Source organism: Anticarsia gemmatalis, chromosome 5, assembly GCF_050436995.1.
Source record: "Anticarsia gemmatalis isolate Benzon Research Colony breed Stoneville strain chromosome 5, ilAntGemm2 primary, whole genome shotgun sequence".
Taxonomy (NCBI): domain Eukaryota; kingdom Metazoa; phylum Arthropoda; class Insecta; order Lepidoptera; family Erebidae; genus Anticarsia; species Anticarsia gemmatalis.
Genome location: NC_134749.1, coordinates 9,089,734 through 9,378,005, shown reverse-complemented (window position 1 = coordinate 9,378,005; position 288,272 = coordinate 9,089,734). Strand labels below are relative to the sequence as shown.

Below are 288,272 nucleotides of genomic sequence, written 5' to 3'. Positions count from 1 at the left end.
ATTTTATTAGGTACTAACTTATGGAATCCATTAAAGGCGCTGATCAGTTCTTCATACATTTTGTTTCGATAACACTTGATCAATAGCGGTATATAAAAAAAAACAATACTCAATGATCAGGCTTCCAAGTAATTCTTTTTTTTTACCACGCAAGGGTCTCTTACCAAACGAGGGGGAAGGGATAGGAATTGAGTCCTCCACATTGGCCAAGTGTGGGTTGGATAAAGTTATTGCTTTTTTAAAATCTGTTTGAATACTAAATTAGTAAATACATTTTGTGATTGCACGCAATTGCCATATAGTAATGTGAGTAATATAGTAGTTAGGTTCGTGCCGCGGCTCTGATTCACTCATGTCGCGATGTCGTGTCCAACACGGAATAGATGATGCTATCCATCTTTGTACACATCGCATTACGCGTTTACGTTCTCTATTTGCACGGATATCTATGTGATCTTAATCACAACGTTAATAACTAACTAAAATACTAAATTATTACTTTATAATTGGAATAAATGAAGACTTTTTCATTTTACCATCCTGATGGATTCTTTTGGCGATTCAACTTGTGGGCTATTATTTGAAAAGAAAAAGGTAAAGGACAGCAGACTTTCTTTTGTTTTTATTATATTAGTAAGTTAAGTTAGGATATTTTTTTAATTTAATAATAGATTTTTACGATTGTTATTTATTGCAAGGAATACACGTCAATTATTTGATAAGTTTTCTGAATGTATTGCTACATAAAGTAAGTCTCAACTTTAGGCAAAATATTTTCTGCTTGTGAAAATATTGGTAATCAATACAAGAGTAATTAGTGATTTCATTAACGGTCCATTAGCGTGTCCATGGCTGAAATAAAACGCACCCAAGAGGCATGTCACTGTCACCGCAATTACGGGGTTTCCCTGTAAAGAGCCCACCTAGGGTAAACCTGTGTAGCGCGAAGCACTCTGTAGGTAGCTACGGATTGCGTAGCGGCTACGAAATTATAGCATATAATTATTTTCGGAGCGATTTATTCAAAAGCCTTTCTTATTCATCAAGTATGTATCCATTATGGTTATCTACGATCTAAGAGTAAATAGTGCAAATAAAATATATTCAAATTTTTATACATAGATATCCATCTGCGCGGGACGAAAGGATCAAAGTAGAAATGCAATAAGACCGTATTATGTCACATCTTTTGAACCCACGATATCGTGAATAATAAAATGATAAATGCGTTTTATAAACTTACAAAACAAAACATTTTCGTCTTTGGAATTACTGTTTAATTTAAGGATTTTAAACTTGCGACTGGTTCACATAATATTACAATACAACGCGCAACGGGTCTTCAACGCGATTAAAAATTAAAGGTCTGTTTTATTTGTTTACCCGACGTTTCGATCAAACTAATAACTAATATATAGTATTATTTATTATTATTTGTGTTACTACATCAATATAATAATTTCTAATTCACATAATACTAATTAAGTACCTACTCGAATAATTATTTGTATTTACAAAGGCCGTCGGTATTACCACGGTCTATTGTATAAAGCTTTGTATTGATGAATAATATTCTATTGCGGTTTATTCTAAAAGGCTTAATATGAAACCCTCATTATGACAAATGATCAATATCTCTTATTGATTTACTGTCATTATAATGTAGCGGGTACGTTCGTTTGTGTTGATTGTAATCACAATAACTAAAATAATTAGAATCGATAATACATACTTTGTTTGTAACACGTAATTCCATAGGTAGTAAGTAATAGTTTTTGGTAGTTTTCTATCTCTTTTTTCCTAAAGTCTTTTAGTAATCAGAATTCGGCGTGTTTGACTAGGCTCGGGTGGGTATATATATGACATAGTGTAGGTCACTTTTGACAATGAAAGTGAAGCTAATGAATGGCGTATTGAATCTAATACAAGAATTGAATATCAAGCATCTATGACGCTAATGTTCTATAGATGGGCGACTGTTAAGTGCTTTGGACGGCCCAGAAATGGTGTGTCCCGGTTGTAGGTCTGCGACTGGACTCAATAGCTTTGTGTTAGTGTTAAAGCTATTCAAGCCAATGTAATAATGCTAAAAATAAAAAAATATGATTCTCCATAATATGGTTGCAATGGGTATTCTGAATAAAGCATTCCAAAATAAATTCAACACGAGCGGAGTCAAAGCAGAAACTAGTCACGTAATATAATTACGGAAAATATGCACTTGCATTAAACGAAATTTGAAACCGTGAATTTTAGTTCTCAGTAACAATATACAGTGCATCCGTGCGAGCTTTTAATGAATGAAGCTCGTTCCGCACTTTCGCCAGACTGTACTTTACTTTGTCGTATGAAATCGGAATTAAATTACAAGACACCTGACTACACGTGCTCTGTACTTATATAAGATTAGTTCTTGAGTTCCAACGAGTCAGTAATTCAAGACGTGGACTAGATGATCCGCCGTATGAAGAACAAACCTGTGAGTTTGTGTGTGATATTTGAGTTAAGAACTGTTGTACTCATTGAAAGTAAGTAGTTTTTTTTACTCATGATATTAAATAGTAGAATTTAATAGTATTGTATAATTACCGACTGCTTATTTCTAAAGTTTGTAATGAATACATTACGTTATATAATTATGGTTGTTCTATGTTAAGGATTTAGTGTTATTATCATTAATTTCCTTATTTTACCAACAAAATTACACAACATTAATTAAAAACATTGTTGGCAAATAAGGTCGATTATAAACGAAGCCCGCAGATTCAGTTCGTACAGCGATAACGAAAAAAAGCATTATATGTACTCGCACAGTATGTGTTCCGTCGACGCCCTTCTATGCCACCGCACTTCCTGATTTATACCCTTGTTATTTGCTTTCCGTAATGGATTTTTGATACACATCTACCTTATTTTTATAGGATGGAATACTAAGTGCCACCTTTTGTTAGCAGTGTTCGTATTTCATGAAAGTTACAGATTTAAGAACGGTTCGCACTGATTTATTCACTGATGGAGTTGAAATAAAAGGTAATGTTTATACAGTTTCGCAAAGGAGATCGGTTTTCACTATTGTTTTACATACATACATAACATAACGCCTGTTTTTCAAGGCCAAAAAGTGTACATTGTCACCAATCTGCGGGCTACTATTAAAAATACCTATAGCACTTTGTACACTTCGGGAATCGAGTCCGAGAACACGAGATCAAGCAGTCTTATACTCTAACAACTGCGCCACAGAGGCAGCTTAACTATTATTTTCTACGAGGAAAAACTGATTTGGATGTCTTATCATCTCAAATTGAAAGACGTAATTGAAAGCTTCTTAGCAATAATCTCAAAGTTCGTTATAAATCTTGTAAAGAGAGCCTGTTCTGCGCTGATACGACGCTGACCCAAGATAACAATAGAATCGGCTCTAAAACTTCACAGTAATCCGAATATTACTTACAAACTCATCTGCGAGTAATAGAACTTGTATGTGCCCGAACGTTATGCATAAGGAATGAAAATAGTCGTCAAAGTTTATTCGACCCGCAACATTTGCGTACGGTGGGAGAGCGCAATTCACCCTTTTATATGAGAAGTTCCCTCATAAATTAAACGGTGAAACACCTCGGGCCTTCAAAGTAAATACACAATGATTTAGTAACGCCTAAATAAAACGAAGATGAGCTATTCACTCGAGTGTGGTAAAAGTCGTTCGCTAAATAAGATTTCTTTGATGTTTTTATGTGAGTAGCTCGTTTGGAAACAAGAGGCGAGAGGGCAAATGTGCGTTTCTCTTCAGTCAAGAGATTTGAATCGTGACATTTCTCCATGCTTGCATGCAAACGCTTTTCCGTCCGTTACTCTAATAAGAGATAAAAAGGTAAGTTGGTTCTCGATATCCTTTTGGTATCGTCTACGTGTAACGTTTTAACGTAGTGTACGTGTGGACACCGTCGGGAATATGAGTGTTATAGATACGCGTCCGAAGTATTTGGTGTTGAAAAAAAACACTCAAAAAGGACTGCTGGTTTCTGAAGTAGCGCCAGTCAAACGTATCACTTTATTATTCAAGTGGTTAAGGTTGTTATCCTGTGAAGTGCACACCGAAATGCAACAATCAATTCCAATATTAATAGATTTAATTAATTATAACATACATTTTCAATCAGCCGACTATCAAATTAATTATACAGAAATTAAAATAAATACAGCACGGTACATTTACTGTGGTCAGAGCAAATCAGCCTGCGGGCGAAAAATGTTATGATTTTGACAACCACATCGCAATACAATATTGATTTTGGACAAATTTAGAACGGGTTTAGAAGCTTTTGTTTACCTGTTCGTCGTTCGTAGTTATAATGATGCCTTACCTAAGTACTCCATTATATTTGATTCAAACATCACTAAGCGATACGACCGCTCTACGTATACAAAGCGTCTATTTTTATCGGTAAACGATACAGCTATTATGAAGGTTGAAGTTGGACCGACCGAGGTCTTTCTGTAGTGTTTCTATTCAGTATAAGTCTCAACATTCAAGTAAATAAAGAAAAAAAAATCACTTCACTTTAAAGGTATTGTAGAAGTATGTTGAACATAAAGCCGTCGTTTCGTTAACGAGCAGCGGTGAGAGAGTGTCCTTCGCTCGAGAGTCCTAGCTGCGAATTAACCTAAATATGTTGTTTAAAATCTTGGCCGCCTTTCATAATATCGTTACCTGTGGAAATAAAGCATTCTGTATTTCAGAGAAACTATGGAGTAAATATTGTTGATGAAAATTAGATCAACAGAAAAAATGAAAGTAAAACCAGTCGAAGTAATAACTTAGGGAAATGTAGGCGTATTTGTGTCTATCTCTTTACAGAAAAAGCCTGAGGTTATAAAGTAACAAATCTGATGACTCGCTTCACTTAAAGTAAAGCTGTTACTTGAATTAAGTAATAAAATGTTGAGTGAGACCCTTAAAAAATGTAATAAATAGACGAGCACTTAAGTCAACTATTATAAAGTTAATAAGTCGTTCTTGAGAAAAGAGGAATTATGTGGGCGGTTCTACGCAATTTCCTTAAATATTTAAACGAATTAGGGCTCTCTTAAAATCTCTGAAGGTAACTTAGTGATGAGTACAAACTGTACCACAGATTACTTATGTATTTGATACTTTGGTTCATAGTCATTGATAACTATCTTCAAGATAGTATCAATGATATATTTAATAATAAGAGTTCAAAATAATAACTTTTATTTGTTACGTTGATAAGTACAAACCAGAAGGAAAAAACAAAAGTATGTTCAGTAACGATTTTGTAAAATGACATGTAATAGGGCATGGATTTGTACGTAATAGGTATCGGTGCCGGTCATTCACGCCTTGAGCTGCTACTAAGCTCGTCTTAACAGAAAATGCCAATCACGTTTCATCCGACACGGAAATTGACCCCGAGTTGCCGCCAATTACATTTACGCATTTTTTAATGACATCTTCCGTAATGGAAATAGCTCTTGAGCTTAGAACTTTGGAGATATAATAATATGAAGCGGGGGAAATATGTTTTAAAAAGGGAGCCTATTTAGTAATTGAGGTGGTTTGATACAATCTACACTCTTTCCTTTGGTTTTGAGCAAATTATAGAGGTTTAGTGACTATTGTCTCATTTGCTCCTAACATACAGTCATCTGCATTGCACAACCAGGTTTCCGTTGTAAACTTGTGATAAAATCTGAACTTTTCGTACACACAACTTTGTTTATCTAAAACTTCAGCCTAAATTATATACTTAATGCACATGTAATGTTTATATAAAGTGCACGTAAAGTCTAGAGCATTTAAACCGGCGTTAAACCACAGTTACGCTAATGAGTCGACGCAACGTGTGCCGCGGCGGGAGTCGTGCCATGTGACAGAATGCTGCACTCAAACTACGAGTACTAGCGCTAAAAGTATTAAAGTTTTACTCTAATTCTATGTAGAATGTTCCAAATTATTTGAGTTATACTAAATAGTAATTTAAAAAGCTAATTGATGAATGTAGAGACGATAGACTAGTGTAGTATTGACACTTTCAGAAGTCCAGTAATTGCTACAGTTACGAATTGTCAAATATCTAAATGCCTAGGTTAGATTCTAGCTTCAGACAAAGGATTACACAGTATAACTAACAGTCTAAAAATGTTAGTAATAGACGATTGTATTCAGTTATAATTGCCAATCGGAAATACAGACTCATATTAGTTTGTGTACACAATATAGTGAATATAGGCGTAAGTATTTTAGTTGTGGATAGATCTACGTTCCATCAACACACTGTAAACAATCAAATCTTTCCAAAACATCGTGAAGAGACATACAAACTATTAAGATGTTATCAAAATCACTCCTTCCCTCTAGGGAGCCTGTAACAACACCCTCGTTTGGAGATAAAAGTATTTTTAAGGTTATACGGAAAATTAACGCTTTTTGTTGACTGCTATTTGAACATGAGAAAGAAACTGTCATGTAAATGGCTCCGATAGCCGTTATGATAAAGAAATAGTAAAATATAAAGTACTAGAGGCCACCCGCGACTTCGTCCGCGTGGTTACCCTTCCCGTGTAAATCACGATCCCTCAGGAACTTCGGAATAAAAGTCTATGTGTTATTCTGGGTCTTTAGCTACCTACATACCAAATTTCATAGTAATCGATTCAGTAGTATTAGCGTGAAAGAGTAACAAACATCCATACATACTCGCAAACTTTCGCATTTATAATATTAGTAGGATTATATATTTTTTTATTTAATATTTTCTTTAAAAATAATCTAGAGTTATACCACATTCTCATCATTTATTAGTTTGATTTATACGATCAATACAAGGCTTAAGATATACCCTTATGATATGAATGATAATACCTTCGTGGCATGCACTTGATATTCTCCGAAACGGTACTGTACTGTAATAGATATTAAACAATTAATTATATGCAATACATACATGGTATGTACGTATTTATCAGAGTACTCAGAGTAATTGTCATCAATTTCATTGTTTAGACTTGAGCAAAGGCTTTGTGCAATACTGTTTTGTGTCAGACACGCACTATTACACTATAATACTAAACAATGACAAGCTTAGCGCGTAATTTAGATCGCACCAGAATAATGGAGCGCATGTCATATAAAGTACAGTCAGAATACAAACTAGTCTGTGTTTATATAAGGGTTACTAATGGATACTGCACGATATGATTAATTACTAATCTTAGCTATAGTTCATTAGTAGTACAAAGGATTTAGGTTAGCTTCGTACAGGCGTCGTGTGGGAGACGCGACATCCAAATTCCAAGTTTCACGCGCTTCATACAATTACAAAATAAACAATTGTTTACGGGTGAGGTATTATACGCCTTCGTGAAACATACATATGAGCCACCACGTCATGTCAACACTCGAGAAGTAAGTCGATAGCAAAAACCCGTGCTGTGGCTCCTTAACTAACTTACGATCCCTAAAGGATGACAAGGCAAGTACTATTCATAGTCGGAAACCGCACTGGGACATAAATCTTGTGTATTTAGGATGGATTTGTATTACGTAAATAATATCTAATTCTCAAAGTTCGCCTCGATTGGCCCCCGTCTTACAACTAGTAGGTAACTCAAATACCAAGTGTTCAATTGGGAGCCTTGTTGAGGGGTGCGGGAACAAGGTGGGCTAATTACCTATTAATTGGAGAGCTTCACGAGTGTGCACTCAGTTACACGACCGAGCGAGTGTGCGGCTACGATAGTCTCGCTAATGGACCATAAATACGTCGTAAATTTTCACGAGTCATTCTTAAAAAATATATATTTGGAAACGGTCCGATGTTGAACAATGGAACTATTACCACAAAAACCTTTATAAACCTAGTTCGCCAGTGAATTTGGCACCGATCTTTGTTTATACAGTAGCAAGAAGTGTTGGTTCGAATGACCAAATGTATTTCGCAAAATACGCAGTTTAACTTGTTAGGGTAGATTATATGGACATTAAGTTGAATTTTATGTGGCTTGCATTAAAGAATATGTAGTAAACATTTACCGAGTACTTTATAGTTGGCTAAAAATGTACGAAATGCTGTTTTTTGTGGCTCTTACTGCATGGAACTTGTGTTTTTTTGTAAGTATGCATGCATTGCGGCGTCGTGGGTCGTGGCGTGGTTTCGTCCATTGCGGCCGACAGAGGGTGCGCGGTACGCCCGCGGTCACTGTCGACAAACCAAACAGAATATAATGGCGAATGTACATTTCCAACTGTAAGCTTTATGGGGCTAGCTTTTTATGTTCTCACTGAATATTTTTGATGTGAAAATGCCCTCTCAAAATGAAAGGTAAATAGCAAACCTCATAAATTCTGCTGCAGAAATGTTGACGTAAGTATTGACAGAAACATTCCATCACAATTTTATAACAATATTTTATCTGAAAACAGAGACTTCTCCTTTGAGTATAACATGCATTTGTTGTAAAATAATGTGTTTATAAATATCTGCTATGCTTACAAAACTGTCTGTTTCAATTTGACAGATCTTTATATTTATTTTTAAATTTTACTTTTCTTTCAGCGAATAAAATAATAAATCAGCCTTATTTGGAAATTAACAAAAAAAAAGGAGACGGCGCAATTCGTCATACAATTAGCGCAATTTACGAACATCACGTTTCATTTGAGATGTTTAATGGACACGTATCTCTTGCTACATTTATACGTTAAAATAATAAAGCGAATAGTGAAACAAGTCTAATTTAAAACATTCAGCTACTTTACAATTTGCAGCCGCGTGAAATTTAGTTAAAATTCCGGACTCAACTTGAGCGAGCATTGGCGGGCACTTAATAAATGAACTTCCTTGTCTTTGCTATTCGCAGGAGTGGGGAGCATGGAGTGTGCACGAGTTTCCTACTATTTCACTATTACCTAGTATAAAGGATTTTTACTTTGCCGCTGCTGTGCAACTGTCGCATCTCATTTGTAAAGTTTGAGGATATTTGAATTAATTTCATTGCACTAATTAGTTTTGTCTTAGTGCAATAACATTTTTTTTATCTTTTGGTATTCGTAATATATTATTTTTGGTTCAAGGATACGGAATTCATCACTCAGTTAAAAGGAAAATCAGTTAGGATATTATTTATTTTCTATTTTTAGAGACAAAGGATTAAGTATTATATTTAACTTTCTAAAAAGGGTTTTCTGTCGAAACGTAAAATAGAATGCTGGGATTAATTACTTAAAATAATGTTTAAAGAACATCCTACGTGTCGAGGGAATTAAACAAAAATACTGACGTCTAAGCTCATCTAGTTTGTATATCTAGGTCAATCAAGATCACAGCTTTCCATCGCAGCTTTCCCAAGTGGTTTGTAGCCGTTCTAGCCGGCCTACGGACTAAGCTGATGCGGCTGATTGCTTGATATGATGAGTGAGAGTGACTGAGAGCATCAATTACCTATTCATCATTAGATTATACCATTGTAGTATCCTTGCGAGGTACGAGAGATTTACTTCCCTATGGCATATATAATAGAATTGCGTAGTACTCGTAACTGGCGGTCCTGTATGACAAAATGTATGGCTGTGAATGAAGCTAAGGAAGTTTTTAAGAATCGTACCTTAAGGCGTTCTCTGGTCTCTACGTACCTCTATGGGAAGAAGGCGTAATTTTATGTATGTATGACATGTATGTATATAGAGAGGACTCGAAGAAGATGGGGGAGGCCTTTGCCCAGCAGTGGGACAATACGGGCTAGCAAAAAAAAGAATATATAACATTGTAGGCTGTATCTTTCCACATGCAAACACATTTTTACCAGCGCACCCTTTAACTAAAAACAGGTAATTAAAAGCGTTGTTTGATCTGATCCTATTAAAACACGCCACAATGTTTTATGATTGACCGTTTGTTTATACGGGCAGGAGACACGTAAATATTGTTCGTAACAAATGTTTGGTGTAGATAGCCGATACGTGGTAGTAATAGACGCCAATAATGTTACAATTTGTGAAGTGATACATTGGACTCACATGAGTACACTCTTGATATATTTCGGTGAATCAAATGTCCCGTAGAATGTGACTATTAGTGAATATATTGCATAACTATGTCTTTTATGATGATTTGTGTCTTTATGGTTTGCGTTTTTTTCATTTCAGAGGTAATTGTCACGATTTTGTTAGAGTAGACATAAAGGGTAGTTTTATTAAAGAAAAGAATAAAGGAACCGCAGTCATATTATAATAGAATAAGAAGTTAGCATAAATGGTGACTTTTTTCAAGAAAAAAAAAACCATTGTCAAGAATAGTGATAGAATTTGGTGTGTTAAGCGTTTTGCTATATTAATAGCAAACTCTCGAGGCAACCTTTTTCATTATGGTCAAACTCAAGTTCTAATCTAAACTCAATTTTCTGTAAGGTATTTTAGGTGAGGAATTTTTGCTGTAAGCGTTCAGTCTTTGAGCCACACAAACACTATACCTACATAAATTCCGTAGAGAATGTCCTGCGTATCCATCAGTATATATTTGATATAGCTAAGGCAAGGTGAAATTTTGTCCACAAAGATTTTGTTGAAATTCCATAATATTGAACGGGATGAAAGCTATCTCGAAGATATAGTGTAAACAATGTTCTTTCAGAAGGTTTTCTGCGGACATTTTCTACATTGTAAGTTCGGTAGCACGCATCCCACATTTTATGGGACGAACTTTGACGCTTTTGGGGTACGAAAATTTGCTGAATTTAGTAGATTGATGAGCTATATAGTAAGTCGTAGAATGATGAGAAAAATTAAACTGATAATCTTTCCAAATTGAACTCTGAGAGTGTTATTGTATCCGATCTGATTTTTATTGATTTATTGTTTTAAATTATACAGATTTAAAGCTGTAAATTACCCCAGATTACCTAGGTTAGTAATCGACTTATTGACTTCTAGATTATTAAACAAAAGTCTATTCTGTAACCTGTTACTAACTAGTATTCTATAAAACACCAAGAATCCATTGCTGTATTTATAAATCGTTGCTGTCAGAGTAGCACCAAAATTGCACCAGCTTAGTAGTAAGCTGTAAACAATAAATTATCGTGTAATGCTTGTGGAACGGTAGGTAACATTGGCTGTCAGGCTCGTACCGGGTATAAACTATCGACGTATCGTGCATACAGTGGCATACACCAGTGCTAAGCGTGACGGCATTTGATTAATTATCTGTATTTCCTTATTCAAACTGTCTGGAGTTAGCAAAATACTTGTACAATAATCCATGAACTCCAAAGTTATTCATGCTGTTAAAAATATGTATGATTATAGATCCATCCCGCATAAATTGAAAAGGAGAAGGTACCGAGTAAAATATTATAAGAGTAAGTTTAATGTTGTTTTTGGTATCTATTTAACATCGATATTACATACATTATTATATTCGCATGTTTAATTGATTGTTTAACCTTGTTTTATATACTAAAATAATATCCAAATATTCTGCGTCTGATCTTAATAAAATAACTCAGTAGCGTAGATAAATTACTTTCTAAATAACGATAGATTTTGGTAAATCTTGAGCAGCTGTAATAAATTTTCAGATAAGCATACTAACTTTAATACCTTACTACAGACGTTAGCTTGGTTTACAATCTTCGAATTTGTTTAACTATTTGGTATATTAAAAATGTCTGGAGTGAGAGAAATATAAGATACAAGTAATAGCATAGATTATATTTTGGTTTCTTTCTCCAGAAAAGAAGTATCGTATTTCGCCAAAATATCCAAATATAACATATTTATAGTATCAATAAAGTTGTCAGGAAACCATCAGGGTAACATAAAATAAAAACGTGCAAATAATACCAAGTATTTTCTATGTATCGATACAATAGGTATAGGGAAAGTCGTATTGTCGAAGCTGTTTTTATTTACGATAAATCTCGGTGCCTTTTAACTGTATATAAAACTGGTATGTATGAAATGACGATCGTAGTCACGTTCTCACTTATGTTTTAGTGCTGAGATTTTATGTGTGTTCTCAAAGTATTGGTAACAACGAGTAACTATTGTGTGGTTTACACAACCTCCTGCAAGGCAACGGGTGATGGTTTGGTAATTTTCTTTTATTATTCTGTATTTGTCGTCCAAAAAATAATGGTTATAAATGGGAATTCTTCGGACACGTAATAAGGCCAGTGATTGACGTTTTAATGGCTTTACCAATTTATTTTTCAGTCATAAAAAGTATTATATTATCATGGTTATTTCTATAAATATGAAATAATATTTAACAACGTCTAAATTATAAACCACACAAAAATACGATGGACATTGTACTCAGAAAATAATTTGCTGCAATCCAATACTAGAATTGGAAAATAATTCTAAGAAATAAATTTTCTATATTTATAGTGAACTGCTATAAGCATTTATTGGCTGGTTTCACACACATGTAAATATCATAAGTAAAGATATGAACGTGTGTGTACGTCGTCTGATTTTCACAAATTGAATTGATATTGATGGAATGATACGGTATCATAATACAATAAATGTGATTTTGTACTCAGGCTCCCGATAGACCGTTTACCAATGATCTTGAAGGGAGATGGGAGCTTAAATATATTTCATAAATCTTTCAATTGTGAGTATCTGAGAAAATTGGATTTTATATTCATTCATTTTTCATCACATCATTTATGTCTGAATTTAATCAGATTTAAATTTTTGAATGGCATATGCCTGCTGAATATATTTGTTTTTAATATACAGGCCGTATATTAGATGTCTGCTTACTTTATGCGAAAGATCCTATGATTTTAGATTTACTTTATTTCCTAAAATAACAACATCAAGCGGAAAGGCTATACGGGAAGAATCGGCTGGTTCTCATAAGAGTCATCTATACTTATAATAAATCTGTAGAGAGGTCAATTCTGTACATTGAATATATTTAAAAAAAAACCAATGGGGGATGTTTAGTAACGGATACTGATACCGAATCTGCAATTTATAATTTTCTTTTCTGTCTGTCTGTCTGTCTGTCCTCCGTCTGTATGTGACGCTATCACGTAAAAACTACCGGATAGAATGCACTGAAATTTGGTATATGCATAGATTAAGTAGTGGAGCAGTTTCTAGGATACTTTTTATAGCATAAAATTTCAAAAAAATTTAGAAAATTGAAAAATATACGTAGAAATCGTTTGAACCTGCGTTTCCCTATAGAGACCATAGATGGCGTTACAATCCATTTCACAACATTCGCATAAAGTTAACGCGGCGCCTGCCGTATCGATACCTGTTGTTCGCACCAACCAATAGATGGCGTTATAGCTCGCAACAAAGCATGTTTTTTCTAATTAATTTGTTTTGATGGCTTTATTGTAAAAAAATACCTTTGAAACATGCTATACATTTATAAGATTTTTAAACATAAATGTTGTATGATATATTACACAAAAATGTTGGTTTACGTGGGTCCGGTGCGGTCGGGATATCCTAGATGGCAACCGAGTAATTTCGTTTGTTGTTCGCCGCAACTAACAGATGGCGTTGTTGTTCGAAACACATAACCAAATTAATTGGTTGCATTAAGGAAATAAATTGTATAGCTATGAAACAGACTACGTGGTAAGTTTTAAAAAATAAACAACGGATGATATATAAAAAATAATTACGGGTTACGCGGTTTCGGACGTATCATCGCAAGTAAACATTATTACGCGTGTGAAGAGCTCCGGCGCAGATATGTCTGTCTGTACCTATTATAATATTCTGAATCCAGACGGGTAAGCAATGGTCAGTCTATAATAAGGTATTATATTTTACACTGTAAACTGGTACGGATACAGACGAGAGCGGAAAAGAAGGTAACCACAGGAAATCAGGCCTGCCTGAGCCTGTGTCACATTGTGTGCCCTTCGGGTCCCTTTCGTATATAACCATTAGATGACAAAAGAGTTCGCTTCGCAATTCGCGTGCTCAAACGAATAAGCAACAGTACGAAATTCACGCGAGCGGAGCCGCACGGGTCAGCTAGTTAAGTCATAAATACGGTGTTATGTTCAAATTACTCAGGAACTACACAGGTATACAATACCGAATAGACAGTATGGATGTCGTAAACAAACTATTTGTTATTGATAACGATCGCGCTCGTAATTAAATTGGCACAGTCGGCACTCGATGAAGGCATAAATTGTTTTCTATCTGCGTCGATCTTAATTAATGGACACCGGCTGAACTTGCTATTGTTACATACGAATGTTTATATAATAGGTTATTATCTATTGCATAAGATAATGAAAGATATGCCCTTTGTTTTATCAGCCATAGAATAAATTCCAGTGAACAATACGGGAAATATTTTCGCTGGTAGTTTAGTGTTCTGTGGCAAGGACGAAAGATTAGGACCATTTGTGTAATGCTGAATTAATATTTTCATATCGTAGATGACTTTTGTCATGAGTACACGTAAAAGTTAAAAAAAAACTTTAATTCTTAGATTTGTGAAGTGTGATTTAAATATTTGAAAATCTGAACTTGAAGAGCTAAAGTACCGGAATTTTCTTATTGTCGGACTCCGTTGACCAAGAGATAAATACAAAAAGTACCTCAATCAGTCAAGAGCTCACGAACATCTGGAAAATGAATCTCGAATATGATATTGAATATTTCTTATATTACCTGAGAATAAAACGATGAATTGAGGCAGGTAAGAAACAGCATTAGATTTACTTAACATTACCATACTGGTAAAGCACCTGTCACGCAAAAATCTTATAGTACCTTTAGTTTAGTCTGCAGTGACATCAATCCTAATGGGATCATTAAAATTGACTTTATAATTTTCTATGAAAATATACGAGAGCCATTTCATGCATATTGAAATTTTAATATAAGATAGTCTATCAATGTAACGTAGGCGGCTAATATTACGGAGTGGCGCGGCTGAGGCAATACAATTCGCGTTAGTGCGAAATTTCACCGACCGTGGAGAATAATAAAGGCGAGGGGGACTTAGAACGGGTGCATTTTACGCAGAAAAGAATTTAGAAAATAAGCTGCTTTTACAAGCAATAAGGTATTTTAGATTTTGATTTTATTGTACCCTTGTATATAACAGTTGTGGAGTTTGAAAAGCTAAGCGAGAGTTCTGTGCGCAGTAGGACACGGAACTAAGCTAAATAAAAAAGCTGTTGCGTTTTCTTTTGAATAAAAAATTAGGATTTCTTTACTTACTCTTTCGTTTTATCCAACTTTTTTATGTTTCATTTTAAGACATCTTTTTTTAAAGGACCAGCAGTAGCCATAGAAAGCATTTTGTTTTTGTTTTAGTTAAACTTTTTATTAAACTAATATACGAGTTAGCGTCAAGTAAATATCAAGGTAAACTAAAATGCACAGGCAAAGACTTGACTTTAATTAATTTACATGCATCCATAAAAATCAAACATCCGTTATTTAAACGCTCTTATCGAAACCCTTTATCAATTAAATGTGTTAGTTAGTAGTTTGTTCCACACTATCTATCTATAGTAGTGATTCCAAACTGTTGGGTCAACGTGAGTAACATTCACGAACGGTATGTCCAGAATTCATCACATTAGCGCCCGAAACCGCAAATACCTTGACCCGTGAATTAAACGTAGTTCATTATCGACTACAGGTAAACAGAATACCCAAATACATTAGAACGTATGATTATCAGGCTGATTACAATATTTTCAGATGGAGATAATAGTAAACCTTGATTTTTATTAACCAAGCAATTGTTGTAGTCCCTATCTATAAAGACGTGTAGCACCATTATCTACAATTGGAACAATCGAGTATCGAGAGTTTTCAATTCTAAAATGTATACCTAAAATAGTTTCTACGACGCCCGCTAGAGGCGTTGAACCGATTGTCATATTCGATAGTTCGCCGGGTGTCGGTAGTCAATAGTCAATAGTGTTAGAGAATCGTGGTATTGATTATAGAAAAGAAATGCCAAACATTTGTAAACACCCTAATAATTTATTTAATTATTTACAGGGAGAATGGTCCCAACTAAATGGAACATACGAGGTACGTGGAATAAAACAATGAATAAACATAAGGATGAGTCGAAGTCTGGATCTTCAGCAAAAAAGGCTGGTAATTATGCACATCAGGAACAATCGCCGTTTTTGAAAAAAGTCATTGATCCTAGACGTCCGCATGATGCTGTTGCTAAAGATCCTGGAGACGAAACTGAAGAAGGCATGGAGTCTTCAGCAGAAAACTCCAATTTTAATTTACCTCCACCTGAAGATACCGTCAAAAACGACAGGGACGTAAATGAATTGATGGTAAAGTTTCTGGAGTCAAGAAAGAATGGAGAAAGAGAAAACCATCATCTATCCTTTTTCAAAGGGATTAAACCGGCACTAAATACTTTAACAATCGATGAAACTTTGGAATTCCAAGCGGGAGTCTTGGTGTTACTACAAAGAATCAAATTAAGAAGTTATAGGAGAAAGAATAAACATAAAGAACACGATGACGAGCTTTGTCTTGATTCCTCGTCCATGGGAGACGGGAACGGGCAAGAGCAATATCTTCCCCGATACTACACACATCACAATGGCACCACTAAACAGTCAAAATCTGCACAAAACGTATATCACTCTGGGTACTATAAGCAACACAATGGTAAAAATCAGCGAAGAATGCCTAGTACGCCATCACCCGTACTGTCAAATTCTTCTCAACCATATAACTCGATCCCGGGCTCGCCCACCACTTTTAGTGTTAATTCTCTTCTTTTCCATGACATAGACTTTGATGAGATTTAAATAAAAGTATACCAAAATACCTTACTGTGTCTTTTAATCCCTAAATCAGGGCCAAACAGTCTACACATCAACTTATTTCAAGGATACATACAGATAAGTGTGTTTAGATCTAATTAAAGAAATACGTACACAAATTCGTGATAAATACTCATATGGATGGGTCTCCCCTTTTTTCTCAACATGCGCTTCTTGGATGTTCGTACTCCGCAACTGAGCTGGCCGAATGCGGGTTGGCACTGTACACACAACTTTAATAAATAAACAATTCAGCTATTAATATACAACTTAAATTGTACTTAACAAGACGTAGAGTAAGATGAATGATTTTAATTGATAGTTTCACAAATTGACATGCACTAACTAGAAATTCCTGATGAGCAACTTGCTACTGTAAACGATTAAAGAAACTCAGCAGTACTATGACAACAAATTGCTCACACACTTCGTAATAACTCCAGTCTAAATGTTTTGATAAACGGTGGCTCAAACTTCTCGTGTTGACTTTAACATTAATTAAAAACTGTTGACAAATTTCGGTGTAAAGTTTTATTATGTTAGTATAATTTCTGGATGATCTCCCTACTTGTTGTGATTCTGTTGTTAAATGGTACGCGGTTTAATGAAAAAGGTTATAATATTATTCTGATTGTCTAAATTTGTCCGAGCTTTGAGGTCACTGATATTATCTGCTTAAGTCAGTTTCTGAATATGAAGATTAGAATTGAATTTAGTAGTCGGCTCAGTTAGAAAAAGTTATATGTGAGATTAAAGAGCTTAGATTTTTTAATATAATGGTTATCTTAAAGTTAAAAAATAATAGATGGAATTTATAATTTATAATAGTCTTTAGTGAAATATTAATCAAGCTATTTTAATTTATTTCAATTAAGCCGAACCACATAATTTTGGAACAACAGCTTGGATGACAAAGTCTCCCAACTAAAATTGTGTAGGAGTACTAAAACAGGCGTAGGCGTAATTGTAAAATAATTCAACTGTGCTGTACCTGGCTTACCTCACAGTTAGGCGTTTATATATTCATAGATTCATCAATCATTCGATACGACATTTCGTGATGGTCACGATTTCTTTTCGGCCACTAAATGCCACTCGTTCAAGGTCAACTATAGGAAAAGATTTTCAAATGTCAGTCTAATCGATCAAATAATACTTAGATTATTGGAATAAAATACGTTGGTGAAATAAATTAAGATTCCAACAAGTTTTCAACAACAAGACAACAAGATTTTGCAACCAAATCATATTACAGAAAACTTTTTATTGGAATTCAAAAACCGAAACGCTAGTTTAAAGTGATGCAATACTGACTTAAGACTGAAATAGATTGCTCGTCAGACAAATGGCCAGCAATAAAAATAGTAAACCTTTCTAAATGGACTAGCATTCGATAAAAGCCAGCTAACAATTTTCAATATTCGATTCTTCGTTCAATAAGAGCCGGTGGGGCGGGCATGCCACTGTGACGGAACAATGGTGGTACGCTTACCGCATCTCGGGCCGCGCATAGAAAGTATTGCAGTACTCAGCTTAAAGTACCCCTACTGTTACTGAACAATTGAAATAATTGGTATAAGCGCTAAGTTGCATTTCTTAAGTACCAATTAAATTCTTTGACAAAAACAGAAACGATATTGCTGAAAACGTGGGAGAGTATTACTCCGATGAACTAGATAAACAACTGTCCTGTTTCCATTAGTGCTACAAACTTGTTTACATAAAACATTTAAGAACATACAAAAGCATGTCTTCGAAATTATTTATTGTTGAAGAGATTGCGGTAACTTCGTTGTTTGCCATATTCAAATATACTTATTTTATTTTCAAATGCCAGGTGTATAATTTGAAATTACAATCTACGCATGTGGTTGTACGTTGTATCTAATTAAGGCTTCTTATGTTTGTAAATGAGGAGCAATATGTTATATGAAAGTTACGTGAGCGCTCATCTTGCGTGATGTCTAATTTGAAAAGAGGAAAATTGGTTTCTCTCTCTGATGATTTTAATAAAGGGTTTTGACAAGTAATTGATGTAGCTATGTGTAGTTTTTAGCTATATATTTTTGGGTCGTTTAAACTCGTGGCAGAACAAAAAATATTACCTAATTAAATATGGTAAGTACGTACCTACCACGTCTTTAGTATTCATAGTATTGAATGTTATGCTAAAGTAAACACTTAGGGAGTATGTAATATTATTTTTTCTATTAAACTCTTGACACTAAGAACAAATATATAGAGCATATTCTTATTATTATGTACTTACTTTATTATAAAAATTCGTTCAAGAAAAACGGTTTTCAATATCGATTAGTTGCCAAAGCGAGTCCGGGATTCTTCTACAATAAACATAAACAGCGCGAATTCAATCAACAATCTTATTGTTAAATACAAACAGCCGTCGAACTTGTATTAAGTAAACTCTGAAGAAAGAACTTTAAAAAGTTAACAAGGAGAACTGTGAGGCTGAACTATTAAAGAATAAAATGGTTTTGTACATCTGGTCTCCAATATCGGGGCCAGAGTATTAGTGCTTGAATGAAAGTCGAATCGAAATCGACAATCTCCTCTCTCTATTCAATCTTTAAAGAAGAAACGAGACGTGGATATTGGAAGTGGTGGTTTTGTAAAGGTGTTCGAAGATTGTTAACTGAGTTTAGTTGTACTATCTATTGTGACTGTGACTGAAAAGACAATCCAATTATAGCGAGATATAGCGGAGACGCTCTAAGAATGCAATTGCGCGATCGCAAGATAAAAATGATTATTGAATTATATTGCTTCTTATTCTAAATGCGATATTGAACTTATTAGGTACGTCAATAAAAACTAGTTATGCAAATATTTTTGTGTAGAGGATTACTTGTAACGTTAAGATTGGTTAATATATTTTTACTTTAGTCGATCATATCGTACGTGTAATAAAAATCTATACTAATATAATAAAGCTGAAGAGTTTGTTTGTTTGTTTGAACTCAGGAACTACTGGTCCGATTTGAAAAATTCTTTCAGTGTTAGATAGCCCATTTATCGAGGAAGGCTATAGGCTATATATATAACATCACGTTACGGTCATAAGGAGCGGAGTAGCAACGAAAAATGTTACAAAAACGGGTAAAATTTTGACCCATTCTCTTAGGTGACGCAAGCGCAGATGCGCGGGTCAGCTAGTGTTTTATAAATGTCTTGTCCAGCAAAATACCAGCCAACAAGCTGGAAGGATACAATATTTTTTCTAGAATGAACAGAGTACATGAAATCTGTCGGTCGCATGTAGCGACACTGTCTGACCAGTCTAGCCACATGACATATCAATCTGAAGAAAATACCGACGTAGATAGCTTATTTTTAGTTCAGTTACAGAATACCCTTTTTCCAAACTTGTTCTCCTATGTTGTATTATATTATGGTTTCCTAAAGTACTATTCCACTCACCAAAATGTATTCCTACACATCAATATGACTTAAAAACATATCAATGACAACCAGTGCGGTAATACTATCACAACAGAAACCCTGTATTTTTCATTTTCCTTCTAAACTAATTTCGAATATTTCGTTAGTATTTTATTCATAACAAGTTTTATTTACCTTTTTAAGTACGAAATTGTTTACCAAACATTGTACTGAAGAAACATCTAAAAAATAAAGGTACTCATTCTCATATTATAGGCTGTAATCAAGGAAAATTGTTAGAGAACTTTTTGTTTTCGACATAAAAATATTTCTTTTATAAAGTATTGTCTTTATAAAAGAAATATAGGTACTTTGATTATATTGTTTGCGATTAAACAAAGTAAAAGTATTGTTTAAATTGTAATTGAGTAGTACTAACTTGCCCCTGTTTTTTATTATTGAAAGTTTAATAATACGTGGAATATTCGAGCTGTGTTTCTTGAAATAAAGTTTATTATCCACAAGATAATGTTTAATATACGTCTTATGGGATGGCGAGGGTACTTTTGTACCGTATTACGTTGGACAATACGCCCGTGGTGTGCAAATTCACGTGCATGTGTGGTTCCCTCGGTCCGAAAGCCGGGTCGGTTGCTACCCGCGGCCGCAAGTCACGTGATCTTGCACAATTTATTTTACCCACTGTCTTATGACGTTTGAGCCGTGCATATTACCGTAAAAATACCCCGACCCAATGCTTATTATTCCCGTCATCTTTGTCATTTCTTTATGATGGTTCAGAGATACATATATGAAAATATACATAAGTGTAGTTAATAATGTTTGACATTTTACATGGAGAAGGTTTTATCCACACACAAGCTTATATTATGTAGCCACTCAATCGTGCATTTACTGAACGTTTACTAAGCGGTGTACCTATATTAGCATACTGAAGTATATTATCGTATGTGACGCGCCAGTCTCATTTAGCACGGGATCTCTCGAGCGAAATGGAAATATAGCTGTGTGTGTCGGCATAGGGAAGCCAACAAACGGTGACGGGCACGGGGGAACAGTTTCATTTCCTTTCGCACATATTCACGAGGCGACGAACAATATCTCAGTAACAATGGCTTCGTAATTTGGACGAGATGGCGCCCGCGGGACAATACGTCAAGTGACTCATTATTGTGGAGAACAGCTTCGGGCAGAAAAATCATTCTTCTCGCCTCGCGTATCCCTGCGAACAATGTGTGATGTGTGCGTGTGAACCGACTCCATACCTGACAATCTTGCCTATCTGCACCCCACTAAATGTCGTGTCCGGCAAAAACTACCTTGTACCGTGGAGATACGGGCCACATGGATTTAACGACGTGTCTAAAAAGCGAAAGCTCGCTTTTATTCAACTGTATTGGGAGTGTGCCCGAGACTTTCCTTCCCCGTAAACCATTACCTGACGTGACTGTGCCTCGATATACGTACTGTTCTTGACCGTTTTTTTGTTAAATATGGAGCTCGTTTCAACAATTTTAACGCTGTGTTTCAATCAGAATATAATAAAAAATATTTTCAAGATAACTTTGCAGACACATAGTCGTATTGTAAAAGTTTTGCCTGATTTGATCGGCCTACGTACTAGTACTACTAGTCTACTCTAGTTTATTACCATTTATTTCGCACGTCACATTTACAATACACGTCATTTATCTTTAACGTAACATTTACTTTGACGATGTCTTTGTTACTTATCTGATCAAATGTATTGTTCGTTGATCTTGTGTTCTACGAGCTTACAGCGTCGTTAGAGTAAAAGGTAGTTAGGTTGTTATTTCGGAGGTATTTTTGGGTGCGGTATTGTGAGGCGTACATATTGTCTGTTAGGGACAATGCGACACGCGGCAGGTAATCTGCACCAGGGCAAACACACGTCGTTTGTAATTAGCCATCTCACGTCGCGGCGACAAAAGGCAGGCAGGCCTACGGGGTCCCTGCCTTTGACTCGTGTTCCGGCGAAGCATGTCGCAAGCCATGCGTGTAGAATGGTGCTACGACACGTAGCGGCTACGTCGTAGCTTTATTCTGATTCGGTACAACAGAATATTCATACAACCATTTTGAAATATCGAGGACAAAAGTTTGCAATTCAATTAGCTATTCTTAAATGGATACAAATTGATAAAATTTATATATCAAAACCACCACTCACATGTTATGTAAGAATAAATGAAGCCTATTGGATAATTTATTTTAAAAAGCCTTTCATTTCACAGATTACTGACGAAAATATCTGTTCGCTTACTTCAAAGGCTTTACAAACGCAAATATTTTTATCGGTGGGTAGATATTTGGTGAATGTCAAAGGGATTGATTAATGTTGTGTACATAACACGTGCTTGTGTTCAACTCGTACCTTGAACATCTGCCTGTTCGTATTGACACTAGCTTTTACATGCGGAACCGTTCATTGATCATCTGATGTTTTTGTATCTTTCTGATATTTATTAAATTCTTTATAATGTAAAATGATAATTCTTGGTTCTGATTTCCTTTAACGACAAAGACATATTGTGAACTCAATAAAAACAAAACTAGTCAGTGCATATAATCAAAGCATATGAACATGTGAACATCTATTCATCATTCTCACAGGAGAACTTTCGGCATAAAAAGTTTTGGCATTACATACGTATACCTTTAGGTTTACGGTGGGTTATATTGCACCTAAAACCGGGTTCGTTGTGTTAAGTTTCGTATAATTCCGGGCAGTAGTTACAAGTTCATGAGCGACTGTCGACGTTTATCAGTAACACTGCTTATGCTAAAATAATATAACTGTTTTAGACTAGATTTTAGTGTTTCAAGTTTAATGATTGCTCAAACTAGAGAGCATTGATTATCGTTCTGCATTGAACGTGGGATCTCGACAAACTTTTAGTTGAAATAAAATCGACGGTATACAATGTACAATGTAGTGTACAATCGCTCTATGTATATCCGTTTGCAATGTAGGCCGATTGTGAACATGTTCACAAAACGAACAGCGGGCTTCTATCAGACACCGGTACATTTAAAAAAATATTGCAAATAGTTGCGCGATGTACCAATGTAAAACGATTTTCAGTTTCGAGTCAGACACGTTTGTCGATACTAGCCCCTATGTACTGGACGAATTCTGCGTAAAATAATTCTAAAAGTTTCGAGTATAGTATTTCTGTACCTGATAGTGATGAATCGGATGGAAACGTAAACTTTGGGATTGTGTTGACGTTCCACAAGGGATTAAAAGTATTTCTAAAGCATACGTGAACGCATAGCGCATAACGTTCCTTTCTCTATCCAGTCGCGGATGACCAAAATCTAAAGAAAGTCTATAGCAACATGCCAAATTTAAACAATAGAAAGCCGTTCGTTTTTCGAAATGGGTATATGGGGTGAATGCCCGAGAAATATCATTCAAGAATTTTGGCGACCCCAATATATGGATAGGACGAAAAATGGGAGATTCTTATTACAAAAAATTCACACTTCGCTAGTTTCCGTTGGGACTAGCCACGGCACTCCAATTCAGTTTCACCACTATCTATGGCCACGAATTTTCAAATTGAAAAATTCCAACGGCCAGCCTAAAATTGTTTTACATATTATTCATGTAGCTACTAGCCTGACTGACACTTTACATACGAATACAATAGATTTCAATACGGATATTATATTTTGATACGAATGATTTTGTTTAGTTTTTTACTAAAATCTCAAGCAAACATTATTGTGATCGATCTTCTACAGAGTTATCATATGCAAAATTGGCGTGATTTTGTGAATGCATGTATGTATGCATAAAATGCTACTAACTACTACTAGTTTAAATAGACAATCGGCAAATGCGTGCTTCGTAGTGTTTGGTAACTATAGATATCTAAGGTAAACCAGTATGAGCTATATTTAGACATTATATTAACTTACACTCCATTAATCTTCCGTAGGCACCATATAATCCGTTACTTTTCTTAACCAATAAAGTCTCTTACAGTGTACAGTTTAACATTATCTTCATTCGAAATAAAACTAGAATTAACTCGCGTTTTACAGATGCATTGTTAAATAAAATAATAGCACACACATGTCACCAGCATGACTAAAGCAAATGAACAAGTATTATTCGTAAAAAATAGAAAACAGCATTTATTAGTCCCGTGTGAACGTTGAGTAAGCGTTGTATCATAACAGATCGCGTTAGTTTACTCACAGCCACGATTTTTTCACAATAAATAAACATTTTGATATGTCGATATGCTTCAGTGGTTTGTTTTTTAGTTTGTGTAACAGTGCACAGTTTTCATAAGCTGTATTTTGTTCAAAAGTATCAATACGTTGAATAAATATGTTGTTTTTGTAACGTTTAAACGTTGTTATGTTGTGAATTTTCTTTGTACAAAATTGTGCTTTTAAATACTAGTGGAAAGTAATTTCTATGAAATTCTACGAAGATTATTAATAAACAGTGCACGTGTACTATAGCTGCTGTATTATTATCTGAATTATAACGGAAATAAACAACGTAATCTTCGTCGCCCACTAAAGTAAACAAATGTAGCCTTTGATGTTGTCCGCAAGAAACAAAAGGTGTGGTGACACGGCTAATTCTTCAAATCATTTCTCAGTATTACAGGTGAACGTGACCGGCCCGGGATAAGACAGTTCGCACGAAAAACATTACTTTGCATTAGAGGAAAATACCCGCCTTAATTCTGTCCCGAAAAAAGTGTTGAATATAGTCGTAATACGTTCGCCAATATCTGAAATGCCAAGCTATGGCGTGATATGAAAGGACGAGGACGGGAATGTGTTAGGAAATAGGTTTGCGGCAGATTGATGGAGGGCTTTTTCTGTCATGACAACACGTTCCCGCGCACATGAGACTTGAACGTTTTTCAGATTTTTCGAGAACTCATTGTTAGCGGAATTTCTGGGAGCGATGACGTCATATTTCGCGGTTTTTGTTGACTCCCCTGTCTGCCTTGCTCGCTTTTAACGGCATTGGATATTTTTGCAATGTGTTAAGGCTATTGGATTAATATTGCTAGATGGGATGAGATTTGAATAGGACTACGGAAAATATTCAATATGTGTAAGTGGTGTCGGAATAGGATACTCATATTTTTGGCAGGACCATAAATGTCTATTTCCACGCATGTACTCAGTGAACAGTTAATAAATCATGTTTATTGGGGACGTCGATGGCAATCATAGGCGAACTGAACTAACTCAGTTGACAACTGGTGTACTATTCAGTACATGACTGCGCTGACGTAACGTGTTAATCACTATAATCTAAAGGAGAAAACAATGTACAGCATAGTGGCTTTCAAATAGTTGTCAACTGAAATACATGTTAGCTCTCCAGGATATAGGTGGTTTTCAATTAATCTTGTTATGTTAATAAGATGGTAGTACCTATTTCAAATTTTCGAAATCATAATACCTTTCTACGAGAGAGAAAACAGTTTCAGAACAATATAAATATACATAAATTAAGGTAAATAAAGTCGTTTAATATTAGAAATTATATTTAAAGTATAATATTAGTTCTCGGTTTTAAAATTACCTACTATTTAAGCTAAAATTAAAGAATATTGTACAATAATTAACTACTTACCTAAGAAAATCTCTATATTTTCTCTTAATTTTTAAGTATCTCTGTATCATGAATATCCTAACATCTACATTTATATAAACTAACTATAATTATATTTTCCTTGTATTTGTTTCCTTAATATCTTGTCGTGCTTTCATTTTGTTGATAAAGTACTCATCTATTTCTGTATAATAGTTGGATTCTGTGTAATCACTGTCAAAGCTGACTCTGGTTAAAGGAGGTGCATCCTGTCTCGGCCGTAAAAGGTGTGGTGACGTTGCTTCAACATACGCGTAGTCGTAAACAGGCTGCTCAGCCACACTCGGTGCCTCCGTTGCAACATAATCGTACTCTGGAGTCAAAATGTTACCAACTTCGCCCTAAAATCACAATAATTAATAAATAATAATAAATATTATTGGACAACTTACACACGGTCATTCGATTCCAAACTAAGCAGAGCTTGTACTATGGTAACCAAATAACTGATAAACAAACTTATATACTACTAAATATATACTTATATAGATAAATTGACATCCAGGCTCAGAACAGATACTCGTGCTCATCACACAAATATTTGTCCCGGGTGGGATTCGAACCCACCACACGCGGCGCTACGGTTATGGAAGCGAACGCAAACGAAACTTTAACCACTGCGCCAAACCTGCAGCTAATATATTATTCTTAAATGATTAAATACACTACCTCCATTTCCATCGCATAGTCGGAAAAAAGGCGACGAACACAAAAGTAACAATAAATACAGTGTATGGAAAAGTTGTGTTTGTTTCAACGTGTGGAATAAAATTTTGACGAAACTGCGCTATAAATATTTTATTATTAAATGAACAATTGCGCAAATTTTGAATGTAGCGGTATTGTGTAATTGTAGAGGTAGCTTGACAAGTTTGTCTGTTTAGGAGCTGAATTGTAATGATGTACCTGCTTAGCAGTATCATTTTTTCTCGTTCTTCTATAACAAACTACCAATGAACCTGTAATGCAGGCAGCTACTATAATGCCAGACACACTGAAGATGATAGGATATGACACATTCATCGAAGTATCATGGAGTTCTGAAAAAAAAAGTACTAAGTTGTTACGCAATTGTGCTCTTCTTAATATTAACTAGAACACACTTTATAAGAATACATAAATAACCCTCGGTTTCTGAGTACATTTAGCGGTAGTTTATCTATTCAATAGCGTTTTTTTGTTTGAGTTTTGACCCTATTGAATAGATAAACTACCGTTAAATGTACTCAGAAAGCAGGGGTAAGTAAGTTACTTCTTCGTTTGAAATACGTGACAATTTTTTAAAAGATCATAGACTAGTTAGCTAGTTACCTGTGAATACCGTGTTGTTATCACGCAAATAACCGATATCTTGATTTAAATCGTCGTGGTTATATGTCGACAAGTTTTTGTTTTTGATATCATTGTAATGTATTGTTTTACCTACTGTAGGTAGAGCTATATTTCGTGGCACTGCAAAATATATGAATAAATGTTTAAAAAATGCATGTTCGTTATGAATATAAAAAAAATAGTGAACCGTTTTAAATTTGGCTTATATTTTGAAGGACAACGTTAAGTAATTGTACAGATAATCTATTAGGTCGGGTATAAAGTATTTTCGCATTATAGTATGTATGAACTTGTAGTAAAGTCTTTTTTCCACACAAAAAAGCTCGATATTTGGGTACCTCACGAGCTCACTGAAAGAAACCTCATGAACCGTGTAAATCTCTTCTGCTTTAAGAATCACAAATGAGTTGTGATTCTTAAAGCAGAAGAGATTTTATTACAAGATCATACATACTATAACGCGAAAAGACTATTTCCTCGACCTATTATACACATTATAGTATGTGCTACCTTCAGGTTCTGCTGTAGTTTGATCTGAGGCCCGAAACTGCGTTACGCGGTCGCCCGCGTAGGGCCATTGAAAATTACGGGCGTTCGCTTTACGCGGATTTACGCCTAAGTTGAGTGGTTTGTTGTCTGAAGTAGTGTTATATGATCAAGCTAAGAACAAGTAAAAACAGATCCAAAAGTATCCTGTATATTTATATAAACTAAAGAAGTGTGGTTTAAAGTGCAAGACAATTAGATTAACATCATGACACACTCGAGAGATATTATAGATCTGCTTTCATGTATACTTGAACTGTAATATATTGTCTTAGCCTTTGTTCCAAACTTTGTTGGAGTCGGCTTCCAGTCTCACCGGATGCAGCTGGATACCATTGTTTTACATGGAGCGACTGCCTATCTGATCTCCACAACCCAATACCTGGGTTATAACACGATACCCTTTCGGTAAGACTGGTTGTCAGACTTTCAACTAATCTTAAACTTTAATACTTGAACTGTAATAAATATTGATAATTCAATACAGATAAAATATTGAATAGGAATTGTAAATGCATATAAAGTAATCACTCACTATTCTTGCTTCGCACTCTGGGAACAAATCTTATTTCAGCCACATAATTTTCTAACGTACACGTTACTGACCCTTCTTTCATGTGACCACTCAAAGTTATCTTTCCTGTTCGTATCGATCTAGGGTCTACAAAATAATTAATATATATAAAAAAAACAAGGCCTCTAGCGTAATAACAGAAGAACAGTTTCTTTATGCAATATAAAATGTCAAAAGCTCGCTCACAACAGGGCCGAGCCGCCGAGTGGTTATAAATTATTTTTATTTCATCAACATGTAAAATGTAAAACATCTATTAATGTTACCATGCCATTGCGGTTGATCTTTAACGGAATGATGAGCTTGTCCAGCAACAATTCCGTTGTATGCAAGTATTGGCCTTCCCGCAATTTTAGGGCTTCTTTTTTCACAAGACACAATTACTTCTTTATGGTCAACGTAATAGTATATGTAGTGTGCAGCTCTGATGTTTATCTTATCGGGTTTTAGTACCACTTTGTCTTGATTGATTGTTATAGCAAAAAGATCTGTCAAACATAACAGTTAATTGTAAAAAAGTTTCTGAAAGCGACGTAGAGTTCCAAAAACTGGAATATACGTAAAGGATGATATACCATTTTCTCCACTACGTCTACCTGTCTTTCTCACATCGGTGGACTACCCGACGCACATTTACATAAGAACTTTCATCTAGAAAATTGGACTCTCTAGGAAAAAGTAGAAGTAGAAGTAAGAGGTAGTAAAAAAACTGCACATTGTACTATGTATAAACTGTTGATCTAGAACTAATTATAAGATCCGACGTACACAGTTACGCAATAAATTTATCTTTATCTTTTAATCACAGGAAATCTTTCAGACCATTTTGAAGCCCACATAGATAAATAATAAAATAAATACTAACTCTCAGGTGGTATGTAGTCTTTTAGTTTGAAAATAGTTCGATATATAAATGATTGTGACAAATGATGGAAAGATATCATGCAGACAAGATATGAATTATGATCAAAATCTTTCATTGTACGCTTAAAGGACAGTAAATTCGTTTCCTCCTTATGTTCGTTTTGCAATTGATCTGAAATAAATAGACAAAGGATTATTGACGATCAACATCATTATCAAGTCAGTCATTATTTAATTAAGGTCAAATACAGAGGTCAAATATACACACATAATATTCAAATATATAAAGACACCCATAATATTCAAAAATAAATTAAGTTTGACTGATCATAAATTAAGTAAAAACTTAAAACAGTAAAGATATTTTTTTTTTCTTACCGGCATGGTTGAAATATTGCATGCTGAGTATCTCGGGACTAGCTAAGAACTTATGAGTACCACATTGCACTTTTAATTTTTCATTATGTTCAAACTCGTATGTTGCAAGGCCATCGTATCGGTGCTCTGTTAAGCTTGGTACCACGTAGGCATAGTGGATGTTTTGTATTGTAACGGCTAAGACCCCTAAAAATTATAGGAGAATGTTACCTTTAATAGTTAAAGCGCCTGTGTACAAATATTTTGAAATGACCTCTGACTAAGGCTAAGTTCATATAACCGCGTCAAGCCGCGCGGAACTTTCGACCGAGCGGTACAAGATCGAAGAAAACAGCTAGTATCGTCTACATCACCGCGCAATACCGCGCGTCGCGCTACGACCCGCGCGCTAGTTCTTGAACCGAGAGTAACCGCGCGGTTTCTTGGTTCTGTTACCGGGCGGTGATGTAGACAATACTAGCTGCTTATTCCGACCTTGTACTCCTCCTGTACGGCTCCGCGCGGTCATATGAACTTAGCCTTACTGACTTCATAGAAAAAAACTAGCGTCGCTACCGTAGCTGCAGGTAGTGCCAGTTACATCGAATTCTCGTTTCTTGAGTTGTCTCTTGTTTTTTCATAAGGTTCAAGCTAGCGCGCGATGAGGCTTTGGTCAACTCATCCCGCTTGATCTCATTCCGCGGGATGAGTTGTCCTAGTACAATTTTTGAATCGGACAACTCATCCCGCTGATATATTTTACGATTTGTACAGACTTTAAAATAAGTGGTTCACGCGCATTAGGGCTAATTCTCAGTGTGGCAACCAACTTACTAATGGACTATTACTCATTATGTCCACTGTCCCTTTCAGCTACTTCTTAAAATTCGAAATTGATTACGGCAGTAAGTACTACTAAGTCTATTCAACAAGTTTAAAAAAAAATGACGTTTTATTTCTTAATAAGTGTCCCAACATATATAATAGTCCCCGCGACACAGGAGCAATTCTTAGAGCGGGAGTTGTCCTTTCGAATCCCACCCGGGACAAATCTTTGTGTGATGAGCACGAGTATTTGTTCTGAGCCTGGATGTCAATGTATCTATTTAAGTATGTATTTAGAAGTATATAAGTATGTTTATATTTTTTTGTTTGTAGTACAAGCTCTGCTTAGTTTGGAATCAAATGATCGTGTGTTAGTCCAATGATATTTATTTATTTAAAAAGAAAGGAAATAAAATATATCGATAAATAAGTGAGTAATGATATTCATCAGACATTTTTTTACTTATAACACAAAAAGAATATTTATTTAACCTCATCTCCTACTGTAATAAACTTAAGATCACATTTATAGCAACACTTTTGTTCACGAATGTACAAATATATCAAATAATACAGTACTTTTTTACCTTTTATTTAAAGCGGGATGAGTTGACTAAAGAAAAATAATAAAAATATTAATGTGGACAACTTATCCCGCGGGATAAGTTTTAAGTGGGATGAAATGACCAAAGCCTCCGCGCGATGTACCTAGTCGGTGTAAGGAAGACACACAGATATTTCTGACGAGTTCCATTTTTTTACAAGTCTCTTAATACTAGTAAAATAAGATGTGAGCTTAATAAACAGGGGAGAAGCTTGATACCGCATAAATTTAATTTGGATATACTTACGAGCATCTTTAACTTTCACTTCAAACAATATAATTAATGATGAAATTAATGCATCAGATTGAAAAAAACAACTCCATTTAGTATTCATTTCTTCAATTATTTGTGGTATCTGAGGTAAGGTTAAGATATAAAGATTAGCCATTGTGTATAAAATGTACCAATAAGTTCACAAACGTATATTTCATTAATGTTTAGAACAAGTAATCAATAACAAAAAATGTAACATAACTACTCAAATTAATAGTATTAAGCCTAAAATTTTGGATATCTTTTTTTGTTTTATAACGTATAGAATCAAGATAAACTACTTACTTGTAACGTAATTCCACCAGATTTATTAACATCTATTATGAATTTCGAAATTTCTTCCGTTGGAGAACCAAGACGATATTCGCAACTGAAAATTTAGCACATAAGATGCACACTATAATAATACACTGCACTGCTATTTTTATTATGGATGTATTGAAATCTGGCCGGGGGCATTACAGAGAATTTAGAGGATTTGGTAGGATATAATTTCAATTCTTCTCGCAAATTAAAAAGTTTCAAATTCATCTCTCTGTTCTTATTTATTTTGAACTGAATTCCTTCCCATCACAGGCTCATTGTCTGCAGATTGTTGCAACAGAAATATACTTAGCCGCTACATCTGCTTACATTGCACATACCGTAATCGCGTCTACGCACTTTCGTCCGTCCAACGCCGAGCTTGCATTTCTTTGTCCTTCTTTGACAACCAGACGAAAGCGCTGTGTTGCCTAGCCATAAACGAGTTGACGTATCTTAGCTGCTGAAGCGAAATTCTCTACAATCGGTAGTCTCGAGTACTGAGAGTTTGACATTTAACATGTACTATCAAAATAGTTCCTACCAAGCCCGCTAGAAGTGCTAATCACATTTTCGTATTTTAATTACTGAGCTGTATACGTTAGGTTGACGCCTAGGCGCCTGTTTAACGGCGATGCGAAAGGTTATACGTTGACCATTCCTTCCGAGTTGTTTTGTTAACTATGAAGTTTAGACTCTGTTCTCCGAGCATTAATTAAACGACGCATTAAGATTAAAACGTATGCAACTTATCATATATTATCATATTTAGAGTTAGACTTATGTTCTAGAAATAAAACGCTACTTACATTGCTCTTTCATCCCACAAGTCATCGGTGAATACAATTTGAAAAGATTGGTTCCTCATAACCTCAAATATTTTGCCGGAATCGTATTGTTGATGAAATATATCACGACTTGTTACATTTTCCCAATTTACTGTAATTGTGCCTGAAAATCAGAAATTAAAGGGTTACAAAGTCTAATCTAATATGTCACTAATCATCTTTGTAAGTTGTTAGAAAAAGATGGCTATGTTTTTCATACATTAATGATTCTAAAAATATGTTACGAATCATAAATACTCAAATCTCAAACAATAGTCGGCAAGAGACTTTAACCATCGCATTTTGATGCCGACTATAACTATTTTTCGAATTCTAAGGGTTCAGGTACTAACAAACATATACAGACGTAGTTTACACTTATTACTTCATAAGTCCTACAGACATGGCCAGGAAAATCGTTTTATATTAAATATTTTTAGCGCTAACGCAAGTGGTATAACAAGTTATACAATTTTACAGAAGTGAGCAATATAATATATTTCAAGATGTCATTTTTTTGTAAGATACTATTTTTTTAAATTAATATTAACATTGACTAAGAAAAAAATTAAAATAATTTGTTTATAATAATATTTTATCATACATACCAGACGAAAAATCATGAGTGTAGATGGTATCCGATGCAAAGAGAAGCAGAATAATGATTCTTCGTATCGTTAAATGGTCCACCATATTAAATAATTTGATTCACAGCACCAAAACCAAGTGACTCCTAATGATTTAAAGCAATCAATAAAATAAATTCATGTGCTTATACATTCGCTTGATGCAAGGAAAACCACTGGTCTAAAAATAAATTTCCGTATGTAGGCTGTGATAGCCGAGTGGTATAAGTTGACACCTCCCACGCTAGTAGTCGCAGGTTCGAACCCGAGGCAACATACCAATGACTTTTCGAAGTTATGTGTGTATTAGAAATAATTATCCTGCTCTAACGGTGAAGGAAAACATCGTGAGGAAACCTTGCATGCCTAAAATTTGTTGAATACATTTATTGAGGGCATGCAAAGTCCCCAACCCGCACTTGGCCAGCAGTGGGACAGTAATGGGTTCAATTTATATGTACCGATATGCAGACTAGCGGTTCAATAAAATATAATTATAAAAGTTGTTCGGATGATATCGTGTAATGTGTAGGAATGCAATGGATGAGACAAGCGCAGGATCATACAAAATGGCATACTGACGGTCTATACTGAACAGTGGGTAGGAGTAGGCTGAATAAATAAATAGATCGCATTATATAAGTTAAGAATACAAATTAAAATATCGTTTTTTTTTACGGACAACCCCCGCACAATAACTTGCTTTTGTGTCGCGGGGACTTTTACAAACATACAATCAACGGACACAAAGTAGGTACAACCAGACCCACTTTCAAAAGTGTGTCAACACACTTTGTAAAAGATAAAGATTTGAGCTTATTTATCGCGTGGAAGTAAATTAACTGAATCATATTTTTTTTATAGTACTTATGCTCCTTTATAGTGAAAAATAAATAAAGGACACGCTAAAGACTGAAGCTGAAGACTCTTAGAAATGTTGATGTTATATTATTATGATGTGTGTTATAGGCATAAGGTAAATAAAAACGCAATAATAAAATAAAACCTAATATTAAATACGATGCTGTAATTAATATTATTTGCCAAACTTAACAGCTTATTGTTGTTAGGCAGAAATGTCAAAATTTTAGTTTTAGAACCAACGGTTGGAGCTAAGTTCAGATGCAGCATTATTATATTGCTATTAAAAACTATCAATACATTTAAGAGTCCGTGTCGAAACTATAGATACGTTTATTATAATTATTTCCTTGTGGTAATCGGATTTTTTTGTTATTAGTGTTCTCATTGGCTTATCTCGACTATTTTCTGATATTTCTTATTTGGCACACCGAACAAGAATTAGTCTTGGTTAAACGACCCTAAAATTATCAATCGCGTTTAAGACCCGTTGCATTAAAATATTATGTGTAATAGTCGCGAGAGTTTAAAATCGTTAAACGATACAAGTTTTATTTTATTATGTTTGGAATGTCCCTGCAACAGGAAAATATTATAGGCCACCAACGCAATCAATGACTCAACATATTATTACGGTTTGATCAAGAAATTTTGTTCATATACTACTTACTTACTTCTGCACGCGACTGCGTCCGCATGAAAAGATTTCCCAATATAAAAGTATCCAGGTTCTAAGCTGTCAATGTATCAAGAAGTCAAAAGGTTTACATCATAGACACATACATCCGTCCATTCATACTTGTTTACAAACTTTTGCAGTTTATAGTAGAATCGTATACCAGTACTGTCTGGTAACGAATAATCGTTGAAAATGTCTGTCCGTGGCGCAGTGGTTAAGGTCACCACGCCGCTACCATTCCGTCGCCGTACCATTGCGTCGGGAGATTGTGGGTTCGAATCTCACACGGAACAATTACTTGTGCGATCCACAAATAATTGTTTCGGGTCAGATTGTGCTTTGTGTACGTTGTTTGTATGTTTGTAAAAGTCCCCGTGACACAAGAGCCAATCTTTGTGCGGGTTGCCTTATTTAAAAAAGAAAAAAAAGAAATTTGACTGACTGAGTGTCCCAACAAAAATCATAGTAGCCCTTGTCAGCATCGCTCAATATTTAATTACAAAAGATTTCTTTTTGTAAATTTAATTCATTTGAAATGAGACAACTTTTGGTCGTTGAATTAAATTATCCTTATTACGCACTAAATACAGAATGCTAATTAATAATAATGTTAACTATAAAATCATAATGTAAATTAAAGTCACTTCTAAGGAAAAATAATGTAATAAACAAAAAAAATATTAAGTTAAAATATTTATTCGTCACTGTGTGTGGTTATTGCTGCTATTTTGATGAATTTTACTACGTCATACAGAAATGTAATGTTATACTAACATAATGTTAGTATAACATTTATTAATTTACTGACCCCCGGCTTCTGAGGCACATTTAGCGGTAGTTTATCTATCCATAGCGTTTTTATATGAGTTTTAACGCCCTTGAATAGATAAACTACCGCTAAATGTGCCTCAGAAACTGGGGGTCAGACAATTATAATCGGATCTCGAAACGAGATGAGTACTTTCCTTGATAAATATACATTTCAAAGCTGGCTTTAAAAATTAACCCTTGAATTATACTGTTGTTAATATGTTATATATTTTTTTCTGGTTTTTCTGCCGTATCAGTCATATTGCACGGGACAGTCTTAGTTGATAGAAAGACCGCGTTAAACTAGGTTCTATATTTGATAGTGTGTACATGATCGTCCACTGTTCACTTTCGAGCCAGACCATACGCGTAGTCATAAACATAGGAGCTGTCTGGTACATTTTGGTTCTCCACTTGTGGGCTAGGTCTCGCAGCGTCCCCGGTTTTATTGTGAGGCCTTGCATTATCACATCTATTCTGTAACTGTAAAATATGGTTGATTAGATTTAATTTGTAGTCATAGTAGCCAGATAGAAATTTATCAGATCCAGAAAGAACTTTTTTTGTACTAAGACTTATTTGAAATTTATTTTTATGTAGCAACTAGTTTAAGTAGTGCTATAACTACATATTTATGCTCGTAGATAGTTTGGTTTGGAACCTGATGAATAACATTGCAGTCCTGTACTTTAGACCAAACTTGAAACGGAGAAAACTCCACTAATATATATTTAGCAAGTTTGAAAGGTTTCGCCTAATTTTACTAGCATGTAGTAGTATTTCAGTAATAACCAATAAGGTCCCAAATATGGACACATACCAATACTCCAAATCTCATGCATGTTTCACTTTAACCGTCACTAGGCGACTAGTAGGTTCTGGAAGGGTTGACAGGTACGCCGTCCGGATACATTCGGATTTATGATCGTGTTACAATATTTCGTGTTGGGAATAATGGTATGTGGCCATATTTTTCCGCTGACTCAGGTACCTTAGTTTACTGTACCTTCTGCTGCTGGTGTGCATTCCTTTTGTTAATAAAATATTCGTCTATTTCTGTGTAGTAGTGAGACTCTGTGTAGTCACTGTTTAAGCTCACTTTTCTTTGTAACGTCATCTGTCTATCGCTAGGGTGCGGAGAAGTGGCGCTGGGTGACAGCACTACCTTATCCTCGTTTTTAACGTAGATGTTAGCACTTTGTCCTTGAAACTCTTGCGTTGGTTTGTTGTCAAATGCCGGGTTGTCAAAACCAGCCTGAAATAAACAGAATTATCAAGCTATATTGACTCGTAAGACCTAAGTACTACTACTAATCGTATGGTTAGTGGTCAACCTAGTGTTAAAGTTGTCCAAGCCGCCCGAAACTGACGTGGCATAACGACTGTCATCTTATTATCAACAATCGAAATCGACTTTTTGCGTGCCCTCCAAAGCACGGAGACGCCAAGTTCAAATACCACTATGCGGTCACCCATCGATGGAATGACCGCGCCAAGGTTTGCTTAACCCACAGATCGTTTACCGACCGGTGAGTGCAACTGGCTACGGGCGCCTCTACTCGCTACGGGTAGTAGTAGTAGTAAGACCTAAGTAATAAAGCACATTGACGTAAGTTGAAACATACCAATACAATGTTGTCATGTCTTCTTGAAAGGAGTACTATGCAAGTTACTGTGAGAGCCACTCCTACGATACCTCCCAGAGTTCCAATTATTATAAGTACTCCTACGTTTATATCTCCATTTCTGGATCCTAAAATTAAAAACGTTAGCAGAAGACAATATAACTTAGGAAAGAAGAATGAATATAAGGCACTTGCACGGACAGAATGAAGGGTCCGAGCGAAAAGTTGTGAGCGCATTCGCATTTGTAGGCATATTCATCATCATATCATTGGACAACTCACACACGGTCATTTGATTCCAAACTAAGCAGAGCTTGTACTATGGTAACCAAATAACTGATAAACATACTTATATACTTCTAAATACATACTTATATAGATAAATTGACATCCAGGCTCAGAACAAATACTCGTGCTCATCACACAAAGATTTGTCCCGGGTGGGATTCGAACCCACCACACGCGGCGCTACGGTTGTTGCGGCGAGGTGACCGCTTAAACCACTGCGCCAAACGTGCAGTTATATTATTTTGACAGTGGCTAGCTCTTAGCGAGCGCTACAACGAATGCAAGACGACATTCATGTGAGCTGAGCCGCACAAGTCAGCTAGTTCATAATACTATAATGATTTCATAAATTTTATGCCGGTTCGTAATGCAACGAAGACAATATTAATTAAAGATGTACATATATTATATTGACATACCCCAATTAAAAAACGCGATAAAAATTAGTAGGAGAGTTAAAATGATGAACACTCCCACACTCACAGTCATTTTATAAACGGTACACTTATTTTACCCGACTGCGCGGCACAAAAGAGGGTAATGTGTTTATTTAACGTTTAATTAAACAAGTAAAATCATTTATAACCACCAGCCAGTGAGAATCTTGAGGTTAAACTAGTAAATTGTTATTATGTTGTTTGTCATTAGATATTATTTTATTGAATTTCCTTATACAGTAGGACTAAAGCTTATACGAAGAACAATACTTTTCCTTAACTATGTCTGTTTGTATCAATTTCAATAAGGAAAGTTGTTGTAAGATGTTTAGTTTTTATATATCACTAGAATTGCCCGCGACTTGGTCCACGTGAAAAATCTTTTTTTTTACTATATCTGTGTACCAAATTTAATCAAAATCGGTTCAGCGATGATTATGGTATATTGTTTTTTATCTGTATTTATAAACATTCCAAATAGTATGTGAACTGTTTTTACTGAACATAGAAATAGCTTTTAAGTTACATCCATGTGTCTATAATTGCCTTAAATTCTCAAGACTTTAATTTAGATTTTTTCCATACTACTGCCGACACAACGGACTCATATATGATTTATTTTGTAATTTGTAATGTTGGTGGAAAAATACAAGTATGCAGTTAAAATTGTTAAATTAAATTTGTCCATTTCCTCAACTGCAATCTATTAATAAAACCAGATAACATTTCAAAACCTTTATTGAGACTAGAATTTTATATAATCATTTTGTAGGTGTGCCTTTTATTTTCTGTGTGTAGTGGTGTGGTCAGGGACATAGTTGGAGCTAGCATAGTTCCTTGTGGCACTCCACATATTTGTATACTATACTAATATTATAAAGCCGAAGAGTTTGTTTGTTTGTTTGAACGCGCTAATCTCAGGAACTACTGGTTCGATTTGAAAAAATCTTTCAGTGTTAGATATCCCATTTATCGAGGAAGGCTATAGGCTATATAATCACGCTACGACCAATAGGAGCAGAGTACCAGTAAAAAATGTTACAAAAACGAGCAAAATCATGACCCATTCTCTCTTATGTGAGAGAGAATGGGTCAGCTAGTTTACAGATATTTTTATATATAGTAGTGTGTATCTTAACAATAACTCTCCAATTGACTCGGGGTCCCCTGACCCGCAATTGCTATATTTTTGTATCGGTCCTGAAAATACAGAGAAACAATTAGTTTTATGTAGCATTGCTTTCATTTCTTTAATCATGAATTGTCTTTAATAATTAAGGCAATATTTTGTGTTGACACCTGCGAGGGAAAACGTTTATCATCATAGTTTCTTCGAATATCTTATTGATATGTAACTTATACAAGCGCTAGTTATTAATAAAATGTTGAAAGGGGTTTTATACCTTATTGTAGTGCTGTTTTTCCATCTCAGTAAAATGTTTTGTGTTGAGTTTCTGCTGCACTGGCCGTGGCTCAATATTACTTGCACAGCTGCCAGGTGATGCCATCCTTTCCTCACTTTTCACAGTGATGTTGCTAACATGATATGCCGCCACTGTTCTATCAACGTCTATTGTCGCAATCTTTGAACCCATCTGAAATAAGCATAACTTTATTATTACGTGGTTTCTTTACAAGTCCTTGTTCACTTAAATTACAACGCGTACTGCACGTGTTTATAAAATCTTATGTTTTTTGGTTAATTAAAAAAATTCAATCAATTCTTCAAGCAGTTCCTTGCCCAATAAATAAGAAATCAATTAAAAAAAAAAACAGTCACTGATATAATTTGCAGTTCACTATGGTCGTCAACCAACCCGTACAACCATGAGCTGGTTTCAATAAGACTGGCTGCCGTAATCGAATATTGGATAGGAGTAAATACTCTATAAGTTTAAAAGTGACTTAAACTTTCGCATTGCATGTTTACTGTCTAATATTATACGGCACAGACGTGGTGGAAGCCTTATATCTTGCTACCAATGCCAGTTAAATGCATGTTCCATTAAATGTAATCCATGTAATCCATGTTCACATGAATTAACATTTAATGACAGATAAATAATTATTATGTCAATGATTGATACATACCATGCGTATGGCAGCATCTCTTCTTCGTTTGATCCAAAATAGTATGCAGGTCGTTATAAGAGCAGCTATAATGACACCTCCCAAGAAACAAGTGAGCGTAACACTTGACGCTGCATAGGTTCGAACTGTAGAGAAAACAAAGTTAGAAGAACGTAAATAATTGTACTATATTTAAACGTAAAAACGCAAAACGTGACTTATTAATTACGTTATAGAGATACAGTAAGGCACAAACAAGCTGTTGCAATATAACTGCAATATTTATATTAAGGATTATGTATGTGATGGCCTGCGAAGGGACTCTGGTTCGACTGCCGTCGCACTTAGAAGTTATTACTGTGTTGTTCGATGAAAACATTTTTACATTGCCTGTAGCATGGTTTTCACGGTTCGGTCTTACACCTAGGCTTATACTGGTCTTGACTGAATACCGTCTCACCATATGAACAGCAAGAGAATGTACCTCTGTGTTTTATGCACATACTCGTACATAGCAAGAATAAATCTCTCATAAAGTTTTCTAGTTTCAATGAAACTAGTCGCTTTAGTGATAATTTGGGTTAATATTATGGTTACAATAAAGTATGTTGACACCTTCCTCATCGTAGACACATGATGTTAGTGTATCTTAACTTTAATATAAAATACCAACTTACGCCTAATAAAGGAAGGAAAGTTTGAATCGAAAAACCAAAAGATAAACAAGAACACAATAACCACTATTACTGCACTTACGACCATGATTGAAATAATTAATTTATTAAAGACAGCAAGTGTGGACACACGTATGACACGGACAGGTCGTGTAGTAGTACTCGCTTTACCAAGATCAAGGAAAACATTATAAAACTGATTCATCCGTGTCAAAATGTCGTATGAACAAGCAATAACAATAAGGAGTTATGACATTTAAGTCTAAGATTTTGAATGAATATCTATCAAAATTTTGACTGTCGTAATATTTAACTCGATATAGAAGAAAATAGAAAGTATTAACATAAATAATATAATAAAGAATCTGAAAATAAGATGATTTTAGTTTCTGTTTCGTTTCTGAAACTTCGAACAGATATTAGACATGAAAGAGAGAGAAAGAGATTAAGAACTGATTCAGATGATACCTATCTTGAATATACACAATGATATCATATTTTTACACTGGGAAACCACGACAAGTTCGCAGGCAGTAAGAGGTTTTTAAGGTATAACTTAGATCTAATTATTATGAAAAATTAGTAACTATATAATCTATTTTAACAATAATGATTAAAACTAAAATGATGGGCCGTGGGGTCGCGCGGACCAAGTGCAAAAAAAAATTTCTTTGACATCTCCCGCCGAATAGTCAGCACGACACTTGACCAGGGGGTTGGCCTTTACTTAGGGCAAAGACTAAGCATTGCCATTCAACGTGGCAATGCTGCCAGCCTTCTGGGCACGTTACCCGGGGACGGCGATGCGGAGATATTTTATGATGCCTTATTTTAATTTTATTTATGTTTAATTCCTTTATTATTATTTTTCGTTTGTACATATAAAATTATTATTTAATGTATTAATTTAATGTTTAGTTTTAATTATTATTTTTGAAAAATTAGTAATCATTTATGACTACAATCTGTCCTAGTAATTCTAAGGCGTTAAGATGCTATACTCCCTACAGTCCCTACAGATTTTTTTTTATCAAAATTTGCTCTTTACTAGATCAAAAGTAAACGCATCACTTCCTTAGCTACATACACCAATATTGTAGAACCAAATCTTTGCACAAAAACGTTTTCGTTTTAATAAAACTCGTGAATAATTTCTGCTCGCAGTAACTATTGTTGTTCGAACAAAAGTACGTGTAATATCATACAGCGAGCTTCATTTCATCTAGGTATTGTTTTCGCCGGGGTTATGAAAAATTCGACTTCATTCATAAATGTTCGCATTGCACGCTACCTGAAAATTTCTTTTGGAATTGTGTACAGTCGTCAACCAAAGTACAATCACGGATAAATGGTATGAAATAAAATATAATATTCAGTGGTACATGTTATTTATCTTTGATGATACAACAGGGAGTTGCCGCTTAAAACAACGGTCACTGCTTATATGGAGAACAACACTGAATTGTTCTGGGACATATAGTCAGACATATTATTTTCTCTTTCCTATATGTTTTTAGTCTTTATTTCTTGTATTAATATGTCTATTTTAGTAAGTAAAATCTGAATTTTGCTTTCAATTATATTTTTTTTATATTGACTTTCAAATGAATTTTAAATTAGAAAGTATCAAGAATAAAAGTTCATAACACATTCATACTTTAACTCTACGATTATGGTATTATTATTTCTTTTCATTTCTGATTTAATTTCTGTCTAATAACAAAATTAGTCTTTTAACTCCAATTGTTTTTCTTGTGATCTATGGTTTAATTAGGATGAATCCTTATACATCCATTGGCGTTACAAAATAAGGAATACGCAGTGGGTGTAAAAATATAAGATATGTTTCTTTGTACGCGACTGTACCAAGCCCGTCATAACAATAGCTAAGTATCGAGTGAGTAATAACGGAACTCAGCTTAAATAGAACATCGACTTAAGGACAGTCGAGTAGAGAAGGCCTTCTGTTTGCGGTAATTAGTTAAGTTCTTGGATATACAGCTGTGCTACATTGTGACGACAACTTCATACTTGTTGTCTAGTAATTAGAACACAAGTCACTGTCCCTCTAAACGGTACAAGTTGCTAACATTTACAAGAAACCCTTCTATTAATAAATTAATTGTAATTACTAAAATGAGTATATTAGATTATATGATGTATGTCATGTTCAATGTTACCTTATCAAAATGGTGATTGTAAGGTTTGGGATACCGCTATCGCCAGTCTGTTCGTCTAGCGAGTAAAATAACAATTGTCAAAACTCATTGAAAACATAAACTATCTTCTGAATAACACAGTTGTCGAAAGATTTTTCTCGAGAACTTCAAATTGAAAACAATTCTTTATAATTACAAAGAAATTTTACAATAAAAATGCAAATGACGAACGAGTTAAACGTCTTCGAGATAATAAAAGGAATGAAGACTAACTTTCCACTGGTTCCAATACGAACTCTCAATAACAACTTTGATTTGAATACTAATAATTCTTTAATTTATATAGCTCGTGGATTTCCGTTTCTAGTAAAAGGCATACTGCCATTATAAACGAAAATGTCTACAATACGGTCCCTTTCCGCGGGACATATTTTTTGTTAACAAGGGTATTATACGACTTAACGTGTTCCCTTGAAATACGAATATTTCTGTGATCTTTGTAAGCATTTGTTGGGAGACGTTTTATCGCAACGTACTAAGTGTATTGGTGTGTGACGTCATTTGCATAATCGTAAAGCAGATATCTATTGTGCGAGTCACAAAAGGACTTGAGTAATCTGGCAGTGCTCTGCTTGTACGTTTGGTGAGGTCGGACTATACTTACTTTGAATGCAGGGCACGTGTTGAAGTTTCTGCGTGAACTCGGCCGACGTCTGTAGAAGTTGGTCCGAGTGTCCACCGCCTGCACCAGAAAGAATTCTATTTTCCCCGCGTGTCACAATATATCCGACCATTTCCTATATTGCGTGTGTTTTACATACGTATATTGGCGAGATCATATTCGCAAGGGAAATTACGTAAAGGTACTTGTGTGAAATTGGCCAATATCAGTATCAGAGATGGCAAAGAATTCTAATATAGACACATTATCGTCGTTACCTTAAAAGGGTTGTTTTCTTATATTGGATTCCGTATACAAATTGAGATACTAATCTCATTTATTCACGAATATTTGGCAAAGAAAATGAATATTACTCTTCCGTCTCTGTTACATAACTTTATGCCAAGTGGCATCAAGTATCATGCACTTACAGTTCTAAGAGTGCGACGCGTAGTTAAAAATGCAAATCACTCGTACTCGGTTCTCCTACATACTTTAATGTAAGTAAATTAAAAGTTTGTCACGTTTTCCTCTTTCCGAAATTATCACGTCTTACGTCCAACTTTTACTATTTGAAAAGTTATGAAGTCGTAATGGATATACGCACTTTGTATACCAGATCTGAGTATGAAAGGCTTTTATGCTTAGCGGCATTTTTAGTGTACTGCAAGGCGTATGAATAAATCACTCAATATGAAAATGGAGTGATTTGAGATGAGGCAGCGTGGATGTCGTCACTTGGTCATTCAGAGCACGTCGCCGCAACTTCCAGTACTTGCTGGTTTACTGAGTTCCAGATATTTGTTAGTGCTGAAGCGTCGCGCTGTGTCGGACGCAGTACCACTTGTAACTGCTTCCAAGCTGTTTTTTATTCCTCTTGGAAAAAACATTATGAAGAAAGGTACTCCATGTTTAAATCATGTTGCTGAGTTGTCCAGTTCACTTCAGTTTGGGTAGGAAATTTTTAATCCCGGAAAAACATATGAAAAGCAAAATTAGCAAAATATATTTTTTTAATTAATTTGTAATCATATGTTGCTTGAAAGATTACCTTATAAGGCAGGTTTAGGTTAAAATTTCATAAACATTGGTTTAGGGGTATATTTGTCTATACATAATATTATAAACAAGTATGGGTTTATGCATTGAGTCTTTTACTTCGCTATAAAATATATGACGGAAACTAAACAAGAACGGGCAATATTTTATATTATGTTGAAGTAAATGCGTAGTCAGTGTATCATAAAATGGCCTTCAATTTTTTATTCTCATTGTTATCAACATTTATAGGGAAGAAAGTAGGACAGTGGTTTCGTCATGGAGAAAATATGTGACTTAATATGACCAAAATCTACAATGAACTAACTGCTATTATAATACCCTAGACGCAGTAGGTGTGATTGAAATGTTAAAGCGAATAAGTTCACGATAAATCATACTCAAAGCAAATTTCTCTCTTATAACTCACTAGCTGACCCGCGCAACTTCGCTTGCGTCACCTAAGAGAATGAGTCAAAATTTTCCCCGTTTTTGTAACATTTTTCGTTGCTACTCCGCTCCTAATGACCGTAGCGTGATGATTGTATAGCCTATAACCTTCCTCGATAAATGGGCTATCTAACACTGAAAGAATTTTTCAAATCGGACCAGTAATTCCTGAGATTAGCGCGTTCAAACAAACAAACAAACAAACAAACAAACTCTTCAGCTTTATAATATTAGTATAGATGAGGGTGTTCTAATGTTTGTATCTCAACATAATTTATATAACATTTTCGATTAAAATCGTGGTTTGATTGCATGCAGTAAAAAAAATTATCGATAAACGAGAAAGGATTGTAAAAAATGAAGATCTTATTTTCTTAACCTAAACTAGTTAATACATAGTACAACACGTGTTATAATAATGGCTGCTATAGTTATATTAGAGCCCGTGCTCGCTGTAAAGCCGGCTGGATAAAGCTCGGAAGTTACAAGACATCGCTGAATGCAGTGGACGGTCCAACTTTCTCAGTACCCTGACTCCACGCAACATCAACTTTAATTAAAAACATCTTCTTATTATCAACCATTCTCAAAGCGAAACGTCTCAAACTTTTTATGTTTATTTGAAAAAGTACATTTCGAATTAAATGTTTGTTTTAGAACAAAACGTTTATTTGGTCTGTGTTTCCTGCCTCCCCTACTTTCCCGATACATTATGATTTGAAAGGATCCGGTCCTCGGTGTCACGTTGCACTTTATTGGAGAGGAATTCTATTTCATTTTCGTGTTTTAAATGGCATGTATAAAGTCGGTCTCCGTTTGTTGTTCCTTCGAAAACAAGCGAGGGAAATATTGTTTTTTTTCTTTTCAGTTTGCTTTTAATAAAGAAATATGAACAAAAATATTATGTATGCAATTATGTTTTTAGAACTTAAAATAATAACTTGTTGCTTTGACTTGATAGTCCAGCTAACTATTTAGTTTTCTTTTCGTTTAATTTACATTGTTTAAATTATAATAATAAAGCTCTGTCCAGTTTTAATACGCCCCTAATAGGTGAAATTTTAAACATTAGAGACTCGACTGAAAAGAACAAGACTAAAGCGAATCCAACGAGTGGTCATTTTCCTGCTTAACTCTCAAAGTGTGTCCATAAATATAATAAAAGTCAATCGTCATCATGATCAATTGCTTTGTACATCAGCCTCGAGTAAGCTTATTACATTCTTGATGTTTTCCCGTACCCAAAGCGGCTCACCTTTCAATACATGTCAAATCATATCTGCTTTCAGAGTGGCACAACGAATTTAGCTCACTCCGATATTATTTCTAATGCAGGATCAAATTACAAATTAAATAGATATCGTATACTTCGAACCCTTTCGTACCTTTTTTCTATGTCCCAGTTATAGGCGATAGGGCCTCAGTAATTATTTTCTATCGATATTTCGCCTCTAACGTCTCATAAAGGTTAAAAGAGGTTATTCGTACGTCGTTATCACATTTTTGTGAAATCCCAATTTTGCCAATGCCCATGTCTTCCATTGCTTTAAACAGATATTGGTAACGAGAACCGTCTCACGAGGTATATTTTTAGGAACTTTGTATACCTGATGGTTCTACAAAAACCAGGTATAGAAAAATTATAGCGCTTAGAAACCTATAATTCCATTCGTGCCACAAAATACTCACCTGTATTTCCAATAGTAAAATATGACCCCAAAAACATTCCACATTTACATAAACTTATATTATGATTCATCCGTAGTCTGAAACGTAATACAAAACTCATTTTTATTCCAGCGGTATTCTAAATACGAAACAATGCATTGCGCTGACATATCTACTTTGTTCTCTACATCAGATAGTGATTTACTTTCGCGTCATTGATATGAAGAATAAACTAGAAGTCGGTATCTCTGCGCTCACAATACGGCTCAAACAACGTAATCCTAAAGAACGATCTTTCATATCAATACGGTACGTCAGTTTGTTTCCGATCAAATGGCTTGTATATCCAGCGGCTTCATAGAGAGCCAAACAAGACACAAAGGGAACTAGAGATAAGCTGTGTAAATCTTCAGGCATACAAATGCGGACTCACGGCCCAGACGGATCCGTTCTCTGATCTCTTTCAGTGGTCGCGGCGATCCCATACATTTATCATCGCCGGAGTTTATGTACCCACTCATCAATTTGCAAGGTCATCCTTAAGCGGAGTGCCGGGAACCGGATTATGTGCTACATTCATATCATGGTGGAATAAAACAACATACGCTTCGTCGTCATTTTCAAAGCTCTTCATTGCTCTGTTTATTTGAGGCGTAATTAACGAACCTAACACAAAACAGAATAATCTATGAGGCACACATCATTCGCCCGCATTCAACAAACGGTTTGGATTAGCTGTAACTATGTAGCAACCTTTCAATTATTTGTTCTCGTACCTAATACATAATGGATAGTAATATTAATATATACATTTGTAAACTTGCGGCTTCAGACTTTTCTCAGTAATTGTTGGGAAACTTACTATCAACAGGTCGAACAAAGCTTTGTGCCTGTTAACAAATATTTCTTTGTATCAATCTGTGAAACTTTCCTCGAAAACACTCGATTTCTTATGGCTATTGTGTACAATGTTGATATTTATTATGAATTCCCAAAAGTCGGGGAACAAAAGTAGGCACTTTTATTTCGCGTCAGGAAAATGGACGCTAAATTGCTTTTCGCATCCGTCACAATTGTACTAAATGACTATTTATTGTATTGTACCTTTCTTACCTTTGTAGGCGTGCTTCAAGTAACGTAAAGAAAAAGCATTTACTTTAAATTCAATATTTTTCAGCGTAGAAACTATTATTACTGATAGTTTAGCAAGTAAATTCCGGTAGAGAAACAATCACTTCTATAAAATATTTGGAGAGTCGCCACTAGCTGTTTATACATAATTCTTTTTGAGTTACTAGTCATCTTTCTACTTTTTATTATAAACGGTTACTGAAATAAATACTTATACTTTAATAAGGTTGATCTGAAATTAATTACTTGGGCGGTTTTAATAATCGAAAATAGTTTTCATCAACTTTTTGCTGCTAACCATTAAAATTTCTCATTAGGCCAACACTGTGAAAATAATCCGTCTCGATAGCCAGTTAATCTGTTTTATTATTAGACCCAATTTTTATACAGAACTCTTTTAGCCTTGGGACAGAAAATAAAGCACCGAATAAATGTGTAACTATTTACTTATGTACTATTTTGCAGCTTTAATGTATGGTTAAATATAAATGTGCTTAGGAAATGTATCATTGTAAGTAGATAAATTTGATTTTTCCCAATCTATACTATATACTATAATATTATAAATCTAATCTCAGGAACTACTGGTCCGATTTGATAAATTCTTTCACTGTTAGATAGCCCATTTATCGAGAAAGGCTATAGGCTATATATCATCACGCTACGATTATTAGGGGCGGAGTAGTAACGAAAAATGTTACTAAAACGGGGAAAATTATGACCCATTCTCTCTTACGTGACGCAAGCGAAGTTGCGCGGGTCAGCTAGTGTTTTAATATAGGTACAATATTATAATGTTGCATCAGGCAAAATTCTTATTAAACTAGACGAAGATTACTTGACTTTTCTCGAAGAGTCAACGAGTAGCGCCTATAATACACGATACGGATTGCTATGTATATTAAATTATCAGCGGTAAAACGAATTAGCGTTGTGTAATGCAACACTTCACTACAGTATCACGAAGCACATTGTTAGTAAATAGTATCTCCCATAACAGGAGAGGAGTTTAGATCTTGCATTCATTAAATACACACATAGTATATGTAGGTAATAATACAACTGAACTTATTCTGCAGTTAGCTGTTATTCTCGAAGGTGAAGGCACGGGTTTATGAAATAACTACATCAGCGTTTTGCTATTACTATGTTAGCTCTCATATAAAAATAGGTGAGCTAACTAGTAAAAACTCAATATCACTCCGTTCTGGGATTCAAACTAGTGGGAGGCATTCGGATACACTACCTACGTCATTAACGAATATTAATTTAATCACTTGTAGAGAGGATTAATGTGTAAACGACATCACTTTCGTTTGTAATAAGTTTGTATAACAACGATACTGTCTCAAGTTGAAGCAATAAATGCATGACACAATGTTCTGAGACTCAGGTAATTTATGTGTGCGTATATCTGTCGGCTTGTAGAACATCGCGCTCGTTAAATTTTATCGTCAACGTGAGGGTTTCGTTACGACTCCTCCCTTCACCTTTCGGAAGTAGTGCAAACTTTCTATATGTGTTTGAAACAAATAAATGGAATGCTGCGGCAAATGTTGGTTAAGGAAATTAAAATGACCTTATTTGTCGTTATGAATTGATAATTGAATAAGAATTTAAAGCAAGTACTATTATGATTTTAATAAAAAAATATATAATTATATTATATTACAATTCAAGGAACCTATGCCTGTTAGCTACTTGAGCAGTAAGACGCCCTACCGGTTTAGATGACAGTCACAATAAAAGATTATGCATAAAAAGGACTTAGGCTTTTGAGCTGCCGAAATATTTACGATCAAACGAAATCGATTCAACGCCACATCCAGGGGCCAAAATATTTCCTCCAAACGCATAAAACGATGTGCTGGTTAGTGTTTATAATTAATCGATCTGTTTATCTATCGAATTATTTATCGGCAAATAAATGATAAGAATTGAATTTAACTCGCTAGCTCGCGTAGATGAGCATACATTACGCGACAAAACGTCACTATAATACATCCTCATCACTATGTAATGCAACACCTAATATAAAATGACATGGACGCGAAATTACATAGCACACTACAGTAACTGGATACTATCTAAATCAACATGTCGAGGTAAGATAATCCTGGTTGGCAGGTGAATTGATCATGGCAGTTCGTTGTCATCAGCGCGCGTCCACTGCTCCATTGCCCCACTGCACGAGTAATAATCCCCTAGTTGACACTTACAATACTTACACGATGATTTATTCCTGAACACATACAGTTAATACACGAATTAACGTTGCTTTATTGCACTTTTTAAATAGGTTCATTTCAATTTGAAATGTCGATGCATTGTGCGATTTCGAATCAGTGCTTTTTTTTTCAATATTTTGTTTTATAAGACGAGCGTATTAAAAGTCCATTTGACCCTAGTCAGAAAGGTATTGGTCAAATAGCTTAAGCGTAAAAAAAAATTCAACACACTATCTGACTAAGGATTTAAATTATTCATAAAATATAAAAGAGGATTATTTTATAACCAACAAATAATATTATGATGGCATAAAATTACCTTGTTCTCTCGTTCATAGTTACTTATCTTATACATTAAGATGTCACAATACTATTACGGAGTTGCAAAAAAATATTCTAACAAATAAAAAATAATAACAACATCCACATTACAAAAGTTTCAGAGTATCACAATTATAAGAGATCATAAATGTTTATTACTTTTCCTATACACTTAACGTTCTGTTTCCTAAGATACTGCTCTTGCTAACTAGATAACGAGAATATTGGATTCCGGGGCCTCTCGTGAATATTTTAACTGTCTTATCTTACCTCCGTTTACTTACGGTACCTTCGCGAGCGTATTAATTTCTTTGAATTATCCAGACTCTCTTGATAGGTATCTGTCCTTGTGGAAACGTTTTATTTTATTAAAAGCACACATATTTTACCGTAATTTGTTTTTTAATGATGTATTCGTTACATTAAGGAGATCATCCATTTTGGGCCTTTTTTCAAAGTGCCGGCCAACAAAAAAAAGTGGCATGTATCGATAGAGCTAGCCATTTGAAGCAATAGTTAGTATGGCACGAAACCGGTAGGATCGCTTTGAACCGAGTTATACAGGTTTGAAGATTCATAATATTCAAACATTAATTCATTTCTGAAAGTGCTGTAAAACATAAAATAATGATTGATTTTGCTAGAATTAACTATCTAAAGCAAACGACCACTCTCAAGTTGATTTAAGGTCGTAAGCACACGTATCAACTCGGAAACGGGTCGTCACCGTATCAACTCGAGCTCATCAGTATTATTTGTATGTAATTCCCTACTGTAACACACTTATCGGAATCGTTATGTGATCGCCCCGGCTCACGACCATAGGAGTGGTTCGTATGCGCATTATGCATACACCAGCACCCAGGGTGGAGTGCAGGACTATGTGCAAATTCCGATAGAAGGGCGGGCATACCTTCTAAACCGCAACATGTGTCCTCATAACAAGGGCCCTCATCACAAATGGTGCCCGAAGCACAAAATATTGTTCCACATGCCGATGAGTCGGACATAACAACCCAACGGCAACACTCTAGGTGACCTCTTACCTAGACGATGGTTTGATAGTTGCACACAATCGAGGGTGCGGCCTCTTAGGTGCGAGTTTGATTCCCCCGGCGCCTCAATGCGTCGCAACTGGACTGGTCACTGGCAACTAGCGCAAGGTCAGCGCATCCTCCCTTAGCGAACCCAAGGGGCCGCACCCTCGATTGTGTGCAACTATCAAACCATCGTCTAGGTAAGAGGTCACCTAGAGTGTTGCCGTTGGGTTGTTATGTCCGACTCATCGGCATGTGGAACAATATTTTGTGCTTCGGGCACCATTTGTGATGAGGGCCCTTGTTATGAGGACACATGTTGCGGTTTAGAAGGTATGCCCGCCCTTCTATCGGAATTTGCACATAGTCCTGCACTCCACCCTGGGTGCTGGTGTATGCATAATGCGCATACGAACCACTCCTATGGTCGTGAGCCGGGGCGATCACATAACGATTCCGATAAGTGTGTTACAGTAGGGAATTACATACAAATAATACTGATGAGCTCGAGTTGATACGGTGACGACCCGTTTCCGAGTTGATACGTGTGCTTACGACCTTAAGTCAACTTCAGAGTGGTCGTTTGCTTTAGATAGTTAATTCTAGCAAAATCAATCATTATTTTATGTTTCACAGCACTTTCAGAAATTAATTAATGTTTGAATATTATGAATCTTCAAACCTGTATAACTCGGTTCAAAGCGATCCTACCGGTTTCGTGCCATACTAACTATTGCTTCAAATGGCTAGCTCTATCGATACATGCCACTTTTTTTTGTTGGCCGGCACTTTGAAAAAAGGCCCAAAAATGTATGGAGCGTGGATGATCTCCTTTGTTGAGTTATGATAATTTTAACGAGGTCGAAATATTTAATTGGAATGTTGATATTGTTTTTGATAGTTGTGGTGAAATCGTTTTCAAACAACACAACATCACATATACGGTTCATCATCACCATACAACTTGATTACCGGACCGTTAACTCGTGTAAATGATACTGCAATCAAGCTGTAATTAATATATCAATACTCAACAATTTGTTTAGCGTTATGCGAACATAGTCAACCATTTTTTTGTGAGTTAAAATATCATACACACATATCCCATAGTAACCAATTCCAACCCACACATGAATGTAAAGTTATCATTCCATGTCGTTGAATGTCAGAGGTAACGTGGTTATTCGAATTGCAACTAGGAGGACCTTTGACCCGTTTTGCTCGGTAGAACCAGCAAATGCGCGTGTATCGTGGAAAAAGGTTAGTTTTGTGCAACACTCTACCTATACCAATTAACCGTACACTGTGATAGCAAATTTAGTAAGTTATCTATCCTTACGATGAACCTATTTAAACACTATATAAAATCGCTGAAATAGGCCCTAAAGCTAACTCATTCTGTAACAAGGTGTAAGTTATCTTTGAAACGTTACTAATAGGTACACTGGCCCATAATTTTCTTGGCGCTATTATTAACCGCGGAACATTATCTTTAGCTGGAAATCCGCTTGCAAATTCCTAAGGCCATCGATCAGTTAGGTTTTGGCAGCAACCCGTTGTTCCCTGGGGCGCCTAGATTTGGCGCTACTCCAGCCCCTGCACCCGCACATCATTCGGACATAATCTCACACTCCTTCATGTGCAATTGTGCATTGTAAAAAACATTAGCTGGCCTACTAACCTTGCTACTGAACTACGGAATTGGCAGCGAGCGGAGCCCGTGTGCCCTATAAATAATGTATGATGCTTACACGCGGGATATTTTGTGTATCAGTACTCGTAGCGGCCTTACTATTTATTGCGGACGTGTGATTTGTTTTTCAATATGATTCGCAACACAATACTGCATGGTTGACTTGAGACTCCGCCTGCTTTACTACCTCAATCTTGATATCCATGATCCGAGGTAAAGAAACTGAACAATCGTAACTTGTCAGCACTTTCACAGTTTTGATAGGAGAAGGCACTCAACTATTCATAAATCGAGTCGGATCAGTAGGCATCTTGAATGTTCATTGTTTTTGCAAAAAATGTTTTTATATTCAGTTTATGCTTAACAAAGCATTCTTGCATTGATAGATGATGGTGATAAATAAAAGTTAAAAGCAGTTTATTTTTTATAGTATCACATTGGTTTAGTAAATGAATACTAGCCAAAATATAAATCAATGTAGTAAATAAAATCCCGTGAAGTATTTTTCTGTGAATTTGTGTGCGATAAGGAAGTGAAAAATGGTCTTATTAGGATTTGACACCTTCTTCGACAAACAAACACGGTATGATTGATAGATATATTTTACCTATACTTTAAAAACATTTTAAAAAGCATATTTACCTCAGAGCATCAGGTCATTTAAATCCAGTGCTGAATTCATACGCGAAGATCTTAGCGCATAGAGTAATAATCACGATCAACGACGAATTACTACAAATTCTCTCAAAAGATTATCTTTAATTTTCCTTTCGCAACTTCATCGTAAATTCGTTAATCCATAATCTGTTTGTGGTTTAATGGCACAGGTGGGAACTTTTTACTTCCATAACTAGGTAACTGTGAGGTGCTTACGAACTTCCACACTGTAAACACTTTCAACTTGTAGAATAGATTTCGTACGGAGCTCGGCAACTCCTGCGACGATAAATTAATTCATCAAGTTTTGTCACGAACTTTTAACGTGTGTGTTACTACATTTTTACTGTAATATAGTTTTTACATCAGTATTCTTACTTGGGAATGCTGGAATTAATTATGAGACGGTCCTTTGTAGAACGTCTTTGAAAATCTGTAGTGCCACGAAGATTGGGTATGACGAAAGTCAGTAGCAGCTGCTTCAGCGTACGCAAGATAATTGTCCAGTAATCTATCCGATAGATAAAATGACAGTAAATGTAAGAAAACTACTGCCAAAATATTATCTGACAAGGTAACTTATACTCATTCATAACCGACGAAACCGGAGCTAAATATCCGTAAACTATTATAAAATTATTGTGAAATCAGATTCATTCGCTTACCAAATAATTTATGTACCATGTATTCTAACAGTAATTGGTAACAGCCTGTTAGATATTAGCTTTTCTCATTACATTATAAATAAGAGACGAGACTAAGTCATCCGTTCACTCACGTACTTTGGTAAAAGGTCACCATGACCTATGAAAACCAACGACCCATTTTCCTTAATTGAATTTTATAAATTACAGCGTATTTTTTTCATTCGTCGACGTAGAGACATAATTATATCCCAACTCGTGAAAGCTAATTCAGCGTTTAGCCAGTTAAGGCAGGGTTCTTACTGTGCTTCTTAAAAAGACTCAAATTAAATAAGGTTAAACGACTCTACGGTGCCAGCTTGATTCTCACTCAAAACAAAAGCTTGTATAATTTCTAAAGTCAGTTGTTGGTAGTTCGTGTCTGGATTCTGTAGAATCTATCAATACCATAATCTATTGTTAGTATTATTTTAATAAAGTTGCAGATATTTTTATTTGTTTTCTAAAAGCGTTTTTTGAAACTTCCATCTGTATCTGTAAAGAATAAATAAAAAAATGTTAAGACGGAAAACAAATATCGAGTTACGACATACGTAGAAATATTACGTATTTGCGAAAACTAATATTTGATAAATAAACATCTGTCCCTTGTACAGTCTAGGTACTTAATCATTCAATGCTAATAGCACCGTTGTCGTCTGTTGTAGCTCAAGAGTCAACCCGAATCCGTTTAATTCTAGATCCATGTACAAATTGTAGTAACATGATTGAATGTAAATCAATCCGTAAGTTGACATTGGTGAGCCTAAGCTCTCGGATTAACTTCAAAGAGGTGTGACCGGAATAACCATTGTAAATGGGAATGTAAACAGTCCTTCGTAGAAGGTATTGTCGTTCTCCAATAGTTCGGCAACTTAGTAGAGAGGTTTGGCATGGACGATTTGGCTACATTACAATTATACTGCTGTGTATTTCCAAAATGAAGAAGACCTTTCCACCGTCAGCCGCATAAGTCTGTAAGTCACTGATGCTCTAAATTAAGGTTTTTGTATTCCTCTGATAGCTGCGAGCTTTGCGTACAAGGCTCTCTTCTCAGATGTTGGACTACATTATATGAACACTATAGGTAGGTGTGTTTTGTATTGTCTATTAAGTTATACATTAAACTAGTTACATATCAAAGTGATTTTAACTAAGAATTTCGAGACGTTCTTGTCGAGCATAAAAAAGGGTTCTTTCTTATTAATTCTTTATATTAGATAGTATTTCACGATATTCTGTAAACGATAAACACCTCTAAACGTATGTATTTTGGAGTCTCTCTGCCTACAAAGATTTGTTTGAAGAAATAGAGAACAGATCTGGGGGCACGGCAGTGCCCCCGCAAGTCGAGCAAAAAAAAGCGGCACGGCCGTACCATCTTTTCTCGAAGCAATTCAGGCCATTTTCGACCCCCTATAATTTCGTTGTGGATAAAACAAGAAGCCTGAATTTTTATCGACTTATCAGTCATTGTATGAACACGGTATATTGAAAATTTCAGTCAATTTGAACCAGTACTTTAAGAATGACAACTTGTTAAAGTTTTGAATTTTGTCACTCACTGATTCACTGACTCACTGACTCACCGATCATCAAAAGTCTAAGGCATTTCTAGCAGACTTAGAAGCTTCAAATTTAGAATACAAATAGAATTTAGTATCTTAATCATGGGAAAATTTCAATATTTTCTAATTTCAGTCCAGTTTTCTAAATACATTAACTGCAAGAATAACTTTGTAATCTTATACATTTATATAGGATTACAAGGTTACATTTGCAGTTAATGAATTAATTATTACTGTAGTATAATAGAAAATAATAGGTGTACATAGGTACCTACTGTATGAGGCATAACTTAAAGGTGTTTAGCCCATGAAACTGAACAACATTTCAATAGGAAAATATGTTGAATTATGAAAAAAATAACCGTCTTTCAATACAAATTGGACTTATGTTCGCTCTACAAAAAGAAGTGAGATGCCATCAAAAACATCCTGTAAAAAACCTCAAGTCTCGCAGCGTAAAAAGTGGTGAGATCTATGTAATACCAAGTCGATTAATCTGTTTAGTCTCTACTGAAAGGACCTTCTGTCTTAAGTTATTACATAAGTTATTATCATGCCAATATTAAAAATATTTCACGTTTAAAACAAATAAATCGACTTGGTCATCGCATGAAAACACAAATTCGCCATTAAAATTTCAGGAGCATTAATTTCTTTAAGATACTCATCTCAATTATTATATTCGGAAGGACCCTAGTGAGGATTTCGGTTGCTGGCCCGTCGTGCTGTGCAGTGTGGTACATACTAATAATCAAATTATGCGATGGCCAGGTCGATTTATTTGTTTTAAACGTGAAATATTTTTAATATTGGCATGATAATAACTTATGTAATAACTTAAGACAGAAGGTCCTTTCAGTAGAGACTAAACAGATTAATCGACTTGGTATTACATAGATCTCACCACTTTTTACGCTGCGAGACTTGAGGTTTTTTACAGGATGTTTTTGATGGCATAGATTATTCTTGTTTATCTGTATACTTAGTCACATTACTGTGTAGCGACCTATTAGCAGAAAAAACTTTTCTACTCTCACATTAGAAAAACATCCAATTAGGCCGTCTGGGTTTCGGTCAGATTATTTTTAACGATCTCAGAAAGTTGTTGTCTTTTCGTGTCTTGAGGACTATTCAAAGTCATACGACATTACATGATTTATACCTACTGAGATAAACATGTGAATTTACCAACTGTATTTTCCACTGTAGTTATACATAGTTTGTTGAAGAATTAAGTATTAAATGTATCGTATTACATATACACTAGCTTTCCGCACGCAGCTTTGCCCACGTGGAATGACTTTCCCGAAAAATTCCACTCCCTTCGGAGTGGGATTTTCAAAAATCCTCTACACTACATAAGGAATCTTCATATCAACTTTTTACGCTCAGTAGTTTCGGCTGTGCTTTGTCCACTAAGTAAGATAAGTACAGAGTTTGGCAGCAACTGCCTATTTTTTTTATTTTTGATAAGTACCTAGCTATTTCTAATACCTTAGTTTTAGATTTTTGTGACTGTAGCCCTAAATATTTAGCAAAAATATTGAGGCGCCCATAGCCAGTTGCGCTCACCGGTCGGTAAACGATCTGTGGGTTAAGCAACCGATGGCGCGGTCAATCTATAGATGGGTGACCGCATAGTGGTATTTGAACTGGGCGTCTCCGTGCTTCGGAGGGCACGTAAAACGTCGGTCCCGGCTGTTGTCTACTAAGATAACAGTCGTTAAGCCATGTCAAAAGCCTTCGGGCGGCTTGAACAACTTTGACACTAGGTTGACCACTAACCATACGATAAGAAGAAGAAGCAAAAATATTCAAATGGTCAATGATTGTATAATGGGGTCAACAATGCTAAGCGTTACCCCATCATTGATTCTATTTACCCATAATATAAAGCTTTTTATATATTATTATAATAGGATACGGGAAACGTTAGGCATTTTAAGGTAAAATGCGTGTTCGTGTTAATTCCCGTATCCTATTATATATTAAACATGCAATGCGAGAGTTTAAAAGTTATGATATAAAGGTTTTATTTGTAAACAGTAAAATACAATCTTCAATCAGTTTCAGCTTGTATACTTCATAGAAAGAAAATACATAGTAACTAGCGCAGTATAGAACTGTGATAGTAAAACATTAGTTTGCCGTCCAAATGACCCGTTTTCTAAGTTTGACTTGCAACTTCGGCCCGATGTTCGTATTACATCTATAGCTGCAACTAGCAGTTATGTTTCCGAGGAGATTGTACAAGAAAGCTGACGTTTGAATAGTAGTTATATTCCGAGTTCTATTAAATAATATCGTATTTTATTGATTAAACTCAGGTGTACCTATATAATATTATGTATTAGGTATAGTCATAATGTGCTTGCAAACACGTCATATTAAGCTAAGCTCAGAATAATTTAAGACTTTAAACTCTCCAAAATTATGATAAATTTAACATAAAACACCCTATCTATGTATCGTATGGTTAGTGGTCAATCTAGTGTCAAAGTTGTTCAAGCCGCCCGAAAGGCCTTTGACATGGCTTAACGACTGTTATCTTAATTGACAACAACCGGGACCAACTTTTTACGTGCCCTCCGAAGCACGGAGACGCTTAGTTTAAATACCACTTTGCGGTCACCCATCTCGAAAATGATCGTGACCACGGTTGCTTAATCCACAGATCGTTAACCGACCGATGGGCCCAACTGGCTATGAGCGCCTCATAAAGAAATATAACACCCACAAATATATTTTCTATTACGAAAGAATTGATTCAATTTGTAAAAAATAATACATTGTCTATTATTTTTTACTTTGTAACCTCTATATTTTCTCCGATGTAATATTTATGGACTTACCTGATAAGTTGATCGTAAGTTTCCTTGCTGAAATTAAACGGGCGCTTTTTTCTAGACCAGTTACTTTTTCTTCCGTAGTTGTATGGAAACTAAAGTAATAATACTTTTTCAATTTGTGTTATAATGAATTCGCCTGCCGTGTATAAACTCTTTACTTCGGAAAAGAATCAAGCTTAGAATAATAAATTTGTTTTTGATAACGACTGACGCCTCATAATTTGAACACAAAAAATATTATACGAATTTATTACTAGATACTTAAAATGATGCCTTCCTAGCATCGTGTTGATTAAGTGTAGGAATGGCTACTTCCCATTTGGTAAACCTCAACAAATACCTACTAAAAAGTTGCTTTTGGTAAACATTATTGATTTCATACATTTATTCCCATTTGGTAAACTTTTATTTGAGATGGGTACAGTCAAGTGCAAAAAAAACACGAAACTGATGATAGTATTTATATATTATAGATTAGTAAGTGGGAGAAGAAAGTCTAGACGAGAGACTTTAATTTCAATAGGTACAGCAAAATCAATTTACCTTTGACTCATAACGTGTAGCCAGCCATCGTGTTACTCCCTGGTTAAATGTGCAAGAGTCATACATAGTTTAGCGTGATTGTGAGATTCTTCATGTTGTAACAAGCCAATAGGTTTTGCCTTTCTTAATAGCGCTCTGCCAAAATGAAAACACCCTTTGACAGTTTATGTTTGGAAATGTCTTTTTTATGGCATTCGTTGGAGTTTTTTCAAAATCAAAGGTAATAACTTCTGCTTTCCACTTGGGTAAATGAAATTTTTGTTTGGAAATTGACAGAATTACGTTTATCTTTACTGCTCCTTGATAAGCCGTACTTTTTGATGGTCGAGATTTTGTCTGAAGACTTTGAAACTTTTAAAAACCTCAACATTAATTTCACACCGACTGTACCGTACAAAAATAACAATACTTACATAGTTTACTAAATAGGATTAAATGTATGAAGTAACGAAATGTTTACCAAACGCAACTTTTTAGTAGGTAAAATTTGAGGTTTACCAAATGGGAAGTTTACCACATGGGAAGTAGCCGTAGGAAGGCTTTGTCTGAATAGTAGGTACAGGTGAAGAGAGGGGCATACTCATTTACATTCACATTCAATTGGTAATATATTACTTTATGTATATTTACTACAAGTAACTTTTTTTATTAAAACAGATTTATAACATCAATATTTGTTTTATTTAATTTTATTATTGTGTTTCTAGGTTAGTAAAGACCAGAAATCAACATAGTGTTAATTTCAACGAAGGCTTTTTATACGCGCATAATAAAAAAACGAAACTACATGTTAACATTAGTATATACCCTAACAGACACAGTAAAATGTAGGTAACTTAAACGCTTAGTACTTCTAAATATATGTTTAATTCCTTTTGTCTGGTCATTCTTACGTGATGTTTGTACTAATAGTTTTTTCGTAAACGAGATGAAGTTGCGTCGTAACTTGTTAGGGATGCCGAAAGCAGCCTCGAGTTAGGTTGACGTGGCGGCCTTTTTAACTTAATATATTTAGTTCGTGCTGACGTGCCGGGAACCTAATAAAGCGGACATATGTATAATAATACATTCACTATTGTCATTTTGAACTGCACGTTTGGCGCAGTGGTTTAAGCGGTCACCTTGTGATAACCGTAGCGCCGCGTGTGGTGGGTTCGAATCCCACCCGGGACAAATATTTGTGTGATAATTTAGATAAATTGACAACCAGGCTCAGAACGTATTCGTTCTGAGCCTGGTTGTCAATTTATCTAAAAAAGTATGTATTTAGAAGTATATAAGTATGTTTATCAGTTATTTCGTTACCATAGTACAAGCTCTGCTTAGTTTGGAATCAAATGACCGTGTGTGAGTTGTCCAATAATATTTATTTATATTTAAAATATACTTATTAGTAACCTAACCAGTAGAGGATAAGAGGATAATTTATTGTTCTGTATCGCTATTAGTCTATATATTGTCTTGCCAACATCCAAAGCGTGCTATTTTTTCCTATGTTATCACTAAACATCCGAAAAAAAGTACATTACAAATGTCGTATTACGTCACAATGATTTACGATACCAATTTTTAATATATAATATCAATAAGTTATTCTATTCACAAATCCGCGATCCCAAGGAAATCAAATGTAAAAACTGGGGTAGTTTTGTTACTGTTGTCTAGTCACGTCCTACTCTTTCACGGCGGAGTAACTTTGCCTCAGGAAATGTACGTCCCATCGGACGCCCGGAAAGGATTATGGAACCATCATGTGAGTTATGTTCAATTTATTCATTGTACCCATTATTGTTGTGTGGTTAAACTGTTCTATTTCATGGGTAATGAGCCTTGGTACTTGAGTTGGGTCGTGGGTTACTTAAATGTATTCAAATTACAATAATACTTTCTACATGCTTTCGATAAGATTTTTTGTATGATTAGAACATGAAACAAATTGACATTTTAAGAAGTAAAATATTCGTTCGATTAATTAACGATTGCGAAGGAAATCACAACAAACTTTTGTTTATTTGAACTTCAGTAATTACAATACTCGGGGCGTTCGGGAAACAAATAAAAAACTTTCCGAATATCTTTATCGTTGACCTGTCGTTGCTACACGTGTATAGTACTTAGGACCTTTGGGATTTGTACACTTTTAAATTTGTATCAGTAAATAGTTTGAGTCGGAATGGCCTATTCATTTTCCGCTCGGTGATAGAATTTCCAGTCAATTTCGCAGTCGTCCTACAACTTTATAGTACGAAGTTTCAGTCATATTACAACTATTGTGATCTATTCGCTATGTAGCCGAAGTTTTGTGATATGATTAGTCTATAAGTGGTTGGTACGTGAGTAGATATCGCTGGAAACTTTTACATGATATTGTATCGAAATGTTATTGGATATTACATCTTACATAGTGTTTATATTGTTATAAAACATTACAGACAATTATAAGTGACTAGTATACGCGCCACACATTTGGTAAATTACCTGTAGAACAAAATTTATTTTATGAGAATATAACGAAGAATATTTCAATTACTTGTCTTTTCCATGTCATTTCAAAGTTTTAGGTTCATATTTCGAGTTATCTTTTCAGTATTTCGTGGAACATGTGATGGTAATATAGCTATAAATACGTGGGCCACTACTTATATTTTGAGCCTAACTATGAAAAACGGTAAATATGTGAGTGAAAACTACTTTATCGTGTTCTCGGGTATTCTTATGCATGATTTTTATCCGATCGAAATATTTTTTTTCTTTCCCGAAGACCCCTCAAAAACAGGGTGTTTAAAAGCATAATCTGTTACTTGAGCCGATGAAAAATTAATGTTTACGGTATTTATTGTTGACGTTTTTGATTAAAATAAAGTCATTTGATGTCAAACTGTAACGGTATGGCGAGAAACTCATTCATTCGATTTTTTCGTCCACATATTAGCCGGTCGTTTAACAAGATACGTTAAGGCTGACATTGTTTTTATAGAACTCGACCTGTAGGAGTTTGTGGTTTTTCCATATTTCAAACCAGACTTTAGGCAAATTGTTGGTTGTAAATCAATAAAAATTAACCATTCTAAATTTTTCTGGAGGCACGTTGTGCAGTCATCAAGTTTTTATAAAAAATCAAGGGACCGTTTGTTTCGAAATGCTTCGAGCGCGAGTAACTTTTTCTGGATTTGGTTCATCTTAAAGCACCCATAAAGTCGACTGGCGTTTATTTTTCGGCTCATGCGCATAGATTCTAGATCCGTGTTCTATCACGATTTAATACATGTATTTTGAAGCAAAACGATAGATTTTTCAAGCATTTATTTGCGCTAATCGGCGCGAGGACCTTATCTAATTGTTGTAAAAAAAAATGGTTCATTTAGAAAAAATCTTCTACTGGGAAATGTTGTTACCTAATATTTTATATCTAAGAGTGGAAATAATGTTTAGGATTTCGTCATTCTTTTGATGCATCAAGAAACGAAAATGCATAATTAATTTTCGCACAGCATCAATTTTTCCGGACACAACTGGTGACCTTGGACGATCTACAAGAATTTCATTGGTGAGGGAAAAATAATTGTGATAGAACTCTATGTATTTGCGTTTAAAATTTTCAAGGGATCGGACTTTATTGCCAAAATAATAATTAAGTCGATATGGACACGACTGTTTCTTTAAGTCACGTCGAAATTCGTAAAAAATATTTGCACGAAAATGTTAACATCCGAATGCCATTTTCCCGCACACTTACAATTTTCGATCGACGATAATATTGAAAATATTTTCAGCGTAGATTTCAAAACGTTCTTCGGAATGTAGTAGTCAAAAATATCAAACTTTACGATGAAAATACCAATTGACGTCTAAAACAATCAGATTCGTCAAGGCTCAAAATATAAGTAGTGACCTAAGTATATGCCAAAACGTCAATCAAATAAGTTATACCTAGAGTTCAAATAATACTCAGATTATTTATTATATCTACTTGTACCTTTGCTTGTGTAAGAGATTGCACAAGAATCCAATTATGAATCTTGTTCATATTACGAGCACCCGCCGTATTTTAGATTAAAGTATTTACTTAGATTACCCGTGACATAAAGCTTTTGAAACGACTAAGTCAACCATGCCATTTGGATTTATGAAATAAGAATAAACCACTTTTATAACGCCGCAATAAGATTCTTAATTATTTTTTCTTTTATTGAAATACAGAGAGTGAGAATTTTTACGAAGGTCGAGAGCGTAAATCGCGGCCGCTGCAATATTAGGGGCTTATCCCAGATTACGTAGAACATTGAACACCGCTGTCGTTTGCTCTAACTGTCCACTTTTCTTATTTATATCATCTTTTAACACTTTCACCTCTTGACCTTTATGAACAAATTACAGTAAGTGTACTTCACGTACAGGAAGAAATAACAACCTCTACCGTTTACTGAGCGTTTGTCTCGTATACTTTCATGATTATTGGAAAAAGATTTCCAAAAGCGCTCACTCAGATAACCGATATTTTTATTAAACCAATGAAGGAGCCTTCGTTATGCCAAAACACTTCAAAAACAGCCAAAGTGCTTTCATGAAATTCATGTTCGGAACTTTTATCCGATTTTTTGCTCACCGCTATTGTACAGTCGCCTCTGAAAATCCTGCCTGGCTCAATTACCGTCATTTCTATGCCTGTCTTGTGGCTTCTAAAATTTTATTGGCCGCTCTGTACTTTCACAGGTATCGTGAAACTTTTTGATCGTTTCTACCTGCTCGTAATGACATTCGACGCGATGGGACTGGGTACAGTTCAATATCAAACGTTTTAATTGCGCTACTAAGAGTTATTAAATCACTTATATAAATTATATCGCCGAGTCAATTAAGTTATCCCCAAGATGCGAGCCTTAGGAGAGGTAAATTAGATGTTAATGCAATAAGGGCCTCGCCATTTTGTGTTGGTACAGACTGACACAGTACCACAGACACTACAGACACGTGCCGAGAGCGAGCTGCCATAATGTATACCTGTTTATTTTCACAGGCGAGTGAAAATATTTTAATAAGATTAACAACTAACCAGCGGAGAGGCTCGGATAATAAACAAAAACTGGCACGTTGTAAATTTAAAGAATGCTATCTTTTGAGATCTGAAATATTTTTCTTTTTCGAAGAAAATACTCGTGAAATTTTAAGAAATGTTTCGTAAATAACACTACGCCGTCTATTTATACAAAATAAAAGAACCTAAACCGTTTTAATGCCAAGCTTAAAAAACTATCAAAAAAGGCCAATAATGACCATAAACACCTATTTATCGTTCCATCATATTATCATCTCGGGTCGCACGCATAATATACATTGTTTCCTACAGATCCATCTCTCAACACATACTAGTGTCATTATCGGCAGGTGTCGTCGCCGACGGCATGGCCACACAACGTAAAGTAATTAGCGAGGCTCTTTGGACCTCTTGATTGCATTTGACACGTCCTCCACGTTCGGTCGTCTTCCTCCTTAAATATAGATGGTGGGACACACACTCGTCTAGGATTACCTTAAGTAATGCTCGATGAATTATGTATTTAATGTAAACTAGAGAACGATTTGACTACAGATTTAGGTAAAGTGATCGTGTACATGGGTCCTGAGGACAGGATTGTTTTTTTAGAAGCCGTTTTTTTGTAAGCAGGGATTAAACTTATGTACTTTGATTTTATTTTAAGATTCCTAATGTTTTTATTAGAGATCATGGTTTTTAAGCTTGATAATCGCCTTAAAGAAACTCTTTAAGGTTAGCTCTAACAAGCTATAATAAACTATTACTACCAGAATAGATATTTTACTGCACGTCTATCATGAATTCAGTTTCAGCCATACGTGCCGATAGCTTATTTTGAAAACATTGAATCTATTTGAACAGAATATAAGCTTGTATTTCAACAAACCAGTCCGAATGATCGGCGTAAGTTACATTTCCGCACGAATTCCAACCACGAGATTCAATATACACTGCAATTGATTCATCCGGATTATAAAAATATTGGCAATACAGAATGGTAGAACTACGATCATATTTCTACCCGTTCACAATATGATAATATCATTACATTTGTTATTCATGTAAGTTTGTTGGATTTGTTAGCAAACTCCAGTACGTCTCCGTCACAAAGCACACAAAACTTTATCGTAGCATCCTTCCGTTGATACAAACAGTTTTCTTGTGATTTCTCTCCGCACATAATCATGTCTTTTGAAAAATAATGGCCCTCTTTATACTGCAAAACCTGGCACGATGAAAAGTTACTGCAGATTGAATCGCAGAAAAAGGCGCTGACTTAAATAAAAATATTCAGAGTTTGCCTTTAAAATATATTTTGAACATCTTCGCAGTGTGAGCAAATAGAAAATTATGATATAATCCAATAAGACCTCACTGAACCCCAAAATCGTTAAAAGCCCGTTGCTACTGAGATATAGCACTGGTTCCTTACAGCTCTCGACTAAATGTTTCCACCGAAATATGTAAATAAACTTGTTGCCAACTGAACATTAATGTCTTCGAGTCACGTTCATTGATAGAGAATATTATTATATCTCGTAAGAAGAAAAGAGTTATGATGAAGCTTTTTTCACTGACTGAATATAGTCTATAACATTGGTACATTTCCAAGTCAAAATTACACATCCTTTTCATTTATTACTAAAATAACATCCGAGCTACCGTACAACCGAATATAATATTAAGCTCACTTAGGTTGATTAAATTTGAGGGAGGACTGTCAGGCATAAAGTAAGAATAAGTATATGAAGGTGTATACCGGTGTACCTATAGTATGCAAGTGGCTGAGAGAATTCGCCCAGTCGCCCGGGCTAACGTAAACTCGCTACTTTACGTAACAACCACCTCTCCGTCGACTGCTCTCATATTGGCTCCCTTATGTATGCAGTGACCTTTTCGTGAATGCACAACTTAAAGAGATTTTTATATATTTCATATACTAGCTGACCCGCGCAACTTCGCTTGCGTCACATAAGAGAGAATGGGTCAAAATTTTTCCCGTTTTTGTAACACTTTTTACTGTTAGGTACTCTGCTCCTATTGGTCATAGCGTGATGATATAAAATATGCTTTCTTTTCACGAAAAATATTCTCAAAATTATTTATATCTCTTATTATAAGGAAGTCGCGCTAAGGCATATCCGCCATTAAAACAGTTGCTATGGTAACGGAATTTTGTTAATTCAATGTCATTATAATATTGATGTTTCGCGACTTCGTTGAATTTTCTGAATTTTCCCGGGAAATGCGTCATTTTCCTGGGGTAAAAAGTAGCCTATGTCCTTTCTCGGGTATCAAAATATCTCCATACCAAATTTCATGCAAATTGGTTCAGTAGTTTAGACGTGATTGAGTAGCAGACAGACAGACAGACAGACAGACAGACAGACAGACAGAGTTACTTTCGCATTTATAATATTAGTATGGATGTAGTTACCGCGCTAACACAGCTATCCGTATCGATTGTAACGTGTGAGCGATATTTTTTATTTTTGTTCGACGTGTGAACGGTTGATAAAATAACCTCGGGCAGGGCTTTGTTTCACTGTACTTACTCAATGATTCGCCCCTCTGATCTTTACTCGAGTGTTGACTCTGATAGTCGATCAACCGTGCTCGGTACCACGCGTGGAAATTTCCCACTATATTGTGTCTGTAACGGTTTTATTTTTCACTGCAACACAACCGTTAGTCGTATTAGGTTTAAATCCCTATCGATTCTGTGGAAATCTCAAAATTGTTTAACAAGAATAGTTGTGTTGTGAACTGTTACCGGAATTGTTTTCTCGTATTGAATGCCAGTGTCATTTCAATTATCATTTTAAGCTCGGAGGTCTCAATAAACTTAATTTATTCTAGAAATTTATTCGAGTACACCTCAACACTGGTGATGAAATAACGGTACCCTTTTAATTAAAATGCGAGACGCGCCAGTAAATTAGCTACTCGTCTATGGGACAATTGACGAGGGAGAGAAAGTAAACCTACTTTATATTTAAACGTATAAATAATGTAATTTGGAGTACCTAATTTAGAGAATTTAGGATACTCGTTAGAATCATAAATTCTTCTGATTAGTTCTGCCTTTATTTTATAAGATTACAAAGGCCTACTATAAAAGTACATTCGCTTGACTGAAATTAAACAGTTCTAGTTTCTTAATATGATACAATCTCAGTTATGTTATGTGTATCCTCAGAATCCACGTCCACTCTATAATAAACACATATTGAGTACATTGCTGCATCTGTTTCATTTTTACATGCTCTATTGTTTCATTTGTCTCACAGGTAAAAAAAACAACAACATAGAACAATAATGTAAGTGAATAAAGGTAGGTTTTCAATCATAAAATTGCACAAATGCTTTACACTGCGACAGATTTTACTGACTGAAAAATGTTAGAGAAACAATTTTGTGAATTTTTTCACGGCGAATTTGTTCTACACAGATTTTGATAGATTTTTATTGCGCTAAAAATATTCTATGAAATATGGCATGGCATTTTTGTTACAAAATTTTACAAAATATTTTTTTAAGTCGGCATTGTTTTACGTCTTGCGAATCGCAATAAATCTATTATACAAAATTTTGAAACAAAAACTACTCGATTATAATTAAGATCTGTTTAAAAGTATTTTATTATTTAGATGAATTAAATCATCTATAAACTTTAGTCAATAGCCCAATCGGCTTACGGCAAACATATCGTTCAAGAAGCACGAGAATAAAGAGTTTGAGATTAATAAACTAAGTGGTTGCAGGTGCTTCCATTATCCCGACAACTCTATTATTCATTATTTGTGTATTCACTAGCCAAGGCGGGCTTGTCAAGGATTTGATTTAAAAAAACGATGTTGATGTCAACAGGGTTTCTTTACTCTAATGAGATTCATTTCTGTCTTCGAGTTTGTTTTCTTCTCTCCTTCTCGTCGATGTTACAAGTGGGTCAGCTGTCATATTTTTTGTTTAATTTGTATTGAACTTTCCTTCAATAGTTTTCATCGGATATAGTGGCGCTATTGTTTTGAAAATAAATTATGAGTTTAACAGAGATGAATTTATCAAAATCATTACAAAAGCGTCTTAAACTCACGTTACTAAATTAAACTTACTACCTTAATAGAAAAATCCCACGCGGATCCACTTTCGTGTAATTTGCGGTTAAAATAAATACTGAATTTTGATTGCGGGTCTTTATCTACCTATAAACTAATTATCATACAACTCCTATTTAATAATGCGAATCAAAACAGTAGATGGTAATATTTTGCTTTAATAATGGTGACATGGATTTTCAACCATTATAAGCCATTTTCTAATAGCTAAAGTATTATTCATACTGCGGCACAAACATTTTTCTACTAAAACCTACAAATAGTTGCTTGCTACAGCGCTCTGAAATCCTGTTTAACTGCGATCTGCGAAGTCGTATATCATTTTTAAAGATGAATTATTATGCCATTAAATTTTTCATTTCGTATGAAAAAGATGGAAAGTTGTGAACGGGACGAATTACATAATGAAGATTACTTAGAAAATAGAAGTAAGATAACAAGTTGTTGACTAACATAGTTATTAGTGATTAAGTTATGTGTTGGTGGACAGAGACTGATGGTGATAGTTTAGAATGGCGGATATTTTCAGTATAGCAGCGGTCGCTTGTCCAATGTCCGAGGGTCTCCCCTACTCTCCGCGCCCACGCCACGCCGTGCCCACTCGCGGCACGTTTGTTTTCAATAAGAACGGATCACTTGGCAAATTGTTTGTATGGAAGACGCACTTAACGTGTTCAGTCGAAATGTTACCCACAGTCCTACAAGTCACATGCACTATTAAATAATCATTTTAATACATAGTATGCTTTATAGTATTTGTTCGTTTTTTATAGTTTTTAGTTAGACCTTTTTTAACGGGTTTCGAGCGGTATTTAGATTTCTTATAACATATAGCTTAAACACGTATGTTATTAAATTAATGTCAATAGTAACCAAATAATTGTATTAGAATGTCGATCTTTATTCAGTTAGTTACTACACAATGTTGCTAATCTACGTAAAAGGTTATGTAAGTCAGTGCGAACACTGTTAATTGCCCTATCGGGTAAGGGTTCAAATTAATTAGGTAAAATGTTTTCGCGAGCATCCCTTATAAACAAAACTTTCCGTTATATTATATTAATAGGATTGTTGCAGACATAACCACAGAAATATAAGAAGATATACGGTTAATGGAATATGTAGAGGTCGTTTAAAATTGTGAACGGTCATGAAAATGCTAAAGAAATGCCATTTCTCTACGCGGCAAGCGCACGCCAAGGAGTAAATTTCAGAAAATTCCATTTTAACGGCTAATTATGTCGTTAATCATAGTCGTCGAAATCGTAGCTTGAATCACCGTTGTGTGAATTTCATCTTCATAATGTTAGGATTATGCAAATATGAAAATAAACATTCCTGCTCATAATTTAGTTTGTGAAAATCTCATTCAGTTTTAATACGTTGAAGCGACGTCGGAACAAAATATTTTTGTATGGCATACTACACGTAGGTACGTTATAAAGGAGGTTTTATTAAAGTTAGTTTGGAGTATAAATTAATGGGTCTGTCGGGAGGACAAACGGTTTTGTCATTAGAGATTGACAGTGATTTGGACAATTACCTTCGTGAATTTATGCGGAGCGCATTATGAGCCTCATTTGTTATCGAAGTGGTTTCAATCGAGGCTTGACACGTCTGAATTATTATCTACGTACTAAATTATTTATGGGTTTTAGGCCATTATATATCCGTTGATTCGGTATGCAATTAGTTTACCATTAGTGGCAATTAGTCTCCTAAATTCACTAATTTGAGGGTGACGGCGGATTTGTGTAATACCTTATTATAATATTTAATAAGAACTTGATATATGGATGGATAAAAGTATATATTTTGTAGCTGCTACGAATATTATTGCGTGATTTTTATTTTGTCTTTGCCAAGTAACGTTTATAATAATTATAATCTTAAAAAGTTTTACCAATTTCATTTAAAAATGTTAAGTGTAACTAAGACTTCAAATACTCTAATCCGTACTCAAGGTGTATTCTTAGCTAAAAGGATTTCGGAATGATCCCAATAAATCGTGTCTGTCTAACAATAATACTCGGCTTCAAGAGGTTTCCGCCGATGGGCTTGGTAGTAGGTACAATTATTTTCAATAAAACCAACTAAAGCAAGTCAAAGTACAATGAACGGAGGGCGGTATTTTCTTGATGGTGGATGGATCGCAGCGGATATATATCCGGGGGACAGAGGCGGCCACTCGCAATTCTCTAAATGTTTCCACGGTTTACGGTCTCGCTATAACCACCCACTATTGTTTGCGCCTAACACAACTTTTATATCGCAGTTATTAATCTGCGAAATTAAAAGCCTTCGGGAGCCGCGAGGAATGTAAGCGAGGAGTCCTCTCAAACGATATCAACTCTAAGAAAAGGTTCGCAGCGACGGCGGCGCCGTATCGCGCGGAATATTTCTATGTACAACACGTAATTACGGGACAATCGGCCAAGTTATTACCATTATAAATTCCGTGTTCTCAGCGAGAAAAAGATCCTTTTAATGCGTACTTAAATCATTTTTATTAACTTGAAAAGGTTGGATTTATGCGGGAGGCCTGGTGCTTGTAATTTGCGAGGCCTCCCTGAATTAAGGCCCGCTGTAAGTTCATGTTATGGTGCCCGTAGATTGTTACAAAAGTCAAGAATAGTACAGTTCCCTAAATCCTGAGATACAGCACCCCTATGTGTAGTAATACTATCCATTTATTACACTTTAATGTTTTTGCTCACGGAACATTACACACACAATTTAAGGACGGATGTATACGTATGTTCATCATTACTGCATTTCCCCTAAAGTGACTTTTGCTGATAGTTTTTGTACAGAAAATATAAGAAATAAACGATAGCGTAATCTTAGAATAGTTGGCTGATCATTCAATTATTGTGTAGATGATATAAATGATACTTTTCGAAACTAAAGTGTAATTTTATAGAAAAATACATCAGAAGTTGAAATCACTGCGATATAGACGACATTTGCAAGATGTATCGCTGTTCCAAAGAGCCACAGACTGCTTCAGATGACTCGCAAGTTTTGTGATCGCGATTAGCTCGCACATCCACTCCAGATATACGAGTATTGAAGTTTTCAACTAAAATGCTCAGTATGGTTTCCAAATCAATATCGTTTGATTTATTCTGTTTAGTTTTCGGATTAAAATGACATTTAGTTGGCAGCGTATTTTAGACTACAAAATAATGAAAGATTTGTTTAACTGTTAAGATAAAATCTTACCTGATATCGACCTCTGAAGAACGACTATGGAGTAACATAGTTTACAATAAATTATCTCTCAATAAAATTCTTAACACTGGCTATAAAGAAACGGATATGCATTATTTGTAAATGAATACAAATGAAGAAATACTGACGAACCTATAAAAAGAAGACAATAAATTGCAGCTAAAAGAAAATAGTACAAATAGTAATAACGAATCCATAGCGTGATGTTATTTCACATTTTCACAGAAAATACTGTCCGATTAATAATCCATAAACAATTTATAAGTTTTTCGCGAACGAAGGTATCGACTTGCACAGAATGCACCGTAAATAGGAACGTTATTACTAGCCACAATGTTTCAACTGTTAATCCCGGTTAGCTACATGCACGCCATTTTTGTTTCACCAAATAAACTGGCGGTCTCCCTATAAAATAAGGCTTAAGACACACACAGCGCGGGTGCAGGACAGTACCTGTATACGAAGCGAAAGCCAAACGGGTCGCAGATGTAATTTAGTTGTATGCACGGGAGTCGCCCATCGCCGGTCTCTAAAAGCCTCGGTTGGTATGTGAAGCATTCGCTGCTGGTAACATAGTGAGCCCGCACTGGACCCATGCCCACGTTGCGTATGAAGACAATGTACAGCGCGACTTACGCTTTGAAATAGATCCGACACGCGTTCGCTCTCAGTGTGTACCACACCTTAACCGTTTATGATGGACAAATGTTGTCACAAAAAGGAAAATTGCTAAGTGTCCGTTATATATGGTATTTCTAAATGGTCGTTAGGGGTCAGCCGCGTGATTATTGTGGAGTATTGCTGATATATTGGTTGTTTAAAGCGGAATGCAAATGTAATGGTCACTGTCTGTTATCCTCGCCGAGAGGACCATTAGACAAAGGACCTCGTGAAGTGTTTACGAAAATCCTCATAATCTGGCTGTTGTTTTTTATACGTTTATCATTTATTGCATTGGTATTTACAAAAAATATATTCGCTAGTTAAAATAGAAATGTAGCTACGTACTTCAGAAATATTAGGTCGGGGAAAAAGTCTGTTCGCATTATAGTATGTATGAATTTGTAATAAAATCTTTTTTCTACACAAAAAAGCTCGATATTTTGGTATCTCACGAGCTCACTGAAAGAAACGTAATGAAAAATCAAGTGGTAATTTAACTACCAATATTTCGGTGTTATTGCTTCACATTTATTAACACATAATAAGTATTATCTATTCAATGTTAGTTAGCTAGTTATTTTGTCGGATAACGTTTACCCGTCGCGATGAAAATTGTTATGTACGAATATGAGTTATTTGTATTATCATATTTACAGAATCCTAACAAGTAGATATCAAATACTTTTTGTAGTGAGGTATCTTTCTTTTATTGGAAGAGAACCCCTTCAATAGATAGTAAGAGTGACATTAAATATTAACCATATAAGTAAAACATTGGACATAAATATCGAAGTCGCATGATATATAGTGGTCGAAGCCATTACCTTTAAGGAAATTTCCTTAATATCTAATTTTTGGTGCCGCTAACGGCCAAAGTTTCCCCCGTTATGGTCAATAAATAACCCATCATTTACTTTTATACGTATAATATACAAACTGCCTTCAAAAGACTGCTTTGTAATGAACTATGAACGAAACTCGCTCTGGTCCAAGGGTAAGCAATTTATTTTATGATCCGTCACTAATAGACAAGTTTAGTTCCAGTCGCTCGTTACCGCAACTTCAGCTAGACCTAACTTACTTAATGACAGACTTAACCGACCCAAAGTACCCACTACATCTACACATAACTTCTAACACATATAAAACTGTTAGTACTAATGAAAAATCTTCATTATTATTCCACTCTCACAGCAATTTTCATGCTAAGGCTCCTTTTCTGTTATGCAAATAATCTCGATAACACGAAAGCTTGTGCAAAAAAAAACTCACGTTCGCCTAAAAACGTAAATCTAGTTTGAAATTGGTTCAGAAACTCGTTAAACATACCCACCGCCATAAATCTGCAAAAATATAAATCTTCCATAATTAAAATACGATACAAAGCAATAAATTCACTTGCGTACGATGAAGCCGCCGCCTGAGGAACAACAAGGAGGTTCGAGCTGTTCTCCCTGAGCCGTTTTAAAGTTCTCCGTCATAAATTATATTTTTGCCTTCTTCAATTTAAGATAATTGAAATTCTTTAAAGTTCATCCTCAGTTTTCATATAACAAGTAAAATCAGCAGATATTGAAAATAAAGTAATATGTTTTCAGGTATATGAATCCATTTACTCGTGGGATTGATCCTAAGTTCTATAAATGAGCTGTAAGTCCGTTCCAATCCGATGTCCAGACCCTTGGACTTTAGCGTCAGCTAGGTCATTTAATCTTATTGCTTCACCGGAGCCTAGCAACATTTTATCGCGTCTTTCATAATATCCCCAAAGTTAGGCTAGTATTTTATGTGTCTAATTTGTCAAATAACGTAATTATAGTCATATTAGACATTACACGAGTTTATTAACAAATTATAACAACCGCGGTAAGTGAGCGATGCTTATTTTTAGTCTTAATACAATTAGACTGTGGCTCGTTTTTGTTGAGCCTCTTGAATTATTAATGAAACAAGAATAAGAAAAGTTTTACAGTATTTTTCAGAGCTACGTTAGATCTGCTTCATTTAGACGTCGCCTGAATGTTTCAAAATCTTGTTATCTTAATACCGGTATCACGTCAGAGAAAGTTTCGCTGTGAGATAAAATAAAAAAATACACGGCGGATAAAGTCTTCCGCGAAATCCAAGTTCGTGACACGCGGTCATAAAATCTACATCTCTCGTGTATCGCAAACGTATTTACACAGTATTTTTTCCCAATTCCTCTCATGAATGTAACAACAGTCTCATGAATTTTATTGCGCGCCGTGGTCGAGAACGGACGATTGTAGCAAGAATTGCGGTCTCTACTAGTCATAATTGAATTACAAATCATAGTGTGCAGGGCGCGGGCGGTGGGTCGGCGGTGCCGCTCGCCCGTGCGGTTTCCGAACATTGGTGGTCCGTCATTCGGCGATCGAGTCCAATATTCGAACCTATATACCGCCGCAACTTTGATATTGCACGCTCCATTCGTGCCAATCCGCAGCCGCAAATTGTGAACGTGCCTGTCCCTCGGCTAATATACCTACAAAATTCAGTCGGAAAAATCCGAAAAGTGATACACGGTCCGTACAAGTGTGTAGCCAGAATAACAATCCTCAATACATTTATATATGTAGATGATATTCGTTACAAATCATTCGATACTCGCGTTCCTCATAAATAATATTTGCCTACATCTTTCTGTAAGTTCGTAAAGATACATTTTAGGTGCCGTGTGGACAGAATGATCAATGATCCTAATAATAACTAATAGCAAGTGAAATTTCATAAAAAGCCGGATTAAACTAAATGCAAATGTCCAGCATCACTTACACCGATTGGTCCCACAACCAGCTAATTAGATCACAAGTATAATTAATCGAGTCGTTGGGGCGCAGGGCGCGGTGAGCGGTTGCCTCCATTGACTGTCAGGAAATATTTGCTTAATGATGGCTTTGACGGGCCCTCTCCGTCGGTCGTCGTTCAAATGTGCTCCAAACGAAATCATTGCTAAATTGGCCCAAAACTACAGACTGTTGTACAAGTCCAGTGTGACGGTGTCTAATTAAGACAGCCAGTTTCATTCGTTAGTGCGATTCATTTTCTGTTCATATTAACAGTACTGTACGAGTATTGTGTGTATTCCGTGAATTTAATTTATGAAAGTGTCGGCCGCGTGTTGTTAAAGTAAACATTTTCATTTCGGCGGTTACGGTATAAAAGCAGTAATTAATATTTAACATAGCAAAACTTTAATCTCCGGATACTTTATGGTACTTCATATTTAATTACAATTCCGCGGAGAGAATTATTACTCAATTACTATAGTTATTATTCGCGTAAATTATTTTTCAATTTTCCGCCTGAAACATTGTCGCGACCTATTTTCTTTATATTGTGGCTAAGCGTTGTTTGTATAAACATTATGCGCTGGTCTCGCCTGTATTGACAAAATTTATTGGACACTAAAGTTTTCATACGCTTTTATGTTTTCCGGAGATTACGGCAGCAGCAGTTTGCCTGTGCCCCGATGTTTATAAGAGTCCTCGCCTTCAAAAGGGACGCGTGAAATTGCTTCTTTTTCTAACAGTAAGTATTTGTGTTTCGACTTTCTGCAAAATCAATTTTTACCGTCGGAATGTTCTGTGTTAATCTCCGCATGAAATGAAATTTCTCAACTGCTAGATGCTTAATTAAGAGCCGCGAGATAACTGTTACCTGTTATTACAAAAACTGAAGGCAAAACTTCAAAACAAAATAAAGTTGGACAGCGAGTGGTGGCGGACGGCAGTCAGCGACTGGCCCGCCTCGCTCGCTTTCCGCTCAATAAACGCTCGCAAGCCGCGCAAGTTTCGTCGGCCGACCAGCCGCACGCCGCCGTCGACGTACCTACAATAACAACTTTCATCACAACTTTTTGGCAGAAAGCTTCATTCGACTTTACGTCACCCCGCCCAGGATTTCTGTTCCGTTTGAGTTCCAGATTAATTGGCGTAGAGACAAATTCATGTTACAAACTTTCAATGTTGTTTTTGAACGGGATCGGTTAGTAATAAATGTAAAAAATGTGAGAATATTAATACCCTTTCATCCTCAGATGAAACTACCAGGCGAGAATGTCAAATTGTCAGTTTGTTACTGCTTTATCTGTATTGAGGCACTTATATGCTATTCGAAATACCTAATAAAGAGATATTGGCATTAAATTCCTACTTATTTTGATAGATCGATTACCGAGAGGAAAATGTACGAGTGAAATAAAACAATTGGGTATTCTGTGACTAAAGGATCTTATTTCAGCTTATTGATTAAGTTATGAACACGAAACCCATGTCAGTGTTACTCAGGCTCTGTCAATATTCATTCAAAACTTGTGTGTAGGTACACGTCGCTGAGCTCTCAGTTGATTTTCAGTGTTAGTGCTTACAAACAGTGTAAGTCGCACCGAGCTTGCTTTATATTAACGTCTAACAGTAACAAAACAAGACGTGCAAAAGCGCTCTAGCCGACTTATTTTTATGAATAAACCCATTTAATAAAGGCGGAATAAAATGAAATTAAACTGGCTAAGGCATTTTACATAAAACGATATTAACTCTTTCCCGGCGTAATAAAAATGTCTTAGAAAGTGCACGGGAGCGCATTTGCATCAACCAATTATATGGGTGGTATTACTTGGTACGAGGCTAGATGTAGTTGCAGGCAATGTATTTTGCCATTTTATGATGTGACGACGCCAGCGAGCTTTATTACAGACACCGAGATATCGTTGCTCTAAATTCTGAAGACTGGCTTGTGTACCTTACGGAGTTGCAATACGAGCCTTGCCGTGTCCTCGTACATACGTTTGGAAATAGGTCGCATGTGAGAGAAGTCATGCCTGCTCGTCTGTCTCCGATTTGTTAGTGCTAAGGTGATAACGTGATTTTGACGAGCTGTGTACTCGACCTAGTGAGAGCTTTACTTTCAGTATCTAGGTATATTACCTATCTAGTTTACTTATATATTTTGTAATACCTTCGAAACAACTACTATCACGAGCAACGCTTTCCGAGTCGATTGTTGCGGAATAATTTAGGAATTTAACGATTACTATTGTCATCGCCATGGTTCATAAATGATTTAGTTGTGTTTGGTCTATTCAGGTCACGTATACTCGCGTGAGTACATCACTTTGAGTAACAAGTTTACTACGCAATTTTAAACTTTTGAAACGAATCACAAAGGCAATTTTTAATTCCACAAATTCATCACAGTTTTTCAATTTACAATTTGTCAGTATAATTTCAACCAGTCCTTAAATTCTCAGTATTGGACAAGAGCGATGAACGTTAATCAGAAAATGTATGCTTATTTATTTTATTTACATATTTACTTACAGCGATTAATCCTATTGAAGTACGCTCACGTTCTCGGAATAAAAAGTATTATTTTACAGCCGAAAAGAACCTTTTGAACAAAGTCAGTATAGATATTTAATTTAAATTAATTTATTATTTGAAACACTTTGTACGAAATAGTAATTAGATTTGGAATATATAATGTACATTTTTGTTACCACATTGCATCGTTTCGACTTAAAATTTGAATAAGATATATTTTAGATAAATATAATAACGATGACTATATAGTAAGTTGTCACAGTGGGCCGGGTATTCATATTCAGATAGCTTATAAGTACAAAGCGTGCCTTTTGGTGCAATCTGCGAGTTGTACAACAGAAGGATGTCCAACAAACAATATCTAAGTTTGTGTCGCTTTGTCGTAATATTTGCCAAGACTCCGAAAGCTCCGGCAGAGTTTGAGCGACTTCTCGAGCTTATTACTATTTGTGTTGCCAAGATTCCGGCTCCTACATTTTCTGACGAAGGTACCCATCTAGCAAGCCGTGCCCCATTTCAATACGTTCGCTTTTTGTTCCGCCATTGTACCCCAACCCGAATGTGTTATTTCGACGAAATGTACTACTAAAGACTGAAATTAATAATGGCAGTGCGAAATTTACATAAGAATTAACAGGGCGTAACGTGCTGCGAAACTAAGTAATGGCCGTAATCTTCTCGCCATATAAAACCGCTGGCGAAAGCTCCCATTAAACACTCTCGAATATAAAAAATAACGAAATGTATGACTCGTTCCTCTCTTTATTTCGCTACGTATCGGGCTGTGGAATGAACGGCATGTGTTTACGTCACACTAAGTAAGAATAATGGGCGCACATAAATCAGTGGCATCTTCGCGTCGTTTTGAGTACTCACAAAAGATGTCAACTCGTCGCTAAGTGTGACTCCATTCGAGACAAACGGTACGAGCAACCTCAATTGTGCTGTCTTATTTAAATACGTATATTAATAACTAAACGCTGCTCCCTGGCTTAAAGATCTGTTGCAATGCTACCCCATTGAAGTTGTAGCCTTCGTAGCATTGTCTACGAATCGCCGTAGACGGTGCTACGGCAGCGTGCAATAGAAAGATTGTCGATTACGTAGCGATTACAGCGAGTCAACAAAAATAGAACTATATTTTAAAACTGACATATTAAAGCTATTACATAATATTCAGCTCTTTGTTTTTGTAACAACAATTTAGAAGTATATTAAACTCGTAGAGCATCTCTCTAGAAAATGGAACACTTAGTTAAGACATATTTGGTGTTTATTACATAATAAAAATATGTAACTTTAAAAAATATATAGCTAACGAGAGTGTAGTGAGTAATCGTTCAACACAGCATCGAACATTCACAACACGACATTACAGGTTGAACGGCCGTTTGTACGTACATCGGCGGTACAGATACGACACCGTAGTGTGTGAGTATTATCTGGCGTACGATCTACATACACAGTCGGTGTTCACGGTGATTACCACATAAAGTTTTGAAGCGTCGATCCGGTTAACCGGCGGTGACACCTATCAAATCAATGTCAGTGTAGTTCAGTAAACGCGACCCGACTGTAATCGAACTCTATCGCCGATTCAATTTTTGGGAACACATTCTCGATGATCTGTTTGTAGTCTATACCTATATGAGTATCGATTTATCGTTTCACAATGTTGTTTACAGAAGTGCTTCGGGTCAGAAAAAGGTATGTGATTAGAAGCTTGTCAAAACCTTTTAATATCATAATCCTCTATGATAAAACCTCTATAACAAACCAGATCCCATTGTACTACGCATTATTGAAATAATGACGCCTACTTGGCAAGATTCTCTGTCTGAACTTATCACCCACTTAAGTATAATAAATCTGACATAATTTTATTGATATAGGCGTAACTGTGGGCGATAAGTAAATACCTACTACCAGACGTAGAAATGATATCACATGCGCATATTAACTATTGAAGATATAATTATCATTTACCTACTAGGGTCTCTGACATAGCCTACAAATATGTAAGAGCAGCTTAAAACTATTAAATATCTATAAAAGTATAGTAATCTCAACTTAAATACACTGTAGTACTATATAATAACTAATACGATCAATATCTCATAGAAGTTACGTTATTAAGCATCGCGAACGCCAGCGAACATCGACAGCGACGTTGCAAGACGTTAGCATAATAACATTTTAACGTGTCAATTTATAGTTAGTTTGATGAAGCAAGCATCAGGCGGCCGACCCTTAATCGCAGATAAATGAATTATGTAGGCAGCCGTCATCCATCACTGTCGGTAATTTTAAGATAAAAGCCATAATGCGAGCAGGTTGCTTCTTCCGAAAACTCTCTACAGAATGACTTTGAAATCATTTGGCAGTGGTTTAACCAAGTGTTTACTAGATATTAGGTCGGGGAAAAAGTCTTTTCGCATTATAGTATGTATGAGCTTGTAATAATATCATTCTCTTTGGCTTCAAGAATCACAAATGAGTACACGGATCACTAGGTTTTCTTTCAGTGAGCTCGTGAGGTACCCAAATATCGAGCTCTTTTGTGTAGAGAAAAGATTTTATTACAAGTTCATACATACTATAATGCGAAAAGACTTTTTCCCCGACCTAATATTATGAATTAAAATTAGCTGCTTTATAGTAACGTTCGTAGTTAAAGCTGTAAAAATGGTCTTTAATTTTTCCATGCAGTCAGACTCGAAAGTTATGGGTAGTATTAATATAAATGTATTTTTTTATTCGTTCTATAACTGGTTAAGCTTAATTAACCCAGGTACTAAAATATTCCATTGCTTTAAAAACGTTAGTGGCATTTACAGGTGCGTGATGTCGATACATAAATAAGAACCGAATTAAGTACTCACATGTAACAGGGTGCATATGTAGTGTTAGTTCAAAAGGAAGCCAATTAATTAAAATGTTTCCTGCAGAGCTAAGGTACCGATATCGCGGCTCTTGGCGTATATAGCTACGCGTATATGCATGTATCGAATCGAAACTCCAATGCTAGTTTCAAACTAGGGCGGGATACGTAGTTTCTTGCTAATGTAGGTACGTTCACTTATAGGCGTAATAAGCGTTTCCCAAACTTTCCCTGCCTCTATCGGGTCGAATATAAAGCTACTGAAAAATACGAAACTTATACTGCATTCAGTTTTTATTCGCAATATTAAGTAGAATGAGTTTTATTTGCTCGATTTTGCTAGTGTTAGGTTTTCATATTGTATGAAACATGATTCTATAAGATTTAATAAATGATTTCATACTAATAAACGCAATTGATTGATAAGCAAATAGTGATAACGTACAACTTGTTTCTAGTTAACAAATAATGAATACCGAAAACGATACAAAATAATTTTAGCTATTCCGTGCTGTGATCGAACGAATTGCAACTTGCCAATAGTCAGGAGACCGCATAAACCGAAAGCCATACGTTATTGTGCGGTTTATTATTATGCTTTCCAATTATTAATTCTTTACAAACTTAATTAAATAAGCGCTTACATACCAAGCGCTAGCTCAGTTAATAAACTTACCAGGGAAACTAATTACCCACTAAATTGTGAGGAAAAAACGCCTGAAATATTTTTCTTTAAGTGACAATGGTAATATTTCCTTTCGTTTGACGTTATCGCTGCCGATTCGATGAAATTTGTCACGCCATCCGTGTCACGAATGATATTCTTTAATCTACAATAATTCGGCTACGACCTTATGATCATCTCTTGTTACCAATTTCCATTTGATTGAGTTACATTCCATTTTATTTTGGAGACGCTGGTATAACTGAAAACCTTACAATCAATTATCATGAAGGAGGCATTTTGGGTTTGGAATATCGCAATAGTGGCGTCATTTTTAATAGAATATTTTATGCAAAAGGTGTCCTAATAACGACTTATAATGGTTAATTATATTCAAAAGGATAATTTTAATGTTTAATGTTGACCATAGTGGCATAGTAGATAAAATTTGCGAACACAACAACATCAGTCCACTATGTTGTATTTAATTTACTTTACAGAACTACCAAAAACACTACACAGTATCGTGTAGAACTAAGTGCAAACATCAAGTCTTGACGTATAATGGCTGTTAGTGTAGGATTAAACATACAATGCACGTTATTTTCAAACCACTTCATTGTTTCTATTCAGCTCTCGATCCCATAACAAAGAGCGGCTAATGTGTTTCATTGTTTAAACATGCACATACTGATGCCACGACGCCCCGCAACTTATGGCCGAGCATATTTTCCACAACGTACTGTATCGACTATCGAACAATACGCTCTGCAATGGGTAATACATTTTTCAAAGCGCCCGGGGCGGTTACGTTGTATCTCCTTAGAATTGCACTCGTTCCAGTTACATGTTAGTGCAAATATACGGAAGGATATTTAAGAGATCCAATATATCTAAACGTCTCCGTTTAACGGTGTGGGCGGTGCACATCCCAAGCCGTTATCTAACCATTTATACCACCCATTACACTCCTAATAATTTAAATTAAGCTATGTTAGGGTCTTTGATATCGTAAGTCAAACACACGTGTAAGGTTTAAATCATTTAATAAAATAAGTGATGTATTAATTTCTTATAAAGAACACATTTTAAGAGCAGTCATTGGCTGTAATCGTCAGAGACGATTATCTACGTAAAGTAATATCGTGATGAAAAATGAATACGGGCGTCGTAATTAATAGAACAATGAAACAACTTAAAGTTATCGCAAGTAAAACATAACAGGGGTCTGGAGAACTACACGATACGTGTTCTCCTCACATTGAGTGATGTAAACGATACGCGTCTACACATGTTCACATATTGCAACACTGTAACAAGTTTCATAGCTCGCTCTAAACATTGTAAGGCCGTTTTCTACGTAACACTCTTCACAATAATATCAAGAACATCAGAAGTTTCAATATAAATTTTAATATCAAGCTTTCGAAAACATTAAATAAAAAAGATAATAATGTATGTACCATAAAAATATTAACATTTAACGCTATATTCAAATATCGATTTCGTTATATTTATTCTTCTGTACTCTTCTATGTATTTCTCATGATAAAAGAATTTTTACAAGTTTTAAGTACCATCTATTACAACAAAGAGTAAGAAATGTTCTATAGTGATTCAGTTTTACAAAAACATTCATCGTCCTTGCCGAGTCCTCTCGCCAATAAATTTATACATATCAAAATATATACCAAATACATTTATGTTTCATTCATTGGGTCTTCATTGATATCATTTATTTAAAATATAATGCGACATCTTCAATATGTATATTAAAAATTCTTATTGCTAATTCGGTAACTGAAAGTATAATGGATGCATTCTGTGTGTACTTATAATATGTAACAAATAGTTTGCACAAACAAACTGTATGTTAAAATTAACGTGATGCTGCCGCTTTAAACAATAGACTAGTGTTTTGTTACATTTCAAATCCATTGACAATAAAAAAATATAAAATAAAAAAAAATTGTAAAATATTTCCAGTGCCACTTGTTCCACTTCATATTTATGGCACAGAAAGACAAGGAGACTGTTAACATAACTTTAGACTTATACTATATGAAACGTACAAAATTAACTACACATTTACAAACTGTATCAGGTACGTACATTGTAATTAAACGAAAATAATATAATAACGTGTAGCGATGATCGGTTACAGCGTGGAATGAAATATATGCAACTTTTAGTATAATAACACAATATCATTAGTAAGTATACCTAATTACAAAGCGTTTTAGTTAATTTAGCAAAATAATCATGTGATAACAACATATCCGCGCCTAAAAGCAAATGAGACAGAATAAAATATGAACTAAACGTAGAATGAGATGTTGACGAATGCAACTATTAACAAATAGCACCTAGACCGACACTCGACACACTCGCGTCGGACACACTGTCCATACAAATATGGCTAAGAAACAACAACGTCAGGCAAGCAAAATTGAATCGTAACCGTTTCACTGGGAACACAAGTCGTTCACTACACCCTACGTAGAGTAAAAATTAAACTAAAACAATAATATCATTCTTCATCTCGTTTAAACAGATCAAGAACTTTAAGTCGTTTAATATCACTCTTTAAAACATTATATTACAAGAATCGATAGACAAAGATATTTGTTCAACAAGAATACTCTCACATTGAAACACTTGGAAAGAACAACATTGCGTACAGCGCCCACAGTTTGTAACTCGTGGGCCGTCGTATCGCCGCCCCTTGGACTTGGTCAAGGGACGGTGATGACACAGACTTTGATGAGTCCGTGCGACTTCTTTCGTTCCAACCTTACAGGTTGAAAGATATGCTATCCGTTGGACGAGAGTTCGTCCTTGAGCCACTGCGGGACGGGGCGGCCTATCCGCACCAGCAGTTTGGACAGCGCCGTGTTGTGAGGCGTGTAGTAACGCTTCAGAAACTTCGCGGATCGCTCCTCCATCGGCGGGTATATTCGACCCTTCGATTTACCCAGACATTTCGTCCTGTCATTCCCTACAGCTTGACAGAAAAATCCCTTTTTAGGGTCGTACCTGTAACAAACGTATGAAGTCAAGTATTTGTAAGCTTCGACTATCTATTTATACATAACAATACGCCTTTATTCCCTTCACGTTCAATGTAAATAAGATTATTATTTACAGGGCAGTAGGTAAACGATTCATCGTCTACATTATTTACCTCTATTCCTCGTCTTACATTCCCTTTCTTGAGCTCATGTCTATTATTCCTTGAGTCTTTCAATAATTTCATCATCCATTTTGTTCGAAACGTCCGAACCAACAGAGCGTGCTTTCTCTGTTATTGTGAATCCACCTAGTTACCTAAATATATTATTCAGTACGTCTATTATGTCGATACGAAGAATAGAAAGACCCTTCAGCGTCGTGATTCAAAGTAACCAGTTTCATTAAGCCGAGTGAAATGTAATGTCAAGTGGGAGTCGTACGTACACGTGTTTATAAAGTCTGAATGGAGATTGTAGTCCGGTGGCAGAGAACCTAGAAGCTATTTTCCTGAGGAAGGCTTAGAATTGCAACAAGCTGCTTTATGTAGATAGGGCATTATGCAGCGATATTAGTCGCAGCGAGTTGCTTCTCAGAAGTTGTGTGCCTAGAGTTTAAGAGGCCATTGTAGCTAAGTTATCGGCAATTGTAGAGGTTGCTGTGCTGTCTGGGCGAGCACTAACACTTTACAAGGTGCGCTTCAAATTTTATATCTCCATACGTTGGTTTTGTTTTCCTACATTCTTGTAAGACGACGCGCGTTAAAAACAATCATATTGAATCGTTTGGGTTTAGCGACATACATTACGTAGTTTTCATACGTGCCTTAGCATATGAATTGCTATCAAAAATGGTCAATTTTTTTTAAAAGGGGCATTAAAACTTCGTTATGAACTTAAGTTATTATGGACTTACTTGAGCAGTTTGTTATAGTCGATGTGCGGCGATATCTTGAGGAACTTCTGCAGGGTGTTCATGACGGCAGCAGGCTCGGAGCGCAGCAGCGAGCCGTCGATGATGTGCAGCTGATGGCTGCTGTACTCCGCCAGCCACCGCTCCAGGTAGTGGCTGTACTTGCCTGGGTTTAGGCAACGGTTCCTACAGAAATATACACATATGAGACTACTAATAAACCTTTTTTTTTACATTTCTCGCAGATACTGATTTTTAAAACGGTAGAAGTTGGCCTTATGTATAATCTAATTTTAGCTAAGAAAATACTAAAGCCCACTTTCGTTATCAATTCACAAAATTATCAACGACTACGATATCAAAGTGCTTCAACAAAGACAGCTTAAAACACTAAGCCAGAATAATTCGTAAAGTTCCACTGATAAATGGTTGCAAAACATAATACAGCTCTCAACCGAAAACCATTAAATACAACAAAGGAAAATATTAAAGCTGAAAGTGCAAAATTCACACAATATCAATTAATAAATCCCTCGTGAGTACATTAGCTTGCGGAGGAAATGCGCGTGATGGTTGATAATAAATTCACGACGCCTGTCAGGTACACAATAATCTTTTAGGCGCACCTACTTAAATATAACTGGCTTACTTTAATGTTAAATGGATTTCGTATGTTTGAACACGTACTGTTGTGAGAACAATATGAAGCTTGATAACGCTATGTAAATGTACTAGTGCTGTTTTGAAAGTCAAAGACGGCGGGCTATTAATTGCTCGCCTAACAGAGTTTGGTCTAAGCGTGTTGATTATGTGCTTGAAAATGAAGTGAAATTATTTGCTATATTTAGTCTAACGTTTTGCATTTTAAAATATACGTAGGCAAGATACTTAACATCTGATTTGACTATGTTTCATTATGGAAAACTGGTAATACTTAGACATACATATATTGTGTTAAAAATACATTTTGTTATAAATCTAAAATTTCATTACACTGAATATGCTGACCGTTCCAGGAATTAAATCACGTATAATTTCTATGGCTATTGTAATACTCGTTACTATGAAATATGAATGTATGTGTATGGCTGCCTTCCCGTAATACCCTTGATGGATTACATACACAGCTTGTGCGTACCCACATCCTTTGATAGCAAACGAGTAAAGGACTATGGTTTAATTTCTAAGACGTCGTAGCTATACATTATACTCATAGAACCAGTCTTATATCGAATATAAATAAGTAACTAAACTGTTATTGTTGCTATCCAGAATTTCTGCGAACCAAAAATGTTACTTTTTTCCATTACACTTTCCTGTTGGTATTTTTTTGTAAGTACTGTAAACACTTTAGCGATTCCGCCTTACTCCTTCTAATAAAATAATTAATTATTCAGCTACCAATAAATTGAAAGCTTATCCTGTTTGACCAAAACACAATAGAAATCAATCGTAATCTGAGTGTACACTTTACTACTCCAAGTTGGGCTGTTAACTGAATCTAAATCGTTTTCATGCCTATTGGTCCTTCAAGCGGGATTAAGTCAATAAGTCCCCCAGTTCATTTGTGCCATAATAGCGCGAACTCAAGGAACCCGCCGATATAAAGGAGTGGAAGGGGAAAGAAATAATAGTACAGTGAAGGCATTACATTCGTTATTAATGTACAGACGCGGGGGTTCGCGCAGAAAAATTGTGATCCAATATGAGAGGGTCGGGAGTCGGACGTAAAATATATGCCATTTCCTCTACTCCAAAAACAAAAAGATTATATTAGAATGGGTACCGTCGTTCAGACGAATGGCTAGGTAGAAAGAGTTTTATGGTCGAATCAAATAAAAATAGCTTTTTAGAAATTTCGTTAAATATTCTGTCTGTAATGAAAACCACTTTATTACAACCTCTAGTGCTAACCTAAACATTGCTTTTAAAAATTAAGCCAGAATGCCAAATAAATAATGTATTGTCCATTTTTACATATTCTTCAATTGGTTTTAAGGATGTACAATGTACATGAAGTACAATTTTCAAACTGTAATATACACACAAACCGAGGGAAATATAACACATACAAATACGTAGTTTGAAATAAATTCAAAATAAAAATTTCCCTCAAAAATGCAGAGAGAAAAATATGTTAAAAAGTAAAAAGTAACAAAATGCTTACCTGAGATCCCTGAGGGGTTTCGGCGCGGAGTCATTCGCCGTGATGACTGTGTGGAACGTGTAGTTGTTCGCGACCGCGTCGCCGTGCGACCGAATGTGCTGGTACCACGAGTACGCCCTGACAATAACAACGAATATATTTATTTTACTCCTACATATATTAAGTTCGTTATATTGTAATTGTTTTTTCAGGCTATTTGAAAATATGGTCAGAATGTTACATTATAATAACAAAGTTTTTGCACTGTTACTTTAAGTGGTTTATTAGTCAGCCAACACGGAAGCCTTAACAGCTGTCCAGCCATCATACAAGTGCAATTGCTTAATACATTTAAATTTCCAATAGCCATTTACGTATTAGCTGCTTCTCTGAATTGTATAGACAGTCTATAGATACCTATGTATTAAAAGAGCTAGCTAGAAAGATGACCCTCAAGAATCAATCATTTTGTCTCTTCACATAACGTCCGCTCCTGTGCCGTTAGTTCCGAATATCATTAAATATACAGGGACTGTGGTCGCAATGTGGTCAGTTATTAGACGACTATGGACATTTTACCTACGTACATACGTTCATAAACGTTACGAGTACTGCTATGTACAATTTATACTCTAGAAATTCAAGTGAGGCTCGAAATACGAATTCTTTGACACGTGTCCACTAATGACCCATCCATCTATTTAATTATAAAGTTACAAAGGCTATTTTATAACGGGTCTAGTTTAAGGTTCAAATTTATTTTAAGTAGAGGATGATAAGGGTCTGGGCACTAAATAATACAGCAAGCTTTTGATAAAGTAACCTTTGGTATAATGATTCTTAAGCGGTCTTAAATGTCAAGAACTGGATTATTTATAATAATAGAGAATGTAGATATAATAATCTTAAAAGATCTTTGTTCTTGGAAAAACACGCATTTTTATGTCAATCAGAGGTGACCCAACAGGCTGATAATACAATTGATTACTATCTTCGTGAATAATATTTCCATTAAAAGAACGTGATCCGAATGTGAAGTTACAAAATTGATTAAATATCGATATTTAATTAGTACATTTTATTGAGAACTGAAATCTTGAGAAATGAAAATACAAAGCTACCTTTGTACAGGCTCATGATATAAATTCAGTGCGAATAAAAATATTTCATTTTGTAGGTTCTGCAACAATGTTTCCAATGTTATAATAAATAGCACAGAAATATCCATTTTTGTACCAATCTATCCTAGTTAAAATGGCTTAATAAAAATTAGAACTAAAAAAACTGTCGAGGTCGCAACATTAATTTTGATCAATCTAAAATATGGAGTCCTAAAAACGTGTACAAAATTATTACGTACAACGACACGTAAAAGTTAATATTACAGTAGTTTAATACTGCTTCATCATTGGAGTCACGAATACGCTCTGTTTGTCAATAACATTCATATTTTAATGTTCCATATTCTGAGCACGCGTGTATTTCCATCATAGTGGCTTTTAAAATATTTTGTAAATTTCCACCTGAAGCTTGATGAAAATTGTGTTCCAGGAAGTTAATAAAGGCGCAGTAGAACGCTACAAATATTACGAGTACGTAAATGAAATACTGACATAATGTGTTCTTTGACATTCGCCCGGGAGTTAAATAATAATTGTACAGGGAGCAGTGCAACGACGTCGTAATTGATAGTATTCGCGGTGACCATTGTATTAAATTAGAGTTCTGTAAATATTCACGAACGGCCGCGTACGTTTCATGTTTCTGTGAGCTTCTAGTAGCACTGCGTTGAAACCAGTGTTACCTTGTTTGAAATTGAAATATTTCTCCGAACTAGCCCATACTTACTCCACTGTTTACTCAGTTACTACAATGTGGTAACTAACAGATTTAATAAATTCTATAATATGGTTTTCTTAAAACAATACTTATAAGGCTCAACAGATACTATTTTTTATTTCGTATCGCTAGTAATATACTTTTTGTCAATGTTGTCCAAGATATCCGGAGGCCCTTGACTTGGCATAACGATTGCTGTCACGTAAACGACAGCTGGGGTCGACTTTTTACTTGTCTTACTAAGAGCGAGAATGTTTGGCTCAAGTATCAGAAGGCCGCTCGTTCATAAAAGGCCTGCGCCAAAAATTGCTTAATCTTGCTGACGTCGTTTACCGTTCGCTAAGTGCAACTGACTGTGAGTGTTTTATATTACTACACTACCTTTAAAAATAACGACTGTTTAGCTTATCAAAAACAGTCAAAACAAATGTCCTTTGTTTTGTTGAAAGTTACATCTCTTATATCTTCAAAATATTCTGTACTAAAAAAGGCGTGGCATAAACGCATTTATGAGAATGTTAATCCATTTACGACACAAAGAAGTCACAAATAGCTCTGTATTCAAGTGTAACAAATTAAACCAAACACATTCATCAAGTGACGTGCTTCAATACCAACACTTTTATATAGGCCAACGACTAGATTAATTAATTAAAGCACTCAACTCGCCACTTAAGTCGAGTAAACCATTTGAATATTCTTGATAAGTTTACACAATACAACAATACGAACGAATAAAAATAGAGTTATCAGGGGAAAATGTACAAATGGATTTTGTGGGAAAGTTCCGCGGTAATAATTCAGTGTTTGATTTGCATATAAATGATGGACGAGGCCCGTCGGCGCGCTGACATAATATTTTCTTTATCTTATAATTGCGATTAGGGCTGCAAGATTGATGGATAATATCTACTAGCTTTTAGTCACGAGCCTAATATAAATTTATGTGAAAGTTACGTTTACATTAATTTACAAGTACCTACATATTATATTCTTTGTAGGCTACATAAAAGTTGTTTTTTGATACGATTTTATACAACATATACAGAAATTGAACGAAAATTTGATCCAAGTAGTAAAATTATAGTGTTTTCATGATCATATATTCATAATCAACATAAAAGTCGAATAAAACAAATATTAAAAGTACAAGAAAAGTCATTATAACGTCTATTAGTGAGTACGTGTTCACAAATTGTTCAGATAACAAAGTTAAGATCTTGCTGTACTCGATAAAAGCTCTACGAATACTCAATTAGAATTTTATTGCTCGCACTTTATCTAGACGACGCTGATAGAAATAAAGAAAGATGGTGAAAGTACTAAAAAATAATTACGAAAATTAGTATATTTCTTGTTGATTTATGATAGCAATCTTTGACTGTTAATGCGTTATTACGATATTATAAGCTATAAAAGCGCTGTAATGGACTTTAAGAAGCGCTTCTTGGTATTTATGACGTAAAATTTATTTTACGCCTAAGTGTACTTTCACGATCATTTTCTGTTAAATGAGCAGCACAACGTTAACTAGTAATTAGACTAGCTAATGCTTTTTGCGCGCTCAGCTCTATAATTCATATTACTATCACTTCCCACGGGGCTCGTAAGGGAACTGCGCGAAAATGTATAAGCGCGGAAGTATCTAAGCGAATTAAAATCATAAATCCTCGTGATTAGCTAGCAGATTGTTCACGTGACTCAGGCTATTATGAGCTGAACTATATTCGTGGATTTATAAATAACAAATTCTGTTTATGTAACAACAACCCTGGGAACTGGAAATATGTTCGGAATTAAAGAAAAAGTAAGATACTTATTTTTATCATAGTCGATAATATTAATAATAATCTGCGATTGATTATACTTGAAAGGAGAATTTGTGACAAATCCGAAAAATAATATATCACACACAGTATTCATGTATCAACTATAAAATTCTTAACTATTTCCACGATAACATTATATACTGAAAAGTGCTATAAATAAAAATGTATCTTACCTTTTTGAGGGTGAAATAAGTATGGCAATGATTTTGGCGTTGGGTACGAGTGCATGTGCTCTCCTCGGCACTAGGTCGCCGTCGAAGTACGTAGCGGACTTCTCAAACGTAATCTGAGTTGTGTTGCCCAGGTTTGGAGGGAAGAAGTTCAGGTACCTGGTGGACAAAATGCACGTGTTGAAAAAAAAAATGTATTGTGTAAGGGAGAAGTCTAGAAACTGAGTGTGTGGGTTTTCCTCTATGAGTGGATATCGTTTAGATAGTTTACCATATGAAGCATCCACCGAAATGTGTTATAATATACCATTATTAATGCATCCAAAACGAAAACCTTCACACATGTCTTTCGCAGTTTGTTGAACGTAAAGACTTTCACGTAAAAGTTTTAGATAAAACCCAGATGCTAATCAGCCGTCTGTTTGCATCGTATTGACACTCAATATGTCAGGAATGTAGGCTATGAATAGATTAGTCTCAACTCGGAGGATATAAAGTACGTCCGTTAACAAACCACGTGCAGCTAACAAGGTTACCTACGTGCGTTGTATCGCTGAGGTCTAGTATCCAACACTTTGTGTACATTTGCAACACATGAGTTTTCTTAAACTCCCTACTTATGCATGATCTCGGGAAAGCATGCGAATCAAAATGTAGATACAGTTGATTTACTAAGCACGTGTCAGAATCGTACGTGATAAATGCTGTCTGTGAATATTTATGACTTTAGAACTACCTTTTAAGTTATAAAAACAAAGTGGGTCTTAAGCGCAATTGAAAATTAAAGACCCGTTACATTATAATATTATGCAAGTCGCGAGAGTTAAAATCGTTAAAGTGTATAATGTATCAAATAGTTATTCCAGTCTTAATGTAGCAACAAGGGCTTACTCGAGACAAAACACAATTGTACGTTTTAATTCCATGAAACTGCATTGCTAAAAGACTTTTAAGTACAAGTGTACGAAACTTTAAAACATGACAAAGAGTGTACATTAACATTCATCAAAAACCCTGCCATTATATTCACATTAAATGCATTCGCTGGAAGCATTAAAGCAGTCTGTGGACGATTTTTTCCGAGTCCGAGTGTTGAACGTTCAAATTCATCTTCACGGAAGTTATCCCGACGCTCGCTCCGCGGAGCACTGGCATGTTTCAAAGCTCTGAAACTCCCCACTACTAATACTTAATAATATTAGATTACGCATGAGTTATTCAGTTATTTTTCACAAAGCTTTGTGCGATGAGAGAATTTAATGCTTTGAAAGATTAACTGCAAGAGTTGTTTTAATAGCTCTGTTTCTGTAACGGTTTTAACATTTAAAATTCATTTTTGTAGAAGGACTTGGCAAATCCTAAAAAAATACAAGGGCTCCGTAATAAGCGCATAAAATAACATAGTAGGGTACGCCGTAGGATTAAAAAGGTAAATGTTTAATCAATTTGAAGGAGAACACTTCCCTTATTACATCTTGAACGCAATCCTGTCGAGAGAGGGACTTTATCTTGAGAGGTTAAAAATCACAGAATAAAACGGTACAATAACATTGTCGTAACACCGATTGGATCAAGAGCAGAGCCCCTATATTTACAGTCGTACGCCGTTGCAGTCAGTTTACTGCCTTCTGCTGTTCGATCTCGATTACAGCCTTCAAAGGCATAAACTTCTCTTTACCACTACACCGCAACAAAGTTTCTTCTGGTTCAGAAATGTAAACTGCAAATGTGTTAATAAAACGCCACATAACATACTTGAATTTTATTAAAAGTTTAATAGCTATTGATCTTGCGAATAGTGCACGGATAGTAGTGCGGACTCGTATGAAGCGTAATTGGCACTACAGCGGGAATTCTTCGTAGAATATAACGAAACTTTTCATATCGACGCCGGCGTAATAAATTTCTTAAAAACAGTTGAGGTTATAGACGATTATACGTGAGGATAATTAATAGTTAGTCCTCATTTCTACAGAACAGCGTGTTGTTAGAATATTAACTTAAATGTAGCTCATATAATGCTTTAATTTAAGCATAGCACGGCTGTTATACTAATGAGATGTTACGCGTCACGCCACTTTTGAAGCATACGTGGGCTCAGTAACATCTACGGCATACTTAAACACGTATGTAATATAATACATTTTGGTGAAATAACCCACGTAAAAAGAATAAAGTAAATAGAATAATTAACCCGCCACCATAGATACATATCTTGGCTTTTAAATATATTTTTTTCCGGGAAGCCACCGTATTTTGGACATGCAAATAGAAGGAAGAGTGAAATTCGTCGAGGGTAATTTGTTTTACTTTACGATGATATAGTATTATGTGACTTATGTACTCTTTAAATTAAATTGTTTACGAAAAAACCGTTTTAAGTTTAGTTTTTTATATTACCTTACATCAGACATGTAGGAAAATAAATATGCACGCATAACAGTTCACCAGTTATGCAATAAACTTATACTGTACTTAAACTATAATCCTGATAAAATGTAACTTACCAATCAAGTCCTTTCAAGTAGTTATTATTATTGAAGAACTGGAGCTCTTCGTAAGTGGTTGGGCTCGGCAGGTTGGGCACTAGTGCGGGGTGCATCGCCAAGAACGTATAGAGGGCAGTACTGCCCGTCTTCTGCGGCCCAATGACCAGCACTCGAGGAAGTGTCCCACACCATTTACTCTTTGACCAGATGCGCCGGTGACGAATGTCGTCGCATGGATTCTACGACAATTAAAAACATTAGATGTGTAGAACCTTTCATTTCTATCTATAGTGAAGTTTCAGTACATTACATTTTATGACAGTGCTTACTATACACGTCACGACACGTCTATAAAATAACAATTGCAAATTATACAAGTCAAGCACCTACTTCATGATAAAAATAACAAATAATGCTGTCTACATCAGATGCTTGTATATTTAACAAATACTGAAAGCTTCTAGGAAACTGAGTCAAGTTTTTGCCTTTTAATGTTTAGCTTCAACAAAAGAGGCACCGTGGAACAGAATTCATTTTATATACAAGAGTAAAGGTTAAAAATAAACCTTTGACGTTATTGCTTTTGAACGCGTGTGGCGCAATTTTCAATGATTCGCAAAACGTAATAGTTGTAGGTATGCGTCCAATAAACAAGTTTACGAGCACGAAATATTATGTATTTTCAATTTTCCTCTTCGTGTTTCAATGATATTTCACATATCTCGCAGGCCAATAAAACATTAAAACTCGAGGCATGCATATTGTTTCTCATAAGTTTGTGCCTTCGAAACGATATATGAGACTATTCGTATAGGATGGGTATGAATCGCGCATAAATTCTACTATTTGTGTCAAAACTAGCAAACTTTGATTAATATCTTCGTGTAACACAATAAAATTATGATTTGGAAGTTTCTTGTTAGGTAGGTAGTTATCATGTTATAGACCAACCGTCTACAGCGATATCGCAACAGTGATTTATTATTATTGTAATTGATGAATAAGTATTCAATCAATAAGTCTTGAAATAACATTAATTAGTACAATACTTTCCGATCATAGTTACTAAAATTGGGGTCCTAATAAGTTTCCTAAGAAATAAAAACGCAAGTTGAAAGAATGCATAGACGTGTTAGTAACTGGTGTGATATCGAGGCCTTTGAGCAACATCTTGAGGAGCTCGTGAAAGGTCAAACTAGGTCAAGGGCCATCAGGCCCTATTGCCTCCGATATCAACAGAAGCCAATAGTTTTAGACAAAGTGAACACTTTTGCCTTTGTAGCCCTAACCGCCGAGAACAATGTTTGTAAGTAAGTTTCAAATTGGTATGTGTATACAAATATGTATAATTGCACTAATGCAGGTTTGTAATTAAAATAGTAACTGTCAAACCGGCACACATGCTAGCTCGCTGCAGGGGAATAAATATGTGACGCGACAACCTCGTTACGAAGTTTAAATGAGTAATAACTACATTTTATATCCGAAATGTAAAATAGTTTGATGAAGTCATTAAATATAAATATGTTATGTTGCCTGATTTAAATTTTTGTTCACTCCGTAATTAATTACTAACTAAAGCGAAACGTGATATTTCGTGAATAAATTATCCAACAAAATAATTTACCCCTTTAATTTAATATTTAAAGGCAACATATTAAAATGAAAACGGATGCTTTACATTTCCATCAATTCAATTATTGTTTGAAATGAAAATTGAGGACCGCGAAAACGTTACTTGGTACTCGGAATAACAAAGAAGATAGACAATTTATGATGGATATTTTCCAACTTTACGGTCCGAATGTACTGACGCGGAAATGGGGAGAGCAACTGTCAAACAGTTACGAGAAAGTTAATTGATTCGAATACAATAGCTACTCAGTCGCCGGCTCTAGAGCGTAACAGTCTATTTTATTTGCGTCAAAGGACTTTCATCGAAGTTTGTTAAATAGAATCACTGATTAATAGATTCAGAAGACTCCAACTGTCAAAGCAATGGAAGGATTCAACTTTGCGTGCACTCGGGTGGAACACCCGTGCTAAGGAAAATCGAGTCCCTTTGTTTTACTTGCGACGCAATGTTAAAAAGGATGAATATGCCTTTGCTCCGTAATTGTGGCTAACAACCTCAACGTGTTCGCTAATTTGAAGGGTAATGTACGACGTTAACCTTCCGTAGCTCTCGTAGGTGCTTCATTCATTAAGACATAAAGCTTTGTTTCAAGTTGTTAAGAAAAACAAATTCTAACGCGGAAGAACGGAGTAAGATAATTTCATTTAACTAATTAGAAATACTACTTAAGAACGTGAAGAAGCGAGGCTTAAACATATAAAAATGACACGGTAACATTTTCCATGTACTTTTAAAAACCAGTGTTGCCGATCATATCTACGGTATAGAAACCTGAATATAATAAAAATGTTACACATACTAATCCATCCGTATACTAAATACGATACATAGATCACGATGACAAGACATTATTATACAATAGTCAGAGATACAAATATATTTCGCCACCCTTTGATCGGTATAGAGGTGGACACACGCTATACTAAAACCTGCCTTTAAATTTTCACACAAGTGGGCACAAACAACGTATAGTGTAAACAGAGCACCGCAGGACTAGCCAGTGGTATAACTAGTGGATGCGGGATCGATTGCGATACATTATTTGAGCCGCTATCTATTTCCATCGTAGATCAACGTTAATGTTTGCGTTCTCGTAACGTCATTAGGAAGGTTCAGTTTAATGTTTCACCTAATTGTATTAAAACTAACGTTTCGGTACATATTGATTTTGTAAACTGATTTAGTGTTGTGAGTGGTTTACGTAAGTCTAGCGTTTATACAAAGTCACAATTAGTCAGTTATAAACAACAAACTGTTTATTTCAACAATTATTAAATGATTCATCAAAACTAACTAATTCAACGAAACCAAAGAAAGTAAGTAGCATCAAAGGAAATAAAACATCCTTTCTCAAGTGTAAAATGAAAATCCTTTTACTTTTTTAAATTGCATTTATCTTAGCGGCCACAATTGCATGAAAGCAATGAAAGCGAAATGGAGAGGTGTGAAAAGATCCTCGTTGGTATTGCGCCCATTTTGTCGACGTCGCAGGGGACCGCAAATGTATAGTGCTTCACTGTACTGTATTATTTCCTTGCTGCCTTGTTAACACTGATTAAATGGAGCTTTGAAGGCGGAATTAAATTGTGTGGATGATTAACCTCATTTAGCTTTAAGGCCTTGGAAGGAATGACTGGATAATGTATGTCATGAGCGTAAAAATAGTTCGTTTAATCCTGTTAAAACCTGCGACAATATGATTGATGAATCATTGTTTTATGAATGTAGGTTTGTATTTGGATGAACTTTAAAACTATTGTTTAATGCCTAATAATAGTAAATTGAGTAATGGGTACATTACAATAACTAACTCAGGTCACGAAATAAAGAAACATGCGATGGAATAAACTAAAAGTTTAAAGCCACAACAGAAGTAACTCATCGTAAAGTTTAATAGGTAGGAGGAAAAATTAACGTGTCATCTTTATTCGTGCTATCAATCACGCGCTTAGGTAGAAGTGAACCATCCATACTAATATTATAAATGCGAAAGTAACTCTGTCTGTCTGTCTGTCTGCTACTCAATCACGTCTAAACTACTGAACCAATTTGCATGAAATTTGGTATGGAGATATTTTGATACCCGAGAAAGGACATAGGCTACTTTTTACTCCGGGAAAATGACGCATTTCCCGGGAAAATTCAGAAAATTCAACGAAGTCGCCAATAATCATATTATAATGACATTGAATTAACAAAATTCCGTTGTCATGGCAACCGTTTTAATGGCGGATATGCCTTAGCGCGACTTCGTTATATTAAGAGATATAAATTATTTTGAGAATATTTTTCGAGAAAAAAAAGCATATTTTGTTATTAAGAAATAATAAAAAGAAAGAAATATAATAAGAAATAATTGAGAGATTTGTATAAGTAAAAAAAAATCGTGAAATAATTGAGTAGTTTTAGAGAAAACCCCACAAACGTATCATACAACATATGCAACATTCTATATAGAGCTGTGTTAAACAACTGTCAGACATGTCATTCCTCATGATTGTTTGTTTCAAACTGACTTCACACAAGAACTATTGAAAAACTTTGATGAAATTTGGTAGACAGATCCTACTAATATTATAAATGCGAAAGTTTGTGAGTATGTATGGATGTTTGTTACTCTTTCACGCATTATACTACTCAAAAGATTAGGATGAAATTTGGTAAGTATATATGTAGATAGCTGAAGACCCAGAATAACACATAGGCTTTTTACCCCGGAGTTCCCGAAGAATCAGGATTTACACGGGAAGGGTTTCCACGCGGACGAAGTCGCGGGCGGCCTCTATCTATGCTAATCTATGCTAATATTATAAAGCTGAAGAGTTTTTTTGTTAGAACACGCTAATCTCAAGAACTACTGGTCCGATTTGAAAAATATTTCAGTGTTAGATAGCCCATTTATCGAGGAAGGTTATAGGCTATATTTCATCACGCTACGACCAATAGGAGCAGAGTACTTATAAAAATTGTAACAAAAACAGGGAAAATTTTAACCCGTTCTCTCTTATGCGACGCAAGTGAAGCTGCGCGGGTCAGCTAGTATACTATAACCAAAAAAAATGAAATATTAATATTTGTATGTAGTACTAGCTGACCCGCGCAACTTCGCTTGCGTCACTTAACAGAGAATGGGTCAAAATTTTCCCCATTTTTGTAACATTTTTTACTGGAACTTTGCTCCTATTGGTCGTAGCGTGATGATATGCCTCGATAAATGGGCTATCTAACACTGAAAGAATTTTTCAAATCGGACCAGTAGTTTCTGAGATTAGCGCGTTCAAACAAACAAACAAACAAACTCTTCAGCTTTATAATATTAGTATAGATAAAACTAATAACTTAGTATACTTACTCCCCACAATGGATTAAGTTCATCAGGCCTCAACTGGAAGTACTTGTCGGCTAGGGCGAGCGGTGGCGCCGACGCGAGCCGAACATTCGTCCAGCATCGAAGGAACTTCACCACGGACTCGAACGTGTACAACGCTAAACGATCGTTGCCGTAATTCGACATGTGTGTCATGAACACGTTGATCTGTAGGACAAAAGAAATTATTTATACTATTTAGTTCATATTTAGAAAGAAGAAATTTAGAACATAAAGAACTATTCAAGAAATTATTTGTTACTCAAGTTACTTTAAGTACCCATGGTTTTTAAGACCAAATAAGTCGAATTGGAGTTAGGTACTTTTGCGGACGAAATCATCCAGTTATTTATTCATACATACGCTAGGTTAACTTATGTTTACTAAAGTTCTGTTTACATTACGGTGATAAGAATAATCGATAATGTCTACAGCCATACAATATGAATACAATTTACATTGACAATAATATTATGATAGCAATATTTTTATTCTCAAAATAAAACACTGTAAATGTTTTCATAATCGGTCCGCAGTACTTTAAAACATACTGGATGGGTTTTGTCAACAATGGCTGATATGATGACGTCACAGAGAGTGCTTCACGCATCAAGTGTTATGAAATTTAACAGAATTCAACGTGAATTTATCAACTGCTGGTATTTATTATTTTATAACGTATTAAATAAAAGCCTTTGTGTATGTTTCGATTGACAATACACAAATGTGAAACAGAATAAATTAATATTTCACTTGTCGAAAATTTCAAGATATATTTTATGGTCATGATATCGATACCTCCTAAGTATAGTATTGTAGTCATCTTACAAATTTTGGCATTTTATTATTTATTATTCATTAAACGTACACCCATGATCTGAATGTTAGTCCATTAAAAAAATACCGAGTAATAATAACAAAAATCTAATTATTTTATACCAAAGGAAGAGTAATAATTTGACTTCAAATCCTGCTTGTAAAATTACTATGATGTCAGTTGACTTATTATACTAAGGAAGTATCGTTATTATTACCGATCACATAAACCTTGTCGTAATATAAAGAGAGTAGAAGCAAATTTAACTGTCGGAAATATCAATCGATTCTCTATCTTTCAAACGGACAAAGTCGTGGTCAGACGCTAGCAGTAAACAAACAAAAGAAAACCCGATGACGATATGTTTGTACAACCTTAATAATAGAGTAAACATGTTCCGTTTTCACTCAAAAGATTAATGATCGATGACCGCTTGGCCATTGTAAATGGAACCGGGTTTAATTGTCTACCGCGACCGTCGACCACGATGTAGGATAAAACGTACTGTATTAATGAATTGCTATAAATAGTTCTTTTTTGTTTACGATCGTCTAAGATTGTGTTTCCTTATTTATGGAGATTAACTTTTGGGATATGGATACATAGATAATATAATTAGATATAGGTGTATATTGTTTGAACTATTAGGTAAACTAACGGAAAGACCTCTGATTGATTTGTCAGCGGGCAACACGCGTTATATTTTGTTTAAGAATATTCGGCAAAACTAAGTTACTAAACCACATTTGTTATATTCCTACAGAGTATTACAGAGTCCTATCCTAATTTGAACACATGATAATAGTTTGTCGGTTTCGCGTAATTTACGGTAAAACAGTCCTTTAATATTAAAAACTGTGGTCAATAAATGAACCGTCTCATATGTCAATTTTCAATTTTATATCGTAGCATATACGTCATGTTTTCACTCACGGGGTTATTGATGACCGTTTGGAAGAGCTCGCCGCCCTGAATGGAGCGGTCGAGGCGATGGCGGCCGCCGGGGTACCGCTCCAGTAGTAGCGTGTGGGTGAACAGGCCGCATGTCTGACGGGGGAGCACCATGACGCCGCGGTGTCTGAACCCTCGCCGCAATCTGTAGAAAGAATATTATTATAATATTTCTAAAATGTGAGAATGGCTTACGATAATTTAAGTTGACTTAGGCTCTTCTTGTACTGGAAGTACAAGGATAAGGATGTACCTTTTATTTCAGCAAGTCGGATGTACGAGTAAGTGAACTTAATGCCGTTTTTCAATGAAATATAATATTAGATAATTTGTTCACGTTACACATTGCTTTATAATAATTCGGTAGAAAATTAAAACCACTAACAGTCATTGTTACGGTGAAACTGTTAAAATAGCAGGTCGAATATAACTCGTAAATACCACATTTTGTATTATATAACATTAAACACGTTTCAATGACAATTTATTAATACAATTTAATGTAGTGAAAATGTTATTATGAATAATTAATAATTTCAATATTGATGTACCTCATTAGGTCGTATTTAGACAACCGGTAATATTATAATGCATTTTCCTGTTAAAACAATACGTAATAACAAGGAAACGGGATAAAGCTATACATTATTTTGTAAACAGTTTCTTGAGTAAAGCTACACCTTAGAGCAGTGGTTCCCAACCAGTGGTCCGAGAATGATTATAAAATTCTAAATTTTCAGGATGATTCTTACACTTTATTTTTAATATACTTACATAACGGTCCCTGCTAACAAGAATAATATAAAAGTGGTCCCGGACTAAGAAAAGGTTGGGAACCCCTGCCTTAGAAGATTGTTACCACGCGAGAACAATATGCACACAATATAGAAAATTAATTAGGCACGTAATTTTGCAAGGACCGCGACACAAAGCTTCCCAGATATTTACGCACGGATGCACCCGCGCAAACACATGCGCGAATTAACTAACGTAAGGTACCTGCGGGTATTAAGGCCTGTCGGGGAATAAGGCCTAAATAACAAAAAACGTACGAAATACAGTAGTAGACGATCAAGATTACAGTCACACAAGCTCAGAGCGTATACGAGTCGCTGCAAAGTGGCGGACACACTCTTGCACTTCTCCCCCCGCAAATATCGTCGAAATCATTCAGAAGTGCGGTTCAGCAGCACGAATTATAAAAAATGACTCCAGTAAAACGTAAGTTGTTTAAAAAATATCATATTTACAAACCTGTATTGATTGTCCGCTTATTATATTAACGTATGCTTGTCCTTAGATTACCGTTTTAAGAGACTTGTAGTTATAAAAATTATATTATTATTCTTTTCTGTAAATAGGTGGTTGGCGGATATTAAGGCCTATAAAATTTTACAATAGGCCTTATTATACTCCTATTTTTTTAACTGCTATATAAGTAGGAGCGTGTTTTTAAAATGTTTGTTAGTGGGTAGTTTATATTTTCAATTTATTTATTATTGTTTTCAGTGCTTACAGTCACGATGCCTCCCAATCGAGCATTGTGGTCAGAAGGCGATCTGACAAAAATAAATCACAAAAAAAAAATTATCGGTACGGTCATGCCTGCAAAGAAGATAGAATGGATGATGCAATGAGGCAATGTTTGCGATGCTCCAAGTGGTACCACGATGAATGTGTCGGTTTGACTGCAGAATATAGTGATGATTTTCAATGTCCTGATGGATGCGAATAAGGGCAATTCATTTAATTTATTAAGACTACTATGCTTTCTATTGCCTTATGTTAATGATTATTGATGTCAAGAATACTAATTTACTTAGTTTAAGTTGATTTTTGAATAGTTTATAGTATAGGCCTTTTTACCCTACCCTATTATAATAAGGCCTAAAGACAGCGTTTTTTTTAAAGTGTTATAATGTTTTAGTTTTAAGCTTTAGAAGCTATTTTTTGTTTAAACTCGTTAGTAATATAAGTACATGACTGATTATTATAAAAACTGGTTGATTATATTGGATATTCTTCATTTTATTACAAATCTCCCTTAGCTAGGCCTTAATACCCGCGGGTACCTTATACACAATTTTGCACCTACCGAATACCTTTCCACCTTGCATATGCGGAGCTGCACTTTGCACCTACCACTCCATGTCTAACCCCCGGTATCTGAGGTACATTTAGTGGTAATTTATCGATTCAATAGCGTTTTAAACTCACATAAAAAAACGCTATTAAATAAATAAGCTACTGCCAAATTTTAATGTAACTCAGAAACTGGGGGTAAGTAGAATACATGAACTTTTGTATATTTGTCGAATCTTATTTCAGGTGGTAAGGCTCGTTATTAGAGGCTTAGCAGTGACTTTCATCAAAGCGAACGATAGATTGCCAATAATCTGTTTATTCTAAAAAAAGACAACTCCCACACTAAGAACTGCTCTGGTATCGCGGGGACTTTTACAAACATACAAACAAAAAGACAGACACAAAGAACAACCACACCCGAAACAACTATTTGTGTAATAAACAAATAATTGTTTCGTGTGGGAATCGAACCCCACCACGATCTCCCAACGCAGTGGTAACGGCGTATATAAAAAGCCTACTTGAGAGAAACAAATAGGCACAAAATCTGATTTCAAACCTTAATTTCAGGATTGTGTTACATTATCTACTTTGTGAATGTTTCGAATACGTTAGAATCACAGGTCTACCACGTTAGTTAACTACAAAATACAGATAACGATTATTATACCTATCCAGTATGATAGAATTAGAGGTACAATTAGTGTTGTACAATTAGTGAGTACTATTACATTCGATGTAATTGCACGTACGTTAGTGAGCTGAGTGTACCAGCGATAGATGTGGATAAGGCAACTCTATGAACTTTTAATTCAGTTGTGAACATGATATGGAAGTATTGCTTACAATACACGATTGTTTTCAACAAAATATGATATTAATTTGTAGCTACAACTTTCCAAGCGAAAATGTTGTATATGTATAAATAAGGCAAAATCTTTAATGTGAACGCCAACGTTGGTTAGTGGGAGGATCTCAGAGTTCTTTGAAGTCTTTAATTTAAAAACTTAGTTTATACTTAGGTCACTACTTATATTTTGAGCCTTGACGAATCTGATTGTTTTAGACCCCATTTGGTGTTTTCATCGTAAAGTTTGACCTTTTTGATTACTACATTCTGAAGAAAGTTTTGAAATCTGCAATGAAAATATTTTCAATATCGTCGATTGAAAATTGTAAGTGTGCGGGAAAATGGCATTAGGATGTTAACATTTTCGTACAAATATTTTTTACGACTTTCAACGTGACTTATAGAAACAGTCATGCCTACATCGACTTATTTATTATTTTGGTGATAAAGTTTGATCCTTTGAAAATTTAAAACGCCAATAAATGGAGTTCTGTCATGATTATTTTTCCCTCACCAATGAAATTCCTGAAGGTCGTCCAAGGTCACCAGTTGTGTCCGGAAAAATCGATGCTGTGCGAAAATTAATTATGCATTTTCGTTTCCTGACACATCAATAGATTGACACAATCCTAAACATTATTTCCACTCTCAGATATAAAATATTTGGAGAGAACATTTTCGTTTAGAAGTTTTTTTCTAAATGAGCCAATTTTTTTTCTACAAGAATTCGCAAAGGTACTCGCGCCGATTAGTGCGAACAAATGCTTGAAAATTCGATCATTTTGCTTCAAAATACATGTATCAAATTGTGATAGACCACAGATTTAGGATCTATGCGCATGAGCCGAAAAATAAATGTTAGTCGACTTTATGGATGCTTTAAGATGAACCAAATCCAGAAAAAGTTATTCGCGCTCGATGCACTTCGAAACAAATGGTCCCTTGATTTTTTACAAAAACTTTGTCACGGCCCAAAGTTTCTTTAGAAAATGCAGAATGGTTAATTTTTATTGATTTACAATCAAAAATTTACCGAAAGACTGATTTAAAATATGGAAAAACCACACAATCCTACAGGTCGAGTTCCATAATGACAATGCCCGCCCTAACGCATCTTGTTAAACAACCGGCTATTATGTGCACGAAAATAATCGAATTAATTAGTTTCTCGCCATACACTACAGTTTGACATCAAATGACTTTATTTAGTCCCAAAACGTCAAGAATAAATAGCATTAACATTGATTTTTCATCGGCACAAGAAACAGGTCATGCTTTTAAACACCCTGTTTTTGAGGGGTCTTCGGGAAAGAAAAAAAAATATTAAAAAAATATTTCAGTCGGTTAAAAATCTATCTAGATCATGCATAAGAATACCCAAGAACACGATAAAGTAGTTTTCACTCACATATTTACCGTTTTTCATAGTTAGGCTCAAAATATAAGTAGTGGCCCACGTATCAATGGGCTATTTACGACTTTTAACACAAAAAAGTAACGTTGCTTAGATGTCGCGATAAAGGTGTGTAACACACATCTGCACAATAACAAATGCTATGTGTTTAACTGAATGACTTTTTAAGGCCTGATAAATAAAAATACCCCATAGTTCAATGAATTATTGGAATCTATTAACTCTTTAGTTATTTATACTGACAATTATTAGCAGCTAAAGTGGTTCACGCTATATTTGGACTAACAATTCGGAGCTAGTAGAACAACATAACACCCGGTCATTTTGAGTAGGTGCACACACTTTTCGTTGAACGATACTCGCGAATGCACATTGCGAACCGGTAATATAATTATCGGAATTTCATTGTCGGCGCCTAGCCTGGCTATCGAGATACTCGTAGTGGCGCAACGCAACGTTTGCGGTCAATAGGAGTTTGGAAACCACCGCACAGTTGCCACAAACATTTACCAGTAACAGGGACACTTATACGAACGTTACTATTACGATTTTCGTGTTTGCTCTGGAATTATTTCGTGTTTATCGAGTTTGTTTTTGGAAGTTTTATTGGTAAAAGGAAACTGAATCTAAACTGTTTGATTTTATTAGCTACTAGCTGACCCGCGCAACTTCGCTTGCGTCACGTAAGAGAGAATGGGTCATAATTTTTCCCGTTTTTGTAACATTTTTCGTTACTACTCCGCTCCTAATAGTCGTAGCGTGATGATATATAGCTTATAGCCTTCCTCGATAAATGGGCTATCTAACAGTGAAATTTTTTTTAATTTTTCAAATCGGACCAGTAGCTCCTGAGATTAGCGCTTTCAAACAAACAAACAAACAAACAAACAAACAAACAAACAAACAAACAAACAAACAAACAATCAAACAAACAAACTCTTCAGCTTTATAATATTAGTATAGATGGGTTTTTATAAGTAAAGATCGTATATGAAAACAAAAAAAGTTCGATCATTTTGGTACAATTTTTTGATGTTACAGGTAATTTGCGGAAACTAATTTTCTAAAACAAATTGCATACAATGACTATTTCAAGTAGAAAATAAAACAGATTACCACAAGCCTGAAATGGAAATTACCATACATTATCATCCGACGTAACACGGCTCAAGGTTGTAACCACCTTACCGCTAATACACAGCGCTAATTACATACAATTACAGTTCAATAATACAATATCCCACAAAGGGCACGGCAATCGAATTAACGCACACATAATTACTATATGTTCAAACACAGTAGTTATAGGAGGGTAGTCAAACAAAACTTACCTCGCCGGTCTCAAATGCGGGTACTCCTCCGTACTGGTCACTTTGACGTCCCATACTTTTCTCCAAGCTTCGAACAAAGGTTCATGTACTGGGTATACTCCGGAATGATGTGGAGATACTGAATAACAAGAGTTGGTTGGAATGCCGTGTTCGATGGCAAATTGCTTGTTGAGCATCATCTCGGCTTCTAAGTGGGAAACGTTGTTGTAGAGATGCGGCTGCTGATGGTTCCACATATGGCAAAACCTGTTGACAATGTATAGCGATTAGTGCATTTTATAGCGATTGTTCGATGTTATCACTTTATTGTGGCAGTAGGACACGGAATTAACTTTTTAAAGGACTAATACGTTACTAAACAATAGCTTTCATTATGAAAATCAAATTGTACGATATTGACAATGGTATTGAACGATATCCGTAATTATGAACAAAAGTATCACAATATAGTTTGTCGTGCGACAACACAGACAAAACAAGTGTTTAGTAATATGTATTCGAAAAATATTAAGCTAATACATTCTATAAAGAACTTGATATTCGTGTTCGACATATAATAAATATCATATCAGGCTTAGAATTCCTGCTATCAAATAGGCCGTCTGTATTCATGAGAACGAATGCGACGGAAATGGAAACATACGTACAATTATTCATAAGCTGTTCCTTGGTTGTTCATCATAGCTATGACTAATCCCAAATGAAATAACGTGTGATGTCATTCTTTAATTCTAATCTATGGAAGAGATTAGGAACAGGATATTTGTGGTTGTTTTTGGGCACGCCATTATTTTTAGATTGATGGTATGCAGAATTTATTACGGCGTGTAGTTAAGGAATTTTAATATACGGTTGTGTGTGAAGCTGGTGAAACATCAAAGACTACAAACAAATGTATCATAAAATATACCTTTGAAATCCAATTTGAATAAAAATGTCGCGGTTTGATCCCCACACCGAACCTAGGCTTGTGTGATCCACAGGTAGTATTTTTTTATCTAGTGTCTGTTGGTATATTTGTAAAATCTTTTAAGTACTAGTATTTTAAAAGCAAAACGTCTTTAAAAAACAAACAAATGAAATTCGATCGTCACAAAATCGTGTAGAACATTATGCCTTTACCAGCCGCTCATCCATTCACCCTTACAAAGCTCGAGAAAAGATACATCCACGTAATTGCGATTGAAACTGATATAAAGTAAGTTACTACTTTTATAAGAATTACGTACAAAGTTCAAAGATACATAGTTCCGTAATAAGTAAAGTTGGGAAGACGGACACAAGTACGGATACGTCTGTATTTAATTAACTGAAACTTGCTTCCCATATGCATATTAAGTTTATGAAGAGTTGCGGGTTAACTAAGTTTGCGTCTTCAACTGTGGTTACTTCACCGTATAATTATACAGTACGCTGCATACGTAAGTGGTAGTATTAGAGTTGCAAAGCTTATTAGAGTTTGCTGAACGAACATAGGCCAAAAACGAGTAAAAGTTTCTCGTAGTTTAAAGATTAGCAGAACCATTTAATGTCACCTTTGGAAATATGCATGATTTCTTTATTTCGGTTCTCCATGGAAACAAGCTGTGTATATAAAAATAAGTATATGAATAACTCAATGAAACTTACCAAGTAAAATGTTCTCTATTCCTTAACAGGGCATCGTCTCCTCGGTTTTCTAGCGTGGTGCCGTGGTGGTAGTACTTTGCGCTGTAGCCCAGGTTAAATCTAAACCCTGGCACTAAGCGCTGCAGAGCTGCTTGGGAGGCCAACATGGCGGCTACGTCTTCTTCGTGAAGACGGGTACCTGGACAAAGAAAATAGTTTAGAATAATTATAATAATTTAGTTTGTGTTAGTTATCTCATCTCCATAATAGACAACTCCAGTACTAAGAATTGCTCTTGTATCGCGGAGACTTTTACAAACATACAAACAAAGGACACAAAGTATAATTATATGTGGTTCACAAATATTTGTTACGTGTGAGAATCCAATCCCCGACCTTTTGACGCACTGGTAGAAGCGTCGTGACCACCTTAACAAACTATAAAAATATTCCCTAGTTGTGAGTTAAGCAGTAAAACCCGATATTTAGCTACCGGCACTTGTACGTACCTCAAGCAAAGTAAGAAGAGGTCCTAGAAATTTAATTGTACTCTGTGTTTCAGTGCATTCTACCAAAAAATCTATGTTACTAATTCTCTAAGCGACCTCATACAATATTTAGTTCCTGAATACGAGACGAGGACACTGTTAGAAAGTAATGGGATTTTAATATTAAGCCAGTACAAGCTTCTAAAATTTTGTTAGAAAAAGAAAAATGTATGATTTAGGAAGAAAACATAGCACTAATCAATTATAACAGGAATACCAAAATGATAGACGAATAGAAAACGCCCACTATCAAAACCTAACGTAATGAACTAACATTTCCTCTTTACGCAGTCCCATAATGGATTTATGATAGCATTTACTGCCCTATGACGTATCAGTTTTATGAAACTCACATAATACGCTAAAAGCATTTTCAAGGGCACGCGATGTCGGTTCATCGAACTTAATGACTACTAAATGTCAGCATTACATCTGTTTAGGCTTGGGTATTCGATCACCAAGCCATGTATCGGTGCATACAAATATTAGTTTACATACTTACAAATGTATGAGCTCATATTACTATTCAGTGCAGCTAGGTGCTAATATCATTCAAATCTTCCTCGCATACTAATACGTAGGACAAAGGCTATACAACGTTAGATTGATTGAGAGCCGTTCGTTACTGAGTGCTTAGGATTCCATACGTTTTTTCCCTTATAAGTGAATATGGGTAAATTGCCGATATGTATTCAGCGCGAGAGAGTAAAGCGGAGACTATGATTAGACTATAGTAGTAAAGAGAACTCGATTGGAACATTACTACATTGACTAACGTTGAAACTTGATTGAGAAATTCGGAATAGATGAACACTAACATTTTAGTAGGAGTATTCAGGTTTCAAGATATTATTGTATAATTTTGTACCTCAATACAAAAGATAACGCTACATTGTCAAAGGTCTTGCATTTAAATTCAATGCAACGGAACGCCTAATATTTTCCCAGTTTGCTTATCTTATACGAGTCACAAGGTTTGACCAAAAGTTATTAGTAGCTAATTTACTGGATAAAACAGTAAAATGATAAGTAACATACATCAACATATTCAAATTCTTGAAGTTTGAAGAATCTATGATAACCACATTCCTTTTCTACGAATTAATATAGTGAATCTCAAAAATCAACCGGCTAGTCTCCAGTCGTTTAAATACCATTCGTTATCACAAAACGAATCGCACATACCTCTTTCTCCCACGAAGATATCATCAATATCGACGAGTATCCACCTGTCGAGGCTCAAGCTAAGCTGGCCATGACTGAGGTAGCTGAGCGCGTCGAGGAACAGTATCCTGTGCAACCAGAATTGTAGACCCGAGCCGAACAGGACACGTTGGACGCCGTCCAAACGTCCGTGGTCTTGTATCACTGTCGCTAACGGCATGCGCTCTTCTGTAAACATCGTTATTATTCAGACACGGCCTTTATTTAGGTAAAGGGCAAAAGCTTGAATTGCTGAGATCATAAATGAACAAAGAGAAATTATAAGATCAATTGTTTTATTTTCGCTATAATTAAGAAACGAACCATTCTTGTACCTTTAAGGAATGAAGTCGTAACCTAAAAGAGTTGATATTACATCCCTTCTGTGAGTACAGATACTGAGGATAAATGATTTATACTAAATTCAATTGTCAACAGAATTAAACACCAGTGTCGTATTTCTAAGCATTTTCTATTTTAATTGTCTAAGCAAAAAATATAGTGTAAAACTTCTACCGATCCAAAGTTTTTCCATCCAGATAAACGTGGGTTTATTACTAATTCATTCGACCTAGCACTGCGGTGTCAAAGACAGACCGAGTTGGACAAAAACTTCAAACTTATAACACCTACTTTTTGCATTGGTCGCAGCGGTACAAAAATACGATCAGTCGTTAGTTCTCAGTCGCGAATACAAATAGTACAATTGTAGGCAGTCAGACACGAAGGAAGTCTTTACCACAAAAATATTTCGACGAAAAACAGACCTAATTACATTAATATTTCTCAATTTCAACCTTCTGAATAAATAAATTGTTACTGTCTATACCAAAAGGTTTTGTCAGTTCTCAGTATTTCAATTATTTTATTTCTTCTAATAATTGCTTAAGTGAAACTATAAGCAATTTAAAAAGTCGCACTGTCATCTGTCTCGTCAGGAGACTCGCATTTTGAGCGGATATGTTTTAGTACACAATGGTAGAAAATCGAATTTACATGTGAAACTGGGCCAATATAATACTTTATAAGTTAATATTTTGTCATGTCTTCTTTCTGCCATTTCATAAATAGAAATTTTCGCATGTTGTAAATTTACTTCCTCATTTTTTTATTCCCGAGTGCATGCAACTGTTCTAAGTATATGTACGTGTTTTTAAAAGTGGTATGAATATCATAAATAGATAACTAATTGATCTTATAAATAATACTTTTTGTTATAGACTGACAGAACATAATTTTCCGTCGCTTTTAAATCTGTTTCGCCAGCTGTGTGCAGCTTTTAGGCTTACTTAAAATTAAACAGATTATTTAAATTAATTTAATTAATTCATTGTTGCCTTTTCCCCGCGCCGACTTTCTTTAAAGCATAAAATTGAATTTCATAATGGGTCTTTATTCTAAGCCTACGTATAATCATAATGGACTTAATAATTGTGCCCGTAAGGATGATTTTGGTTCAACAGAAACACAAGAGCCAAGTAAATAGGAGGTAAATAAAGTCCAGATTTTATAAGACGAAACGTGCATTTATTTACGAACGCTCGAGCTGCATTAACAAACCGATTAAGTGATATATTACCATTAAACAAATACAGTGAATGATTCGAAAGGTACTCAAAAATATAAAGAAAGGTACCTAAGTCGCAAAGTTCTCTGCACTAATTAACAGTTCCTGAGAACTTGCGCAACTCAGTTCGGAAAACTATGTAGCTAGTAAGCGGGAAACTATATCCTTAATAATAATTTTCAGAGAAAACCTTGGCAGGAATACGATATTAATATCAAGAATAGATTGGTAGAATCAATGTAAGTGTTATGGAATTCCTTCCATTAATTAGGACATGATGACGGGGCGTGATTATTATTAATTGATGTTATTCGAAACTACTGTTACATGCGAACAGAGTATACGTGAAATATGTAATGTTCCCTTGTTACTTTGTTCCTTGGTAAAAGTGGATTGTGTAGCTAAAATAAAGCGGAATATTTTTGCTTGGAAAATAGTATGAGAAACTTCGTCGGTTTTCCAACAAAACACTTTGTGCTTTTGAAATGTTTAGAAATTTAAACAATAATACAATATTGAAGTACTGTTTCTTACAGTTTTGTACCGTTTATTTTTAGATTTTGTTTATAATTTACTACGGTTTTCTTAACAAAAAGACGAATGAGCTGATTTTAACAGAGCTGTACCAATGTGGTACACGTCTGCAAAAACGAAATACTATATAATTTGATTTTAACCTATCTTTATGTTTATAATAGTATGCCTTTATCATTTCGCAAGTCGCGCTAAGGCCACTGGGTTAGTCATGCGGCTACTACTTGCCAAGTTGTAAAGCCACGAAACCATACCACTAAATCGAAGGCACTCTGGTGTTTATTGCTCGTAACACAAAGTAAAGCCTGTCATTCAATCACTGAGAATACCAGCCTAGTCAGCTTGTCACACGTCGCATCTCGTTGCGAACTTCGCAAGGGCGACAAATTTCACCTCGACCTTATCAAGAAAGTCTTCGAATAATGTTTGGTGTCCTGATTTTAATATAATGTTCATTAAGTTTATAAGAAAACTAGCTTTTACTTTAACGAACTCTTTTACTTCGAAATGCGTAATTTTCCCGGGGTAAAAAGTACCCTATGTCCTTTCTCGGGTATCAAAATATCTCCATACCAAATTTCATGCATGTAGTTTAGACGTGATTGAGTAACAAACAGACAGACAGAGTTACTTTCGATTTATAATATTAGTATGGATATTGCACATGGAATTTTTTTAGGTCGTGGAAAGTATTAAATACGTTCAAACAGCGGATGCAAAGTATCTTCTGCAACAAGCATCTTCTGTCAATCTCACAAATAAGTTTATACTGTGAGCGAGTTAGACAGAGGTCTAAAGGCACTTTACATTTAACGTCACACACTATAATTATATTATCAAAGTAATAGCGTAAATTCTCTTTAAATATATTTACCTTCAGATCCATATTCGTTTTGCCTGAGCGCCCAGGCAACTGGCTCGTAAGTGGTGCTGTTTGCTCTGAACACTGCCCAGTGATCACCAGGCAGTGAGCCCCAAGCCGTCTCTCCTGCCCGCGCTAGTCGAAGCACGGGTGACGCAGAGTTCAGTGTTGCGTCCTTAGAACAATATACTTGAATTAGTACACTAGCGCGATAATCTGTCTATCGTCTTTGTTTCCATGAGCAGGTATAATTGCTAGTAAATTAATGATATATTGATATTAAGAAAAAAATCAAACAATTGCAACAAAAAATAAACATAGTTTTCTCGGTATAGTTTGAAACACCCAGACATGACTATGCTGTTGACAGTTAGATTACTGCAAAACGAAAAACATTTTATACAAACATATTTTAAGATGGGTATTTCAATTTATAAAATACACAAAGATAATGGTTCACAAAGGTTTAATGTTGTCTGTGTTTGTGCAGTTAGAATTCCTCACAGACGGTCTCTATAAAGGAACTCTTGTTTTATTACGCCACTAAGATCTTATAACCGCTTGTAATGTTGAAGGCGGTCCATAAGATGTGTTCGGCGAAATGCAATCGTGTCCGATTTACGTATTCGGATTACAGCAGAAGCATTAAGCTTTATGAGGGTCGAATGGTCGAAAATACAAGTAGGTTACATCAGACCAACTATAATATTTAAGCCTTTAGCTGTCGAAATAGAAGGTTTTACGTCAGAACACTTTTATATTCGGACACTGGATTGTTGGATCATAAATCATGGCCTACAAAAATCTGGTACTTACTAAAAGGTTTTATGCGTTAGGGATGGAAGCGTAGTGTTTTTATGATGACGAAAGGCTTACCTTTAATCTCAAATTAGTGTGCATGAACAATGGGAATCCTTTCAGTTGGGCACCAACAAGGGTTTCTTCTCCTGGCGTCGCGAACGCCACAACACCGACAGAATACTCTCGACAGTATTTATCGAGTAGTTCCCGATTCCACTTGTCCATGTTTGCGTATTTCGATAGCGATTCGAATACGATAACGCCGTATCGCCCTTTGTCCAATGTGGTGAGCACAGGTAGACTTTTACCCGCTACTTCCACTTTGTACCTGTGTACAACAAATACACAAATTATCAAAATACTAAACCCGATTACATTTGGTAGGTATTTAAACAATGATTTCATGACAAGATAATAAGATAAGGACTCGAAACCTGACACGCACTATGCAGTAATATTGTAAACGGATCTATGTATGTAATTAATGCACTAATCTTCTCATATAAGGTCGTATTCATTTGGTTAATATAAATAACTAGATCCAATATTTACGCCAATATAATTATATTGCATATTAAACATTGCAACGGAAATAGTTCAAGGGATTATTTGAACCGCATTTAAACATTCAGTATTCAGCCTCTATAATAATTAAACTATCCACATTCCAACATTGTTAAAATTAAACAAATAGAAATGCAATTATAAAGCCGTACAAAATAATGTTATGGCTGTACAATTCAGCGCTTGGAAAATTGATGAAGGGCAAAGTTTTGCCATTGTGTGTTGGGAATAAAACTAGGACAAAAGAAAGATAAACATTGGTTGATATCGTTTGAAAAGGTCCTGAGGCCACGAAATGTAATCCATGCGTCAGCGAAGTACAGTCGGGCACTGAGTCAGCAGTATAACCAAGTGAGAATTTGTTATCTTATACATATGTACATGTACATGAGTGAACAAAATTGCGAGTATTGCGATTATATATTTGTCAATAGCACTTGTGGCTTACTTTTAAGGTAAGCATTTATCTCAACCATAGCAATTTGTAATACTTTGTTTGGTCCATTGTGCGTTTGTACATATTATTATCTGTATAGGTGTCTTGACTTCATATTATCGAAGTTAAATGTACAAAAAGAAGAATTAAATAATTACAAACAGTTTCTCACTGATTACAATCGTCGACTATATGACCAACTAACTTATTATACCATGTAAAGAGTTATCAAGGAATTATTTATTGAAATCTTAATAATTGTTTATGATTAACTATAGTTGATAAAAGTTTTATATTCAATGCAAAATTGGAATTCTAATAAACATTAAAATTTGTTGTCTGCATAACTGCACGGGCCTGTTTTTGAGATCAATACCTTGAAGGTGAAGTGGCAGCCTGCGCTACCTGTAGACACTCAAGCACTATAGAGGAGAGAATACATATGTACGATATCAAGGTATGCAACTGCTTCATGGTCCCGACAGAATCCAATTTCAGTGTTACGATTGTAGGCTTACAGACATCATCTAGTCGAATTCCCTTCACCATTAAATATTATTTCGATAAAGTAAACCAAGCCTTACTTTAATATTCAACCTCTTCAGAATTTCAGGCATTTATTATTATGTAACTGTGGCGGAAACATTTGAAATTCAACGCTATAATTTCAAAGAGATATCTTATAATTAAAGCAATGGTGGTTCGCTTCCGCGACATAAAATTGTACAGTTTAAATAGAACCGAGTAATGGCGTCCCCTTGTCAAACACTGAACAAGCCACCGAAGTTGATTGGCAATATTGAAAATTGAACTGTCCAAACATTCGCTTTTAGGATACTTTCCAATTTTCAATCAAAAGCACCCATTTTATCGATATTGGGAAAATCTGACAAGTCTCCGAATTCAATGCAGGTCAACGTGAAATTGTAGTATGAAAATTCATCGGTCAACCGTAGTAAAAAGAGTAGTGAGTAGCATACAGGTATAGAGAGACGACCGTTCATTTTGCTCCAGTTAAGTTTCGCTTCAATTTGGCAGACCGAGAGCACTTCCAGCCGAGTCTAGGGCGAATGGCAACTTGCAAACAGCATTTACCTACTCGAATCGGTCCGTCTTTCCGTCTTAATGTACGGTGGACTCGTTGGCAACTTTGTGCACATACTCGTATACCTACTCACCGAGCAAACGGCCTGATACGATAGCTTTGCCAATTTTATGTGCATTTTAAAAACACGCCGCTTATGTTAACTTCGACGGTCATAAAACTACGAGGACAAAACGAGAGACGTGAGCTCTGCGTCACTATTTAGCTTGCGCTAACATGTTTCTAATTACCTTAATTAGTGTCCTGACATTAAAACGAGAGAGCGCTCTGTTTAAATTAGAGCACGCGAAACGGCCTACTTTGTCCGTGAACCGAATGCGACAAGGGCTAATTCGTGATAAGGGAGCGCGAGTGAGTTCAATAAAGGGGAGCAATGTCACGGCGTGCGACCCTGGTGACCTGCCGCCCCCTTAGGATAACACCAGTTATCGTAAAGAGGCCGCTATAATTGCGCTAAGGTTTGCCAGAAAACAGAAAAAATTAACCAAATCTTTATATTATTCTGAATTAGCATTACCCGGTAGTTTACCACATGGCAACCGCTAGGCGTAGCTTAAGACAATTAGCTCGGCGTATTTACAACTTTCAAGGGTGTAAGGGTGTGTCAGCCATTACACCTGACATAGTTAATTAAGCTAAAGTTACGTTGGCATTTTAATTCTTATTTTAGATCTTAGCTTAGGATAAAGACATAAGTCAAAATATGCAAATAAAACTTTTATGGGTAGGCAGCTAGGTAACTTCACTCTAATAGCAGTCACATCTTCGTACTAGTATGGTAGGCGTGAATAACTAAAGATAGTAGCAATTACGGACCGGCTGCCTGCCTAAATTGAGGACAACTCGGCAATGCTCCCAGACGTGGCCGTTTTTATGTTAGGTACTAATGGAAACTTGTCTCTCTCTCTAACTGAAACGTTTGGCTGTTTCTTCTAAGGAAGCACTCGAAAATGTAAGCCCTATAAGACTTAAAGTCAATTAAAGACATACATTACATCTAGAGAAGTACCCCCAGAACACCACGTAAAGTCGTTAGAGAAAACTTTTACTACGAGACTTTAAATTGGCCAATATAAAATTCACTTACCGTGAAGTTTTATTGTCAGGCATTTAATTTGGTATATTCCCGTTGTCCACCCCCTGCTTGTCCACCCCGGGTGGACAGTGACACAAATCTTTTAAAAAGTTCTCGGTGTCCACCCCTGGGGGACAGTGAGAATTAATTTTAAATTATTCCCGCTGGCCACCCCGGGTGGACAAAGACACGAGTTTCATATTACTACTCTCGATGTTCACCACCGGTGGACAAAGCCACTGCTTAAATAAACATTCTCAATGTCCACGCTTGATGGAATTGGGTGTAAAAAAATAAGTAGGTCTAAAGTTTAATCATATTATCAACATTATCAACAGTAATATGAAACTCGTGTCTTTGTCCACCCGGGGTGGCCAGTGGGAATAATTTAAAATTAATTCTCACTGTCCCCCAGGGGTGGACACCGAGAACTTTTTAAAAGATTTGTGTCACTGTCCACCCGGGGTGGACAAGCAGGGGGTGGACAACGGGAATATACCTTTAATTTTTCCTAATAAAAAATAATGCGTGGTCCAGAACAAAAGAAATAGAATTGCGATGGAAGTCATCAACGTTGAGCCTCGTGTTACGTGAACTAAAACTGCACCGAATGGCTCTGAAGTGGCTAAGAGCTGAGTATTGTCGCCGGAGTAACACAATAACCATTAACGCTCTATTAAAAAAGTGGTTTACCCTCTTGTGCACTATAAAGTGTGTTTTACGAGGGGTGGGAGTAGTAATAAACAGAGCCGAAGCTCACATCACACGAGGGTCAAGTGAACGTTAGCAATCAAACTCGAAAACTACCAACAACTCATATGAAGGATAGTTTATCCAATAATGTAAATACGTTGTTCCGTACCTCCAGCGTAGAGAGGCGGAAATGTTCGGAAAATTTTCGCACCACTTTATTTGTAAAACAAAAACTTCTCGATCGCTGTACAAGCACGAATAAAACAGCTAATCTTTCTTTTACACTCAATTTACCGTAGCCGTTGCCTCTAAGTTTTAAAGCGGAACTCGACGAAACGAATCGTAGTTACACCTACATTTGTATACGCAAGACAGTTTACTTGTATTTACGAGGAAGGTTTCGGGCGGGATTAAAGGAAACAGTGTCAAAACGACTTAATTACTTTATATTAAGTCGTTTTGACACAAACGAGCATTAATGGAGAACGAGGCGGCGAGATAGGGGGCGGGATGCCGCGGGCTTGCCTCTAATGGCACTACTAACTAACTAACTGTCGCCACAACGACTCGCCGTAGTCGAGTCGCGGCGCAAGACTTGCCTCGCCTCGCCTCGCGGTGACTACCACCTTACCGGCTCACCTGTCACCTTACACCTTGCTTTATATTTAATTAAGTTTACATTACTACCACCAACATACGAGCTGGTGTTTGTTTCCAAATTATCAGCTAATTAGACCGCCACTGCATTACGAGGTCGAGGTAATTCTGTTTAAGCAACAATATTTGGGTCAATGGAATTCATAATAAAGAGGAATTTAAACAATGTAACTTTTGTTTGCTATTTTAAATGTAATCCATATCGAATATTTTGATGATAAATGATTCCACGACACCAGTTTCAATTTGGTTAGACGGTGAAACAACTGAATGTTTTGATGGTCGCTTGGATCTGAATGCGGGGATTTTATGTGATTGTTGACAGATATGCGATATTGCAAATATTTTCTGTTGTTTTACAATATATAAATGTCTGCTATGTTTAGATATTGTTTGTTACACTTTTGTATTCGTGAGCATTAAGATGGGGTTTTATGATAGACCCGCGGGTCAAATAGAGCCTTTTGTTTTACGTGTGTGTCTACAAGTTATAAAGGTGATCCTTCATTAAAACCGTTGTCGAAGTCCACACCCCTCATGGGACCGCAGCTAATTGGCAAATTAAATTCAATTAGGAGGACATAGAAGACATAATAATATAATAATTCGATATTTTATTTGTATGTTGTACCTACAAAACTTTGTTAAGTTTAATATAATGAAATGTACTTGTTTGTTATCCTGACAAAGAAGGTGAACAAATTGCTGTATCTTTATATATAATAATGTTACCTGACTTAGTTTTAGGTATTTTGCCCAGTGGACGTATTTCACCAAGTAGTTCGTCTGAACTTTTAAGCAACTACAGTTTTGTAGCGGAAATTCTCGCAGGTACTCTAACAGGTAAATACATAAAGATCCTTTTATCTTTACAAAACTAGAAGAACTGAAACTGCGCACATACATGTTAGAGCATTAAAAGAAAAATAAATATAAATTTAAGAAAACTATCAAGAATTTATGCAACAATATCGCATGTGGTTTGTCAATTTTATGAAGAGTTAAACACAAATGTAGTATCAATTCAAACACAGCATTTGCTGTCAGTTTTTACACATATATCCAATGATAAATTACGAGCTCAATTAAACATTGATTGACTTACAAATAAATAGCAGTTTGTATGCATGAGAAGTGTCGTACATCTCAAGTTTGAAGGCATGAAATAAACATGTGTGTTTCTTCGAATACACTATAAAAAGTTAATTAGAATCGTCTGATAACGAAGAACGTTCCGCATCGTTAAGCTGGTTATTATACTGGATTCACGCGCTAACGCAACACGATTGCCTATTATTATCATTAGAACTTTCACTGATATTAAATGATGACCACTAAACACGTCAAGTCAATATTGATGTGCAAAATAACGTTCGCTTTTGTTGTATTTGCGATTATTGTTTATAAACTATATTTTTGTTAAGATAGTAGTTTTGTACTACGCTTGATTTAAAAGTTCGATAACTTACAAGTTTTGATAGAGCAGCATGCTATTATTAGTTGTTACTACGCCGTATATGTAACGTTCGTTTCTAGCAAAAAATCTAAACGTACGAAAACCTTTCCATTACAATCTATGATCTTATATCTCGATAAGCGAAAATTCAGTCTACCGATAGACAGGATAAAACGAGGCCTAAGGACGAAAAAGATCAACAAAAAATCGGGGAGAAATCTAATTCCTGGGCCGTCAAACATTTCATAAGCAAGCTCGGAGCGTAGCCCAGTTTACTGGGACTCGGTAGAAAAGCGATTTTTAACCCGACACGAGCAAAAAGTCTCGTATGACGTCGTCGAGCACCGGCCCGTGAGACGACATACAGCCTGGAAAATAAACACCGACATTTTAATACTGGACGATTTACGAGTTTATTTGGTCAGTGATGTGTTAAATAATGGAACTAGCATTTTTATGCAGCTAAAATGGAAAATCTTCAATGTACGTTTATTTTAAATAAGACCTACGAAAGCATTAGCTTCAGTGTTCTACAAATTAACGTAATGCTTTCATTAAATTCTATAGAAATCTAGTGGTTCATTCTGATTTTGTATTTCCAATATTATTGTCGGTTATTTCTCTAATCCTTACCCTACTTAGCGAGGCTAACGTAAGTTTAGACTCATCGTCCAAATTTCGGAGGCTTCTCATTGTCCATAACGGCTTACCCAGTGTTCGCGTTAGTGCTCAGGATCTAGCGATTAAAATCCTTTTGAAAAGCGAGTGTTTAGATAGCTTTAAAATAGTTTTACCCTACGGAACACTATGTAAATGAAAACACTTATCAAATTTACAACTTTGTCAAGAATTGATTTAGCAATTCATGAATATGCAATAAATAAGTACTAAATATAAAAGATGATAAACAAAACCGCCCACAATTAAAATGTTTTTATCGTAAGGTTAATAAAGGTTAGCAATAGATAATTCCTTGTTTGTGTATTCATATTCTCGTTAAGAAATAATACGTTGATAATTGTTTCCAAGAAATTAATAAGTATATTCATAACGGGAAAGCCCATGAGTGCTAATTAGATAATTTCGCAAACTTTTGGGTCGTGAAATCACGGCTACCAAAAGGTCACCTTGCCTCTCCTCGTGGGTACCGTAAATGCGATTAACGTATTAAAGCAAGAGAACGGCCAGTGCTATTTAACTTTATTTAAGATTGTGATAAAAAAATATACTATAATAATTATATCGTCTCCCAAGAGCGGCGTTTTAGGAGTTTCTCCCGTAACTGAGAAATTGTAAGTGCCTAAGACGGCGTAAAAGCAAAATGCCCAAAATGTCACTCAAATAACGTCGGCTTTATAAGAAGAAAAGGAATAAGATAAGACAACAACACGTCTAAAACAAAACCGTCGTTACTTCCTATCAGGTTGTAGGAAATAAATAGATTCTTCCCCAATACGTTTCCCGATGCAGTACATCAACTGGCGCGCATATTAGCTGTCAACGAACACAACCGATCGCCTCGCTCTGAACAAGGAAAAACAAACAAAGGGAGGTAAACATCGCCCTATAATAGCCATCAAGCGAAGCTCGGTAAATATTTACATGATAACTTTAAGAAATTGCTTTTTAAAAGACATGTATGGATATGGATATGGAAATGCGATGACTATATTCCGCCTTTCTATTTATATCTGAGGCCGCTCCCAGTTTAGTGTTTTGAATAAAATATGCTGTGTCTGTCAATCTCAGGCCGGCAATATAGGTCGATGATATTCTTACTATACAAACACAAAGCAGATAAAACAATACAAAAATATTAACACTTCTGAAATAATACATTAACTTAAGAGTTTTTGAACGACATTATATTCATGTAAGAATAAGGTATTTGGCATTAAACAGTGTTAATGTTTATAAGACACGGTAAAGCTGATAACAGACTTAGGTGCCTTGGGTTTCCTATCTTTGTACAAAGTTGCAAGGGCGTGGTAACACGGCCTTTCATGTAACACGAATGCTTAAAAGATAATACATTTGCGTTGTTTGACTACTGTATTTAAACCGAGAAGGAAATTCCGAAATGCAAGCTGTAGTTAATAATTTGTTGTTTCGTCAGAGTTTACATTGAATCGAATGATTCCAATACCAGATATAAGTTGATTAAATGTGTCCAGTCAATGTGTGAATACATGAATACTTAACTATAATATATGTATAATGTTCAAAACGTAGGTATGTTCCATAAGTATATTTTTTATTTTTATTGACTAACAATTTGTTAATCTGGTTGACCATACGAAAAGAGGACTTAGGTTTCAGTAATCGAAACTAGCAATACTTCTGACCCATAACAAATTAAAGCGAATTCGTGTCGCGACCCATTAATCTTTTATTTCACGCCTTAACCATGGGGAAACGATAATAATATAGTTTTTTTTTTCGATTCTTCGTTCCAAATGAGTTCTTCTAGTTTTCACACCTGTTGGGAATTTGAACTTACCGTATACGGTTGGCGACGAGTAACTCGGCGATATCGCGTCCTAGTCGCGAATAGGCCGACTCGACTATGACGAGCACCTTGGCGTCGATGCGCAGACGCGCGTCCGAACGGTGGTCGCGCGCCGCCTGCTGCTCGGACGCGAGCAGCGAACATTGGGACAATGGCCGCGGGACCCGGTCACGCCATACTAGACTGTAGAGAAATCCATGTTATTATACAGATAACACATACAGATAACATTACAATTACATTGGCTTGAGTTTACATATATGTAAAGTCTTGTGTATCCCAAAAGTTCAGAATATCTTTTCACTTGGTATCGAACCCAAGATTTCAGGTTGTCACGAATTGTCTCACACAAAATTACTGAGGCATTCATTTGAGTTTCTAAGATTCACCTTCTCCCTTTTTATATAAATTGTTTCATTAACGATAATCGTGGCAATTTTTCCGCACCTGAGTAAATGAGCCGGCAATTAAAACTCCAGTAATACCATTTGCGTACTAAGTAACCTCGCAAAAACGAAATTTACAAGAAAATCAATCAAAGACTGCCAAACTTAAAGCTGCGTTCCAAGTAGGAGCCACATCAAAGCGCCATTAAGGTTTATCTCAATAGCGTAAAATAAATAAAGGCAGGAATTTGTGGAAATATTTTATCCGTAGGCGGTAGTGGTCCTGTGAGCGGCGGCTGAGTCTTGTGGCCTCTTTGCTTTAATGAAAGCCACGCCTGAATCAACCGAGAGGAAACTTCTAACGACGACGCTTAAAAGACATACCGACCTGCGTATTGGGCACAAATACCGTCTGTATACCGCTAAAATGCGAATGTTTACTTACAATAAACAATGTAATTAGTTCCGATTAGCATTAATGAGGTGGGATTTGTATGCAAATTAAGAAGCCGATAATTTGACCGATAAACTCAATTACACGCAAATACTAAACAAACGTTTATAAAACAATATGCGTTTAAATCAGCGAGTTGGCAGGGCGTTAGCGGAGCAGCTTCCATTAATTAGCCAGAACACAAGTTTTGCTATAAATTCAACTGAGTCGGCGAAACTTGCCGCCCCTGCCGCTCATCTCGACGCGGTGTAATTTTAAGCCGATAAAATAAAATATTATGGGTCCTAGCTACACGCCATCTGCCCTAATTACATAAAATCACGTTATAAATTACTCTGAAATATTCGCCTCCTCGTCCTAATTTAGCTGCGAAAAGCTGCCAAACAAAGGGCGACAAGGACGCTCGGCACAAAGTTAAACGTCTTTAATACTTCCGCGAAGCAATTTCCTGTAGGTATTAACTGCCAATTTTATGCATAATGAATCCTTTGGTATTGAAATAAAATATATACATTGTAAACTAAATGAGTTCAGTCCTCTTGTAACATGTCTGTGCCGCATGTATTTCTTGTATTTCAACCGGAAAACACCCCCAAATCGGAGCTTTGTTTACATATACCTTCCGAACATGGGATAAGAACAGGATGAATTTATGCAAATTTTATGGTAGAACCTCTGAAATAAAATCAAAATACCTATAAAGAGTTTAATTATGTATAGTTTTGTGTAAGTTATGGAAGGTTTATCCAGCAACAACAATTAATGCAATAAATAAGTGTAACTATATTTTCAGCAAGTGACTCTAATCCCATGAATGTAGAGTATGAAATAACGACATGAACTGTCCGAATGCGATAATTTCATATTATTAATTCGTATCAGCGACGTGTTTGCTCCCGATAGGGAGCAAATTGGATTTTATGCGAATGACGCATATTTTCAACTAGATTAATTAATTAAATTCTGGCGAGTTTCGATAAAATTTCAACGAATAATGTTTTAATGAAAAACAAAAGTTCGCCATTCGCTTGCGTGTGTTATTTAACTATCAGATCTACATTGAAAGAATACTATTGCTTAAAAAGCAATTAATCGTTTAATAACGTAGCGTGCTAAAAGTGAATTCATAATAATTACAAACGAAACGGACAATGTACTTTTACTTTCTTATTTACTGTAGCCATTAATCATGTTTCACTTCGCTTCAGTGACGATGATAATGAATTTATATGAATCATTAGGTCGTTGACTAGCGCGTTGCTTACCTTGTTAGAGGTACTGTGACATAATATGTATAGAAGAATATGGTGAGGACGGATATGCACATGATGCCGGCGACGCATTTCCTCACATTGACGTGGCTGGCCAGCCAGAAGCAGCACCGCGGCGCCGACGTCTTGTGCGGATGCGCGAATTCCCCGCCGCCACACTCGAGCAGCGGCGCCCGCGCACCTCGACCCTCTCCCGCCATCCTTAACATCTATACACCACTATATTTACACACAATAGTAACACTTAGGCCTCTAAGGATTTCACTATACAATGTTTCTATCTGGGAACCCTAACGGCTGCGTTTGTCCTTGGTGGTGACGTTTTCTGTCGCCACTTGCCGTGTTTCCACATTTCATAGTGCCGCGGAGGGGTATGTGATTGCGCGGGCGCGGGTTGGTTGAGTGCGCGAGCGCCGCGATTGACGGCCATCTCGAGCCGACAAACGCGTCAGTTCCCGGTTTAAAATGGCCGCCGACGCATTATGGCGGGTTGTGCTCATCACGGCGACGTCGTGCGCCTCTGGTGCTAGAGCTCACGGCATCCGTCTAAAAGACAGATTGGGTTCCTCTCCCGCGCACATCGGTGATATCTGTAACAATACAAAAAACACACGTGAGACCACAAACAAAGCACACTCTTAGAACTACTACTTAAATAAATATGTTTAAACAAAATAATTGACATACAAAATAATGGGCAAATGATTAATAATGAAAAAAAAAAAGATATTTCTGAATCATGGAAATCAGTATTGTATTAAAACTGGCATGAAATTTACCAAGATCCATGACAAAGATGGTTTCGTTAGTTGACATAATTATACGGCACCAAGTCAATGAATCTAACGAGTAAATGTGTAATACAAGTTTTCACCACACAGAGCTCGTTAAATATCAGAATGGCGAGACAAGAATATAAAATACTCGACATAATAACTCCGTCGTTTATAATAATAGTAAACTAGGAATTAGCATACTTGCATTATAATGAGAGGGGTCATAAATTTTAATTATAATTGGACTCGTACGACTTTAAGATAATGTTGAGTAAGTTTGGTAGCTAAAGCTGAGCTGAAGTCAGGCGTAGGGTTGAACAACTTCTAATAAAACAATACATATAAAACATAGCGTTAAGAGTTACCTACCTGATTAAACGTTTGTTACCTACTTGTAAATTTACCGTGATAAATATTAGACCTCGTAAGTACAAATAAAGCTATTCAGGTCACGCAATACAAATAACTATTTATAGAATCGTTTACATATCACATCTTTTCAGCTAACGCATAAATAAATTCATATCAATTAGTTATATTTCGGTTTATCTTTGAATCTCTCTGTTTATTCAGTCGTGAATACTTCACTTCGACCGGCCGCTCCTATAAATCCCCCTTCGCATTATTTGAATGTAGGCTTACATTGAAACATTTCTTTGCAGAAACGAAACAAATCCATTCAACCGTGAAATTGGACGAACAATCCTCAAAATTCTGAATTAAATTTGATCAAAAAGTTAAGTAATGAACGTGAAATCAGATTTGTACCGTAATGAAACGATCCTGGATTGTGGATTGCCACATATTCTCAATTTGATAAATCTCTTCATACTCCTTTCTACATTGTCTTATCATTCCAGCTTGCTTGCGTAATTAGATTAAGAAGTTTAATTCTAAATGTTACCAAAAAAAATTGTAATTTTTATCTTTGTATCTGGATGGATATAAAGGAACAAAAAAGATCTTACAAGTAGACCTGAATAATTTTATTTTTGTGGTGCAGTTTAGCATACGTCTTGTGCGAACAAAGTAATACTTATCAATCGCGCCTTTTACTATCTCGGAAGTTTCACTTATCTTCCACACGTAACGTATCTCGAGGGAGCGGCACGCAGGGATGTTACAAAACGGCGTACGTGTTTATTTATAGATAAAGTAAAGAAGATATACGGGAAAAGCCGCTTTATCGAACTCCAGCGGCCTTGATTACACGAATATAACACTTTCATATTTCACTCTCGAAAAACTTTTTATAAGAAAAAGAATTTTCAGATGTCAGTCTTTGTTCAGTAAACGAACGAACCGTAATAGAGGGTCCCAGGCGACGTGAATATTCTGCGCGATACCTATTGTCCGAACACATGGTTACTCTGTAATGAAATTTCGTGTACGCGCCCCTGCTCTGTTTACAGTTTAGATACAAAAATTTGTTTTGTCAGAATAAATTGTCTAATTTTACAGACAAACAGCGTAGGTAGTCTATTCGGTAAGTAAAAGGGAGGTTTTCGGGCGGTCGGAGTGAGCGTCGGTGAAACAGAGACGCGTACGGAATCCGTGATTGTGCGACCCTTTGAATATTAACTAGCAGATGACCCGCTCGTAACCGGGCCACGAATCTACAAGGCTACTCGAAAGGTTAATTCAAACTGCTCACTGTCGGGACGTGCTTTATTTCTTCACCCCCGATAAAACGTAGGGACTGATGTAAATTGAAAAAGAAATGTACAGAAACAGGATTTTGGAATATAGATACGTGAAGGTCTGAGTATACATACTTATGCAAGAAGTGTCAAGTTTAATGAGTATATTTTTAATTATACCGCATGTTTTAGTAATTTAAAAAGTTACAAACGACTCAATATAAAAAAACCTGATATCTTAATCACTTAACTTTTATAAACTGAGATAGATCTGAAAATTGCAAGTAATATATTTAGAGAATGGGCTTCTGTTAAAAGGAAAATTATGTAGAAATAAGAATGATTGTACCGTAATGAATAAACGGCAAAGAAAAAGTAGAGTAGTTAATTAAAAAAGGAGCATGGCCAGTGAACGCCCAACTCAACAGTTTGAAGTTTTTCTGAAAATAATATGTTCAAATATAAAGCAACACAAATCCTGTGAAAACAAATAGTTTAATAGTGATATAGTGAAGTCATAATTTATTGGTTTTAATAAAAATGCCTTAACTATAAGTTTTATACAGGACTCAATATAGGGTCTTTTTGGTTAATTGACTAAGACAGATGCAATTTTCGTACATCACTACTGCCCCCTCATACTATAACAATATAGTATTCAGATATTTTAGCTGTACAAACCGCAATCAAAAACCTGCGTGAATAATTACACAATTCCTAAAACTATTAAAACAAGAAATCAAGTTCTCCGTTATAATATTACACGCCTAACTAAAACAATAAACTACTAAAGCAATAAAAATAAACAAGCATTATCTAAACGAGACGTATACAATATACATATTGTACGTGTGTATCACTTAATACGAAGCTATAGTACGTAACTAAGGTAGTGATGCATTAATCTCATTAGGAGAATGACCGTAAACGATCTGGACGGGTTACAGTAGTACGCGTAACGGCCGAAAACAATTATTAGGTAACCCCTGGCCCTTTCACGAAAGATAGCGAGCCGAATTACCTATTAATGATTAGGGTTAGTTGAACTTTGACTTAGTATGACTAGCAATTCTGAAGCAGCAATTGTGAACACATTCATTTTATTATGCGTGAAGATTACCGGTGACTCGGTGATTTGGCTAATCATTATTTCGTCTCTTTTCATCCCAATTTGACTGTGCGCAAAGCGAAAGAATCACACAAAAAGAGGAAGCCAAACAATAAGTTGTTAGATCCGAGCAGAATTTAATTTTTGCCATTTCATTTTGTGTCCGTGTACTCTCCTGGGTAAAAAAATCAAGTGCCAATGTTCACATTTTGTGTTTTATTTGGTAGACCCAAATGAAATTCTTTAACGTGTGTTATTAAGATTGAACATTTGGCAACTGAAAATATAAAATATATTATCGAACGTTCACGTTGCCTATATGCCCCAATTTTACTTGTAAGTAGGTATTTGTCCTATTTTAATTAACATTCATAAGTATAATTTATCAGATTGCAAAAAATATTTGTCACTACCATTTTTCTTTCGTATAAAATACTTAAAAAGCTTTTAGACATACACTTTTGAGTCAGTTTCAGTTGGTTTTGAATATTTAGTTTCCAACTTTTCTAACAAATATTTACTTCTCCCACCGCGATCCTTAAGCGACAAAATTGAAAATATAATGCTCAATTTAGACCTTTAAATGTGCTACAAGGGACACTGTAAATCCACAGAAAGTTTTCATTTCAGCACAGATTTATCAATTAATCAACTTTAAAGCTTTATACCTCGACGATAAAACGTCAGATTTGCGGCATCAACTATATGGAACAAACGGACGATAAATGAATCAATGATGGATTGCACTTCGAACAATAAAAAGATAACAACACAATATTTTCATATATAGGCATACATATCGGGACCAAATCCATTTGTTTTAATGGTATAAAAGTCGGCGTGTTAAAGCCGTTATAACGGATCAAAAGACAATACCCTCGCGTTGGAGATGAAGGGACCAACTTATTATAACTTTGCTCGTTCACCACACCTCGTAGTCACAGGGCCCGTTCGGAGAACCCGCATAATAATGCCACCGAGCTTCTATAATACGAGGATCAAACTTCTGAAATATTGAACCGTGTGAATCAGACGATACGCTGAAAATGACAGGGGTCCATCGGATACCATTAAATGTTTTCTCAAAGTGGACATCGGGGTATTACTTTCATTTTGTGGTATTATTGAAATGACACATGTCCGTATTATATTGGATGTCTCGTGTTATGATCCACATTGAAACTGAATTATTGTTTTTTTTTCTTCTAAAAACACGGGTAGTGAGTGTGTAGTAAGTATACATAATTAGCTATGTCTAAACCTGCCATATTTTTGAAGCATGACTGGTCTTAAAACTGTTTGTCGAAATTCCATGGCATACATGTTTGGGCATACATTCTGTAAGAGTATTTTTAAAGTCATCTACTTTTTACAGATAACAAACAGCCTGCGTGGAGAGGCATGCAAGGCGTTAGGACATCACAGTACCGTCGCCATTAGGGCACGGAGGCGAAACTCACAATTCGCCCGCATATTTGGTCAAGATTAATTGCCCTTAACATCATCTGTCAACCCGAGGGACATTCCGTGGACATTTTGTTTGCGGTACAAATAGCTCAACATATTCGTCTTCCAGCACGTTATTAATTGTACTTGCTGGCTTTTATTACACATAACTACAAAATAAACATATTAACAGGAATTTCCATGATTTGCGTGTAAAATCGGACATAAAGTACACGTTTTATTATTATCGGATCAAACTAAACCTTGAAATTGAAAATATATAACGAGTGAATACACAGAAACGTAAAGGTGGCTATTATTATCGATAAAATATTGCAGATAGTACGGCGGCTACTGCACAATGCACATAATATTGAATTTGTAGCGGCACAGATTGCAACAAAGAGAACGTCTGTGAAGGAAAACAGAGTGCCATTTCATAATTTATTTGTAGAATCTCTTACCTGGGTTGTTTCATTTGTTAAATGCAAGCTGCAGGGCGAACAACAATCGAGCGCTAATTGTGATTCCACTAATTTGCATTGGCGCGACGACTTGCCCTGTGCTTGCCTGCCGTGCCCGCCCAACTTCGCTATATACGAAATACACTCGCACCTAACACTATGAATGCGGCATCTACAAATCTGATTAAAATTATAGTATAGTATCTCACCGCATACCTTATTTGTATTATCCTTTGTTATCTACATTGCTCTCTCAATTAGCCTCTCTCAAAACTTTATACCAACTATAATCGTTTATCATGCCTTTGTGTTTAAAGTGCGTATTTTACTTCGTAATCTTTTGATTAAGTAATTCATCGAAAACCGTTCTGTGTAATTTTCTCGGATCAAGAAAGTTATCTAAGGCATAATTAGTATTTTTTAATTATAAATTCGAATTCTAATACTGCAAATTTGTTACAGCAGATTTCGCTTTGTGCAAAGCATTAAACATTAATAACCAAAGTGCTATTGAATTGATCAAAGGCAATCAAACTTGATGTTTCGATATTGATTCCCAGTACAGGCAACTACAATAACCCATTCTATTTGCAAGGTATAATGCAAGTTACCACAAACAGGTATCTCCAATTAACGAACATTTGTCCAATTAAATTCTTGTTATTGCCGAGTGTTCTCATGCATAATTAGTGGATTCACTTAACAGCAGAAATCGCACTCTTAGAATGCAAACGTTTTAAAACGAAATCTGCCTGTGACGTTTTTAATGTAAACAGCATTGCTTGCTTGCATTAAATTATGCAAGTGGCACTGGCTTTACACGATTACAGTAAATTTATGCAAGACATTATCCGAGGACAGCGGCGTCGCATAACAACGCCTTCAGTGTCCGAGCGCACAGCTCCGTCGCCTCCTTTATGAAAACCCTCAGTATGATATATGGGAGTGCGGCGACACGTTATTGCCTCCCTCGACGTCTCTCGTATGCAAACGTCAGTATTTTTTTATCGAGGGTTGGTATCGATGCCGAGGTGTTATTGCAATCAATTATTAGGTTGGTATAGTTGAAGCGACGTTGTGCCCGCTAATGACGGCGGGTGGGGTAAGCGCGGGACGTGGACGCGTGATAATCTCCCGACCATTAGGCCCGACCACTCGCTCGCAAATCGTCCGCATATTTTGCCCAAGATTAATTGTTCTCGAATATCATCTATCACGGTGAGCTCTCTCATGACCGTCGTCGGCAGTGCGTACGACGTTTTATTTAAGGCACAATAGGCCCCTAGAGCACCGCAGTTGAGGTAATTAAATTTTTGTTAGAATAATGGTACCGTCCTGTAAAAAATACGATAAGTATTTTCGTAGAAGATACATTGATTCATCTATTGTCTCTGTGCCTTGTGAAATTAGGCGTTGGAATTACTTAATTAAATTTATTTTATTTAATAAATTTATTTAATTTAAATTAAAGACAAATATGTATATATTTGTCTTTAATTTATAGATTAAAGACAAATATGTATATATTTGTCTTTAATCTATCTTAAGACAGTAATTTAATTTTTCAATTCATACGTAAAACAGATAGGCAATACTGGTCTTTGATATAATAGTCGAAATATTCACAATCCTACAAAACATTTGTTATTTTACAACAATGTATCTGAAATAAGTGTTTGAAACAAATGGAGAGAGTAAGATAAAATTTATTCCACAAAAGTGTCTACTAAATGTCTATTAAGCTTTTACCGCAACACAAAGGCAAAATAAAGCACCCACTCCATCATAACATTTACATAATCCATTAATCTAACATTTTAACATTCCAAATACTAATTTCGTTTAGACAAAATTAGGGCGATTACAGACTCTCCCAAAAGATAAATCCGTAGTTAAAAATACCCTTCGTCGAGTTTATTTCGTAACGGACAAGAACAAATTGAGTCAATCTTTTTTTGCCAGAGACGAAAAACCGAAACGCTTCGCATTTCACCATTTTCAACGTGTAAAGTTCGAATATCAATCAAGTCGACCTTTTTTCAATAACGCTACCACAGGGATCCTTTCCGAACCAATTTTTCGAGTAATTTCGCTCTTAGATCCAGTGTCCATTGGCTTTTACTGACATTGAGTTTGTTTCCGTCCGTCCAACGAAACAATTTATTGATGAATGTCACGCTTAAAGGTTTCGCGCTACAAATCATATTCTCACTTCTACCAATGTATTTTATTTTCGTCGCTTTGGCTTTTGAAAAACTATGATTTTGACATCCCAACCACTCAGGCACGATTTATTCGTTACTTCTGTTCTCTATTTATTTAATTTGGAAGTTATTTATAATTCATTTTAGTAAAATTTACAAATTGATTTAGATTATTTGGATAGGTCAAAACTGTAAACATAATATATTACATTCAATCTGTTCAGCGATAATTATACGGTTACAAGAACAAAAGCAAAGAGATTATAAGTCGGCAAAACGAGTTGATTAAAGAGCACCAACTCTGAGCGCGTGGCGACAATGAATATTCAGTGCATAAGCATAATACGGCCGCAATCTTAGTGCGCGCCGACGACGCTGTCGCAACTGCATCGCTGCCCATTTCTCATCCTAAATGGCAAGAGCAGCGAGCTCTCGTCCTTTTTTTCATAACTTTCTTTATAAAGGAAGCAGCAAAACGTAACTTACTCCGAATATAATCCGCTAAATGACATCGATCTAGTACGAATTGCGGGCCAAAATAGGTCCCGGCGTAATAAAATCATCAAACACGACAGACATGAATGAGATCCATCACCATTTCCAAGAATACTGATATGGAAAGTTTGTACGCGTAAGGGATACAAGGCAGTTTTTTGCGTCCCAGTTTTACGACGCCAATATTTGCGGTCGGCCAGAGATATGCCTGTAAGTAACAGCATAATGCATGACCGAGAAAATGCTGACATCAAATTATGTGGAGGACGTCCACGCACATACAAATAAATATTTCAGAACGACATGTTGCGCGCAACAATCTCAATGAACATAAAAAAACGTACACAACATCGTATAATATCATGGTATCAATAACTGTTATGACTTGTACAGACAGATAATTATGACAGTTGTTTTTTTATCATTTATAAACTTCATTGTCAAATAATAATAAAAGCTATGTTGATAAAAAATAGCAGAATCTAAGTTATAAACATATTTAACACACACTACAACAGAATCATATTTTGTCAGTTGAACTATTTTATTTTTTAGTATATTCACACGAAGAAACTGCCTGACGACATGATGACTCAACAATGAAGGTAATATGGAAAATCGCTAAATAATGTGCGACGAAATCATAAAACGTTTGCGTGCTTGCTACATTGTTCACTATGTGCCTACCACACAATTCAAGGGCAAAACGGTATTAGAAATATTACTACACTGTTTGTCTGCTATGAATAAACCAAATAACAATAAAAAAAACACAACAAAGCGCTCAAAAATCATCTTACCCTTTTACGGTTGATTACATTCGTAGCGGCAATGAAGATATATTTACACACTTAATGATACAATCCTTATGTAATTTAAGAGTTCTAAGTATAATAACAGCGTTATCTGTCTATAAACACATCAAAATTCTAGATAACAAAGAGGAAGCAACACTTATTGTCACACATTTCGTACGCGAATAGTGAGCGAGACCGCGGCGTGCGCCACACGTCCGACCTCGGCTGTGTCTGGAGGCATACTGACTCTACTGACTCGACTCAGAATTTTATTGGTGATACCGGAGGCGAGCGACGCGCGGCGATATCAGAGCGGGCGGTTAGCCTGTAGGGCGGGCGCGGCTACGACCGCTTTATGCTACGCGGGCGCTACGAGATGGACGTTAAAATTATAAACAAAAACGGACAATCGTACAAGGAGGCTTTCATATAATTTAAAAGCCCACTCGAAGTGCATTTAAAATTATACGTCATCAAGTTAAATGAAGATTAATTAACCACACTAAAACGCTGAACGCAAAAAAAAACTTTCCCACAGCTTTTTTAAATTTTGTCGAGTTAATACTACAGTGAGATTTAAACAATATTCCTTGAAGAAAAATTAGGCAAGCTCCGACCGCGACAGTCCATCTATTCAGAGTCGACAACGTACGCCCGCGCCGTCGCGATACAGTGGCACGATCCGCCCCGATTAATACTAAGCACGCCAATAAATATTGATACTAGCTTCTTTGTCTTGCACGGAAGATTCGTTCCCTTATATTAATGGGACACTCACGTTTGCCTGACAAATCGCATACCTCAGATACGTTTTGGATTTCACATTATTTCGCTTCTGGCGTAGCTTTATTGTATCGATATATTCTTATTATTAACGTTAATGTATCTTCTGTACAATTACTAAGTGAAGACTTTGAATAGCATAAGGGTTATTTCATCGATTTATGTAATTTATTTAATGAACATGTGGCCAGTATTCGACTGACACATATTTGTACAACGTACATATATGTGAATCGAAGATTCTTGAGCTTCGAGCTAACAGAACATCCGAATGAAAGCATGTCACGCCTTAATCCTCTCCTAATTAATGTATGCGGCTTTGATGAAAGGTACCGACGTGATATTGCTATAATCCAACATTTCTGACTGGTGAACATAATAATATGCCGAAATATCTTTAAGATTTTATTTACCTGTCTACTAACTACGTAAATGTTATTTGTACACGTCTGATATTAGACCTTCAGATGTCATATTTGTAATCGAAATAGCTCAACTCCTTAAGTTTCGTGGAAAATGTTCATTGATGTAGAAGAAATTATGTTACAAGTACTTGAGAAAAGTTAATTAAAGTCTGAAAAGCTTTTAAAGTAAGTTTACATCAATATTTAAGTCTGGACAGTATCTGTTTTGTATCTAATACCACAAAGAAGGCAGCTTTACTTTCGCGCTAGAAGTTTTTTTGCTGTTATTCTGGATTTTAAGTAAAACGTTGTTCAACATTTTAAAGTCTGCTACTAGAGCTTGTGTCACGTAACGTAACGTAAAAGCTTGACGTTCATCACAGCGCGACAGCGACCGGCACAAGTGGCGCGCTAGAGGCCACGCGGCTATCGTTACAACTATAACGTAGCCAGATGACGCCAAAACACCATTTACTAAGCTATGACGTGCACAACATAATAAAACGCGTTGTAAGGCTTTAAAAAATTAACTAACGTACAAAATGTTGATTGAGAAACATTAGTAAATTGTGGGCCACTCTCTGAATACCGAATCCCTATTCAAAAGCTAATCAAAGATCACATGTTCCGTCTCTAACAAAGACCTGTCTGTTTTATTGGCAATACTAATTATTCTTACGCCAGTTAGGAAATAGCTTAAACGAATAAGTCCTGTTTTATTACACTCGGTCTTATACAATCGCTTCTTTGGAAAATATATGAAGATGAGACGGCCATAGGCTTTACCTTTTTATTGGTCATTAAATTGAACAAGGCCTTCAAGGAAACAATAAATCATCGATTTATCTACGTGATGACTATGTTGCCGTAATAAAACAGACAATAAAATTCGCAAGTATCGATTACTTACTCGTCATCGAGATTGGGGGAGTTGTAATCACTTGAGTTATAACTTGGAGAAGTTCGATGTTTTCATGAAATAGGAGTGCAAAATTGCATAATTCCTTTAAATGATGATTAGCAGAGATCGATGACCACATTATTAGATTATGCTTGTTATGTACTAAATACAGCCTGATTGAAAAACTTTCTGCCTGCATTAATTTTAATATACGATTGCCTTTTTCATAGCACATTATAATGACATAAAACAGTAAAACCAGAAGTAACCAAGACTAATATACATGTAGTAAATGACTGAAATAATATCCTTTTAATAGCGTTTAATAAATACGCCATTAGCAGCCGACATGAAAGACATCGCATTCAATATAAATTATTGAACAAAAAACAGTTCATCGGCCACGTGTAAAAACACGCGTGTTGAAGAAAGTAATAAATGTGTTAGCGGCGGCACGGCGGCAACGTTTGTGGTTACAACTTATAAGGTCGGTATCACTAAACGATGATCGCATGTTCCCAGTCAATGGTAACCTGGAGTTGCATGAACGATACACACGCAATACAATTTAAACACTTTCCATCTCTTCTCTACTCATTAGATTCATTACTTTTTGTAGCTATTAAGAACTAGAAATGAGGATTGATACTGGCAGGTATAGAAAGAAGGATTTGTGCAATTTACAAAGAATAATATGCGTTGTCAATTATGTGTTGTGTCTATGTGTAAACTTTTACTCATGATTTGTGTTGCTTGTTATTAATTCAGTAATAAATTCAACAGTAATTATATTACGTATATGAAATAATAAAAATCACTAAAGCATACGTTTTATGAATTCATGTGATATAAATACATAAATCGTGTTACTGAAAAATAGATGTGCTACGTGAGAGTGGTCTAATTAAATAACGATTGTAATTATAAATAATACCTACTGAAGTGAGACACGAAACTGACAGGACGAAAATGATGTGGTTTTAACATGCATGAACACAATGCGTTGTAAATAATTAAAATTTAATATAGTGCGTGCTTGGGAAGGGTCCTTTGCAATATAATTCTGTCAGTAAGATAACGGAGGTTAGCAGATAGCTTTGTAAAATATATGAAATCATATTTTAATATATTTATTTTTCACAGAATTAGATTTTTCTCAAAGATAAATTCCTGAATCCTTCCTGCGAGAAATGTAAACAGGATTTGTGAACTACTAGTTTACATTAACATCAAACAGAGTTTCAATTCAGTTGGCCCGAGACTCTCGTCATACAGATAAAGGAGTTTTCCAATAACCGTGTGAGAACTTGTAAACAACATGCATTAATGATGCAACGCTCGATAGTTATACGTGTGCTATGTTCGAGACACTCCAAACATCCTTAAGTACTTCCGAACTTCTAGTAATAAAATGAGGAGCGTATGTGAATACCAACTGAGAATAAGGATGCGATTCTACAAGTCGAATATTCTTAGATATTACGCTTAAGATGAATCAGACTAATGAATGTTAATGGTTAGGGGCTTTCAACAAGATATTTAGTGACGTCAGCACGAATAAAGCCTTACGCAAACATTCACCAGTTACGCTCGAAACACATCTTGATGATGGCAGGCTCATGTTCACGTGTCAGGCTTTTAATGTGTCGCTCAATGGGTACGTCTGCCTCATCGCACCGAAGTATAAAGTTTCATATACATATAACAACGGGGGCTTTTAGCCACCTTGCACTGAGCACCTAGTAGGTTCATTTATGAAAAGCTTTCAGGTTCGACACGGTTAACGGGAAGCTCTATTCAAATCGCCTTTCCTTTCGACAAGCCTTTACATAAATCAAGTATTGAATAAACTATTTTCTTCCCTAAGAGATTTGTTCCTGTATATTTTGTCTATTCATTTCGGATATATTTTATGTAATAAATTTCACTTGATGTGAACGAAAGTTCTTGAAACCAAAGTATCTTCTTATTTAATAGCAGCGGAAAAAAACGTGGAAGACTCCAAAAGGTTGTTAGTGTATTTACGAAAAAAAAACCTAAAAACAAAATAGATTAGACAAAAATGTATAAGGCGGATGGTTATTACAGAAATGTCGTGATCACAGCTCTCGGGATTTGATCAAATGGCTGATAACCAAACATAACCTAACAAAAACTAACCTAAACGAAATCCCTAGGGTCTTTGTCAAGATAGTGATTTTGTGTAAGGGATTTGATCAAGATATTTACTTATTTTGCCGTGTCCTTGCGTAGGCGAAATAAGCTTTTTTGCACAAGGATTAGTTGTGTTCCCATGGACTTACTACGTAAGGGTTTTGCTATGATATTATAAAATGTAGGCGTCATCAGTCTGCAAACACTTACCCTTTATTTTGCGATATGTTATCCTCAAAAAAGGGTTCTTATAAAGGAAAATTGGTGCTATTATTCTTCGATTTAGTTCCTTTGGTAGATTTTTTTTATATTGAAGAAGATCAAAGGCACTTAGACGCACAGAGGTGTCACTTACAGGGTTACTCTATATTTAACAACACATCCATACAACTTTAGAAAACAGTATTTTCCAATTTCCTAGGACTCGAATCAAATCCAAAGTTCAACAGATCACGACCAAACCTAATAACCTCAAAATAGCGTTTGGAATGAAAATATTGTTTGAATCGACACAGTTGATTGGACGTCTGCGCAAATAGATAGGGCGGTCAGGCCGTGGCGCATAAGCTTTGGGGCGGGTGTTCGTGCCGTAGCCGAGAAGAGCGGAGCGAGTAAGCGGCTCAGCGCGAGTGCCGTAGCCGTGAGATCCTCAAGAGCACAGAATGAAAAAGCTTAAACAGACTTACGTATTAGACTGCACCTGAGTTCTTGTAACGTGATTGTTTTATTTTGCATAGCGAACGGTTCGTAGCACTTGCTACGAGCTTTAAGTGAATGCTACGAGGTTCAAATTAAATGTTGAATTTTGTAATGTGTGAATGCTTTATGTGCTGCACATCATTCGAATTGAACACCGAGTCATATGTCCGTTATTTCGTGTGTATATTAGACGTGAAGTATAATTTGTAAGCTATCATTGCCTACGTTTTGTAGTAAAGAGGCTGCTTATTAGAAAGCCGATAAGGTTGTACTATATTTCCCGACTTTCCAGGTCAAGAATAATAAATTGTGGCAAAAGGAAAAGGATGTTTATGGATCGTCGGCACGTGACATTCCTTAGTTTCTATTCCAATCTCATGAGAACGTTATGCAAGTATATATAACGATTATACATTATGTACAATTATACCTACTTGTATAATTTAAAAAGTAGTTAAAGTCTCTTAATTTCAACAACTTCAAATAAGCTATACAAATGGAAAACAAATGAAAATATTTTTTAATACGTTCCTTAAATAAATCGAATAACGTACGTACAAATTATTGTTGAGCACTGTAAAAGATTACTGACTAACAAGAATTTTCAAAGCCGAAAGCCGTAGTAAAGTGCAACGAGTAAAACTTTTTTCATAAAAGTACAACGAGGCAGTGGGCCGCGAAGGAACAGGCCGAGCAAGTGAACAGTTGTCGAGGTTACTTATTAACTTTTATAACTTCTACAATCTCATATTTATTTGCATTATTGCCAATATACTGCGGTGCATAAGTTTAAAATGAGCATTTACAGATACACGTACCTTGTTTAAACTTTGCAGTGTATGAAAAGAAATCGAATAGCTGGTGGAAAGTTATAAGAAAGAATGTGTACGAGTAGTTTCTAATGGCCATGTGGAAGCGAAGGCAGCCATCATTTCAATTGAGTATGTCGAATATATAAAAAAAAGATAATACTCAGTCCCGGGAGTCCAATAGCCGAATGCTGAGTTCGTTAAGTTTAACAATTCTTAAAACGTTACGTTCTTATATCGTAGCGACAGTGATACTTTTGAGTATCACTTAAAATTACGATTCTGCATACATCCATATGACATACATCAATTAGGATTGGTCAAATTGAAATACAACACAAAAATATTAACTGTCTACATAAAGAGCTAAGTGTAGCAATTATGTAAAATAAAATAAAATGTAGATACCTACATGTGTGCCGGTAATGGCAGAAATTCTACTGTCTCGCTCACTACGAGTCAAAGGGTTAATTAGCTTCCCAACCATTACATGCACAAAGACACTAGATCAGTATGCAGAGAATGAAAACGACCATTACATACAATATAGCTATAGCACATTCCCAACTGTGGAAGCAAAGACAATGCCAAGAATGTAGACGAAAGTTTTTTCATAAATGTGCAAGGAGCTGAGTGAACAGCTGACGACTGGCTCGGGGCAATGCCATGTCTCCCTGTACCCCAACTACCCGACTTTCTGGCAAATGTGTTAAAACGAGAAAGTATCTCGAGATATCTCTCCTAGCCCTGGGCGATACGTATTATGAAAAAAAAAACTAAGTGTCCCAACAGGAAGTTAGAAACGATTTTCTTAAAGTAACGTCTTCAAAGAAAGCTTTTATATTTTAAAAGTAAGTAACATTCGATTTGTAATTAAATTGTTCACTTCTCTATAAATATCCATAACAAAAGAAATATCTGAGAAAACAGAATACAATATAACATACCGTACTGGATGTATTATATTCATGATGTTGACAAAGGAAAATACGTACTAGGCTCTAGGTTACTCAAATAATGGTATTCACTAGAAAAGAACCGTGCCCCGACCCTTTGCCGGGAGGAATTCCTCCGGGAATTTGGCTTACTCTGTAAAAGGGTTGGTGTGGAGTAAGCGAAAAAAGTTATTGCGTCGACTTCCTATAAATAGCCATTAGCTGTTTGCAGTTCCTGCGAATACGAATGCATTAAAGGATTAATAGTGAACATGTTTTGTGTGCATAATTTATCTGATATTTTTGTAACTGAATGGTTTAAATGTTCCACATTTAACAGATCGAGAGAAACATTAACGTTGAACGTAGGTAACAACCTATAATTGGATTCGTTAACATTACAACAAACGGATTGTCGTGTCTCAACTAAATCAAACTTTGTTTCCGGCGGGAGTCGCCGTCGAGTTGCCGTCGTTACGGGGGATATTGGGAACAAACTATAACCCATTTCAGTTCATTATCATACTCGTGCTAGAAACAGAAGGAGCTAGGGGAGGACTGCTTAAATTGCGCAACACAGATAAGATATGAATAGTTCAACACTCGTTAAAAGTTTAACGTGCGTTTAAATTATACTAGGAATCGTCAACATAAGAAATAGAAACAAACATTACAATGAATTAATTACCGGAAAAAACGTCCATTAAAACGAAGAGATATACAATGAAATGTCAGACGCATGTCAATGCGACATGTGTCCGAATTAATTATATTGCAAAAATGAGCTGCGCGAATGAATTATGCATGAATGTGTTGTGCATCCATGCACATCGGTGCAACCGCGCCGACGGAGAGAGTGACTGTCGCAAAAGTGAAATCGTCAAATGTAATATTTTCATGACACCCAATACAAACAATGAAAGATTTTAATAATACTGGTTGTATAGACCAAATGTTATGGAAAATGCAATATAAATGATGATTTCAATACGAACGATAAAATATAACGCGGGGCATTAGACACAAATCTTGAACAGACGTCGCCACTTAAAATAAGCTGGCACGATTTCAAGTGCCGCCAACCTGAATGCGAAGTATTCAGTTCATCAAAACCAGATGTTTCGGAGTCCTATGTAAACACGGACATTTACGCGGCTCGTGTGATTAAACATCCTATTATGTGTGTTTACGAAACTCAACACATACTGTTCACCCATATTCTAATATCGACACTGGCCCATGTCATTGTTTCTGCAAACATCGGTGTTTACAGGCATTGGGGAACAAAGATCGACTGTGTTTATTACGGGTAATAAAATAAAAAAGGTTCCAATCGAATTTCAAAATAACGATGCACGATTGTTGTAAACTATCAAAAATCTTTACTATTACTTACTCAACAGAAACTTGGTTGTAGTCCAAAGGGCAACACCGGATATTATTTCATAAAGATTATGTTGCTAGGAGACACGCTCGCCAGCATTGCTTGTAAAAATTCACGGCGTTCAGTTTGGAAGAGGTTCGACGACATTAAACGTTTTAATGTTATAAACAAACAGTAGATGTTGGCCGTAGTCCAAGTGGGCTGGGCGCCGGCGCTACCGTTAGCGCTGCGTCCCATTTCAGATACACCTATTGCTCTATCAACTACAGTAGATATCGTGTTCCACGTAACTTCAATTACTCTGTATAGATAATATTTTTAAAGAACTTAACGCTAATTCAAAAGTGCACTTTATTACCTGACCCTCGCAGCTTCGCTTGTTTTAAATTCTATATTGACTTTCTGGTCCAGAATTTCACGCAATCCTAGCTCTTGATTATATAAACTCATATTAACATACAGCAATTTAAGAAATGTTTGTTACACTAATTCATGGTGTGAGTGTGTTTTTATGCATTGACCGCGGCACAAAGCAGCATACTTAAAATGGAAATTACACACGTCTCTTCTAATTTTCCCAACACATGATATAGCAGGCGATAGCGAGTGGGATGTAATTGTATGTGTGTTAACATTCTGTGTGGGCTACCACATTTCGTAGGTGTCGCTGTACAGTGTACAGAATATGCGTATATTTATCGGACAAACACATACACGTGAAGGTACACAACATACGTCACACCATGTTTTGACAAAAGGGTCTGACTATCAATTTGTAAGAACAAAAACCCGAACACCTATACATTTAGATTACTTGTTTTAAATAAAAATACGATTATGTAAGTGATTTAAATTAAGGTTATATTTGGCATCTAGGTGTGCCAAAGGTCCAGGTACAAGAACAAACGTACTTACGATGCATTTTTTATCATCATTAAGGATTTTCTAGTGACTTAAACACATCTGGATGCGATGGGAATTAGTACTCGAAAGTAGGGGGAGTATTCGAATAAATTCCTCAAAACTTACGACGATTCTGTCATTGCGATATCTTCAAGACCAAAGATTGAGAATACGAAAACTTTACTGAAGTTGTTTTCTATGCTTCGATAAGAAGTTTAAACAGATATAGATTCCAAAAGTTAATAACTGTAAAATCCAATGCTTTGAAACAATTAAATTATTAAATTAATCCGCGAAGAGGATGCCTATTTATATTGTAAACTTGCCCAGTTTATTCTCGGTTTCAATTAAATCGTGGCTAAGCTCACAAGTTGCGCAGTTATAGAGGTCCTATTATCTGCATGAAATTTGACTCACAAACCGCAGTCTCCCTAGTGGTAGTGGGTCGACATAACTCGACCCAAGTTGAAAGCTTTAATTACGTGGAGTGAGTTGTTCACGCAGGTGACTCCTTAATTACAGGGACGAAATTGAGCTGCCCATTCGACTGACACGTTTGCAAACGGATTATCATGACCTATATCCGATCTCTTTGTACAGAAGCCACGTGATTATGAAGCTCCTATTGTTGAAAGCACACACGTCAACAATGATGGTGATTAAAAAAATAATGCGAATCGTGAATAAAAATGAAACGCACAATAGTGTGCAAGGGACGCCATTGCATTGCTATTGTTCTGTACCATACTAATGTGTCCCATATTACTTCTAAATGACCGAGATAATAATAATTAAAGTCAGAATCTCCACATTTACCCCTACTATTTTGCAATGTCATTATATTTCAAATCGTGGACCTTTAGTTGGGAGCTATTAAAATTATGAAATAGAATTTGATTTTTAATTTGAGTAATCTAAACCAAACATTCTTAACGTTTTTGATACTAGTAATCAAAATAATATTATCAAATTCCTACAGTAGTGACATTATAGGGAAGTCCATACTTAACCAGTAAATATGGAAATTAGCATTCAAACAGACCGTTTCAATAACAAGTGAAACCGTTCTCAAGTTAACGACATTCGTTTGGTGAGATAACAAACGAAATTGTTATGATGCAGGATCAGGCTTTGAAGTTGTTGGCTCTCAACATAAAGGAAATGCCGACACTTGCTTTAAATGAGAAATTTGTCTTTGCGAATGTAGAGTAAACAAAATAGGGCATTAAAACGAGTACTATCGAGTATCGTATTGTCTGCTAAAACATCTAAACTTGAAACAAACAGCTGTAAGCCGTACAGATTTGTCTCGATATAGGAAGGTATTTCGCGATCCCAGATCTAGACTCGCTCAACGATACACAATATTGAAGTGCAATTGTTTCTCTTGGAGCTGTTTTATAAACTACTTAATACATAAAGCAAGTACAGTTACTCTAGCATTTCCCAGGAAAACACAATTATATTTGGGGAAGAATTTCATATCTTATGAAATTCCTGTTTTAATGTTTAACTCTAAAATAAATTTTCACGTTTTGCAAAACATATTTTGTGGCTAGCCTATTTGTAAACAAAGCTATAAGAAGTACTCAAATAAAAATACCCAGATGAATCATCAGCGAGACTACATAAACAAAATCTATTGGGTGTGGGATGTAGCTAGACATATCTAGTGACTTTTCCTTCATATAATGGTAGCAAATAGGCGCTCACATATTTGCTATTCCGTCTACGTCTGCCTGTTTGAACAGGCAATTGACTCGTAGCAATACGTTTTGCTTTTGGTACTTGAAGCTACGCGGTTCAACTATTTAATGCGAGTGCTGTAATTTGGATCAATAACTCCATAACTACAGAAACATTTCAAAACAGAAAAAGTTATATTCGACAACTATTGATCTGCATACAACCACCACCAGTTAAATAAAACAATCTAAAATGGTCAAGGAATTTATTTAGGGTAAGCAAAATGTATTGTAAAGACGTAAACGACACATTCGGCATGAGCTCATGAGATTTTGAATAGTCCAGTAATGATGACAAAAAGTTGTCTTGGCTTTCGTTGCTTGCTAAGGACATGATGACTTTTTCCATGGATATATTAAGCACAGCTGTTACTACGTAAGCAATTTTTGCCTTGTTAAGAAATTTGTACTCATCTCGTATTGTATTTTTTTCTAGAAATTGTATTTGATTGTTTTAAATTCCACAGTTAACCTTTGCAGTACGTGTGCTATCAATCTAAATAACAAGAATCGTCGTAACGAGCAATACTCGACCAATGAGTTGCGTGACATTTACGTTTCGTCGAATGTATCACGTTTTCACAATAAATTCGATACTTCTATTTGTTTTGTTCTAATATTGCAGAGCTCGAAGGCATAAAGTCGATGTTTTATGCAGGTAAATCGTACACGATATGCTGCAGTGTTATATTTTACTCGATAGCAAGTATAAATTCCTCGCTAAGTGCTTCAACTCGTGACTTTTAAAATATAATGGGAAAAATGTATCTTGTATGTAAATGTAATAATGAAAATAATAATATTTGTTATTCTAACAAAATTATCTGTCAATTTAACCCTTGCCGAACAATTTAGATTTGTTTTCGTGAATCATGTAACAGGAGAACAAATTAATTAGAAACGCCCATAAAAACAAAATCGTAATCCAAACAATGAGCTCGGGGAAAGCTTTCGTTCATTTTCAGGAGTTTCGGTGAGTGGGAGGGGTTCGTGTATGGACGTACTAAATTTTCACACAAATTAAAAAGGTTGTAGCGTCGAAGCCGCATTATTTCGGGCCGTCCATCCCTCGTGAATCCAATTTGCGGCCCTCGACGCGACATCTCTTGTAATGGGATTTCATCCTCTTTCTAAAAAGGCTATTTACACATTTCAACTACCTCATAATATGCTATTAGGTGCGTGCAAACAAAACGCGACCAGTGTTGATCTTTAATTACTTGCTTCGAGGAAAGCTATGAGTCACCTACTGTACTGACTGATTGATCATAATCACATTACATAATTAAATAAAGTAAATATTACATACGCTTGGAAATATCCTAAAGCTTCCTTTATGTCACCTCGGAAGGTTAGAATACAGTTTACGGATTTAATCATTTACTGAGTTGATTCCTTTACAAGCATACATACACCATTTGAAATTAAGTGATTATTATTAGTGCAAAGAAATATGTATAAGCTCATATCATTTTTATCAAAATACCTCCGGAACGGAAGCATCTTACAAATACAAAAGAAAAAAATCATGAAATTTATTATAAAATAAAAATGATTTCCACACTGGTTTAATTAAGCTCGGAAATTAAACGTGAAAGTTGTCCCGGATCGAATCAATGGAGAGAAAAATTCTTGATTGGACTGGAAAACTTTTTTACGAGTGAGTTAATCAACAGGCACATTCACTAGGCGTACTTTGGTAACGGGCTCTATTACCAACAGATTGTTTTGATTTTGTAGGAAAATCAGCAATCCCGGTAAAGAAGTGTTTGGACACAGGTAAGTTCTTAAGAAGACGACGCGTCACTAGGTTCGATTTTATTAAATATTTCAAATGAGTAAACGTCCCGGTCTGTAGGTAATTTTGAGTGACAAACGAGCGGTTGTGCGCCGGCTGTGTCTAGAGTCGAGTCCGTCACGTGCTCTCGGTAAATAAAATACGTTCAAGTAAGCCGGCCCGCCTTACCCTCCCACAACCAAACTTGGGATGACAAATCTTATTCTGTATGCAAATGTACCGGGTTGGTTTTCAGCGATCTTTCCGATGTTTGCATTGAATGATCATAATTTTTATACGTAGAATAAAATTGGTGGTTCCTTTTAATTCACGGAGAACAACGGTTAGTAGGATATTCTTAACTATATAGTTTCATGAAAAGTTCAAGAATTCCACGCCACGTTTAATCGTACTTACTGTAGGAAAACAATTCACAAGTTGTAACTGCAGGTATTCCGTTAGTGCCAGTTGCACAGAAAAAAAATATTTTACGTAATTTTATGTGGACACCCGCGTGGATAAGGCACTGTAGTACGCTGTGGCAGAAGAGCGACTCAGCCGAACAGCGCGGACGCACGCTGAATCACAAAGTAGTAAATCAGTTCATTGTTGTGAACGGCTGAATATTCAGTTACCCACGGCATTTTGGTGAATAACATTTGCATCTAGATAAGTCTGCGAAAGTGATCGCATGACCTATTCACCGAATCGTCTTTGCAAAATTCTTTTAAAAGATTTCTATGAAAGCTGTATTAAAATGAAAAAAAAAGACTCGAGAAAAAGTAAACACTAAATACAAACACGGTTCTTTATTTCAGTTAGCGGGTTTTCGTACCTACTTAAAAATATATGCTTAATGAGGTCCCTTGGAGCGACAGAGAGAGCTGTGGCTGCAGCACAGAGGTCCTCGTGCATTAGCGCGTAGGAGCCCCGTGTTTACTCAGCGTTACTTTGTGTTTGTCCAACAGGCTTTGTCGGCCCGCCGCTCTTCTAACCTGTTGGGTTTACATTTATCTATCCTCCGCTCCAAACGAGTTTTTGTTAACAATTCTAAACGGTTTCACTCGTAATAGGTAAGGTTGTTATGAAATGCGGCGTTCAAATTGTTGAACGTTCCAACAAGCAATTTCCTGAGTAGGTGGTAACAGTCAATAATGTGCTTAATTTTATAAACTACTATGTAATCGGAGAAGTCAGCGTCCGTTCTACGTGTTTTGAAAACGATAATACAATTTATTTCGGTTTTGATATTTTCACAGCGTTGCCGAAATTGATACGCAAAAATATCATTTCGAAATACGAGAGGTAAAAAATATCGAACGCTTGTTTCGATATCTCGTTTAAAGCTAAAACGCGTTTACGTTAGGCTTGAACATGGAATAAACTGGCATATAGGCGCGTGCGAGCCGGAAATCGTAGTCGTCGACGAACCATCATCGTGTCGTTGGATTGGCCCGTAACGTGGGGCCCTATATCCGCCGCGAAATGGAACGTGATTCCACTTCCAATATTGTGGGATGCAGCCCTACGAAGTCACAGCAAGATCTCGATGCGAGTTTGCGATTCAATCTTTGAACCTTGTTACAATAGATTCAAACCAGCATTATCTTATCCTCTACATATATTATGTACTCTGAAGCGCTACTTGCGTATAAGCTCGCATGAATACAGCGCATAAATCATGCGGTTCCCAAACATTTCATACGTATTATAATGCCGATAGGTCTTTTCAAATATAATCGATAGCCGAGATGTGAGAACGCGCGAAACTAAGTTTTATGATTTATTGGATCCACCTTTGCGGGGTTTAGGTAAACAAAGATTCATAAGATAGGAAAATATACATTTAAGAGTATGTAAAATTGGTTGAGCAGAAGCAAAATGTAGTAGCCGTAAATAAGTCGAGTAACAAATAGTAGATTTAATCATAAAACGCGCTGTATTAACTAAATATTGCTTAACATTGAATATCTTATGTACAAAGCACATTTAAATGCACTTGGGAAATATAAATCATTCATAGAGATTTATGCGATTTACATAATAATACGTGCGTAATAGATTTGAATTGTTAGAATATATATTGTTGTTAATGTTATTAGGTAGTGGTTTAGAGCGCGACAATAGTTTAGGAGACATAATGGGCAAACAGCTGACATGGCGCGTAATACACGCCACGCTAATCGCTGTTAGTGTTCATGTTTAGTGCTCACATGTGATCTAGAACACGTGCAAGATACAGTGACATTAACAGTTAATATGATATTATTCACTGATATTACGCCATTGGTGTTTACAAACTAATCGTAATAATGCGTAATACTCATTATAACGATAGCCGTTGGTAATTATGACAAAGAACGCAACGTAGGTTTTGCCTTTGTGAAATCATTTGCCGCGACCATTAGCTTATCCAGAATGATGCATTTTTTAACGTAACCCAACTTAAAAGTCTAGTATTAATTATGAAAAACTCTATCTTCTCAATTTTAGCACCAATATACGGGACAAAGAGAAACCAATCCACTTGATAAGTTTCGCCTGAATAACTTAACAATAAAATAGTTATTTGGCAAAGTATTTATTTTCAGCAAAGAGCGAGATTTCATTAAATAAAAGTAATTGTCAACGATTTGAAGCATTCTGTTCAATGAATCCGAGTTGAAAAGACGACAGATGTTTCCCCTCCAACTTTAGTTTTAAGTTTTAGCTAAAAGACTTATTCGGGATCGGAGATGTAATTGAACTTTATTCATGTTTTAAGACTGTTTAACTTTGTGCACAATTATTTCTATGGTGTATTTTGAAAGATTTCAAAAATGATGCCTGTGTAATATAGGCATGTAACAATAACAAATCTTATTAAGAATAAAATGCTTTTTGTCTTTGTGAAAGATAACCAAAACTACTAACACAATAGTTCACTGTAGGAATTTCTAGGATACAATAAAATCCTTTCTCGGTTACATAAAATAAAATGTGGAGCGAAATCGCTGGGTGGACGTCGCAACGTGTCACAAGCCGTCAGTCCTGAGAGAAGAAACACCCGAATTAAATTCCTGTTCTCTTCGCTAAAGCGGGCGTGTTGCGGCTAGGAACAAATTTCACTAGAAGTTTAACAAAACTGAGGAGAGATTTATAAAATTACGCGCAAGTGTGTCGCATGGTTGTAAAGAAGCAGCAGTTGGACGAATTTCATGCTAAGCTAAAACGACGCGATGTAAAATTGAAACAATCGTATAGTGCAAAACCGAGTTATGGACACACTGAAGAGAGAGGACAGCCGAGTGCATTAAGATAAAGCGCGTTGGGCGGTAGCCAGCGTCTCAAGTGTCCGGCTGGTGCCAACACTGGCAACTGTCAGCTGCCGCTCCTGCACCGATGCTCGCCCCGTGCATAGTATAAAAAACTAAAATAAACTCGATGCTACCTGTCTTTCTCTAAATTCAAAAACTTTTCCTGTGAAGTATCAAGTTTACTTCTATTTACATGAAGTCCACACTAGAACACTTGAACTTTTGTATACTTCGCTAGCTTACATTGTAGAAACAGCTGGCTTCAGAATAATTTTACTAAATCATATTGAGTACCGTCTAGTGTTACTCTCTCATAAATTCCGTAAGTCTCTAGTAGCTACCTACTAGAAGATGGACGAATTTTAATTAAAATCTTGACGTAGTCAAGCCCCATCTTATTAATAAAATATCAGTTTCTTAAACTAATGAAGCATGGTTTTATGTTATGAATCAATAAAAAAAATTCAATAAAAATATTTTTAATCTTGTAAAAAAAAAATTTTTTTTCTCAATTAACAGTATTCAAATAAATATGTATGTTAATACTGTATGAAGACTATGAAGAGTCTTGTAAATTGATTTGAGCTTTTTTTTCTGACCGGATATACTTACCTAGCTTACATTTAAATGCATTTAGACTAGGAAGAAGGCTTCAATATCAATAAACGAAGTTCCCGAAAGCGCAATATACCGTTGAACCCTCTCACGGGTCGACATAGAGTGGAAGTCAGCAGTTTCTTTGAAGCGCATCCTCACTTGGAGGACAATAATGAATTCAGGCCCGAGGTGGGGCGGGGGTACCGCCGAGGTGGCGCGGGACGGGTGCTAGAGCGTGCTCGTACGCTCCACTTTGCACTTCCTCTCTTATAAAGCGATTAATGACAGTGCGACCTTTGAGAAGTCTGACGATCAAAATAAGAAGAAAATAAAATCCAATCACGAAAACGACTTCAGACTTTTGCGCTTCCGATGGAGTGCCAAGTTTCAAACTTCCAGTTAGTGACATCGTTGTTGTTTGTTTTTGTTTCTGTTTTAATACCATTGTACTACATTTGAAAACAGCCAACTAGCAACTACTGGTTCACTTACAATCCCCACAATTTGAATATTAGTCAAACAAACTTAAACATTATGAAAACGTTTCTGAATCTACATACACATGGTAAACCACAGCAATTTGTGTTTGGCGAACCGAATCATAAAAAGCAAATACAGCGAAACTGGGAATTCAAGGATATCTCTTTTTCGCTTATGAACTATCAACATGTCAGAGTAAAGCCCGGAAAATACATTTCCTGGCTTATAAACATATTCGAGGGAGAAGCGCTGAGGTAATACAAGCAGACGTATGGAATCATATTTTGATGGGGAGAGTACACTCCAGTATTTATGTTTATCACAAACGTGTGCTCGTTATAGAGATGAGGCGTACGATGAAACAAGCATAAGCTCTCAACTCACAAAATTCTGAATTTAAAAATGCAGTGTACAGCTCTTCGTCGTCCAAACATAAGGAAAGAAATACAATATTGACGGCAAAAAAGGGAACAACTAATAGTTACTGTACTAAAAGTGGATCATGCTCGTGGACATATAGCACTGCCGGAAACAAGCGTCCAAGGACATGTTAAAACACTTATAATTCATACTCAATTACGAATTACCAAAACAAATAAACGGAAAAGAGATATCTTAGGTAGACATTCAACTGAAACAGTTGTTCGATAAATTAAATCAATAGCGCTTTGCTTATATCTTGTCTATTTTTAGTTCTTAGTTGCAGTCTACAATAGCAGTGCAATCAGGAAGTTGTGCGAGGCATTTTAAAATATGCATTGATTTGACATTAATCACTAAGTGTTGGCAACACTTAGATCGATGCGATTGTATTTCAAGTAGCAGTTAGAGGCTATTAAAGTATAGGCTACGGCACTATAATCGAGTACCTAACTGGTTTTCAAGATTTAATGGTTAGCGATTTTAATAGCAGCAGCAGAAAATGTATATACCACGGAAGAGTAGCTCTTTTTGTGATGTAAGTATGATTTCCACAAGTACGGATTACTTCAATGATAATTATACGAAAACATTTTAAAAGGCAGTGATTATATTCACAGCTCATAGTCATGAAAAATAATCACAGATAGTATAGAAAAACGTTAACACAGTGTCACTTGAACTCTATGCCGGAAAACCGTTAAAAATAACGTTTCCATTCATTTAAAAAAGACCGGAGAGCCGACGACGGTACCAGGTGCAATAGAGACGCAAGTAAATCCAATAAAAAGCGTTAGATAAGGCCGCTGTGCATTTTCACATTATCGAGTAAAATGGAATGTCGCCAACTACGCAATTAACTTTTTAAACGCTAGAACTTTAAAACAGATTCCAAATGCGGTGATTTAGCACGGCATTAATCTTTTTTATTCTACTATACTGGTGGTCTTACCAATCTGGCTTCTCTTTGTATTAACTAGGCGTAGTGTTTGTTGATGAACGATTGCTCGGTGATTGTGAGTTTAGAAAAGAAAAGGCAAAGAGTATACCTCAGAGTTCTCCATCAACGTAATATTTTTATCGAGACCGAAACCGAAGTTAGTTTAGTTACTTTCTAGTTGTCATTGCGATACTTCATATTAAATTATCTAGGACTAATTATTAACTTAGATTATTAACTTTTTTTATGTAGGACGTAGGTATAAGATGACGTGCAAGTCGGCTGAAGTAAAATAGAACAAGATTGACTGTGTCAAATTGCCATACTTTGTCACAGCCTTCTTTTGAAATAAGTACTTACTAAGGAATAATAGTAGCGCGATTCTCTACCACTGCTGACTATAGATAATAGCCGGCTATCTATTGAGAAATTTCGTACAAAAATCTGATCAGCGCCTCTACTAGCGCTTTAGGAACTATTTTTGCTGTACATTTTAAATGTCAAACCCTCGGTACTCGATAGTACCGACTGTACAAAATCGCGCTACAGGTGCCAAGTTCTGAGTTAACACGGCCTCCATTCAGCGCTGCCATCACGCACAGAGAATACATAGACTACAAGACATATTCTTGAGTTCATGACTTGCCTTGTTTAACATTCAGTATGCAGTATACAAACCATTTGTCACAAACTAACAGCTCTTTGAGTATTATGACCTTCGATAGTAGCGTAGCACACTAGAGTCCATTAGATGAGAGTGTTGTTGTACCATTAGTCGTGACTTGGCATCGAGTTAGCTTGCTAATGTGCAATCAAATAGCGCCGCTGACTGCCAGTTAATTATGCGTACGCTCTATGAATTCAAATCGAGCGCGTAATTACTACAACAATGTCTTGCTTTGTGTTATCTGTTAATTTTTTGCATAATTTTACCTCTAACCAAAAAAACGTCAATTATCTTCTGCTAAAAATCGGTAAAATCATAATAAAAGTTTCATAGACAACTGCAATAATATAATCGTTTACGATATAGCGCCCAAACACGAACTGTTTCCCAGTTAGCAAGCAGAGACAAAATGTTAAGTGAATATTGCTTTACTTTCCAAAGATAGATGATAAAACGGCTATTAGACCCCAACACAAGATATCAAAATATTTATGCCCGTATTCATTCACAAAACATACAAACCAGTCTCTTATTAAATTAGCAAAAGTCAGTAATGTTATTGAACGGTCGAATGTTCGAACGAATAACGTGGAACATGAGTAGAGTGAGCCGGTAGTTGTCATCAGCGGCACTTGTTAAGCCAATTTGGTTTAGGGGCCCTTTTGCAGAGGGAAAATACGGTCAAAACAACAAACTGCCAGTCACAAAACTACACACGTACTTAGAGTTAGGCTATAGCACGTCAAAACACGACAAGCACTACTCTAAACTCAGAACCCAATTCGATGATAAAAGCTTTGTCCTTAAAACAATATTGTTCTTGACACCGCATAATATCCTTTATTGTTTTATCATTGAACTGAAACGGTACTCCAAAAACTCCAATTTAAACTTCAATATAAGCATAGGCAGACAGAATGTAAATTAGTTCAAGTTATAATAATTTAAATAAATACATAACGAATTCAAACTTTAGAAATTGTGAATTATTTACGCAAAATAATTTCGAGTCGGCTCAGTAGGTAACGTAAAAGTTTTCCCAGATTAAGACAGAATTTCCACTTTTATTTGTTTAATGAGCAAACATAAACAAGAACTTGTTCAAAGGGTGGAAATGTCTCCGCTTAACCGCCGCGACCCGGATTTCGTGCCAAATATTTATTTTAATTACATCTCGGTTCCTTCAAAGCCCAAGTTAAATGTCTCTACCACCTTCCACACCAATATTTCAAAATTAATTTACGCATTTAGCATCCGGCAAGATTTCATTATGAAACTTTATCTATGCTAATTAAAATAAAACATGCGCCATCTCTAAGCGATTAAAGTGATTTAATACGACAATGCGCTGTTAATAAAATGGTAAAAAATAAATTTATTAAAGAAGGTTCTGAAATAAACTAAAGGTTTTATAAGGCATATCAGATTATGAACCAACTGTAAATGTGGTGAACTTTTTTCTAAAAGAGCTTACGAAGCAATTGTAACCTCTTTTATAGTATATGTATAATTGTATCCATTATCCGATGTTGCATAGTATAACAGTTTTATCAAAAGATCACACACAGCACGACCGAGTTGCAGCAGCGTGCTATATTTAATATTTTTGTTTACTTTTGACGCAACACTCAGCTATTTACAAAGACGAAATGCGCATTCACTGTAAAGAACTAGATTGATTCAAAAGATCGCTTGAATAAACACTCGTTAAATGTAGTGAAGAGGAAATGGAACCGGCGTGAACAAGTTATCTGCCGCCGACCATCACTGAAGGATTTCCTTCGGGTATTACCAACAGACGTAATAGTATGACTACCTTATAATGAACAGGAGACCTAGTGAAGCAAAAAGAATAAAAAATCGCAAGAGTCATACAATCGGAAATGAACAGTCAAAGCGAAGTTAATTAAAACTAAGCGAGAACCCCAGGGGACAATGGTTGTGCGAGACAACAAAGCGATGGGAGCCGTCATAACTGCTGTCAGCTACAAGCACTAAGTACGATCTAAGATTACTTCTCAACGAGTTTAGCACTGACTTAGCTAAGAATTAGAGTCTGGGAATCGAACTAATGTGCATTGTGCTCGGCATTCGCAGATGAGATATGGTGTCTTCTTTCATTATTAAGCTGTACAACTTTGAAGAATGTACTAGGATACTTCTGCAAACATCATGGTAGACATTACTTGATGTGAAGATCAGTCGCTTACGATAAAGCTTAAAAATATAATTATCATCACAAGTGCTGAGCGGTTTATTTATTAACAGGTATTTGCATACATTACAAATAAAAAACTATGTTTGTCTACTACTCGTAACTGATAAAACAATTCCAACATAAGTGCGCGTTCATAGAAACACATTATTTTAATGATACTGCAAACATTAGCAAGGCTTTCCAAACATTTCATAATCAATTTAAAAAGATACTGGTAGAAAATAAACAAGAATAAACTGAGGCCATTATTATAATTAAAAACTAATTAGCGAGCATAAAAACCTGGTACGCTAGGAGACATCTGGTGATGACACCAAAGATGAATTTCTTACGGTTGCAGGGGCGCAAACTAAGAAAACACATCTGAGCATAAATTCTGAACACGTCCGGCTATATAAATTCATAACTTCGGAACGAACCGGAGACAGACGGTACGCTGGGGCCTCTACGAATTTATTAAATAAATTAATTGAGCCAAAACGAACGTAACTGCTTGAATGTTCAACAAACTGAACGAGGGTGTTACTAAAAATGGTACATCATAACTAAAATATTAAAATTCACGATTTGCGTCGTGAAACTGTGTTGCCGACAATTTTAAGTGTATGATACATGCAGTGTGAAGCAAGAGGGGAAGAAGCATTTTTATGATATTGCGTTTATACTTGCTTAATATGATCAATGAAATGCATTTTATTACTTAAATAACATGCCATGATCCAGTTGAGCCGCTATAAAAGCGTAACAAATAGTGTTTGTGATAATAAGGATGTACATTCTATGTACTTGTACTCATAAATATTTACGATGCGTTCTTAAAATCGCATTTCGTAATGTTCGTAAGCTATGTTCAAACAAAGAAAATAATTAAAAGAGCACTCATATACCAGAGCATAAAAAATATTAGATACGAGCTTGCAAGGCTAACCTAGTTTCACGTCGTCGTATCCCAATTACTGCAGCGTTGTATCAACAAACACTTGTACGTAACCTAAAGCATTAGCTAGCGTGGTAGCACGACTCCCAATAAACCTCCCGGCTGAGTGCATAACGTGCCGAGATTACTTATAGCCTCCGGAGCCCGCGACCAAACAACAATATTTGTTGGTCCCAGACACTAGATTAATTTTTCCTGGGGCATTTTACTTGGCGCTATCCACGAAAACATTTCGTAAAATAAACCGACTAAATGAACTTGAACATTTTGATTTGATTGCTTTTATGAGTCCAAAGATTTTGACAGAGCTAATATTGTGTAAAGAATTATTTGTAGAGGCAAATTTTCTCGAAGAGATGCTTTGCTGTATTCAGGTATAAATTCCCGTAGAGCACAGATTATAACTTTTCTATTTCTATTGTTGAGGTCTTCAACAGGTTGGATTCATATTGTTAGTTACTTCCGTAATTATTACAGAAACCAAACAATGGAACGCCACAAAACGGCCCCTCTACATAAGTTAAAAATAAAAACTTTTCTTGTTTTTAATGTGGCTTTTCAGTAAGGACAAAGAGGTTCTTTTATCTTTTTAGGTATTAAAGACGGGGATAAGTATTAATTTCTGTAGTCCATGTTAATTTAGATCATTCAATATCACCCTCTGTTGGCTGCGTTCCGATATCATATGCTTAAATAATATTAACCTTACCTCGTCCAAAAAAAAACAACACTTCAATGTAGTGTTGTCAGTTACGACAACCCTCAATGCAATTTGTCAATTAAGATAAGTTGGTAATCTCGAGATACTGCTGATGATTCAACTTCCAGGTCGAATCACACAAGTTATGATTACGACCTCGTATTACGTCTGACATTAAAAAAAATCACTTAAGTTACGTACACTGCCACATGATGTTAGTTATAAATATTATAGAAGTTTAAGGATGTTTTGCTACATTATTAGCATTATTTAAGACTTTTTGTAAAGTGGACGTTTTATAGCTAAAACGGGTAAAAAGGATTAAAGTCAGTAATTAACTTCCTTTCTAATAAACTTGTCTTTTCCGGAAGAGGATGTTAGCTTACACATGCACAAAGACATTAAGGATGTATAGGAACAAATAGCAATATAAGGAACAAAAATCAAATACACGACGTACTGATGTAGGTACTGTTTAAGAGGAAAACCGTTACAACGGGGAGTTTTTATTTGGAAATAAATCAAGTTATACAACTGCTGTATAACACGAAGTTGAGGTCGACAACTTCATAGTCGAGTACACGAAAACGAGAGTCACGAATGTCACGTAGAAACTAGTACAGGATATTTTGTTGACTAGAATTCTGAATATGAAACGAGATCAACGAAGCATGCATCAGCCAAGCTCAAGATATTTCTTTATTTTGGAACCGTATCTGGGCGACAAGAGGAAATGTGAATGCGACTTCGTGTGGAAAAAAATTAAAAGAATAGTAGCGGTGGAAACGTCGAACTGGAAACCCGCTCAATACGGATGCGGCCGGGGCTCTGATATATTTTCCTTTCTTTATCAGTAAGATCAGCGAAAGGAGGAAATCATGTCATTAATATCACAATAACTCTAACCAATAGCGAAAAATCAAAGTAACGAGACGATGATAATGAAGTAACAAGACGATTTTCCACATAAAGTAATTTATAAATCAGCTACGACGGCATCATAGTAGAATCATTTGATTGAAAATAGATCTGTAATATTAGCAACTCTTACCATTGGTATGAAGATTATAGTAATTACGTATTTATTCGAATGTAGAGCGCAATAACGAGGAATCCGATTAGATACTCATTCAAGTGGAAATTCAGTAAACGAAATGTTTCACGATTGTGATCTTTAAGGCAGCATGTTACTGATACGCGTGGTTTTGAACGCTCCTGATCCACAATAATGATAGCGTTTGGAGGTTTGTTCATCGCGAAAGAGGAAAAAGAGCGAAACGTTAAATAATGAACATGCCTTTAGAACGAGACATGGGCTTTGAGAGGGTAGATAAAACAACAGTAGCCATATATGAAATAAAAAAGTTATGAATACAATAGGTTCTCATTTTTAAGAATATGATGGTGAATCCCGATTCGGAAAAATATATTGTGATTAGTAGATTAGTCTATATTGTATTAACTAACTTGATTTATACGTAATTGATATTGACGGTTTTTTATAAAATTAACCTTCTTAATTACCAGTATATCAAGAAAATACAGCATATCCAACTAAATAAAATGGAGATTTGTTATAGTTTTACAGAGGACCGTGAGGTGTTTTTAATTATCTCACAAGTCACAGAAGGAACTAACGTTAAGACTAAACAATTAATTAAGCAGGCAAGTGCAGCAAAATATGTAAATGTAACAGCTTTAAATTATGTATAATCTGGGGGCACGGAAGTGCCCCCGCAAGTCGAGCAAAAAAAAAGCGGCACGGCCGTAACATCCTTTTCTCGAAGCAATTCGGGCTATTTTTGACCCCCCCATAATTTCGTTGTGGATAAAACAAGAAGCCTGGATTTTCAGCAACTAATCAGTCATTGTATCAACACGGTATATTTAAAATTTCAGTCAATTTGAACCAGTAGTTTAAGAATGACAACTTGCTAAAATTTTGAATTTTGTCACTCACTGATTCACTGATTCACTGACTCACTGACTCACTGACTCACCGATCATCAAAAGTCTAAGGTACTTCTAGCAGACTTAGAAGCTTAAAATTTTGTATACAAATAGGGTTTAGTGTCTTTATCATGGGAAAAATTCAATATTTTCTAATTTCGGTCCAGTTTTCTTAATACACCAACTGCAACAATAACTTTGTAATCCCATATAAATGTATAAGATTACAAGGTTACATTTGCAGTTAATGATTATAATTACTGTAGAAAATAAAATAAATAGGTGTAAATAGGTACCTACTATATGAGGCATAACGGAAGGGGGTATAGGGTGGGTAAGGGTGTTTAGCCCATGAAACTGAACAACATTCCCATAGGAAAATATGTTGAATTATGAAAAAAAACGTCTTTCCATACAAATTGGACTTATGTTCGCTCTACAAAAAGAAGTGAGATGCCATCAAAAACATTCTGTAAAAACCTCAAGTCTCGCCGTAAAAAGTTGTGAGATCTATATAATACCAAGTCGATTAATCTATTTAGTCTCTACTTAAAGGACCTTCTGTCTTAAGTTATTACGTATGTTATTATCATGCCAATTTAAAAAAAAATACCTTTAAAACAAATAGATCGACTTGGTCATCGCAACAAAACACAAATTCGCCATTAACATTTCAGGAGCATTAACTTCTCGTCGTGCTGTGAAGTGTGATACATACTAATAATCTAATCATGCGATGGCCAGGTCGGTCTATTTGTTTTAAAGATATTTTTTTAAATTGGCATGATAATAACATACGTAATAACTTAAGACAGAAGGTCCTTTAAGTAGAGACTAAATAGATTAATCGACTTGGTATTATATAGATCTCACAACTTTTTACGGCGAGACTTGAGGTTTTTACAGAATGTTTTTGATGGCATATAATTTTACAGCTAGAGACAAACAGCATGGAAAGTCGAAACGAAACAGTATCAAGCGCAGAATGAAATTATAAGTCAATTAAAGACCTTTAACCTGTTTAGACAAATTCCATTGTACAAACTGCAGATGTCTACTTTAACATTGATAACAAAGTAATTTTTGTGTGTTTATTGTTCTGCGGTTACCAAGCTCATTAAAGATAAAATACCTTCTGCAGAAACAACTTTTAATTCAAACAAAATATTTACTTTTTAATCTGACTAATGAAGGAAGCTTATGGTCATTTACATGGTCATGGGACACACACATTTAAGTATTTAAACGAAGTCGAGTTAGACTAAGTTTTTAAAAGTAATGTCACCTTAGGACCGTTATTTAGGTCAACTGACGATATTCACCTTTCCTAAAAGAAGTTGCGATACAGATTTTATTAGGCTTTATCTCATGCTTTCAGGAAAAAAGTAAAATATTGTCGTAAAGGATAAAAGGCATTTTGAGGTGAAAGCCACTCTCGAAATTCTTATTTTGCGTCGAGGGTTAAAAATTACTCTATCAAGGTGTACATGCGTTATGCGTTTTACGTCCGGGCATAATAAGCAGCCCGTATGAAAGGAGGTGACAAAAATAACTAGGAGCTTTCTGGAGGCTTTCCAAATTGACGAGATAGGATCTATAGGAAATAGAGAAAATTATCTATTTCTTTAAAGTAAACAAAAGAGAAAAATTTGTATACATTGTACGACACATATCAATAACACTTCCTATGCCCTTATTTTATAGCCCATCATCATGCTAAGTTGAAAAAGGATATTTCTCCCAGAAGGGTATGACATAATCACCACACATGGGAAAGGGATTGATGATCGCAGTAAAAACGCTATTAGGACACTGATACCCATCTTGGACAAGGGGTTAAATAAACGACGTTCATACGAGCATTTGGTATAGAGAACACATGAAAATTGTGTGTAACACATTGTTGTTTAATAACAGTAAAGAGAAAATAATATATGAATGTGGTATCACAAAAACAAAGCACAAATATGGCTATTATCCGCGGCAACAATTGCGAGGACGTTGTGTTATGGCCACATATGGCATGAACTCATTAACGCGCCATAGTCGCAGCGCACCGAGCTAACTGCCGCAATCCAGGTCTTAACGGAAGGTAATTTACCATCTGCCATTTGTGGGCGGTAACCACCGCTGTATCGCTTTTATGAAGCACATTATATTTATGAAAAACGACACTAAACCTATCCTTTAGCACCAGTTCTGTTACAATAGGAACATGTTTATTGGTTGTACGTTATTCATTATAATGGAGAGGTATGACAGGATGGTTACCACGCGCTCTATAGATTTCCTGAGGCCGATAACGCATAAGTCAAGCGATTTAATTAATGCCCGTAGTGCATTATCTACTTTATTGACGCATAGGACGTTAAGGCACATTGACTAAATGTGATGAATTCGAAAAAACATATATCTATCTTAAAAAAATAAGTAATACATACAGTGGAAGTACCAGAGTTATACAGATAACATAATACTAATGATGTTGTGACACCACCAAGACTGTTAACACAAGAGACAATGTGTTTTTATCTTAAATAAAACAAATACGCGGGTGTTGTCATCGTCCTAATAAGTTATCAAGTTACTTGTGTCAGTGATAAACTGACAAGGCACGAAAAATCCTTGCGCGTTTGCAACATTTAAGAGCTACGTGGTGTGAGATCTGATGACTGTATTTTATGGTTCCAATTAGTAGGTTTCCTGTTTTCTGATCTCTTGCATTTTCCTCCAATCTCAGCAAAATTCTCTTCGAATCTAATAGGTCAATAGTATAACGTTTTCCGTTTCGTGATTAAGTCGCTTTGAAAGATGAATTCCAGTTAATTAAGCGGGTATAGGGGTAAATTACCGTGGTCTTGTCGCGGATAATTCGATTCGTCGACATTATATTTCGGGGCCAGAGTAATAGTGTGATACGTGTAGATTGTGCCGGGATTTTGAGGTTATTATAAGGCGAGACACATTAATTCAGGAGGTGGAACAATTGCGGCGGGCAGCTTCGTTAGACCGCCAGCGACACGTGTAATAAGATAAAGTAACGCTCGCGCCGTCCGTGCCCCGTTAGAACAAAGGTCTTCCGACGTCGCCGCCACGAACAATACCCCACAACATGTTCAGTGTACTGTCCTCACCCACTTCTATCCTGTTGAACTATGCATGTTGCTATTATAGGAACGCAGCACCTACACTAAAAGCCATATATCGTGTTGCACTACACCTTAATGACATTACTCCTACATAGTCTTTATTATCAGTGACAGGTATTCTGCCGTCGTAAATCTAAACACAGTAACTTCAAAATATGCGTTTTGAGAAAAACGCGGTTGAAGTTTAATGGTTAATTTTTGCTCTCATGAAGATACTAATTATTGTATATTATTTCATGCAACTTTTAATGTTAGTATATAGTTAAATCTTTGATTCTGTATATATATATCTAGTATATTATTATTGTATAAATAACAAAATTAGATAATGTGTTTTAAGCTAGGGTAATAATATAATATTTTTTTCTTTTTTAAGTTACAACACGGTAACTCAACGGTTACTGTGTTGTAACCAAGTTTTACCTATTACTGTGTTGTAACTTTGTAAAGATATTAACATTAGGGGAATTACGACACAGTAAGTATGTACATACTGTGTTATAACTATGTTTCTTAGAAATACGTATAAAATCAGTAATACAGTAAATGAGATACTGTGATTTATTAAAGTATTTGTTGTTTATCTTTGAACAATATTTTATACGCAATCACAGTAACTGAAGAAGCCGTGTTATAATCAAGCAAAAAAAGAAAAATTAAAATCTATTCACGTTAAAAAAACACAGTTAGTAGTGAGATACTGTAATTTAATTTAAAATAACACAGATACTGTATTTTTTATTAAAAAAAATGTTTTTTTTGTAAAAATACTGTGTTTTTATTTAATGTATTTCGGTAACTATCTATCGTACAAACAAACCGAAAACTTTCTCAAATAGCCCGCGGTCTCCTGATTCCAAAGAACTAAACAAACTATAAACACAGTAACTTAAGTTACTGTGTTTACATTTACGACGGCAGTATTGCATTTCATATATTATTCGTTAAAAGGTTTCTGATCTAAAACATGTACTAAAATTGCTAACTCTAAAATATAAGGCATGGAAATCACAAACTTATATAAATTCGCATTATAACAACAAGCATTTTAATATTATTTTTGGAGTAGCTGAACAAATATTATTTTGAGCCCAAAATGTATATAAGGTCCCCGTCAAATTAATTTTGAAATTCATTCCATTTCAGATCCGTAGACAGACAGACGAGCTGTCAAATAGAAACAGTGTCTGGATTGTTTGATCCTTTTGAGCAGACTTTAAAATGTAAACTTTATTTTACTTAAAAAATACTTTAAGGTTTTTAATAAGTACATACCTACCAAAACTTTCATGCACACTATGATCTTTTACCTAATAAAATTGAAGACTGTTCATAATTCTATAACATAACATAGAATGATGCAACAATCTCCCCTTAATACTTCCACAGCTATAACAATATTAGTTTGTGTAAAGAACAGTTTAAACAATCATAAAGCACTTAACCCAAAACGATTAACTACACGTAGTCGTACAGCAGCACAATACTTGTCATAATACTATTTGCACAAAATAGAATTGCAATTGACATCACCATCAATAGGTGCTTTGTATTCAAGCAAATGTAATCCATAGCACTCTCGAGAGATTCATTTCAAATATTTATTTAGATGACGTCTCCGTTTTAAGCATCCGAATAAAATATAAGCTTTACCTTCTATTTCAATTTTAACCTTAATCGCGGTTCGAATAACGGCTGCTTCGCCATGCTGCTCCTGCCCAGTGAGAGCCTCGACCTTAATAAATATGGATATAAATTAGAGCTCTTACTTTATACCAACAATACAAATTGACAATAAGAATTTCGGCCGAGCCTCTAATTACACTTCATTACCAAATCGGCAGGAGGGAACAATTTTTGAATTAGAAATTTTGAGATGAATGGGAAGCTGTTAAAATACACAATAATAATATGTAGTACGGTTCAATTCCAGTATAGAGAGATAAATAACGTTCAGTGCGTCGGGCACAATAAATCAATTAGATAATCTGGGTTTAAGTTGGAGATTATTCAGTTTTAAGGTATATTCACAAATTGGATTCTAACAGTAAACAGAGAAATAGGTCGCATCGTGGTTAGTTTACTATTAACTAAAATCAAATTGGCATTGTATTCGATTTGAAGGTATTTTGATCCCAAGATATTCCGCTCCGCAACCTTGTCACGACATTCCGTGCCGACAAACTCGGTATATCGTGGTATTCCAAGTGTCAAGCCAGTTGACATTCGGGGCTCACAACGAAAAGGGGTCGTCAGGAGACAATCTATCACTAAACTCCCTTTAAGGATTAAATAACAGGGTTACTGGTTAGGTATATTTTATTGTCTCTCGCAATTGTTGCAAAGTTTGAATGGTCAATTTCAATCTATTTCAAATAACAATAAAGGAATGTAATAGCCGAAAGGGAAGTAGGATTCGAACAAAGAAAGAGTAACAGAATATCTGTGCGTACAAACGTATAGGTTAATAAAATTATGGTAACTACTTACGATAAAGCTTCTTTGGAAAATGACGTTCGTAAAATTTTATTCGAAGTCGTACCTGAAAAGAAAAGCCATGAATGTAGCGTCGTAACAGAAGCAACAATTTCAAGAATTACGATCAAAACATAAAAAGATTATAAACAAACGGCGTATCCGCGTTTAGTAGGCGCTATCGCCGACCACAAGCCACGAGAGGCACATATTTAACGCTCGAGGCTTATCTCAAACGAGGCAGGGCGCGCGGGCGCGGGAAGAGGCACGTGCTACAATATCGAGCCTATCTTTCTACTAATGGCCTACATGTGAAAGGTGAATAGCTCCATCCTAACGCGGAACGAAGGATAAGCTACTCGCAGACGAGGATGGATGACGATTTATTAAGTTATCTAATCTTTATGGTACTGCGTGAACTCACTACGTACATACACAGTACCGTTACAAGAGCAGTGCTAAGATAAACATGGTAATATTATATTCTTGTGTGCGTTACCACAATTTCAAAATGTCTACGTAATATATTCTACTATTTAATCTTCAGATACTTTTTTAGAAAAGCATATAAACATCTTAGTCTTAATTACTCCTCGATCTATATAGGTGGATAGATGAGTATATTAAAATATTAGATCAACTGGGTGATGCATCCAATTTTAAAGCAAAGCAAAGCCATCATATCTCTGCGACCATTAATTACGTACGTTATGTATAAAGCCAGCTACCGTACTGAACGCGTCACCGATGTCCATCTGCGATGAAACATGTTGGTCTAATTAATGGACACAGTCTATTATTGTGCGGTAACCACGTACTGAGCTCACTCGTATCGCGATCTTTTCATATTATACAGATATCTCTACATTAACCATTTCGTAGAATCGCGGACCAACATGCTAACTGAGCGTGTGCTTTAATAAATGGTTGGATTGAAACTTTTAATATTGGTTGCGTGTTTTAAAGTAATCTAATGAAGTGCCAAAAAAGACAAAGAAAATCAATAGCGGAAAAAGCAAAACATTGTGCTTTAACGTCGTTACGTTAACTTTAGATATAAAACAAATAAATTCCAGTCTGTTTATTTGCAAGATAACTGCAAATGTAACCTCGGTTACACTGCATTGGAGACCACGAATATTTCAAGCGTAAGCAAGAGAGACGTAAAGTACATTTGATATTACGTTACAAGACACAAGAAGTGCAGTTCATTCCGCATGCTGTCTTGCTGAACCATCTAGCACATAGTTAAAGATGGCATGTGTCGCCTACAATCGTAACTTGCTGAGACAAAACTCATTTTATCGCTATGCTATTACATTTTATGCACGAATAGAAGAGGTTTTGCAGTATCTGCTGTGCGTCTTCGATTTTATTTTTGTTTTAGAAGTACATTGAATGAAACAGTGAAACTGCAGCAAGTATATTAAACAGTGGGTCAGTATTTCACTACAGCCGGTGCATGACAGCAAGCAATAAAAGCCTTCGTAGGTGTGAAGTAATATGAATCATGCGGTCGGTTGGTGGGGTGATTGAAGACGACAAGGGCTGGGCTGTTGTCGAGCGGTGGACCGGCGAGGTGACGGACGGACCAACGGCACCTGAGTCCGGCTGGCGACGAAGCGCCCTAATGGCCTGTCGCTCGTCCATCCGCGCCCGTGATTGATCGACACACCCCGTGACGTGTGCACACACATCGCTTACATCGCCTCCACGATATCACGCGTAATCCATCACAAATTTGGAATTTGTGGCATAAAATGTGAGTGCAGAAGTCAACCATTGACTGTTTACAACCAATGCACATACAAGAGACACGTGTTTATATTAACAGTGGAGAATTGGCGAATTAAATAAACTTCATCGAAAAATCGAACCTCGCGATAGCTACGAACAAAGAGAAGTAAGTAGTACTAACTTTTAAAATAAAAATGTTCGAAAAAGTCCATATCTGGAAAACGTTTGAACCAGTATTAAGACGGCGATCTCGTATTTTAGTAACGAAAGTACAGACTAAATTTGGATTTTATTAGTAAACTTTTCTGCTTCGACTACCCTGAGATTAAAACATTTCAGTTTTTGTGGTTTTTGGTAAAAAATATTTCCTTGGTTATGTAATTGATGCCATATTCAAACGTATGAATTATTATAACATGAAATTAACATTATATTATGATGATACAGGATTAAAGTCCACGATTAAGAACTTAATTATAATGATAATGTCCTCCTAGCCGATATACGGCTACGGCGGTCAGTTTCATTGGAACTGGCCATCTGTGCAGGACTTTGTTTATAGTGTCCAAGTGTGTGCACAATACACAGGTACACTCTCTATTCCATCACTCTCATAGTTTGGTGGGACGGATAACCGACACGACCAGTGAGAGGTCAGGCGCAGGACCGACGGCTTTACGTGCTCTCCGAGGCACGGAGGTCTTCGACCTCAACTTCCTAACTTCGGGCAATCTCTAAGAAGGCCCGACCCAGGATACGAACCCGAGACCTCTCGCACCGCAGTCGCATATACTACCGACCGCGCCACAGAGGCAGTTAACTTAATTATATATCAGTAACAGACATGAACAAATTGTAGTATCAACATACTTTCTGTTTCAAGGTCCACAAAGATATTCTTTTTTACAATTACCCGAATAAATGTTTTTTCTTAATACTTATCTATCCATTAAGTACAACCCTGACAAAATAAATTAATATCAGACTATGTTAGATTATTTCTATATTGGAATTGTTTTAAATTTCATTTAGGTATTAGAACCTCAATGTTGTAAGTCATTGGTAAGCTAGAAATAGGAACTGGTGTAAAATTACAGCACCGGTACATTTTTCGAAAGTGTTTGATAGATTATGTTACTAGGTAGTTTGGGTATGTCGCTATATTTTCGTGTGGTTTTTGAATAATACATAAAAGGTAACATATATATTACACGCGTATTGCCTTACACCCGGTTGCACTGATGCGTTAGGTAAACAATTTCATTATTATTTTAATGTAATGAATAATGAACAAAGCATTGTGGGAACCCAAAAATGTTAAAGGTTCGTTTGTAATTAGCATTCGGCGTTAATTAGTCTTTGAAGTGGCCGGAATATATTGGGCAATTATTATTTATTCCTGGCAAAAATAATGAACGTATAATATCCGCATGCCTTTATAGCAAGTAGCAACGAATGTGTGTAAAAGTTATTCCATCTAAAAAACCATTAGCGTTGGGAAACAAACAAAGCTGATAACGAGTTCTGCAGTAACAAGGCCAAGTTGTTGGAGTGGAAGTGATCAATTTTCTCAACAATTTCACCGTCATCTTGAATCTTTTCAGAGGCACAAAACATTTAGCCAATTCAGCGCACAGGGACCGACCGTGATAATAGAGCTTGTTGGCTGGGTGGGACAGTCATCGCAAACATAAGCCATTAGCGTATTGTTAGCGTCTTTTCAGCCGTAACCTCCATTTTCGGGGTTTTTGTTGAGTGTCTTCGAGTATCTATATCAAAATAAATCACGTTTCGCTACAAGAATGCAGTATTGAAAGAATTAACACTGATTAAAATAAATATTAAGAGTAAAAATAACTTTGAATCACAAAATTAAACATAATGACTAACAGTTTCAAGACTTAAATCGCATCTGAACTCATTAATTTATCAATGTAAACTTATACAAATAATATTATTAAATTACTTTGTATAGTATGTCTGGTATCAATCTGTTAGGTGCAAGAATGTATCTAAGTAAATTTAACCAGTTATTATTTAGAACAGTCGGCGAATGCAGCGAGATAATCTTCTGAATTTAGTTTCGGTACATTAACATATGCTGCGGTCGTCGTGAGAAGGCTGAAACAGGTATACCTGTGTAGCCGCAAACTCATGAACAGGTCGCGTGCGGCCGACAGACGATAGCGGTGTGAAGCCGGCCATTCTCCTCTGAACAAAGGTCCCCTGATCTAATCAACGCAACAATACACCTCGGATAACTCCACAATTGAGCTGGAAAATAAACCGTCCGCCACCCGTGCCAACACATCCGATATTTTAAATTACAAACAATATTACACGGTATGGATACAAACGAGTCCATTGTAGGCCGTGTGCGTCCGACAGCTGTTTTAGATAACGTGTGACCTCTCTAGAATAAAGCGTTTTACGAACGATTACACCGACAATGATGTCGTCCACCCATCGCTCGTATAAACAAAAGCAATAAAAAAAAAATATTGAGAAATTATTACTGAAAAATTACAAACTGTCTGCAGTGTTTGTTTCTTTTCATTCAAACAATTATATCATGCAAATAAATTATCCTGACTTCCAACATTAAATATTTATGAAGATCATGTTTTGTATAAAGTCTTCAGGAATCCTGACTACTACATGTTTTAAAATATGCATTACATTACTAATCTAAATGAATAAATTAGGCTTAAAGATAGACCATCTAAATTACCTTCAAATATCTATGCAAATGGAAACATTCTCAGCCGAAGTCCCAATCGGCATCGACTGAAAGCGATAGAAATGGCTTAAATTAAGCGAACGCAGTATTACACAGATGATGGGATACTGATGTCTTAATCGAAGACTAGATAAATCGCACAATTGATCTTTTTAAACCCATTTCTCAATTTCTACTTTGAATATTCTTAACATAAGTACCTACTTTGATTATAAAGAAGATGAATCAAATTTATTTTTTTGCATACGTCGTGCTCCAAAATGAATTGTGACCCCTCAGTGAATACAAAGAAAAGTAGGTACCTATCTCTTTTTATTTTTCCACTTGAGTAGCTTTGTTATTTGGCCCTTTAGAATACGTCTCTCAAGATTCACAAAAACGTTAAATAGATGTTTTATATTTAAGACTACCACATTGAATAACTATTGAGTTTCCATTATAAGCGCTCGCATTCATATTGCGTTCAAAAGCGAATGACACAGCGATTTTGACTGATATTCAAAGCAGCAAGCCAATTCAGTGTTTTAGAATTCACATCATTGAATTAACTTAGAATACAGCCTTCATAATTACAACCTATAAACTTGGATTCAAAGTAAAGTAATAAAACTAAAACGTGATATAATGACGGCACTTTGAATATTCTTTTTTATCGATTAATTAATGCGTGACGTTGATTGTACGCAACTGTTCTGTCATTAAGATAGTAGTCGTTAAGCATAATAGAAGGCCTTCGCATGCGTCGCTTGAACAAATTTGACGTTAATTTTACCCACTTTGCACTTAGCAATTACAGTTGTCATAGAACTATAAGTTGGTGTATCGGTAACTAGAAACTAGTGTCGACATTTAAGGCTATATATTTGTTGAAAATCGAAATAAGGTACGCTGACTCTAGTATAAAGCTTACGTGTATTACAGATCGTTGTGCGATACGTAATCATAGTTTATATTCGTTAAATTTTGGTTTACCAGTTCACTGAAGATAAATTATTATAGCTGCTAGCATACATGTGGTATTAGACATTTTACAACGGACTGATGGCGAAAAAACAGCGCTAATATTTGCTATGCTTGTATTTTTCAATACAATCAATCTACGGTACGAGGAATGCCTCTAAATTATGTTTGCGCTGTATCTGAGTTCCTCGAATTGTTGTAGTTCATCGGTCAATATCCTCCGCCTCACGTGACGCCGTTTGCTGAATTAAACACATCACATGCTATTCAATCAAGAGTGAAGTGAAGTGACAATAATATACGACGGCAAGGCCGACCAATCAACCCACTAATATTACAAATGCGAAACTTTAAACGGATGTATGCTGGCCACATTAATCTGTGAGTATGGAGCTAATGTTTAGTTGTCGCTTGGAATATTGTAAGAATTCAAGTCAATTTTATGCCGAAAACACGTTACATTTAAAGTAAAGGTTAGTAACTGGTTAATGCTATTTCTCTGCTGCTTCCGATAGATGCTAATTCAGTTCGTTGTCAAATGAACCTGCTCTAGAAACAATTTAATAGTTTACTAGTAACTTTGACCATGCAAATGCAATGCAAATAAATCATTTGGTATTCCAGCTCAATGAATTTCTGTACTATAGATTGAAATGCCCGTTTTCCGACAAAATTGTATTACGTAATCTATAATGTCAACATTATTTTCGTTTTAATAAATGGAATAATTTTAACAAAGACGAATCATAAAGAGAAGTGATTTTTTTCAATATCAAGGTCCTCGAAATTCGTAAAGTTATCCACATCCTCGTAAAAATAAAACGTCTGATTTGGGCATTGGCGTCATAATAAAGGGAAACAGTAGTAATGATATTTAGAATACAAATCACTATTTGTATTGACAAGTGGGAATGGGAACGACATCTTTGCGAATGTAGCGTTTAATTTCGATAGGCTATTGTGTGACGGAACACAATCCTTCCTGTCCGTTCCGGGCTCACGGTCTAGAGGCGAGATGTCCGACGTCACAAGCGGGTCGAGTGTGACTGACAAGCATGCGAGATAATGCGCTCACTGCCTAAACAAAGCGACGGCGCCTGATTTAATCAACGATTCTATACAAAGATCCTAGGATTGAGAATTGTAAGCACCTATTCGCCCGGTGACAGATATAGTAAGCGGCACGTGACGGTAATACGTAATATAATTCTAAGGTAATAAATTATGTATACGAGTAATAAATCGAACAAGCTTTGAGTGTCGAATCCTTAATTTGATTTCAGATTTCATTACGCATTTTATGACGAAGAATGTGTAGTGCCTAATAACTATCAACTAAGAAATTTGTATAATCAATTTCTTAACATACCTACCTACTATTATGGGATTACATCATACGTTACTAAGTTATTCGTAATTTGTAACGTGTATAAATAAATAAGCGCGAAACAAACATAACGAGAGTTACAGGCTGAAAGTTAGGTGCTTCTCGTAACTAGCACCGCGAGCGTCAGTTGGCGTCATAAGCGTACCATCCTGTATAATGTTTATGGCGTTGTGGAGAGGTGCAATTGAGACGTTATGTTATTTAGCTGTACCGCCGCGCAAACGAGCGCGCACCTCCTTAACGCACGCGACAAATTACCTCAGTACACATGAAGATGCCCCCCTTTCTTAATTAACGTATTTTGTCACCATATAAATTGTAAGGGTACTTGGGCATACCTACTTGAGTTCACAAACAGGTGGTGGTTTAGTTTGGTGAAGTAATTTCTACAATTGTTTCATTACATACTTAAATAGATAACCTATTGTGCCATAAAAATTATCTCATTTTAAACAAAATTAAATCTTATCAGTATGAGGAATTTTAATTAGGACACTGCTAAAAATAAAGTCTTACGGTATTTTACCATTTCCAAGAATGAAATAACTTTATCAAAGTATACTAGGTAATAAAATTTGTGAGTCAAAGTTCATTGAAATAAAATAAAAAATATTTTTCATTGCCAGATTAAAATTAAAGCAGATAACAACTATAGTAACTATACTACACACTACTTCTACCTACCAAGTTTTGGTTATTCACCACTAAAAATACTATAGTCCTTATACAACTAAGTTTGCTTATTAAAAAGCTAAATATATTTTTTTAAACATAAATAAAAATCATGTTATACCATTAAATACTCAAATAGTTTTAAAATTTTAGTACCTTTAAAAAGCTCATTATAACATCTTTTTTCAGGCACTTTTTAAAATCTGTTATCAAATTTAATTTGAAATTATAGGACTAGGTAAGTAAGTTTTATGAATACTGTAACCTTTTTTCAGCTTTGTATTATAATAAGATCACAATCTCTGGTTACCTTAAGGAGAAACATACTCAAGACACTTGTAAATTTAAAACAAACCATAAATCCATAAAAAAATCTAATTTATTTAGTACAGTAGGTAATAAATAATTTAAATGCATATATTGCATGAATAATTCCTGCAAGGACTAAATTCTGTTTTGTAAAGCTGATAAAAACATAGCCATAAACATGGTCTGCTCTGATAAGAATATTTGTAAACACAGTGTGCTGATTCAATTGAATGATTTCTTATTAGACAAGACAAAGCACTTTGTCAGAATCATAATCACAAATTAGATAATTATCATAATACCATATACTAAATCAAGATTTCAATGTTTTTGGTGGTCTTTCGATCAATTCCAAGGTTAGTTGTGTACAACGAAACGGAAAGTATATGTTACGCAAGTTTTGCTAGCACAAATAATTATCATAAAAGTTGTTTAGAAAAAAAAAACACATAAACCTGAAGATAACCTGTTACGAATATTATTCCTAACAATAAATTACCCCGAACTAGTGTCAAAGTAAAACGTTGTTAGAGCTTACAGCATGTTAGTAATGAAACTAGACAAAAGTTTTACCTACTTATTTCTAAAGCTGAATGATGTTTGTACCTTTCAATAAGCTTCCTTAGTGATGATGGTATCTTCAAAAATAACATACACTACACAAACAGAACAACAGTTCAGTCACATGAACACCTGAAGCACATAACTATTATGTTACTTAATTATGAATCATCTATTTTATTTTGTTTTTATTGTAAATTCGCGTATATCAGAAGAAAAAAGCGTCCTTTAAGCCACCCACTCTTTCCACATTATTCAACTTATACGTTTAGTTACTTCTACGGAGCGTCAACATAAACTTGTTAAGTTATATAATTACACATTTATATCTAAGAACATTTTTGAGCAGGGAGATATTTTTTTTAGTAACGACCCGAATTAAATTGTAATACATACCTAATAACTGGTTAAAAGTGCGCAATACTTGAAACTTTTGTAAGCAATTTAAAGAACGAAACGTGTTTAAGACATGTTATATTTCGTTCAGAAATAAAGAAAGATTTACCATGTTAAATTACATTTCGTACATAAATATTTATTGACTTCAATTATTTTTTTTTCAAATATTTCATAAAATTTTGTATTCAAGTAGATCGAACAATCTTTATATAAAAAAAATTGAACCAAATCTACAATTCCATCATTAACACGTTTGGTTTGAAGTTCTGGTTTTTAAAACGAAATGTAATAAGTCAGATTGTACGTGAACTGATAATCTTGTTTCTTATTATTCTAACCTAAAACTGGATTATTACCCAACTAAAATAATTTATGATGAATACGGCTATGATCAGTAATTTATTTCGAAATACTCTGGCGCGATGTCTACGATCTCAAAATGTTGTCAATATTGCTGCGGCATCAGTTGTGAAGCGAGATTTACATACTACGAATCCGAACAACGAGTTAATGGAATTTTTCGATCTTAAGAAAAATTGGACAGAAACGAACATCAGAGTTGGTAGATCATGGAAATTAGATGAATTAAGAATAAAGTCAAATTCAGATCTACATAAATTATGGTTTGTACTCCTAAAAGAACGTAACATGTTGTACACAATGGAACACGAATGTAACTACAAAATGAAATTATTCCCGAACCCAGAAAGGATTGATAAAGTGCAAGAATCCATGAACAATATAGAAACAGTTATAAGAGAACGCAACGTCGCTTATTACAAGCTTGAAACAGGAGAGACAGGAGAGCGTCCAGTGGAAGATGTTGTCAATGTATTTGGGTTACCTGAGAAGTATGAAAAATCAGAATATTATGTGCCTAGATTTATGAATACAAAGTGGGTCAAGACATACCTAGAACATGGTTTAATCAACAGTATGGCTGTTAAAAAATTCTACAGATTGAATAGGGAAAAGCAAAAGAATATTGAAAGGAAAGCTCGCAATAGGGATTACAGTCATGTTCAGCAATTGTTGAAACGTTTTCCAAATATGGATATGGATGCATTGAAGGCACAATATCCTGATGTTGATATTGAGAAGGCAAAACGCACCAAAAAAGCTAGGGGACATTTCATGCCACAATATTAAATAGATATTAAATGAGTAGCATTCTTTGTTTTATTCATCCTTTATTTCTTATAATAAGTACAAACATACAAAATATATCTTACATAATAGGTGGGTTTATATTATTTTAAACAGCAAGTCAAAAAATTTGCTTTGAGCATGTCTTGTAAATTACAATTCTAAAAAATAGGTACTATTGTAATTTATGACTTATTTTGACTAGCTACATCATGTTATCTAAATAGGTACCTTGAAAACTAGCAATTTTAACATTGAATGTAAGAATATTACATAATATGAATATAGACATGTTTTGTAATGGGGCAAAGACCTCATATGGTGAAATTAACTATGGACTTTTAATTATAATAAAATACATCAATACATATTTTTTTAAACATACAAGTTTTATTTTTATGGAATACACAAACATTGGTAAATTGTAATATTATAAGCTCTATATAATGAGGTTGTGAATGTTTCTTTAAATCACAGCAGGTTATCATTTTCGATTCTTTGCTAATAAAAACAGGTAAGTACCTACTATTATAGATTTTAAAAACATAACAGGTATACAAAAATGTTGTCATTAAATACAGTAATCACAATAACACAATCAAATGCTATTTATTTCTTTTGCTTGTAAGTCTTAGATAATCACAAATCTTCAGTAAGTTTTGGCAGTACAAGAAGGATTTTACTGGGATACCAATATTTTGTGCACATAATACGTGGGCCACTACTTATATTTTGAGCCTAACTATGAAAAACGGTAAATATGTGAGTGAAAACTACTTTATCGTGTTCTGGGGTATTCTTATGCATGATCTAGATAAATTTTTAACCGATCGAAATATTTTTTAAATATTTTTTTTTCTTTCCCGAAGACCCCTCAAAAACAGGGTGTTTAAAAGCATAACCTGTTTCTTGTGCCGATGAAAAATCAAAGTTAATGCTATTTATTCTTGACGTTTTGGAACTAAATAAAGTCATTTGATGTCAAACTGCAGTGTATGGCGAGAAACTAATTTATTCGATTATTTTCGTGCACATAATAGCCGGTTGTTTAAGAAGATGCGTTAGGGCGGGCATTGTCATTATGGAACTCGACCTGTAGGATTTTCTGGTTTTTACATATTTTAAACCAGTCTTTCGGTAAACTTTTGATTGTAAATCAATAAGAATTAACCATTCTACATTTTTCTAAAGACACTTTGGGCCGTGACAAAGTTTTTATAAAAAATCAAGAGACTATTTTTTTCAAAGTGCTTCGAGCGCGAATCACTTTTTCTAGATTTGGTTCATCTTTAAGCATCCATAAAGTCGACTGACGTTTATTTTTCGGCTCATGCGCATAGATCCTAAATCTGTGGTCTATCACAAATTGTTACATATATTTTAAAGCAAAACGATAGAATTTTCAAGCATTTGTTCGTACTAATCGGCGCGAGAACCTTTGCGAATTTTTGTAGAAAAAAAATTGGCTCATTTAGAAAAAAACTTCTAAACGGAAATGTTCTCTCCAAATATTTTATATCTAAGAGTGGAAATAATGTATAGGATTGTATCGATCTATTGATGTGTCAGGAAACGAAAATACATAATAAATTTTCGCATAGCATCGATCTTTTCGGACGCAACTGGTGACCTTGGACGACCGTCAGGAATTTCATTGGTGAGGGAAAAATAATCATGATAGAACTCCATTTATTGGCGTTTTAAATTTTCAAAGTATCAGACTTTATCACCAAAATAATAAATAAGTCGATATAGACACGACTGTTTCTATAAGTCACGTCGAAAGTCGTAAAAAATATTTGTACGAAAATGTTAACATTCTAATGCCTTTTTCACGCACACTTACAATTTTCAATCGACGATATTGAAAATATTTTCATTGCAGATTTCAAAAATTTCTTCAGAATGTAGTAGTCAAAAAGGTCAAACTTTACGATGAAAACACCAAATGGGGTCTAAAACAATCAGATTCGTCAAGGCTCAAAATATAAGTAGTGACCTAAGTATAAAAACAAACCCTGGTTATTGGTACAAAATGTCAATCACATACACCCATCACTTTAAAATACCACTATAATTCTAATAAACCAATGTTGCCAAAAATGTTAAACACTTCAGGCAAGTCTCCTTGTTTTTTCGATTCACTGAATAAACCTACTAACTCTTTAGTTGACTGTAGAATGTACCTGTACTTCTTTATCAAAGCTTCCGTTACTGAATAACAACTATGTTCTGCTAACGTACTTTCAGTCTCCATTAGGCTACCATCGAGCAATTGCTCATTCAAGTTGTTCCATGTCTCTTGCACTGATTCCAGATCATATGCATCTAAATAAGCTTCTAACGTTATGTATAAGGCTTGAACAACATGATTTAGGCTAACTTTATTCTTAAACTTTTCAAATTTTGGCTCCAATTTCCCATAATTTGCATTTTGTGTACTTTTGACTGGAGCTGAATTTATACACTTCTTTATTAGATAACTTATCTTTTTCTTAACCTTTTTCGGTGGACGAAATAATTTGTCAGAGAATATTATTGGAGTTCCGTCTTGCAGATAAGATTTCCATTGTTTTTGTCTAACAAAGTTTATTAAAATTTTTAATATGCAGCTTTCGTCTGTAGAGAGCATTTTATTTAAGTGTAGCAAACCTACAAGGTGTTGCATAAACGTTGGTTGAATTCGTTCCAATATTCTAATGATGGACTCATGAGGCATATCTGGAACAATATAAAATTATTAAATAAATAAATAAGAATATTGTTCGAAGAGTTGGTTACCCATATAATTTGGTAGTAACATACCTGAGATAATTTTGTAGAAATCATTTGCAAACACAGTGCAATATTTCGAAGTATTTGGATAGTCCATGTTGGAATTGGTCTCACAAATGTAGAACGTCTGGATCATAGTGTTCAGCCAAGTCTGGAAATATTAGCAATTTGAAAACATTATTAACCATAATAAAATTCTAAAGTACCTAGTTAATTTCACTTTCACTTGCACTTGAATCTGTGAATACCTACATGATATACAAACACGGAATTCACGCAATCATGAACGCGTGAAGAGTGCGCGTATCGTATTACTATTCGCGTGCAAAATAAAAAAATACTTTTCATTAATGTCATGGTTTTTTTTCTCACGCAACTGCTAAGAATACTAATTTATTTTTTCCTTACATTTAAGTGCATAATCCTTCCACATCACGAATGAAAGTAAGCATAGAAAAAAAAATACAAGAATATTCAATCCAATCATGTAAACAGACACTAGCTGTTATTCTTTGATCTATTAAATACGTTAGAAATTTAATTTCTACAGCTAGATTTATAACAATTCGGTATTTATAAGGTACAACGACTATATTTTAAATGAAATAAAAAAAACAATTTTGCTGCCTAATGCCTATAATAAAAAGCATCAAAAACACAACGCGACATTTATTCTAGGTGCAGAAGGAGAAATATAACCCACTGCTGTCCCACAAAAGGGCAAAGGGTCTCCTTCTAGGATGAGGGAGAGGCTAGGCCTTGAGCTCAGTTATAAAAGTATACTCACAGTAATTATCTTAACCATAGCATCTGGATACTTGAGATGTATCATATACGTGAATAGCCTGAGTATTTGCCGACAGTTGTTGGTGACTGCTCCAGTGTATAACACATTCTCAGACCATAGCACATAAGCCATTAGTGGTTTATGAGACCTCATGATGTGACGACCTAGATTGTGGGTGTATCTGAAACATTTTTTTTTTGTTATATTTGTAATAGATACATATAATGAAGTACATTCAAGATCACAGCAGAATAATGCAATATCAAAGACCTTTTAAAACATGCTCCAATGTAAGTTAATAATAATTAATTAGATCTTACATTATAAACTTCATTATAATAAATTTAAGTAACAATAAAACACAGATATAGTCATTTATTTATGTATAACTGCAAAACGATATTTTGATGAAGAATGTTATAAGATTGATATTAAGTCCAAATGGGAAACAAAATGTATTATTACCTTGAATGCCAAATAGCCAAATCAAACTGTAACAACTCAATAACAGTTTCTAAAACAGCCAACAGTCTTTCTATCCTCTCTCCTCTGGTTAATAATTCAAAAATTTCAAACTTTTCCTTCTGCCAGTGTAAACCTCTCACACTCAGCTTCATTTCTTCCGGAATGTTCTCATCTTTGTCAATTAATGGTCCATCTCTGCTCTCCATGCTTATTTCATACTCCAGTCTATTCATGCAATATTTTACAATACCTTTGTTACATTCAAATTGGCTTCTATTAGTGAAAGTGTTTTCTTTGAGAGGCATAGGGGAAGTAAGAAAGCTGTTGTAACAGTTCCTTAGACTTTTGAGAAGGCATGGTGGATGGGTGCTAAAGTTTTGCATTAAAATTTGCTGGCATTTGTCTATGATGAGCTTCACTGAATGCTCGGAGTATTCATCTTCATGTGCATTCTGGAACATCCAAAAAGTTACATTCAGATTTTATGGTATTTTATTTACTAAATATAAATATAAAATAATCATAGCATAATTTGCTTCTCCTATAATTACCAATTTACCATCAATTTACTACAAAATGTTATGAGTCCTGAAGTTTATCATATTATTTTTATAAAAAAAATGGAGTTGCCTTCTTTAAATAACATAGGCTGGTATTACCAAAAACAACTGCTTTTTCTTAAAGCATATTCATTACTTACCAACATAATCTCCACAATATCTTTAAGCACATCAGCAGATAAGTACTGTGTTGGTGTGAGACACATGTGGCACACCTCCAAAGCCTCATACCACATATTATTCTTCATCTCTGTGTTGAAAGACTCATCAGCATATGATGGCATCTGCTTTATGTTGCCCTGAAAATACCGAATTAGAATAGTTGAGTAACTAATATTTTTTGAGCCGAAGCTGAGTACCTACTCCAATGTTCAGGCATTCCCTTTAGTCTTTTTGAATCAGCACCAAATTCTGATTTGGTAACTTGCTATAGATAGGTAGGATGTCATATATAGGCAGGTCTATGATCTAACATAATACTTTTTATAATATTATAATAAATAATGTAACAGAACATGTTTATGAAGCACTTTACAATAAGTATTTATGTTTAGTAGGACTACTCGGTCATAAACATAGATACTTACACAGGGTTTATACTTTTGTCCCTATTGTATATACCCATGTAGTGGAACAAAAATATTAACCTTGACCAATATAGACTGTAAATATGTTTCAATTAACTTACTCCACTTTCATTATGATGTTTACAAATAGTTTTCATGCATGATGGTAAATAAACAAGTAAAAGTCTAGAACGGTGGTCGAAATAATCTCTGCAAGAAACTTGCTCGCAAGCTGTGATAAAGTTCTTCCTTCTTTGAGCCTTTATTTCTTCTTCTCTACTCAAGATAGGCTTTAAACGTTTGCGCGGCGATTCTGGCGGTTCACTCGCTCGTTTATTTGTGTCTATATTAGGATTTAGTTTAACTCTCTTCTTTCTTGGACTCATTTCTTCAGTAAACAGAATTAACCAGCTGTAATGTTTTGGTTTTCAACAAAATACCAAGTTTTTATTTGACAACAGACAATTCTGACATCATGACTGACTTTTACTTACTTCACTCATAGATGTCAAATTGCGTTTCATTTCACCAAATAGTTAAATAGATAATAATTTTCTTTTAAGACGGGCGACTATTTTGTACTTTTCCTTTTCTCTTAAGATATTTGTACCAGTTAGTCAAAGAAATTAATAATAGTAGGTACGTGTAGTACATGACTATAGGTTGAAAAGTTACTATGTCGAAGAAGCTCAAAATCGGTAGAGCAATGTAATGGCACGCAAATCTTTTTGGGAGATTGGTAGCAAGATTGGTCCGAATTCGATAGAAAAGTTTGGAGAAAGCTATCACCTAACAATGGATTCCAATTGTATGGAATCGCAATAATTTGTATGGGTAAATAAATATACAGGAAGTAAAATTTTACCCGCACTACAGCTCTATCATAGCTTTTCATTTTATTACACAGTTTAGGTAAGTATCCTTGTAATATGGGCGGTCGTGCTTTTGATACGCAAAGCACCGTAAGAATTTTAATTATTCAATTCATATTGAAATTAAACAACAAGGTATGACTTCAGGTAATTTTATTACAAAAAGTCGGAACCGCATAATGTTGAAGTGATGCGTGTCATACAAGATAGGCTTCTAGGCACCGACATCATAGTAAATATAAATATTATGTTCATAATATTCAGATATTACCTATTAATTACCTAAACATCACCACCCCATACATAGTTATGTAAAAAGTTAGGGCAATAATGCACCTTTCTAATTTTTAACATGTAAGAGCTACCTACTTAACTATTACTAACTACCATATAACAATTTATTAACCAAAATTAAATTAACTACTTAAACGTAAATAACAATTCAAGCATATAATCCACGATTTGAACAATATCTAAGCATATATTTATCTAAGAAAACATCTGGATAAGTAATTAGTTCAGCCACAAATGCTCAATAGTCCCAACCGAGGAGTAAGTAACATTTTAAAAGTGGCCTGAGACATGATTTCCTACCACTTGATTAGCCATCTGTAAATTTTGTTTGTTTGCAGACTACAAAATCCTGCAGACTAGCTCAACTATTTGGCCCCCAATTAGTACTACATTAAAATACTATCACAGTTTTAAGACCGTATAGGTCAGCTTACTTCCAAAGATAAAATATTTTCAAAGATTTTAAATAATTCCGGTAACTCTTTCCGGTTTTTTAGATCACTGAACATGACTATTAATTCTTTCATAGACTGTAAATCGCTATAATATTTTTTTGTGAGGGATTCGGTTATTGAATATCCACCTTTTGTTGTTTCTTGATCTGCAGTTACATTATCTGTGCTCTCTCGATTTAGATTACATCGCATCTCTTGTACGGAATGTAGATCCCAAGCATCTAAGTAAGCTTCTAATGTAATGTAAAACGTATGGACTACGTGGTTAAGGCTAACTGTTGTATCAGGCTTCATTATTCTTGGCTCTAATTTTGCATAATTCGTGTCTTCTGTATTTAAAGTCGACGAATTCGTACATTTATCTAACAGATAACTTAATTTATCTTTCACTTTTGTTCGGCGGAATATTTTTTTTGATAATTTGATCTCCGAGTTGTCAGCAGGATACGATTTCCAGTGCGATCCATCAATAAAATGAATCAAAAATCTTATAACGCATTCTTCATATGTTTTTCTTATCGGTAATATTTCATTTAGATGTATTATTCCTATGAGATATCTCATGAAAGTCGGCTCTACCCTCTCCAAAATTCTGGCAATAGAATCGAATGGCATTTCTGAAAATATAAATAGTCTATATTATTCGCAACGCTAACATGTTTTTAAGCCGTTATTATTGAAAAATCTTTACTCCATTAAATGCTCTTCTGCTCTAGTATATGAACTCACTCACCAGATATAATATTATAAAAAGTCTTTGCAAGCGAAGAACATAACTTTGAAATGTTTGGAAAGTCAATTTTAGTTTTAGTCTCATTAAAATAAAATGCTTCGGTCATCGTGTTCAGCCAGATCTGCAACATTTAGGACATTTCCAGTGAATATTTCCGTTGTGTTCCCTTCAGTTATATTAAAAGAATCTTTTTACTATTTTACTTACAACAATAGTCCTAACCATGTTATCTGGGTACTGAAGATGGACAACGTGCGTAAATATTTTAAGTATTTGTCGACAGTTGTCAGTGACAGTCCCGATTTCACGCATATTGTCTGACCACAATACATAGTCCATCAAAGGTCTAAAAGATCTCATGATGTGACGGTTGTGTCGTTCCAGATCGCTTATACACCTGAAACATTATGTAAAGAGGTATTGAAATAAGGACTTAGTCGAAGTACCTGATGAGGCTCTCGTACTAACTGAATTGAATACTGTCAGGCTCGAAAAGGACTTACCAACCTAGAATGCCAAATAGCTAAATCAAACTGCAACAACTCTACTACAGTTTCTAACACAACAAACAGTCTCTCTATTCTCTCCTTTCTGTTCAATGCTTCGAAAATGTCTAATTTATTTTTCAGCCAGTGCACACCCTGTACACTATCTTTCATTTCTTCCGGCATCATCTCGTGTTTATTAATCAATGGCCCATCTATACTATCAGCTGTTAGTTCATATTCCAATCTGTTCATACAATATTTGACTATGCCTTTATTATGTTCGTACTTCTTCCTATTTGAAAATGTGTTTGTCCTGAGATCCAAAGGAGATGTAAGAAAGCTGTTGTAGCAATTTCGTAAGTTTCTCGCTAAACAGGGTGGGTGTGTACTGAAGTTCTGCATCAGTATTTGTTGACTCCTGTCTACGATATGCTTGACCGGATGCTCAGAGTATTCGTCTTCTTGGGCATTCTGGAATAGACGATAAAAGAAAAATAAGTTAAAAGTGCAGTCAGTTGCAAAGTATGGGTGAATAATTATTGGATCTCATTTTAGTGCATCCACACCGATGTCACTTTTTCAAAAAATATTTGTTGTAGGTAGGTACTAACAATAAATCAGTTTTATACTATCAGATATTAGAGACAGCAAAGTGCAAATACTACTGCTACCTATTTATACATTTTGCTGTGATACACCGCACCGTTATGGCGCAGTGTTTGATTATTTATTTTTTGTTATTCTGTGACCCGACTGAGTAAACAATTAGGTATCGGGCTATTCCACAAAGAGAATAATAATGTGACTGTGTTATTATAAAAATCTTACCATGATTATTTCTACGATTTCCTGAAGGACGTCGGAAGAGAGATACCGTGACGATGTTAGGCTCAATTGACAAACTTCTAAAGCTTCGTACCACATGTTATTTCGCATCTCAGTCTTCATCGCCTCATCGGCATAATACGGCGTGTGTTTGATATCTTCCTGATTAATTAAAACATAAGAAATTTATATTCAGATAAAAATTAAACATTCCACTTATGTACTTAGTAGTAAAAACTTTATTGCTTGGCATCTTCAGAGAAGTATTTATTACAACAATTAGCTTGTCGAGTGGATATCGACATAAAATAATTGTCCTTGGGATATTATGTATTATGTGGGCTCTTATGTATAGGTAGGTGGTGTAACTGGACCTTGTGTTGAATTGACTCTGTCAGTCTGTCGGCAAATATAATTCAAAAGGTACATAATGTAGTCGTGGAAGTAAGTCAATTTTGGTTTAGTCTTCCATTGTCAGGCAGAAAGACGTCATAATTTTTTACCACACTATATGTATGCACCGGTCGTTTTCCTTGAATCATAATTGTCGATACAATGTCAAGGCTCCAAACAAATAAATTCGTGGTTTACCAATGCCATAGTAATATGGAATCGCACAGCATTTGTCTATCAACTATTAATGCTTGATTGAAGAATAAAAGTAAATGAATAAATTGTGACTTACTTCAGATTTGTTATGGTGTTTGCAAGTCGCACTCAGGCACGTAGGTAAATAAACAAGTAGGAACCTTTTACGATAATCAAAATAATTTTTACGAGACACTAATTCACAGGCTGTTTTAAAATTCTTTTTCTTTTTGGCTTCGATCTCATCCTCTTCATTCGAGTCGAATTTTAATCGTTTCCGCGGTAATTCTGGTGCCTCTATTGCCCGCTTGCTGCCTTTGGGACTTAAACTGAGCTTGAATTTCTTTTTTGCACTCATTTTCTCTCCAGACAAAAGCAATGTCTTCTGTTTGCATGAGTGCTACTTTTTATCTCTAATGCCCTTCGGTTAATAAGCGATTACGATAACAGTTTACGCTGTCGATGCACTGCGCCTAGCACGTCGACCGGGCGTATACTAGTGCCCATGTGTGAGAACATTGACGCATGCGCGCTATTCGCAGCTAACTTCATTGTGTTCAGTGTGCGACAACATAGTATGACTCACTCGACCTGGTTAGTTGGTGTTTATATTTTTGTACCATTGAAGTGTTTCTATGCCGACTAACTTTAACTTCTAAGATAATTTTCGACTGCATGGTAGAATCGAGAAAGAATAGAAGAAAATTTGTTTTTCGGAGGGGATTGACCGTCTAACAAATTGGACATAGCAGTGAAAATTATATTAGTTGCTTGAGCGTACTAATTTCTAAATTCGTAAAATACTTTGGAGATATATAAGAGATTGCTACATGACATAATGAGTAGTAACAGAATAAAACATTTTAGCAAACGTGATTATTAATGCCCGGTTACTGACTACATTTAGCGGTAATTTATCTATTCAAAAGCGTTTTTTTATATTAGTTTAAACGCTATTGAACAGATAAACTATCGCTAAATGTACCTCAGAAACCGGGGGCAGGTTATTCACGCCTGGAGAAGTCTGTGTTCAACGTTTGACACACGTTTACACGTTTGCAATAATGTTTTAAGCTGGCGTTATCCTCGACTTGGCTTGATAGACTTGCCTAAAGACGTTAATAACTTAAGTACCTTTTGTATTAGATACTATATCACATTTTGTTATTGTTTTAATAACATGTTTTCAGATATCCTATAATGCAGCAGCGGCCGATAGCCGGGTTGTTTAGTTACCTAAAATGGAGTAGACCTTTACCGGAGATAGCTTATTGGCTTCCACCATTACAATCTCTAACAAGAGACTGCGTGTCCTAATCAATCAAGAATTTAAATTACAAACAGCCAGGAAAATTCCCAAGGTCTCCATTAAAAACAAACTTATGGCAGTTGAAACAAACCTACGCAATGTTTCATTGTAACGTTTGGCTGCGTACCCGGCGCCGAATATTGAAAATTATTGATTCATAGTTTGCCGCAACCGCACTGTACAAGTTCACGATTGCACTTTACTCTTGGCCAGTTGACCGCTGGTATAAAACCACAACACTTGAGGCACAGACATCAGTTCCGCAGGGATCACTGAGGGAAACCACCACGACAACATCACAACAAAAAATGGCTTTTATTTTCAAGGTACTGTTTTAAATATAATTTTGTAATTGTTTATTTTTTTCAGTTAATTGATAAGTGAATTTGTTTTTCGGTTATTATTTAGTATTCATTCAATAATTATTTTAGCTTTGTTTGGATAAATCACTTAAGTCTATATTTGATTATTTATTAAGTATATTCAATACTAAGCTTAACAAAACATTAGCATCTGTAAATTTTTAGCATAATAAATAATGCTTAAAATTTGTTTAGTACGCTCAATGGGTATTATATGTTTTCATCACGCAAGGAAGTCAATCACCACAATAAAAAATATAACAGTTATGTAATAATATATTTCTTCAAAATCTTATAACCGGCGGACATCGAACCCGTAACCTCACTATTAGTCCAAAAACATAAAAGATGAATGATATCAGTAAGGTTATCTGCAGTAGGTTGCAAAACCTATTTCAAGATGTCATGGTACTCGAAGAATATGCTTCTTTATAAGTCGGTTTTATACAAAAAGGTACTCCGCAATGACTCTTGACCTCATAATAATATATAAGTAACAATTACATGGATCAAATTAACCTCGTTCAGTTGTCTGTAAAAAACTTCGGGTCTCAGTCACACTTTCTTCGTCGTCGATTACTTTTCATTGTCATTATTGAGTAACAGTTTATTAGGCGGTGACCGTGAAGGCCGATGCTTTTTGTCACCAGTGGAAGTGATCACGAGAATACTGGGAAACAAACTCCCACGATTGGGAACTATGGACTCTACAAGCTGTATATAGTTAAATAGTATCTTTGTGCACTAAAAAGTTCTTGTTGCTCATCGAGGATATTCAATTAATTTGTAAGATAAATAGCCTTTAAATGTTACTTGTGAGTAACCGAGTGTAAAAAAGACGAGTGTAAGACGCAAGCTGAACTGTTCCACTCTTAGGATATCTTTTCGGTGGCCATAAACAAAAACAGAATTATGACCAAGATCATACAAATGTGCTTTTAATAAAGATTAGCACTCGTGTTCTCTATTCTGTACTAAAGTCACCCATTTTGACTGCGCATTTTAAAGCCAATTCCATCATATCTTAGACCAAAATTATTTTTTATTTCCAGTTCCTCGCCCCGGTGTTGTTGGCAACAGCAGTGCTCTCAGGCAAACCCCCTGGTGGCTATTCATATAACCGCTTCAGTGGACCCGTCAGTGGTAAGATAGTAGAAGTCCAGGTTCCAGCAGCGGAAGGTATACCGGCGCAGCAACACGCTGACTACGGATATGATCACAATTCAGGACAGATCCACCCAGACACTGCCAAATACGCTCATTTGAAGACTGTGGACTATGTGGTGAGTGAACTTCTACTAAAATAGAAATTGCATTCTTATTTAGAGTAACCGAAAACTTCAATGTTTTATTGGAAAAGAAGCTTGAAATTCAGCGTTTCTCAGGGTAAGCGATAAGAAGCCTTTAAATTCCCCGCAAAGCAAAGTCCCTGCAACACAAGATAAATTCTTAGAGCAGGAGTTGTCTTGAAAAAATGAATAAGTTGCAATTTTAATTCTTCTTCTTATCGTATGGTTAGTGGTCAACCTAGTGTCAAAGTTGTTCAAGCCGCCCGAAGGCCTTTGACATGGCTTAACGACTGTTATCGTAGTAGATAACAACCGGGACCGACTTTTAACGTGCCCTCCGAAGCACGGAGACGCCCAGTTCAAATACCACTATGCGGTCACCCATCTATGGAATGACCGCGCCAAGGGTTGCTTAACCCACAGATCGTTTACCGACCGGTGAGCGCAACTGGCTATGGGCGCCTCAAAATTGCAATTTTAATTAAGTTGTACTCTTCTCCAGGCCAAACCCGACTACCAATACGCTTACGGAGTAGAAGACCCTCACACTGGCAACCTCCAGAACCACAAGGAGCAACGTGATGGTGATGTCGTCAGAGGCGAATATTCCCTTGTCGAGCCTGACGGTTCCGTACGTCTTGTGAGGTATACCGCTGACCCCAAAAACGGATTCCAGGTAAAAAAATCTATTAGATACGTTCAAAAGCATTAATTTTATGGATAGAAAACGTGTTGTCTTTTAAACTCTCCGAATAAGTAGGACAAATAAGTTATATTAATCCAAATAATTTAAGATTACCAGTGTATTGAGATCTAAAGGGGATTCCCGCATGGCCTGAAAAATAGCATCTTATCTTTCTGATTTGAGACAGACATTGTTGCCGATGTTCTTATCAGTGCATAAACTAAGAACTCGTGTATAATAAGTGATTGATAAACAGTTTTTACTTTTTTATCGCATAAAAAAGTAACACGTATTTATCTTTTCCAGGCGACAGTGCACAAAAAAGCCGGTGGTCAGGCGCAACAGCCCGTACACTACGGCAATGTGAAACAACGACAAGAAGACGACTCCAGTGAATACTAGTCCTGTTAAATTGTTTTAGAATAGTGTTATTACCTTGTTGACTATTTATTACTGTTCTTTTTGTTAAATAAAAAGAAGTAATGTTTTAAACAGAAATTTTATTCAGACGAGACGGTACTAAACGATACAATTTCGACATAATTCAAATTACTTTCATGGATCTTCTATTGATTTATTTTAAACTTTACGCTTTTTTACATTAAATTAGAATCCGTAAAAGTAATTTGATGTATAATGTAAAAACAGGGAATGATTAAGTAACGACAGACTGGATTCTTCACTTAAACATTTTCCTAAACGTCTGCACAGAAAATGGTATAATAATAGTATGTGTGTTGTCCCCGGCAATGGCTTGTAAACCTTCCATATATCTGAGCTGAAAGAAAGTAAAGATGTCGAAAATAGGAAAAATTAAACACAATCGAAATAAAATATCAAGTGTTAATCGTATAATTTGCTAATGAACGTCCGTTGGTAATGTGTCGATAAATTAAGTTATGCATTTCAAGTAAGATCTGGTTGGGCATACCTGCAAGCCCCATGGATTTTCAACAAGCATATTAGTAGCAGTTAAAAGATTCTTAGCGCATTCTATTTCAGCATTGGCAACAATTATTTTAGCGTTTGCCATCCTCGATGACTCAGCTTCTGCCGCCATTGCTTTTTGTAGCTGAAGTGGCAGTCTTATATCTTTGCTGAAATACAATTTAGATAAAATGTTTATTCAATCTATTTGATTTACTTACAGACTATTGATTACCTAATGAATCTAAAATTAAATAGTACTCTTATAATAAAAATAATGACTCAATTCTAGACTGTAGACGATGATCCAAGATGATAAGATTAGCTCGAGGAAACTTAGGCACTAATTGATTTGCACAGATTTTTTTTATAACCCATTTCTGTCCCACTGTAGGGCAAGGGTTTCCTCTCAAACGAGTGAGAGGGGTTGTTAGTCCATGAGTCCACCACGCTGGCCAAGTGCGGGTTGGGGACTTGGCATGCCCTTAATAAATTTACTAAACAAATTTTAGGCATGCAAGGTTTCCTCACGATTTTTCCTTCACCGTTAAAGCAAAGTGATAATTATTTCTAATACATACATAACTAAGAAAAGTCATTGCACTGAATATAATTTCAAAATATTTTGAACTCACATTTCAACACGTAAGACCTTGACTCCCCAGTCGTTGGTCAGTTTGCTCATGTGTTCAAATACTTGGATGCTGACTGCGCTCCTGTCAACTAGGATCTCGGCTAGCTTCCGTGTGCCGAGAGCATTGCGCAGAGTTGTCGCTGCTATGTATTGTGTTGCTTGTCTGTGGAATAAATACACCCTGCTTCGTCTAAAACCCATTAGTAATCTAACTCAAATAATAAGTTTTTGATGTAAGTGACTAATAAGTTACTTGGCTTTCAGTTAAAAGATAGAAAACTTTGATTCTTATATTTGTAGAGTCATAAGTAACGAATTCCTTGTTAGTACATTTGCTGGTATAGACAACTTATTTCGGGTTTACACAGAATGAAAATGTGTCGTATTTTAGAATAATAATATAGACTCTTACTTGTAATCAGCTACTTTTATAATAGCCCAAATTGGGTCCGATATTTTGTAATACACCACTGCATCAACAGATACTGTCAAAGAATCTTTTGTCAAAGCCTGTAAGTGAAAAAATTATAACAGCATAAGATCTTTTCGTCAAAGAAACATACAGACATAGATTTAAGGAATCATTTCTAACCTCCTGAGGTCGTACATCATAGCACATAATCCTAAGATCAGTAAACTTCACAGAATCGACACATGGTAAGTAGAATATGAGGCCAGGACCGTACACTTTATTACTACGCAGTTTGCCATTACGTAAAATTACGACACGTTCAAATTGTCTCACCAACTAAAAATTAAGACGTAATACAATAATCTATATTTGAAACGTTAAAAGTAAAACAATATCAGTCCATAACTTACCACAAATATCGTCAGCAGAGAAAGAGGAAATGAAAGAACAACTATGATGTAGGATAATAACACAAAAAACTTTTCGATACAGTTACTCTTTTCTGAAAAATTCACAAGTTATCTGTACAAGGTTTCATAAAAGTATTATTATTTACTTACTTTTAATTATCTACTATACATTATTATACAAATAGATGAAAGACAATCGTTGCAACAATAAATTAATTGTAAACATGCAATAATTTGATCAGAACGGCATCCTACCGTTATTATGATGAATATATTTATAGAAAATCTTAGGTTACGTTTGAATACCTTGGCCGGTTCGAGGAAACACTGCACTGATTCTCAGCCTTCCTCCTTCTAAATCATCAGTCTGTCTGTATGCTTTCTCATCATTTGTATTTAAATCAGTGACATGAAAGATTTTTTTTGTACTTGAAGTACTGGGTGCTAGCATAATATTGTTCTTAGATCATTTCCAAATATACATCGAGACGGAGCCAAAATTTGTTATGAAACATGACAGTACAGATGACAGCATTTGACTTAGCAAAATACAGATTAGTAAATAAAAATAAAAACTGTTTATTTTGCTGTTTCGTCGGGAAAATCAACTGGAAATGGAAATATTATCGACGAACGCTGTTGCGACGCTATAAAATTTAAAGTTTGTAGATATCTCAGCTGAAATAGAAAATATGATTAAAACTTTGATCGTAAAAGGCATGAGAAAATGACTTAAGTTAATTCGTAACATTCGGTAAGCGTACCAGCATAGTCTTTGGATTTTCCATCATTACTTTAGAGGCTTCTCTAAGGCTTTCAGCAGCTTTTATTTCACCTTCTGCTCCAATTATTTTTGCTCTAGCCAACCGCGTGCCTTCCGCTTCTGCGGCTAAAGCCTTTTGGAGTTCGTGAGGCAAAAGTATGTTTTTACTAAAAGCAATGCATTCCATAAATATAATTTTAAGGGTGCACGAGATCGTGCATATTGTCAAATATTTATATAAATGAAATAAAATTTATTGTGCGGATTTCAATGGAAATGTCGGGAGGGGGAGTCCTAGAAAAACATACACAGATCACAACGGCGATATATTCTTGAAAGTAGGTGACAAGATGTGTGTATGGGAATGAGAAATGGAATGGAACTTTGTAAGAATCGTACCAAGTGGCGCTGTTTAGTCTCTGCCTATGGGAAAAACGCGAGATATTATGTTTATATTATTATGTATGTATGTATGATATGATATTTACATCTCCACTCTTTCGATTTCAACGCCCCACTGCGTTGCGACTTTATCAACCTCTAACCTCGTCTTAAGACTGATCAATTCACGGTTTTTAAGGGCGTCTGTTAATGTGTACTGTCCAAGAATGTTCCTCAACATGGCAATTGTTAACAGTTCAGTAGCAGACCTGTAAGTTTTAACTTTGAAAATAAGCATTAATATTTTATAATTTTTATAAGTATGTACATATGTAGCTTATATTGAGCAATGATAGCGGAGTGTTGCCCGAGGCAACACGCCAATTACTATTCAAAGATATACGTGTATTAGAAATAATTAATACTTGTTCTAACGGTGAAGGAAAACATAGTGATGCAATCTTGCCTGCCTGTGATTTTTCCGAACAGTTTTTGAAGGTATGCAATTGCAACCTGCTCTCGGCCGGCGTAGTGGACCCAAGGCCTAGCCCCTAGCTCATTACGGGAGGAGACCCTTGCTCTTGCTTGGGTCATCTATGGGTTAAAAAATATTTATACCTAAATGAAATTTAACCTAGAATAAAAAAGTATAATACGTACGTATGATATTGAACTTTCAATAAACAATCGAGTGGATTTGCCACGTGAAAGTATACGACGGCGTCGACTGAAACCGTTACAGAGTCTTTTGTAAGAATCTGAAATAAGAGATTAGTTAACTCGTATTTATTGCAATAAGATTTCATGACATATTTTACATAATGTTTAACAACTATCGATTGATATAAAGTAATACATTGTACTTTAAATTCGTTACATGGTCATTTAATTTTGTCCGCTAAATGAACGTTTTATACTTTTATTTATTTATACTAATAGCTGGAAATGGCTCTTTAATAGACTGTTATACTACTTTATACGCTTCAGTATATCGGAGAAGTCACTTTTACGGGTTTGTTTAGGACGAACGAAGAAAAAATATACTAGTACAGTCTAATGCATGGTTAAGTCATTTCGCGGCTCGAAGACTTCACCAGTAGATATCACTGGTATGGTCGGTGTTTAACATTATGAATGAATAGTAATTACTTCTTGAGGTGGAAGGTTCAAAGATTGCGTCCTCAGGTCGATTAGAGCGACGTCATCAGTGCAGGGAATTGTCCATATAATCCCAGGACCAGCGGGTGAATCCTTTCGCACTCTCCCAAAGCGAAGTATAACAGCTCTTTTGTATTGTTTAACCACCTACACCACAAATAGTAAGATGAAATGAGTAAGTACTTATGTTATTTATACCAAAACTCTAGTTATACCAGAATGTATAAGGCAGAATTAGTGTACACTGATTGCAATGTATATTGAAATTGGTTTTAGATACATTGCTCATAAAATATGGGTTGTATCTGGGGGCACGGAAGTGCCCCCGCAAGTCGAGCAAAAAAAAAGCGGCACGGCCGTAACATCCTTTTCTCGAAGCAATTCGGGCTATTTTTGACACCCCTATAATTTCGTAGTGGATAAAACAACAAGCCTGGATTTTCAGCAACTAATCAGTCATTGTATAAACACGGTATATTTAAAATTTCAGTCAATTTGAACCAGTAGTTTAAGAATGACAACTTGTTAAAATTTTGAATTTTGTCACTCACTGATTCACTGACTCACTGACTCACCGATCATCAAAAGTCTAAGGTACTTCTAGCAGACTTAGAAGCTTAAAATTTAGAATACAAATAGGGTTTAGTGTCTTAATCATGGGAAAAATTCAATATTTTCTAATTTCGGTCAAGTTTTCTAAATACACTAACTGCAACAATAACTTTGTAATCCTATATAAATGTATAAGATTACAAGGTTACATTTGCAGTTAATGAATTAAATTATTATTTCTGTAAAAAATAAAATAAATAGGTGTAAATATGTATCTACTATATGAGACATAACGGGAGGGGGTATAGGGTGGGTAAGGGTGTTTAGCCCATGAAACTGAACAACATTCCCATAGGAAAATATGTTGAATTATGAAAAAAATACGGCTTTCCATACAAATTGGACTTATGTTTGCTCTATTCGCTCTACAAAAAGAAGTGAGATGCCATCAAAAACATTCTGTAAAAACCTCAAGTCTCGCCGTAAAAAGTTGTGAGATCTATATAATACCAAGTCGATTAATCTATTTAGTCTCTACTTAAAGGACCTTCTGTCTTAAATTATTACGTATGTTATTATCATGCCAATTTAAAAAAAATACCTTTAAAACAAATAGATCGACTTGGTCATCGCAAGAAAACACAAATTCGCCATTAACATTTCAGGAGCATTAACTTCTCGTCGTGCTGTGTAGTGTGATACATACTAATAATCAAATCATGCGATGGCCAGGTCGGTCTATTTGTTTTAGAGGTATTTTTTTTAATTGGCATGATAATAACATACGTAATAACTTAAGACAGAAGGTCCTTTAAGTAGAGACTAAATAGATTAATCGACTTGGTATTATATAGATCTCACAACTTTTTACGGCGAGACTTGAGGTTTTTACAGAATGTTTTTGATGGCATTAACATTTACTTACCCGAAAGCAGGCTATAAGTACAACAGGAAACAAAATTATACCCACTAAAGCAAGTATTCGAAATATTTTCTCTACACATGTTTCCTTTTTGATAACTGTAATATAGAAAAGGAATTATGAATAATAGTAACGAGAACCTTAACTATGTTCTGTTATTGTCACTGGAGTGACTTTGTTGTGTTTACAAGATGGACACTTATCTATACTAATATTATAAAGCTGATGAGGTTGTTTGTACGAACGTGCAGGAACTACTGGTGCGAATTTAATAATTATTTTACTGTTGGAAAGCCTATTTATTGAGGAAAGCTATAGGCTATGTATCATCGCGCTACGACCAATAGGAGCAGAGTACCAGTAAAAAATATTACAAAAACGGGGAAAATTATGACCTTTTCTCTCTTATGTGACGTAAGCGAAGTTGCGCGGGTCAACTAGTATGTAATATTGGAATCAAATAATAGTCATAACCTGAGAGAGGACCTAGACATTGATAGTAAGAAATAATTAGTTTTGGGGCTAGACTCTTCTTCTTTTATAAAACTAATCTTTTACCTGTTAGGTCATCAAAAGACTTTGTCTTTGTAGGCGTATACATAATGTTGAAAAACTGCCGGCTTGTTTTAACACATATATAAATTTGTTTTTTATAAAATCACTGTGAAACTGTATACGTTTTAAGTCATTATTATATAAAAATGCAACGCGTAATTTGATCAGAATTCGTCCGAAGTTCAATTTGACATTTCCACAGAAATGTAATGTACAGTTCAAAAACAGATAAATAAAACGCGTGGTCACCAAAGAGACTAAGAAATAAAAGAATTGTATGAATAACTTGCATCTAAGAGCAGCGGCGTGTACATAGCAGAGGAAAAATAAAAACAATTTTCCTCAGTTAAAGGGAATCTCTTGTCAATAACCAACACTCTAACTATCAATATCAACCAATTCTTAATTCACGTCAATCTGTCGTTCTGTTTTGACGTAAAAGAGGGAGAAACAAACAAGTTCGTCTGTTTCATATTTATAAAATATATTATACCGTAGTATTGATTCAATTTAAAAAAATAAATCAATTGCCATGAATGTGTTTCAAGAAGATAGTACAAAAAAGAAATCCATTAAAAGTAATAATTTATTAAAAAATATCCTTTGACTAGAAATAACAATGTCATTTATAAGTGCTGAATGGGTGGCTGTGCGTGAGAAGGCCCCGGACCACCAATGAAAGTTTTTAAGAAATCCATAGGAAACGGGAAAATTATTGTCGAGTTCTTTTCGGCTGAAATGGTGTTTAGAGACTGGAGATACCGGAGCTGAAACAAAAATCATTGTAGCTCCATTTTAAGGCAATATAACAAAATTCTAAGTAAGCAATGTTTGCCCTTAGCGAGCACATGATAATATGTAATAAATCAAGTAAAAAAAAAGCCTGAAAAAGTTGGGAGGAAAATCTAATAATATTTTTCATAAAAAGTCATCTTCCTTGTGGTCGAAATTATCATGCCTAGGTATAAGAATGTCAGCCGTGTATCACTCAAACGCCTATTCATATTGTGAGGATATGTTGTGTGAATACTCAAGTTGTAACTATTACCAATCTTACATATTCCATTTTTACTGGTAATGTTATACAAATTGGGAAAAAATAAAAAATAAAAATGAGGCTACCTACAAAACCCTACACATTTTTCAATGTTACCTATACTATATATGTATCTAGTTGGGGGTTTTCTTAGGACTTTTGTCTGTATCTCAGCCAGTAGTAGTTTTGGCATATTATTTATTAACTATTGAACCAATTACCTGCAGTGCCATAGGGTTGTCAATCATGACAAGGGAGGCTTCTTTCAATGCTCTCGACGCTTTGATCTCTCCTTCAGCGGCGATGATCTTGGCCCTAGCTTCACGATCAGCTTCTGCTTCCGCGGCCATCGCTCTTTGTAACTGCACTGGCAGTCTTACGTCTTTTCTGTAAATTAAATTAAATTAAAGTCTGTTTAAATTTTGTCCGCTAAATAACAAAACTGTTAACTATGCAGTCTTTGTGTCATTATAAAGTTTGAGCCCTTAAAATCGTAGATTTAAAATACGTGTTTCTTAAAACAGTGTACCAACTAGTTGTATTTTTGAATTACAATTCCCGCGATTATAGTCGTATGTACGTACAGAGACATATAAAATCAGGGTATCTACATCATGAGGGTCGGCAGAATAAAAACGCCATTGGTGCTCTTGTAAAAAACCTATGTCTATTTACTTAGATTTAGTTATCATATAAGTAATTTTTTTCCAAAATTTGGCCTTTATCTGCCTTGTAATTTGGGCTGGAATAGACAGAGCTACAAAATTTGTTTATTTTCTTAATATTGTTATCATTATGCACTGCAATTTTTACAATGGTCCCTGCACTAAGCTAGCAGGGTCCAAGACATTTCTACATAATAATTAATTAATAATATACGAAAGTCAAACAAATTATTAAAGTAATACTGACTTACATCTCAACCCTTTCAACTTCAACACCCCAGGGGTCTGTGGCTTCATCTAGGCTCGCTTGCATCATGTGACTGATGGCTTCTCTGTCAGACAACAGCTGTGCGAGGTCACGCATGCCCAGTACATTGCGTAGTGTTGTCGCTGCCAGGAGACGCGTTGAAGCACTGGAAAATTTTGAAAAACTATTTGAGAATAACGAAGATAAAAGGAAGGAGACATGAAATAATAGAACTAGCGCGAGAGAGTGAGAGGAACAAAGAGAAAAAGAGACAAACTCACAGATGGGTACTGTGGGTAAGATATGGCATATCTCGATATCTATGGGTACATGATTTGGAAATAATAACAGCAAGATCGAAGGAAATAAGAAACGGTCAGAATCTTTTATAAATAATTTCTTATCGAGGTGAAGTTTTGTTGAAAGCCAAGCTGCGTTATTGTCGTTACTATGTCGTATTTAAGTCTATGAGTTTCTATAGATATTGATCGTAAAAAATATCTAAATTGGTTGGAATGAATGTTTCAAATGTCATAGGTCATCTTATTTTAATGCGTTTTCCTTATTTTGCCAATTATTCAAGAGTACGCAGAGTTCACGCTTATTTGCATAGGAACATGCTCAGACTAATTTCACCTCTTACTCACGATACTCATTTGTGATCACTATTTATAAGCAATTGTACACGTAAACAGTTTTACGTGTGATGTAAACAAGTTGTATTTTTACGTGACCTGTTTAAGGAAGGTTGATAAACGCGCTAGAATTAGGAACAGTGATATCAACAGTTTTAACGATCATCTTTTTATTTTGGTATTGACCTTGCAATTTTTAGCTAAGAATAAATAGTGTAATGACCGCAGCCCAGGTGTTTGTAGTTCCTGTGATATACGAGTATAAAGCAAAGAACTCATTATAAAGTTTTCCGCTGCGGTCTACGTGTTTTTCTTTTGAAGGTTTCTGTTTTATGCACCGATACTGAGATACTTTATTAACCTTTATATAAGAGCCAGTGCAATTTAAGAAGTCAAAAGAAGGAGTAAAGTTTTCATAAGTAGTAGGAGTCAATGTAATAAATATCATCGGTTTTTAATAACAATGAAAGGATGATTTAATAATAGTCATGACAATTTATACCTATAGTCTGCAACTCGTACAACTGCGTTCAGTGGTTCTTTTATCCGGTAGTAGACTACTGCGTCAACAGCCACTGTGACCGAGTCTCGCGTTAACACCTGAAATAAAAAATACTTGATTTTAATCAATTTCTAATCAAAATCTCAAGATGTTTGTTAGTTACCAACTACCAACTTCGTAAAAAGCCCTGAAAACATCTTTATCTCGGAGATAAAGGTGTTTTTGGTGCAAGGATTCGGATTCTAAATCTAGATGTCAATACTTACAAATTAAACAATTACTTATTTTACATAGAATAACATGTATTTGAAGCGAACGTCTTCACAAAGATAGTCGGAGTGGATGTAATTGTAACTGTGAGGTAGCTGTGGGATGGCATTTGCCAAGTTCAAATGTCGTGGGAAGCAAGAGCCGCTCTCCTGGCGACATCACGACGCCACACTCAGACGTTTTATAAAAACAAAACAGTCAAATTAAACACACTAATACTAGAAAGGGCACTTTTCGGAACTAGAAAATGTTGCAAATACGATATTCAATACTTGTCGGAAATAAATCTTGAACATCATTATAATATTATCGTCATGTATTCATGCGCCTTCGATGCATATTTATGTCTTGTTTGTTCCCGTAACGTATTTTTTTCTACAAGACGTTACTTTAGTAATGTAAAGCTACATTTTGTGATGTGTTTGTATCTTCAAAACACGTAGTGTAAGTTGATATTAGAATTAATTTATGGATTAAAAACTTTAGCTGCATTTCGACCTGAATTCAAACTGACTTCACAGTTTAGCGCAGTTTATCAAATTATTCCACTAACAGAATGTAATTGGTGCACCAAAATGGTTAATTGAAGATGATTCACGGTGCGCTGTGCAATCTCCAGTGCAAGGCCAGCGATTAATCTTATGCAATTTGTATAAATAAGCCGGTTTATACGCTGTGGTGTAAAACCGTGGATTTAGAGGGATTAGACGCGGCTTCTTAGATTATATGGATATTAAAACGGTAGGTCTAAATGCAACTGAGACTAGACGCAAAATCACTTCCAGTAAAAGTTCCGAACCATTAATTTTGATTAGCTTTTTAGTTAAGGTTGATAAAGTTAATACAATACTGTGTATTAGTGTGTATGTTTGAAAGCTAACATTCGCTCAGTCAGAAACTACGAAATATAGTATTTTGGAAAGACGTCACAGTAGTATAGTCTTTAATAATATTGGTCCATTTATCATAAACTTTGCTGAGTACCTGACCGAATAATATTAACCGGAACAGAACTTTGCCAGTGAACTATGGCCAACATTAACCTTCAATTTCTATAGTTCTCATTAATCTAATTATAAACGGATTACAAATTATAATTTCACAGAAAAATATTAACCAATTGTTTTGCAAAGTTGGTCAATCAGTTTATATTGTAGTTGCATTGTTGCTCTAATCATTGTTAATCCATGCTGCGGACGTATTGGGGTCAGATGCCAGCAGTCTCTGGCTTCAATGGACAGGTTAAAATAAACTGTACAACATCGTTTATGATATTTACCATATAATTATGAACTGGGTTGCGTTTGTAGCTTTACCTGTCTGAGTGTAATAGCGCTAATGCGTTACATAGGCGTTGATTTGTGAATTTAACATTGTTTTTTTTTTGTTTTGTCTTTCAAGATAAGTTTTTTTTGTGTTCAGGCTAGATAGAGATTACCAAGACAATATATTTTTACTATAGACTATAAGGGTTTGGTTAATTTTACATTTCGAAATGGGTTTTGACTGCAAACAAAGTTACGAAATTGCTGGTCATTATGATACTCTATTTTTATAATTGTTTTGTATTCATAGTGAAGTAATAATAAGCGTCAGGAGGAGAATCAAATTATATGACAATCCAGGAAAAAATACATTTCAAAATTAGTGAGAATATTTTTTATGAAGATCTCACGTATTTTTGTAAAAAATATTGGGGCAAACGGAAGCTATAAATAAACCTCGATTATGAGAACTTACATATGGAAGACAGTTTACTCGATATATTAAGTGTAAAACTAACAATGTTGATTGCAGAATGGTGAATTATGACAGTGACTGAAATAAACCAGGCCGACAAATGTTTCACATCCTAGAACACATTTAATAGTTTCATTACGAATTGTGGATAGTCCAAGATTGTTGCGATTCCTGAAGAAAAAATCCGCGGTCAACCATTTGGTTGCTCTTAAAGGAGTCCAAAGGTATTTAGCTAACGTGGTTGGTTTGAAGTCTCAACTTGCATATGACGACACTGCATGGTGCTTACTTATTAGACAATAATGAGTTGAACTCATGTTATTTTATTTTTACATGCGGTTGACCACATCTGCTATGGTGTTCACTGAAGGAGACAAAAAGCCAGAAGTGCGTGCGTTGAATTACACTATAATCTGCACTTAGCTACACAGTTTCCTTCCAACACTATATTTTTAGCATACGTGTAACATTTTTCTTCGTTATTAACGTAAATAATTGTACCACGTGGCTGCATAAACCTGGTGTGGCATTGGTATTGAACAGTTAACCCAGTTGTTTCTGCCGTCATTCAGCTGGCTTACGATTAATTGATGTGGCCGTAAACTATCAATCAAAGTTTTACGACATGTAAAACAATCGTTTCTTGTAAACCAATTGTCTGGGAACCGGCCTAGCAATAAGTCAACTATTTGTAGACAAGGGCGAATAACAAGATGGGTTGGCTTCGATTTACTGGTTTGACCTTTAATTGGAATATATTATTGTTTCGGCACAGTGTATTCTGAGATTCCTTGTTCTTGTATTCTTGTAAGTTACAACTGAATCAATTTTCAAAAATTTTTTTTGAATACGTAGTACAAGCCATATAATTTAATTTTCAAATTGTAATACAACACACTAAACATACTTTGCATAAAAGTACAAACCACTATTTACGGTGAGCGAAAACCATAAACTCTTCGAGTCAAATTAAGTGACACTTTTATTGCGAATAAAACATCCCAAACGGTAGACTTACACAAATATTACAGCGAGCTGTAAATAACGTATTCGATAAATATCTTGACATATTTATTTAAAGTATTCGGGTGTTTATTTGTAAACTGAAAGCCACTGACCGGTGAGTCGAATGAATTTTACTTTGCATGCCAGATATAAGATTGACAGCATCAAAACACTGAGAAATTAGAATTAATGGACTGATTGTAAACTAAACAAGTTTAACTTAGCTAGCTCTCATCTTGGGTGTAGTCAACTAGAGACCTTCTTGTTTCTTTATCATATTCGGTTAAAAGATAATAATTGTTACATTTTTTTGGTGATATGGTAACTCAATGCTGCTATGGAAACCGACAATATAATAAAAGCATATTAAAAGTTCGTGTCGTCGTCTTCAACAATCGGAAACGACGCGCGTCGTTTATTGCTGCCAAAGACACTCTTGGAGTACCTACTACAACCTCTAGAAATATCAAAATTATAGTCAAGGCAGTCATCTTTAAAGAGTAAGTTAATATAGTTATTTAGATACCCATACTATGTAAATTATGAGCAGTAGCCCTAACATTATTCAAGATGAGCTTGTTTATTGCGGTATGCTCTCATTCGTATGCGGATGCACCAGTGGGCAGTCAAAAGCGGGAAATGTAAAATCGATTACCATTGAGGTTACATAATTGTCGGTCTAAGCTAGGACGGGAATAGATTATACGGGCCTTTTATAAATGCCTACGTGCTTAATAGCTATTCATGGATTATAATTCGCTAGTTTCCGTCCGCGACTCTTGCATGTCGGCAAAAAGATTTTCTTTGACGTAATTTTCTGAGCTGTATGAATCCAAAAGTGTTGATAGTCTGAAGATATTAAAATCTATTTTTTAAATGCATAGCTAAAGCCTTTTAACCAAAACACCGAATGCCCGTAATTAAATAAAATTGGTAAAGGCTTTTAACTAAGAATCACATTAGGCAGCCAATTTAAGCAATACAGGAACCGACCCTTACCCTTATTAAATATACACTAAATAATATTCCTTACCTCTTGTGGTGGGACATCAAAGGACACAGTCCTCAAGTCCACCTTCCTATAGGTGTCAATACAAGGTAGCACGAAGAACAGTCCAGGACCCCTCGCACCGCCTTTTCTGAGTCGACCCAGCCGGAATATGACTGCTCTCTCGAACTCTTGCACAACCTAGTCAAATGTTTTATAGATGAAGTGGCTACCGACATCGAGGTTCTTTGTTGATGTTAGATTATGTCACTCGATATAAATTTGAAGGATATGGCAGTTAAAAGGGAAGAACCAGGACTAATATTTGCGTTTATGACATAATCGTATATTTTTACTTAAGTACAAACGATTGAGGAACGTAGGTACGTTTGCTTCCAGGGTTTGTTGTGTTTATTTGAAAAACAATATTATGTCCTATTGATTGATTATTATCGTCTAAAATTCTAATATTCGTGAATTTGGCAAAGACGTATACAAACGTCTTATTGATCTCATAGCTTCAAATCTATGTTTAGATGATATTAACAGATGTTTTTTTTTACAATTTGATCGATTGAAGTCTGACAAGCGATGATTGATACTGCACATCAATATACGAGAGCATCAAACGATTATGCTTTGAATTATTTAATTTAGTAATTACCTTGAAACACTCAAAGAGCGAAAACGGGAACGTGATGATCACTAGGAGGAAGGACATCAACGTTGCAAATCTTTCTATACATCCCACTGAATCCGGATTCGCTGTCACACACAAACATTTTTATTCATTAGAAAATATTTATCATATCACTTCTTATCCTATGCTACTATTATAATTATTACTTATCTCTTGAACGACTTGCCATAAACACGCAGTTTTTAAAGACAATAAAATACGCGCAGCATTTCGACAAACGATAGGTTAGGTGCGGACAAAGCGCAATTAAATGTAAAGCTTTCCTGCAAGCTCACTCTTACTTCCAAGGTACTTACGCATTTGTATCGTGATAGCGCAAGAAGTACCCGTATCGCAATCTAAAATATTCAAATGTACAAAATTAGATGTCATTTATTTCGTATAGAAACGTCAAGCGCACTTAGTTCAGTGTTTACTCACGACTCGGAACGTTGTCACGCCTAGTACTTATCGTTCTTAGCTCCGTGCGCATATTGAGAGCCCGCCGAACCTTACTGATCTTATTATGATATCGTTACACCGAAGGGAGAATAATAAATTCGCAATCAGCGTTTTACTCGGCCAACAATCGCGGACTGCGCTGACATACGGGCTAACTTTCTGCCAGAAGAGTCCAGCTGTTTACACGACCCAAAAACTACACTGATTCCAACTAAAAATATCAATTACAATGCGATGTTCCACAACAATAAGAAAGCTATAAATCACCGTTGATAGCGTTTAGTCAAAATGTATTTACGTATTTCGAGGTAGCACTCCACTTCCCCCGAATCCTTGTCGTAGCAACCGAAATCCATGTGGTACGAGAGATCGCGTAATGTCACACGCATTGACTGTTTTGTCAATCGTGGTAAAGTGGTCGTGTCTTCAAACCGGTGTCTATATCGAAACTAAGGTGAGACGCGCGGAAGACCAGGTTGTTGATAAAAATAAATAAATAACGCACTTTGAGCCATAACGACGGGCGCGGGCGCACACCGGACCGCGGTGTTCCAAATTGTGAGAATTAGGTATAATGGAGGCGTTTCATACGCGCGGCTGCACTATATAAATTATAAGAGGATGTTTGGATAATAACTGCGCGAATATCAAATTGTTTTACGATAACACGCCGTGGCAGATCTGACGCCGGTCATTACTTAAAGTATCAAAATGATTTTATGGCTTGGGAATAAAAATTATGTTGAATGGTAATATATTCAACGTTTGGTATATTTTCAGGGTTCATTATATTTACAGTATTCGCTTAACTCGGTGGTGCTGTTTTGTATATGGCAGTAACTTATACAATATTTACATCACAAATCAATCCCTTGTCCAAATATTCCATATCTGTGTGTATCTGTTTACCTATCGCGTTACTTTTGATATATCGATGTTTGGTCTCGTGAATTCTATATTTTATAGTAAACTAGAAAATCTAACTAAACTAGAAATACTCTATGTATTTTGCTGCTTTTTCTTTAAAGAGATGGAAATAGAACAAAATTCCTAAACCGTTTAAGATCGTATAACACAAAATCCCTGATTAGGGTAGGGAAGGTAGGTGTTAAAACTTAAATTAAAGTATTTTGATTCGTCCAAACGTCTATATGGCTCTTAAAAGCCCTCAGAGTCAGTTGATATAAAGTTTCAAAGCTAAAGTAGATTTAGTAGCAACAAAATGTATTGTTTCTTTTTCACGGTGCACATCTGTCTGTAGCGTACGGTCAGTAAAAATATTAATTTTTGTGTAAGTAGGCCACAGCTCTATCAAAGTTAGGTCGATGTCCAATAATCTTTGATCTCTGTTTGACGTCTCCCGGTTTATATTGGCTATTTTTGTTCTACATATTTGCAGTTTTACGGAAATAAAGTTAGGGATATCCCAATTAACTACAGTTTTTCGTGTACCTATAGTGTTCTACAGTTTTCTTATAATAGCTGACTGATAAGTGGGAGTAAACATAATCATTGTGCTAAAATTGCAGCGCATCTCGTGGGTTTAATTCCTGAGTAAAAAAAATATTTATATAATCCAGAGCTAAATGTTTCCTCTTTATTGTATCCCGTGCTAGAATTATTTTTCTCAATGAAAACTAAAAATAAGATTTTTTTTCAAAAACTGTTACATACGGCTGACGGCGGGTCAGCCGTATGTAACAGTTTTTGAAAAAAAAAATCATCGCACTATGAGACGAAAAGTCAGGGAGAGAGAGAAATAAACTTGTACAAAGCAGCTAATCAGTAAATACACGTGGTAGAAAAAACTAATTTGAACTGTTCTATTATAAACAGGCCGTTAAACGTACACACGAGTAGTACGAAATAGGAAAGGTATATGTCAATTCCCACCCGTAATTAAAAATGTATGCTATCAATCTCTTTAATCTGAGGATGAAATGAACACGTTTGATTTTATTTGTTTACGTTATCGTTCGGTGCTGGTCGTTCAAAGGTGTCATTGATCGGTATATTTTTGTATCGATTGATTCCAGAGTAACTCGAGTATCAATCTCGGATAAGAAATGAAACTGCTCGTTGCTAAAGCAAATTTTTGAAGATAACGATGCAGGAAGCTGTGTTTTTGTATTTTTAAAACTAGCTTACTTCTTCAATGCATTTTTTTGGGTTAATCTTGTGTTAATTGAAAATAAATTCAATTTTATTATTCTTGAAACATTTTTGTATTTTTGTATCTTTTTTTAGTCAAAGGCTCTTAGCTTAGCTCAGTTTCTTTATTGCATGTAGAAATTGAAGTTAAAGAAGTGACATGATCGAAGCATTTGACATTTAAAAAAAAATGTTTTCCCTGCTTAGAACATTGCTCACGGCATTCGTAAAATTTTATGTCGATTTTTAAACTCAATGTTTTTTTTAGTGTATCACTTACTTTTCCTACAACGACTTAATGTACCTTTATTGTATTATCCAATTTATCAACAGTATACTCAACAACGAATCCCTCATACGAGTAGATACTTTGTTGCACAACTCATGATATAAGAGAATCGTTGGGATCAATCGACCATTGTTCGATGTTCGCATCTATTGTCATCGAACAAGTAAAATGTGTAAAACACGCGGGATTTTACTTTACCACCAGATTGTCCATTATTAACTGTTTAGCGATAGCTGTTTGTATGCAGGTCTATTGTAGGAGTAGGAAGACAAGGATTTTAGGCAGGGTGTAACAATGCACAAATATTTTGTTTAGTGTTTTGATCCTCAATAATCTGCTTGAATGAGGAATATTATTGGTATATTAAAATTTAACCCATCAAAAAATATATCTTTAGGAACCAAAAATAGTTGTTTCGGGTCTAGTTCTATTTCATGCACGTTGTTGATATATTTGTAAAATGTCCCTGCGACACAAGAGCATTTCTTAGTGCGGGAGTTGTCTTTATTAAAAATGAAAAAATCGTGCTTCAATTTTACTTTTGACGCTATTTATTCGGATTCTAAATCATCTTTTACAAAGTATAGTGTTGATACTGCTGTAATGCAACTCAGGATGCGCAATTAGTTGATGTACTTCTATGTGTTACAGGATACGTCTTGATATTTAAGAGACCGGCTTTACAAGGTAGAATCCTTTTAAAGCCTTCTAAAATGTCAACCTTCACTAATGTGTTTTATGTGTATCGAGTACTAACATGGGAAGACGTTTAGCGTTTATGAAAGTGTCTAAAAGTAATGCCTAAATTACCTTCTTATAATTAAGGAAGGCACTCAGACATGAGGTTAACGGGATAACCTTTTGAAAATGGTTTGAGGAGATGACCATGTTCTGTTTGAGGAAAGGTTTTTATGGAAGGAATTGTTTGGGAAAAATCACCCGAAAGAGTTCTAAAACACAAGAATATGCATCATGTCGCCAGTTTTTAATAGAATGCTTCAATCTGTCTAAAACTTTACATCAACAATAACATAGTAATCATTCCGAAAATATGCGAATAATCATGATTCAATATCTTGTTTGTACACGAGAGGCCATTCATTGATCGTAATAAAGTTGATTCATATCCTCCACGGTGCATAATTCAACTGCTACCGATACAAATTCACTGAGTTACTAAGATCGGTGGATCCCAGCCTGCCAAGCTTCAACGTCCTAATTTACTTCATCGCTTACGTCATACAACAAACAGCTTTTGTTGTTTTGATGAAACAATGCTTTATTTTAGTAAGACTACACGATAATTTGCATATGGTGTTTCTGATGTGGATTTTATTAGCGGTACTTTGGCCTTGCGTTGCACAGATTTCTTACGTTTCTGGGATATAAAATGTAGTTTTGTTTACAAGGTTATTTCACTAGAGTTTTGGATTAATGCTATCCAATTCCGGCTAACTAAGCTTAGGAAGAAATTTGTATACTTACGCAAACTTAAATCATTAATTTTATCAAGTTGGTAAGAAGACTTTTTGCTGCGTATGCTAGTTTCAATGTTAGTATTTATTTTAAAGTTGTTAGTTATTATTAACCTAATTCTTAAGCTTATATAAATATACTCATAAGAAGTACGTACGTAATTGCAAAGAGTGGAACAAAAAGCTTGACTATAGAAGAAATACATTTCATTAGAAACTTGTTGCTTAGTGTTTTGTTGGATAGCAATGTGAAATATTTTGAAGCTATGTCTGATAATATTTACTCCGACATAAAATTATCGTTACACATTCAATTGCGTACTTTGTAACGATGGTATTTATTTTAGTTATTTCTGAATGCGCTTTTGACGGATAGTTCCCATGGACTTAGAAACATAATATCTACATTTTCAGTATCTACTAGTAGTGGTAGTAGTACTCTAGCTTTGTAAAAAATCACACGCATTTTTGCCTGTATAGGCTCTTGTTGAGTGTGGTGGCATGTGGTATGTGGCATACATAATGACACACATGAGGAGAAGTTGAAAACAATACATTGAGTATTGTTTCTATACCATTATTTTGAATGATAAATTGATTATTGATTTGCAGCTCCGTGTTCTTGATATAAAAAAGAACATAATATCTGTTTTTAACATCGAATAATAATTTTTCCATAAAATATTAGGACGGGGAAAAACTAAATAAACTTGTGACAAAATCTCTTTGGCCGCAAGAATCACAAATGAGTACAACGTTCATTGGGTTTCTTTCAATGAGCCCGTGAGGTACCCAAATATCGAGCTTTTTTGTGTAGAGAAAAGATTTTATAACAAGTTCATACCTACATACCTACTGTAATGCATAAAGACGTTGCAAGCTGAATTTGACAATTATTTTATAATATACTTCCGCAGCTCGTATTACATTCATAAAGAATCACGCTAAATTCTAATAACGACGCGATGATGTAAACCTTCCGCAACACCGGTAGCAATCAGTCATTGTTATAAATCCACGAGACATCCACCCACAGTATCAATGAGAGCCATTACTTCAGTTCCCAATAACATGATATAACGTTCAATTATTTTCTTACGAGGATTATCTAAGAACTGTGATTGTTATTGTATCACAATGGAAAGGGTTCAGAGATGTGTTGTTGATTTTGAGATAAAGTATCTTTTTCACTGCGACGGTTGCCGTTGAATTATATTTGTCTGAGTAAAGTAAATCACATTGTCAATGTTTTAGGAAGATACAGAACCGATAGAACAGCGATAAAAAGTGTGCAGTGCCTAATTTACGCAAGGATTCTTTGATTCAGTGACATTACTGCTGGATAAATATCAGATCATATTTTATGACAGTTGTTTTCGTAGATTTGCTGTAATTTTGTCTATTGGATAACTGATCCAACACTTATCTCTGAGCAGCGATTAAATCTAAACTTGAAGCTTAAAATTGATTAAATCCAAACATTGTAACTGAGTTTCGATATTTTTTGTTTTACAATTTGATTAATCAAATTCCATAGAAGTAGAGCGGCAAAGCAGTCAAAGAAAAGCGTTAAGCCCTAAATCATGCAACACTGCACGCGCTAATATGTAATTAACTGTCATATCGGAATACCCACACCTAGCTAGTGCCAGTTGGGTACTAATTTTAAGGCCCTTGCGCGTTGGTGTTAAGCTCGTTACTTTATTACCGCAATGCCTATTAAAGAGCATTGGTCAATCGGATTTTAATATTAAATTTTAAACTAAAATCTGATTCCTCGCTAGAAATACTGAAACTCTCGACTTGCTTCGTTCGGGAACAAAAAAGAAGCAAAGTTCACAGAGAACAGAAAATAGACTTACTGATTTCTGCGAGTCAGTCTTGTTATATTGGTATTTTATCGCGTTGAAAGCGCGTTATTATATCTTTACTAGTTGACGTTTGTCATGTTCTGGAAACTAATTCGCGCAACTGTCTTTACTTTGATGTTTGTATGGATTGACTTATATGAATACCATGCCGTGCACTGGAATGTACATACATGTGTTAATTCAATGACATTAGGTATGTGTGTTCAGTTCTTGAAGAAATAGGTACATATAGTACAATATTTCTAAGCCGCATTAGGCCAGCGTGGTGGACTCAAGGCCTAACGCATCTCTCGTTCGGTGGGAGACCCCTGCCCGGCATTAGAATACTAACCAATGTTATTTTTTATTAATGTATATTAGGTCGGGGAAAAAGTCTTTTCGCATTATAGTATCTACGTATGAACTTGTAATACCTTGCCGCCACGGTTTACTGTCCAGTGTGTAAAATCTCTAAGTTAGCTCCACACATCTCGAATGCGTACTACGTACTAAGTTACTACTAGGTACCTGCCTGCGCAATCTAGAGCGAATTTCAACATTAAATTCTATGTGCCGGAATAGTTTGTTTTATTATCTACTTATACTCTATTTAGCTTTAGCTGCTACTATTTCTTATATAAATATGTTTTTCTTAATGCAAAGTTACAGATTCTTTGCATGTTATGCTTGTTGAAAAAAATATTTCATTTCTTCCTCTCTTAAGGTATCATTACAATTGCAGCAGCACTGAGTAAGAAGTAGAAATATAACTAATAATAATTTATTTTATAACGGTCAGAAATCGTATCTTCTGTTGGACTAGAAGCTGGCCTTATCTGACTTTATTTTATAGGCACAGTATAATAGAATAAGGACTTGCTATTTTAACTTTTAAATTCGCCTTTACAATTAATACACAGTAGATTTCCTGGTCTTTAATTGTGATAGACAACTTCCTTAAGAATAATTCTTTGTATATCACAAATTAACAAAGGACGTAAAATAGGGCCAAAACAGATGTCCAGTTTGCATAAGGGACCAGATCGATAGCTTGGAGACTTAAAATGCTGCTTGAACTTGCTTCAAGTACGGTGCGACAGTAGTCAGTAATACAACCGTGAAATCGTATATTTTTTCTCGTATTACAGGTCATTGGTTTTTCTCAGTATTAGAATATAACCTCTTTCAAATTACTGAGTGTACATCATTCATAATTTGAGGTCAAATGTATTGTAATTATAACCAGCTGTCTCTGTAATTACAAAGCTGTAACACTGTCCAAGTCCGTCTGAACTGATAACCTAAGTTTGTACTGTACTTCATTATCGATCAAAATTATAGTACCAGCTCATACTAACCAGCAACATTTTATGTACCCAGACTTCATGTCAACTTAAAAGCGGTATATATTTCCTATAGATAAACAGGGAAACAGTCTTGAATGGGGAATTCATTATATCATTTATGTTTTATGATCTCCTCTATACAGCCTGCTAAGTGATATTATGAGAATATACTCAGGGTTTGTGCAACGTTCGTACTTATCGTCGGATAAGTACGAACGTTGTAATGTTTGTGATAAATCGTACGAATACTATTGAAATTATACTTTATTGTCACGATAATCTGTAAATAGATGCCATTAAATTTTATGTTAATGGTTTTGTGATCATATTGGTAAGCGCCAATAAGCTATTTTGATATTAATCCGGATGTCTAGAAAATAATGATATTATACGTAACTAGTAAAGATAGTATTGTGATTACTTGTATTGTTACACATTATCAGAACTTCTGTTAATCTTTGCAATAATTAAGTAATAGTTTTAGGCTATCTGCGCCTCATTTTCTGAGACCTGTGAAAAAGCTGCAACAGCAAAACGTTAAATTGCTAAAACTTTATACAGCAACGTAGTAATTTCGTAGTGGTCTTTTAAATGAACGATGATATTTTATATTTCAACTAATCATCGTTTTAAAGAATACTAGTTACGAAATTATCAATTAGAAAACATAATTTTTTGTAAAAGAGTGTAGAGCAGTATTTCTGTATTTGGTTAGAACCAGGCCTAACTAGATAAATCAGATAGGTTAGATTGATTTATAGAACTTTGTTAATAACTTCTAAGCTCTCGCCGACTACCGGTTAATGGCTCAACTTATGGCTCTCGTTTTGAGACCATTTATCTAAATACATGTTTGCAAATGATATAATATGTAGCAATTAGCTGAAACACACTTTCTAATGGCATAAAGTATATAAAATCAGTGCAATGTAGCGTGGGACTGCATCTAGTTTCGTAATGAAATATTTACACTAAGTTGCGAGTGATTGATATCGGTCAGTGTGGAACAACCAATGGACTGAATTCTGCAATATCCTCTATATCGTTAAAGAGAATATTTTTCTGTAGATTTCATATTTTTTTAGGCCTGTAGAGTAAAATTCCACAACAAGTCTTAATGTATGTATTCTAAAACTCTATGCTTAGGCAGAGCAAAAGCTGAGTAAGTTGTATGGTGCTTTTTTAGGCACTTTAGAGAAGATGATAGCAGAGCTATAGTATTGTTACCTAACAAAACGAATGTTTTGTTCCATCCGCTGTCATAAAAATATTTGTTGTCATTACAAGCTGTAATAAGCAATAAAGTTGCAAGTTGCACTAAAAGTCACAAAAGTTAGGAAATCTCACCTTGAGCTATCTTGATCATATAATATATGGTGTGGATGCACCATGGAATGTTACATATTCACTAGCTCCTTATTTCTTTGGTAAACACAGTCTTTTTAGGTTATATTGATCACAAAGGAACAATGCACTCATTCAATTCAATCAATGAATGCATTTAGTAACAAATAACAATAAATTAAATGGCCAACAAGAATTTCAAGTGAGATGAACATATCAAACATGCATCATTAAGATATCGAATGCAGATTGCAGCTGTGTTTTACTCCAAGTATATTAATTTATATCTTATAAATGACCGGAACACATGCATTTATGTTGGTACTGCAATGTCGGCTGTGTATTCAAATTTAATATTTATGGTTCCTCCAATACAAATACCGTCTTGCGTTGGCATAAAGTTTTACTTGCGTTAAAGGAACGTGTCTCATTAGGAAGATAATGATTCTTTATGGGACATTATTTATCTGTAACTCTTGATGCTGTTTTTTTTGTTTGATAGAGTTCATCATGAGATTGTTTTTTAGTCGATACAGTAACTTTCCTATCGCAAATTACTTTGAACTTTACTATTCGATCAATTATTTCCAAGGGAAAGATTGCAATGATTGAAGGATTATGTGATACTATGTTCGAAAGGTGTTTGTATACAGACTTTTACAACAATTTATTTCAGTGTCAGACAAAAATGTCATTTTCAGAGGTAATATTTTGATCTAAAATTAAAAGGATTAAAAAAGGTCCCAAAGCTTATTACCTGTGTACTATCTAAGTCTAGGTTCTAGACAATCGAAAACCTATAGGCCTGTTAGCTAGGTGCATCTGAGGCAGGTGCATAGAGTGGGGTCCTATATTTATAAAGCGATTGCGCGGGCGCAAGCTGGAGTGAGTTGTGTGTCGCCTGTGCACCTCAGATACGAATATGCGGGTGAGTGTCGTAGTAATATAATTACTCGAATTATGTTAGAGCTTTTCGTGTTACGAAAAAATAACTTTACCTTTACTGTAGTTGGGATATTTTTATGTAGTTCTGGTTATGTCATATTATCAATAAACTTTGTATTTTGATTTGTCTGCTGAAGTCTTGAAATATATTTTCTTGGTATTTTGTATTCTGTGAATTAAAAATAAATTGTTATTGAAATTGATTTTGAGTTTATTGTCGTAGAGGTATTATTTAATTTGCACTCTCAAGATTAACTATAAATTATGTATTTATCAGTATCGTGTTTCAAATTTTAAAATCTATGTGGACCAGTATCTAGCCGTACTTTGCCTTCCCGCGCAAACGCGGAAGCGGCCTGTAGTCATAAATCATGCTCGCCTGCTACAAGTACCCGGTGCGTTGTGACCAAACCTCTTTTCAAATCATTAAATACAATATTTTTTGCTCTACCATAGAATTACTATTCCTAGCACTTTCTTTCAAATATTGCGTAAACAGCTTGCATTTCTCAAGGTTTTGATACTGATCTATCTGAAAATCCAAATGGAACTTAAACAAATTGTAAAATGCCTTTAACAATAATAAGCCTTCACTAGAAAGGACATTAAGAATTTTGATGATATGATGTTCTTTGTTGGAGTGCTTTTGAGGCGAATAGAGCTTCCTATAGCGCCAAGTTTCAAATCTTAGTCAGTTCTGAATTATTTTCATCCCTTACCAAAAAATGGGAAAACGAAAACTCAATGTGCCAGTTTATGTTGTGTTTTCATACATAGCATTAAAATGTATTGTTTGTGACAGATGTTACTAGTGATAGCGTGTGTGGGCACGGCGATGGCTGTGGCGGTGCCGATCGACTACGGCGGCTTGTTCGCGCACGCAGCTCCCGTGGTGCATGCAGCTCCGATAGTGCATGCGGCGCCGGTCGTGCATGCCGCGCCGGTAGTGCATGCTCCCGTGGTGCATGCTCCTGTTGTGCATGCGGAGCCAGTTGTGAGTATGAGATAATCAGTGGTGTATTAGTACCCTAAATACGTTGGATCAAATCATGTAGAGCGGTCTCTTAGCAACGGATGTGTTGGTACAAGGACCTGGGTTAGATTGTCAGATAGGTAAAAGATTATTTCTCAATAAGTTTTAAAAAAAGCAAATTAATATCTACCTTGCTATGTGGAAATAGTTGTAATTTTTAAGAACATTCTCTATCTCATTGTAATCAATTTTATTACCGTAATCTTATTTAAGATTACTTCATATAGTTATTATTATATTATGAAAGTGCTGAAAATTTGTGCTGAAAAGATAGATTTAATAAGAAACGATTCAGGTCTTAACAATAACAAGACTTGCATCGAAAAAATTGCTTGATTGATTTAACTATTCACAATCTTGTAACATCACTTTTGTGTTAATAATAACTGTAATCAAATTATGAGATATTATTCACAAATTGAATTTAGTAACAACAAAAGATTGCAGTGACTTTTAAAAGATTTTACACAACGTTCGTATTTTCAACTTCTCGTAATATTTTGAACGTTAAGTATTTTTTACCAAGATATAAAAAAATATATAATGCGCACTCTAAAGCACATCGGGTTTAAATTCATATTTTGATAAATATGATTAAACTGATATCATATTTTTTTATTGATTTAGCGCCTTCTTAATCAAAACTATTGAAAATTAATTGGAAGGAAATGTGGAATATGTATTTCTATTCTATTTTATAAATTTAGGATTTAAACTATACCTACTAAACTCCTAATACTGGCTTGTTAGTAAATATACGCCTCTATATTACTCCTTACCGACAAAGTCAAACTCGTTCAATAATCAGGTTATTACATAAAGCATATTACGTGTAACATTGAGCTTGTAAGGCAATAGATTATATCGGCTACAAAAAGGGCCGGCGCCTGAACTATGAGATCGTTTGCGGATGTTCTGACAGTAGTGTCTAGTTGTCTACCGTTACGTGATTATATGACTTTATCTAATACATGTTTGGTTACAGTTATGGTTACTTGTGCTGTGTTCCTGATATAAAAGGTTGACGAAATGCTTTATTCTGTACCTCGATTCTCTACCACTATTGACTACCGACAACCGGCTAGCTATCGAAATTTTGACATTTAGAATGTACTGCCAAAAAGTTTCCTACGACGCCCGTCAGAGGCGCTGATCAGATTTTTATACAAAATTTCTCGATCCCAGTTCGGTTGTCGGTAGTCGATAGTAGTAGAGAATCGAGGCACTGGAATCAGAACCCTAAACATGAATTCATTTAAATAATTTCAGGATAATTATGATTCTTATTTTCTTAACAGTCAATATATATATTTTTTCTAAATGAGTTTATCAGCTATTTTGAAGTGGTTTAAATGCTATAGTGAATCGATGTGTTAACATTTATTTATTTTTGCAGGCTTATCCAAAGTATGCTTTCAACTATGGAGTGAAGGATCCTCATACGGGAGACGTAAAGTCACAGCACGAAGAACGTGATGGTGACGTAGTTAAAGGTAGAGTGGCTTCATTTCATTTTTAAGGAAACTATGGTACTTTTTCAGTCCTTATCACTTCATCTTCTTATCTTATTAGGTTGTTGGAATGCTTGGACACTCGTTACCGGGCTGTACTGAATATCAGTTGTAAAAAAATCGCTATTACTACAATAAACTTATAAAAAAATATATATTCTATATATTTTTTGTAATATAAAATTGGGCATTTTGTATGATTTTATTGTGATTGACTATTGTATTGTGTTCTCAGGCAGCTACTCGCTAGTGGAGCCTGATGGGTCCACCAGAACTGTAGCATACTCCGCCGACGACCACACAGGTTTCAACGCGGTCGTACATAAATCTGGACACGCTGTTCATCCAGTAAGTTACATATTATTTACTATCTTGATAGTGTCCAAAAACTAACATGAAAAAGAAGATTGTCAATAGCTCAATTCCTTATTACTATCGACGACCGACAATCGGCTAGTTATCGAAAACTTTTATTACACGAAAATCTGTTTAGCGCCTCTGCTGGGCTCCGTAAGAACTATTATATTTTTAAATGTCAAACTCTCAATCTTCGACAGTACCGACTGTAGAGAATTGCGCCACAGCAAGCTAAAAAATATTAAAAACAATAGAAAAGTTGCTATGCGCTAAATCTAGAGCTAAGAAGGAGCTTCCGACTTTTTACCTAACGTGTTACGTACGTTAGGTAAAAAGTCGGAAGCTCCTGTCTTAAAATGAAAGTTTGGTTTTCAGGCATCTGATTTTGTAAGATTATGGTTAATATATAACGTATGATATCGGGCAGTTCTGTTTTTTAGTAGTACTGAACGAAGTCGAGTTACTTTCCTAATGTGTTAGGTTAATTAATTTTCTTATCACGTATGTATATACTTACTTATACTACGAAAGTATTTCTCTGTGGCCTTAAGTGGGTAGAAAAAGTTTGAATGTAATAGAACAATGTGAGGTGACGCCATCTGTTTTATAAGTTGGGAACTATAAAATATGACGATTTTGTTACGAACAGTCGGTTTTGTTTGTTGTCGCTCAAGCATTTAGTATGAGTATAGAGTCAATTCACATGCTGTATTTTATGTTTCTGTTGATTGATAATCATCAATCAATTTTATATTTTTGCTTTTACTCATACAGTTTCAATTCATAAAAAAAGGAATAGGTCAATATAATAATATAGCAAAATGAGGCACTATTATAAACAAACACTGATGGAATTGTTTGTATTTTGTATTGTTCAATTTAGTTTCAAACATGTTTTGAGTTTTAGAATGGGTCTACCAAAGATTGACACATTAAATGAATAGCTAATTATAAAAGTAGCTTTTCGCCAATAAGTTTGTCATAGGCCGTACATTTCACAAACACGATTTCTCTACTAAGTATTGCGAGTCTGCGGAGGCGTTGCGCAAAAGGTAATGGCGCGACCACTTATAAGGTAACGTACTAAACGTGGATCTTGGCCGAACTGCTCCGAATTTCCTACATAGCCGTTGGGCGTTCCGCGAAAAATGTTCGATAAATAACTAAGTTTATTTACTCATTGATAAAACTACTTTTAAGTGTAAGGAATGTCTATTAGCTGTATAACTCTGTGCCAGTTTGAGTTATCTAGTTCGACGCATGGTACTATGTTTTATAACGTGTAGCCACTTGAAGAATTCGGTTACAGGCTGCAAGGAGAATCATAAAAAGAGTTATGCGTTTGTGACTGGAAAAATTATAAATGAGAACGACACATAAAAAGTGTCATGTACACAAGTAGTCCATACTGATACATACCTATATAAACTAGTGTATGTGTTAAATGTGTTATTTTATAATGTCATTTTGAATTTATTACTTTAAACCGTTTATTCCATGTTGAGTTTAATCTTTCGCAATTTTGGTCTCCCACTGTGAGTTAGAATCACACTCATTGCCACGTGAGTCAGCTACTAACAGGGTTACAGTTCAGTTAGGGTTAAGGCCGTATTCTAAATAGCTAGCACAAAAGTTGAACCAGTTTCACTTAAACGAAACTCTTAGGTCACGATTACAGTCAGATGCATTCTATAAATATACTGTTTGCTCTAAATATGAATAGATTGAAAGTAGTAAAAGACTTAAAAGGCAGTCAAATCGATTTACCAGTGAAATGTAACGGTTGAGTAGTGACAACCTTGAACCAGGTGGTCACGCTTATAACTAAGGAAATGACTTGGTCCAATACTGCTTCGGTATTTGTTACAAAACAATACTTTTGTTTTTCTTGAGCAAAATATTTATGAAACGATATCTTTTGAAATTTCGTCGTGCGATTTTCTTAATTCGACTAAATACATTAACAAAACTCTAAAACATATTTTACACATTATATTATCTACTGTCAGTATTATTCGCCGTCTTTATAATCATGCAAGTCGAAGTCCAGATACTCCATAGGCTGAATTTGTAATAGTCAACTTTAATGTAAAAAACATACATACATACACTCATTAACATATTACCTTCTTTTATGTCGCGCAATCGGGTAAAAACAGCCAACTTTCGTGGCTCATGTCATAGAGCAATGAAGTTTAGAAGAGCAAGCAGAAGTATAATAGCCTTGAAAAGAAAATACGATCTTAACTTGTTTATTTGTTTTCACAGCAGGTAGTCCACGCGGCTCCAGTAGCCCATTATGCGGCGGCCCCAGTAGCCCACTACGCACACGCACCCATCGCCGTGGCCTCCTACGGCCTGCATTAGACCACCTGCCTATATACTATCTTGACAAAATACTCCTTAGATATAGTCCATACAATATTAGTTAGATAGGGGTTTATGTTATATGCAAATGCAGGGTTAAATAAGTGAATGCGTTTAATGTTTCATTACAAATTGGACCGACACAGATGAACTTCTTCGTCGTTGTAACATCAGACTCATAGAAAAGTCTATTAAAAGAGACATTAAGATAATTATTGCATCGTATTGCTGTACGTTAATTTCGTAGCAGAATAAAAGTTCTCTTGTAAATAATACCGAAGAAGATTCTTTCTGTGTTTAGTTCGAATAAAACTAGATTGCATTAATAAAAGATGTTACATTTCTGACGAATTTCTAAGTTCCAATGTAAACATTACGCGCATTATGAATATGTTTATACACTAAATATTCGTGTGGAAGATTGTTTTATATAGAGTTTGTGGATATTTGTTCACATAAGTGAATAACTTGCCATCGTAGAAGCATCTGAAGTACAATTAACGGTATTTATGTATTTATCGCTTTATGCTTACGTAATATAGATCAGTTATAATTTATTTATGAATAAATGAGTCTCAGTACCATTCGTTTGTCGTGTTTAAGTGTCTAGATATCAGATCACGTTTCTAAAACTGTTCAGTTTCATTAGCCATGATCTCAATTTTATCGTCATTGTATTTTTTTTACTAAAATCCTGTCATGTTTTTTCAAACTAATAAAGTGTATAAATTTTGTAACTATTAAATAGAATCGCTATATAGAAATTTGTTGTTTTATTCATACATGTGACTGTGTAAAAAAAAGGGATAATAGTGTAACCTCTATTATCCCTTTTTTTTTCTTTTTCTTGCGTCAGGAAAATGTATTATTGCATGTCCCGCTCCAGGGAGGAAGCGGTGGTCTGTCGGACTCTGCCGCCGTCTAGGCGTTCCGGCTTTAAAATTGGCCATACGGACTAAAAACCTGACGGTGTTCCTTCGACGGTGACCATAAGGTGGCCAGGACGCGGTTCCTCCGATAAAATAATTAATCGGATATTCCGCGTCCCGGAGTATAACCTTAAATCATCCCTAACATCTATACAAGTAACTAGGCCTTCCTTTTCTTGTTATTTAGTTTGATTTTATATTTTCAAAAGCAATTCGCCACTTACACTAGTAATTGAAAACGCAGCATTTACAAATGTCTATAATTAGCTTCTTTCATTATATATATATATTACTATTGCTTCTTGATTAATACCTAGGCATAATAATTGCTGTAAAAAATAATCTGACTAATGAACAGTAGGCCTACAGCAAAGCTTTATACTAAACGAGAGTAAACTAACTACAACATATTATGGAGAAAAATGACATAACGGTAGGCAGCACGCACTAATAGATATTTTGATAAATGGCGTAATAAGCTAGGCCAAGCTTTAATAGACTCTGTATTAAGTAAATTGATTATTGTCGTATTTGGTTTTCAGTAATAAATATCGCCTAGGTAGTATTAAAATTGTAGAACATAAATAATTTAGACTTGTGAATGAAAAACTTGCTTCGGGGATGTGAACAAAATATGAAAATTTACATAATTAAAAACAGATGTATTGAATATTTAAATATCTAGATAGTAATCATTAAGCTAAAAAATAATTGTTCATTTAAGAGATAAAATAACACAAAAATCTAATAGCTAAATTGATCAAAGCAGAGAAAGAGACGAAATCAAAATAAAATAAATTTGAATGTATTTGGACATTTCGGTTTATAAACGCATTTGTATTCAATTAAGATTCGTTATACCATAAATCATTGTGTATATTCTATTAAAATAAATTACATTTTAGTAGTTGTCGCCAAAACAAGGTTGTGGTTCGATAACCTTTGATGCCTTTATTTAGTTGTGAGTTAATTTAGTGAGCTACAACTTAATTTATATGATTTTGATGGACAAAACGTGTTCTGATAGAAATCCGTTATTGTGACAATTAGGTACGTGTAAGGATGTTTCAAAAGATTTTTTTAAGATATCTCCTGCACTAAGAATTGCTCTTGTGTCGCGAGGACTTTTATAAACATACAAACAACGGACGCAAAGTACAGCCAGACCCGAAACAACTATTTGTGGATCGTGCAAATAAATAGTTCGGTGTGGCAATCGAACCCAAGACATTCCGACGCATCACGCAATGGTAGCGGCGCGGCGATCTAAACCACTGCGCCACGGAAGCAGTCATAGTCAATATTGTCCCAATAAATAGGGAATATCATGTTTTTAGACAAGCTATAGTTTGAGAGCTTGTCAAAATCAATCAGCCTAGCTTTCTTCCTTCTTCTTCTTGAGTTTCATCGGATGCAGCTGAGTACTGCTGTATTTTACAGAGCATTGAATTATATTGAACTGACTTCGTTCGCGTATTAACGCTTCAATTTTTTTTAACTTAATTAGTTTAAGAATTTGTTACTAAATACGAAAACGTTGACATAGGTATTATATTTTCTATACTATTACTTTTTCAAGAAACACAATAAAGTATAAATAAACGGTTAATTTTTGGTGATGTGAGTTAATTTAATATTTTTGGCTAATAAAGTCATTAAAATCCTTTCATAGATATTTATGACTTAATTTGTATTGATAGATTCCGATGCAGATTTATCCTCAAAATTTCATTATAATTTATTTTTATATTAACATATGTCTGTATGTCTAAATGGCCACTACAGCATTAATTTAATATACCCATATATCGATAACGTAGAGCCTAAAAGTCCCATTAAGATCAAATCATCATCACGCCTTGCTTATTGGTGATAAAAATTATACTAGACAATAACAATAATATTACTAAGCATAAACGCGGGTGCATGCTAGTTTCAAATAAAAAGCATGTTATTATAATAAAATCTCGCCAAAAAGAAATGCGTTGTTCCGTGTGGGTGATCGCCATTGAAGGAAATGACCAAATATGACGTTATACGGTATCGCGCCTTTTGAACCAAAGTGTCTCTTTATTGTCCTCTTTAAATTGTTAAGGCATATTATTGTCAGCTGATGATACTTTGGAAAATATACGAGCATTTGTTTTTAATAAAAACATTCAACAAGGATTTGTTTATGTATTTTTGATTGCGGTAGCCGGAAATGACGTCAGAGAAGAAAAAGCTTGAATTATTTTTGTTTAATCAATTACAAAATAATAAGCCGTTATGAAAACCAAAATATAGGCAGCTCAAATAACTGAATAAAAAAAATGTCGCTAACAATTTCACCAAATCGTCGAGCAATATATTTTCATTAAAATCCCATTCAACACAAAACTAATCTGGCGTAACCATATAAGCAGAAACTTGATTAAAATCATTCAATAGAACATCCTTTTTGCAAAAAAACATCTAACAAACATTTAGTTTCTCATTCTTCGCACCGGCTTTCATCGCGTATATGGTAATAAGTTATCCTGTGATAGGTAATATGACATCATGGCACGGATATGGGCGAAATTGCCTTCACCCACTAAAGTTTACGAGTATCGTGCGTGGCTGTTTTTTACCAGCTTAAAGGAGACTTGAATAAATATACTCATTCATGTGGACGAGGTCTGCAAGTGGATACAGTCCTGTGGTGCAAGTGATTCTGTGGTATTGTTTTGAAGGAATATGAAGATGTTTGCAAAGGTGAGTCTTTGAATTAAGTTAGTTTTTGAATTAAGTAATATGAGATATATAACTAATTATAATAATATAATTACATATCTGTCTATCTTGTGGCATTAAATAAGATAATAATATGTTCTTTCTTAGTTATATTTTAGAGTTACATTATACTTAGGAATTTCCATATCCATTAAAATATCAGGGTGTAATGGAGTAATATCTAGTTAAACAAACTAATTATGAAAACACATTTTTAAAGTGATACGTAGTATAAGTTGCGGTTATTTACATCGAATCTGTTATGCATTAACCAAGTAAAAAAAAAAAGGTACAGTCAGCTCCATAAGTCGCATTACACTTTCATATTTTTAAAACCTTATTAATACCAAATGTTAATAAATATATGAACAAAATCAGATAGAATTAGTTGGAAGTAATCATTTCAATCACCGTCAGATGTTTTCTCGATGGAATAATATGCAATACTTCAAATATAAGGTTTCGAAAGATTGAATATGTTCAGCGACCTTTAGACCTGACTGTACCTACCTAAACAAGGGCTCATAAAAAGTGCGAAACTAGAGTTTTCCTGAATATTCATGACTACTGGAAAAATCCCAACGTTGTTAATGCTAATCAAAACCAATACCTACAAATCATTAGTTTTTTGCGTTCATTCTTGTCATTTGACTCTTAACTAATTGGGCTCATTACTCAATATGACATTGGTTGGGCGTCACCTTAATTATTTAATTTATTTTCTACTTTACTGTTATTGATATGACTGTTTGTTTTGATGTACCGATCTCATTATAACTTTTATTACTATGTGTATATTGTGCTAATATCTATTAAACAAATTAGGTAGAAACTCTTATCGAGATGTACCGTGTTATAAGCCCAGGTAATGCAATTGTGGACGTCTGATAGGCAGTAGCTCCATGTAATATACTGGTATTCAGCTCCATCTGGTAAGACTGGAAACCGACTAATACATAGTTGAAAAAAAGGCTAAGCTGATGATAATGGTCTGAAACTAATAGCTTATTTCGGAATTTTATCCCTCTTAACGTAGTTAAAACGACAACTTTCTGAGTATTTTAATCGTGATTGTGTTTTAATAATTTAGGCCTTTTTTATCTATTTGTATATTTTAAAGCATAAATTGAGCTTTTTTTTAATGTTAAAAATAAGTTGTATTTTTAAATCATTATTGTTATATCAGTGAATGTTTGAAAAATATAAATTATAGTCAGAAATTAAATATAATTAAATGAATGTACCCAAATACCGCTCTTTTCAAAGGAAGTCAATGTCTTTAGATTATCTGAAGATTAGATCTTCTTAATTAATTTTAATGCGTTCTTTGTCTGTAATATTTTATAGGTATGTCTGGTTATATCCTGTCTGGCGATGGTGCAGGCGGCTCCGAGACAAAAGAGATTGACAATTGCTGAAAACGTGCCGAGTTATTACTATAGTAATATTGATGGTGAGACTCTCTTATTCATTCAAAGTTATCAGGAAATCCTCTTAACGAAAATCAGACTAATTTATGATTAATAATATGTTTCTAATTAAGATTTTTATATCGGTAATCCTTCTAAATAAAAATGCAAATGCAGTAATGCAAAGAAAGAGACGCGAGCATAACAAGGTAATCTTTACTGAGGTTTCTAATTGTTTAAATCAGAATGCTTCGCTAGCAAATAATTTCAATTGAGACTAGACGTTCGAAGTCAATTATTCTTACAAATATAGAGAAAAAAATCTCTGTACGCAAACGTAATACTGTACCTTAATAGTAGATAAGTAATGCATCTAAACATTTTTTACAGGCAACCCTGACGTATATTCCTTCGGTTACGATGTATCTGACCCAGAGACGGGCAACTCTCAGTTCCGATCGGAACAGCGTCATCCTAATGGCACCGTCACAGGGAACTATGGGTACATAGACCCTGCGGGAATGCCACAACGATTCAAGTATATCGCCGATAAAGGTGGATACAGGTAAAATATAGAGCAGTTCAAAATATATCAAGTAAAGGACTAGGTTAAGAACTTTATTCGTTGTTTGTGTTCTTAATAAGATTATTAGCTTTTTACTATGAATTATCTATACTAATCTATACTAATATTATAAAGCTGAAGAGTTTGTTTGTTTGTTTGTTTGAACGCGCTAATCTCAGGAACTACTGGTCCGATTCGAAAAATTCTTTCAGTGTTAGATAGCCCATTTATCGAGGAAGGCTATAGGCTATATATCATTACGCTACGACCAATAGGAGCAGAGCACCAGTAAAAAATGTTACAAAAACGGGGAAAATTTTCATTCTCTTTATGTGACGCAAGCGAAGTTGCGCGGGTCAGCTAGTTAGAACTAATAAGATAATCAGTATTATTTCGTATTTCGGTACGTACTGAACCCGGAAATGTCGTTAAAGATTTTATTTGAAAAATCTGGAGGATAGAATTGTAGTTTTTTATGGAGAGCGTCATTATTCTGTACTAAATTATTTCACGAATGAGAAATAGCAGTTCGCTTACAGTGCAGATCTTGGAAGACACTTTTAAGTTTAGGTAGTCAGTACTGACTCATCCCTTGTGTGATCATGAAACAAGGTTTCACGAAAATACAACGAAGTCTTTATATTACTTATTTAAGTGAACATGACTTAAACATTAAGATTGTACGTCCATCCGGTAATTTAATTGAAGGCTCTAACTTAGCTTTAGTTATTGTTAAGTTTTCCTAAAAGCATAAAGTGAAACGAAGTATAACGAAAACTTTAAAGTTATCACAAATATCGTAGTTATTCTTGCTCCGAAAAAGACATATTGATCAGCTATATCAGACTCTAAATATTAAGTTTACACTGTTCAAATTGTTAAGTTTTTAACATCACAAAACACCTATGCTACCATTGCTAATTTATTCTCTCAGGCGTGGAAATTTACCAGGCCTTCGTCTGTGACTCTAAACCAAATAATAAGGAAATTATATGTCTTTACGCCAGTTTACAAATAAACTGTTGATTAACACTTAGTGGGGGTGGTAGAAGTTTGGTTAGAAGAAGAAACACGTACTTAACTATTGCGCACGTCGCTGATTCAGTATTTTTTTTGTGAAACTAGTACATATTGATATAATTTCCCAAATCATTTTCTACTTTTCAGGGTATATCCCGACTACGTGACGCTACCTCCAATCCCGAAGCCACTGGCAGGCAACGAGCATTTAGAGTCATCTGTAACATGGACCCGCCCTCCGAAGAAGAATAAGAAGAAACTAACAATCTCCAACGATCTTGTAGCCAAACTTGGAGTTTTGTTTAGCCATTCATTACATGTATAAGGTCGTAACGTTGTATCAAAACACTGGTACGATAAGTCCTTTTTGTATTAAGCAAGAAAGCTTATACGATATGAATTTGCAAATTCATGAAGTAAATGGGGAATATGATAAATGATTCTGTAGCCAATTGTTACTTTTCTAGCTTCTTGATCATTTTAAGGTTACGAAATGCCTTATAATAATTATTATACGCGAAAGTAATGATCTTTGTAATTGTCTCTACTTTAATCTATTTAAATTTTGTTAGACGAAGATGATTTGCCATTGTTTGCATTTATTTATTCTGCCAGTTTAGTTGTAAGTAATTTATTTATTTATTAAATTATTGTATTAATAGTTAAGGTAAGCTTGAAAGAATTAATAAACGATTAATAATATAAAACTTTTTTTATTGACTATCTAAAAACGATAGAGCCATGCATTGTTGTCAAAATCCAAAATCATTCAAAACCTGTCATTGAATTCAGTTGTATTATTTATTATTATTTTGCAGACGATTGTTGCTTTTATTATAGAAAATGCGAGATACAAAATCTTGCAAAAAAGTGACGTGGGTGTGTTTATTCGTATGTGGTGTTGCAGCCATATCATGTAAGGAGATTTTCATTTTTGTGTTACTTATTTAAGAACCTTTACTTCATACAGCATTTTGTAATACATTTTTGTATAGAAATTAGTTTATTAGCCTTTCATTTGCCCAAATTGATCACGAGCAAAAGTAGAGTGACGAATATTTTCGAACCTTTCTTTCATTGCAATGTCCTTTACCTGCGGTACATAGATATTTTTGGTTAGGATGGTTTAGATTACTACTATTTCTATAATAAAAGCAGGTTTCCCCACTGGAAAACCAACGATACAAGATCCCGAAATAAGAGATGAAAAGCAATTTCCAAACGGAACAGTTATTGGTAAATACTCCTATTTAGACACTGAGGGCAATCCTATCCAAGTCAAATACTATGCGGATGATGCAAGTTATGGGTAAGTTTGTATTTAGGTATCGATATTAAGTCAAGTAGATTAAAATACCAGTAACTTTTACATGTATGGTTAGTTTTAAAATTCACAAAACAGGAAGCGAGCATGTGATGAAGCGGTCTGTTATTAAAACAGTTTTTAAAAGAGTATAAATACCTGCATGAACTTGACCTGTGGAGTAAACTCAGGGTCTCAGGGAAACTATCAGCTTAGGCTTTTTTACAAACTATGTTGGAGTGGGCTTCCAGTCTTACCGGATGCAGCTGAATACCAGTATTTTTTACATGGAGCGACTGCCTATCTGACCTCCACAACCTAGTTACCTGGGATATAACACGATACAATAATATATAAAAAAGCCGATTAATAAGATTCCAGATATATTTATTGCGCTTTTTCTTCGTTTCAGCGTGGAGTTGAAAAGTTTAAAAGTTGTAGATGCCTCCAGCGAACCAAACATCGGAGTTTACTCCAAAGAATCTTCTCCTTTGAAAGTGGCAGTGCCGCATCTAGCTAATGAAATATTGAGCACTATGAAACCTATCGCCAAGGAAAAACCAAGGGAGCACTACTTATACAAAAATGTGAACAAAATGATGAATCATTACAAACCAGAGAAAGGCAGTCCTGATTTTGATACTTATTATCAAAATGAACTAAAGGAAGCTAAGAACTGTGGTAGTGAGAAAGTTCGTGTGTACTACGATAAAGAAAGAAAGATTCGTAATGCAATAGACAATTTTGAAGCCGTTAAGTATTGTGAACAATTTTAATTTAGAGTCAGTAATAAAACATAAGATTATTTTATATTCTTTAATTTTCTATACAATGCTTACCATAACTTTTATTTCATTTTCTATAGAGATAAGTTTATTGATAACTGCTCTTCTTAAGGATAGGCAGTCTGCTTTGTTATAGATAGAAATGCCATCTTGTTCCTCTCTTATGTGGATTGCATCACCGATATAACTGTAAGCTTGCTTTTTATCTGCTCGTGAAATTGTTATCTGAAGAAAATTATTAAATTCTTAAGTAATGTGATAATATGTTTCTCTTGTTTAATCTTATTAATAAATATACTTACACTATAAATACTCTCTTTGTCATCTAGTTTGCACAGCCATAATAGTATTTCCTCGTCTCCAGCATCGATGTTATTGGAATTATTTAACCAATTCTGATCTTCAGGTCTTCTTATATTGTTGCATAGTTTGTTAATCTGGAAATTTAGTCTAGTTTTATTTCTTATTTACATTACGATGAAAGTGGATGCGCTGTAACTGTATAAAATCTAAAAGAACCACGGGCCTAGATTTTCAGTTAATTAAGTTATTGCCTGATAAATAGTTTTAGGGTCAAATATTTATATTTTCAGGTTTCTTAAAATAGCAACAGTTTCTTTCGGAACATGAAGTTTCTGATGAGAATGGATCGAAGGTATGAGGTTGCTTTAAATAAAAATAAACTTCTACCTGTTGATTTCTCCACTGTTGACTCTCAGTCTGCGTGCAGCTGTTTTTCCGAGAGACTGTAGTAATACTCTTTGTATTTGACAGAGTTACAGGAAAGGTTGATACTTTTGCAGCTAACAGATACAATAATTCGGCATCCTTGTCCATTGTAAGACTGCTAAGTGAATGAGGCTTCAAAGTCGTTTGGCTGCGGCTGAAATAACAATTCAATAAAAATTCAATTTAGAAAAAGTTTAATGTTTTTCCTTCAGGCGTTTACTAAAACGCTTTAAAATATTTTTTTTATCTCTTTAGTTAGTAGTTCTTATTGCTTGATTTGGTTGCTCGATGTATAATTTTTCATATTTATTGTCGCTTACTATTGAAATAAAATATACCTTTGCCTGTTTAGCAAAAATATTGCCACACATTGCGTGTCCAAGGACAACATGGAATAATTGAGTAAAATTTCTTGAGGTTCAGTTTTGCTCAGTACTGCTTTAGGCACCTTCGAATGATCGAAGTTGAAGTGTTGCGGTATTGAATCTATTGTCACGATCTTACCACATTGCGAGACGGGGCAAACCACTGGTCTGTAAGAAGTAATATGTAAGAATAGAAGCTGGTCGAGGGCGGTCATCTTTTATATTCAGGAAACAGGCTTATATTCTAACTAAAACTAAAACTAATGTAAAATCGTTCGGGAGTTTAATTAAATCCAGACATTCCGTCGGTCAATAGGCATGTTTAACGTAGAATTTAAGCCTAATAATTGCTCCCCTGTTTGGGATTGAAAATACGGGACTGTACTTTATACGGTAGGGTAGGTTTCATAATAGATTTTTACCTCGGAATTCTATCATATTTATTTTCACTATTGGTATAGGTGACGTCTTGAGGAAGGCTAGACTCGCTTTCACGATAGTTCTTGTTCTGGTATTGTATTATTGTCTTGTTACTGTATGTTGGAAGAAATTCCTGAAAATGTGTAAATAGTAGTAATTAATAATAATTTTGTTCAAATTAAATACTAAGTTCAATATTATACTTGCTTTTGGAGTTGAAGTAGTCCATTTCCCTTTTTTCTTTGCTTGCTCGCGCGTTATTGTGATTTTCAGAGCAAGTGAACCTGTTAAAATATAACTTGTAGTAATTTATTTGTTATCAAAATGTATCTAGCCCGACTAATATTAAATCTGGTTCTCGACTAGACATAAGTAGTACACTAGTCATGTTATCAAGACTGCCAAACTGATGTAATCTAGTTAATTATATTTTTTCTCAAGGGGTAACGCTGCCATCAGATTTCAATTACATTTATGATTTGACTTACTTTCAATAGAGTCAGAATGGTCACCACTAGCCAGATCTAAACGTTGTATTTCTGGATAGCTCATATTTGAAGATGTTCTTTTTGGACCACATTCTTTTTCAGGAACATATTCACCATCATCTGCATCCGTTACAGAATCTATAACTAAACAAATTATGAAAAAACTTGTATTTGGTTCAAACGAAGTGTTTAGATAGTTCTTGAAGGAATGCAAAGTCTTCAACCTACACTTGTCCAATCTCTCCCTCATTTCGGGAGGAAACCCTTTCACAGCGATAGGACATTGATGGCTTGAAATATATTATAATACAAACTTAGTTTTGCAAAATAAATAAAAATAAAAAAAATGTGTCACTCAGGGGTATGAAAATAAAGATTCTCAAACCTACTCAATATGCTCACAAAATTTCATGAGAATCGGTCAAGCTGTTTCGGAGGAGTACGGTAACTAACATTGTGACATGGAAATTTTATAGGCATACCTATAAGATGTGTTTCTAGCGTAAAGTTGTTCCTTTCTTACCAAGATGTTGACAGTTTTCGCAAATCACATGTCGTTTTGATTTACATACAAAGTATGTCGAATCTGTCTTAGTTCTGCATACAGTGCAGCGTAGCTTCTTTTTCTTTGGAATGAAATTGTCAGGCGCATTATGTAAATCGACCTGGAAACAAGGAGATAAGCACGAAAGAATTAAAATATGTAATTGCCAGCTGACTTTGAAACTTAATTCTTGTGCTTATAGAATAAAACATATACGTATGCTGTGCTAATGCGTTCGAAGTTCCGCTTTCGACTCAGTTGCTGCAAAACAATGGCCGAGGTTGACAGTACTGCTGGCTAATTAAAACCATTATCTACAGATCTAAACTAGGGCTTTATCGAAAAGATTAAATATTTCACTAATTTTAAAAACCCGAATAAAGTTCAACATTTAAGCAAAGTTCAAATTTTCGCCACACATTTCTATGCGTAGTTCAAACAATATTGTATTGTTTACGTATTGTAAAGGCCTAGTTAAAATTACATCACTAGCGCGGCATAGTTCGGCGATGATTCGATCCAGATGCGACGAGACGCTACTACAGATGAGCTGAGGCCTACCGTACTTAATGTTATTTAACATGAACTGTTAAGGTGCAGTTGTTAAAAACATAGGTATAAATAGGTAAGAAAGAATAGTCAGCGTTTAAAACTGGAAATCTAAACTCTTAAATAAAATGTTGACTTTGGGAAAAATGTCTGAAGTTCTTAAATTCTCGACAAATATGTTTATTAGTGATGTAGGTCTCTGGTATTTTTATAAAGGTACGTATCACAAATATTTTATAAGTTGAGACAAAAGCCAATTCACAAATTTCTTAATTAAAATACACTACGTGATTGTAACGAAACTCGTGCTAGAAATGTATTTCGAAGATGGTAGAATTGATTTGGATCAGCGTTTGCCAGAAGTGAAACAGAAGTATTCGGGCCAAAAGGTATACTCCTTAACACATTACTAACGCCTAGATTCTTTACAAAGTTGAGAATGCAAAGCGTTTGTTATTCTACGTGTTTACGTATGTTAATTAAGTTCTTCACATCACCCTACTTTATGTCTGAACGTAGCTATTTATCGATAGCGAAAGTGTACTCCTCTTAACAGTATCAACGTGTAACAATAGTTCTGTATCCGGACTGCGTTACTAGTGCAAAATGAATACTAAGAAAGGATACGATCTGATTAGTGTAACGATTAAAGGCTAGCTCAGATATAAACGTTATTTCTTGTCGTCTACAGAAAACGCATGGTACCATTGATACCAAAGCGGATTCCGCAAAAAAAAATACCGCATAACTAGTACCGCGTAACGCAGTACCCACTGTTTCGCATTAGTCACAAAATTTCGGTATGAAAAGTTCCGCTACTGATAACTATAGCGACTGTCGCCTAGGTCAGTATAGGTCTAGGATTACATACCTTCTTCATAGTAAAATTACTCAAAGAAATATAAATAAATAATTCTATAAAATTCTAACAAACATTGACGTAAACTCACAGAAAATATAGACTACAAAAGAGCCTGATTGCTGTCATACAAATTTTTGTTTATGAACTATTCACGTTTTATAAAGGAGGTCTTTTCAGCGAAATGTACGTTATGGCTAAGCAACATTACAAAAACAATAAGGTTTCTACGTAACTTTAAACTGTATAAAACTACTAGGATTGAATATTCAAATCAGTTGCTTGCCGCACTTAATATTTCCCCTATTTCTCTTTCACAATATACTTACAATATTTTTTGTTTTAACTTTGAGCCTTGTCACAAAGACCAGAGTCATCAATCAATAAGAATATAAAACCAGGTGAAATACAAGTCACTGCATTTGACGTGATGCAACATGACCAGTACACCGAAATAACAACTTTTTTGTACAAAATTAGGTGGCTTCAGTTTATATTTCTAATGTAACAAACAACATGTAACAAAACGTGTTTACTTCAATTGATAATTATTTATTTATAACTAAAATTAGCTTAGCTTTCGTGTTACTTGATCTAATTAATGTGGGTGTAAGTATTACACCCACATTAATTAGATCAAGTCATCAATACATTTAATTCATTCGAATTAAATGTATTAATGAAACAATATATAAGGATGCAACGAGCTCATGCCATGGCTCCGTTTGCGTACAAACTTATATTCTATTTCTAGATTTAGAGAACCTAATGTGTGATCCCAGATTTTCAACAATCTTCAAGATAAATTTTATTTTATATTTTGCTGTGATAGTATAATGACAGACAGAATTTCGGATTGTTTTTGTCAGTGAAGCATCCCCTGTCCATTGGTGACATCCTACATTTAATTATAAATTCTGATATAATTGCTTACTTTAATTTCATTTTAATATTATTATCCTGCGTATTGAGGAGACCCATAGCGAGCAAGCATTTGGACGCATAAGGATATAAATGAAACAGACACAAATGTCTAAAGTAGATACTAGATATTACAAAACAAAGTGTAACAAAGATAATGTGCGCTAGGTACCAAAGTCTTAGTTGTATAACTGGGCCGCATAACCAATATCGTAATGCATTACATTAAGTAATTAGGCGAGGTACTTTTTCTAGCAAAGGCCAATTCGTAATGCGCAATCCAAACACTTGTCTAAATGATTGAATTCGACGACGCACTAATAACCTATGTTCTTTACTACATAAAATACGAACAGCATATTTTCAAGAAGGCCCAAAACTGTACAAAAGGAGATGTTCTCTAAAGAAAGATTGCCTTATTATATCTTATTTGCATTGGCGTGTTGTTATAGTAAGCCAACTTCAATTAAGGAAAATATAAATATTTTACGGAAAATAATATATTACCTAACTAATACTTTAGAAGAAGTTTTTTTATACTTAAGACAATATTTCAAGTTTTGCCCTGTTTGGAAGCGTTTTGTTTGCAGCTAATTTGAGTTCAAAACAAAATCGGTGATACAAAATTACGTGATATCATCTTCAGACATTGTTATCACCATACAAAATTGAATGCATTATAACAATATATTACCGATTACGTCATAATCGTATTTTCTGGAGACATAACGATCAGTAGCAGTATATTACATCCATTGTCACATAATTAGGTAGAATACGGAAAGTGGGCTAGCAATCGCGCACGCCTTACATAACCACTCTCACGTATTAGTGACATATTGTACGAAAACATGTAAAACTTACTATTTTCTTGGGCAACAGACCGAAGACAATGTTGATGATTGAAATGTCCTGAGGTATGACAGGTAAACGACATTATAATTTAAACTATCACGTAAACGATTTGATGCCATTTACGGCCACAAAATGTTCATGTATGTCCGACTTCGGACAAGACAACATTCGTTGGTTATTGAATATTTTAAATTGTCTTTCCTATATTTAGTTTACTAACACTTATTATAGTGCATATTATTATATAGTGTATATTATATTATAATATCGATATAGAATGGAAGTAAGCGACGGCTTACGGTGATTAACGTATCGGAAAAAGTGTTAAGAATTAAAGTGTAGCATGCTGCTACATTGTCAAAAGCTTTTACTTTTTTTATATGTCCCTTATAAGCTGAGTTAAGTATATTTTACTCAAATGTTCGAATTAAGTGGTAAGCGCTGTTTTCATATGGAATGACAATCTATGTGGAGCGTATCAAATTTTAAGTGCTATTCACTAATAACTATTCGGTTAATAAAAAATCGTGGTAACTCACTTACTGAGTGTACATGCAAGCTAATAATTACTAGAGTTGTTAATCCATAGCCAGTTATCATATACAAGTACTGTTCCTTTCGTTAATCCTGAGGTGACTGTGAAAGTCCCAACATTGCGAAAACACAATAATTGTTCATAAACTTCTACTTTGAACAATATTTCAACACAACAGGAAGTTTTCTTCAGAACTTGCGGTTATATTTTCGTACTTAAACTGACGTAAGTGTAGCAGTCATTTGTAGTTATTTAATACAGACTATATTGTCGTCTCTTTTCTTTGTACGGAGGAAGAAAGAGAGGTAATATATTGATAATAAATACTATATATGTGTTTGGTAAATAGTGTATGCATTGCATGCAGATAGTTGATGCACTTAATAGAATGTAATGAGATTATTTTCAACGGTTGCACGATCGTGATATAACTCGAGATACTAATGATAGGTTTATTGATAGCTTGTTCAACAGTTTTGTGGAGCGTGTTGGATTTTATTGGTTAATGATTCAATACTAATAAGTAGTTATACAGATGATTTAGTTAGCTTTGATGTATATCATGTTAAAAAAGCTTTTGTGGTTCGTCAAATTTTTTGCTGGATTTGAAGGAGTAAACAATTTTCAAAGGAAAGATTTCAAAGAAATTACGTGTTTGTGCATTTTGAAAAACTTTTTCATTCAGCGAGATAAGGCTGCTATTGTAATTAATGTGTCATCTATCTTAATTTTTTTTGAATGGGAATCGAATTACTCTAGGTCTTATCTTATATGATTATGAGTTAGTTCAATGACACAATGTACTGAATTTTATGTCAAACCGTGCTATTATTGGACCCAAAAATAAAAAATAAAAAATACTTAAAGAACTCCAAAATAATCTAAATGTAATAAAGCTGAAACCAAATCCGTTTACCAAATATCGTCCAATAAATAAATATAACAATATTGCATTGGTTCGACACTTGCCCCAGTGTGCGCGTGCCCACCCCTCTCACATCCACATATAAGTGCCCCGTGGCGTTTCTCCAACACATTCGGTACTCAGCCTTCGTTACTAGTGTATCAAAACTTTTTTATAATTTTCACTTAGTCCCGTAGTGGTCGTGTGTAGTTGTACTAATTAGAAGCAGTGTTCATTGACAAGCAACGAAAATGGCCTTTAAGGTGAGATGCTCTGATACAAAAAAATATCGTTTTTCAAAATAAATCTTGACATTATAAATTAGTTAAAACCTAAACAGATTTTTATTTAGATGTTTGAGAAAGGATAGTACTTTTATAAATACTTATATATATATTTTTTAACTAGACAATATATATAAAATTAGACTCAATTTTTAATGACAAGTAACGATAAAAAATTTAAGTTTAGTATTTCACTTCTTGACGTTTTGGCCTGTCTATAACGGCCTTATTTTCGGCCGTATTTTCTGTTTCCACTATAATGCATTGTTTTCTTATTCTCAGATGACAAGTATAGTATTACTACGAAAAGTAAAAGATTACATACCTATCCCTATCCGTGAACTTTCAGCTTTCTCGTTTATTATTCACCTCTTGTTAGTGTTGATTGGTTATATTAACTAGTTAGATAGTAAAAAATACGAGATACTTCATGTTTTAATTACTCTTCATTAAATGTGGGGTTACTGATATTTCGAATATGTGTGAAACATTTTATTGTATAAAAATAAGACAAAACATTAAAAACGTTTTCGAAAAATTCAGCAAAATATGCTTTTTAATGAAGATGAGATATTAAAAATTATAATGATCTGATCGAATATTCAACATTAACGCCGTGTGCAAGTGCCCAACGTGTGAAGTCATTTTGGACCAATCTTGTCACTCTAAATTTCTCGTAAGGTTCCTGCTAAAAGTCGCTCAACGAACTGAAACGAAATTCCAACATTTTTAACCATAAGTAGCACAACACACCACTTTTCTCAGGTCACAAAGAGTACACGGGGTCACTGTAGTTTCTCGTGAAAACAAAAGTTATTTACGAAGCGTAAGCGATTACGTAAAAAACATATTCTGCGTAATCATCAATGGAATACTGAAAGCGCTTGAGAATATTTATAAAAACCCTACCATTGTTTGAAAGATGCGTTCATACATTAATTTGTTATGGATAAAGAGATGCCATTGTTTAAAATAGAAAAAAACTAGTTAAAATGAGAAAAAGTTCTGTTACCTTTAGTGTTACATATTTTAGTTTTTACACGTGAGTATGTTGAGATAATAGTAATTGAGTTTGTGTAGTCTGCTTCTCTTTTACTAATACGATTTGAGTTGTTTATTGATCATACATGCGTCCCAATGACTTATTGTTTTCTTATTTAAATCTGGAAGATAAATAAAACACTTGAAAACTAGTCTAAGGTTATCAGACTACCACGATTGGCAATGTTCTCAGTATTGCAATGAAAGGATATATTATGTGAGTTTAATAGCAGGGCAAAAACATGCAATGGCTTCTCAATTATCTATAAAAAATAATTTATCATTCCTGAATACCGCATTGTTAGGCGCGATCCAAGATACGTATTAGTAACTAATTATTCTATTTTGCAATCGGAAATTAGTAAGTATTATTTTGATACGTAAACGGAATCTGGAAGTGAATTATTTATGCAGAATCGATGACAACAACGTCGATTTCACATTCATAATACAAACGATAATTGGTTTAAAATCAATTAAGTGTTCACAGGAACTACTCATAATAACATGACAGCGTCAGCTTATGTACATACATATCGGTTTTTACTTCGAATTATTTTAATATACTTGGACAAAACCAAACACGTAATTTACTCGGGTTAGTAGTAACACGAGAACGACGGAAAATTCGTGCATTTATTTTAAACTAAAAAAATATCGTTAATGTTCTTGTAGTTCTTATTATAACGTTAGTTTATACTTGTTCATTTTTTTTTGGGTCGATAGGATATTCAAGCAATATATTTTGCTTCTTAATAATTTCTATACTATTCTATTATTCTATTAAAAGTTTACGAAATACTTTTTGTTATTTTTTCATCAATGTATATGAAATAATCAGCCTATGTAATGAGATGCGGTTATAAAATAACTCGTAATTTGCACGTGCATCACTAAGTATGTAATTAAGACGATTTAATTAGAACAATAGAAGCTATTTTGATCTCTATCAGAGGCGAAAGAAAGGAACTAGATTAGTAACTCGTAATTACGCGATATAAGTGGAGTACTACCTGGTTTTGCCAAGTTTACGCTGGTTATTATCACGTAAAAGTAACAAGAAGAGAATTAAAGCTCTTTACAGAAAAAAAAAATCGCCAAATATGTTGCTAAGCGTTAAACTCAAGAAATGCTGAACCGATGCCGCTGTTGAAGTACGAGGATGGTTCTTACTGAGAGAAAATAAAAAAAAACAAAAATTACCGGTTCAGCCAGTAATATAATAAGAAACTATGTTTAATAAGGGTAAATATACCTACATTGATAAACTGTATCGGGCGTGTGGGTGTGTAGATTTTTAAATATTATAAAGAACAGAAAAGCCAAGCATATCGTAGATGTTGATATCATTAAACATGATGTATTAATCACTGACGCTAAATTATATTGATGGTCGATTATAAAGATGCCAACAATAAAAATGCATAATAGATCATTAAACTGGTATGCAATCAAAATTATATTTATGAGCTGTTTACAATTCAAATGTTATTCATAATTTTTTTTTACGAGCACATGCTTCCTTTTACGGTAACGACTACGTTACATCCGTATAATTGTGTGCTAAAATTATAACTATTCTTCTTCGCTCATTGTACTAGTAGCTATTCTGTATATGACGAAAAAATGAGATGACTTCAGATGACTGTGTAGTGTGAACATACATAGTAATCATATTTTTAGCGTTTTCCTGATTTCAAGCTATAATATACAAACTATGAGAATCGCTAATAAATTCGTAAACATAAGTGCATTAGAATCTTGGGTAAGGCAACGTGAGTAATTCCAATTATTGTAGAGGATATCTATACAAATACTTTGTACTGGTTAATCACATAATTCTTCACAAACCTGGCGCGTATATTGCAACAGGTCACCATTCTCAATAACTGTAAAGTGGTCACCATGCTACTACCCTTGCGTAGGGGAGTCGTGCGTCCACGAAAAGTTGTTTCGGGTCTGGTTGTGCTTCGTGTCCGTTGTTGGTATGTTTATTAAAGTCCCAGCGACACAAGGGCATTCTTAAAAAAGTGCAAAAAACATTTCAGATCGAAAAACTCAAATTATTCTATAAATGTTTAAATACTAATATGAAAATGTTTCGTAATGTTTCAGTTGGTGATCGTAGCCTTAGCGCTAGTGGCGTGTACACACAGTCGCGTGATAAGATACGCTCATCCAGTGAGGGTGCTGGATCTTCAGCCGGCGGCGACGATCATCCACGCACATGCTGAGCCTAAGCTGGGCTATGAACACCACCACATTTCTGAGGATGAACACGTGGACTATTATGTAAGTAAATATATAGGGAGCTGGTTACTCTACGCCAGAGGAGTTTGTAACTTCATCTTTTTCGTTTATTAGTGATATAGTCTTAAAAATAGTGTTAACATTAAATAATGGATTCAATGTTATTGTTTGGTTTAAGAAGCTTTAAACAAAAAAGACTGCGGTCCTTAGATATAAATCATTATCAAACTCCATCTTGAGAACTCTTGTCAAAACTCTATAGCTAAGAATAGAGTCTGGGGAAAGAAGCACAAGATTTTGTGAGAATTGGAAATCATGCCATGAGAAGTTTTACTTGTTATAACTTAAATGCATACATTAAATCATGCTTCTTTCCTACAAGAGTAGGCAGGGACCAAAAAACGTCATTTACTCTAATCCCTACAGACTTCTCTTGCTTCATTCATAATTACACACCTTGTCATACAGGACCGCCGGTACTTGTAATAAGTGGGATGAAATCTTGTGCTTACAATATGTTAAGTTGAAACAGCAAAATACGGCACAAAAACAGTATGAACACATTAATGGCTGTAAAACACAAGTAACGAGTTTCCACATAACAGTTACCATAACAACAGAACTTACTACTTCGCAACTACACAAAAAGTAAATAAAAGCGAGTTAAATAACTATTACAAAACAAACATAACATTATGTGCTTTGTGCTGTAATAGTAATGCATTTATAACTTGATTTAATCGGTCGTTCATTTCAAAGGAAGATTATAAATATAAATCAATTGTAACCTGATTTTTTACAATTCTTTGATGATTTTGAAACATACCTTTAGATAGGCACGTATTATTCGTAATAATGTCAATTCGTTGTTATTTTATCAGCTTTATTTGAAAAAAAAAATAATTTGTCTTTGAATTTAAATGTTTTACTAACTTTTATAGGGACAAACTGTTCCATTATAGGGCAAAGGCACATTTTCTCTCCTTTCATCTATCTTTGTCTTGGGCTATATGTAACCAAAAAGTAACAACGAACTCTTTTTAATCGTACGAAAATATTGGTTAGTTCAGAGGTCTAAAAATAATTCAAAGAACTGAAGAATATTGCTCTTTTAAATTATTTCTATATTCTATGGTTGTGGTTACAAAGTAACGTTAGATGTATATAAAATATTGACATCCAATTCGTAATATGAAACTTAAACCTACAACTTAGATTACAAGTGTGACTGCACTTTCTTTTATACGCTTTCTTCCTAATAACATCGATATCTAACTATTAATACAGTATTAATTACTTTTTAACTAAAAACGACAGCGACAATAACAAAGGTAATTTGTAGAAAGTTATGGACCTTATCCAACTTTTAGCGAAGAAAAACAGGGTTCGTTTTTCAAAAAAATCTGGTCAACCGTTTGGTAGAGTTCTCAACATAAATATTATTTACTGAGAGTTTCACAGGTCCAAATATTGTAACGACATTGTGCACTATGAACCAAAAAAACCTCATTTGCCAGAAAAGAAACAAACATTTGGTTAAAATACTATTTGTTTGTCGGTGATACAGCTGTTGGTTAAGAAACAAATTTATGCAGCTATGTACCTAAATATAATCTTAACTTACCGGTATCTTTGGTTCTGATTAAAGGCTTGTTTTATTGATTTCCTTGTTATCAATAACAATCGTAAAAATATCGAACAGCTTATGTTACGTCATAATTATAAGGCAGCTTACAGTTAATTTCACTATATAAATCGCCTTAAACGGTCAAATGGACAGTATTGCGTAAAACCTTTAATGCAAAAGTTAATAATTTATGATATTTATAAAATTATGAGAGTATAATCTGTGTCAAGTCGTGATTTAAAGTAAAATAAATTTTCTTGTTGCGTAACGTTTATGGGAAACGGAAAATGCAAATCGGGTCATTATTGTTATTACGTATTCGTAGTATGGTGAATTATGGGTTTATATTGTACGGACCATTATATTATATTATTATACACTTTTTATTTTAAATGTATAAAAACATATTAATAGCATCATGCTAAGAACTTTTTCGGGTAAATTGAGCAAGGATAATATCAGGTGAGGATTTTATTATTCCTCCAAAATTAGTTTCCCTGACATAATATTTTATCCCATATTAAAAAAAATGCTGTTATATTTATAGTAATTACTAGACACATTCAAGTAAATACTGCAAATCAGTTTCTTATTTACTATTCGCTTCATTTTGTATTCACTACATTAACGACGCGTCTACGCAACAAGCTTCACCATAAACTATAAAGTTAACAGCATAATTCCCAACTTCCTCAGTAATGAATTTCCTTCTAATAAACAATGGTTAATTTGTTCGAAAGCCAATTCTTACAACGATGTAGTAAAAAGTCACATAATTGGTTGTAAGTTTGCGTCGATCTGTGAATGAACAGGAATTCTGACAAGATCGCGTTTCCTGTGCCACGTTCCGCTTGTTGATGAGTTCTTTGCGCGTGCGCGTGTTCTACGTTTACGGTGTAAGTAAAAAGGTTATAGCGTTTATAGCATAGTATTTTCAAATAAAAAAGCGAGTGCATAAAATCTATAAAAAATAATTTGTGCTGTATGGTTATCTCCTCAAAAATATAAATGAACAATAATGAACATAAATAATAACTTAATTGTAACTGTTAAAAAAATTAGCAAAATAAGTTGCATTATAAACTTTATTATTTGATGCCCGTTTTGCTTAGTACTTATCTGCTCGTATCAGCAAATTTTCCACTTAAAAGTAAAAAAAAATATTAAGTAAATTTGACCAAAATCACACTCACAACGTTTTCTGGACAAGATCGTAATATTAAGCTGTTAATATACCTACAAAAGGCAATTTAAATTATTTGACGATAAATTCAACATTTCTATGCATTAATAAATATCGCTGTTTTAGTATTCCATCCGTTCATGCCTCAGCCCAAACTCTTTGCATAAAAACAGTTACATAATCGCACGTGGTTCGTTCAAACGGTTTCACTACACACCGCAAACTTAAACACGTTCTACGTATTCCCGTCCATTCGTATCAATTACACTTCCGAGTTCAACTTCTGCGTGTGACAATGTTATGTAACACGCTTGTTAACAGTCGAAGGACTGACCTGAATTTTTGGCTCCAAGAGCGTTATATTGACAGGTCGTTTACTTAAAAAAGGCATTGTATCAGGCACATGTTAGTTTAAAACATTAAACAATATGCGTTTGACAAATAGCACGAAGTTCTTAGTTCTTTTCTGTAAGGCATAAGATTTAGGCTCTTATGTGGTAAAGAAATAAACATGTCTCAATTCAATATTAATCTACTCTATCTCTTTATCTAATATCACAATATCATTCTCTGTGTAAGGTTATTATATCATCATTTTTTGACGGGAAATGTATGAGTAAAATTTTCTATTGCTCTCATTTGTTATTTTTTGTTTTCAGGCGTATCCGAAATACGTCTTCAAGTATGGTGTGAACGACTTCCATAGTGGCGACATCAAAACTCACCATGAATCCCGCGATGGCGACGTTGTCAAAGGTAAGAATGCTTTTTATTTATCATAGAAAAAAATATTAATTTATTAATTGTTTCTTCTACTCGAAAGTATTTTACTATGATAATAATCAAATCACACACAAAAATTTCTAATTAATTCTTAAACATCTGAATAAGCAATTTTTCAGTAAAATATAATTCCGCATTTTTATTTTTTCTTGTGACATGAATAGAAACAGGCTTGATTTTATGTAAGTATACTGTATCCATGAATAGACTGCTCAATACAATGCGAAATTTATGGAGACATTCAAAAGCTAAACGAAAAATTAGTATCAATTTTATAAGTAGGTAATTTTTAAAGACGTAGGATTACCAACTCGTTTATTTTCTGTTCCAGGCCAGTACACAGTGGTCGAGCCGGACGGTTCAATCCGCACTGTAGACTACACCGCTGACAAACACAATGGGTTCAACGCGGTCGTCCACAAGACTGCACCCATCTCGCCCCACGAAGCCGCACACCTTCACCACTAATACAACATCTATAAGAATAGAAGTTCCTATTGAAATTGCTTTTAAAGTTTCATAAAAGAAACATAATATACCTAATTGTTTAACATCAAACGCTTATTAATCGAAACTCTTGAATAAGATGTCAGAAAAAGTTTATAGAGTGATAATTTTGGACCAGATAAAATATGTTAAGATATTTATCTTATACCCAATCTTATCTCCCTTTGTTCAAAATTAATGCTATGCTGGAAAACTTTGAAGACAGTGTCAAGTTATGAACTTTAAAGCATTTCAATTGGAATTAAGTTCAGTATTACGAAAGAAGATCGGATACGAACTAGATCGGGTGTTCAATCAAGGCCAATTTTCGTTTCAACTAAGCCTATACTATAATTTGTTCGTAAAATAAAAGGGAAAAGTCAAAACTCTAGATCTCTACGGAATTTGATTGTTAACTTTTCCGTTATTTATTGTTATAATTGTTACGTTTCTACAAAAGTACCTGAATTTTTAGACTAATGTTGTATGTTATCTGTAGTTTGTAGTTGTTATAACTTGTTTTCTTTAATGTTATTGTTATTTTAAGTAGCAATTCGGTTAATAAACTGACGTATTTTGTACTTGTGACTTTATTTTGATTGTATCTATAAATTGAACCCTAGAACAAACAGCACAATGGCGTAATTCTCTATAGTCATTACTGTTTAGTATCGAGAGTTTGACATTTAAAATGTATTGCTAAAATAGTTCCTACGGAGCCCGGTAGAGACGCTGAACAGGTTTTCGTGTAAAATATCTCGATAGATAGCTGGTTGCCGGTAGTCGATAGTAGTAGAGAATTGAGCTACAGTTAATGTAAAAGGTAATCACATCACGGTGGAAGCTACTACTGATGTTTTCTGACTGCGGTATACTTCGGATTTTCTCAAGTTATATAAATATTAACAGACTGTTATAAAGTACTTCCTTAACTACTAAATAGCACTTAACAGTTTCAAAGTAGGTACTTATTAACCCTTATTACAAATCTGTTCGCATGTGTATTGCAACAACTTAACGAATGATTTAAAGTTCCCACAGTCGTTATTCGTCAAGGATTTGGTTCAATACACATATCAAAACTCTCGAAAAGTTTGTTTAACATATTTATATGGACACAACTCTTTATTAAAACAAAAGAAATTCCTTGAACAACACTTTTGGAAAAACTAATTATTTAGCACTAAGGCAATGTTCCTCAATGAGAACGAAAATACAACACCATAGTGACGTCATCACTCACCGTCATTGGGGGCTCCAAACATGGCAGCAATTGCCTACGTGCCATAGTGGTTGCTACCGCTGTTCAGAACGATCTTACGGTTTGCGCTTGTATCGTAAAACGTTAACGTTCCTCATTATAAAACTACAAAGACGATTTTAGATGGATACGCAACAAATACATAATTATGAACAACATACTACGATTAATCACTAATAATTCAACAGAAAAAAAACAATAAAATAAATACTATTGTATGGGAAAAACAAGCCAAAGATTTCATCACAATGCTCCGGTACATGCAAACGTAAGGATATACACATTGGTTAATTATTCGTCTGTATGAATAGAGACAATGGAATATCAAGGCTCTGATAACAATAGAGATCGCCCGTGGCTTTGTCCTCCAAGAAATTCATTTTCCACGCACCCTACGGTTTTAGTACCTGCTTGGTACATTTGCTATACCCGAGGAGATAGAAATTGTTGTCGACTTATTAACGTAGGCGCAATTGAGTTTTTTTTAGGCTACCGAACTAAAGTGCAGTCTTTTCAAATTAATTATTTATTTAAACCTCCTTTAAGGCTTACTCGTATTGACTTACAACTGTTTCAATGCTCTGAAAAAAATTCTCTTAGGTGAGATTCGTTGTAATCACCCGAGCGCCTTATTTAACTATAACAGACGCTAGTCGATTAATACTGATCTTCTATAACTGCTTAATGTGGCCATTTATATAGATCAATAAGCTACTTTGTCAATTATAACCTTGATATGTTACCATAAACAGTCTTAGTATAATTAAAGTCACTACTTAAATTTATTATCTTTGTCAAAATTAAGGTGTTAGTAGTTACTTCATTAGCGCTTTGTATTCAAACACTTGTGAATACGAAACAAAAGGACATTATGTTAATCGCTGTTTTGTTATCGAGATAATCAAAACCTCGAATGCCTTATCTGATACTCGTATCTGTTAGTTTTTCTAATTGTTTTATGTTGGTCTCTATTTGATAGTTTATTGTAATTAAACATAGAATAAACTGTTTATATTGACAAGAGTAAATCTAGTTTCAGCAGTTTCCCAGCTTAAGGATAAATGTCTGATAATTTATGCAGTGGATAACTTTTTCGATAGACACAATTATTTTAACAAGCTAATAACAACGGATACTTATTTAAATTTTTTGATATTGGGGCTGAAATCTGTTAGTATTAACATACTCACAGCTTAAACTATATTGCTTCTTTGTTAAGAATACGTACAAGCACCGGCCTTTAAAAACGGTATAGAGTCATCTCTATGCCTACTTTATTGTTAAATTGCAAACAAATTCTGTTCAATAAGATTCATAGGAAAAGTTACGGAAGTTGATGATAATCATATTCGTAAGGTTTTCTGCAGAAACAAAGTACTCAGGTAGTAAATTCAATGACTGAGTCTGTAACCTAATATGGCTGCCCTGTTATTTCAGCTCTAATGAAATACTAGATAATAGTGGTACCATGCAAGTCTACGTTGACCTTCATTACATGGCATGTGTTTTCGTGACGTAGCCGTACCGTTAGTTGTCCATTCCGTAACAAGAAAGAGCGTGAAAGAAGCAGTTAGGGGGTATCAAGAACCGCTTTGTAGTTTCATTGAACGACCAGCGCATCAAATGCGAAGGTTTGGATGTTTGATGAGAGGATCCCTATTGTCCAGTGAAGGAAGTATTAACCTCTAAAGAAGCAACCGGCGCTGAGTACGACAGAAATTAGTCATAGTCTGCCCATTCTTTGTTTGGGTTTGTACGATTCGTTACGTTTTTTTAGTGCTTTTGTACGCAGCTATTGTTCCTAGATATTTGTAATACTTGAGAATTACGTTAGTATTTGTAATTATGAGTTATGTTTTGTATAAATATCGTTGAGTTTTAATGATGGGAGCATGTAAATAAAAACTAAAGAGTATTGTTTTTGATATTAGTAACTTAAATAAGCATGATATTTCCGTCGTTTTCTATATGAAGGTGATAATTTGATGATATACTTAGGTTTCCTGAAATATAAGGCGCGGTACAGCCACCAACATACTGAGTAAAACGATCGTGAACTAAAGGCAACTATACTTTTAAAGATAGGCACCGTTGAGACAGTTTTTTAAAACATTGCTATACCAGCGAATGGGGATTTTCCTTCTGGGTCATACATTTCCTAAACATGTAGTACAAATGATATAGTACTAACAAGGCCGCTCTAAATTGCACTCTCGGGATAACACAGACATTTAATCAAACCCTAATCTAATATTTTTAAACTGTTTGATTTTTTTCAAACAATCTTCATTTGGCTTACATAGTGGACTTAAGACTTATACCATATCTCTCTCGAGATCCTGTATCCAACAGCCGGACATAATTTCGTTAAGAGTAATCTTGACATAGTTCTCAAAAGAACAGAGCCGAATCTATTAGTATTTTGCAAGCACGTTGCCTCAATCAGGAATCCAATCCCAGCCTTCATTATCAACAGTCATATACACTAACGATTAGACCACCTAGACTGTAAAAAAGGTTACGTTTAACTACAATACAAAGTTTGAACGATATTCGCGCGCGATAATTAAGGTTACGAATGCGATGCACTATTTCTACCGCATTCAGCTGCCACGCAGTACTAATTCCGTATTTATGTGGATCCAAAACACATTTACTTTACAAGTGTTTTCTATAAAACCGGAAAAGTTCTTGCGTAAGACAAGTGGTAGTTTTCACATGATTGTTTTATGACTGAAAATAACAGTAAGTAGTATAGTTGAACTACGCTCTATAAACATAAGTAAAAGTATTCAAGTAATTAAAAGTGAAGAAATAAATATTTTTAGATTATTTCAATTCGTAACTGTCTTGTATGACAACATGTATGGATGTAAATGAAATGAAGTTGCTTTCTTTGGTCGCTGTCTAACCCTATCGGAAAAAGGCGTGTTATTGTGTATGTATGAATGTATTTCAATCCATACTAATATTATAAATGCGAAAGTAACTCTGTCTGTCTGTCTATCTGCTACTCAATCACGCCTAAACTACTAAACCAATTTGCATGAAATTTGGTATGATTTGGTTGAAGATGATATTTTGATATCCGAGAAAGGACATGGGCTATATATCATCACGCTACGACCAAAAGGAGCAGAGTACCAGTAATTAATGTTACAAAAACGGGGAAAAATTTCACCCATTCTCTCTTATTGGACGCAAGCGAAGCTGCGCGGGTCAGCTAGTTCTAAATATTCTTGTCAAAAATGTTTGAAATAAGTTCAAAGTTTAACTTGAAATGACAAAATTATTGTGTTGTGATAGGCAATTACTTGCTACAATCGGGATATTATGATTAAGGTACTCATATAAAATTGATCTTAGCTCTTAATGGATTTCAGAAACAACTTCTTATGTCGATTCAAACGGAAACTGAACATGAAGTCGGTACTAATATACCGAAAAGACGTAACAGCGATGCGACGTATCAATAAGTATGACACAGATTCTGCGTTGTGAACTAGCCAAAGCAGCTAATTGACGAACAGGGAGGCAGAGATTCTGCATCTCGACAAACATACGAAAAATGTCTGGGCATGTTTATGAAATCCTCACCTTCACTAAAGCCGTTGCAGCACGCAAAAATACAGTTTTCGACAGCGTGCCCTAGCATGTAAGACGAGGGATCCTCTTCCTTACCAATTTAGATAATAGCTCTAGATTTTGTAAAAAAAATAAGATAATTAAATGCTAAAAATGCCTTTCTTATTGTCAATGATTCAACTACGTTTAATGTGCATGTAGTTTGTGATTTACAAATACTTCTAATACACCTTTGTTTTGAAATAGGTTACAGTAATTCTAGACTTATAACATTTATCTAATCGCCCAAGTTTCTATTACCAAAACGAACAATGCAATAACAATCAAATTTACAATCGTATACTATCACAACAAGTTGTTGAACAAACGATCAATTGTACTTACTAATGTTGATCAATATTAAGCGATTTGAATAACAAATAATAAACAATTACGTTATATTATATCGTGCGAATATTTTCTCAGTCGCACCGTGGAGCGCTAAGGAAACTTCATTTTCGGCCAGTAGAGGCACCGCCCACCAAGGCTAGAACAAATAAGGCCACATATAAATGCTTGTAAACCCTCCATTGTACTATTCAAGGAGTAGACTCAGTGAGAGACAGTTGTATCCCAGTGAGTGCTAAGTGTCAGTTGGCATTATGTGTAGTTACCTGTGCTTGATTTTGGCTGCGTGCATCGGAGTTGTGACGTCAATGAAGTTTGCGCCTTATGAGTTTCCAACGGCGGCAGCGGCTCATGCTTATGTAAGTTGGATTTTCAGTTTTCTTTGCGGCTGAATGAAAGAATACACACTTACTTCTTTACTCAGTAATAAGAGATCGAAATATGAAGAAAATAACAACACGGTAAGTACATAATAAAGTGAGTATCCATGTGTGTAACACATTTTGTTTAGATTATAAGATAGTATTGAATAAGTCAAGAAAGGATCGTGGGATGAGAGAATAGGAAAACGTTTAGACAAAAGCCAGGCTACTTAAATGTAAGGCAAGTAAATGCTCCCTGAAACGAAGCGTATTAACTGTCCAAAATGATTCGATTCTGATGTAAGCAGAGAAATAATTTTCCAAAAAAGGTACAAAACTTTAAACGAACACTAAGTATCTCTTAAGATTATTACATTTCATCACAATCAATATCGGTAATCGAACTCGATGCAGTTGATATTAGCACTTAACTCACTGAACTACTAGTTTACATAACACAGGAAAAGTAATAACAAATAGGCTATTATCGTAATCGGTACCGTTAGTGTATATTCGTTCATTAAATCGAGTGCTTCTTGTATTAGCGTTTCCGTCATAATTTTGCATGGATCATAATTTACCATATCTACATATAACATTTTAATTTTTATAGTTAATTGTATTCATGTTACATATCAATAACAATGAGTGTGTTTCAATATCATCGTTTCAATATCAGGGTGGATTTTGTGATTAGAGTTAGTTTTCGCAGAACTTAGCCCTGAATTTTACGTTGCTGCATCCTGAAGTTTTCCCGGTAAATGGCAATTTGTTGATAGACATGTCAAACCATGGTGTTCAAATACATTTGTCAATAATGTGTAATTATAGTAAGTATATAGTATAGCTTAGCAAGTGAACACAAAGAAAAAGTATGAGAAGGGCAACTTTTCATTACATAGGACTGATCATTTAGGGTTTTTGAAATCATAAGTTTAATAAATATAACATTCAAGAACAGTTTTCAATACTTTCCCGTGTTGTAGACTTTAGATGTCTTCATTGTAACCTAAGTCTTTTCGTATTATAGGATGTATGAACTTGTAATAATTTTTTTTCTCTACACAAAAGCTCGATATTTGGGTACGTCTCGAGCTCACTTAAAGAAACCTTATGAACCGTGTACTCATTTGTGATTCTTGAAGCCAAAGAGATTTTATTACAAGTTCATACATACTATAATGCGAAAAGACCTTTTCCTCGACCTAATACATAAAATATGATAAAAAATATATTACCATTCACCATACTCATTCTGACAATGTGGGACTGTAATGAGTTATTAACAAATAATTTACTTAAATCAAAATTTTGTTTTATCAAACATAACTTGTTTTGAGATATTGAAAAACGTTGAAAGGAGTGCCATAATACATTGACAGTTTGTTTTATTATTGATTCGATAACTGGTACAGTTATTGTTGAACTTTGTTTGTTTTGAGACAGTTCAAAATGGCTTACAATTATTTGACAAGCTATAGCACTGATTTATAAATTTAAATCATTGCGTTGCAACAAGAAGATAGAGTCATTGCTTACGATTTTCTAATTCCCAATTTTAAAATTTTGCTAAAGAAAAAAGAAAACTAAATTAAGACCAATCTTCTACGGACCTGACATAGTATGTAAATGTTCCGTATGAAAATCGTGCCAAGGATACAAAAAGTTGTCGACAAGACTTGCTGTCTGAAACACTTTAACGAACGAAAATTGTTGACGTCTTATTGTGGAACAAGAGCTATCTTTCAGTCTAAAGATAAAGGACAATTTATTGCATAGTTTTTATTGTTCACCTCTTCCTTTTCAGGACACCCCGAAGTACGCATTCAACTATGGCGTGGCAGATCACACGACGGGTGATGTCAAATCACAGCATGAGACGAGAGACGGAGATGTCGTCAAAGGTAAATAAATACTTTTTATTTTTACCGCGATTCTCTACCACTATCGACTCCCGGCAACCGAAATTTTGATAGCCAGTCTATCGAAAAAATTTGTATGACAGTCGGGACAGCGCCTCTAGCGGGCATCGTAGAAACTATTTTGGCAGTACATTTTAAATGTCAAACCTTCGATATACGAAAGTGTTGAATGTACAGAATCGTGCTACTGATTCTATGACCGACTTTCTTTTTTGTTTCAATTGTACTAATTGATCGTGAAACCTAATTAATTTTCATTAAAAACAAATGGATTGAGTTCATTGTCTTCGTAATTTCTGTCACAAAGTTCAGTAGCCGTGAATTCTTCGGTCTAAGTGAAAATCTGCAATCTATTTTATTTAAAAGGTATAGAAAAGCAAACAGATGCGCTTCTGGAGATTTACCTAATAGAAAAAAATATCTGGTAACAATAGAGCTGAATAACAATTTACTAAACAAAAAAGTCCTAAACATTCTTAAGTTAACAATTATTCAAATATTTTTAGATTTTCATATCTTTTAATCATAGTCCTGCTTCTCATTAAAACAAGAATACAAAAAATTCATTAAAGTCACCATGCGTGTATAATAATTCTGTATGTTATTGTACGTCCAATTAACGATATGGATGTCATTTCACGCATTCAAATATGTATCATCAATTGCACACCCATGGCCAAGGTCATTAACACGGAAGACCTACTCCAAATAAAATACACCCGCAATACGGAAGACATAACATATTATATCATAACAGTGAATGAAATCGCAAACATTTTAATATTCATTACAAACGTAATTATCCATTGTGTATCCGATTCGGTAGTGTAAGTACATCGATCATGTCCATACAATTCACAATGCATCTGATATATCTTGCCTATTGTTCTGAAAATATGCCGTCACGATACCTTACTACAATCAAATGCATGTGAAATATGAAAATGAAAGAAAAACCGACGTTTCTCAGAGGTTTCCAAATTCGCATCTTTGTTGAAGGTGCTTAACCTCAGTTATATGAGTCAATATACGTTAATTGTGATAATTATCAGCCGTGCTCTTGCAGTTTTAATTGAATGAACAAGATATTATAGGCGTGAGAATGTCGTGGCGGTGTTTATCGGTAGATCGTTAATGAGAAAGGTTTTCTTTTTGATTTAGAAGTGTGAATTTTATGTAGATAGCATCATATTTATGCTTCGGATTTCAATAATCCATTCACTTTTACATAGTATGCAGCATAATTACAATATAAATTAGAAACTGTTATACAAAAAAAAATTGCTATTTTGACTTTATTGCCAAAGATCCCTTTTCTCGGTTCGAGCAATATTTTTCTCACGATAAGTTCTGTGGAATGGAAAATCTAAGTTTCCTATAATCCTACCGTAAAATGAGTTAATCACTACATACGTATAGATAACAATACTAATAACAGCTTAGATTAAGATATTTCCCCTTGTCATTGTTAGTACATTCTTGTTCCGTTTAGGGCCATTCTATGGACTAATGAAATACCGTGGGATAGCTCTAGTATCGACCAGCTAATCTCATGATTGTGTATAATCTACGTATGTGAAGCAGTTCTCACATTAGCGGACCGGTAAGAAAATAATTGAGCTAACAGAGTATTTTATTATTTCTGCAATCATTGCACAAAGAAAAAAGTAAATTGTAAGGGTGTCACGTCGTAATATGTACATACTAGGTCAGTTGGGTTTTTGGCAAGGGAAATACCTCAAAGTAAATTTGGCTAGCGTATGTCGCAATAGTTTACACGACTTGAAACGTAACGCTTTCGAGAAGCAAGTGTTAGATACCGACTACAAAAATATATTTCGAATATCTAAACCACTATAATAAATGGGAACGTAGTGATAATTATCATTATTGAAGCCTAGAATAGTGAAGGCTTAGGAAGTTGCAGATTAATATAGAGACGGGAAGTGGACTCTAGACTTGTAGACGTTGTTAGAAGAACGAAATTGCAATCAGTTCATCACCTAATAATTACTCACTATTTCTATTCCAGGCCAATACTCGCTTGTAGAACCAGACGGTTCAATCCGCACAGTGGACTACACCGCAGATCCAGTGCACGGCTTCAACGCAGTAGTCTCGAAAACCGCGCCTAACTTCCACGGCCCACCCACAAGACCTGCGCCGCCGGTGACCAGGCCTGCTCCTCCTATAACAACGCCAGTGCAAGTCAAACGAGTGGTGGAGTTTGTGCCCGTACCAGTGGAGGTTCCGCCGTACTATCCTGTACAAGGACATTATCTTACAACACCGTCTCAGGGACTGCCGCCAACGTCTGGGCAGAGAGGTTACCCACCAGGTCTTGGACAATTTGGTTAGTATTTAATTTTATTGCTTTTTAGGTGGTGGTTATTTGAATAACTGCTTGTTAATTGTGAGGATTAATTGCTTATTCATATTAGTGGGATATGGTTTAACATTGATAACAAGGAATTGACAAAAGATGTCGCTTTATGTACTTTATACACTAAAGTAATTTACCGGTGGTTGCTGCAAATGGAAAAGCTTAGGTGTTGAATCCGTAAGTGCTGAAAGGAAGTTACTCCATGTTATTATTATTGTAGAATTTGATATTCAATTATATAAAGCCCGTATACTACGCTAAAGTCTTATTTAGCAGTTTGTAGTAAATAAAATTAAAGAAGTAAAGCATTAAATTATTATAGGTACAGCCCGAATAATACGCTAAAGTCTTATTCAGCGGTTCATAGTTAAATAAAAGAAGCAAACTAGAGTTTGGAAACGAATACAATAGAATAAAAATAAATTCTGCAATATGAGACAGTCTAAGAATCTATTTCCAGAGATACAATGATATGGGAACATTAGTACAATATAAAAAGAAATAAAGACTTGTAATACAATAAGTACCGGATACGTATAAAAGGCTTGCATGCTATTAAGTCTAATTAGTGTCACACCGAGATTTATAACCATATTGTACGTTGGGCTATTGTATACCGCGTAGATTCATTTAAGGGTTCAGGCATGTACTGTTTTTATAAGTAAGTTACATGGATATTTTCAAATACTTAGCTTTTTGCCATTACGAAGGAGCTATTGATGTACCTGAAATTCAATTATTTGTTTAACAAGCCTGTCCCGATCATTTCCTGGTTATTTTGTAACATATTATTATAATAAAAAGTAACAGTCAAGTTTTTAGAAATATATTCTGCTGTGAATTAATAGTATCAAAGTAATTCTGAACAAGCTTTTACATCTTTAAAAAAATTGTATGCGTTGTTCTACAAAGCAAACTCTGCCTGTACTTTCTAAGTAGCAACCGGCTCTCTTGCGACAACAAGGTAGTGGGCATTTTCCTTAATTAGCGATTTTGCTCTACTAAAGGCCCACGCTTGTATAATATGGGTGAAAACGATTTGAGTAGACAAAGAATGTTTTTTAGTTCCTGATTAGCTTTTATATTGCCATAGTTTGGTTGTTATATTTCAAGTAAAGTAGACACTAATGTAAAAGCAATCGAATATCAAGTTAGTGTAAGTACCTAAAAAAAAAAACTTATTGAGTTGTTTAAAGCATAGTGAATTTTACAGAAATTCCCGTTCCTTGGAAAATAAACAGGAAAAAATCATATCCTTGATGAAGATATCAATTCATGACTGCCTCCATGACGCAGTGGTTCGATTCCCACATGGAACAATTATCGATCCACAAATTATCGTTCCGGGTCGGGTTGTACGAGTACTTCGTCTCCGTTCTCCGTCCCGTCCGTCTCCGACACAACTGCAATTAAAAGTGTGGGAGTTGTGTTCCTTAAAAGTATAAAGTAAAGTAAAGTATAAAGCACCTTCAACTCTAGGTAGACTACTAACAGTAACTGGAAACTTGAAAAACCAATTATGTACTCATAGTTTCTTCTGGTTTGCAGTATACCCCAAAGCAGGAGCCCCGCAGTATCCGGACTACGAGGGATTCGATTTTGACGGCCCCTTTCCACCGCAATATAATAATTTATATATATAGAACTGTTGTTGACTAATGCATGACTGACCGACAATAGCTGGCTATATGACAAACAATGCGCAATTTCCTTTACTTGATACCTGAGTATTATGTAGCTATCGACTAGTTTTATGTTAATAATTATTCATATAAAATCGCTTAATGTGTTCGCACCACTGATCAATATTTTTTTTCGACTATCGGATATTGACGACCGGCCAGGTAGTAATCTTGTAACAAAACTAGATCAGCGCCCCTAGCGGGTACCCTAGGGGCTATTTTGTTAGTATCATAAATGTGCAACTCTCGATACTCCATATTGACAAAAGCAAAATGTACTACGGTGCTTCTATATCTTGAAAGAACTAATTTAAGACAAGAAATTTTAAATGCTAAATACTCGATATAAAGACGATACAATAGTATCGAGTGAAGGAAATCGCGATAAGGTCATATTGAACCACTTAATATTAAAAAAATGTAGTTGAGCTGTACAAAAAATAAACATTTACTTAAAAAGATCAAAGCTTGAATGGAATTTGTATGTATGTGCCTAAAGTTGTATACTGTGTGATTAAGGTTCTGAGTGATGTATTGCAAAAACATATTAATATAGTTGTGGTCTATAATATACTACTTTAAGATAATTTTAACTTAAACGTATCATTGCTTCGCTTTTGATCGATAATATTTTCGGTTGGGTTTGATTAGTGAACTATTTAATTTAACTAGTTTCATTTAATTTGTAATTATCACTTCTAAGACGCACGTTTGAAAGATAAAAATCTCGGCAGCGGACACACTTTTTGTAAAAAAATGTATTACTTTGTAACCTCTTAAAAAAACGATATTCTATTTACTTGGACAGCAGAACCCACACTGCAAAAGAGCAAAATCACCCATTTTATGTTTCACTATTGGACAACCCAACGGAATGCTAACTTACTATCGGTTAAAATCGAGACAACTTAACGTAGAATAGATATTATGGCCAGTTTAGATATTAACAGGTTTTAAAATTGACAATATTAATAAATATTTGAGTTGCGAATTCTTATGTGATGTAGTAAAGATTAATAAATCTGAAATTATTTATTGCAATATTATTATTGTAAATTAATAAGTTGCTGAATCTTCATAAAACAAATGTAGCCCTTAAATAAGTTTGATTATATGAAAATTACAGAAGCAATAGATACATGTTATGCAAAACCTATCTCTTTTATTTATTTAAGGAGAAAAATTTAATGCTATTCAACAGTGTTTATGATTAGTACTACGTTTATTTAAAACATACCATACCATAGTTTGTACTTTAATATTGTCTTATATATAAAGGAGACAGTGATTATTAAAAGTTTTTTTAAGAAACATACTAAAATATCCAAGAACAACCGAGCCAGTATTGAAACTGCACCAAAAATATGGTTGATCTACGTTTCAAATGTAATTTATTTCCTTTATTATAACATACATTTTTAAAGGTATAAATATACCTTAAATCTAAAAAAAACAATTCCAATTGAGTTGTAATATTTATTTATATAAAAGACAACAAATAATGCATATTCTATGAATATTTAATTTAAATGTAAGTGTGTAAATAAATGTACTAGAATAATAATAAATATAGATACGGAGTAAATAACATTTCTGAATTCTCTTTTATTACTTTTTCCCTAGTTTTATATACAACGAAGGTTTATATAATCACCTTATTTGATTTGTAGTTTATTGAAATTAAAGTCATTATTATCATAATAAATACAAAAATTGAGATATTTTCACTCATTTTTAATTCAACTAAAACGCTAGTAGTGTATAAGTCTTAGAAAAATTAAGCATTTTACTACATTGAATTCATTAAAGCTAAGCGCCTTAGTATTTAGTCGTAGCAATTTTAAAACGAGGTTGTTATACACTTCATTTCGAAAGGCGCAATTCGATATATTGTTATGTTGAGCGCCTTATAAATTTTTAATATCAGCATAACTGATTTCATGAGATTGACATACAAACGCAAATTATGACATTGTTTTAGAGATTTTTTTTTTCAGTAAACTTATCTAAGTTTAAAATAATTTACCGGAAAACTGAGAATCTGTTACACTGTTATTTTGTATGTTAAATAACATAACTACCTACTTTAAGTCTTTAACTTATGAATTGAGATGATTTTTATGCATGTATTTTCACTAACTTTATACTTCATTAAGAATATAATATTTCTGAAATCTTCCAAATTAGACAGTACCGTGTAACATGAGCAATCAAGCAACATAGTCGTAACAAACAGCCATATATAACAGCTATATAATAGTAACATTAATAGGAAGAGACAAACACAGTTGGTTACAATGTAATGCTAAGAATTTATCGTTCAAGTACAAGTCGTGACCGTCAGCGTATAAACCGGAATGCGACTATAAGCTCATCTTCAACTTATTGGATTACACTGCAGTGCAATAAACTTCGACATATTTAGTTCACTTTTCATTTTTATGCTTTGCACTTGTCGTGTGACACAACATAATAATAGATACAGATATCCCTAAAAGTAGTTGATAACCATTTGTATGGCTACTATTTAACCGTTGAGTATAATTTATTTTTACAGGCATATTATTAAAAAAATATTTGCGGTATGTTAACGCTTTGATCTAGTGCTACAAGTCTTTTAAACATAAATTAATGAGACGAAGTTGTAAGAAATATTTAGTTTAATATGTTTTGAAATGCAAATTAAAATGCCTATCATAAAATTTATGTATCCATAATAATGATTAATGGAAATAAATTATACGAGGCAGATTCATTGAATAAGTTAAACGTTACATCAGTCGTACATTTTATGAAGTTCAAACTGGTAGTGCTCCTTAAATAAAATCGGGTCAATGTGACATCGTAATATTCAAAATTACGTAATCTCTGATTATGTATAAATGTGTCGTAAAGGACAATGATATGCAATATGCATGTGTTTATAGCGTGGGAATCATATAAACATTATTATTTATGCATTAAGTTAAATCTTCTGCTTTATCTAAACATTGTACAATATGCTTACACCTACTACTATTTATATTTTGATACACGCAAGTCTAAGGTATTTTTGGTGTTAATTACAAATATATAATTTTATTGTTATGGGTCTGGTTTTTGAGAAGCAATGAGACAAGAAGAATTCTCAGCGTAAGAGCTGTCTTATTTTGATTAAAACGGAGCTGTTCTAAATTACTTATTTTTAGTTACCACTAAATTGGTAGTATACCAATTTGATAGATATGATAGTCTAGATAAACTTCAATCGATAAACCACAAAATTTCAAAATCTTAAAAATATCTAAAGCAAAAACATTTTCTTACGCCACACACTAAGGAAGTTGCGTCAACGATAATGCATTAAAAGGCTCATAATTAAATAATATTGATTACGATATTAATATGCAAAAGTTTGCTACAAAGTATTGCCATTTATAAAACAGACATTACGATTTTTATTTATGATCATTTTCATTTGACGTTTGCAACACTTAACTGACGCTTATGTAAAAAACCTAAAAGACTGTCAGACTGAACTCAAAAACATCGTTTAAATTTATCTTTCGAAAACTATGCTCAAGTTTATGGCTATAAAAATACAGATTAAAGGTAATAAAAATATAGTGATCTAGTTCATTTAGATGGTTGGTGAAGAAATCAACAATACATTAATCAATACTTAATAATACGAAAGCCACGAAGATAGATAAAAGTTGCTCTTCAAAAGCTAAAATTAAGTTGACTAGGAAGGAAGGTGGATATGAAACTCATTGCAGTTTGTAAATAAGAAATAAAAAATACCAGTTACTTGTACCTAATAAAATTGCACTCAAGTGTATATAAAACTCGGATCAATATAATAGATCACGACTTGAGCAATTGCAAACGATGCGAGAATAAATGCGATAAATATCTCGAACTCATTGAATCAAAATTATTATTGTTATTACATATAATACCCAGTATAAATCACTGGTTTCTAGGTACTTGATTATCTGTAAACATGGCTATTGGCCTTCATTTATCTTTTTATTATATCTCATATCTAATGTGTCTGATAAATAGTTTAGGAAGTATTTAAAATATATTTAAACACGTCATTATATTTAATGCCGACGGAAGATATTGCATTTGTGTTTCGATTTTTTTTAGAAATACAAAACAAAACTTCAAATTCCAAATATTATTCAAATTCGTGACAATAAATAAAAAAGATTTCAGTGCGCGTAATGATAGAAGTAAATCATCCGTAAAACTCTACATTTTAGTAATCAAACGTTGAGCTTTCTCAAGTTTGCGAGCGTGGGAACTATGTACAATCAATCTCTTGAGGTCTTAGTTAAAGTTTTACGGAAGTTCGTCATAGTTCTGCTGGGACCTAATGATTGTAGAAAGTGTCATCAAAAACATATATACATACTTACACGACAGGTTTTCTATGACTTTAGTTCGACTTCTGTAATATATTCAGGCAATCTTAGGAGAGCGTACAGTAATATAATGGTTTCTCCGCAACATCGCACATAATTACTACATAAAAACAAATCACTAATAGAATTACACACATTTTGTATGGTCAATGAGACGTTATGATTTATGAGTGTAGCGCCAAGTTATGACGCAATCACAAAACATAGTGTTTAACATTTCATTCAGAGCAACCTTTCTAATAATTTGAGCGAATATCACATATTCTCCACTATTAGAAATGAAAGGTTATAAATAATAACAGGAATACCCGCTGAGTAATTGAGGTAATGTACCGTACACCACTATATTACGGTTATACAAATAATTACGTCATTGTTCAGTGTTCACATTCGGTAATGAGAGAGCCTCTGGCGATATTAAGTGAGTGATATTAAAAGTATGAGAACTGAAAGACCTTTAAAACTATTGCTATGACATCTACCGATTCGTCACTGGCATCATGCGAATAGTGCAATATCGAAAATAATCGATTAGTCATAACAATCCAACGGGATCGATTCGTTGTGACTTAATTGTTCGATTGCGTTTGTTCTTCTATCGCTACTGACTCGTATTTGAATTGAAAGTTGCGTTGTTTCTAATTCATATTTCACAACTTTTAAATGTTTAAGGTATCGCGAACTTTCTTGTGTGTTCCATCTGTTTCGTAAAACGTATTTATTGATTCGATCCGTATGGTTATTGGGTAATTCATTAGATGTTAGATGTGTTTTAAAATACTGTATACAATAAGATCCGATACAGTACACGCAAGCGTGAAAATCTATGGTATAATTTTGATTGAAATTGCTCTGAGGTTGCAATATTAGGTGTAACTGAGGGTTATTGCCCTAAAAGGCTTATACCTCGTTGAACTTTGTTGTGTGAAAGAGTAAAATACAATCATTTATTATTCCTTTAATAATAGCAACCGCATCGTACAATAAAGACAGTATCTGAAGATTGATCAATATCAGAGCACCCGTAACATCTTTCCCGTACCATTAAACCTATTGAAGATACTTCCTCAAAGTTAAAACTGTAAGTAAATCAAACATACGTAACGTGGACGCTTCCTCTCACTCACTTCCTTGTCGGACATTCTTTTAAGGAACTTAGTTCATAGAACAAAGTCGTAACCATCGATCAATAATTTTAGAAGCTGTTGTAATTGATCGTCGTGATATACAAACACTAGATGTTAGCCAGACTCGATTTAAAATGCTAACTCGTCTCGTCTTCCAATTGGAATTCGACATTCATACGCAGTGTATGTAAGGCTGTTTTTGAAGTACTTACTTACATCAATTTCAAACACAAGGTCGATAGAAATTATATTTACAGTATTAGGTACTACAATAACCAATAGTTGCATATATTAGTTTTCATCTATTCAATCTTATAGTTCGATATATCTTATAGTTTGATATAAAGTTACTGCAATAAATTGCCCAAAAGACAACAACATTTTATTTCCCACTGTAAGTAGTTCCTAAAATCATCAAGATAATAATTACAGCGGTCCAAGTTTACCGAAGCAATTCTCATGATACCGATCAATCATAGAGCGCTCTACCAATTACTTTGTTGTGCTTCAAACGAGCATTATCTAAGTGAAGGTACGGCCCTTGTTTCAGAAATGAATCATTGTTGTAAAACGGATGTTGTTAGAACAAAACGATTTGTGTGGTTTAACTGATAAACATCTTATTTAGAATTAGCTAAGCTTTTTAAAGATTAAGATTATTATTATTTTATTTTATTTTTATTTTATTAATAAGATTATGATTAGATTTAAAGATACGTCACACAATGATGTTGGTAGTGGGATGGTTTTTGGAATTCTTTGAATCTGTTTGGTACTTTGCAGACCCGATTGTTTCGAATATGTCATGATGTCGCTTCCAAAGCTACCTAGGTTTATATTATCAAAGTTTTCAAAAGATACGCTTCCTTACTAATTTTTGCATTACAGTACTAAAATGGTCCCGATGATGCATTTAGAGATAAAAAAGATTTAAACCAATCGTATTTATTACGAAGACATTAACCTCCGCAAGTTAACAATAACTCTAGTTAATTGCCTTTTGGGAGACAATTTTAAGCAATTATGATTAACCGTTGAGTTCAAGAAATATTCACTCTGGACGGATAAGTATTTGAAACCTTTTTAGGAGTAAATTGTTTCTTTAAAAAAGTAATCGACATCGGTTTTATACTTTTTGAGAAAATTGGCATTATTCTTCCATGTGTCACAAAATCCTTGTGTTAACTCCAACCAAAAAAAGTTTGGTTACATACTAGCATTGCATTCGTACAATTATTTGTAATTGTATTTTACATATAAGGAATTTGTACAAAAGTAATTTACATGGACGATATGCAGTGGCAGCCGTGAAGCGTCGACTCAATGTCAATCTACTTTCCATATTGCAGTTGCAGTGTTATTAACTGGTTGTATTGATTGATACATCAAATTATGCCAATTATCGGAAATATGCGAGATGTGGGAACGTTGGGGTAAAAGTTGATCGGTCAGACTTCAGTAATTTGATTGGTGGTAGTTTACTGGCAGTGCTTTCGTCATCTCGTTTGAATCCATACAGTAATAGGTAGCAGCTGTGTGCGGTTCGAAAAATAATTTAATCCCTGGAGAACGCTTGCGAGAAAAAATATTTGATTACAAATACTGATTTACAAGCGATATTTCCTTCTTCTTGCACTTAATTCACTAGCATTTTGTATCATGTATGTAAGTGTATTTTCAAAGTAATCGTTATCTAGAAATAAATCTACTTAATTAACTAGTATGCCTACTATAATAACAGGTGTCAAGACTTAAACACACAAATCAATTAAAATTGCCTATATTAAATGACACACGAACGGAATTTGAGACTGACACATTGAACTTTACAACATTTTTTCCAGTAACTTAGGCTCAAACTTCCCTATTCACACCAACCGTCCTTCGATGGAAAAAATACGAAGTTTTGAAAGGGGACTGAGACAGATTCGTCGCTGCAATACATCGCGCTGATATTTAAATAACACCAGTTAACATTGGTCCAGTATAAGCTGGGCTGCCCTTGACTTTTAAAGATTGCCTCCCAACGCTTCCGACGAACGACAATAATAGACTCATGACTTACGGCTGTCCGGCTACAGTTACGTATTTAAAATCTAGCACAAATGCGTGTAATGTAATGCGTTTTGTTAATACGATTAGAAAAGGGAAAGGTAGGTAACGATTTGTATCAAACGTGTTGTACTACAGCATTCGGCTAAAAGAAAAACAATCGAAATATTGAATAATTAAGTTATAGTCCCTACCTTAACTAGGTACTTTCCTCTTAAGTTTACTTTGCATATATGTATATGTAACTTAAATAAATGAAAAAACAAAATATTAGGGGAAATGTCACGGCGTGCTAACTATAATATATAACATTGTGCCCAGATTTAGGAAACTTTATCACGAAGCTATCAAACCCGTAGTTAGGAAACCTTTTAACAGTTTCGTAATTTTCAAACCGATATAAAGTTGTTCGTCGTTAAATGCTCTATATTAGATCGGTAATTATTTAGATTAAGATCAAGCATGATTGATTTTAGTTGTTTGATTTGAGACCTCTTGACCTAGTGTTAAGAAATAAGTACTAAACTCAGATTAATAGGATTTCAGCAACAGTAATTTGAAACCTGTCTGGTTTATAATAGTGCACTTTGTTGTATATTCGGTTTGTATTGCGGCGAATTTTAATAACTTTTCAAGTCAGTAGGTAGTAGAGTCATTACGACTATAGTTTACCGTTACCGTTAGTTCTCAACAGTATTAAGTACAAGTTATACGGAAGGACTTATTAATGAAGCTTGGAAGATTTCAGTTTTACACAACATATTCGATAGAACCTCATTGCTCCTTCCGGGCGCCCTTTTTTGTTTTTATAAATTTAATAAGTAGCCTTTAATACTCTTAAAATATATTACGACAAAAGTTCCATAGGTATGTTGTAACCATAGGTGTACTTACTTAAGTATGTATTACATACATTTCGTGGAAGAGTGAAGTTTTCCGCTGCGAAATTTTAATATCAGTAATTATTTACATGTTTCGCACGTCAACGCTGAAAAAAGGTACAAAGTTAAGAATTCTCGGTATTTAATAATAACTTAATACTTATGTACTAGTAAAATCGAGTGGGATATCGTAGTTAATAATAGGATATGGAAAAGGATCTTCTGTAATGAGTAACTAGTTGCCATTTAAAACTTTGATCAACAGTCTATCTATAGAAGTTGACGTTGCTTTAAGTCCGGGTCACTGCACACGCAATGGGCTACCAACTTTGGATCCTGGTTAAACTGCTCTATGAAAATCATCGTATTCTTTAGATAATTCAAATAAAAATTGTGCTTAAAATGTTAATTTTCTTCACAGAAGTAGATTAAAATCCGTCAAAAAAATTCAAAAATACATCAGAAATTGTTTAAAAATCGATCCGAAACTAATTAAATAATCGCTATGGCTGCAAAAATGGATTTATACATGTTGCTGGCCAAAAAAGCATTTTTTCTTCTCAATTCATGACAAACAAACTGGCAAAAAAACAAACAAAATAGGCTCTAAAAATATTGACTAACGACTATAAAAATTCAGTCGTACATTATGAATCACATACTAGACGATATATAGTAAGGCTTTTCCGTGCCGTGTGAAGATTCCGTTGTGGTTTTCCTCAACATTCGTTATGGTTTAAAACCAGGCTTATTCGTGGTATTAACATTAATGGTCAGTCATTTTCACGCTAATCATGATTTTTATGCTTTGACTAATTGGTGGTTTAGATTTTGATATTGGATTGATTTAATAACACTTTACAATCTCTATAGCTTCGAAGAATTATATACGGGAATTTTTGATAGTACTTTTCTAAGAACAAAATTAAGGTTATAAACACTATTTGTTAGACTAGAAATTGACGTGTATATGTTACTGTAAAAGCCCGAACTGTGGTAAATCCTAAGATTTTTCGGTAAAACCTAAGATTTACCAACTCTCAATGGTAAAAGTCCGAACAAGCCATAGTTTAAAAACTATGTTACGATATATAAAAAAATCCTCCCTCATAACTATGTTTATAACTATTTTACGGTATAATTATATACTGTGACATAATTATAAAGAAGGAGTTTTGGGCATAGCGACATGGGTAGGTTAGGCTAAGGTGGGAGCGAGCGAAGCGAAGCTCCCACCTTAGCCTTTGTGGTTAATTTTTTTTAACCACCCAGAAGGAGGAGCCCCGCGAAGCGGGGCTCCGGCGACATCTCGATATCATCAAGTGAATATAGGTAAAAGTTCGAAATAAAAGAATTGTTCGGACTTTTACCATTGCGAGTTAGTAAATCTTAGGTTATACCGGAAAATCTTAGGATTTACCACCGTTCGGGCTTTTACAGTAACATATATAGCAAATTTACTAATTGCTGATTGGGATTATGAAGAATATAAAATGGCTTATTACTCTTGTACAACAGTGCATAAAGTATTGAGAAAAATATAAAATACTAGCTTAATCCCGCGACATCATCCGCGCGTCCGGTAAAGTTCAGGTTATAAGCTATCGAATATCGACGCACCAAACATCTATTTTGTAGTTTTTCCGTGGTAAAGTAACAATGATAAATTCAGTCTCAAAAACTTAAACAGATTGTCGTATTTCTATTTTAGCAAGATCATATATCACTAAAATATTAGCTATTTTAATATACCATATCGACTTTTAATCCTTACCCAGATCACCTTCTAAAAGCTTAAATACCAAGACTTGAGAAAGATTAATGAAATCAACAAGAGTAATGCAATTTTAAAAGCCCGTAAGATATAGCAAATTATTTGACCTAACATTTTATGCTTAACACCAATATTTCACTTATGATTTCATTAATAATCAAGAACAATTTAACCAGCAACCTTTAGATATTGAATTAATAAGTAGCATTATTCTTACGAAATACCGTATTGGTTTCTCAAAACTAGAACTGCATAGATCGCTGTTTGTTTATGCAGAGATTACGCAAAAAAAAACAAAATTTCCTTGTCGTTTTTTGATACGAAAGCTTATGATGAACTATAAACTTTGTTACAGAAATCTTTTTGATAGTAACATATAAACAGTAGTCTGAAATACATACATTTTTTATATATTTTCGTGATTTGGTGTGAATTTTAAATCCTATGGAAATTGCAACATTATGATCCAGAAATTGAGACTAAAATTCTAGGTAATATTTATTTTTTATGTACCTACGTAAAGTAAAGTCAAATAATTTTATTTTAAATGTTACTTGATTTTACTACAATGTATTATTCAAAACGAGTATAATCGAATTTAAAATGTTAGTATTAGTTCAAATAGGAACTTATCCGTAGGCGTAGACGCATTCACATACGATATTTGGAGCTATTTTGCATGTAAGAGGTGTTAATAGATCGAAATTATCTAGAATTCTAGACAAACGTGTCAAGTAGGCCAGTTAGTGTGCTAGTTGCCTAAGCATGCAGGTGTGCATCAATAAAAATCCTATCACGATCGAATGTACGGCGTGAATTTGAATTTGAATGACCGTTAAAATGGCGCTTCTATTGAAAACCCAAGTAGATACTTTGTGCAATACAATTTATGCTTTGATGTATTTTACCTTAAAATGCCTAACGTTTCGGCGCAGGTTGCACTCGCCGTGATCGCAGGCTGACTGGAGCAGCGATGACAGGACTTCGTGTATATGAGGCGGACGAATGTCCATCCACCCTCATATTTTGATTTTTCCAACCGTCATCACACACTACACTAACCGTGTCCCTATATCACAGAATATTCTATTATATATTAAACATGCAACGCGAGAGTTTAAAAGTTATAATTTATGATTTGGTTTCACATATTATTAGTTGCGTACATATATGAATTTAGAGTAAAATTATTTTCGCGTGTAATATTAATTTATTCCGCGAATGTTTCTAATATAAGCTGTTAGTAACTTAGAGTTAAAGTTGTGCTTATTTGTAAAGCTAATTGATTGATAAGACGATCAGCTATACATATAAGCCACTTCATCACAGTTGATTTATTGTTTGCGTAGTGACAGCAGCAGAAGTTCTAGGAGCGAAATTAAAGCAAACCTTGAACCTTGAGATTTTTCCTCAAACTAGTATATTATAATAAATTAGTGATGAGCTTCAATTCCCACACTTTACTGTTAATGAATATTTATGTAATTTATTAAGTATATTAATTGGAATCGAATCTTCATTAATAAATAGTTATGAATAAACAATTTTCTGTTTGTTTATGGTGTCTACGTGATAAGAATCTAACTTATGAAAATGACTCCAATTTACTACGTTTGTGCAACTTAAATTATTATTCTTATTGCAAAAGAAGATGAATTATTATAATTAGAATTAATTATGTATTACTTTATTTATTAATTGGTAGGTAATTTAAAAGGCATAATTTAAAGCAGCACCACTTAACTTTATTATAACTAACTCATAGCCATAAATATATTAACCTATGGTATTAATAGTTAGGTTGTTAAAGGTAAACATAACGTAACAAAATAAAATTGTAATATAATGTCTTCCGGTCGCATTTATTTTACGAAAATTTGCAAAAGAATTTGATGTTTTGTGACATTATACTTAAAACAAAATTACCGCTAATTTTTTTTAAAAATATCAATTACAATTTAGTTTCTATCGCAATATAATAAAAAAATAATTGCATAAACGTCGTGCAGCATTTTAAGCCCCTAGAAATAGAGCATTCAAGTCTCGGATCGTGTTTGTACTGACCGTGAGCGGTGATCGACGGCAGACGAGTCTTCAATTAAGTGTTATCCTGTACCATCGGCGCGTGAGCACCGCTACTGACTAGTACCGACCATACATCAACTTATAATTGCATTCTCTCTATGTATAGTTAAGATGCTGTTGGAAAATTTGCATTATTTGCTTGTTTGATTTTCATACTAAAAGCTCAGGTTGCTATAGCTGGAGCACGTAAGATTGCCTTATATTTATTGGAAAGTAAGTAAGCACATACATAGTTAAAATCACGCCCATTTCCAATAGGGGTAGGCAGAAACCAAAGCTTGCCACGTGTTACGATCCCTGTAAACTTCTCTTTCCTTATTCACATCCATAAAACTAGAGTCATACAGGAATAAAGAAAATAAGTGAATTATTTATTAAACGCCTCCAAACTGTATGAGTATAATGTACCTAAGTAACTAATATTTATTTACATACTTATTTTTTAACATGAACGGCCCATTTTACTACCTTCAGAGAAATTCTGATTAGTTCCGTTGAAACCAGGATAAAAAACTCCAAAAAATCTTAATTGATCGAGGATATAAGTTGCTGGTACTTATCGCTATCCGGTGAAAATATTAACACTATTTTTTTTTATAATATGAAAAATGAAAACATTTACAAATTAACTACAGGTCATATAAAGGCGATCATCTCCATTTGAATAGTATTATTCAATACGGAACCGCAAACAACTGGCCATGGGCGCTCAAACTCGTGTATTTGCATGGTGCACGATTAAGTAATATAAATCGATATCGGTGTGCCCGATGACAGGCCCATGGTTTGTTGTTGTTTGCGCGTGAAATATGAGTGTGGAGATCTTAAGCTAAGAGGCTATGTTTTATAATGTCTGATTGGGTTGGAGATAATGTGCTATTGATTCAACTATGTAAACTTAATACGAAATATTATTCGGTAAATTATGTTACCAAACCGAAGATATTTAACTTGAAGAGTATATGATAAATGAAAGAGTAAAAAAAGGGACAGTTATTTTTATTAATGTGGTATTTTTATGGTGTTCTTAGTTCGTCAATATGTTTATGCAAACCAATTCACTAAGTAATCTTCAGTCAAACCTAAGAGAGAAATCATGCTGTAATTAGGCACTTGAAAATAACTTACTAGCCTTTACTTAACTTGAGAAGATACAAACTACTAAATATCTAGTAGACGTTACCACTTAGAATTGATATCTTTGCAGGTTTAAATAATACCTATTCCAAATTGATTTCATCTAAATGACTATCCATTTATTAGCTCTTGAATACCATACTGATTCGCCTGAATATCGAATTAACATTCAGAATCAAATAGCAGTCGTCCTCAAGATTCGTGTAATTAATCTTTAATGATAATTATACACTGAGTTGTTTTGCATTCACTAAAATGTTCTCCTTCGATGGTACATTCAAAAAGATCTCTTTGGAATGTGATGGCTTATCAGCAATGTTCATCTAAACCGTAAAAGTTCACATTGCGCATCCTTTGAACAATCATATCATAAATATGTATAACGCTTTAGGGCCGAGGTGAACTGAATTCGTGATTACAAGAAACGATTGCGGGAGTTTTGTATGGAGATTTGTAAGTAGCTCCTCGGGCCATTTCTAGATTGAAAGTGTTGACACCATCTAAACTGTTTGGAACAAAGTAAGTCTAAAAGGAAGCAGTGGAAGAAAATAGGATAGCCTGGGATTAAGTATAAAAAGCATACCTGCGTAGAGTGTGTAGTACCGAGACGATAGACTTTTAATGGCTATTGCCCAGATCTCACTCAACAAAACTTAATGAGTACAGCAAATGCAGAGTTAGTCGTGGTTGCAGGCTGACTGGGGCAGCTATGACAGGACTTTGTATACGATGCGGACGAATGTTCATCCACCCTCATATTTTTTTGAACCTTAGGCATTCCAAGATAAAATGCGTGTTCGCGTTAATAGCCTCTGTGGGCTTATCACGTATCTCAGTTGACAGCTAGTATACGTCAAATTGATGGTCATTATTCAGTACATTGCTGCTTTGACGTAACGTGCTAACCACACTGTTCTAAGGGAGAAAACAATGTACAGGGTAGTGACTTTCAAATATTTGACAACTGAGATACGTGATAGCCCCCCTGATGGGCGTCGTAGGAAAGAACTATTTTGACAGTACATTCTAAATGTCAAACTTTCAACCGTACTGGGGGGCTATCACGTATCTCAGTTGTCAAATATTTGAAAGCCACTATACTGTACATTGCTTTCTTCCTTAGAATGAAGTGATTAACACGTTACGTCAAAGCAGCAATGAACTGAATAGTGAGCATCAATTTGACGTACACTAGTTGTCAAATGAGATACGTGATAAGCCCGCTGAACCGCGATACAGAGCTGACTGTATATGGACCTTTGGTCATGAATGCAACATTACATTAATAAGGGAGCTGTGTATCTGCCCTACAACAATAATTATTCTATTTCGTTTCATATCAACGTGTCAGCAAGGTATCGTTTTCGCGTCTGTCAGTGTCAGTCTGTCATTTTGAGTTCAAGGGTAAAGAGGCTCACGTTACAAATTGACTTACAACCTTCAAGAAGATGACCACAATTACACAAGAAAAATATTATCTTTATGTTATGTATTAAATCAATGGCATCTCTGAGCAGTCCTCATAATAATATAATTGATTAGTATCTTAGAAAGAAATAATATTATACATTATGCATACATATAGCAATTGTTAAGTGTTCAGACGTTATACGACGTATAACGTCAACGTCGTTAATTAATTTAACTTGTAAACCTTTGCGTCTGATTCCTTAGAAACATCATGACAAACTAGTTAACTTCTGACGATTGGGTAAATCTTCTTTAATCTGTATTACACATACATAAATCATAAGCCACAGCCTAGGAATAGCAAATGTTGTCAAGCTCTAGATTATTGCATAATAATCTAGCGCTTGACAACACGCAATGCGTGCGAGATTAAACGTATTGCCTCAATACTGATGATTAATATTTGGTAAATATCACTTCTATTGTATAACAAGCTGCTGCAAGATGACATTTTAAGAAAATAAAAATAATTCTGCAAAATTAAAAAGATTCTTACAACATGGTAGTAAGCAATTGCATGAAAAACCTCCATGATTTTTAATATTTAAGGTAAGTAACTGTTGAAAAAAAGGTCGTGCTAGGCTTAACGTTTGATAGGCAAAATGTGTACTGGTTTCTGATTACTGAACTGAATAATTGATGTGATATGATATGTTTTCTACAACGTGTTGCGTGTATTCCCACAAACAGTACTATTTTTTTCGCTGATGTTTAAGTTCAAGTTTCAGAATTAACTTTACATAAAAAATTTCAACAGTTATGTCAAAACTGGTAAACATCACACCTTTATTATTAGACCCAATTAAAGACTCAAAGGGAGCTGAAAAAGAAGTCAATACACTTTATGCATATTTATTTAGAGTAATAGGAATCCAATATTAAATAATCATAGCACAAAAAACAGGTAGTATTACAAGTAATAATCGGTCGCTATGGCATTAACTCATTACGTTATGTTGATGAAGCTGTCGCATAGCTTCGTATAATTACACCAGCTGACCTTCAATGCTAAGAGTTTTTATACGGGCATCGCACTGTACTTGTTTGTTTGAATACTAAGGTGTAGGTATTCAAAGATGTTAGATAAAATGCTCTTATTTAGTCTGGGACAAATAAGGAGTAATTGTAGTGGCTGCTTGCAGAGTAGGTTCACGTTTTCATCTCGTTTATCTATTCAATAGTGTTTAAATTCATATAAAAATCCCGTTGAATAGATAAACTACCGCTAAATGTAGCTCAGAAACCGGGGGTAAGCCGTCAATATCTGTGAATTATTCAGATCTCGATGGATGTGTGAGTATTAACTGCCTAGTGTCAGCATTGAAAAAGGGTTAATATCAGGTGGCCGGTTGTAAAAACATCAACCAAATACGTACCTTAACAGCATGTTTTTGAGACATACTTCACAAAGGATAAGGACAAGATAAAAAATTATTTCAGGATTGAAAAATCCATCTCATACGTGACACAATTTGCTCTAAACTGTTTTTTTTTTTGTACCTGCCATTTGGTCGTCGTACGGTTTATTTAAAGCAACATTCTTTATCGTAATCCTTATGAACGAGGTAGAATAAACCGTAATCTTAATCAGAAGATTGTTTTTATCATTAATTGAATGTCTAGTCACAATTTCCATTCTCTCTTTTTTACTGCAAATTAATTTAAAATGTCAAGTAAAATTAAATGAAGCCAAAGTATATTGGTTAATTACGATGCAGATCTTTACGACATAAAAACTTAGTTATTTTTATAAGATCGTATCAGTTGTTGAATATAAAAAGATAGGTCACATAAGGACATGTGCCGATGAAATGCGTTGCGGACTTGATGAGGTTTTTAAACGGTTTTTTTTTCTAAGTTAGGATTGTTATTGATATTTGCTACTACGGCTATTGCGGCTCGCAATTTGCTACTGTGTGTTGTGTGTGTGGCATTTCATAGACCATCAACTTTTTTTCTGGAATCCGTGTTTTATCCAATTTAATTTATGTTTTTTATGGTATATTTCTAGCTTCTACTTACTCAATGTCCGCAACCGCGTTCACGTGGACTACAGTTACACGATGCCTGCGACAAAACCAAGAGCAAAAGCTAATATTTCAATAGCCTGTGTTTTTCTGGTACGCAAGCTACAACACTGCTCAGCTTTATCGAAGGCATGACTGAGTACCAAACATCCAAATTTTGACATTTATAATAAGTACTAGTAAGATTGTGGTAACCAAGTCTTATCCAGGTAAGTCGAACATAATCACAAATTCTTGTATAGTCTGGGGGCACGGAAGTGCCCCCGCAAGTCGAGCAAAAAAAAGCGGCACGGCCGTACCATCCTTTTCTCGAAGCAATTCGGGCTATTTTTGACACCCCTATAATTTCGTTGTGGATAAAACAAGAAGCCTGAATTTGCAGCAAGTAATCAGTCATTGTATAAACACGGTATATTTAAAATTTCAGTCAATTTGAACCAGTAGTTTAAGAATAACAACTTGTTAAAGTTTCTGAATTTTGTCACTCACTGATTCACTGACTCACTGACTCACTGACTCACCGATCATCAAAAGTATAAGGTACTTCTAGCAGACATAGAAGCTTCAAATTTAGAATACAAATAGGGTTTAGTGTCTTAATCATGGGAAAATTCAAATATTTTCTAATTTCGGTCCAGTTTTCTAAATACATTAACTGCATAAATAACTTTGTAATCCGATATAAATGTATAGGATTACAAGGTTACATTTGCAGTTAGTAAATCATTATCACTGTAGTAATAGAAAATAATAATAATAATAGGTCTAGATGGGTACCTACTATATGAGGCATAACTTAAGGGTGTTTAGCCCATGAAACTGAACAACATTCATAGGAAAAGATGTTGAATTATGGAAAAAAACGTGTTTCCATACAAATTGGACTTATGTTCCTAGAGAAAAGTTGTTCAGTTGCCTGGGTTGAACAGACCCTTCTCGTGTCCCTTGTATGTATTATGTAAAGATTACGAAAATCACACGATTGGACATCTCTTTAAGTACCAAAATCTAAAAAATAAATATACCAAATTGGTCGAAAATACCACGATGAAAGAAAGAACACTAATAATAAGTATATTACTATATTCCACCCGCGACTTTGTCGGAGTCAAAAGGTTTTGCCGTAGTTAAAAGTATCCTATGTGGGGATCTAGATTAATTTCAGTTCAATCAGTCGAAAATCCTAAAAGATTTCTACAACTTTCACACCTATTTTATCCCCTTAAAGGTGAAATTTGTTAAAATCCTTTCTTTGCGGACACCTACGTCATAGTAGCTTTATGCATGCGAGACTCAGTCCAATCGGTTCAAAATTTACAAAGTTCTATACAAATTTTCATTCCCTATTTTATCCCTTGAGGGATGAAATCTATTAAAATCCTTTTTTAGGGGATACTAACGTCATTGTAGCTCTTTGCATGCAAAGTCTCAGCCCGATCGGTCTAAAATCTAGGTCAGTCAAACACCTTTGAGTTTTATTTATTTATAGATAAATTTATTAATTTAAAAACAAGTTTGATTAATTTAAAAAAGATTGAGTATCTATTGTCGAGTCTGGCTTGAAATATTTACTCGAGATTAAAAATTCGATTCTATTTTCGGTTTAGTTTTTTAAATACACTAACTGCAACAATAACTTTCTAATCTCTTATAAATGTATAAGATTATACAAAGTTACATTTGCAGTTAATGAATCATTATTACTGTAGAAAATAATAAATAATAGGTGTAGATAGGTACCTACTATATGAGGCATAACGGGACGGGATATAGGGTGGCTAAGGGTGTTTAGCCCATGAAACTAAACGACATTCCCATAGGAAAATATGTTGAATTATAAGAAAAAACGTATTTCCATACAAATTGGACTTATGTTCGTTCTACAAAAAGAAGTGAGATGCCACCAAAAACATTCTGTAAAAACCTCAAGTCTCGCAGCTCAGTCTTTCTGGCGTAAAAAGTGGTGAGATCTATATAATACCAAGTCGATTAATCTATTTCGTCTCTACTTAAAGGACCTGCTGTCTTAAGTTATAACATATGTTATTATCACGCCAGTATTAAAAATATTTTACGTTTAAAACAAATAGATCGACTTGGTCATCGCATGAAAACACAAATTCGCCATTAAAATTTCGGGAGCATTTAACTTCTCGTCGTGCTGTGTAGTGTAATACATACAAATCATGCGATGGCCAGGTCGATCTATTTGTTTTAAACGTAAAATATTTTTAATACTGGCGTGATAATAACATATGTTATAACTTAAGACAGCAGGTCCTTTAAGTAGAGACGAAATAGATTAATCGACTTGGTATTATATAGATCTCACCACTTTTTACGCCAGAAAGACTGAGCTGCGAGACTTGAGGTTTTTACAGAATGTTTTTGGTGGCATTAAAACTTATTTGTAAATATATACACACATGATTACATTACTGATCTCTAACATCAAAGTATTTATGGTTATTTGTGCCGAGCCACCTTAATGATGTACGCGCCTTTGACATTACCCACATAGTCTCGGGGTTAAGGTGAATATATCATTAATCTGCAACAATCTGCATCTATCGTTATATAATCGAGTAATGTAATTGATTCTCAATACCTTATCGTGACCTGATCTATTAATTATTATTAGATCGATATTGTATTTAATAAGTATTTGTTTACAAATGACTTCGTGTTTTGCTTCAGAAGAAACCTACAGAAATATATGTTTTGTTTTAGCATTAAAGTGTGTTACTTGTAAACGTATTAAACTTCGTAAAAACATGCAATTTAAAAATTGTAAGCCTCGAGGAATCCAATGTAATGATTTCTTATTTTAAGTGCACAACATACGCCTGACAGAATGCACCCTACAGTTATAAAAATAAAAGCTAGTGAACGTTTAATATGAAAAAATATGTTTTTTAAATCTTTTAATAGATATTACTTGTGACACGATTTTTAATAATTAGTACTAACAAGTATAGAGAGTTTGAAATGTAATACATAAATAGTTCCTACGGCACCCGCTAGAGGCACTGATCTTTTTTTCTACAATATTTTTCGACAGCACGCCGGTCGAAAGGTGTAATTCTAAGAACAGTTAAGTAACACAATAAATTAATTCGTAACACTATCATGTAAACAATTAATTCAGTTAAGCAATACTTGCTCTAGCCATTTATGGAAAGTACCTTTTGGTGACATTTTGCTCTAGCGTCTCTTTGCCTCAAAGGACACATAAAACTTTAATTCTAGTTTCAGCTAAATGCAGTTGAATGTTAAACTAATTTAGAATAAGTGTCACTTAAATAAAACAAACAAAAGGCACAGAGGTAACATTAAAATAAATAAGTCCAATCTAAGTAGAGTGAGTACTATTTAAATAGAGCACTATTATTTGAACAAATGCAAGTAGATTTCTTCTGTTCTTATAACGAAGAGAGCAGAAAAATACAATATCATGGCAGATAAGGAAAGCGGTCAGAATCTACCTTTGATACATGCACCTTTGGTATAGCCTTCGTAGCGAGTGTTGATAGTAAAAACGAGTCTTTTTGGTAAACGCTGATAAGATTTCCACAAAGCAATTTTTGTAGCAGCTCAATCATGTCTTTTTACTTCTATTAGAAACAATGGATTTGTTTTCCAAATATCAATGTTGCGGTCCTTAGACTGAAATTTTTAGTTGAAAATTGTGCTAATTTAGGCAAACAAACTAATTGTTGAATCCCGGCTAAACTTTAATAAAATGGAAAAAAATATGTTTCTTGTACTAATATGCTACGCCTGACGATAGATAGACAGACAGCAGAATGATAGTTACAGGGTCCCGTTTTGGTACGGAACCCTAAAATACGAGGAAGTAAAATTTCAATAAGCGACTAACAGTCAGTCTATGATTATGACATATTTATCAACGAATACTAAATGCTCACAACACGTCAATGTTTTAAACCATTCATCATGAACGCTCAAGCAAAAAATTGTAACGATGAAATAGTTTGTCAGACATAGGTTACTTGAATCATTAAGAAGTGGTGACCAAAAACGATCGATTATTATCTTTGTATAACGTTGCATTCCTTAGATTAATTTCTGACCACAACTTCGTCGACGTCGAAATAAATCCCCAGACATAGGTAAGAGGAATAAAAAACTTTTATCGAAGCTCTGAAGGGCTACGTGTTACAACTTATATTTAAGGTCTAATATAAAATAGGAAGTCTCAAAACTCATAATAAGCACATTTAAAAATCTAAAGTACCCTATTCCGTGGGGACAGCCTTTAAGATACCCAGCTTGACTAGGACATAGTTTTAGGGTAATGTTGCGTGTCCATTAAAATTTTATATATGATCCGAAGTAGAACCTTAATACTTTTACTTGTACTTTTACCTAAATAATTTTACAGGAGCATAATTCGCAACAAGTACATCAATAATATAATCTAACAGTAGTTTTGGAACAGCATATAAACCGACATAAAACAAAAGCTACCTAACATAAACGGTAGTAATAGAAATCAATTGATCACGATCATGTATAAAACTGATTGATTTATATAATACATACGAGATATCAGTTTCACAGTAATTTATTGTAAGTTTAACACAAAATGCGTTTTGTTACATAACTATTCAAATCTACTTGTGTGGTCTTAGTTTGAGCTTTTGAATTCGTATCAATCGTACAGCTGTCGTTTGAATGGTAGGATATAAACCGTCAAGAATTGATAATGTCAAGTAAAGAGACCGAATTCAACTTGATGCTCATAAATAAAACAGTAGGCGCTGTACATCGATTCTGTACAACTATCGACTACCGACAACCGGCTAGCTATCGAAATTTTGACATTTAGAATGTACTGCCAAAATGTTTCCTACGACACCCGTCAGAGGCGCTGATCAGATTTTCATACAAAATTTCTCGATGACAGTTCGGTTGTCGGTAGTCGATAGTGGTAGAGAATCGAGGCACTGATGTGCGAACCTATTTTATATTTCGTGTGGATTGTAAAGTTTTGTAAAATTAAACAATAATACACTGATATTGGACAATATAGGTGAAATATGTTTTTTATTTTATTTGGACAAGGAAATAGTTGCACTATTCTTTAATATTAAAATCTTAAAGTAAAGAATACATAACGGTGTAGCTTAAAACGTGACAATACATATAACTGTTAAAAATTATTAACTACTTTGCTAAAATGGCCCCAGGCCTTAAGTTAATACACATATCAACTTAAAATTATTATGTTTTTATTATGTACCCAATATTTGAGGCAAATTTTCCTACTCTCTCCCGTCTTCATAGCAACGTTCATATTGGCACTAAAAACATTATTTACATAGTCTATAGATGCATTATATTATAAAAAAACAATAAAAACTGAAGCAATACTTATCACACACATACCTAATTACCTATATACTACAACAGCAATTATTTATACCAATAGAAACTTCTATGTATGTACAAACAAGGTGGTCAAATTTGACCTTAAAGAGTCACAGACCCGATTGATCCAGCCTTTATATCAAACAAAAAATATAGCAAATAAATTCCACATGTATTGTCATCTGAGGACTTAAGTTTAACAATGTTATTAAAACTAGTCTCAATGTTGATCGTGTTCCTTTGTCCAGTTTTTTTACCCTCGAGTGTAACATTCGATTTATTGGCTTCAAACTACCGTATACGGCACTGAATTAATTGCTAATATGCGAATTTATGAACTGAGGACACGTCAATTTGTATTTTTATGTAAAAAAATAGTCTGTTTGTCTTTATGCTTCGCTATGCTACCGAGCCATTCCTTACAGTCGGTACTACCGAGTATCAAGAGTTTACATTACAATGTAACGCATTAATAGTTCTTACGGCGCCCGCTGGAGGTGGTGATCAGATTTTCATACAAAATTACTCGATAATATAAGATTAATAAATTAAAATTGCCTCCTGTAATATCACTTGTGTCAATTATTCTATTTTTTAGCAATAGACGATAGGTTTTCAATAAGCCGTGAACCTGGCTCTTAGGTAACAAAAACAATAGATAAATATCTAGGCAACATTATTTTCCAATACATTTTATCTAAGCAAAACCGCGGGATAATTCAATATCAAACAGTGTTCTTGATTGATGACTAGTTTGCAACAAAGTTGTATTTTCTCGGACCATGACATTAAAACAGGGGTATTAAGTTCACTCTATATTATCCTGCTCCATTAATTTGCATTTTGGGCGTGCATGCATTGATTTTGTAATTTGTTTATATAGTACAGTAGTACTGGTTGCGTAAGGCTTTGAAGCGAAGATCGTACGTCAAGGCCCTAGTCATAAATTCTGTAATGTATTCTAATCTCGTACTTAGTGGTCGTTTACATACACCGGTGGAAGAATGAGGCAAACTTCTTTGGCTAATGCATCTTTTTGTTACTAAAGTAAATATACGATGCAATGCAAATTAGACCTTACTTTTTAACACTTCCACCCCCCCCCCCCACTTCTTACTGGGGAGGAACACTTCCATCAGAATTTAACTTACGAGTCCTGCCTCTCTAGGACGCCATATCGGCGTTGCCTACATCACGTGGCGACGATGTGGCAAAGTGACATTTCAATACCAACTCCTTAGATACGTAGCCGGCGATGCAGCGACGCCGCCATGGCGTCCTAGTGAGGCAGGGCTCTAAACCCGTCTTCAAGCCAGTGTATGTGAAAGGAGCCTTAAAGTTACGACCTTATCTATTTCTTATGGCAGTTCTAAGGTACGTGTCAAACTATTAACCATGAACGCAAACGCATGCGTTAACGTAACCCGTAAGTAGCAGGTTTCAAATATGTTACAGTTTGATTTTGGTATTAACCAGAAATAACCAAAAGGTTAATTGGTAATAAAGTTATATTAATTTATTTATAGTCGTTTGATACATTTTTGGCAATAACAACTTTCAATACGGTTATTGGTGTCGAAACTGAACAGATATGTCCATCATAACTATTTTATGTAGCAACTAAAGTTATGTAGAAGATGTTATATTTTCAGTAAAAATGTGAACGCGTATTACCTCTATAAATAACAAACGCTGTATCTAAGCAAGTTTTGAGGTAAACTGTGGGTACAAGAAATATTTTCACAGTGCGACGAGCTTATCATGTAATTCTACAAATCTCTGACCCCAATCACAACTAGGTGGGAATTGCGATATGTCAGTAAAACACACATAAATCCTCCATAATATCAATATCAATGAACGAGCCCTAGTAATTAATACAAATGCAAATCAGATAATAACTCGTCTTAACAGAGTTTAATGAATACTATAATTTTAATCGGTGTTCTCAATTTGATAGGCTATTTAATTCCAGCGCATCTTATACCCAAAGTAAATGGGAACTTTATAATATTACATTTGCTATTGCAGCAATACTATGAGAGCATATTGAAGTGATTTTCAATTTATGTCGAGATGTCTAGACGATGTTTTTAGCTTCATGTCGTGAACAGACGACAGCGACGTGCGATTGCGCGGAGCTTCCTCACGAATCAATGTAATGTGTAGTGAAATATGGTTGCATCTAAAACATAGAATTTATTACTTTAATAACAGACCCGCGAGGCTCACGGGCGATAATTTTTGTTTTAAACTTACTCGACTATATCAGTGGCTATCAGTGTTATTTTTTAAAAAGATGTAGCGAAATATGTTTTGTGCCGAATCTTTATTTTTATGAAAATTGGTTTAGCGGTTTAGTCATGAAAATGGTTTTAACAATCTTTGACATTTATGATTATAAAGGTTTGATAAATAAAGGCAAATTAAATTAAACCTAAAGTGTCACTTAATGATTTATAAAATATTTTTTTATGATAGGCTCAACACAGAAATGCGGTTCTTCAAACTAATTAAGTACAACGATATGTGAGAAATATGTGAGAAAATATACTTAAAGAAAAACGTTGGCATGTTCGCTATTTCAGGAACTATATCAAAAAATGTGTTGCAGAAGAAACACAGTATGGGGTATCGCTTTATTGGTGCGGTTTAATGAGGGTGAATAGTTAAGGAAGTATTACAAACCTCACTAATGAGTTACCTAATAAATAAGGTAGGTAAATAATGTACTAACTTACTTATCAGAGAATTTACGAATAACAGCCTATTGGCCAAGCCGTTATAACAAGCTACTTGACATCGTTCAGTCTGACTTATTTGATTCAGGAAGAAGTCTCCACTTAGAAAATGACAAGTTAAAGTTTTAGTATACCATCGTCATCCCTGTAGCACGATTTTCTACATTCAATACTGCCGAGTAGGTATCGAAAGTTTGACATTTGAAGTACCTAAAATAATTCCTACGTCGCCCGTCAGAGGTGCTGATCCGATTTTCACACAAAATGTATATAATAGCCACTAGGCTAGCTATCGAGAAATTTAACTAACTATCGACTATCTACAACTGGCTAGTGCCAGTTGCCGATAGTCGATAGTTATATTAATCGATAGTGACGCGATTAGTCCATAGTGGTAAAGAATCAAGCTACTGGCCTGTATATTATTATTATTTACAAATGGCGACAGATAAAGAAATGCTAGTGGTAAAACTCAGCGCATATATCTAAATCGCGTAATACTTCAACATATCAGTACGGTCCAAATGTCATTTAGGTCTTTTCTCGAAATGAGAGTCTAAACCTTTACTATATAATTAAAGCTGATCCCAATAAATTAACCAAAGTTACTGCACATGTAACGAATGAAGGCGAACCATTGTTAACCTGTCCCGTTGAACTATTCTATTGCAATCGAACAAAGGGTTTTTACTACATTACTTGTAATAAATCAGCTACTTAAAGTTCTACCATTGTTAAAGTAAATTGTTTCGCTCCTGTATAATGTACGGAAGCTCGTATTAATTGGTTGTTTTCTATAGTAACGTGTAATTTGAACTATTCAGATTACGTTTTGAACAATGGTAGGTTATCTGTATTGTAATTGTAGTTCTGTGTCTTGAATAATAGTTTGGTAGCCAGTTATTCGGATTAAATCTGTTTACCATATTGTTATTATTTATTATTGATTCTTCTTTTATTCTAAATCCATGTTATGCTCATTATTTGTATAATGTAATCATAATTTGGCTCCTCTTAATTATGTTGATAAAAAAACCGAATGTTTGAAATTAGGCCAGTAGTCTTACTGCATTGTATTTTTTAAACCAATCCTGTTTGGAATTAATTAAACAAAATTTCAATATTGAGCCCAAACGTAGAAAATAAAATTTAAATATTTAAGGCTTAATGTAGATAATAATTGGTTGTATGTTGATATTATTTATCAACAAATGTGTTGCACGTGTGTGCTTGTTTAGTTAAATTTATCATAAGAGCAATCAGCATTAAAAACGTATGAGCGTATTAACTTGCAATTTAATTCAGGACATATGAAATAAGAACAAAATAATACTAATATTTTTGGTGTATTTATAACTATGAAAATCGTACAAATTCCGTGCTTAAGTAATAACGTAAGCAATACTTTTAGCTGTAGTCGTTTATCGAAAAAGCATAAAGCTTTTATAATAATTTATCTAAATTATATTCTAAATCTATGTTCTATTTCAATTATATAAAACATGTTTTAGTAAATACACATGTAATTTTCATGTCTAACCGTTTAATTTGACAGCTTAATACTATGAGTAATTTAATATTATATGAGTTGACCTCCGATTTGATAAACGTCGAGTTATATTTGCGATATTATGTTTTATTATGATGATCTTTTTTTACATCTATATTTCAAACAAAATGCAAGTATTCTGCAAAAGTATCCATATACTTTTATTAGGATTAGTTCATATAATTTCCATTGAAGTTGAAATTGCAGCCTCCGTGAGGGAGGATATAGCGTACCCATAGAATAAATGGTCTACCGGTGTATTAAGTAAATTTGTCCACTAAACAAAATCTCCTCTTCCAAACTATCTCCGTTGGACAGTTTCAATGTAAGCTGACCGCGGTGACAATGAAATGGCAATTGAACAACTTACCTTAACTTTCTGAGGTACATTTAGCGATAGATAGTTTATCTATTCAATAGCGTTTTAGCTGATTTAAAACTAATATTATGAATAAATAAACTACCGTTAAATGTGCCTCAGAAACCGAGCATTTACAGTAGTCCAATAATTCGAAATGTTGTGATCAAAAACTTAGAGAAACAAGGAAATAGGAAACTAAGCATCTTCAATCGTTACTTTTTATTATTAGTACTTAGCGTACGAATATATTATGACTATATTTATTACACCGGATACCCTATCGAGGTCAATGCTTTAAATATATTACTGTGATTCTTGTAAGCCATAATCCTTTGTTATTTTAATAACTTCTTCGTTATATTAGACTATAATAGTGAAATAAACTATTATGCGTTGCAACTTTCGTAAGTTCGCTTCGGATTCGCCGTGCAATTTAAATCAGTCGTTGATATAGGCAGACAGATAGATAAACACTTTTACATTACAAATGAATAATTTAATTAACCTAGAATAATTCATTATATAACAAGGAACAGCAATTAGATTTTACCGAATTGTAGATTAAACAAACGCCATGATGTGCACTCAAAACATTACTTTATAGATCGCACAAAATTCTGCCTTATATGGAACTTACGATAGATAAACAGTTAACATATGAACTGATATATCTAAAAGCTGAGATTGTTGCAAAAAATCGACCCTCACTCAATCACTCGAAGTCTTTTGATAATCTATATAACACTAGTATGTGATTAATTACAATACAGTAGGTATATGTATTTTAAATATGTTTTTAATTACTTCAGTGCTTGTATATTGCTCTAATAAATTATTGAGAGATGTTTTTCTATCAGCAAGGCTAGTTTTTTTATGTTTATTTTCGATGAAGGATGTAATAGTGTAATGATTTGATCCGTTCATTACGTTCGTAAAGTAAGAGTTATCAATTGGCGCTTAAGTATTTAGTCGGTATAAAGTAATTTGTAAGGGGCATTTTCATGGTCAGCACGATTTAATGCTGTCTTGTGAAATTTGCCAAATGCGGAGTACATTATACACGTAGGCTGGTGGTTTACTTAGTTTACCGGTGATTTACGTTTACGCGTAAAGGGATTAATGAAGGTGTTTATAATTTAAGAAGACTGTCAACCGGGCCAATCTCTTAAATTCGTAAAAACCGTCACTTTAAATTTACTGGGTTTCATTCCATTTTTTTTTCACTTTTTGCTTCTATAGTGTTGACGAGCAAATTTAAATTAAATAAGACTACCTACTCCAAACTTTATTAAGTTTTTAGATGTCCAAAACCTAATAAGCTAAGTCACAATGAATAATGCGTTTGAATATTATGTTATGAATAATTGGAAGAGGGCAATGAAACTAACTAGCTGTTGAAAACAAACAAGAAATAACTAACAAAAACTTAACTACTGTACGTGAAAAACACGTTACGAGAATAAAAAAGACGTACAATTAGGTTTTTTAGTAAATTGTTGCCTAAAGCGATTCTCACACGTCGATACGCATCGTCGACCCGTCATGGAAGGCACTGGAGCGAACAAGCAAATGTACTGTGTAATTAAATTTATTTAAGACCTAGTATGTCATGTCAGTGTACGCCTAACAAAGTGGGGAAGTGGTTTTCAAGGTGTTTGTTGGTCAATGTGTATAAATTAGACGATCCTTTAAATGCTAACTTCTGCTCAAACGCTATTGCTGCCTGTTCTTGTAGATATTATTATATATTTCGTTTCGTTAGATGTCTACACTTAATTCATAAATGTTGGAAGTAAATGCTATGTAAAACTATATTAAAGTGAAGCTAAAACGCTTGTCAATCATCAGGGTATCCGGGATATCCGTGGCGTTATGCCTTACTGCATGAGAGTCCTTAAGCATGTGACTAGGTAGGACAAAAAATATCATAATGTTCAAATACTGACCAGAAAAAAAGCTGGCTGAGCTGACTGGCGAAAACCAAAGTTTACAGATCAATCAACCTTTATACCAAGGATTACGACCCGTCGAAACATAATTAAGGTTCTAAAATAGTGATTGAAATAAGAGCATTATCAAGACTACTTTTTACCATTTAACACCGAGACTTCAAATTTCTGTGTGTGAAAATCTATCCAGAAGCAAAATGCCCTAAATGCAACCAGTTATTTCCTTCCAGAATATGAACTTTCGGTCAAGTCTTTGAATGAAGGCCATGGGTTACGTTTAAGCATTTAAACTTAACAAGTTCAAAGATGACGCTATCTTGGAAACGATACTCTTTAATGATACCTCCAAGAACGATAAAATTTCTTTCATCTGCAAATTGTTCGTGTACACGTTTTCGTGGCAGGCGTTGTTGAGTAAGCAAAATTAAGGATCCTAATCACGCATGAACATTTAATAACAAACCACTACTAATAAACAAACCGTGTTATTTTCATGGCAATCATCGGAACTATTTGAGTAATAAGTCACGATTTTGCACGTGGTTTCGCCACGGCGGCTCGGGCGCATCCGAACTCAGCGAGTGCCGCCCTAACTGTATTGCTGCAATATTACCTTGGATGCATCTGTTTTGTTGTGAAACTGATGACCCTTTTGCTTTACAAACGGTGATTTTTGATGCTTGTTAATTACGCGTTCGTTTTGTAATAAGATTTCCTCGTGTGTTGTATCATTGGAATCTTAGATTGCTTTAGTTTCTATTGTTTGTTCATCGCCTCTTGTTCGCTGTAGCCCTTTGTAAACACAGCAATGTGGGCTTAATCTTTTACGCACAGTAAATATCTCAAAAGGCTTATTACTAGAGGTTTACAAATTGCGTAGGTAGCTACCGATAAATTAGCTGTTATAAACTATTTACCTTCCATAATTATAGAGTCAACTTAGGAAATTATAGAAATGTAAATTAAATTTAACCTATGCAATAAATAGCATCAATTCTTTTCGGTGACATTTATTGAAAGTAGTGTGATATCGTATTTCACAGAAACATTTACTTGTGGCTACTATTATCTCATTGACCTGGAAATGAAAGCAAACACAGTCTGACAATTACTTCCTAGCTTCACTCATACATTTTCCTTTCTCCCTTCGCTTACATGCTTATTGAGGAGAGGCTTGCCCACTGTTTAAAACGAGAATTAGGTTACTGAGGTCTTTGTTTATTATGCTGGTATTACGGCATTAGCTTTACCTGTTATCATAGTTTTCTTTAAATGGCGTAGATACGCAACTTGATGCATATCTATTCTTGCCTTCTCTGATTCCCTTTTTCTTTGCCAGGTCTCAGGCGTTCTTTAACTCTCCTCGCTTTTGTAATTCTAATTTTGTCCTGTCATAAAACTATATTTTTAATATTTGCATATTTCCCAGTAGTCATTTGTTTTCAGGAAGTAATCAAAATATGTATATTTGATATTAAACGATACGATTAACCTATAGGCATAAATGTATGCAACAAGTAACCACAGAATAGGTTCTATTATAATAAATAGAATAAATATTCTCGGCGCCAAATGACATTTACACTATTTAATTACAAAAACGCAAATGTTAATTTTATTTAGGTCACGATTTCATATCTAGTCAAAAGGAATAAAAGGATCAAAGTCAATTACGCACGCAAAACATTGTAAGAAAAAACATGACATTTAATAATTTAAAAAGGGTAACACAACTCGAGCATTGGAATATTATCGAGCGAAAAAAAAGAGTATCCAATTTGTACCTACTAGTAGCAAGTCTTCGTTTTGTTTTTATACTGACTTCTTGCTTCACGATCGAATAGAACATTTTAACTTAACTTTAACTTTTAACTTGAATTTTACTAGCCTACGTGTGGTTATTAGGTTTTTTGTAAAACCCATAGAAAGGCGAATTAGCTCACGCTGAGATTTACTCTTACCAACATTGCGTAATGTGGTGGCTGCGTTTGTTCTACGCGTAAATGCGCGGTGATCTCTGAACCGCAATTATCAACCACTAACGAGAGGTATTTTCTCCATTGCTGATTATCAAATTAAACCTATTATAGAAACGACAAACAAAATGTCTCAAATATACTTCACCAGTTTATCGTAAAGAGAGTTATATGGTTTCCGCTTTTTTTAAAGCGTTTAGACTATTTCGTAATATCAATAAGATAAAATTCTCCTTGGAAAGTATGTTTATTAATATTGCAAGCCTGAGGTAGCAATTTTTGGTTTTAGAGTCTTTCTCGATAGTTATAATCAGCGCTTTAACGCTTCAAGATATCGTAAATTTAATGTTCCCTAAGTTGAATAATGATAGAGAACAGAGTGATCGCACTTCGGAATCTGTTCATAATAGGTATAAAGTAAATCGCCTCGTCTGGTTAGGGTGTGATCATGTGCTGTTTGAAAACAGGTAAATACAGTTCCAGAATTTGTAGTTAGGAAATGAATTGCAATAGAATGAATGCAGTTTGTTTGAACGCATACCTTAGTGTCGAAATTCTAATCGTTTTAGATTGAAAATTCGTGCTGTAGAGGGTCCTTTATTGTTTGCTTACTATTATATACAATATTGTGAATATTCCATGGCACGGTATAACATAACTTTTGTTATTTTTCTATACTATTCGTATATTTTGTTTAATGAAACTAATGTCAATGAAATTATAAATGCTGTCCAGTAACATCTTTCCCACTGCAGGGCAAGGTTCTTCTCCCAAACGAGGGGGAGGCGTTAGGCCTTGAGTCCACCACACAGGCCAAGTGCGGGTTGGGGACTTCGCATGCCCTCAATAAATGTATTAAACAAATTTTAGGCATGCAAGGTTTCCTCCCAATGTTTTCCTTCACCATTAGAGCAAGTGATACTTATTTCTAATACACACTTAACTTTGAAAAGTCATTGGTGTGTTGTCACGGGTTCGAATCGGCAACCACTTGCGTCATTAAGAAATAGATTTACATTATTGATCTTCGATTTAAGTAATGATAACGTATGTGGAATTAGTAAAATACATCAGCAATAAAGCAATACATCAGTAACCCACAAAATGTGCAAAAATAAACGACTTTTAGTGACACAATCAATTCGTATTCGATCCATAAATAAGATAACACGTGTCTGGACTTAATGCAGACGTTTGTAATCAGTCTGTCGCACGGTTATTGACCAAAACATTCTTTATTCCTTATAAGAAGTGCTATAACATTTGTTTTGGGGCATGGCCTGCATTGTTGTGAGGTGTGAAGTAACAACATTTCGACATTTAACCTTTAAAATAAACTAAATGAGACCATTTCAGTGAACAGTGGCTTGTTTTGTAGATGATAAGCATATTTGTTATGACTTTGTAGAGGCCATGAAACTACTGTTTACAGGCTCACAATGTGTTTAACGGCTGCAATTGTATTTGTGTTAGATTTGTTAAGATATTATTGTATGTATGAATTTGTATGCAAAAATCGTGTCATTGTTCATAAGCAAAAGCAGAAATGTTGTTATCTATTAGGTATTCGTATACCAAGTGTTTTTTGGTAGAAATGCTCAATATAACATTTTTATGTGTGAATGCTGTGTTGTGTGTTGTGTGTTGTGTGTGTGTGTATGCTGGATTAATGGTAGGTAAGTTTACATAAAAATGTAAACTTACCTACCATTAATCCAGCATTTATAAACATCTCAAGGAATAAAAATGAACCTCTCGCAACAGGGGCAGATAACATAATTTGGCTTGTCGAAAACTGGACAAGAGTTGGACAGAAGAGGAACTTGCATAAACGGGAGTAGGTTAACATCCACAAAAAGTAATGAAAAGCTGGCAACTTGATGATTTTTTTTTAAATAATTTTGTTTATTAGGAACTGCGTTCTGTAACAAGTAATGGCAAGCTGAGTGCGTTTAATTACAATAGAATATTTATTATTAGACGGTTCTTCGCCGCTTCAATTAAACCTTGCTCTTATGAAGTGATGGTGTATTTTTTATAGCGTACATAAATAGCACTGACACCACAATAGGATTTCCTGTATAATACAAATAATAGATGTATCATGTGCAAATAAAAGCGAACGAACGAATAAGATATACCTACCTAGGTCATGTAAACATGAATTGTGAACTAAAGTATTAGAGAAAGGCAAGTTATGTCACTCAAATTTTCAAATGTTAATGTGTTTTTTGAATGATGGTCTTACGTGATTTTGAACTTTCAACATAAATGACTTTCGTGTGGTTTGTTCTTGAATCAAGTACTAGAAAGAAGTGACCATAACCAATTTTACATAGAGCAATATTTTTTAATCCATTCCATACTAATATCTACCATGAACTTAACTCTTAACCCCTTCCTCAATTCGAGAGGAGACCTTTGACCAGCAGTAGCACAGTAATAAATAAAAATAAAAAAAAAACAAAATTGAGCCAATATCTATCGCAAAAATATGTTTAGACTGTTTGTTGCCCCCTACGGGCCATTTCCAAACTGTGTTTATTTAGAGCTATATATTTTAATCCATTCCAATGTATTATCAACTATGGCCTTATGCCCGACCCGGTTGACCCTTGCTCAGCAGTGGTACAGTAATAGATAAAAATAAAAACGTAAATAACGAACTGATATCAAACGCAGAAATATTGTTTAGACTGCTTGATGCCCAATTCCAAACTGTCTATGTAGGTACTATGTAGGTACATATATTCTGAGAAGAACTTGCTTCTTAAACACTAAGCTTACTTACGAATAAAACCACCTTTAAAATATACATAGATGATAGGTAATACTTTATGATGAATAGTCTTGTTACCTTGATGTGACAAATAATCTGCGACCGGATGTACAGAGCATAGCTATGAGTGGTAGTAATCTATTGTCAAAAGTATCTGTGTCTATACTAGTTATGTTCGAAGGGTGTGTTTAGTCGTGAGCTTTAGTTAATAGCTTGATTAATACAGCAACGAAAACATTATACTTAAGTACTTATTGTGATAAATTACAGACAGGTTACAGGTTGTTTAGCATTCTATGCTGTGGAAAAATACGATAACATTCAGTCTTTCTACATTAACATAATATTTCAGGATGTAACTACTCATTTTTTTAAGGAATTTGCTTTTTTACGGTCATACAGTTCTTTATCTGCTGTAAAAGGTTTTTTGTTGCGGTTAATACACGACCAGGTAAACCCAAAGAAGTCATTTGTATTAATTATTATTATAAAAGTATGTATTATACATATTGCTACTATGTATTATTTACTGCATTTTAATTGGCCAACTAACATTTTTCAAACAGCCACACCTCAATACGTACATTAAAGGGCGATATCAATTTAAATAATAATGACATCTGTATCTGTTATCTACATATAAAGAAATATGAATTTCAAATTTATCTGTCTGTTGATGCTTCGTACTAAAATTTTCCGATAAAGAATTTATGAATAATAATATAAATAATTTTCGATAATAAAATAAACACCGACTCAAAATCACTACATCGTGACTTATGTCTACTTCTTAGAAATTTTTAATTTTCAAAATGACTCTCGTATTTACGTTCTTGTGTGAAACTACATAGTGTACTTAATTAACAGCATCGGTAATGCATTGTCTGTAAGTATATTATAGAAAACTTACAAGAGTATGCAGTTTTGTTTCGTAAGGCGTAAAATTATGTCTCCAAAAGTTGTTCGGTTCAATCAATATACCCAGGCATATCCCTGGTCAAAAGCAAGTAATTCTAACAAGTACAAAGTAGGCGGTGTGCCATTGTCACACAAACAGTCCCAAGTAAACTGGTAAGCATTAAATGGGAGGCTTCAATTTGACAACCATTACTAGCTGTCAAACGAATTAACATACAATGAGCCTCCGTGTTGTCAGACCGTGGAGGCTAGGAGATAATCTGTACAGATTTATAACCATTTAAATGATATATAGACTGATGACGTGTTTGGAGCACTCTTGGTACTGGCATGCAGCTTTGAGTAGGATATCAGTAGCGCAATTCTGTATAATATGTACTGTCGAGTAGCGAGAGTTTGACATTTAGGATGTACTGCCAAAATAGTTCCTACGACGCCGGCGCGGCGTTCGAGGCGCTAATTAGATTTTCATACGAAATTTCTCGATGGCCAGCCGGTTGCCGGTAGTCGATAGTAGTAGAGAATCAAGCTACTGTAACCAAGAATTGATAAAGATCAGACGGAAAATACTTCGTAGCGTTGGGCTCCTTCACCAGTTTGGTTAAAATAAAATTATTTCTACATAAATTGCGTTTTACTAATCCTTGTTCTATATTGAGTTTTACCACACGCATCGAACGGCTTTGCATCACACTGCACATGTGGCAAGGATAATATTATTATTGTAGACATCGGTGCACCAACCGTATAGTTTAAAATTAAAATTTTGACTGCCTCCGTGGCGCAGTGGTTTAGGTCGCCACGCCGATACCACTGCAACGGGAGGTCGTGGGTTCGATTCCCACACGGGACAATTATTTGTGCGATCCACAAATAATTGTTTCGGGTCTGGTTGTGCTTTGTGTCCGTTGTTTGTATGTTTGTAAAAGTCCCCGCGACACAAGAGCAAATCTTAGTGCGGGAGTTGTCTTTTAAAAAAAAAAAAAAAAAAAAAAAAAAAAAAAAAAAAAAAAAAAAAAAAAAAAAAAAAATAGGTAACTTTGGAAATTATTATTGTAAAGTAAAATCAGCTGTTGTGGCACATCACATCGCTACCGTAATCCGTCTAGATCCTACGTAATCCCTTTATTACATGTATTTACGAACAAAAGACGGAGTTTGGTGACGTGTGCTATATATTATGACAATAGGCTCGCCCCCCATTACATGAGACTAACATTGTTAATTCCGAAACGTGGAGTAGTTTTCATACACCTGTGCCTGCACAGGCGTGATATTATTTCTGTATGTATGTCCGTATTTTGTCAGTGTAATTTCATAATGTCAGTCATTGAGATTTTAGAACGCACTTCGAAACAAACATATTCGCTAAACATGAATCTTCAAATCTACATACCTCACATAAAGGACGTCTCGTGACGCCAACGCACGTAACAATTCGATTAAAAAGTTTTGTCTTCGATAAATAATACTGAATGCAATCTTGATGGCATTCGGCCATGGCTTTTCTGAGTTTGGAGTCTGATTACAACACGACTGAAGATCAAATGTATGAATATTATATGAAAATTATGATGCTATTTATATTAAAAATGGAAGTATACGTGTAGTTTGAGTGTGATTACCACATCTTAAGACAGGGCAGCGTATGCAACCAAAAGCGAAATATGTACATATGTATTTTCATCAACAACGTTGCTAAATTACTTCAAACTCATTGACAATCCCGGCTCCAAATCTGAGGCTGAAATTAATATTATAATAATTAATTTTTATAATATTAATATTAAATTATTATTTTAATAATCTAATGTAAATATTTAGTTAAACAAGTTCTGTACTGTAAAATAATCTTATTTATTGGTAATAAATGTATTTCCTTCGCAAAAAAAAATGAAGAACTTGTGTCTTTAAAAAAAATATATATAATCTTTTATTTCGACTAATGAAATGTTAAGTATAGCAACCTACGATAAATGAAGTTATAGCGCAGGAGTAGTTTTTTATTGACAGGAAAATGTAGCTATAAACTAATTTTAAAAAGTTGTCCACCTAATAACACTTGACGGAAGCTTGCGAATTTACTACATTGATCTTATCGAATGATCGATATTTGAAACTACATTCAATTTCAATTGATTTATTTAGTACCTGTAGCTAATAAATTTCGAATTTAAATAAATAGTTTGCACGTACGTAATAAATAAAAAAATATAGCGTTCAAGGTCATCAAGATTATTTTGTATATAAATAGATAACGAAAATAAATTAATAAAATATAAGTCTAGCAATTTGTCCATATTAGAAATATTTTGTTGGAGCAATTACTATGCATATTCATATCGATACTCAAGCCTTTAAGCAATACACGACTGTAGCATAGTATCGCGCCTGTTGTACCTGTAAGCTTAGGCAGAAGTGTATGAAATACAGCCACGTTTGGCCATTTACAATGATACAACAATGTAATAGGCCTTAAACGTGAATGTAGCGTCAAGTAATAAGTAAAACGGCCTCAGAGGCGCAGTGGTTAAAGTGATTGTATCTAATGCCGCTGACTGTGCGTCGAGAGGTCACGGATTCAATTCCCACACGCGTCCAAATATTTGTTAGATTGACAAATAGTTGTTCCGGGCCTGTTTGTACTTTGTGTCCCCGCGACACAAGAACGATTCTTAGTGCCGTTATTGTGATTAAAAGACAAAAAAACTTTGATGTTAACTAAATTTATCCAAAAAAGACTTCAAACCCTTGATCGTGCTTTTTGGATTACAACTTTTTATTGAACTATTTTTCTTTATGTATAGCGTGATATTATTATTCAACTGCGTTGGCCTTGCTGTATTCCTATTCTTCATTAATTAGTGACATGATGACAGATGCGTAAATCGTCGGTGTGTTCCGGCTGACAATAATGAAATACAATTTGCGACTGACATTAGTGTATG

The 288,272-nt window shown here is 34.8% G+C and overlaps 18 protein-coding genes across 30 annotated transcripts; 8 read left to right on the top strand and 10 right to left on the bottom strand.

The window, feature by feature from the left end:
- The first annotated feature begins 12,022 nt into the window (after positions 1-12,022).
- LOC142973289 (uncharacterized) lies at positions 12,023-16,824 on the top strand. Its single transcript, XM_076114927.1, has 3 exons — positions 12,023-12,115; positions 12,574-12,647; positions 16,043-16,824. Exons 1-3 carry the CDS (start codon positions 12,108-12,110, stop codon positions 16,822-16,824), a joined length of 864 nt encoding a protein of 287 aa, XP_075971042.1. The 5' UTR covers positions 12,023-12,107.
- A 9,034-nt stretch (positions 16,825-25,858) lies between these two features.
- Positions 25,859-33,161, bottom strand: LOC142973385 (uncharacterized). Its single transcript, XM_076115052.1, has 11 exons — positions 33,033-33,161; positions 32,407-32,548; positions 31,580-31,664; positions 31,268-31,376; positions 29,613-29,798; positions 29,236-29,406; positions 28,637-28,858; positions 28,332-28,457; positions 27,230-27,370; positions 26,825-26,958; positions 25,859-26,259 (listed from the first exon to the last, which is right to left on the bottom strand). The coding sequence occupies exons 1-11, from the start codon at positions 33,115-33,117 to the stop codon at positions 25,990-25,992; spliced, it is 1,671 nt and encodes a 556-aa protein (XP_075971167.1). The 5' UTR covers positions 33,118-33,161; the 3' UTR covers positions 25,859-25,989.
- Positions 33,162-35,295: 2,134 nt separating this feature from the next.
- On the bottom strand, positions 35,296-37,913 carry LOC142973384 (uncharacterized). The gene is made up of 4 exons (XM_076115051.1): positions 37,733-37,913; positions 37,026-37,153; positions 36,407-36,655; positions 35,296-35,883 (listed from the first exon to the last, which is right to left on the bottom strand). Exons 1-4 carry the CDS (start codon positions 37,800-37,802, stop codon positions 35,746-35,748), a joined length of 585 nt encoding a protein of 194 aa, XP_075971166.1. The 5' UTR covers positions 37,803-37,913; the 3' UTR covers positions 35,296-35,745.
- Positions 37,914-38,487: 574 nt separating this feature from the next.
- LOC142973383 (uncharacterized) lies at positions 38,488-40,639 on the bottom strand. Its single transcript, XM_076115050.1, has 4 exons — positions 40,498-40,639; positions 39,842-39,966; positions 39,154-39,345; positions 38,488-38,950 (listed from the first exon to the last, which is right to left on the bottom strand). The coding sequence occupies exons 1-4, from the start codon at positions 40,580-40,582 to the stop codon at positions 38,885-38,887; spliced, it is 468 nt and encodes a 155-aa protein (XP_075971165.1). The 5' UTR covers positions 40,583-40,639; the 3' UTR covers positions 38,488-38,884.
- A 41,510-nt stretch (positions 40,640-82,149) lies between these two features.
- On the bottom strand, positions 82,150-171,578 carry sfl (N-deacetylase and N-sulfotransferase sfl). 5 transcript variants are annotated; one of them, XM_076114688.1, is made up of 16 exons: positions 171,330-171,578; positions 162,963-163,014; positions 123,689-124,284; positions 121,575-121,766; positions 113,164-113,416; positions 112,300-112,462; positions 109,307-109,513; positions 107,595-107,772; positions 105,966-106,211; positions 100,268-100,430; positions 98,503-98,685; positions 93,533-93,753; positions 91,029-91,184; positions 87,209-87,325; positions 85,045-85,227; positions 82,150-84,156 (listed from the first exon to the last, which is right to left on the bottom strand). In XM_076114688.1, the coding sequence occupies exons 3-16, from the start codon at positions 123,901-123,903 to the stop codon at positions 83,934-83,936; spliced, it is 2,700 nt and encodes an 899-aa protein (XP_075970803.1). In that variant the 5' UTR covers positions 123,904-124,284; positions 162,963-163,014; positions 171,330-171,578; the 3' UTR covers positions 82,150-83,933. The 5 variants fall into 5 exon arrangements, with proteins under 5 accessions (XP_075970803.1, XP_075970804.1, XP_075970802.1 ...); XM_076114689.1 differs by lacking the exon at positions 162,963-163,014; XM_076114687.1 differs by lacking the exon at positions 162,963-163,014 and having other exon boundaries at positions 171,359-171,578.
- A 426-nt stretch (positions 171,579-172,004) lies between these two features.
- Positions 172,005-173,000, top strand: mRpL47 (mitochondrial ribosomal protein L47). The gene has a single exon (XM_076114684.1). It carries the CDS (start codon positions 172,085-172,087, stop codon positions 172,859-172,861), a length of 777 nt encoding a protein of 258 aa, XP_075970799.1. The 5' UTR covers positions 172,005-172,084; the 3' UTR covers positions 172,862-173,000.
- A 1,929-nt stretch (positions 173,001-174,929) lies between these two features.
- On the bottom strand, positions 174,930-178,486 carry LOC142973122 (uncharacterized). Its single transcript, XM_076114683.1, has 6 exons — positions 178,134-178,486; positions 177,586-177,744; positions 176,886-177,337; positions 176,421-176,601; positions 175,664-175,784; positions 174,930-175,579 (listed from the first exon to the last, which is right to left on the bottom strand). The coding sequence occupies exons 1-6, from the start codon at positions 178,395-178,397 to the stop codon at positions 174,930-174,932; spliced, it is 1,827 nt and encodes a 608-aa protein (XP_075970798.1). The 5' UTR covers positions 178,398-178,486.
- A 1,041-nt stretch (positions 178,487-179,527) lies between these two features.
- On the bottom strand, positions 179,528-182,764 carry LOC142973382 (uncharacterized). 2 transcript variants are annotated; one of them, XM_076115047.1, is made up of 6 exons: positions 182,364-182,764; positions 181,682-181,840; positions 180,873-181,324; positions 180,573-180,762; positions 180,366-180,486; positions 179,528-180,249 (listed from the first exon to the last, which is right to left on the bottom strand). In XM_076115047.1, the coding sequence occupies exons 1-6, from the start codon at positions 182,622-182,624 to the stop codon at positions 179,603-179,605; spliced, it is 1,830 nt and encodes a 609-aa protein (XP_075971162.1). In that variant the 5' UTR covers positions 182,625-182,764; the 3' UTR covers positions 179,528-179,602. The 2 variants fall into 2 exon arrangements, with proteins under 2 accessions (XP_075971162.1, XP_075971163.1); XM_076115048.1 differs by lacking the exons at positions 179,528-180,249; positions 180,366-180,486 and having other exon boundaries at positions 180,579-180,762; positions 180,869-181,324.
- Positions 182,765-183,187: 423 nt separating this feature from the next.
- On the top strand, positions 183,188-186,397 carry LOC142973120 (cuticle protein 8-like). The gene is made up of 4 exons (XM_076114680.1): positions 183,188-183,901; positions 184,990-185,220; positions 185,729-185,902; positions 186,218-186,397. The coding sequence occupies exons 1-4, from the start codon at positions 183,884-183,886 to the stop codon at positions 186,311-186,313; spliced, it is 519 nt and encodes a 172-aa protein (XP_075970795.1). The 5' UTR covers positions 183,188-183,883; the 3' UTR covers positions 186,314-186,397.
- A 26-nt stretch (positions 186,398-186,423) lies between these two features.
- On the bottom strand, positions 186,424-188,745 carry LOC142973119 (stomatin-4-like). Of its 2 annotated transcripts, none has more exons than XM_076114679.1 (7): positions 188,601-188,745; positions 188,295-188,386; positions 188,065-188,220; positions 187,885-187,982; positions 187,474-187,662; positions 186,843-187,008; positions 186,424-186,689 (listed from the first exon to the last, which is right to left on the bottom strand). In XM_076114679.1, the coding sequence occupies exons 1-7, from the start codon at positions 188,743-188,745 to the stop codon at positions 186,591-186,593; spliced, it is 945 nt and encodes a 314-aa protein (XP_075970794.1). In that variant the 3' UTR covers positions 186,424-186,590. The 2 variants fall into 2 exon arrangements, with proteins under 2 accessions (XP_075970794.1, XP_075970793.1); XM_076114678.1 differs by having other exon boundaries at positions 187,474-187,635.
- Positions 188,746-188,873: 128 nt separating this feature from the next.
- LOC142973121 (band 7 protein AGAP004871-like) lies at positions 188,874-192,795 on the bottom strand. The gene is made up of 7 exons (XM_076114682.1): positions 192,629-192,795; positions 192,074-192,168; positions 190,588-190,743; positions 190,099-190,196; positions 189,546-189,707; positions 189,059-189,224; positions 188,874-188,972 (listed from the first exon to the last, which is right to left on the bottom strand). The coding sequence occupies exons 1-7, from the start codon at positions 192,669-192,671 to the stop codon at positions 188,874-188,876; spliced, it is 819 nt and encodes a 272-aa protein (XP_075970797.1). The 5' UTR covers positions 192,672-192,795.
- Positions 192,796-193,203: 408 nt separating this feature from the next.
- On the bottom strand, positions 193,204-201,417 carry LOC142973380 (mechanosensory protein 2-like). 4 transcript variants are annotated; one of them, XM_076115043.1, is made up of 8 exons: positions 201,153-201,417; positions 200,710-200,751; positions 200,378-200,478; positions 199,759-199,914; positions 195,711-195,808; positions 194,578-194,739; positions 193,883-194,048; positions 193,204-193,392 (listed from the first exon to the last, which is right to left on the bottom strand). In XM_076115043.1, exons 1-8 carry the CDS (start codon positions 201,241-201,243, stop codon positions 193,252-193,254), a joined length of 957 nt encoding a protein of 318 aa, XP_075971158.1. In that variant the 5' UTR covers positions 201,244-201,417; the 3' UTR covers positions 193,204-193,251. The 4 variants fall into 4 exon arrangements, with proteins under 4 accessions (XP_075971158.1, XP_075971159.1, XP_075971160.1 ...); XM_076115044.1 differs by lacking the exon at positions 201,153-201,417 and adding an exon at positions 200,834-201,145; XM_076115045.1 differs by lacking the exon at positions 200,710-200,751.
- Positions 201,418-210,079: 8,662 nt separating this feature from the next.
- Positions 210,080-216,286, top strand: LOC142973116 (uncharacterized). Its single transcript, XM_076114675.1, has 5 exons — positions 210,080-210,237; positions 211,057-211,248; positions 212,684-212,780; positions 213,034-213,146; positions 215,424-216,286. Exons 1-5 carry the CDS (start codon positions 210,232-210,234, stop codon positions 215,520-215,522), a joined length of 507 nt encoding a protein of 168 aa, XP_075970790.1. The 5' UTR covers positions 210,080-210,231; the 3' UTR covers positions 215,523-216,286.
- A 2,590-nt stretch (positions 216,287-218,876) lies between these two features.
- Positions 218,877-222,884, top strand: LOC142973117 (uncharacterized). The gene is made up of 4 exons (XM_076114676.1): positions 218,877-219,187; positions 220,553-220,658; positions 221,005-221,179; positions 222,347-222,884. The coding sequence occupies exons 1-4, from the start codon at positions 219,170-219,172 to the stop codon at positions 222,522-222,524; spliced, it is 477 nt and encodes a 158-aa protein (XP_075970791.1). The 5' UTR covers positions 218,877-219,169; the 3' UTR covers positions 222,525-222,884.
- Positions 222,885-222,960: 76 nt separating this feature from the next.
- LOC142973115 (uncharacterized) lies at positions 222,961-224,308 on the top strand. 2 transcript variants are annotated; one of them, XM_076114674.1, is made up of 3 exons: positions 222,961-223,115; positions 223,358-223,508; positions 223,915-224,308. In XM_076114674.1, exons 1-3 carry the CDS (start codon positions 223,043-223,045, stop codon positions 224,276-224,278), a joined length of 588 nt encoding a protein of 195 aa, XP_075970789.1. In that variant the 5' UTR covers positions 222,961-223,042; the 3' UTR covers positions 224,279-224,308. The 2 variants fall into 2 exon arrangements, with proteins under 2 accessions (XP_075970789.1, XP_075970787.1); XM_076114672.1 differs by having other exon boundaries at positions 223,355-223,508.
- Positions 224,309-224,326: 18 nt separating this feature from the next.
- Positions 224,327-228,348, bottom strand: LOC142973114 (uncharacterized). 2 transcript variants are annotated; one of them, XM_076114670.1, is made up of 9 exons: positions 228,254-228,348; positions 226,813-226,954; positions 226,290-226,433; positions 226,009-226,085; positions 225,804-225,934; positions 225,355-225,549; positions 224,978-225,170; positions 224,590-224,724; positions 224,327-224,512 (listed from the first exon to the last, which is right to left on the bottom strand). In XM_076114670.1, exons 1-9 carry the CDS (start codon positions 228,260-228,262, stop codon positions 224,327-224,329), a joined length of 1,212 nt encoding a protein of 403 aa, XP_075970785.1. In that variant the 5' UTR covers positions 228,263-228,348. The 2 variants fall into 2 exon arrangements, with proteins under 2 accessions (XP_075970785.1, XP_075970786.1); XM_076114671.1 differs by having other exon boundaries at positions 226,290-226,409.
- A 3,211-nt stretch (positions 228,349-231,559) lies between these two features.
- On the top strand, positions 231,560-239,691 carry LOC142973118 (cuticle protein 19-like). Its single transcript, XM_076114677.1, has 4 exons — positions 231,560-231,719; positions 234,897-235,073; positions 238,501-238,597; positions 238,956-239,691. Exons 1-4 carry the CDS (start codon positions 231,708-231,710, stop codon positions 239,090-239,092), a joined length of 423 nt encoding a protein of 140 aa, XP_075970792.1. The 5' UTR covers positions 231,560-231,707; the 3' UTR covers positions 239,093-239,691.
- A 4,825-nt stretch (positions 239,692-244,516) lies between these two features.
- LOC142973112 (uncharacterized) lies at positions 244,517-252,290 on the top strand. Of its 2 annotated transcripts, none has more exons than XM_076114669.1 (4): positions 244,517-244,702; positions 246,513-246,609; positions 248,660-248,980; positions 250,559-252,290. In XM_076114669.1, exons 1-4 carry the CDS (start codon positions 244,598-244,600, stop codon positions 250,651-250,653), a joined length of 618 nt encoding a protein of 205 aa, XP_075970784.1. In that variant the 5' UTR covers positions 244,517-244,597; the 3' UTR covers positions 250,654-252,290. The 2 variants fall into 2 exon arrangements, with proteins under 2 accessions (XP_075970784.1, XP_075970783.1); XM_076114668.1 differs by having other exon boundaries at positions 250,542-252,290.
- Positions 252,291-288,272: the final 35,982 nt, after the last annotated feature.

Excerpts from the sequence above, each read along its gene's own strand:
- LOC142973289 (XM_076114927.1), top strand. Across the intron at positions 12,648-16,042 it reads ATTTCATAAATCTTTCAATT|GGAGAATGGTCCCAACTAAA; the intron begins GTGAGTATCTGA and ends AATTATTTACAG.
- LOC142973385 (XM_076115052.1), bottom strand. The coding sequence starts at position 33,117 with ATGGTGGACCATTTAACGATACGAAGAATCATTATTCTGCTTCTCTTT. Across the intron at positions 31,665-32,406 it reads TTGTGGGATGAAAGAGCAAT|TTGCGAATATCGTCTTGGTT; the intron begins GTAAGTAGCGTT and ends CTAAATTTTCAG. Across the intron at positions 28,859-29,235 it reads AGACTACATACCACCTGAGA|ATCTTTTTGCTATAACAATC; the intron begins GTTAGTATTTAT and ends TATGTTTGACAG.
- LOC142973384 (XM_076115051.1), bottom strand. The coding sequence starts at position 37,802 with ATGACTGTGAGTGTGGGAGTGTTCATCATTTTAACTCTCCTACTAATT. Across the intron at positions 37,154-37,732 it reads TATCGCGTTTTTTAATTGGG|GATCCAGAAATGGAGATATA; the intron begins GTATGTCAATAT and ends TTTTAATTTTAG. Across the intron at positions 35,884-36,406 it reads ATGCACACCAGCAGCAGAAG|TTACAGAATAGATGTGATAA; the intron begins GTACAGTAAACT and ends CATATTTTACAG.
- LOC142973383 (XM_076115050.1), bottom strand. The coding sequence starts at position 40,582 with ATGGTCGTAAGTGCAGTAATAGTGGTTATTGTGTTCTTGTTTATCTTT. Across the intron at positions 39,967-40,497 it reads CTTTCCTTCCTTTATTAGGC|TTCGAACCTATGCAGCGTCA; the intron begins GTAAGTTGGTAT and ends TTTTCTCTACAG. Across the intron at positions 38,951-39,153 it reads AAAAACAGCACTACAATAAG|GACCGATACAAAAATATAGC; the intron begins GTATAAAACCCC and ends CTGTATTTTCAG.
- sfl (XM_076114688.1), bottom strand. The coding sequence starts at position 123,903 with ATGTTAAGGATGGCGGGAGAGGGTCGAGGTGCGCGGGCGCCGCTGCTC. Across the intron at positions 106,212-107,594 it reads AATAGAGAACATTTTACTTG|GTTTTGCCATATGTGGAACC; the intron begins GTAAGTTTCATT and ends CATTGTCAACAG. Across the intron at positions 100,431-105,965 it reads CCGCATTTGAGACCGGCGAG|ATTGCGGCGAGGGTTCAGAC; the intron begins GTAAGTTTTGTT and ends TTCTTTCTACAG.
- mRpL47 (XM_076114684.1), top strand. The coding sequence starts at position 172,085 with ATGATGAATACGGCTATGATCAGTAATTTATTTCGAAATACTCTGGCG.
- LOC142973122 (XM_076114683.1), bottom strand. The coding sequence starts at position 178,397 with ATGAGTCCAAGAAAGAAGAGAGTTAAACTAAATCCTAATATAGACACA. Across the intron at positions 175,785-176,420 it reads CTATGGTTAAGATAATTACT|ACTTGGCTGAACACTATGAT; the intron begins GTGAGTATACTT and ends TAATATTTCCAG. Across the intron at positions 175,580-175,663 it reads TTTCTACAAAATTATCTCAG|ATATGCCTCATGAGTCCATC; the intron begins GTATGTTACTAC and ends ATATTGTTCCAG.
- LOC142973382 (XM_076115047.1), bottom strand. The coding sequence starts at position 182,624 with ATGAGTGCAAAAAAGAAATTCAAGCTCAGTTTAAGTCCCAAAGGCAGC. Across the intron at positions 181,841-182,363 it reads AACACCATAACAAATCTGAA|GAAGATATCAAACACACGCC; the intron begins GTAAGTCACAAT and ends TTAATTAATCAG. Across the intron at positions 180,250-180,365 it reads TTTTTATAATATTATATCTG|AAATGCCATTCGATTCTATT; the intron begins GTGAGTGAGTTC and ends TTATATTTTCAG.
- LOC142973120 (XM_076114680.1), top strand. Across the intron at positions 185,221-185,728 it reads TGAAGACTGTGGACTATGTG|GCCAAACCCGACTACCAATA; the intron begins GTGAGTGAACTT and ends ACTCTTCTCCAG. Across the intron at positions 185,903-186,217 it reads ACCCCAAAAACGGATTCCAG|GCGACAGTGCACAAAAAAGC; the intron begins GTAAAAAAATCT and ends TATCTTTTCCAG.
- LOC142973119 (XM_076114679.1), bottom strand. The coding sequence starts at position 188,745 with ATGCTAGCACCCAGTACTTCAAGTACAAAAAAAATCTTTCATGTCACT. Across the intron at positions 187,983-188,064 it reads ATGATGTACGACCTCAGGAG|GCTTTGACAAAAGATTCTTT; the intron begins GTTAGAAATGAT and ends TTTCACTTACAG. Across the intron at positions 186,690-186,842 it reads AAAATCCATGGGGCTTGCAG|CTCAGATATATGGAAGGTTT; the intron begins GTATGCCCAACC and ends ACTTTCTTTCAG.
- LOC142973121 (XM_076114682.1), bottom strand. The coding sequence starts at position 192,671 with ATGTATACGCCTACAAAGACAAAGTCTTTTGATGACCTAACAG. Across the intron at positions 190,744-192,073 it reads TACTTATAGCCTGCTTTCGG|GTGGTTAAACAATACAAAAG; the intron begins GTAAGTAAATGT and ends TTTGTGGTGTAG. Across the intron at positions 189,225-189,545 it reads GAAATCGAAAGAGTGGAGAT|TAAAAACATACTTTTGCCTC; the intron begins GTAAATATCATA and ends CATTGCTTTTAG.
- LOC142973380 (XM_076115043.1), bottom strand. The coding sequence starts at position 201,243 with ATGCGTGTGACATTACGCGATCTCTCGTACCACATGGATTTCGGTTGC. Across the intron at positions 195,809-199,758 it reads TTGATGTCCCACCACAAGAG|GTGTTAACGCGAGACTCGGT; the intron begins GTAAGGAATATT and ends TTTTTATTTCAG. Across the intron at positions 194,740-195,710 it reads GTACGAGTTGCAGACTATAG|TGCTTCAACGCGTCTCCTGG; the intron begins GTATAAATTGTC and ends AAAATTTTCCAG.
- LOC142973116 (XM_076114675.1), top strand. Across the intron at positions 212,781-213,033 it reads TGATGGTGACGTAGTTAAAG|GCAGCTACTCGCTAGTGGAG; the intron begins GTAGAGTGGCTT and ends TTGTGTTCTCAG. Across the intron at positions 213,147-215,423 it reads CTGGACACGCTGTTCATCCA|CAGGTAGTCCACGCGGCTCC; the intron begins GTAAGTTACATA and ends TTGTTTTCACAG.
- LOC142973117 (XM_076114676.1), top strand. Across the intron at positions 220,659-221,004 it reads TTACTATAGTAATATTGATG|GCAACCCTGACGTATATTCC; the intron begins GTGAGACTCTCT and ends CATTTTTTACAG. Across the intron at positions 221,180-222,346 it reads GCCGATAAAGGTGGATACAG|GGTATATCCCGACTACGTGA; the intron begins GTAAAATATAGA and ends TCTACTTTTCAG.
- LOC142973115 (XM_076114672.1), top strand. The coding sequence starts at position 223,043 with ATGCGAGATACAAAATCTTGCAAAAAAGTGACGTGGGTGTGTTTATTC. Across the intron at positions 223,116-223,354 it reads TGGTGTTGCAGCCATATCAT|CAGGTTTCCCCACTGGAAAA; the intron begins GTAAGGAGATTT and ends CTATAATAAAAG. Across the intron at positions 223,509-223,914 it reads GCGGATGATGCAAGTTATGG|CGTGGAGTTGAAAAGTTTAA; the intron begins GTAAGTTTGTAT and ends TCTTCGTTTCAG.
- LOC142973114 (XM_076114670.1), bottom strand. Across the intron at positions 225,935-226,008 it reads GGACTACTTCAACTCCAAAA|GAATTTCTTCCAACATACAG; the intron begins GCAAGTATAATA and ends ACACATTTTCAG. Across the intron at positions 224,725-224,977 it reads AACAGTGGAGAAATCAACAG|ATTAACAAACTATGCAACAA; the intron begins GTAGAAGTTTAT and ends CTAAATTTCCAG.
- LOC142973118 (XM_076114677.1), top strand. Across the intron at positions 235,074-238,500 it reads ATGAACACGTGGACTATTAT|GCGTATCCGAAATACGTCTT; the intron begins GTAAGTAAATAT and ends TTTTGTTTTCAG. Across the intron at positions 238,598-238,955 it reads CGATGGCGACGTTGTCAAAG|GCCAGTACACAGTGGTCGAG; the intron begins GTAAGAATGCTT and ends TTTCTGTTCCAG.
- LOC142973112 (XM_076114668.1), top strand. The coding sequence starts at position 244,598 with ATGTGTAGTTACCTGTGCTTGATTTTGGCTGCGTGCATCGGAGTTGTG. Across the intron at positions 244,703-246,512 it reads CGGCAGCGGCTCATGCTTAT|GACACCCCGAAGTACGCATT; the intron begins GTAAGTTGGATT and ends CTTCCTTTTCAG. Across the intron at positions 248,981-250,541 it reads ACCAGGTCTTGGACAATTTG|TTTCTTCTGGTTTGCAGTAT; the intron begins GTTAGTATTTAA and ends ATGTACTCATAG.